Source organism: Thermobia domestica, chromosome 2, assembly GCF_964235325.1.
Source record: "Thermobia domestica chromosome 2, izTheDome1.hap1.1, whole genome shotgun sequence".
In the NCBI taxonomy this organism is placed as follows: domain Eukaryota; kingdom Metazoa; phylum Arthropoda; class Insecta; order Zygentoma; family Lepismatidae; genus Thermobia; species Thermobia domestica.
Genome location: NC_137455.1, coordinates 288,472,485 through 288,723,941, shown reverse-complemented (window position 1 = coordinate 288,723,941; position 251,457 = coordinate 288,472,485). Strand labels below are relative to the sequence as shown.

Genomic DNA, 251,457 nt, shown 5'->3' with positions numbered 1-251,457 from the left:
AGTAATACCTCGTTCGAAAGGTCTTGGAAAACTAAGTAACGCTGTACCAAAAGATGTTTCATATTGTGCACCAGTTTCAAAATGGCCGCCATGATATGGTTCGGAAACTCCAGTACCCGTAGTATGAAAACCATGGAAGGTAAATGAATGGAACAAAATTGAAATACGTAAATATCATAGGGCATATCGAATGATGTAATCCCTGTGATCCCAGTGGCCTCCCTGAAGGGGTCTTGTGGGCTAACTTCAAAATTTCAATGTCCGACCGGACAACGGTTCGGGCGTACGCTTGAGCTACCCAATGCTGTTTGGAAGGCAGACTTCATGCATAGAGAATTGGTGCACTAAGTTAACGCGGATGGCCACAGTTACATTTTGATTAACTATTAGCATTCATGTCATATTGTGAGCTTGAGGGACGAAACGGTGTGTACGTATATCCCCGAAATGCTTTCTGAATAACCAGCACGCATTGCATAAAAGTTTCTATTTTTTTAGTCAACACAGCGTCATCCTTACAAGCAAATGTTTCAACCACGCCATACCTATTTGTAAGGCTAGCCTTAATTTACGAATTAAAGTAGAGTTATCGTTTGAACTTTCACTTTACTTTCCACCCCACTCACATACAGAGCGCAGGGAGAAATTATTTTGCAGGACTTGGATTTCTCTATATACATTATGGCAATTTTACTCTAATATTTTTATCTCTGTTGTATTATTCTCGAGCCTTGGAACGCCTCCGTGGTTTTCCTATTTAATTTTCGTTATTTTCATTTATGTCTAACCGTATTCATACATAAACTTATGTATGAACACTAGACGTTTTCTTAGACACAGTCACCATGTCTTTGCGATCATTTTGAAAACGGTGTCTCATGTCGAAAATTTTCTTACAGAAGCTGTTTGAAATTAATTTGTCTATGTAACGTGATGTTACTCGCTTCAAGCTGCTATTTGAAATTTTCAAGTTGGCCCCGGATACCTTTCAGTTGGCCCTTGGAGTCACCCCGACAACACCTCTCGATGTGCCTTACGTCAGTTAGCTACTCCAGTTTTTCTTTTGTTGATTTATCTCCAATCGTTTTCATACTACGGGTACTAAACCTTTTCTCTGACACGGATACTATGTTTCGGTGGCCTTTTGAGAACACTGCCATTTCACATCAATCGTTTTCTCCTGCAATATGTTAGATTTTGCAAGATTTATCGAACGAGGTACCACTCGACTCATGTTACTATTTGAAATTTTGAAGTTAGCCCCCAAGACCCCTTCAGGGAGGCCACTGGGATCACAGGGATTACATCATTCGATATGCCCTATGATATTTACGTATTTCAATTTTGTTCCATTCATTTACCTTCCATGGTTTTCATACTACGGGTACTGGAGTTTCCGAACCATATCATGGCGGCCATTTTGAAACTGGTGCACAATATGAAACATCTTTTGGTACAGCGTTACTTAGTTTTCCAAGACCTTTCGAACGAGGTATTACTCGACCCATGTTCCGATTTGACATTTCAAAGTTACCCCCCGTTACCCCCATTTAGGGGGGGCGGGGAGGGGTACTTTTGGCGGAATTGGTTTTCCCCCTTAGCAATATATAACGTGTACTTGAAACATTTCTTCTATGTTTTATCATTTTTCAGATATTTCCGTGGATTAATTAAAATGGCCCACCCTGTATATATATATATATATATATATATATATATATATATATATATATATATATATATATATATATATATATATATATATTAAGTTTTTACTGATGTGATTTTCTCCTCGGCTGCAGCAACACTCGGTTACTTTGGTCAACAAGAATGAGATATTAAGGGGGCAGACTACTAAATATTTTTGAAAAACTAATAATTTTTCTTTTGTCCGTTTTCCGTAAGTGGAAAGAGGTAATAAAATGTAACTTACCACAATAATAAATACTGTTATTCTACACCCGAAAATACGAATCGGAAGAAGTTTCAGTGTTGCCATCCATAGAAATTACGGTGTGACCAGAATTTGAATTACTCAAAAATCTAGGTAAAGGCAACGACTAGAAAAATGAACTCAATGGTAATTGATGACTTATCATGCTGTCTGTTTCTTGTTTACTAGTTTTTAAATAATGCTTCTATTTATTTTGTAATATTTATGTAATGTTTATAAAATAAATAGAAAGATTATTTAAAAAGTAGTAAACAAGGAACGTAGAGAGCATGATAAGTCACCAATTACCGTTGAGTTCATTTTTTTAGTCGCTGCATTTACCTAGATTTTTGAGTAATTCAAATTCTGGTCACACTGTAATTTCTATGGTGGCAACACTGAAAATTCTTCCGATTCGTATTTTCGGGTGTAGAATAACAGTATTTATTATTGTGGTAAGTTACATTTCATTACCTCTTTCCACTTACGAAAACCGGGCAAAAGAAAAAATATTAGTTTTTCAAAAATATTTAGTAGTCTGCAGCCTTAAGCCGATTTTGTTTTAATTCTGGGTTACAAGGTATTTTGTATTCACTCGGTTAAACTAGCAAAGTAAATTCTGTCAAGTAATACTATGATAAAATGCTCTGCATATGTCGTGTTATATTGAATGACTATAACTATTACTATATTGGGAAGGTATTTGTAGTCATACATTATCTATACAGGGGCGTCGTTAGCGGGGCACACTTCTATTCATAAATACCTAGAAGCCTTTTCGGAGACCAAGTCCAAAAACGTGACTCTTGTGTTCATCACTATTCCCACAGCTCTGTGAAGAGGGAATTACTATTTGGTCTAGGAATTAATTCGTGCGGGTGGACAAGAGATGGCGCAACGAACGGAGCGTCCCACAGTTCCGTGTATCCACACATGTGTTGCAAACCCCTGTCATCGCGTATCGTTCGTAGTATAGGGCAGTGGATTAAAGCGTCAACAACACCAGTTTGTAGTTAAGTGAACATGGCGCAATTTGTGCCTGATAAAGTGTTTTTGCGGGGTGTCCTGCTGCATTACTTTAACATGCAGAAAAGTGTGACTGAAAGTCATCGTATTTTGGTGGAAGTGTATGGTGACCATGCTCTAGCTGAGCAAACGTGTCAGAAGTGGTTTGCACGGTTTAGAAGTGGTGATTTCGGCTTGGCAGACCAAGAGCGAGCTGGACAGCCAAAAAAATTTCAAGACGAAGAATTGACAGCATTGCTCGAGCAGGATTCGTGTCAAACGCAGGAACAACTTGCAGCAGCATTAGGCGTTGATCAAACAACAGTCTCCAAACGCTTGAAAGCCATGGGAATGATTCAAAAGATGTCACATTGGGTTCCACATGAATTGAAAGACAGAGACGTTGAAAGACGAAAAACCATTTGCGAATTGCTGCTTCAACGACAGAGCAGAAAGGGGTTTCTGCATCGAATTATTACGGGTGATGAGAAGTGGATCCATTACGAGAACCCTAAACAAAAAAAGGCCTGGGTGAAACCAGGTGAACCAGGTCCATCACAACCAAAACGAGATATTCACTGTGCAAAGGTTATGCTGTGCATATGGTGGGATATGAAAGGTGTGGTGTGCTATGAGCTGCTGCAACCGGGTGAAACTATGAATGGAGAACGTTATCGACGACAATTAATGCGTTTGAAGCAAGCTCTGGCCAGAACACGACCAGAATGGGAGAACAGACATGATAAACTTATTGTTCAACATGATAACGCTCGCCCACATGTCGCAAAACCGGTCAAAACCTATTTAGAAAATGTCGGATGGGAAGTTTTACCCCACCCGCCGTATTCACCAGACGTTGCTCCTTCGGACTACTACTTGTTCGATTGCATGAACAACGATTTGATTGGACAGCGGTTTACTTCTTCAGAAGATATCGAAACATGGGTCTCTGACTGGATCGCTTCCAAGGATGAGGACTTCTTTCGCCACGGAATCCGTACATTGCCTGACAGATGGGCGAAAGTGGTGGCTAGCGATGGACAATATTTTTCTTAAGGTATTTATGTATTTTGTGTTTGTACTACAGCTTCAATGTGTGCGTACCAACCGCACGAATTAATTCCTAGACCAAACATATTTACCCTTCTTTCTTGATTTAGACACTAGTTGTAGGAAGGACTTGAGCCGACGGTAGCCGAGCGTGATGAGGTACTCGATCTTCGTACAGAACTTCTAAAACTTGAAGATTGAGGTGTCGCAACTCGGTGTGAAACATTTCTAATTTATTTTTAAAACATGAAGATGTGATGAAATACGTAAAAGTGTAATTTTGTTACACACGTAAATTTCCAAATTTAATATTTTGGTGTTAAAATTGGTGTTTATTGCCTATACTGAACTATTTTGATTTTGTACTTTTAGTTCCGAAACAAAGATTTATAAGACTTCTCTGTTCTCTAAAACCTCTAATCTCTAGAATTATCAGTGACACTTGGATGGTGTGAAGTGAGACTGAAACAAATGCAAATAAGCATGTAATTAGAAAGTTATACGCCAAACGAATTTTATACATAATAACAAGATTTGACAACCAATTTCACTAGTCAAGAAGATTTTGGCACAGAAATGAAAATACCTGATTCTAATAGAACTTTTCACGTAGAATTCGAATCTGCAATCCCCATCACCCTCAGTTTCCCCGTGACAGAGGGACTTTCGGGAAATCCCCCCCTTCTTTTTTAACAATTTTTGTACCTGTAGCTCGGGTACCCTTAGGTATATAAACATACAAATTGTATTGTATGTTAGCTTGATTTATACTTAGTAAGCCCTCTAAGTTTCATAAGAATCGCATTATTCTTTCTAGAGAAATAAACATATTTATATAAAAATATGCTATGCGCACTGTTCATTTTACCATATTCATTAGTGCAGATAAAATCACATATAACTTCCACGAAAATTACAATATAAGCACGGTTTATACTAGGGATGGCCAATTCCGGAATTTTTACTTTCCGAAATCCGGAAAGTAAAATCGGAAAATTCCGGAATTCGGAAAAATTCCGGAATTCAGAAAAAATCCGGATTTCGGAAAAAATCCGGAATCTGAAAAAATCCGGATTTCGGGAAAATTCCGGAATTCAGAAAAAATCCGGAATTCGTAAAAAATATTTTTTCATTTTGTAATCCTAAGAATGTATGATGCAAGTTAAGCTGAAACTTACATCCTAAAGTATACACTACTCAATCTTCCCATGGTTAATGAGATGTAGTCCAAAAGTACGATGAACTCCTAATATTTAATTTTTGTTTTACTGTGATATTGTCCAGAGGTAAGACATATAATACACTGAGATAAACAACTTGACATATTAAAGATGTTATCATACGTAGTTTTCCAGAAAATCGTGAGAAACGAATTTTTATGAAGTTAAAATATGCGTCGCTTGTTGCCAGTGTGATGCAATTGATAACTTTTATGCTGGAATAGTATTATTATTATTATTAATCGTTTATGTACTGTAAAAGAAAAATATGAACCGTTAAGTAGTAGATTTTATCTGTTGTTTTTTGATATCTTCTAACAGTAATAACAAATTGCTTGTAAATACGCAATGATTATCAAGGACAATGGCATATTAAGGTAAGGACTACTCTGCAGACTAGCAATAAACAATAACAGATAAACAATAGTTGCAAAAAAAACTAACTAACTTGGGCACGTCAGGGGACAACCACATTGCGCATTATGTTCGCGAGAATATAGCGACGCATTGAGACTCTAGCAAAGAGCGTGGTGTTATTATTACTCAAAGGGCCGTACGATGGAGGCATTAACGTTAATGTTAATGGCACTAATGAGCACTTACTTGCTCTAACGGTTAACCTCATTTTTGAGATGATTCTTAGAAGTGGGCGTGTTGGCATGCAGTTAGAAGACTTATATCTATTATTTAAAAAACACACGTTATCTGTGGTGTACTAACAATTTGCGTCACTATCGAACACTAACGTAGCACTAGCGACGTTTAAAGTCGAAATTGGGGTCTGACATAAGTGGCTTGTCAACTTCACGGACATTATATTTTCCTTGAATGAGAGAATTTTGCGCCCGGGAAATTTGTGCCCTACCACGAAAATGGGGAAAAATGCGCTCGCAATATATTTGCACTGGGATGTTTGCGCCCTACCCCAAAAAGAGGGGAAAATGCGCCGGCTATATATTTGCACTGGGATGTTAGCGCCCTACAATTCAACTTATTTTTGTATTGTGTAAAGTAACTTCCACTCACACTTGAACTAAGCTTGCCTCTCATCGTCTCAGTGAGTTACTCCATCCGTTATAATATTCCGAACAAATGAAAAAAATACAATTTTAGTTCACTAAAGTGCAATCCATACAAATACAATTTTTCATTATACTACAAAATTTACAATAAAAGTATAAATGACTGATATATAATTATTTATTAATATAATCAAAGAGTATAATTTAATTTACAAAAGGCTGTTTGGCTCTACCCAGATATATCTGTTCACAATCCTTGAGAGTTTTTTTTGGCTTTTCAGGACACAAAATATAGAAAAGAAAATGTAAAGTGAATGTAAAATCAGGTCAGTAACATTATCAAGAAAACTATGTACAGTGTGTTTACTTGCTGGAATTACACTTCAAACACACAATTGCGTTCAGTCGTTCTTTCAGAAATGTTCCGGGCGGCACACTTAGTATTCCGGAGGGGGTAACTGCTGGTACTATTCTATTTATTGTTATATTATAGACGTATTATTTTGATCTCCTCCGAAGGGACACTCTGAGAGCTCTGGGGAGGCCAGTGTTCCCCCAAAATCATCTCTGGAAGAAGCAGTGATTGCGTTGATCCGTTGTGTTCTTTTGGCTTATATTGAAGATTATTCTCCCCTTATATAGTCACAATGAAAATAAATCACAAATGACATGGCTGTGGGGGGAAGATTGTTTATGCTGTAATGTCAGCCCCTCCAAGCAAATGCGTAAGCTCGAATAGGTTCTTTTATTTCGCAGGGCTTAAACTTCCCGGTGGAGGTACACTGCAGGCGCAATTTTCCCTGTTCTTGAGGTAGGGCGCAAATTTCCCAGGCGCAAAATTCTCGACACCGTTCGAATGACCTCGGAAGACTATATCTTTTTCAATACTTTTTTTATATTCTTTTACTCGAGATTTTTTCATAGCTTCTTATTAAAATACTTACTAACATATCCTCATTTTATTGTCCTAACCAATCAATATGGGTATGTTGTCAGTAAAATATTTAGATTGATCAAGCCCCTGGTGTGTAACCACAGTATTTCATATCATCCCCCCATTAGAAATCTTGGCTAAACGAACCAATATATGTTGCCAATAAAATAGTTTAGAATGATTGAGCTCCTGGTAAATAACCACAGTATTTCGTGTCAGACCCCTCCCCCTTCCTATTACCATATTCTAGCTACGTGCCTGACTCAGCTAATTCTCTACATTCTTTACCAAGCACACATTTTCTAAAGCGGAGAATGCTCTCTAAATACCTAAGCTCATTATTTTCAGCAGATGCACAAATTGGGTAACATTCTATCTACATGAATGTTATATATGTCGATTACTGGAAACCGCTTCTCGCTATCTATTACCATATTTACTATATAATGGTTAACGTTAAAACCAGAAATGGTTGATTTATACCGCTTCCGGTTTGAATATTACATTCATCAAGAGTACCACCGGGAAAATTTTCGAACACAAAATTAGCCATCAAAAACCCACATGTCCTGGGTTAGAATACCATAGATGAAAACTCTACCACTGAGTCATCAATCACCCGCTTATTAGTTGTATTAATTATTATATTAATATAAATTAATGAATGCCTGCTTATGTTAATTATTGAACAATTACATTGTATACTTCGTAAAGTCAAAAATTATAAATTTCTATTTACTGTACATAGGTATGTTGACAATAAGCGAATGTTATTAGAATATTTGTTGAGATTTCTTTTCCTTCACTGCCTTTCGTCTGGTTAAAAAGTAGTTTGCAGTGCTTTGGAGCAGCTGCAGGTGGGAACGCGATAATGTTTGAGACATACCGGCGACTTTTTTGTGTGAAAATAAGACCTTCCTCATAAAGCAGTAAATAACTGCAGTAGCAATTGTCTACGTAAGTGATAAAGACATATCCAACTACAAGAAACTAATACAGTATATATATTCATTATTGTGTTTTTCTTTTAACAGCTACTAGCTAGGGATGGCCAATTCCAGAATTTTTACTTTCCGGAATCCGGAAAGTAAAATCGGAAAAATTCAGATTTTTTCTAAATTTCGGATTTTTTCCGAATGTCGGAATTTTTCTGAAATCCAGAATTTTTCCGAATTCCGGATTTTTTCTGAATTCCGGAATTTTTCCGAATTCCGGAAAGTAAATTTTCCGATTCCCGAAAACAAAATTTCCGGAATCCGGAAAGTTTTGGCCACCCCTAGTTTATACCTCATTGGACTTCCAATAAAACATATTTTCAATGATGTTTACACTATGTCGCCATTTTTGTATAAGGGAATTTCTAGAGGGATTTTGTGGGAAATTCCCTCCAAAAAGTAGTTTATAAGATTTTTTGTGTCAACTTGCTATTTGTATATAGTGATACAGAAACAAGAGCTGCACTAAAACAGTTTTATGTCTACTTAATAAATAATGTTAATTTCATGTGAATCGCATTATTCTGTCTAGAGATATGAACTATTGTGTCTATTTATACGACCCGCTCGGGAGAGTAATACTCCCGGAAGTACGTTTTTCCGCGCGCTACTCTAGACAGCTGTTTTACGCGCTATCCTAGCCAGTTGTTTTAGGTTGGTCACAAAATTTATATCATGAAGTACAAGGGGAACAAAATGACCCTATATCATGGAGTACAAGGGCATAAGTACTACAACTACTTATCTGCATAAAAATAAATAAATCACTTTTTAAAGTATTATTTTCATATTATTTTAATTTAATAAGTGTTATGAAAATGTTAAAAATATTTTCCTCGGGCGGGGTTTGAACTCGCGCCAAAAGAGTACTTTATTACTAGCACATAGCGCTAGCCCACTCGGCCACTGAGGCCGACAACAGCAAGTGTTTGTTGTCTGCTATTTGAATGCAACGTAGCAAGAAGTGGATAACGCCAACCAATCAGAAATGTGTTTCTCGTTTCTACTTCCGGGAGCATTACTCTCCCGAGCTAGTCCTCCATTTATAGGTAACAAAGAATATACTATGCAAGACTTTTACCAAACACAAAAACCTAACGTTGACGTATTATTGTCTTCACATAGATGGATACTCAAATACAAGCACAAATACACGCATGCTTTCTGTGGAAAATAAGTCACTTTTTAATATTTTGATTTGGCAACAATGCATAAAAAAATGATGACTCGTAGCCTGACGACTGTTAGTAGCGTTGAGTGACGGTCCAAGCTGGACGTGTTTTAGATGTGGCCGCGTGTAAGTTGAAGTGTTTGTGTATTGTGGAGTTCGAATAAATTGTGTTGTGTGGTGATGCACTGAGTTAGATTACGTTTGTGCTGCTTCATGATTGATGGAGTGTAGATTCGTGTGTATGATACCTTACAGGATACAAGATGCCGAGGAAGTGTGTAAATCACCCGGACAATTTCTGTTATGTATGTGGGGAGCTGACATTTAAATCGCAACGTCGATGTTTTACTCCACTTGTGAGGAAGTGTTATCAGTTATATTTTGGTTGCTGTGTAGGAGACCAAGATAAGAATTGGGCTCCTTACTACATTTGTTGTACTTGCGTGAAACGTCTGACTGGGTGGGCAAATGGTGAACGAAACATGAACTTCGCAGTACCGATGATCTGGAGGGAACCAAAAGATCATTCTTCAGACTGCTACTTCTGAATGACACAGATAAAAGTAATAACCAGTGAATCTAACCACACAGTACAGTACCCTAATTTGCCATCAGCAATTAGGCCAGTTCTACACAGTGTAGAATTACCTGTACCAGTACCTCCTCCTCATCTTACAGTAAATGAGGATTACGTACTTGAGGCAACTGAAGTTCCAAATGATGATGATCCTACTTATGTAGGAAGCACATCTACATTGGATCCCCATCTGATAACTCAGGGTAAACTAAATGACCTCGTACGGGATTTAAAACTCTCCAAGATACAGGCAGAACTTCTTGCTTCTAGACTTAAAGGCTGGAATCTGCTCCATCGTGACACTAAAGTGTGTATTTTTCGAAACCGTCATACAGTTTCAAAACTACTTTTCTCAAGAAAATGATTTAGTGTATTGTAATAATGTCTGTGCTGTTATGGATATACTCGGACATGCACATATAAGTACAGAGTGGAGATTGTTTATTGACTCTTCCAAAACTAGTTTGAAGGCTGTCCTTTTGCATAATGGCGACAAATTTCCTTCAGTGCCTTTGGCTTATGCAACTAATATGAAGGAAACCTATGAAAACATCAAAATAGTGTTAGAAAGAATTCAATATGAGAAATACAAGTGACCCGTTTGCTGTGATTTAAAAGTTATTTCTTTGTTAATGGGTTTGCAGCTTGGTTATACGAAATATTGTTGTTTCCTCTACAAATGGGACAGCAGGAACAAAGCGGAACATTATATCAAGAAGGAATGGCCAAAGCGTGTATTAACTCCTGGACAGAAGAATGTTGTTTATTCCTCACTGGTGAGCCCTGGTAAGATAATTCTACCTCCTCTTCACATAAAGTTGGGGCTCTTCCAAAACTTTGTTAAGGCAATGGACAAAAGTAATACAGGATTTTGTTACCTCAAGGAAAAATTTTCTCGGGTTAGTGACGCTAAAATCAAGGAAGGGATTTTTGTAGGCCCCCAAATAAGATGTTTGATTCGTGACCAAAAATTTGAGGATATCAACTCCGGTTGAGAAAGCAGCTTGGTGTTCATTTAAATGTTTAACAGAGAATCTTTTAGGAAACTAGAAATCCCCAAATTACCGTGAAACTGTGAAGTGCTCCTGAGGTATGTTTTTATGAGTTTTAGTCTTGAAAAGCTCCTCTCTGCGGATGCAATGGCAACCGATATTGTGCATAGTATTCGTAAAACAATGTGTACATTAGGGTAGATTTCCACCAATTTCTTTTCACATATATTTAAGTACTGATAATAGGTTATTTTTGCCATCAAAGTCTCGTGAGAACATTTTCAGTTCTTCATACAGTTCCAGTCCATCTGCCACTGTCTTCGGAATTTGATGTTTAAGTTCTTGCAGCACTTGATTAGGACTTCGTCGCTCATGTCAATCAAATTTTTAACCTGCTATAGAAAACCAAATGTGTGTTCATGTTTCTTCAGAGATTCGAATCATAGTTCACAGCTTCGTCGGATCATATCAACAATTACATAGAAGTATTCTATTTTGAAGCAGTCTTCTGCAGAAAGCTCTCGGTCCTTGCCCTCAGCTTTGTAAGAGAATTCTGTCTTTTTCTGACAATCTTGAAAATGGTTTCAATTCCCATCTCTTCTGCGAATTCTCTCGCTGTTAGTAGAGTTATCTGAAAGCCACTTTCCCGGTAATCTTCAAGCCATTTCAGAAACACTTCCAAGTGTTTCCTTGTCACATCGAAGTTCATTTTCTTATCTTGCCACACTTTACTGATGACATTATTCATTGTAAGGAGCTCGTACTACATTAGGAATGAGATAACAAATTCGTAAGTTATTTCTGCTTTCTAGTGACTGGCACTCACTAACCAATACCGTACTTCTTTCAGACAAACTTTGCAGTGTATTGCACCCACTGGAAGCTGGTATCTGACTGCTTTGACGGATTCTACTTTGCATTTCCACCTTATTTCCGAGAGAGGTTTCAAAGAAATTTGGACTTGTTCTTTAAGAATAGACCATCCTTCACTTGAGCCAGAAAAATTGTATAGTCTCTGTAGAGTTCGAAAGAAGGGCTTAGTTCGTGTACAAGAACTTTCTACGTCTCCCAACACCAAGTTCCAATAGTGACTTCCATAGGGTTAAAAAAAAAAAAAGCGAGAGGATTTAAATTGAGAATTCTTCTTTGCATGCCGCTTTTTTCTCCACGTATGTTTGCGCCTTTGCAATAATAGTCTCAGTTGTTCAATTTCGGTGGAAACTATAAAGCCCACAAAGTGCTCCTGTGGCTTTGTTAATAAAACGCAGTATCAGTGAAAGTTGTTAAACACGAGCGACATCTCGAGTGCAGTCAGCAATTATGAAAAGTACTTACTCTTCATCACTTTCTTCACAAATTCAGCTTTGACGTTGGTTGCAAGCAGTTGTACGAGGGGGAGTCAAATGAAAACCATAATTATTTTTTTTTTTTAATATTATTTATTGGTCACACAGGGTACAGAAGTAAATCACTTTTCAACATAGTCCCCTCCTCTTTCAATGCAAGTCCGCCAGCGCTTCGGAAGAGCCTGAATACCTGCAGAAAAAAAGTCTTTTGGGCGACGGCGCAACCACTCGTGCACCGCGTTGCGTACCTCTTCATCGGAGTGGAACTTCCTGCCGCCACTCCTTGCTCGCTTGCTTTGTTTCAGGCTGATGGTAATGCACCCATGTTTCGTCACCAGTGACGATTCGTGACAGGAAGGCATTACCGTCACGTTCAGCACGCCATAAAAGGTCTTCGCACGCATCAACACGTCGCTGTTTCAGTTCAGGCGTCAGTTGTCGGGGCACCCATCTTGCAGACACCTTATGAAACTGCATCTCCATACTGAACCTTCATTCGCCTAAAAATGTCAATCGGTTTCACACCTTCACTTCGCAAAAACCGAATCACAGAACGCTGCTCCTCGCTGGTGCATGTGGCTAGTGGGGCTGCCATTTTGGAACTGTTGTTGCGCCGATGTTTGTGCATCTGCCGGCTGCTGCCACCTAGGATACATCCGGCATACTATCGTAAACAGGCATGCCAACTTACAGCTCACTGGCGCCATATGCGGATTTTTATTTCTACTTTTATGGTTTTCAGTTTACTTACCCTCGTATAAGTTCATCTGCTATTATTTCCAAGCTAATTGTCCTTAAATTTCTTGTTTATCACTTATTGCAAATGATCTCGCAGGATCAAATGAAGCTATCAACTTGTCCAAAAAATTACCACTGGAATCTGAACCCAGTTTCTCTTTGCATGCTAAATAATGCAGGATTGTGAGCAACCTTGCCAAACTTTCTTTCCAGCGCTGCTTTTCAGCTTCGAGTCTGAAGCATGGTGTCGATAGTTGTTGCAATGCAAAAGTCCTTTTCTAAATCTAAACATTTCAATACACTTCTTTGAGAGTCTTGCTAGTTTCGTGAGATTTCACATAATCACCAAGATACTTCCAATAATTAATTCCCCTATAAGAACCGAAACTTGTACTTACATAAGAAAACAAATGACATGCAAAATAGTAAACTATATCTTCTGCTTTGGAATAAATCATCCAACGCCTGTCCTGCTCCTCACCACTTCTTAAAATTCTAATATGGTGAAATTCGCTAAAACGCCGTCCATTTTCATTCACGGGAAACACATCTACTTTCGCTTGAATAGGGCCCTTACATACTCCTTATCACTCAATTGCTGTGGCCATAATCCTGAATCATTCTCCACATTTTCATTAGACACTTTCATTTGTTGGTGACTGCGCTGATGGGTGCGAAATTGCGGATGAGGACGAACGCGATGATTCCACAAACTGTAGTACCTGAACTCTGCTGCTGGGTCCCGCTTCTAGTTCAACTGCCATTGTATATTCACACTCAGTTTTACCAACGGATTCACACACTAATACTCTTTTCTTTAACTTGATTTTCAGTTTTTAAATATTTGGATAATGATAAAAAATTCTTGTTGTTCTAGCTCCTTTCTTTCATTTTTTTTTCTTTTGGTACTTCCTGATTCAAATTTTCTACCGACATTCCGATCATGAGAAGTCATGTTTCTAAACTAGTCACACACAATAAACCAAAATATCTACGAACTTTCAGGCTTCACATGTCATTCCAATTAAAATTTCCAAACCGAAACACTTCGGAGTTTTTTTAACCAATCATTAAACCAAAAATTCTCTTTGTTGTAATCCGACTTCACATCACTATTGCCTACCTTTAGATCGAAGAAAAGATAATTATACACCACAAAAGAACATAGTATTTGTTAATTTTCTCCTCGCACGTACGTTTCGCATGGTAAACATTTACTAAAGTACTAAAGCTATACAAGTTGACCCGCCTGTTGTTATAAATCTCAATAAAGCATTCTACAAATGCATACTATCTAATACACAAAAACAAACTGTTCGCTTAGAATATTGATCTATACACTCTTTGTAAGCTTATTAGATAATTTATGTACAGTTTTAGTTTTAGCTGTGCAAAATAGCAACTTAAATTTTAATACTATCTAGAATTATTAGTACATATTATTTATTAAGTTTGTGTTATATTTTATATATTTTCTCTCATATATATATATATATTTTTAAATTAAACTATGTGATGTTGCAAATACTTTAAATAATGTGCGGGGCCCTGGGCAACAACCCGGTTCGCCCGCCCCAAAAGCTGCCTGATATTGGATCCGCCATCTTGAGATTTGTAATTTTGATGTCAGATTCTGAACCAGCTGTCCTAAAACCCCCCTGGCAGTATGTTTTCTGGGACATTAAATGATTGTTTTTCTGTCTATGCTCGGAGACCACCCCTAACGTTCAAAGGGTGGTTTCTACCCTTAAACCCGCACCATTGCCGAAAAGAAATACTTGTATTATTTTTCGATGTTTTACAAGTATACAAAGTTTCATTCAAATCGGCGAGTTACACTTCCGTAAGCCTCCTTGTTAGTTCCATCTATTGGAATAATTAATATCTTTTATCTTTTATAAGGCTTATAACTAAATAAGACATGCAAAATTGCGCTTTTGGTTAATAGTCAAAACCTTTTCTGGCGAAATACAAGGTGTGATAAAAAAAAAAAAAAAATACGATGAATAATTTTATTAGAAACAAAGTAATAAACTTACATAGAATTCGATTTAATCTCCTTCAAAGTACTGTCCTTGGCTAGCAATGCATTTATCCCAACGTTTAATCCATGACTGGAAGCATTCTGGAAGGCTTCTTTTGAAGGGCCAGTCAACTGCTCTGTCATGGACCCCTAAATGTCAAGAATGGTGTCAAAACGTTTTCCTTTAAGCACGGTTTTAATTTTTGGAAATAGCCAGAACTCACCCCGGAGAGCACAGCGAATGTGGACAGACAGGAATAGTTCTTCGGCCAAGAACTCGCGGATCAAAAGCAAGGTGTGGCACGGCGCGTTTTCGTGGTAAAGAAAGAAGTCATCTGCCCATTTAACCAGCGGTTAAAATGCTTTTCAAGATCTCACGCGAGATATTCAGCTCTTCGGAAAGCTCTCGAATAGCTATACTCGCCTGTTTAAATAAATCATTTGGCCCTTTTTTTTTTTTTTTTTTTTTTTTTTTTTTTTTTTTTGCTATTTTTGACATTGAAGAACGTCTCGATCGTTGCTCGTTTTCAACCGATTCCTTACGGCTTTTGAATCTATCATACCACTTGTAAAGAGTCTTCAATGCCACTGCTTCATCGGTACACACAGATTTTAACATTTCGAGATCTTCTTTGGCTTTTTTTTTTTTTTTTCAGCTTAGAACAAAACTTAAGTTTGCGCGGGACAGACACTCTTAACACGTCCTCACCCTTCGGCCTGTGGAAGCCAACTAACCTGCCACAACTCGTTCAAACTCGTCATTGATTGTACCAAAGGTTTAGGCTACCGGGATTACTAGTTGAAATGGATTCAACATCGATAGATCGCACTGTGCAACTATATTCAACGTACTTTTTGTTCACACCTTGTATACCTTAACAGTGACAACCCGTTTTGTCTCAAGAACATCTTGCACAGACATGCGATTCGGTAACATTTGATCCAACAACATTTAGTATTAGTATTTGAAAAGAAAAACTGATGTGTTTGTGAACCGATGAGTTACTTAAGAATACTAAATATCTAGTAACAAAACAAATAAGAAACACACTTGTGAAGTGTCTTCTCAGCGACATATTGAATATTGAAATGCTTTTCTATATTTAAACAGTAACCCTCAATACTATGTAATGTGTTAATGAATTAAACTAGGGTTTAACGTACGTTTATAATTGGGAGGGTGAATCATTTGAAGGTGCCAGCGTTAAGAATTATTTGCAAACTGTGTTTTTGCTGATCCGGGTATCGATTCTTGTAATAGTTCGTTAGTCTCAAACTATTATGGAACATAAACAAAGTAATGGAGGGTGGTTCTTTTATATGAAATGTTTATGATGTGAAGGTAACCAGTATGGTATAATTCTATCCTGCAATTTGCACAATGAATGAAACAACCAGCTAAAGTTCTTACATGCAGCGGCAAGTGCAAATAACAGAACTTGTTGCTTTCATCAGCAGTTGTAAATCGGAAATAGTGATCCAACAAAGTTAATTCTTATCTTGTCAGGTGGAAGTAACTTATTTTCTTGTGTTCACATAATGTTTATTCTCACCAAAACGTGAAGTGGTTCTTTCACCTGTAGGTGAAAATAACGATCTGTTGCTTCTTCCTTTCCTTCAGTAGAAGAGAAAAGCAACAAACTGTCAGTTTCACCTCCTAGTGAAAGAAACAAGTTATGTTATTTGCACCTAAAGGCGAAAACAAGTAAATAAGTTGGACCACTATTCTCGATTTACAATTCCACTATAAATTCCAAGAAAATAATTAGAATATACAAATACTAGAAATATCTTTGGATCAAATGTTTTTGGCCGAAATGTTCGCCAAGCGTATTAACTATACTTATGTATTTTTATAACACTTATCATGCCCGAGCCAATAACCATTTTGTATCTTTCTCCTCTCCTTCTTTAATACCAATGCAGACTGTGGTTTCTTTTCGGTATTATTGAATTTACCTTGTATTCTACTTCACATTTGAAGCATTTTATTCAAGAACACAAAATCACCCATGACTATATTTTTCAGAGACTTTTATCTTTCAGACACACAAATGTGAATTATATAAAATTTACAAATTGTATTTGCCCATAACAAACATCTGGTCGAAGGTTAGAAATAAAGGAAATACCTAAAAAAATTCTATTATTTCTTTATTTAGTGAACACAACATTAGCATAAAAAAATAAAACAAACACAACACCACTTCTTTCGTACAAATTATTTTGATAAGCACATAACAGTGAAAATATACTACTATGAATATAAACACTCTTAGGTAATGAATTATGAAGCTCTAAAAATATTGAGCCAGATCGACTCTGTGGGTGTATATTAATCCTGAAGGTACATGATAAACAAGTAGAATACATTTATTTCATCAATCAGTATATTTAAATTACATAATCATAATTATATAATAATTCTAGACATAAAATTATAGATAATAATAAGTAGGGAACTTTTCCAGTAATCAAAATTCTCTCACATTGTACATTCATGCTGGAATGTGGATTCCTATGATTCATCTTACACTATCTTCTACAAAATTTTTCAACTAGTCTAGACACTTTCAACCTAAATACGAAAATGCCGTTTATAATTTTAGATAAATACCATTGGACTCCGATATTCATTTCTTTTTATTCACAAAATATTTTATTAATAAGATCCAATTCTGAACTACAGTAATTCCCCAGTATAGTTTTTCTAACACCTATTTCAGAATATCCCAATAGCAGTAAGGAAAGAAAAAAAAAATTTTAGGAAAACTAAAAATGGATCAAAAGATTGCGATTTTGGCCAATAATTAATTTTTGTTTCAGGGGCCACAAAAATTTTGAACGGCCCCAAAATCGATTTTTCTACGGAATTAGCAATACTGAATTTGAGTAAGACCTACAACAAAATTTTTGATTGAAGTATATTGGATCTTTTGATCCGAAAATGTGAATTTACTAATAGACATGCCACAAGCTAACTTTGCACTTTGAAACCGTTACTTTCCGAGCGAGTGAGACGAAAACGAGAGGAAATGGTTGATTACGTATGCGCAAGATGTGTTGCCAACCGCATTATTCAAACTTGTCAGTAGTAGACCCTAAGTCCTTTATTAAATAAATAAATAAAATAATTAGGAAAAATGAGTCAAAAATTAATTTTAAATTTCAAATACGATAAGTTTAATTTCAAATTGCGAAAAATTCCTGCCCCTAACGATAAGACATTTATGTACTTATTACATGTGATTGTTGATACACATATATTTTGCCTTAGTCTTTTCGTTTAATACGAAAGACACGATAAGTTGAATATTAAGCTTGGAAGCAAAGTTTCCCCCCTAAGTTTTGAGTTCAATCATATTATGTAAAGCGTTTGCAACGCAATTTTCTTATTAGTCTCCTCTATATTATTTTTAACGATTAACCTTCTTTTCTGTCCCTTCCACTTTGCTTCGGGGATGGTAAATGTTGATAGATTGTTTGGAGTAGGGTCTTCCATATTTCACGCAGGCGGCATATGCTTTGAGTGTGACAAACTCACGTAAGCCTAGTCATATTTCATTTTAGATAAACGAAATATTATTTCTTATAATGATATGTTTGAATATATATCGTAATTTGTAATTTTCATGAATGTTAGAATTAAGTGTGTTCATATTATCTGTAATGTTTTAGCCCTATTGAATTGCATTGAACATATAAAATTTAAATGTTATTTTAAAATATACCATTTAAAATGTAAAGGAATACTTTGAACTTTTGTGAATGTGGATATTTTGAATACTTTGCTTGTAGTAAGTATAAGCTTTTCTTTGTATGTTGAATAAAAAGAAATATACTTACATTTACGAAGTGTAAAATGATAATAAGTAATTGTGAAATATCCATTAATAAATTTTATAGTGTTTGTGGAATAGTTGAACAATAACTTTACTAAAAAACTAGTACAGTCATATTTTACTCAAAAAGGGTAAATATTATCCTATAATAAGATGTGTTAATTATCGTTACACTTAGAACTATGATGACATATTTGGTTCATATCACATTTTATTGTGTATTGTTAGTTATAAAATAGCATTCATTCATTCATTGTTTATTCATCCATATCGAACATTATTGGTCAGAGACGAGTACATAGGACTTGTCAAATAATAAGAAAACATTTCAATATAATTGATTTACATTATTTTACAAACTATCACCCAAGTATTCATTAATATGATAATGCATTTTGTTACACAAAAAATTAAATAGTTCATTTTTGAAATTTCGTATGTTTTTGATATCCTTCAAATAACTTGGAAGCTTATTAAACAACTTAGCGGACATAGGAAGAACACTTCTTTGGTGCACGCATAGTTTTGGTATGCTGTGAATATGTTATTCTTTTGTCGTGTGTTGTATGAATGTACATCGTCAACATGAAGAAAACTACTTTCATTTCTCTTTATATATATGATACTTTTGTATATGTACAGACAAGGCACAGTTAAAATTTTATTTGACTGAAAGACCCTTTTGCATGAGGACCTTGGTGATAGATTAAAAATATATCTTATTGCCTTTTCCTGTAGACGAAAAGTAGTAACACTGGAATAGGAGGCTCCCCAGAAAATTATTCCGTAATTTAACAATGATTGAAACTTACCATAGTACAATAACAGCAAAGTTTCTTTTGACACTGAACCACGTAGTCTATAAATGACAAAACATATACGGCTTAATTTGCTGTTTAGCTCAGTAATATGTGCATCCCATGTAAGCCTATTGCTTATTGTTACACCTAAAAATTTAGTGGATTTTGAATAGTCTACATCAATTGAATTTATCACAATCGGTGGTACTGTTCGAGGTGTACATGAGTAATGAAAATTTAGTGCTTTTATTTTCTTTGCATTTATCAGCAGTTGATTCTGAGATGTCCATTTCATTAAACGATTTACAGTTTGTTTTAATTTACTTTCTAGTTCAACTGTATTGTCCACTGTTACAAGGACATTTACATCGTCAGCATATAGTACAATATGTTGGGGATACATATATTAAACAAAATCATTTATGTAAAATAAAAAAAGAATTGGCCCAAGAATTGAGCCTTGAGGAACACCAGCAGAGATAGTAGCAGTTTTGGATGAAAATGTGACTTGCTTATTGTTAATTATTTTTTGTATTTTTACTACTTGTTTTCTGTTTGTCAGGTACGAGCGAAACCATTCACGTACTACACCCCTAATACCATATTTCTGGAGTTTTGCCAGTAGAAGAGAATGTTGAACACTGTCGAATGCCTTGGAGAAATCAACAAATAAACCTACTGCATATTTTCCGTTATCAAGTACTGTAGAAAATATATACATACCAGTATACATTGAACAGTATATACATTGTATATACTGTAGAAAATATACATTGAATATACATACCAGTATATATTTTTATTGTATATGTAATGTTTAATTTAGATTGTTTTTGAGCCATAATATTGGCATTAAATTTCTTACCTGTGTTGAATAATATGTTGTGTCAAATACCATAAAGCCATTTTACATTTTGTAACAGTGATGTTCAAAAAAAGATAAAGAAAAAAGTTTTCATCTCGATATAGAGACTAACATTGTCTTCGAAGTTCATAGACTCACGATAGATGTCAGGTTTACTGGTGGTTATGAGTAATGCTCTATCTTGTGCTGCCATCTATGGACAGTAACGTAAAATATTGCAGCATAGAACTCGTTACAGTGTGAAAGGTAATTTCTTAGTGTAAAGAAGTCAAATTTTTGCTGGAACAGAGTTGCGGTGATTTATGTATAATGGAGGAAACTATATAATCAGTTGGTTTGTAAATGATCGATAGAGAATCAGCAGTTTACCGTATGTAGAAATTTATTTTTATAGTAGTATTTATTTTACCCTATTTTATTGTAGTAATTTGGTTACTTTTTATTTCTTTATTATTTCAACATAAGGTTGATTACTGATTGCCTATCAATCATAGTAGAGAAATAATTTGGTAATGTTAAATTGTTTTTTTTTTTTTTTTTTTGGAATAACCTCCTTAAAATTTAGGATTAGAACTTGTATCGTAATAAATTCACCATTTGCAACGTATACACGGTAAAATTGATCCAGCAAAGATTTCACCAATCCCTTTCGATATCTTTGTATATAATGTTAGTTGTTTCATATTTATCTTTGTAGAATTTAGTTTTGTTTGTTACAATAAATTGTTAATTATCGAAAGGAGAATTTATCTTTATAAGCCGGTTCCTGCAACTATAGTATAGCATAGCACATTAAACCTAACCACTGATCTGTTGGTACCTCACAGTACCATTTTACAGCCACATATTTAAGTTACCTTTCACACTGTCGTGCATTGACTGTTATGCACAGTGTGCTTTGCTATTATTTAAAGGCTGGTTATAATATGGTTGCAAATAAGGTTAAAAGGAACCGTAAAAATAATGAACGTCCTTATTAAAAGGGAAATAAAGCAAAATGAAAGTTAAGTATTACGTAGAATCTAATGGGAAGTCTGTAGTAAAGAATAAGTTGTATGGTTCAACTGCCTAGTTAGACGTAGATGCCAAGGCGTGAACGTGACCTATATATATATATTTGGCTATTTAATTAGAAATTATCTACTTCAACAAAAATGGAAAATAGTGATTTGGTTGATTTTTTAGAGGCAGACGAGTTTTGGTCACGCTTATGTAACGGACCACCGGGGTCCACCGGTTCGGGCTCCCGGGAGGTTCGTCATGATGACCTGTCAAGTAGGTTGGATGGTGGTGTCATTCGAGAATAGGAAAATTCACGCTCGATTGACTCCACTACCCAGCGCCTGGAGCAAGATCATCCGTCAGCTGGTGTGTTAAGACCACCGATAAAATGCAATTTCACTCGGCTCTTTTCAGAAAATATATTTAACTCCTTGAGATTACAAGTTAAAGAATTGCCTATTGTAAATGGAAATAATGGTTTTCTTTTATGTGAATTTCTTCTTCGTTTAGATATAATGATAAGTAGAAAGATAGCGCCCGTTGACGTAATTTTGGTAGCTTCATTAGAAAGGTGTAATGGTAGAGTATATGAAGAAATGCAACGGCTACTTTCAACCACTACAGATTGGGATTATATCGTAGAAAGAATTTTTGAGAAATTTGTAACACCTCTTGTTAGTTTGGAATTTTATAAAAGCAAATTCTTTCGTTTAATGACAGAAAATGAATTATTAGTCAGATTTATTATTGAAAAGAATGCTGTATTGCGTATCTTAGGTAAAGGGATGGAAGATCTTGAGTTTTGTCGATTGGTAATGAATTTGGTTAGACCTGATATTAGAAATACCATGTTGTTATCTAGGTTACCGTTGACATGGGCGGAGCTCATGGAATTTGCAGAATGCTACGAGCTTAATTATCAATATGATAGCGAATATGACCAAATCCTAGGTAAACAAAACTTGTGTAATAAGATATTAATGGGGAGAAATAAGTATCAGAATATGAAGCGCGCTTGTACATCTTGTGGATTGTCTTCCCATATCTGGCGTTTGTGTCTTCACAAAAATAAAAATAAGAAGGACTCTGAAACTACGTATTGTGGACCATGTGATGATGAGAGTACGTCTTTGCTCCAGATGCCGATTTCTATTTGTCACGATATATTTCTCGCTATCATTGATACTGGGTCGAGTTTGAATCTCGCTGAGAGGAACGTTTTAGAGAAAATACGTACTGTGTAAGCCATCGTCTAAAACTGAGTCATAGAGTAGTGGTCATGAACAATGAATCGGTTCATATTTGTGAAATGGTGCAGTTGATGTTTTTCGTTCATGGAACAAGGTTCATGGTTTGGTTTGGTGTTATTGAACATCCCGTGCTTAAAGTATTATTAGGCTTAAACTTCCTGCGTGAAAATCATGCGCATTTGGACATTCCCAATAAATCTTTGTTTTTCCAAAAACTAAAACAACTGGTTAACTTAAGTGATTGGAACAGTAGCTCACCTGTTCCCAGTGATCTGTCGCCTTTGCAATCTCGTTGCAGGTCTCCTTGTGTGGACTCCGCACCGTTAGGCGCCAGTGGTGTGGGGGAAGTGCAGGGGTCAAGGCCTGTATATGGATCGAAATTTGGTGATGGGGGACAGCATAATCATTTCGAGGTTTATCAACCTGCCTACGGCGAAGACACTGCGAGGAGGAGTAATGGAGCGAGAGAACCACATCGAGGGCGATCTCGTCAGTGGCGGTTCCAGAGGGAAGTCGTCCAGTCTACTTTAAAACAACCTAATGAAGCTAGGGGTGTCCAAAACAGGATTCGTAATGTACCACGAACTACGATCAGTACTACATCTCAGCAGAAGAACCGATCCAGAGGAAAATCCTTAGGGACCGACAACATGAGGCGGGCTTCGCAGACCAGGCTAGTACCACGATCAACGTCAGTGGATCGATATGAGGTTTTGGCAGCTGATCCTGACCATTCCTTAGGGGCGAGTTACACCAACCTACCAATGGATAGTCGTCCGGAGGTCCAAAGAGAGGAAGATGTGATGCTTCATCCTTCTGCATCCCGATCATCTGCTTTCCATGCTGAATGTGATTGTGGAGGCACTTCACGGTCCAGACCAGCCAATCCAATGGTATCACAAGAAGTTGGCCAACAGTCTGCTGCGTGTTCCGGTGCATCCTTAGGGGCGTGTCATAGCAGCCGTCATACCACAGCTCAATGTCCAGCAGAGGTCTATGAAACGAGTCCAGCTGGTGTTCCTGTCGAAAATCCTGTTCGGCATGAGTTTGACCGGAGAAATCAGGATGGACCAAATATGGATCAAGGTACGGTGCATAATACTAATGATATTTTTTCTCCTTCCTTAATATCTTATGTAAATAATCTCTTACAGGAATATAATGATGTAATCAATGAAGAACTTGGAGAGATACGTGGCTATCAACATAAAATACAGCTTATTGATAATAGCCCTTGTATTACACAACCGTATCAAATACCAAAGCATAAGCTTCGAGAATTAGACTCGTTTATCGATTCTTTGATCGAAAGAGATATTGTAACTGAAGTTGAGAGTTCTCCCTTTATATCTCCGTGCTTTTTGGTTACGAATAATGACAGTTCTAGGAGATTAGTCATAAATTACGGTCAAATCAACAAACGTGTGATTGTAACAGGGTTTCCAGCTCCACATATAGATTCGACTATTGCGAATATTGGGAAACATCGTATCTTTAGTTGTTTAGATGCAAAAAATGCCTTCTATCAAATAGCCCTTCATCCAGACTCGAGAATTTATACTACCTTTGCTACTCCTACTCGTCTATTAATGTTCAAAAGAATCCCGATGGGTTTTGTAAATTCCGGGTTTGTGTTAGCAAGTCTGATGCATAAAATGTTAAGAGATTTAGTGGGAGAATATCTAGACATTTTTGCAGACGATATTATTATTCATGCTGACACTATAGAAAAACATAATGAGATTTTAGAAAAGGTAGTACAACGTTTACGAGAATATGGAGTTACTGTCTCGAAACATAAGATTAAATTATGTAGAAAGAAAATAAAAATCTTGGGGTACGAATTTTCAGATGGGAATATGTGTATAGACGAGGATAGAGTAAAGGTAATTCGAAATTTACCACGCCCAAAGAATAGAAGAGCGTTGAATAAATTATTGGGATTTCTAGGATATTATCTTAGATTTGTGAAGGATTATGCAGAATTACTTGGGCCATTGTAGCTGGGCGATATGTAACAGTGATGTTCAAAAAAAGATAAGAAAAAAGTTTTCATCTCGATATGGAGACTAACATTGTCTTCGAAGTTCATAGACTCACGATAGATGTCAGGTTTACTGGTGGTTATGAGTAATGCTCTATCTTGTGCTGCCATCTATGGACGAAGTTTTAATTAATGTTTCGGCATAGAACTGTTTGAATTTGTTGGCACGTAACCGTAAATAATTGAAACAGAAGTTTATATTGTAGTAGAGGAAATTTTCTTCCATTGAACCAAAATTTTTAGAATATTATTACGCAAAATAGTAAATGTGTGCTGTAAAACTTTTCTAAAGAATTTTGCTAACTGGTGATACTCATGGCGCCTAGTTTTAAAGAATGTTTTGGCACATAACTAAAACTCTCAGAATATGATTTCGCAAAATAGTGTATGTGTGGTGTAAAATGTGTCTGTAAAGAAACTTGCTAACAGTGATATGGCGCCCAGTTAGAGCAGAAGTTTAACTAATCCAAGACAGTCGCCCAATGATAAGAAGAAATACAAGGGCAATCCAGCTGTCTAACGGTCTGACTGCTCTTCTAATTAGCACAGTTTGTCATTCAGAGGATGATAAAAGCGAGGAAGACGTTGAAGAAAGCAGTAGTAGAGATGAAAGCGACTCCAGATCAAGTGGGGATAGCGGTGTCAGTAGTTCAGAATCGAAGGCTGCAGTTGCCTTATGCGTGAAAGTTGGAAGTTGCAGCGACCCTAGTGAAATCCCCGGCTTGGCGAATATGCTGGAGCATATGGTATATATGGCAGTGAAAAATACCCAGAAGAAAATGAGTTTGACATACTAATTAAGTCAAACGACGGTTCGACTAATGCAGCCACAGGATATGAACGAACGAAGTTTGTTTTCGATATTGAAGAAGAAAATCTGTGGACAGCTCTCGAGATATTTAGTAACTTCTTTGTTTCTCCATTGTTAAAAGAAGATGCGATTGAAAGAGAAATGCAGTCAGTAGACAATGAGTTTACAAGCGTGCGCCAGTTTGATTCTGTAAGAATAGAGCAACTGATGTGTAGCTTAGCTAACGAAGGTCATCCGCTAAATAGATTTACATAGGGAAACTTGAAAACGTTGGGTCATAACATCTCGAGGAATGAATTATTTCAAAAACTTCATCAGTTTAGAAGGCGGTACTATTCATCTGAATATATGACTTTAGTAGTGCAAGCTTCACTAGAATTGGACCTACTGCAAACTTGGGTGGAAGAATTATTTGTGTCAGTACCTAGCAGTGGACTTCCACCTGATTCTTTTGAAAAGTTCGGACGTCCTTATGAAAACGACCGCTTCAGACAGATCTTCCGTGTAATTCCTGTTAATGCCGTTAAGGAGCTCCGATTGAATTGGGCTTTACCACCTACAGAAAAGCAGTACAAAAGCAAACCCGTGGATTACATTACATTCCTGCTTGGACACAAGAGCAAAGGCAGTATATATTCATTTTTGCAAAAGAAAGGGTGGGCAGTAGACCTGAAAGCTGGCTATGAAGATGAGGAATATTCTTCTAACTCCATGGTAACAATGATCGTTGTAACTATCTTTTTGACTGAAGATGGACTATCTCATGTGCAAGAAGTAGTGGGAGCAGTCTTCGGCTACATTAAGTTGCTGCAGTCATTAGGACCTCAAAAAAGAATATTTGAGGAATTGCAACACACTGAGGATATTGCATTTAGATACATAGAACAGACTACGCCATATGACTATGTAGAAACAGTGAGAAAGGTAACTTAAATATGTGGCTGTAAAATGGTACTGTGAGGTACCAACAGCTCAGTGGTTAGGTTTAATGTGCCATGCTATACTATAGTTGCAGGAACCGGCTTATAAAGATAAATTCTCCTTTCGATAATTAACAATTTATTGTAACAAACAAAACTAAATTCTACAAAGATAAATATGAAACAACTAACATTATATACAAAGATATCGAAAGGGATTGGTGAAATCTTTGCTGGATCAATTTTACCGTGTATACGTTGCAAATGGTGAATTTATTACGATACAAGTTCTAATCCTAAATTTTAAGGAGGTTATTCCAAAAAAACAATTTAACATTACCAAATTATTTCTCTACTATGATTGATAGGCAATCAGTAATCAACCTTATGTTGAAATAATAAAGAAATAAAAAGTAACCAAATTACTACAAAAAATAGGGTAAAATAAATACTACTATAAAAATAAATTTCTACATACGGTAAACTGCTGATTCTCTATCGATCATTTACAAACCAACTGATTATATAGTTTCCTCCATTATACATATTTATAGCATAGCATCGCACATTAAACCTAACCACTGAGCTGTTGGTACCTCACAGTACCATTTTACAGCCACAATTTGAATATTAAGAATTATGTTTGTATCTACACATTGTGAAACAAAAAAGGGTTATTTACAATGGACTTAAAGACTAACGAAATGACCCTCGTGTTTATTATCGTACGAAATTTCGTGATTTTGCGTTCGTGAGTGAACTTACGGACTGCAATACGTTAATGCACAAGGACTTTAACCCTTTGTGGACCACTGGGATATGCTACCCAACGGGTATGTGATTGTGTTATTACGGCAAAGTGTGAATCTTAAAGAACAGAGTTCAGGGTTCTTGTCCGCCTTCTGGATCCCGTAGGTGGACATTCCCACCCAGCGCCATGTATAACGTAATCGTTATACTCCTTTTAAACAACCCTCATATATGGAAGAGTATTTCGTAGAATCAGTGCACACCGAGACAAAATTCTTGGAATTACAATGCTGCGAAGTTTCTCGCTCACAAGTTTTTCTGTGTGTGTGTGGTTGCTCGCCCACTTTTCTCTTCGTATGACGTAATATGGAAAAAGAATTCGGCTCAGCTTAGTTCTCTTCTTCTTCCTACACAAGCTGAATCGCGAGGCTAAAAGACAGCACCGGACTATATGCTATAATTTGCATATTTCGTGACAAATCCTGATTCTTCATAGTGCCATGTATTTAAATGTGGTTAATATGTTTTCAATAATGTGATAATTAACCAATCATTTACCAGTGAAGTAATTCTTTAAAAACTTAATTTTTTTGTGAGAACTATCTTTCGTTCTAATAGTGTATTCATCCGCCTTCATTGTGAAAGAGAATTGTGATGCTTTAAGAAAAGCGCGAACAGTGGGAAAATGGAGCTGATGAAAGAACGACGACTGTACTAAGTGTCTTCGACAAATTCCACTGTAACTTTCTTTGCACAATGAAAATACTACATAATTAGTGTTTTTAATATTATTGGATGCTGTATACTGTTTAACAACGCACTTTCACTTCAAATTCTTATGAAAGAAATGAAATAAAACGAACCGGAAGGATGAGTAAATAATCGTAAAACCTGTCTGAAGCTACATGGTCTTCTACGGGGATATGGTACTTAAAAGAATCTCAATTTCTCATCATGAAGAATAAGTGAAGTGTGCTTGCGTTTCCAATCTTCTCAATACCGCAATTGTGTGCGCAACGCGGACAGTGCGACCGGTTATAATAATCGCGCGCGGATCTCGATCGTAATCGTGGGGCCAATAAGTAAATAATACCCACATAGTGCAAATTCGTAGTGTAAAATTACATTTGTGCTTACAAGTTAAAAGTGTTATAATAAATCAATAGTTCTTACATCAGTTAATTTTCCTTTGGTACCTTTATAGTTAAGATTTACGATAAAAATCAATTGAGTTATATCTATCAAATTGTGTAAACAGTGTTGTTAATGTGTTTGGTATGAGATTTATCGTGTGGTTATTCTTAAAATAAGTTTTTGGTTTTATTAATCAGAAATATCCCAGGTAAGGTTTGAATACAATTATGTAAATTTTACATTGATTTGTGTGTCGAGCAGTTGATGTAACATAGTACAATATTGCGCTTGCTTCCTAGACAATCATTGAGCGATCAAGTAAATATGTTTTAACTCTGTGGATTTCTCCCGAGGTTATGAGAGACATGATCATTACCCGGGCAAGGCTATTTGAGAAGATTGAACAAGGAAATTTAATGTTCATCAATGGAATGTTATGAAGTGAAAAGTTATTCTTGGAGAGTTCCATCCACTCATACGGTAGGAGAGAAAATGAGATGAGTTTTGTGTATTTTAAAAAAATATGGTGAGAGGTATGTGAATGGGATTCCGTGGCACTGACCTGGTGTTGAATTAACTGGTTGTATACAAAGAGAAACGTGTTTAATACGCATTTTAAAAACCTAGGATTGGGAGACATGCGGCGGTAGGAAAAAGCAAAAACAAAATAGTAATGTTTTCCTTACGAAAACCCTTGTCATGTCTTTTAATGCAATATGCATTATATGTGAAAATGACATATAGAAGAAACTAAATTGTGTAGGAAATATACGCGTCTTCTGCGAGAACGAAATCAGTATTTCAGAGAGAATGGGAAGCCTCGTAACAATCACAATAACGGGTAGATTCATGTTTCAGGAAAAGTTACTTTATATGTATCGTAAAAGGGTAAAGATTTTTTTTTTTTTTAATTAGAAGGAAATCTAACATGGGATTTTAGAGAAAAAAAATAATAATGGAAAGAAAATATCGTAACTTTGATTTAGTACGGGGTAGAAATTTAAAAAATTATCGTGAGCAAAGTAGGGAGAACGGTGGATTCATGATTAGCAATTATGTGAACAGGATAGGAAATAGTTTTCCATTTAGAAAATCTTCCTGCTAATGAGATCTAAAACATATATAGAAGTCAGGAGATAGAAGATTATCAATTCTCAAGTAAAAGTTATAAGTCGGGTCTTGAACAAAGAAACAGAAGAGAAGAAGGTTGAAGATAGATTTCAAAGCTAAGTAAAAAATACGTAATAGAAAGAGTTTCATATGAGGCAATATATTACGAAAATTTGAAAAGAAAAATGTTTGATTTCAGTACTATAATAATAATAAAAATGTAATTCTTTTCATGACTTCTGATTTTATTGTTAAAACATATAGAATTTGAACTTAATGAAAGGAAAATCGGTCTTAATAATAATAGTGTATTGTCACATTTTAAACAAGATTCGTGTTGAAGTATTTCATATGTTTGCAGTTGTAGATTTTTATGCAACGTAAATGTAGAGAATTTTTATTTTATATAGCTAACATGCATTTCTTCGTAGATTTTTTCTTTAATATTTTGTAAATTTATTTTCTGATTTGAAGAACGTTGTTTTTAAATAATCAGTTTTGGTAAAATATAGTAATGTGTTAAATGTTTTGTACATGTAAGCGATCAGAGGATTGCGAATAGTAAGAGCGATCCTACTAAAGAATACTGAGGAACTAATTGTTAGTCTGCCACATTTATAGGCGGAATTTGGAAATCAACAAGAGCAGGAAGGAATGCAGGATCGTAAAGGTGAGAAAAATGAGGATACCGAAGATGGAATTTTTGGTTTATAGTCATTATTCCTGTAAATATATTAATCTTTTTATTTTTCATTTGTCAATATGTAATTTTCAATTGATATTTCAAATAAATATTTGTATATATTCTAGGTTTTTTTGCGTTTTTATTAATTGTTCATGGTAACTGTATTATCATTCTTAACAGTGTTAAATTTTTCAACTAATTATTATAAGAACGCTTTTTCGCTGAAAGAATGATATACAACTTTGAACAGATGTCTTAAAGGATCACTGGAAGAAAGCATCGAAGAGAACTATTTTTGCCAGTAAAATCACGCAAAATGCCCTCATTGAGTGTTGTGGACGAGAAATCATATCTAATTGTATATCGAGTGTGAGAGAGTCGTTTTATTCTATTATGTTTGATGAGACTACGGACGTTTCGCACGCATCTCAGCCGTCTTTGATTCTAAGGTATGAACACATGGGTAAAATAAGAGAAGACTTTGTCGGTTTCATTGATTCTCGATCAGCAGAGCTGAAACGTGAAGACATTGGTTCGAGCTTGGAATTCGAAAAATGACACAGAACAGCTTGAATTCTGATTGATTGGAGGAAAAATTGGGGAAATTGTTCTACCTTTGCTACGAGACCCAAAAAACTGCGTTGGTATCGGTACAGATGGTTGTGCCGTCATGGCCTCTCAAAGCCGCGGGGCAGTGCAGGAGATCCAGAAAGCGACTCAAACGCGTTGCTCTGTCAATGTTTTAGTCATGGCCTCAACTTGTCGATCTTCAAGTCGCCGCCAGTACAGTGCGAGGAACTGTCTGGGAACAATGAAATAAATTGTGTTTTTCCCCGCATTGTCAAAATGTAATGTTGTCTTGAAGCTTAAGGTTGGTAGTCATTTGACGACATTGTGCGAAACGAAATGGGTTGAACGGTACGACGAGGTGTTACAATTTCAAGTGAAATTTCAAGAAATTAGTGAAGCTGTACAGCGTGTTTCCAAGTGGCCCGAATTAGGTCAGCAGCAAAAGCACGGGCATATATTTCTGCCATGCACGACAGTGAGTTTACCGTAACGATCTTCTCACGATAACTCTCCCCTTCTGTCGACTTTTGCAGAAGACAGACATGAATGCAGCGTTAGATGTTATTCAAGACACTGTCGGAGCATTAAGCAAGAAGTGTTCAAACAGCAAAGAAGAATTCAAGATAATTTTCGAAGCAATATCCAGAATGGCTGCCAGTGTCGACGTGCAGATTCGAACTCCTCGTCTCACCAAAAGACAAGGACATCGTACGAACTTCCCCGCAGATGACACGACATCTTACTACCAAATAACTGTTTACATTCCGTTGATACGAGTCGGTTGCAGAAGACCTCGAAACGAGTCTTGCGCCGGAAATTTTCAATATATATGAAGGGCAGGGCGCAAAATTTCAAAGTCAGACGCACTCGTCATTCCAAAAATGATAGTCGCTAGTATCTCTCACGTACAAATTATGAGAGGGCCCCTCCCCCCCCCCCCCGGTCTTTGGTCTGACAAAGTAAGAGATTACAACAGGACATAGAATTTCAAAACATAATCCTGAATCTAATTGTCTATTAGATTCAGGATAGTAAATTTTGAATTGGACAATTCATATCAGTGACAATTATTTTCGTGCGAAACAAACTGCGCAGCCCTGTGAGTTTATGCAGAAACCATTCCTACTAAATACTAGTCGCTAGCTCTAAATTTCTAGTCGCCAATGGTGACCTGGCGACCGGAAATTTTGCGCCCTGTGAAGGGTAAGGGTAAAAAATAAGAAATGTTCATATGTGTGCTTTGGCCTATCTCTTGGTACTATTTCACTGCGTACAGTAACGAATGGACAATAACCTTTAACTTCATTAATTGATCGTTCATTCAACCCTATTCATTTTGTACTCGGTTTTCAATGTTAAAAAGCCATTTTCTCGAAAATGTAGTTTTATGACATACATTCTTTTTTCCTCTTACCCTTCATATAGACTCAACATTCTATTGCCAACGCGCGTAAATGACAAAACGCGTTCTAGCAGAAAGATTTATCAAAACTACCAAAACTGAACAAAAATGCTGTTTTCCCTCCTTAATCTGAATTTGCAATCTGGACTTCCAAACGGAAAAGAATTAAAAAAGATGGAACTCTACCAAGGATTGCATTGGAGGCCTTGGACGACAGCGATGAAGATTATGTGACTATTCGGAAACTACTGGACATACTTCTAATCCTGCCTACCAGCGTGGCCAGTGCAGAACGATTTTCTTGCACTTTGCGCCGACTGAAAACGTGGTTGCAATCTCGTTGTGGTGAAAAGCGGCTGAATGAACAGGCACTTTTGAATATTCATTGAGACGTTGTCGTAGATCACGACAATGTTATCGACAGATACACCTTGGGTGGTATTCGTGTTTTGCGTTGTAACTTGTCGGAAGTTCTCTTGTCTTTTTGTTTAATTCATTTTACTAAAATACACAGACAGTATGAGAGTTCTGAGAAATTTTTGACCTGATACTTTTTCTAGCAGAATATTTAGCAAAGCATAGCTACAACCAGGCCCGTAGACAGAATATCTTTCAGGTTGAGGGGACATTGTGCTGAAAATTCCGTGGCAATTATATCTTCTGTCCTCTTTCCCTGAATCAGTTTTAGCTTTTGTTTTGGGGGGAAATTTCGGGGGAACACATCCCACCGCTCGCTACGTCTGGCCACAACAGACAAAAAGCCCCCCCAAGAAATTTGGTTTAATCCACCAATGATTTCCACCCTTCTTATTTTTGACCTTTGGGTAAAAAAAAAATCTTCCTACACACCTGTTGATCAATAGAATACATGGTACATTTTGGTAATAGTAACATTCCGTTCTCTTAAAACAAGAGACATGTCTCACTCATCCCTTGAAATAAGACATTTCCGATGATTACCGAGGTTTGTGCATTGGCTGGCTTTCGTGTAGTGTGCTTATAGATTGGAAATTAGTTTTTTTTAAATTTTTTTTTATGAGGGTACTATTATCACACTCTGGTCCAGTGTAATGTGGATAGACTGGTATAAATTCAGTTTGTAAGTGTTCAGATGTGTGTGTGGTAGTGAATTACGTGACTATGAATGTTATGAATTCCAAAGTGAAGCACAAAAAGAGCCGGGGATATTTTGTGGACTGATATATTTCAGCGCTGATTTATATCAAACATTAAGGGAACTTCTACAGAGCTTTAGTAATTTTTAAGGAACCTCAAAAACAATTCAAAACAAGTTGCTAGATAGCATGCTATTAGTATTTAGAAAAGAGATTAGTTAAGTTGGTTTTGAGTTTAACGTCCCTTTCAGCAGCGAGGCTATATGAGCTATCGCTGGGAATCGAACCTGGGTCTCCCACGCGAAAGGCACATACGCTAACCGCTTAGCCACGAATGAACTCTTTAGAGAAGAAATAACACATAAAATAGAACAAGCACGTTTTGCAGCACTTATTTCTGACGAAACTTCAGATTGTTCATCACAATTTCAACTGGTAGTGATATTAAGGTACGTGAGAGAAGGAACTCCAACTGCACGTTTTTGGGGATTTTTATTGTCTTCAAGGCCTGACAGTGAAAGCCTTACTCAAATTATTGTGAGTGAAATCCAACCTATTATACCTAATTAATTGCTCAGTGCTACAACAGGCTACACTTATGAGTAGACAACATGGCGGGATCCAAGCAAAGATTAAGGCTGAGTATCAATCAGCACACTTTGTGCACTGCTAAGCTCACCAGTTAAATTTAATACTGCAACAAGCGTGTTCGCAAAATACAAAGTTTAGGACATTTTTGCTAACTTACAAGACATTTAAGCTTTTTTCTCTCATTCACCACAACGAGTTGCTGTGCTAGATCGAATAGTTAAGAGTACCGCATTTCGCTGAAGTCGTTGGAATTTCTATATTAGACAGTAAATATTTTTGAATACAGAAATAAATTTATTGAATGCATGGAATAAATTCGGAAAGAACTTAGTCAACATACAGCGATAAATCAAGCCTCAACTATTGAAAGAATGTTGCAGTGTGAAATATTTGTATTCTGGTTGACCTTTTCCCATCATATTTTATCACATGTGGACATATATAATCAGCTGCAAAAGAGGAAAGCTGATCCGAGTTATCTAGAGAGAATGCCCTTAAAACGTCTTGTGAGTAACGTACAAAGATTGAGAGAAATATTTCCGAAATTCTAGAAGAACAGAATTTGTCAACAACATCTACACGTTAAGAAATAAAAAGACGACGAAAAGAAGATACAAAAAATTTTCGTCAAATGCAGCGACTGAAGTGTATGACGTGTTCACAAATACAGAGAAATCTAGGTTCGAATATACAGGTCACCTTATCGCATCATCACTTTTGTGGGCAGAAAATTTTCTTCAATATGTTCAACACTTTTCCAATGATAAATTAAGTGCAACTGTAACACAATACCTATACTTAGAGAAAGAGTGTCTTCGAACTGAGTTGGGCGTCATTTATGACCGATTTAGTTTAGAAATATGCAAGATGCCTTACTGTTTCTAAATTTTCTGAACAAACACAATTTGTGTGACAATTTTAAGGAAACAAAATTTCTGGAAATTCTTCTAACTACTTCAATGACACAACTGAAGCAGAACGTTGTTTCTCTAGTTTAAAAAGAGTTAAAACAGTTTTGAGATGAACAATGTGCCAGGAAGACTCAATGCTTTGACTGCCTCATCAATCGAGTGTGATTTTATATCCACCATAACGAACTTAAATGATAGAATAATAGAATAGAACATCTTGCACAGCAGAAGACATGTCGGATGGATTTCATTTACAAACGATAAAGTAAGATATCTATAATTCAGTAGTATTAACACGTTGGCTGCCATGAGACCCGAAAACGGGTCTCAGTGAATGTCATGCGTGGATCCGTGATACCCATTTTTGGGTATCCCCTCAGCTACTGCTTCAGGCCGCGACGCACGGAGGTTTCACTTACTATTTGTTTCTCGGATCAAAAATAATCTTTGGCCTCAGAATTGTGGTCCGGGGCCAGAGAGCACCATGTGCTGATAACAATGGCGTGAAATTGTCCCTAGCATTGTTATAATTAAAGAATTGCTTTCTTATTGTTTATAGTGAGTTCATTTTGTTTATTTTCAAAACAACTATTTATGCATTTGTATGGTAAGTTAGTTAGTTGATGTTTGTTGAATTTTAAGAAAGTAAAAAAGAAGAAGAAGAAAGTAAGGCATTATATTTTGTGTCCGACGCACCTTTTATGTACAGTAATGTACTGATAGGCGTATTTTTGTAGTGTAAATTTTAAGTTTTCAGTATCTAGCCATGGATGAACGAGAAGTCCAGAATGTTCGTGCAGTGCTGGACGAATTAGATACTAGTTCAAGTGATTTAAGTTCGTTGTTCGAAGAAACAGAAATAATCGTTTCTGATAATGGTCCTGATTTTGATGTAAGTGCAAGTGAGCCTGACAGTGCTTCTTCGTGTGCCAGTGAGCAGAATATCAATTCCTGTGCAACTATACAGAACATCGCACCTCATGGATGTGTATGGAGTTCCATAGGAACCAAATCTGATTTGAATGATATTCCTTACAATCCGTAAAATGAACCAGTTGGAATAAATGAAGATATTACAGAAACAATGTATGATTGTTCACCTATAGACTTTTTTGAACTATTTGTAACTGAAGAGGTGGTAAATCGTCCGTGAAACAAATCGTTATGCCTTCCAAAGAAAGCAACTAGATAATTTGAAACGTGGTACACGGATTCGTAACTGGATAGATACCAATCCGATGGAAATGAAGCATTTCTTGGGACTGCTACTTTGGATGGGCCTTGTGCAAATGCGTAAAATATCAAATTATTGGAGTAAGGATGTACTATATGAAACGAAGCTGACAAACAGCATGCCAAGAAACAGGTTCGAGCTTCTGTTGAGTATGTTCCATTGTGCAGATAACAGTAAACAAAAGCAGAGACAGACTGCACAAGATCGTTGGCTTGATTGATATAGTGGTGTGTAATTTTCAGTCTGTACTGATTCCTGAAGAAAGAATGTGCATTGACGAGAGCATGGTGCCATTCAAGGGACGACTTTCGTTAAAACAGCACCTAAAACAAAAGAAGCATCCATACGGTATCCAAATTTTCAAACTGTGTGTGGGTGATTATTGTACTTTGCAATATAAAGTGTAAGTGGAAAACAAGAGTAAATCTGTTGCATCGACCGTAGTGTTTGAACTTTGCGAACCTTACTTGGATTTTGGTCGTACATTGTACGTTAATAATTGGTACACCAGTGTAGAACTAGCTCATGAGTTAAATTCAAGAGGGACCCATATTGTTGGTATTGAGAGCAAACAAAAAGTTAAGCCCGAAAGACGTCACGAAGAAAAAGCTGAAGAAAGGTGAAATTTGTGCGCAACGAAATGAGAAGACTGTTGTTGTGCTGAAATGGAAGGACAGAAAAGATATTTTGATGATCTCCACAAAACATACTGATGCCATGAAATCAGAGAACGTCAAAGGGAAGGAGGCTACTAAACTTGAAGCTGTGATCGATTACAACAAAGGGAAAATGTTCATAGATTTATGTGAACAAATGAATTCATATGCATGCCCTCTTCGACGTTCCATCAAATGGTATCGAAAGATAGCATCTGATCTTTTGGGATCGTGCATTATTAACGCACACTCTATCTACAAATCTGTGACTGGTAACACAATCGCGATAACCAAGTTCAAAGAAATTATTATCAAGCAGCTTGTCCAAATGCCTGCATCGCCATCAAGACATACTTCAAACCACGAACTTCTTTTAATCCAATGTTCTCGGGATTGCTGCCAGAGTGAGTGTTGCTGTGCTGAGCTTTCGTTACTATACAGCGGCAACATCTTCAGAGCTATGTGTTGAAGTATGCTGGTCGTACAATTTATATTGTGGTCTTTAGGAATCGCTGTGTTTCTATTGGTTGTTTTTGTTGGCCAATGGCGTGCTCTGATTTTGCTGGTGGAAACTGCTCTCTGATTGGCTGATGGTTGTTTTCGTATTGAGAAGCTGGATCCAGGATGTCAGGTAGATGATAACCTTCGTATCTGTTGATGGATGGCTTGTATGTACGAAGGTTATCATCTACAGAGAAGGTTATCATCTACCTGACATCTGGACCCAGCTTCTGTGGAACAAATAATGGCTCATAAAAAAATAAACAAATAAAAAAAAATAAAAAAATTAAAAAGTTTACTTATTGAATCCTTCCATTTTTAGTATCCCTTAGAGTTATTCAAATATTTTAATAATCCTGAAACTGTACAATCATTTTTACGACCCTTAAATGTTCATTCAACTTGATCGTTTCTTTCAGTCATATACGAATTATAACATATAGAATTAACATCAGACATTACGCTACTTCGGGTCGGTGAAATACTTTTGTTTTTTTCTTACTTGTCTTTGAAAACAAGATACAACTACCTATATGTAATGAAAGGCCCTCCAACCACGGCAGGATCCAGGATTTTTCTAACGGGGGTGTACCAGTAATTACCACTACATCTGAATTAACTTTGATTTTTTAAAATGTCTTTAGGGATCGGTGGTGTGAATGAGGAATATTGTTTTGTTTGGTGACTTCTTTTCCTTCAACCTTCAGAAAATCGACTTAAACTATTGTCTTTGCAAAACTCTGCTTTCTTTTAAGTTCCAAACGGAAACGAAATCATAAAGTTTTGGAAAGTGTTGCTATTTTCACTGTTAGGTTTTCATTTTAGATAGTGTATATTTACAACGAAAGGGGTACACGTGCATTTCCCTAAATCCAGCCCTGCCTCCAACTATCCGAAGTATCTATATAATGAATTTAATATATTAAATAGAAATGTAGTAGTACAAGTGCTCAGTTTTTCTTTTGGGTCATATAATGAACATTGCAACCTAGCTCTCTGAAACTGATTAAACAGTTTGGCTACTATTCTTTAAAATAATAATAATAATAATAATAATAATAATAATAATAACCAGAAGTTGCCAATACTCAGAATGAATCGAATAATAATTATTCTTCCATAAGAAAATAGTCCACAACAGATTCCATTTGTTCCAGTAATTAGTGTATTTTTAAAACATACTAAGAACATTTTAGATCCAATTAAAATCACACCTCTATATGTAGATTGACATCGTGAACAAAAATATTAAATTTAACAGAAAACAGTTACCACCACTAACAAATATGCAGAGCAGACGGTAGTATTTGAAGATGGCCATGCAGACTGGCAGGTTATCAGTGTCTCCAAGTTATTATAAAAAGACATAAGAATGTTGAAACCCAAAAGATCGTGCGGATCGGATGGTATACCACCGTACATTCTTAAGGGTTGTGTAGACATTCTTAAGCATCCTCTACATACAATTATAAATAAGTCATTAAAAACAAGCGTGTTTCCGGACAAGTGGAAAGAAGCCATAGTTTGTCCCATCCCTAAATCCTGTGATGCGAAGAATATACAGAATTTTAGGCCTATTTCTATTTTATCAGCATTTGCCAAGGTCTTTGAGCAAGTAATATTTAAGAGGATAATGTGTCATGTAAAACCCGTCATGTCAGTATATCAGCATGGCTTCTTAAAGAATAGATCAACATCTACTAATTTAGCCATTATTACAGATTTTATTGCAAATGAATTGGATAGAGGGGGTCAAGTGGATGTGATCTATACTGACTTTTCAAAAGCCTTTGATTTGGTAGACCATGATGTACTGTTGCAAAAACTAACGACTTATAATTTCTCTATGCAAGCAAAAAGTTTTTTCGCATCCTATCTGCAAAATCGTCAACAGGCCGTCATGTACAAAGGATACGTATCTAAAAAATTCACAGCCTTATCAGGAGTTCCTCAAGGTTCAAATCTTGGTCCACTCTTATTTCTATTAGTGATAAATGACCTACCGTCTTATATTCATTATTCTAACACTCTTCTATTCGCTGACGACCTTAAGATATTCTCTAAAATTAATTCGCTTGAAGACTGTGCAAAACTACAAATAGACTTATGTAATATTAGGAACTGGTGTGACAATAACAAGTTTAAGTTGAACATAAATAAATGCAAAATTCTTTCCTTTACCCGCAAAGAAAACACCATTAAATATGACTATTCTATTGAAGGAACTATTTTAGAGAAACCTACTTTAATTAAAGATCTAGGAGTGCTATTTGATTCTAAATTAAGTTTTACTCATCATATTGAAACAATTGTTAATAATTCATACAGAAATCTTGGCTTTGTTATGAGAATAGGTAAGGAGTTTCAAAACGATGCTACGTTAATGAAACTCTACTTTTGTTTTGTGAGATCGCAATTAGAATATGCGACTCTGTCTTGGTCACCAAAAGCACAAAAACACATAGATATGATTAAAAGAATACAATCAAAATTCTTGAGATTACTTGCTTATAAAAAAACTGGTATGTATCCAAAATATGAGTCATATTCAGAAATAGTACAAAACTTCAATATGAACACGTTGAAACAACGGAGAGAACATACGGATCTTTTATTTTTACACAAATTACTACATGGTAAAATTGACTGTCCCAGTCTTACTTCGAAGGTTCAATTGCATGTCCCATCAGGTAAAACCCGCGTAGGAAATAGCAGTACATTTTACTGCAGAAAGGCAAGAACAAATATCCTCGCTAAGTCTCCTATATGGAGAATGAGTGCTTCCTACAATGCAATTGAAAGGATAACTTCTATAGATGTTTTTGAAATGTCGGAGACAGTATACAAGAATAGCCTTAAAAATATGTAATAATGAAAATATATAAATGTATAACCTTGTTTAAATATATATATAACTAAGGGTAAATGTATTTGTAAGGAACAACACTGTAACTGGGCCTAGAGCCTGTTGTGTTGAATAAAATAAAATAAAAAAAACATAAACAAGGTAAACCCTCAATTGCAGGAGAAAAACAAATAGTAATAAATGTTTAGTAGTTTTTTGTGAGTGGTATCTAAACAAACCTGTGAAAGAAATAGTAAATTTGATTTCGAATGTTAATGACGTATCTAAAGACGTGTCTTCAATATTATGAAAAAAAAAGGAAAAAGAGCATGTCAGTGGTAATGTCGATCACCTGTTAAAACTCAATGTTGTTGCTCGAGTGGACAAATATGATTCTTTTGACTTAGATGCTATTAGGAAAAAAAGCGCTTTTTTTTCTTTCTTTTCTTTTCAAAAATGAGTTTTGAACTTTGAAGAAAGTTCTTCAGAATATTAACAGTGACGTGGAGCTATCAAATTTTAGTGCTGCTGCATTTTACCGGCTTATGAAGAACATTGGTTTTGTCTTTGCTAAACGAAATCGTGAGACGGCTTTGCTGGGCAGAGACGATATTGTAGAATGGCGAAGAAAATTCGACAGGAAAGTAGAAAAATATATTAATTAGACGAGACGTGTGTAAACGCAGCACATATGGTATCAGAGGCTTGGCAAGACAAAACTATCCAGGAAGCAGGCTTTCTTGGAAGGACTGTCAATTGGATTAAAACAGCCTTCCGGGAAGGGAAAGAGGTTGATTGTTGCGCATGCTGGTAGTGACACTGGATTTGTCGATGAGGTAGAGCTTGTGTTTGTCAAGATCAATATCTAATTATCATGAAGAAATGAATGGTGACACTTTTCATGAATTGTTTGAATCTGTCCTGCCAAAATTAGAACAGCACAGTATAATCTGTCTTGATAATGCACCGTACCATTGTGTTCGAAGTGAAAAACTTCCTGCCACCACGTGGAAAAAGCCTGGAATATTCTGTGGAAGTTACGTCTGGGCAGCCGCAGTCCATCAGGTAACTGAGAAGGGAGAGAGACTGCGGGAAGTCCATTTTTTGACAGACGAAATGAGTGAAATATTACTTATATCGTTAAATGACGATTCAGCAAGTGACAGTGATGCTTCAGACATTATAGAACGAGATCTGCCACGGTGAGAGTGGGAAAAATTTTATCAGAGCTACTCTTGTGATTTGTAATTCTCAAGAGGTCAGAATTAACATGTGATACGACTTAGTTTATTCGGGTGGAATCATAGATGGCGGTCTGAAATTCAAGATGGCCGCCATTCGGACTAGCAGAATGTACATTTTGGGCTGTAGACTAGAAAAGACTGAGGATAATGGGATCACTCTTGGCAAAACTAGTCAGAAGAACCTAAGCTATAATTTATGAAGATGACGCCTAATTTATGTGTTTATGATGGTTGGTTAACTGTTTGTTTAAACTTTAAAATTTTTGTCAGAAACATCCTAACAAATATTTAACCTGGGCTACTATGATGTGATTGCTGTAACAAATTTGCTATATATTTTCTTGAAAGATATCGATGATGTGAGTTATGCATCACCGAAACCTACCCGAGTTGGACACCATTTAATCAAGTCATGCTGACAAGGAATTAAGCTGATTTCAAACATTAGATTTTGTCCAGTGTTGCCAGAACCACCTACAACAGAAGATGTAGTGTCAACTGCGCCAACAGCAATTTGGTGTCCTTTCAATGATACATGCATCATTTGCTCCAAACCTGGTGTATTAAAAATTGAGCCAAGGATAACAGACCTGATAGCTCTGTCTGTATCAAGGAAGTTGGGCGACAAAGCTGCAAAACATAAGAAGAGTCGTTCATATCTTCTTCCCACAGGAGCAACTTCATCTCAGGGAAAGTATGCAATCTCAAGTAACATGATACGTCAATGAACAACTTGAAAAAGAAATGTTGTCAAGAATTTGTCACGTTTGCATATTATTTATTTAAGTCAAAAATACCACATAACACTTCTAACTGGCTGGATCTGGTATCAACAGCAGCTCTTGTTGACGAAAAGTGGAGTGCTTATTAGGAAAATTAAATCTGGCTTACATAATGTTCACCGTCTGTCAACAAGCCCAAAGTACAGATATTAACGGACTACAAAGACTTAGCTTGTGTGTGCGTCATATTAGTTCTCATAGTGGTTTTTATCAAATCGAAGAAACATTTTTATCTGCAGTGCCATTGGAAACAACTAGTGATGTGAGTGCGGGAAAAAACCGGGAAAATTGGGATGTGATTATTGTCCAGTGTACCTCCAATGAAAACGTGAAATTTGGCAAACTCAATTTAAGAGCCCCCCCTAAACCATACGTGGGAAAGTCCAAATTCCACGTAAAATGTCACTGGCCATCTGCGCTGTACCTGCTGGAGCCTGTAATATTGTGTTTTCAAGTACAGATAGTACAGATAAAGTGTTACCCGTTTCCACGTCAAGTTTGTTTCTTCCTTCGTTGGTGAGTAGTCTAGTAACATTTTATAAGTAGATATTAAATGTGCATCTAGGTACAAGAGTGTTTTAATGGCAAATGGAAAGACACAAAAGAAACCAAAAGCTCACACCCACTGAAGCTACGACGATGATTTTTATGTTGCAATCAAAGTTTGAGTACCTACATCTTGCTTAAGAATGTTATAATCTTCAAAACTTTGGTGCATTAATTAAAACAAGTCTGTGATATTTCTGCACCTCAATACTGAAAAAATCCATTGCTTAAACTATTGTGCCCAGGTACAGAATTTCTGATCGGAATCAGTTGAGCGTTCCCTTTTAGTGATTATATTAAGTTCTCACGCTCAAACTACAGTTAATATAATCCGATGTGAAAAAAATTTAAACAGCATTGTAATCAGCACGTCAAAACGAGTTAAAACAATATGGAACACAAGAAGTGGTAGAAGAAATTGGAAGTGACAAAGTCATGGAAGTTGTCACAGACAATGCTGCCAACATGAAGCCAGCATGGAATACAATCATATCAACACGATAGGATGTGCAGCACACGGTCTAAATTTATTGTGTAGTGATATTGTGAAATTGAAATTAGTTAGTGATTTGTGCAAAGTGAAACAAAATAGTGAAATGTTAAAGATTCACACATTGCTCACGCCGTATTTAGTAAGAAACAAAAGTCGAAAAAAGGATCAATGTGCGTCTGCTCTTAAACTTCATCCCCGACACAAGGAACAGTACAATTATCATGCTGGAAAGTCTTGTAAATGGAAAGGAATCCCTCCAAAAAACTGAAATATCTCTGATGTCATATGGAAAAAGATGTTAGTCAAGTTGTGTTGGATAACGAGGGCTTTCGGAAACCATTAGAAAGCACTTTTGCATTACTAAAACCAATAGCGATAGGTACTACATGAATAGAGTCCGATGAAGCTTTATTATCCAAAGTACCTGAAACTTTCTGCAAAATAACGACAGAAGCAGCATCAACTGCGCCGTCATTTTCTTTCTTGGAAGAAGATAGTAAGTTTTCATCCTGTGTGCAGAGTGGAAAGGAACTTTACTGTCAGCCCATTCATTTTTCTGCCTATCTCCTGGGCCCACGCTATTTTGGGAAAAATCTTATAGATGTGGAGTGTACTATTGGAATGGAGTTTATTTCTGAATTGGGAAATAAGGATAGTGATTGTGAAAAAAATGTTGCGAATTTTGCAGAGTTGAAAGCTCGCAGTTGCATCTGGTCTAAACAGGCTGTTTGGAAAGTTGTAACCATATTTCGCCCCTTCTTTGGTAGAAAGGTTTGTTAAGCAATCAGCCACTTTCTGAAATTGAAATACTTCTCTTTAGCATTCCACTGTCCTCAGCAGCATCACGAAGAATATGGTCTGTTTTTGGGAATACTCAAACATCTCTGCGTAACAGAAAAGTATCGAAACTTATGACAATAAGATCTAATTTTACGAAGCAAAGAAAGTATGGAAATGGAAGATTTAGTCAGTGCAGCCAGTGAAGAAGCGACTAGCAAGTAGGAATTGAGCACAACAATAGAGAAGGTCTATTCACCTAAGGTGGCCAATTTTACAGACAGATAAATCCTTTAGGCGGAAAGCGTGCCAAGATAAAACATACGTACTCTAGAAACAACTAAAGCCGAAGACATCATTCAAGTTATAGTGGCGGAACTTCGTAAGGTTGGGTTGTCCCCTGATAATATTTTGATAGAGATGCAAACTTTTCAAGCAATATTAACGGAGTTCAATCGTGACTAAAAGAGTATTCTCCAAGTTTATTCTTTGTACACTGCCGCAGTCATTTGCTACAATTACTTCTTACTCATAGTTGTCGGCAAATAGCAGAGATAAAACGAATGCTAAGTGCTATTAACAAGTTATATAGCATGTTCAAAAACAGTGACTAAAATTGTCAGTGCTACAAGAAGTAGAGAAGAATATTGACGGGAAGCCACAAAACTTATTCAAGCTGGGAGAACATGGTGGCCATGAAAGTTGACTCTGTGGAAGAACAGTGAAGAAAGCTTGCTTTCAAATACAAAAACTCCATCACTGAAAATATGAAAACGAGATTTTCAGATGACTTCCAGGAACTAATCAATTGTCACACAATATGCCTGGAAAACGTAGAAAATCCTGATTTTACGCGAATTGCAAAACTGTATAGGACAAGCGACAAGGACATGAAACAAGAATTTAAAATATACAGGAGATATTCAGGAAATTTGGCGGAACAAAAAAAGGTCTTTCTCTTGCGTGTGAAGAGGAGAGATGTACGTTTCCGACTTTATCTGCAGTAGCTCAAACGAATTTCGCTACTAAAAGTGGGAACTGCTGGAGTTGAAAGAACGTTTTCAACGCTGAATATAATTATTTGTTGTGAACGTTAACGGCTCTTTTCGCATCACGTAAATCCATTAATGAAGATCTCAGTTGAAGGACCAAGTATACCAGACATTAGGAATTCTACAGAAGGTACTCTAGAGTATACACAATAAAATACGTACTTAGCTACCGTGTGGCAGTAGAACCCTACAAAGGCCAGACGGTACTACAGTGCTACAGATGTCAAGAGAGTGGAGCACATCACGCAAACCTGCCGAGCCACGGCCAGATGCATCAAGTGCCAGGAATCACACTTCTAAGGAATGATCCCCAAAACGTGGGACACTCCAGGCAAGTGCTGCAACTGTGGGGGAGACCACCCTGTCAACCACACGGGTTGCCCCACCCTCAAAGCCGCCAAAACCAAGAGACTGCAGAACATCCAACCGAAAACAACAAACTCCGCACCAAGAGCCACCATAGGACGTCAACGTATATAGTAATAAGACTTTTATATATTTTTACATACGTCATAAGCTCGTCTCCTACTTATCAAGGGATCCCTGATTCAATTGCGGGAGCGGACACACGTGGTTCACGTTTACTTCTTGTAAACATTTCCATTGACACAACGGAAAATCTCCGACCTATGACAATGACCAAACTATATAGGGTGTTACAAAAATTTGTCAATATTTTGGAAATAATTACTTACATCAAAATAAGAAAATGTTCATATGGACCTGTGGTCGGAAGTGCATAGTTTCGTAGTTATAGGGTGCCGAAAACTTGAAAAAAATATATTTTAAAGGTCCATAGTTCCACTACTATAAAATCGATTGTAGTCGGGTCAACACATCACTGAGGAACTAGTATGCAAATTATCCAAATATCTATCTTTCAGAAAGTCCGGTACTTTCACAATCATTTTCAAAGAGGCTGTCAACGTTCATCTAACGTTTTTGAGGCACTCATTGTAACAGGAATTCCTCAGCATATAGAAGAGCAGTCCAATAGGAAGAATAAATCACTATCTGAACAGACCTACGCAAACTGCAAGTCGAACAAACAAAAAGTCGCGTAATAGACAGCGTGTTTGGTCAGGAGCAGCGATAGCAGTGATGATAAGTTACAAATATTCAACAGATAAGGAGATTGCCAGTGACAACAACACGGAGTCCCGTTTAAGAACTCTATTTCCAGGACAAAAAGGTGAAAATGGGTTGCTTGCACAAAATGTCAAACTTGGTTCCATGAAAGATGCGCTGGCGATGGAGTTACAGATCCCTTTTTACAGGTATACTTGTGATACTTGCCTTGGTAACTAGGGATTAGTTTTCCAACAAATTGTGCCGTGAACGAAATAAATCTGCGTTCTCCGGAGTTGGTCTTTCTCTTGAAAAGAAAAGTAGATAGTTATGTACGTGGTTCATTAATATTTTATTTTTGTGTAGAATGATATGTGTTGTGAAAATTTGTGAAATTTTTGCTGTTTGTGGTCAAAATTCAAGCACATGGAAAGATAGGTACTGGGCGAAATTTGAAGCCCATTTTTAAAATGGCAATTATGCATTAATGGATACAATGAATATTTTCTTCATGTAGATAGTGTAGATTAATCTTAAGGTGCAAGGAGTATCGGTAATAGTGTGCAGAATACGTAGTAATATTTATTTGCTTTTTAACTTTAAGCATAAGTATCATAGAAAATAGAAAAATGGGCAAAATTTGGGTACTTTCCTCTATGGAATCTCAAAATATACGCAACCCAATAATACATTGTGGAAACATTTTATTATGTAAAGCGAAGAGGCCACTAGAAGCAATGCAGAAATGTACATGCATCTTATGACAAAAATAGTGGGAAATAAGCAAATAAATAGATCGTCTAGATTATCCTATAACAATAGGTGCACAGCAGCAGCATTGAATTATTCTTTAGGGTCAGGGTGGCAAGTTGCTGCAAAAAGAGCAATTACGAAAAGGAGTCCAGATGCAACATCTAAAAAATCTGTCGCAAGAAGATCTTTATAGATGGGAAAAGACGAAATCCAGACAGCCTCTGTAGAACGCAAATGATGCAAAGGAAGTTACATTTTGGGTTCCCAAATCTTATCAAAATCAAATTATCCTAACTATGTACCTGAAGTAGTGAAACATGGTATGTTAAGAAAGGAGATGAAGAATTACTGTCAACAATTCCTAGGACTGAAATTAAATAAAGACCATAGTAAAAATCTACATAATTCAACAATTGATCACGCACAAAATTTACTTCGGAAGAAAGGAAATGCATCACAGCTAGTAAGTTCGATGAAATAATCAAGAGGCGAGAAACCAGCAAAGGCCGCAATATTATTCATCGCATGCAACATAAAAAAACTGCAGAATGTTGACCTCATACGGAATAACGAATGAGAAGAATGCAGTTAATTCTCACAATAAACTATTTCCTTTGCGAAACTTGAGTAGAAGTAGCTTTTGGATACAAGAAATACATGGGCAGTTAGAAGCAAGTGCAGACGGCCTAATAGATGTTGGCTTCCTGAAATCAGGTGTCCCAGCAAGGCTAACCATTTGTATCCAAGAAAAGCAGCACGGAGTTTGATGAAGATGCACTCACAGGCGAACTTCGATTACACAAATATCACGATTACTTCTTCCAAGTACAAGTCCAACTTTAAGTAACTGGTAGACAACGGTGCGATTTTGAAGTCTGGACGCCCAAAGACAATGCTGTAATTCGAGTAGAGATGATAAGCTTTGAAAAATAAAATTCCTTCCAAACTTAAGAAATTTTATATGAACTTCATTCTTCATGAACTGTTAGACCCCAGAAATAACAGAAATCTTAATATTAAAGAACGAAAGTGGACAGAGATCTGAAGTATAATTAACATGTCTTACCTCTAGAGTTCTTTTCAACTTCTTAGAGAGGAACTATTGCATTTGCCCATACTGCTTATTGTTGAAAGTGTTCATTTTCCAACGAAGTATTTTTTGTATCTATATGTTTCCCTTGCCTGTAACTTCCTTCAAGATCCGTCTTTTACATAGTTCTCGAGTTATTTGCCTCATAGTTCTAGACTCCTGTGCCTCTCGTCGACTATGCTCTTCTATTGTTCTGCGAAAGTATCTTGATTCGTGGCAAAATGCGAACTAAAGCTCACAACCTCGACACCCTAACGCGCTGAGCCAATAAGTGTTCAGCTGTTGCTAAGCGAGAAAGCCTCAGCCGTCTACGCTATTGCTAGATTTAACAAGAATCACTTTTACTCATTTGCTATAAGGAAGAATGAGAAGAAAGCTGTTGTACACAGTGAGGGAAAAAATAAGTCAAGTGATCAAATATTGTGAAGACGAGAAACGATTATGTATGGGATATTTCCTATAGAAAAAGTAACGGAGAGCAGCTGCTGCTACTGGAAATCTCTGGCAACCATCAAGAAGATGAAGAGAGAATCTCGTGATGCAGAAATAAATAAAAGCGAATTGTTCACTTCTGGTAAAACAACCCGAGGAAGGCCACAAAAAATTACTCTCGACAATATGGACAAATGTAATTACAACTGATTCACAAGTTTTATACTAAAATAACTTTTTCCTACAGTAGCAAAATTACTTGCTACACTAAAACATGAAAATAAAGTTAACGGGGAGTGCGAAGTGCTAAGAAAAAATCTTCATAACAGGGTTTCGATTTGTGAAATACAAAAACCACACATTTTTTAATTCAAGAAATGACATTCGGGCAAAAAGGGCGCAGTGTCTCAGAAAAACCAGAGTACATAGGAAAGCGAACATACCAATGTTTTATTTACATGAATTTATCAACTGTGCAATAGCCAAATGTCTGCGAGAGGGGGTTGATGGAGTGTTCAATTGTGAGTGTTGCCCAAAGGTGGATAATTGTGCACGGAGGTGAAACAGATTTCGTTCAAGGCTCGTTTCTCATTTAAAGCTAAAACCAAAGCTGGCGATTATCACGAGATAAACGGAGAGAATTTTCTTAAGTGGTTAAGGGAACAACTCATACCAGGTTTGCTACCCAGTGTTGTATGCATGAACAACACCTTGTACCAGAGCATGATATTGAACAAACTACTTACAGGTTTCTCGAAAGCACAAAATTCAAGAATGGCTGCGTGCTAATGATGTGCCATTCGATAATGAATTAACGAAAAGTGAGTTGTTTGGTGAGAACAAACCATTCAAGGCCAGAATACGTTGTGGGCAATATTTTGGAAGAACATGGACAAGAGGTTCTGAGGCTTCCGCCATATCATTGTGATTTATCACCCACTGAACTCATTTAGGGGATAATAAAGAAAAGAATTCCCGAACGGAACTTGGACAAGTCAGCCGCGAAAATAAAGGGTACAACTCAGGATGTAGTTTGACCTGTTACAATGGAAGAGTGGGAAAATTATTGCGAACATGTACAAAAGCATGAACTGGAATATTGAGAAAGATGGTCTCATGGAGCAAGAAGCTAGTTATCGAAGTATTAAGCAGGGAAGCCCTAACAATACTGAGATTGCAAAAAAATTGAGATTGCAGTCGCAACTGTTCAAGGTCAGACATCAGCTGCAATCCGAAGAAGCTGAAAACCATCAGCAGTATGAAAACTGGCCAAGAAGTGGTCACCCACCCAATCCTTCACCCCGAAAAACAATATTTTGCCGATTGAGCCCCAGAAAGAGGACGCCACATCAGCAGAGCTCGTGGAAGCATGGAAAGTAGCGACTGGAGCTAAAGCGAATTCATCAATTGTTAGAAAGACTAATGGGTATGAAGTAAGGAGTTGCTAACAAGCCATTTTTGACAACTACCATGAAGATTGGCGTGGGCTAAACAGTACGAAAAGTGGACAGAACAATGGAGAACGGTTATATTCTCTTACGAAAGTCGATTTTCCTAATCAGTGACAGGCCGCAACTTATTAGATGCGAATCATATGAAAGGATAGAGCCTGAGTGCTTTCAATCTACAGTGAAACACACTCGTTCGGTTATGGCATGGGAAGCAATGACTTACCAAGGTGTTGGCCGGCTATAGTTTGTTACCGGAACAATGAATAGTAACCAATATGAAGTCCCAAGGAGCCTTCTGATGAACACTGCTCGAGCTGCTTTCCTGGATAGTCAGATTTTCCAGCAGGATTTTGCACTATGCCAGACAAAAAATATGTTCATATCTTCGAGAAACTTCATTGTTCATATTTTAGTGTTTTTAAGGTCAGTATTAAGCAATATTGTGAAATTTCTTTGTCTTGCAGATTCGATCTGTCATGTCTGAATCGGGTATAGATATAACAGTATTGTCATGGCTGGGTAATTCACCAGACCTTCATTCGTTTGAAAATTTGTGGCGCCTGATGGGGAAAAGGATTCAAAAGGACCTGGTACCAAACCCGAACTTATGGAAGTGATAGTGCACGTACGGAATTATGAAATCAACAATAATGTAAGAGATCTGATAGACTGACTGCCACAAAAACTGAAACCTGTTACTAAAACAAATGGTGGTACACGAAGTACTAAGCGTTTGTACTGAAACACATATTTATCAAAATTATCATTTATATACGAGAAATTGAGTAGCAAAAAATAACAGTTGTAACAATATTTGAACTATCTATCTGGGGAAACTAAGCTTGTTCACTATTTGAACAAGGGAATACTAAGTATCTGGGTACGAGATTACATTCTCAAAAAGTATAAAAACATGCGATGAGGCACGGCGCTACAGTATAAAAGAAGTCATATGGTGAAGACATTCCTCGTTGCGCTCACATAGAAGTTATTTGAATCTGCGAAATCATCGTCGCAGCGTGAAGATCAGATAAACGTTACGGGACATTGTCATTTTGGAATGTACAGAAGGAATTACCGATAAACTTTTATGCGTATCTTCGGAAAACAAGCTTCGAAACTTAATTCGTAAAGTACAAGAGGAATTGATAAACTTTTTGGGAAACCGTGCGTAATTCCTGAAATTGAATAAAATTCCTGAAATTCACGGTTTTCCACGCTTATATAAAAGGGAGAAAATTGCCCACAGCTCAGTATAGAAGTAGTGATAGAGTAAAGACGTTCCTTGTTGCTCTCGTATAGAACTTACCGTTACAGCGTGAAGATTGGATAAACGTTACTGTCATTTAAACTTATGAGAAATTACACGTGGATTTCCCGATAACCATTCAAGTGCATCTTCCGGAACTTTGTCATTTCGAGAAGTACGAAAGGATCTGCTGATTAATTTACAAGTGCATCGTTGGTAATCGAGTTACATGAATTTGGCGATAAATTTTGAAGTGTATCTGTTGTGTTGTGGATTTAATTGGAACACATAGTAACAATATTAATCAAATAGTGTAACAAATTAAGAGAATATGTTATGTATAAATCTAGAATATAATATTGTGATTATAGATGGCTTCTACAGGGGTTCATCGAATTATTAAACATGGCACATCGCTTTGGATACGACGCCGCAGAAGTCGTTTTATACATGGAAGATGGACAAATTCTACAGTAAAGGAGGTGCATGTACGTAATCATATCAGTGTCTCGTGCAGGCATTATGGGGTTGCGCAGAGATTATTTTAGAAAGTTGTGAAACCGCTGCCGATATTTGACATATCAGTGTGGTTTGTTTCGTGAGTGTGATAACAAATCAGGCTTGTGAAAAGTTCGAGCAGTTAGTTTAAACAGGTAAGACCGATGGATTATTTGCTGAGGACGCTGATAAATTATTAGATGATCTGCTAACTTGAATGAGTCCAGTCTAGGACTGTTTCAGGATCACCTCAGGATCAGTGACACCAAACGCAATGTTTGGCAGAGGTGTGCCCACAATTGGAACTAGTAAAGAGTACATCCCGAACATACGACTACTTCGCGTTATAGGGGATAGAAATAAGCATTAAGCGTGTTGGCAAGGAAATCGAAGACCCGGAAAAGTATATCCGTTCATTACTTGAATTTGTAATAGACAACACGTTTAAAGACGTTGATAAGATAGGATGTTGGAATAACTATCAAGAGCAATGTCTCGAAGTTAAACAAACCAAATTATTTGTCTAGGATACGGAAAACGGAACTGAACCCGGAGGTCCTCTTCGTAGTAGAAAATACCCTCAATAGCAATGAGTTTCCGATCGGAGGTGACATCACATTTAAGGTGGATACGGTGCATCTCCGCAAGGGTAGAGAAAAAAGGAATCATGCGAAAAAGATTCGAAAATATATGGATCTTCTTAGCTTCATCGAAGAAAGTAATTCCTATGGCGAAGGACGTGTACTGTCTCCCTAAGATAGTGATTCTGGGATGGCAAGGGTCGATAAAAGTATACAGATTGCAAAAACAACTCAAAACATTTGTTAAAACAAGCAAAAAATTGGAATACATGCGATAGACCAAAACGGGTGTACTGTAAATGTGAAAAAATACAGAACTAACTCGCACACAAGTACCAGGTAATTGTGTATGAAAGAAATCCATTAACTAGATTTTAATGTGATATACTTGTTGGGAACCAGCGTACGTAATCTATTAGGCATAGGATTTTACGATCATTGTTTGCAAGAGTACAATTGGTCTGGTATTTAACACAAATGTAAGTTTAAGTGTTCGTATTGTGTAAAGTAGCATGAATTATCTACCACTGATATCACAAAAATGCGATGATAGTAATAGATTGTTTCCATTGAATGAATGTTTTGTTAATCATACGATTAACACAAAATTACACACAATTACATAGTTGCGGGTCGGTAATTATTTGATCTTCCGCGATATGCTCCTTTACATGGGAAAATCAAATGAAATCTGAGCTTTACGTCCTACAATTATGCCGGTTAGGCTAAAGGAGACGGTGATGATGAGTGATGAATGAAATGATGGAATGAAGAAAGTGGGAGGAAACGGGAGTACTCCGAGGAAACCCATGCACGCGGTGTTTGTCCATCAAAGTTCACTTGGCGGGGGCTGGGATCGAACCCGGAACCCGAAGAACCAGAGGTGAACGCTCTAACAGAGCCACCGCGGCCCCTCCTTTACATGGGAGTTAACCTGTCAAAACTCCCTAAAACTTTAGATCTGTCTGAAAGTTTAAAGGGAGATTTTCCATAGTTCTTCAATACACGTGCTAATCAAAATTATGTAGGCTAAATCGCGGAAATAAAGTATTTTATCATGAAATTCGTGTTCCAGATTATCGATAGTAATCACTCGCCTGGCACCAGGAACGTGGTCAGAGTGGCGAGCAGTATGACCTGCAAAAGGAAATGCTAGAGTATTGCCGCAATGCTGTGAGAATTTAGCAGAAGCGGTCATCAAATTTTCCGATATAGTAGAAGAGAAAACTGGCTAAATCCAGTGTTTCATCTCGGCTGGAACCACAGCTAGTCTTGCTATGCTAGCATACAGCACGTTGTATGTACCCAGACACGATTGCGGTTATTTCGCCTCTTGGATTCGATTATCGTGACCAGTAAAGTGTACAAGCCTAGAAATGGATGTGGTATATGTGCGAAACAAGAGGAACTGAAATTTAGTATTCAGCAAATGAACCTGAAAAACGCTTTGGAAAATAGAAGGTTGATGGGTACGAGCCAAGTAGCAATATTGTATTTGAGTACCACGGTTGTTTCCAATGTTACCCTGATATGCGTCACGAACAACTTCACGTGACCTGATCCCATCGTGGAACGATGCAGCAACGGTATGAAGCGACCGTCATTAATTCAACTTATATAAAAGAACGTAAAGTCAACTTTGTTGAGATATGGTAAGAGTAGAATGACCAGGTGAAACACGACAAGTCTACAAGTTTATTAAGACTCGGTGTAATGATCTTCTTGATCACTTGGTCCCCAAGCACGGACTTATTGTCTGGCGAACTGAGTGCTTTAACACTGTATGAATGTACTGATGAAGAGTATATTCAATATCTAGATGCCACTAGTCTCTACCCTTGGATGATGTCTCGTAAACCTCTGCCGGTTGATATGCTGAAAATTTATAGGGGGCCGGTTTTCCCAGATTGAAAAAATTCACGGTCTAGTAAAATGTACCATTTTGTCTCCGAGTGAATAATATTTTTCGATGTTTCCATATGTTCCACAAGGCCAATATGTGTGGGGGCAAGAAACAAAGAAACGCAAGATCCTAACTTTTTCGGGTATGTGCTGTGGACAGACGAGACGACTTTCACAAATGAAGGACAAGTTAATCTGCACAATGCTCATTATTGGTCAGTAGAATATCCATATTGGTTAAGACAAAGTATGCATCAACATCGATAAAGCATTAATGTTTGGGGGAGGGGGCATAATAGGGCATTATGTTGTTGGTCCTTGGTTGTTTTAATGGAGCATTATCTGGTGAACGTTTCAGCGGTTTAATGCCAATGATCTCCAACCGCTGCTAGAAGATATACCATTCGGTCTTCGCTAAAACATGTGGTTTCAGTTGGATGGTAGCCCTGCTCATCATGGACGCATGTCCAGAGAACAGACTAAAAATATGTTTCCGCGGTGATGGATAGGAAGGGGCTCTCCTACACTCTTTCCTCCACGATCCCCAGATCTCACCTGTATGAACTTTTATTTCTGAGGACGGATCAAGGACATTGTGTACACGGATATGCCAACAAGTGTGGCAGATATGAAGTGCCGTATAATGAATGCTTTTCGCAATATTATTAGAGCGGAATTAGAAGCTGTTCACCAACATATTATACCAGAACTGCACGTTGCATTGCCGCTGATGGACATTTTGAAAATTTATGAGAGAATTGAGCGTATATCATATTAAATGTGACGAAAACTGCTAGTGGTGACATCTTGTTTCATGCACGCCAGTAAAATTATTTGTTTCTTTTCCATTAGTATTTTACTACACTATGCTCACTTATGACACTTCAGACACACGTATGTCGCACTCCTCGAATTTGCTTCCACTTTGCACAATACACGTTGCGACTGAATAACTGGGTTTGCTTGTCAGACTTTGCTTATAATATCTATTTCAGTTTTAGTTTTTTCGAATGTAGTAGCATATAATGTTCAAGCTCCCATATTTGAATGGTGGCGAATTCATTAATGTTCGCAGGATTGCACGTAGTAGACAATATGCCCCACAGTAAAACCAACCTACAAACCGTAAACGTATTTCATGTTTACAATGATGTATCATATCGCATACGTTCCCATTCAAAATAGTGTCCTTAGCGTCCCATGTTAAGGGCCCTGTGAAAACAAAAGGACACTGCATTAAATTTGCCCTATGACATTTTCTTAGCTATCTTTGTTTAATCATTCACCTTCAGTCATTTCTGTTTTATAAGCACTAGACGTTTTATTTGCCTACCTAAACAAAACCTGTATGTAACGGTGGCACACACGCATTTTTCCTATCAAATGTGTTTGTCATGATATTCCCAATGTTACATCAAACGACAAACGTTAAATGTCATGTTGTAAGTGCCCAAGTGTCCCATGATAGCTGGCCCTATACAGTCAAAACCATGCTATATCCACTGCACCTTTTAACATTTGCCTATCTCAGTTTTTGTTTCGTACTTTTATTCTTACCCGTTTCTGATTTATAAGCACTGAACGTTTTATCTGAAACACCCGATATATTTTATATATATATATATATATATATATATATATATATATATATATATATATATATATATATATATATATATACAGGGGTGGACAAAAATCTAAAAACACTTCATACAGGACCCGTAAGTTTGGCCCTCCACTGTACAACACGTCTTGTGGTTGCCGATCGTTTTTCCTTTCAGTGTGTCATGTGGACCTTCCTCTTCCATTAGCAGTACCCAGTTCACCTGTGACTGTCTTGCTGTGTAAGTAGTGCGGTAAAATGGGCGACCTGACAGACTTCCAAAGAGGCATGATCGTTGGTGCCCGCCTGGTTGGAGTTTTAGTGGTGAATATTGTGGGGTTATCGAAAGGCACTTTATCCAATGTCACGAGGGCATACACAATTCATGGACAAACGACGTCTGCAAAGCACAACAGTGGTCAAAGATAGGGACCGGAGGGCATTAAAACGGATTGTACCAGCTAAAAAGAAGACCACTGCAATGAAAATTACGTCTGAACTCAATTCCGGCCTACAGAATCTGATTTTAAAGAAAACAGTGCGACGGGAACTTCATAAAACGAAAATTCATGGCAGGGCCGCTATCGCCAAACCCCTGGTCACAGTAGTAAATGCGAAGAGGCGTATCCAGCGGTGCAAGGACCACAAGGCGGGGACTCAGGAGCAGTGGAAACACGTAATGTGGTCCGATGAATTGACCTTCACCTTGTTTTCAACAACCGGTCGTGTTTACGTATGGAAAACACCGTCGCAGGCCTATGATACAGTGTCTGCTCCCAACTGTTAAGCATGGGGATGGTTCTGTTTCAGTATGGGTAGTGATATCGTGGTTTTCTGCAGGTACCATCATAGCCCTGCATGGAACGATGAATGCTAAGGCGTATGAGGCCATTTTGGGGGACCAGGTTCTACCCATGGCCCAAATATTGTTCTCTGATGGTGATGGCACTACCAACATGATTTGGCACCCTGTCACGCTGTAAAATCTGTGAAATCATGATTTGAGGAGCATGACCAGGAGCTATCACACCTCCCTTGGGTCCCACAATCATCAGATATGAACATCATTGAGCCATTGTGGTCTGAGTTAGAAAGGCGTGTTCGATTTCATTACCCTCCACCAGCATCCCTTAAGGAACTGGAGCATGTTTTGAAGGAACAATGGTACAAAATTCACGATTCAGGAGCTGTATACGTCCATTCCACGTCGGATCCAAGCTGTTTTGGACGCAAAAGGAGGCCCCACACCATGCTAGGTATGATTTTCACACTTTTGCAAAAGTTTTAGATTTTTTGTCCAACCCCTGTATATATATATATATATATATATATATATATATATATATATATATATATATATATATATATATAAGATAAAACGTCCAGTGCTTATACAGGTTGTTAATGAACGAACTATACCGACAAACTGTAAGAGGTGATTTCTCACATCAAAATAATTTAAAAAGTTAATATGGACCTATGGCGAAAAGTGAATAGTTTCAGAGCTAGGGCTGTCCAAAATCGCGAAAAAGCTAAATTTCAATAGGCCCTATTTCGAATTCCAGAAACTGTAGATGGTGGTTCTTATCAGTATAAAGGAAGACACACATAGATAATTCAAAAGTGCATATTTCATCCATTGTCAATAGGTGTAGAGGGCTGTCACAGGCTGTAATTCTCAGATATCTTTTCAATAGATTTTCAGATATACCCTGATTTCAAGATGGGTCCAAAGTAGGCAGGAAGTGAACCTTGACAACAATGGACACCCAATGCTTTGGAGGGAAGGGCGGTAGTGTTAGGAACAGACAGCTCCATATTTCTTTGTGCTCGGAATAACGTGTGATATGTATTTCGTCACGGTATATTTCTCGTTTTCTTCACTTATACGCATGAAAGAAAATATCGCATGCGTTTTCCCGGGTACGAGAGACCGTGCTGCTGACGATCCTTAACACTTCCGACATCGCGCCAAAGTATTCCGTCTTCACTGCTATCCAGGCTTATCGTTTGCCTACTTTGGACCAAACAAAGTCACAGCATACCTCAAAATTCGGCTGATGGCATGTCTGAGAATTTCACCCTGCAATGAATAATCTGTAGACTCACTTAACATTAATGAAATATGCATTTTTGGATTGCGTATGCGCGACTTCCTTTACGCTAATAAGGACCATCATCCACAGTCTGTGGAATTCGAAATAGAGCCTCTTGAAATTTGGATTTTTCGCGATTTTGGACAGCCCTAGCTCTGTAACTATGCACTTTTCGCCATAGGCCCATATGAACTTTCTCTTATTTTGATGTGAGGAATCACCTCTTACAGTTTGTCGATATAGTCATTAGACATTAGCAAGAATGTGGTGGATCCAGATACTTTACCAGATGGAAGTCTTTTGAGATACCACACAATGCTACCAGCTCAACAGTGTTGCCAGCACAGTACAAAATTGTATTTTTTTTTTTTTAAAAATGGAACATATAGGAGTATATGCCATCAAAAGTATTAGTACAGAATGTGAATACCAACAAGCGAAACCGCATCTATCAGTGTTGCCAAATAAGTAAGTTATAAGGCTTCAAAGATCAAGAAATTAAAGTGTCCGTAGAGCAAAACTAGCAAAAAGACAAGAAAAATAATACTACGGAATGAAAACGAGTAACCGAAAGAGTAAACCAGAGAACGCATAGCATCCAGTGAGTAACAGGGTTGCCACAGCAAAGGGGGAAAAATTGAAAATGTTGCAGTTGCCATAGTAGGAAAAGTGGCCATATGACGTAATGCTGGAAACACCATAGAAAGTCTATGTAAGGTTCAAGAATCCTAATAGCGTTTGTTCGAAAGCGATATCTCTAACCGTTCCCTAGATACACCAAAGGTGTGCGGGCTTTGCAACACTGCATAATGATTCCCTCGCCCTCCAAACTACAGGAACGAGTAATGAAAATGACACGCCCAACAAAATGTAAGAACTACACGGGTCTAATCGTCAAATAGAAGGCAATGGTATCTTTATGTTTACAAGAACATATGATGTGTGGGATTTTCCCCGTAACTCGCATGGGACACGGAGACATCATTGTCACGCAACGTCCGTGACAATATACACATTATGGTACACAAACCAGATCAGCTGTTGTTGTGATGTAGTGGTTAACGATTCGGGCTACGACGTAGGTCGTTGGTTCGATCCCGTTCAGGGCTACTGTGTTTGTTATTTCAACAAGCACTATAATTACGTTAGATAGAGACGATTTACCATGAATCGTTTTAGTAACGTTCCTTGACTTCGCGTTAGGATGTAGCCGGTTGCACACATAAGAATTCCAAAGTCTACAAAGAATAATACTTACATAGTTATAGCAGTGAACCATGGTTTTGAATAATAATAATAATAATAATAATAATAATAATAATAAGAAGAAGAAGAAGAAGAAGAAGTTTTACTGAATGCTGGAATAGGCCAGTTATAACAATCATCAATGATGTTTCAACACGCTCGTAGCATGCTTGTTGATGGTTCTCACAACATGAAGTCTGACAATCTGAAAGCAAGTGACTGCCAACCTTGCCAAGCTGTCATACTGTCTGGATACAGTGTATTGACCATACTAACAATAAATTTGTGAATCAGTGTTAGATAAAGGCAAGAGAAATGACGTAAAACCTACCTTGTACAGTCGCCAGCAAAAGAATAGGGATCCCAAGTAATGGAATTATAGTACTACAGCCCCTCTTCTTTTGCTGGTGACTGTACATACCGGTACCAGTCGATGTTCAAAGTTACACCCGTTATCATTTAACAGTTTTAGTGAGAGATCGCATTAACAACATGAAGTATTCAGGGGAAACGTGATGCTGACATGTTTAACACGCTACTGAAGTTCAGGGGATGGTTTCATTTTCATACGAGATGTTACTCATATTCCCAAATGTAACATTCTTCTGTTTCCGATGTCCATCTGTAACCAAAGTCCTATTCTAGGGGACAGTCTTGTATGATTGTGATAACCATGGTATTATTATTATTATTATTTGTATTGTTCGTTTTCTTCTTCTTCATAGTAATAGTAGTAGTAATGATGATGGTGGTGGTTTTATTTATTAGAAATAAGAAACTAGCATATGAAGAGCAATATGTAGGCAGTAAACAAATGATACGCGAAATGATATTGTAACGGTTCAAGGCAGTTTCGTTATTCGCATGCTTTGTTGTAATGGCAAACACCCTATCTCCCTTGCAACCTTGTGGTAACCCAACTAGCTCAGAAAGTTCTTGTTAAAATCGTTCGATTTGAGTAAGATCTCATACACTCGGTACTGCAGTAACAATGACACAACACAGGAAGTGTGGAAGTACGCGTTAAGTGAGGTAGGCGTAAAATGGAGCAACGTTGGCATGGATATGTGGATATGTATGCTATTAGTGTATGGAGAGTGCAGGAAAAATGCATCAGAAGCAGCGAGAGAGTACGCAGAAAGATTTCCGCACAGACATCCCAATAGACGGGTTTTCTCTGCACTTTGCGACCGTTTGCGGCAAACAGGACGTGTTGATACTGGTCATACAAATCAACGTCTACGACCTGCAACTGGTAAGGATGTTGAAATTGCGGATTTTATCTCGTCGTCGTTACCACCCATACCATGTGTCGCTCCATCAGGAACTAGTGCCTACTTATTTTATAGCACGCGTAGAATTTTGTGAATGGGGACTTCAGCAGGTTGCTACAGATCCTGACTTCTTTTTACGTGTTTTGTGTTCAGATGAGGCTTCAGTGACAAATCACGATGTAATAAATAGACATAACATGCACTATTGGGCACCGCCTACCAATCCACATTGGTTGCGCCAGCGAATCCATCAACGACCATGGTCCGTAAATGCGTGGTGTGGAATATTCAATGGAAGGATAATTGGCACGTATTTCTTTGAGGGGCATCTCACCGGCGCCCGATATTATGATTTCCTCTCTAACACATTCCAGTGTTGTTGGAAGATGTTCCTCTTGCTCAACGCCGCCAGATGTGGTTTCAACACGATGGCTATCCTCCACATAATGCAAGAGTTAATCTGCGACACTTAGATGCCACGTTTCCTGGACGTTGGATAGGACGGATGGTCCTATCCGTTGGCCTGCACGCTCGCCGGATCTAAGCCCATGGACTTTTATCTGTGGATATCTCTCAAAAGTATTGTGTATAGGGAACCGCCAACCACATCTCAGGATATGAGACAGCGCATTGAACGTGCCTGCGACGCCATTTTCCGAGAACACTCCATTGCAGCAACCAAATCTCTCACTCGACGTCTCAGAATGTGTTTAGACGCAAATGGTCAATACTTTGATCATCTGCTAGAATGAGGTACGTTCTATTTAGTCGTTTACCGTCCTTTTCTCGTAATGTAGTTGCCTTAGTGATAGCGATGTTTGCAAGAAAAACAAAACAGTAGCCCTGAATGGGGTCCAACCAACGACCTACGTCGTAGCCCGAATCGTTAACCACTACATCACAACAACAGCTGATCTGGTTTGTGTACCATAATGTGTATATTGTTACGGACGTTGCGTGACAATGATGTCTCCGTGTCCCATGCGAGTTACGGGGAAAATCCCACATTTCATCATATGTTCTTGTAAACATAAAGGTATCATTGCCTTCTATTTGACTATTAGACCCGTGTAGTTCTTACATTTTGTTGGGCGTGTCATTTTCATTACTCGTTCCTGTAGTTTGGAGGGCGAGGGAATTATTATGCAGTGTTGCAAAGCCCGCACACCTTTGGTGTATCTCGGGAACGGTTAGAGATATCGCTTTCGAACAAACGCTATTAGGATTCTTGAACCTTACATAGACTTTCTATGGTGTTTCCAGCATTACGTCATATGGCCACTTTTCCTACTATGGCAACTGCAACATTTTCAATTTTTTCCCCCTTTTGCCGTGGTAACCCTGTTACTCACTGGATGCTATGCGTTCTCTGGTTTACTCTTTCGGTTACTCGTTTTCATTCCGTAGTATTATTTTTCTTGTCTTTTTGTTAGTTTTGCTCTACGGACACTTTAATTTCTTGATCTTTGAAGCTTTATAACTTACTTATTTGGCAGCACTGATAGGTGCGGTTTCGCTTGTTGGTATTCACATTCTGTACTAATACTTTTGATGGCATAAACTCCTATATGTTCCATTTTTTTTTAAAAAAAAAATACAATTTTGTACTGTGCTGGCAACACTGTTGAGCTGGTAACATTGTGTGGTACCTCAAAAGACGTCCCGCTGGTAAAGTATCTGGATCCATCACATTCTTGCTAATATCTTTTCTCGTTTCCGATTTATTCAAAGCTGTCCAACATTACTGAACCACCCTATATATATATATATATATATATATATATATATATATATATATATATATATATATATAAAGGTAAAATTAGTGACTGGTTAAGTTTTTGGAGTCAGGTTAAGAAACACGAATTTTTGACAAATATATTTTCATCATGCTGTATTTGTGCTCCTTTTGGAACTGCTATGCAGAGAGCCCAGTAATTATAAAAATACCACTACCACGTATTCTCGTAGGCCCCTCCATATTAAATTTATTTATATAAAATATATTGCAGCTGTTTAAATAAGTTTATGAATTTCAAAAATTGCGCAAATTCTAGAATGTCCGTAGAACCTTGAACGCCATTATTACTTGGAAAGTATGCATATACTTAGGTAAAATGAAACATTTCCTATTTCCAGGTATGCGAACAATATTTTAGAGAATGTGTTATCGACTGGGAAACAACAGAATTTAAGCTGAAAACAGGAGTGAAGGTTACTGTTCCACTTTCCCATCCAAGGCTAAAAAAAGATGCAGTACAATCACAAATTCCAAGCGCACCTTCTTACTTAAGCACACAGAATGTGCGTAGGAAGAGCAGAGAAAGTAAATGGACCCGAATAGTAAACCTATATGTGCAATAAGCTATTGCTCATAGTTTAAATTTGGAGGAAGAATGTCGCAAATCCTACATTTTTCATCTGTTCAAGAAATTAGAGAGAAACTGGAAGACAAATCATTGCCACGAGGTTGGGATTTTGTTTTTAAAGAACTGGCAATTTTTATAGTAATTGAAACTGCCAATGTTCTTGTAACTATCGACAAAAATCTGTATTGTTCTGGCTATCACAAGGGATCGGAATAGGAACGTATTGGTACTTTATCATTTCTTTTTTACATTGAAAATATTAATGATTTGTTTACGATATTGACTGAAATTAGAAAGTGTTGATTCCGGAAGTAATATGGATCAATCCATTTCAAATCACCCAAAAAAAAATAAAAATTGTTGCTTAACATTATTGATTTGCCCGATTTTTTTTATATGAGTTCTCTATGGGTAGACAATAAAAGAAAACCATTTGAAAAAATTTTACAAGTCATAGTTTTATTTCGGCAGCTATTTTCAAAATGGCGATTGGTTGAAATTTAGTAAAAAACAAGGTTTGCGGAAAGTTAAATTGCCAAGCTATTTTTCAAGATATCAGAATAATTAAAACACCAATGTGTTCAGCATGAAATGAACTTCAAGTTAAGATGAAATTAATGGTAATTTTGTGCAAGAAAGTCAGTCAAACTTGTTATGCAAAAACTGTGAAGACAATCATCAATCGGCACTCTTGAAGACCTTAAGGATTCATGAAGGAAAAGAGACTCACCACTAATACTTTATTTCTGTGTTGAATACTTATATAACTACCTCCCAAAGAGGATTGAGCTCTGAGAATGCTGTCCGTTTTTTTCTAGAGCTTTTCAAAAATGGCCGAAAGCCCTTAAATATCAATTTTCTAGGGCCTGTAACTAAAAAGGGACTGAATGAAAACAAGTGAAAATTTGACAGAATGTTCTTTGTACAAATAGTAATATCTCACAAAAAAAAGTATGACTGAGACTCAACTACATTTAGAGATATACAGCATTGAATTTCAGTTAAAAACGCCACCCTCTTTCTCGCTCGTGCAGCGCTAAGTTAGCAAACAAGGACTTTATTAAATCATTACATTAACAAATAGCTTATATTTGAAATTTAAAACACGATACTCATTCATAAGGCCTAATTTTAAGTTAAAATAATTTGTTAACCAGAAAAATAATGGTACATTTCCAAATAAAAATAGCAGTAAGTTAAAACGCTTATGTTAAAGAAAAAGTATTTTATTACATCTGTTGTATATATATGCATTGATATAAAATGTACGCGTACTGTAAAAATATATATGCATTTAGTTTTATATTTATAAAATATTTAATTAATGTTATTAAATACATTATAGATGAAATAGAAGAGGAGTAGACTGTAGTCACAACTCTGCAATTGTCTATACAGCCTGCATGTTCTTACATGTCTCTGCAAGTAGAGACATGAACTCCACCCCACCCCCGCCTCACATTCATTGCTTGGACACAGGTGAAGTTCAGTTGGTGATAGTTCTTTGACAAGTGATCATGTACTGTTAATGTGTTTTAAACTTGGATTGCTATTGCTATGAAGTGAAGTACCTTAATGAAAATTAAATATGAGTTGTTTTGTGGGTGAACTAATAAGTGAACAGTGCCATAAACAGCATTACAAGAAAGAAGTGCCTCAAGAATTAATTCGGGTGAGTGACTTGCCAGCTGAAGAACAATGTTTGCTAAAATTAAGACTTTCCAATGAAATTACTAATATTTGCCATTACCACAAAGATAAATATTTAGACAAATACAACCACATTTTTGGGAAAAAATGTTGTGATCCATTTGGTTGCCACAAAAAACCAGTTAAAAATGGTTTGCGTAAAATACGTATGGATCACCTTTCCAAGAGTAAAAATGTAGATATCAACTTAATTCCTGGACAAGCTCTATGTCCAACCTGTGCAACAAAAATATTTGTTGAGAAACCAATTGAAGAGGAGGGGGATAGTGTTGAAAATGACCATGATTTTCGTCCTAAGCCTTTTGAATTAGTTGATGGTAGCCCTTTGCATAAAGTAGAATCCATTTGTGAAAGTTTGGAATTGTCTCCTTTGTGCAAAATAAGTAAGCTTAACACAGAACAGCGACTATCAGCTTTACAAAGAAAAACTGACAAAATTACAAGTGCTGTTAAGCGAAAACTGGAAGATTCTTTCCATTGTGATTTAGGCGCCCCGAGTCAAAGTAGTACAGATAATGTAGAGAGTGAGTATGATATACTTATTACCAAACTAAAAGACAAATTTAAAGTTTCTAATAAAGATGATAAAATTAAGATAATTAGTCTCTTGCCACAATCATGGTCAAAGCTAAAAATAATTGAGGAATTTGGTACATCTGAATACATGGTGAAGTTAACTAGACAGCTAACAAAGGAACAAGGTATTTTACCACATCTTTCAAAAAGAAAAGGCAACGAAATTAGTGAAGATGTTAAAAATTGTGTTGCAGAATTTTACGAGGATGATGAAAATAGTCGCCTATGTCCTGGTAAAAAAGAGAGTGTGTCAACTGTAATCGACAATGTTAAGGTGCATAAGCAGAAAAGATTAATTCTTCTCTCACTCAATGAGCTCTATAGCCTCTACAAACAGAAATACCCTGATCACAAGATTGGTCGCTCTATGTTTTGTGCTCTGAGACCAAAGTGGTGCATACTTCCCAGTTCCTCAGGTACACATAGTGTGTGCGTTTGTAAGCACCATCAAAACACAAAGCTCATGATCAAAGGAGCAAAACTGAATGCAAATTATAAAGACCTTATCTCTTGCATGGTTTGTGACATTGAGAATGAACAATGCATGCTCGACTCCTGTGAAAAATGTCCTGGACCAGAAACCCTACTTTATACCTTACAAAGTGAACTTGACACAATGCCTGACGAGGTAGTTTTTAAACAGTGGGTACAAACCGATAGAGCTGAGCTCATAACACAAGTAATGCCCAGTGAGGAGTTTTTACATTCTCTTATTGATAAGCTTGTGCTTTTAAAATCCCATCACTATATCTCAAAATCCCAAGCTCGACACTTCAAGGAAACAAAAGAACGCCTGACAGAAACCCGTTGTTTAGTAATCGGTGACTTTGCCGAAAACTATACATTTACCGTACAGGATGAAATTCAAAGTTTTCATTGGACTAATACTCAAGCGACTCTCCATCCCTTTGTCGTCTACTTCAAAAAGGACGACAAAGTATGTTGCAAATCTATTTGTGTGATTAGTGACCATCTTGATCACAATACCACAACTGTGTACACTTTTCAACATCACCTAATCAGGAAAATAAAGAGAATAATACCTAATGTTGAAACAGTAATTTACTTTAGCGATGGGGCAAGCAGCCATTACAAAAATAAGAAAAACTTCATTAATGTCTGCCAACACGAAAATGATTTTGGTTTAAAAGCAGAGTGGAATTTCTTTGCCTCATCACACGGGAAGAATTCTTGCGATGGTATTGGGGGTACCACAAAACGAATAGTTACACGAGCTTCACTACAAAGACCTTACACTGAACACATTCTGACTCCACAAGATATGTTCAAATATTGTCGAGATAACATTACTGGAATTCAATACCTATTTGTATCTTCATCTGACATTGAGCAAATGGAAGCAAAACTTTCTGAGAGATTTGAATGTTGTCTACCAGTGAAAGGAACCAGGAGCTATCACAGATACGTCCCCATAAGTGATAATCAAATGAGATGTTATGTAACTTCTACATGCTCAAGTTTTGATGACCATCAAACTTCAATACTATTTACAACTGTAACGTCTTTTAAGAAGGATGACTATCTTGCATGTATATATGATGACAAGTGGTGGCTTGGCAAAATTAAAGACAAAAGCCAAGACAATAATGATGTATTGGTACATTTCTTTCACCCTTCTGGACCAAGAACTGCGTTTCAACTTTCCAAAAGTGATACTGCCTGGGTGCCTGCTAAGAAAATAGTGCGAAAGGTGACTCCATTGGAACTAACAACTGTGTCTGGTAGAACACATAACATAGATGAAAAACTATGTACTGAAATATCATCTTTATTTAATTCACTGATGAAAATTACAGCTAACAAGTAATTGCAACCAAACTTTTATATCTAACAAGTAAGTGCTCATACAACATTACTGTGTGTACTGTAAGCAAGTGTATTACAACATCTGTATCGGAAAGTTAAGTTTAAAAATTATTACATATTGTTCTCACTGCCTATTTTCATCCACAGTAAAAATCTTTGATTAATTATTGTATCTAATGATTACAATATATTTTGAACAATGTCAGTTGTATTTCAAGCCCTTAATTGCTACTTTCACACCGCTCGAGCGTGAAAGAGGGTGGCGTTTTTAACTGAAATTCAATGCTGTATATCTCTAAATGTAGTTGAGTCTCAGTCATACTTTTTTTGTGAGATATTACTATTTGTACAAAGAACATTCTGTCAAATTTTCACTTGTTTCCATTCAGTCCCTTTTTAGTTACAGGCCCTAGAAAATTGATATTTAAGGGCTTTCGGCCATTTTTGAAAAGCTCTAGAAAAAAACGGACAGCATTCTCAGAGCTCAATCCTCTTTGGGAGGTAGTTATATAAGTATTCAACACAGAAATAAAGTATTAGTGGTGAGTCTCTTTTCCTTCATGAATCCTTAAGGTCTTCAAGAGTGCCGATTGATGATTGTCTTCACAGTTTTTGCATAACAAGTTTGACTGACTTTCTTACACAAAATTACCATTAATTTCATCTTAACTTGAAGTTCATTTCATGCTGAACACATTGGTGTTTTAATTATTCTGATATCTTGAAAAATAGCTTGGCAATTTAACTTTCCGCAAACCTTGTTTTTTACTAAATTTCAACCAATCGCCATTTTGAAAATAGCTGCCAAAATAAAACTATGACTTGTAAAATTTTTTCAAATGTTTTTTTTTAAATTGTCTCCCCATAGAGAACTCATAATACAAATATCAGGCAAATAAAAAAAGTTGAGCAACATTGCCTGGGTGATTTGAAATGGAATGACCCTACAAAATTAAAGTTACATAGTTGCTTCTACAAAAAAGTTAAACATATTGCTTAAAAAAAAAAAAAAAAAAAAAAAAAAGTGAATTTCATTTCTGAACAACTTGAAAATTTGTTTGTTGCAAGATTTAGAGTGAAATATTGATCATTATTAATAATTTTGTGTAGCATCTTGTATTCGATTCTTCCCCTATGCCTAACGTTTCTCACGAAGCGCCAGAATTGCAAATATTCCGGATCATAAAAACAATTTAGAGTATTTGCTCAAATCTAAATTTTAACCACGCCCGGACTGGCCCAGATGGCTAGGCGACGATCACCGCCCATACAGGAACCAAATGAAAATTTTAATAAAGAGAGGTGGTTCGGAGGACAAGAAAAGATCAGATGTCAGATGTCATCATACTGAAACCGCACTACGGAAAAGCGTCAAATGGTACCGTATAGGAAGATTGCGTTTGAGCTTCTGCTGAGTATTGCTATGGTTAACGTATTCCTCATGTAAAAAGCAGTGAGGCATGAACGTATTGGTATCCTTTATTTCAGGAAAAGGATTGTTTATTCTTTGACCAACAAGGGAAAAGCCCCAGAAGAGAGAGATCTGGAAAGAGGTTCTAATCACGAAGTGAAAAAGATGGAAGGTCCAGCCCATGAAGTTCGCAAATATTGCAAGAACTGTTACAAGGAGGTTTCAAGCAAAGGAGGACGAAAAGCTGCCATCCGAAAAGTGAAGAAAGTTACAACACACTGCAAAATGTGTATTGCAGTGCAATATAAATATAAATAAAACGTAAAAATATTAAAAAAAAAAATATATATATAAACGAAATTTTTAAACAAAAAAAAAAAATGCAATATACTAAATGGACCATCAGCACAAAGCTCTTCCTCGAGTTCATGTCGGACAAATCTAACAGAAAATACTCGCCAAGGACCAACGGCTTCCTATGAAAATACGACAGACCGACCGACCGACAGGGCAGACATGTCGGTCCCACGGGACCGCCGCGGTCTGCTGAGAGAACCACCTATTGGTCCTATAGGACGTACACGGTGCTTAACGTGTTATTTACCTTTATTGTGTTACATGTTTCGTCTTTTTTAATACTATTATTTATATAGATGAAGCAGGGAAAAGGTAGAAGTAAAGTCCGTCCTTTCCCGTTTACATTTCAGCTGTCGTTTGTTCCTTTCATTTCAATGAAGAATCAAAGTACGAAAGTATACAGGAAAATATGCTTACTTATTCTCCTGTTAAAATTAGAAAATTGAAGAGAGATGCTGTTCCTACTTTACATCTTCCACATAATATTAGCAAAAATGGAGACCAGAGAAGTAATAGAAATATATAGATTAAAAGAAAGGAAGAATCGTAAAATGGTTCAAAATATGTTGAAGAAGAAAGGCATATTTCTTTGCACATCGGATGATGTACCTGAAAAAAACTGAGCATATGGATTGTAGAATGCCGACAAATATTGAAAAGTTGCAGAATAGAATCACAAATTTAGAAAGAGAAAGCATTTGCTCATAACAAACAGGCAAATTCATAAAGAAAAGTTATCAATGTAAGAAGAGCTATTCACTGAGGAATTCTATGAATAAGGAAATCGACTCCAAAGTAATGAATATATTGTCGAAGTATTTTACTCCAGGGCAAGTACAATGTATTCTAAAGAAAGATAAATGAATTCTTTGGAGCACAGAAGACATTGCTCGGACAATTTCCTTGAAATATGTTAGTCCTAAAGCATATCGATACTTACGCAATGTTCTTAAACACCCCCTACCATCGGTATCGACTTTAAGGAGGTGAGTAGCTAAACTAGATATTGATACGGGACTATTGCGTCATGTCCTTGCACTAATGAAGGCAAAGGGAGAAACAATGACAGAATTAAAAGTTGACTGTCATATCGTTTGATGAGATGAAATTAAATGGACTTATTTCTTTTGACAAGAACATGAAGAAATGAGTCCACATCAATTAGTGCACGTATTAATGGCTAAAGGATTGTGTGAGAAGTGGATGCAACCCATTTACTTTGATTTTGACAAGCCAATGACTAAATCAACCTTGCAGTCAGTGATAGAAGCACTTGAAAACAGTGGCTATCAAGTAGTTGCCCGAGTGAGTGACTTAAGATGCACAAACCGTTCTTTATGGAAAGAACTGGGGATAACTAACGAGAACATAACGTACAAACACCCGTATGATGAATCACGAGAAATATTTGTTTTCACAGATGCATATCACTCGTTAAAACTCGTAAGAAACCATTTTGTAGATAAGGAGTTTTCTCTTGCAGATAAGGAATTTAGTAAAAAGTTTGTGGAGAAATTAATTAGCTTATTACGAGAACTAAAGATCGCATACAATATTAGCGATGAACACCTACAAGTTACACATTTTAAAAGGCAAAATGTGAAGCTTCCTCCACAGTTGTTATCAAATACTGTAGCTAAAGCACTCATGTTTTACACAGATAACAAAATATCACCGTATGATGTCACTCCGACTGTCAACTGTATACAGTTTTATGAATGACTGGCTCGACATTTTTAATTCATCTCCGCTGTACGGAAAAAAGTGTACGAAATGCATTTACTATAAACGAAGTGCAAATATCAAACTTAAACGGTGTAAGTAGCTGTACGAAATATCTTAGAGTAAACAGAAATAAACAAAAACTGCCTTTTCAGATTGGATTCCAAGTAAATTGTAAATCTTCAATTTCTTTGTTTAAATTTGTGAATGAAAACTTTGGAGTAAAGTTTCTCTTGACAAGGAAATTAAATCAGGACTGTTTAATTTTATATATATATATACATGGATTCAAGTAATGAGAATTCGGATTCTCTAGGATTTAAGTACAGACTAAGAGGGTATATTAATGGGAAAGCATTCTTCTGCTTTATTTACCCATGGTAAAAATGTCGAAGGCAATGAAGAATCTTTTATTCAGCAGGAAACAATAACATTTGCATTAATTGATGATTATATATATATATATACACTTGAAACACTCCGCAGTCCATGATGAATTATGTACAGCAGTAGAATTGCTGATGCATATTTTACCAGAAGATGAAAATGAAATGTGTTCACGTAATACGCATGGCCTTGAAGAACAAAGTCTTGAATTTATAGCTGGGCGAGTAGCTTTTAAATTTAAAATCCAATATCCAGAGCTATTTGTCCAAGAACCTCTTCAGGGACTGCAGTGTAACTGGACAAAATTCATTTCTAGAGGAGGACTGTCATTTCCATCAAAGAAACTTCTAGACACAATCAAAGTAGCCAATAAATATTTTCTTGATTATCATGGAGAATTTATCCGCCAAGGAAAGGGCATTATTAAAAAATTAATAAGTATCATTAAAAAATGAGTGCACCGCATGTTTTAACATACCGTATTTTATCCGACTTAGCTAATAAATGAACTAAACAAGCAACTGAGAAGCTCCAAAAGAACATTTTACAAGAAAACGAAGAAAGTGATAAAGTAAGAGAATTAAAAGTTCAGTACAGAAATTTGGATTGGCAAATGCAAGTGCGTTAGGCCTACAGGAGATACCACTTAAGGAAAAAAATTACGGAAATACCTCTAGGGTGGTGAGGAAACTTGTCTAAATAAACTTTTCTTCTACTTCCATTTTTTTTAAAAAATAAATTATATTCCCATGCCGAAATAAAATTCTAGTAATATAACAGACATTTAAAAGTGAGGAGAAAACTGTAATGTCACATCAGATTCCAAAGAAAATATACGACAGCGTGACTTGTCACGAGTGTGTGTCGAAGGTAACATCAATGCGCGAGTAGGACGAAAACGCGTCCGCTGATAGACTTACCTTGTCTTATTTCTACCATGGGTTTGATAAACTTGACAGTTTTGCTCACGATTACATAACAGAATATAAATTCATATATTACTTTAGCCGATTAGATATTTCTATTATATATATATATATATATATATATATATATATATATATATATATATATATATATAATGTTGTTTTCCATTTTTCATGACTGAATGAAGTTAGCAGCCAATTGACAACATATGAAGAAACTGGCATAAAAATCTGGTACTCAAAAACGGAAGAACAATGGAAGAGGGAATTATAGAGAGAGGGCGAAAATCTGAAGCAGAGGAAGTTATTTGAATCTGACCTCCTCTGACCAACAACATCTAACTAACTAACTAACTCACTCACTCTATGGCCTATGGAACCCGGAGGTTCAATGCCGCGTTCACAAAAGCTCTCCACTGACTTTTATCCTTAGCCAACTCGATCCGCTTTCTACTTTGTATTCCTATCTCTGCGAGATCCATTTTAATATTGTCCTCCCATCTGAGCCTAAGTCTTCCTAATGGTCGTTTTCTGATGGGTCTTCCAGTCAAGACTTTGAAAGCGTTTCTATTTTCTTCCATTCTAGCTACATGACCTGCCCATCTAAGTCTCCTAGACTTGATGACCCTAACAATGTTGGGTAAACCGTATAAATTATGTAGTTCCTCGTTATGAAGTTTCCGCCATTCCCCATTCCCGTTCCTCTTGGGTCCGAATATTCGTCTCAGGATCTTGTTCTCAAATACTTTCAGTTTATGTTCTTCCCTTAGAGTAAGCGACCATGTTTCGCAACCATACAAAACAACAGGCATGATTATCGTTTTATATATTTTAAGCTTCAAATTCCTCGACAGAACTCACGACGACAAGAGATTTTAACCGAATAATAACACGAATTCCCTGCTTTTAGTCGACATTTAATTTCTTCATGAATATGATTTTCGTCTGTTAATATTGATTCTAGACATTTGAAACTATCCACTTAATCAAAAGTATAATTTAATATTTTAACGCATCCATAATTTACCATATTATGGTCCCGACGCACTTCCATGTATTTAGTTTTCTCTGCATTTACTTCTAAACCTATGTCCCTGCAAGCGTTTAATAAGATTTCTGCATTTCTTTCTATTGTTTTTCTATCATCCCCTATTAAATTTGCATCATCAGCATATGCCATAACGTGGTGAATAGCGTTCAACTCTAGGCCCTGGTTGCTTTCTTTGATTTTCCTTATAGCGTATTCCAGAACAAAGTTGAATAATAATAGCGACAACGCATCTCCTTGTTTCAGGCCATTTTCGACGTGAAAGCTCTTGGACAGAAATTTTAATACCCGAACTTTATTTGGGATTCATTTAAACATATCTTAATTAATCTAATTAGCTTTTTTCTGTATTCCAAATTCTGTAAGAATGTTGTACAATGTTTCTCTCCTAACCGAGTCGTTGGCCTTTCTAAAATCAATAAATAGTTGATGTACCAGGGTATTGTATTCCCACTTATTTTCGAGTATTTGTCGAATGGTACATATTTGGTCGATAATTGATCGATATCGCCTAAATCCGCACTGATAATCTCCTATAATTTCATTTGCGTATGGGGTTAATCTTGCTAATAGAATATTTGAAAGGAGCACCATCAGGTAATACATTTGTTTCATCTTCAGGCGAAGGTGAACTAATGACGTTACTTGTATCCTTTTGTTGTTGATGATGATGTTTAATTACTTTCTCGTATAAAGTTAAGTAATCGTTGGAAAAAAAAAAAAAAAAAACCGTCGAGGTTTTGGGGACATCCCCGAGTCTGAAAAAAGCATTCTTGCAATTATGCCTGTGTGTTTGCCTGTTTGTCTGTATGTGTATATATAAGTCGAGAACGGAACAAACTATTTGGCTGAAATTTGGTACGTAATCCTTATAGCATCATCCTGAATGTCCATCAACTTTCAATCAACGGGAAGTGGTACTTCACCTAAACATATTCTCGATTTTCTTCATGTGAACTATGAGTTTATGTCAACATAAATATATGAAATCTAGTAGTGTATGCCTTTATAATGATGGAAAACAACATAATGCCAAATTTCTATCTAATGTCATTAGCAGAAGTTGTTTAAATGCTGCACACATACAACCGGAAGTGACCCTTTACCTTAAAAAAAAAAAAAAAAAATCAATATACGTATTTTATTTTCAACTGTGCTGTTGTATTACATAAGTAGAGATTTTTATTGTTAAGCCGCTAGAGTGCTCTGATTGAGAAAAACGGAAATTATTTCACAGCGCTACAAGAAAATAAATGACATCCTTATTTGTACGTAAACGAGGAAGTCCAGGGGAGTACATTCACAATTAGTTAATTTATTTATTTCTGGTTACAGAAACAAGTTATTTTGCAATTTGATACCCGAATTTCAATATCCTATCTGTAAGTAAAGCTGAAATATTCCTTAACTACATTTACAACGGTAAAGGTGTGGAAACATCTTCAGAATCACCGACAAGTTCACAACTGATACATTTTGACATTCCTGACACTGGCATTATTGGTATCCTTTTAATACGTGCTTCACCAAACATAGGCCATCATAAATATTACAAAGGAATCTTGAATACCTTGTTGTAGTTTTTTGGTAAAAGTGGTCTGATGACAATTTTTACATACTTTAAACATGATGAGATAAGGAATTTAGAGTTGGTTAGTGAGGTTAGGTAAAGTTGAATTGAGTTAGATTAGGATAGGTTATAATAATCACGGATAACATAGAAAATATATGAAAACTGAATTTTAACTCGTAGGTTACTCTCTGTCCAACTCTTGAATTAGTGTTAAAATAAACCCTAAATTTAGTATCTTGTAATATATTTCCCCCTCGATTTCATCAAAGCTTTTGTGCTAAAGTTCACAAGGTCACGGCGCGCGAGCAGAAGACAGCAGGTCAACCAACCCTAGGCTCAGAATCTGTCCGCGTCTCCATGGTAACCATCGCACATTGCCAAACTTTCACTCACCCCTCCCTCCCTTTTGTCGTCCGTTCAGTCAAGTCCCTTTGGTTGTCTTTTGTTTAGAACCTCGCTTTTGCGTGTTGTGTGAATATTGTGTGGATGAGTTAATTTTTGTTTTTGATTCGTATAAACGTGGACCTTGAGAGAAAATGGCATCTGCAAGCAGAAAGGAGAAACGTGTTGTTTTAAATAGTCAATCTCGGGGACTTGTGTATAATTTGCGGGAATATTTTGAGGCAGAAAGGGAAAATGGAGGACCATTACTTCCAGTTTCTAAGGTTGTGCAGAGAGTGTCTGCAGCTTAGCACATCGGAACAGACACAGTGACAAGGATCACTAAAGAAAAGTGCCCAGAAAATTTTAATGAGCCTTCAGGAAAAAATAAAAAAAGACCTTCAAGAGTGACAAATCTGGATGCATTTCAAAAAGATGCGATTCGGCGGCATCTTTATGGCTACTATCAGCGAAAAGAATTTCCAACCCGGAGAAAACTACTTATTTCAGTTAAGAATAGTGGTTTGTTCGATGGGTGTAAAACTATTTATCGTTGGTATTGAAAGATCTTCAAGTGGAAGAAGTATTTAGGGCGAAAAGTTTTGTTGGAAAGAACAGAAGTTGTTGCCAAAAGATGCCAGTTTTTGCGGGACATTTTACAAGAGCATCGAGAAAACATCGTGTGAATAGATTAAACATGGGTTAATGCAAATCATAATAGGTTGCAGTGGTGGACGGATGATACCATTGCAGGCACAACAAAAAAACCTCTTGGAAAAGGCAGTCGTCTCATTCTGTTACATGCAGGTTCATATGAGGGTTTCATACCGAATGCCTTACTGCTGTTTCAATAAATAAATAAATAAATAAATAATAATAATAATAATAAACATAAAGAGATGATAGGGGAAATTTTTTATGATTAGTTTGTCAATTCACTATTTCCAAACATAAAACCCAACTCCGTCATTTTGATGGACAATGCGTCCTATCATTCAGTACAACTATGCAAAGCCCCTACACTCAGCAACAAAAAAGCAGAAATTTTAGATTGGTTGCAAAAGAATAATATTCCAGATTTCAACACGTCAATGACAAAAATCAAACTTATTCAAATAGTAAAGCTTTATAAACACAGATATGTACAATAGACAAAATAGCTGCTAAGGATAATGGGCACAAAGTAATTAGGATTCCTCCGTATCATTGTCATTTTAATGCTATTGAAATGATTTGGAGCCAAGTGAAGGATTTTGTAGCAGAAAACAAGAAGTTGTTCACGTTAACATCTGGGCGAAACCTCGTAGAAGCTATAGAAAAAAGTTTCACCCGAACAGTGGCGAAAAGTAATTGATCATACATGGGGTGATATAAAAAGAGCGTGGGAATCGGAAGGTATTTTGCAAGAAAGAGTAGGCAGAATCGTGATAAATGTTGGAGATAGTGAGAGCGATAGTGATTCTGAGGCTGAAACATCTGAAGAGAAAAGTGTTCCCTCGGGCGAGAATACATTATTCGAAGATTGTAGTGTTTTTCCTCTAGAGGAGCAGTAACAGTAAAAGGTATGTAGGATCATTTTTTCATTATGTATAAAAGAAAAGTGCTACATTGGTGTATATTATATTCAATGTTCGCTGTAGGGTTTTTCACACTAAAATTTGTTTTCTTTCTTACATACACCGTAGATTTAAACTCTATCGTATTGCTGTTATCGTATATGAGCGACTAATACATAATTAATATTATACAATATATTGTGTTTTTCATTAATTAGTATGGAATGTTAAAAATCCCGCCGCCCTCAACGAGGAAGCAGACGATTCTTCCCTTGCGCATGGCAGTACCGCACTCCTCAGTTGTCCTCGCGAGCTGAGCTGTCAGAAATCATCGTTCGCCGGCCAGGATATAGCTACTACCTATTTATTTAAAAACAACTTATTGCGGTGGAGCGTGTTCGCAAAAAGCAAACTTAAAATCGGCTCCCTATGTCACCATTGTGCTGTAATGGAACATAGACTATCGAATTGACAAACGTTATTTTTTTAACGGTACCTTACAGACAAGTAATTTGTGGCAGATAAGCGTTCACTCTCATATATTATAGGATGGTTCAAAAGTCGTGCACCATACAATAAACGGGTGAAATATACGTCTGAGGTAAAATTTGATGAGAATGAAATTTTAATATTTTCAAACAATGCCGTAAAACGCAAGTTACCAGACATCCAAGAAATCCTGGGGGTCAAAAGTCCAGGACCATATAGGGAAAGGGGGTAAAATATGCATCTGAGGAAGAACGGATCAGAGAATGAAAGTTTATCTTCATACGTAATTTTCAATTGTGTAGAAAAGTGGCCCCAAGGGTCTTGGAGCGAAGCCATGAGAAGGGGCAGAAGCTCCTAGAATCAGCTGCGATGTCATCTTTGTCAACGTGTGTACGTGTATCACACGTCGAATAAGTTAACACTTGCTCTTGCATTCGCTCCAGCTCAATTCAAATTCAGTACTGCAAGCACAATGATTTACATTTCATAGTTGTCGCGTAAGAACCTTATTTATGGAATAAATATTTGTTACCCCTAAATTATGACTCAAGAAGCCCAGTGTTCGAATAGCATGAATAACCGTCTCAGCTAATTATTTGCTGTGGAATCATGGGTTTCAAGTAGTTATTTAATAAACACTAGATAAAGCTCAGAGGCCATTTTATGCTGGGTACATAACAAAGGAAAGGATTTGGGAAGGTGTGCGCCATGGTCTATTTGCTAGGTATCATTCCAGCACTTGCCTGGTGGAACAGTGAAATCACAAGGTTCTGAAAATTTCATTTTGTATGAAAGCTTCCTATAAAAAGGTTGAATTGTAAAAAATGAGAACCGATGGTTCTTTATATTATTTTAAAATAACGTGAGACTTCAGAATAATAGGTAAAAATATTTAGATATTGTGAACATAAATGCAGCAAATCCCTCTCCCATAACTTTTGATTCCTCCTCCATTCTCAATAGTGTATTAAGTGCCATGCATTTCTCAGTGGCCAGCCTTGTTTTATTGTAGAAAGAAGTATCAAATCACGGACTACATAGGCTTCATGGCACCTTTGTGCTTTCGAAGTTAGAATTTCCAGACGTCCATTGGTCAACGTCTCCGTACGTTAGTTATGCGTCAGCCCAAATCACCCGTGACATCATCATCTGCTTTAGCCTCCAGTCACCCTCGCTTGTTCTTTTCAAGCTTCAACGTGCAAAATTTTAGTATTGCAGCACTCTCCACATTTTTCCGCAAATTCCTTCCTCAGACAGTGCTCGAGCAGTACTGCAACATTTGGAATAGGTTCATACGTTAGCGGTAGTGTTGCTCTGTTAAATTCTGCGAATTCTCTTTCGTATAACTGACGTATCACTACCCATAAGCGATGTAGGTGTGTGTACCATGTAACTGAGGTTTCAGTTATTTTACATTTTGTTTGCTTATGATATCTGCAACGACATCAAAGGAAAACGTGCCCAGATTGTATGTATTATCAAAAATTCTAAGATTATCACTGCAGGTAGAGAGCCGTAAGGCCTACTGTTGAAATATTTGTAGTCCCCAAAATAAGCATCATACCGAAGTGTTAATATAAGGGTGCGAAATCGTCCCAACCTAGGTGGGGAAACTGGGGAGAAGTTGCTGCTTAAATGGGAAGTCTATCATCAGCGTGATTGAAGAACGTATATTTCGGTTGCTAGGCTTTGCAATCAGCCCACGTCATGTGACAATATATGAAAGCTATTTTATTCTACTTTGTTCAGCTTAAAATACAGATTACTTTCATGTAAATTATGTCGGGAAGCATGTAAATATTATCGAATAGAGCAAAACTTCTCTACTCCCGATCCAAGCCTTTGCATTATGTTTCCTCCACAAGTGACGTAATGGCAATGCTCTAAATAGAAGCGTGGGAGTATGCATGATATACTTCTTCAGATCTTCCACTTCGAGCACTGCGTAAAGGAACAGCAACACAGTTTAAAAGCCGAGATCTTCCTATCTCGAATATTTTCAGTGCGTAGCTGATGGCTGTATTGTGTAATTGGTTAGGCACAATCCGTCATGGACCGTAGCTCTAGGGAATCAGTTTAGCAGTTCCTTATATTTCCTTGCAAATTTCCTCACTATTTCAATATGCATTTATTATTTTATTACCAACGCCCTAGCTACACTGGAATATCACTCCCCGTGAGATCAGCGAAGTCAAACAGTGCCGCTTTGGTCAGAGGAAAGGCCATTCGTAGTCACCAGGAGGTGTTGGCGTTGCACCGTTCACCCAGCGTCGTGAGGACAATTCAGGGGAATAGAAGCACTCCCTGCTAAATCTATTTTATCAATTTTGTCAGGGAACGAAGACAAAGTGACACCCTTATGTTTCAGAATTATTTTTTTTATTTTATTTTATTTTTTTTTTTTTTTAAGTGGTAGATTTGACTCATCTGCATTAAGTAGTGAGCGTTAAACAAAACAAAACAAAACACCAATTCTGAAACATAAGAGCGTCACATTTTCTTCGTTTCCTGACAAAACTGAAAAATGGATTTAGCAGATTTTGCTTCTATACCCCTGAATTGGGATGCCACTTGAAAGAAGAAAAAAAAAAAAGTAGCGAACTACAGTCTATGAAGCCAGCATTAACGGCGAGGATAGCCGATCTGCTGACAATACAGTATCCCATAGGAATCAGTGCTATAAGTCCAGGCCTCCTAAGGGCTGTTGCGCCAGGAATTTAGTTATTATTATTATTATTATTATTATTATTATTATTATTATTATTATTATTATTATTATTATTATTATTGCTAATAATAATATTAGCAGTAGCTTAATAAAGATTCTGGGTGTTTGTTTACTCTGCTCGTAAGTACATTATTTCTCACTCTATGATATAATTAGGCAGGTCAACAATTGATCAGTTTCATTCTAATGTGATGCATCATGTGTATAAAAACTGGACAAACTGCGAAGTAGAATAGTATACACAGGAAATTAGTAATGATAGCTTTATTACTCGGATGTTAATCCGCATACATTAATAATTATGAGGATCTAAGTGCTTAATAGAAAGCTTTTTAACCATTTCTTTTTTTAAGGAAAAAAATGTTTTAAATTCTCATTATAGAGAGATGGCCTGTCGAATAATAACACTAATAATTTGACCCAGAATACGTCACTGGTATAGTTATTAGTTAAACTAATTAAACTAATATCAACGTAATTGTGAAAGTTCTGTTTTCATGGATATATATAATGATTAGAAGTATTCCAGTAAGAAACTAAACATACTTTTAACATGACGTTTTAAAGAGTGGAGTTGGGAATATGCACGCAGTAATATAATTTTCCTGCTTCTTCAAAAACTGCACAGATGTCAATTTAGGTATGTCGTCTCGTAGGAGTATCCCTGAGGCGTCTCCCTATTTTGGCTCTTTTTAGGTGGCGATGTTTGTTTGTCTCGGATTAGCTAGTTTTAGATGCACAAAGTGAGTGTAGTGTGATCTGTCAACATGTCTGAATTTTTCCGTCCGTGGTTGCAGGAGAATTCCTTGCCAGAAAAAGAAAATAATCTTCCACGTCCCAGCCATCAGAATGAACAAACACTGATCAAGAACAAAGAATATTCGACCGGGAGCGATTCGAAAATGAGAAAACAGTGTGTGTATTGTGAGAAATGTATGGGAGTATGTGCGTGATATGGTAAAAAGTGGGGGTATTTTGCCAAGTAAAAACATAAATAAAATTATAGCAGACGCAACTGGTGTTAATGTAACTACAGTGAGGAAAATTTCCGCTATTCAGGATGTTTCATCATATAAGACACCAACTAAACAAAAAATCAATAAAATTAAGTCTCCTTCGATAAGACAGAGGATTTTACGAGAGACTTAGTCCGACGAACGGTGTACGAATTCTATATGAAAGGGGAATCACCAATAATACGCCGTTTAGGGAAAGCGATGAAAGAAAAGACTGCCACGACAGACTATGAATTCCCATATTCTGACGGGATTTTGCGAAGACTACTGCGAAGTATGGGTTTCTCACATAAAAGAGTTCTCCGTAAAACGGCTAGACCTGAGTATGTGGAAATAGTTGCGTGGAGATATAGTTACTTAGAATAAATAAATAAGACTGCGTGGTGAAGGATATAGTGATGTATATTTGAACGAGTCGTGGTTCGATACGAACACGTGCAAAATGAAAAACTGGAGTGACGACACAGACAATTGCACAGTTGCAACTCCTGCGAAAACAAGGAGAAAGAATTGTAATTGTGCACTGTGGTGGGCGAAACGGGTTTGTTTAAGACGCTCTTCTAGTAACACATCGAAACATGTTAAATGTCCCAGCCGACTACCATGGCACGATGACCTCACAGGTTTTCGAGGAATGGTTTGTTAATTCTGTGTTACAGCGATTGGAAGAGCCATCAGTTATAGTGATGGACAATGCCTAATACCACTCGCGAATTCTCAACCCAATTCCTAATATGTCGTGGCCAAAAGAAATAATAATTCAGTACATGATAAATCATGGAATTAATGTGCTTCAGCCATTTCCAATAAAACCTCCTTTAATGAAACTTATTCGGGAGACACCACCTAGAGAACAGAAAAAAAAAAAAAATCGTAATTGATGAACTTGCTCGTTCGCACGGGCACATTGTTTTAAGATTACCTCCATAGCATTGTGTGCTCAACCCTATAGAGCAAGTTTGGTCAGAAATAAAAAGGCGTGTTGCATCTTGCAATTTAAAAGGTCGTCCAGCATCAGAACTTATCTCAGTTTTGAAAAATGCAGCGGACTCCTGAAAAATGTTTTTGATACAGACAAGGATCGTGTTGTCATCGAGATAGATCAATCGTCCTCAGAAAGTAAGGATAACGAATATGGGGACATGTTTTAAACTCTTGAAGTGGTCAGTTCCAATTGTTTATTTTTTATTTTTATGTGAGAATTTTAAAAATAATATTCAATCAGGTCTGATACAGTGCTTTATGTGAGATTGATTGTAAGTTGCAAGAAGGGCATAAACAAGAAATAATAATAATGGCATTTACAAAAGACTAACATATTAGTGCATCACATTAACTCCTAATAGTATATCACGTTCATGGTAATTGCAATAATTTATATTTGAGTACTTATAACCGCAAGTTCGTTGGTCGCCTAACTAAAGAAAAGCACACAATTAGAGCTCTTAATTATGATTTTAAAATACTGCTATAATTACTGCCTGCCCGATACCCGTTGCATTTGGTTTACTCGACCGTTAGACCTAATAATCCCGTTTGCCCTGTTCGGATCGTTTAACCCGATAGACTCGTAACCAGTTCGTACATGATCAACAGAACAATTTGTGTTACGATAATAAAGTGAAACAACACACCATTTACAATAGTGACAGATTAAGCTTGTTTTCGTAAAAACGGGGTTATCAGACCAACCCTAGGGTCAAAGGGGTCAATCCGATTCATACGGGTCGATCAGGCGGGTAAAATACAATATCGGTCCAACGGGAGGTCCAGGATCGATTCTATTTTCCGAGCATTACCGATAACGCACAGTAGCCCGAAACGGCTCGGGCGTAAAAGCTTTCTTCTTCTTCTTCTTCTTATTATTATTATTATATTAATAGGAATACAGTGTTGTTGAATGACCTGTACGTATTTTATTCCTATTTTGAATGGTTATTCTTGTTGTTTTTATCTGCTTATTGGTTTGCAACACTCAGTACGGAGAAGTCCCAGCCTTTATTGTTTACCCTGGCGACAGGGAGAGCGGCTAAGCTTTTGTAATACCGACAACATCCAACTGGTTGACAAACCGCACGTGGCTGGTAATAACAATTTGACAGTTTTACTGTTGATAAGAAAACTTGTTTTAGCTTTGGAAACAACTATAGCTTCAATTTATAAAGAAGACATTTTGTGAAAATATAAGGTAAATGTTGAAAAGTATTCGAAAATACGTAAGCTTAAATTTATTTTATTCTGTGAGTTATCATTGAACATTCATGGAGTAAATTACGTCTTAAGTAGTTCAATAATACTATTCTTGACGAACTTACGGCATATAGGTAACTAACTATCTAGAATAGTTTAAGTTAGCATTGTTACAGAAGCCTTTTCTAGATCAATAAATACAACATATATCTCTTTCCCTTTTTCTATAAACATTTTACTGATCACTCTTAATAATCTAATTGCATCTCTTGTGCCCTTACCTCTCCTGAACCCAAACTGTTCCTCCTCAACTTATTCATTTGTTCTTCCACATAACCTTCTGTTCAGAATTGAAAGCAAAATTTTTGCTGCATGAGATGAGACTAATAGTTCTATGTACAATCTTCACATCTCTTTGGATTTGATTTCTTAGCCATCGGTATCATGATCGCCTTCAGGAAGTTTTTTGGCCACTTTCTTGTTTCATATTTTTCATTGCAGAGTTGGAACAATTCTTTCTTGCCCTTGTCTCCCATATTCTTAATGAATTCGATTTGTATATTATCTATCCCGGTTGCTTTTCCATTTCTAATCTCGGATATAGCTTTTTCAAACTCACCCCGCAGAATACTAAACCCTTTATCATCTTCGCCTACTTCATTTTCTACTTCAACATCTAGGCCACACGGTCTATCCTTACTCTCATATAAGTCCTCAACATATTCTTTCCATCTTCCTAACTTCCCTCGTTGACTACCTTCTAATTCTTATTTTCTACTGGCATTGTAATACACCTTGTTTCCTCTGCAGTTCCATAGATTTCACTTCCTTGTACATTTCCTCATATTTCATAATTCTTTCCAGTTCTTCTATGTCTTTTTTTCCCCCATAAACCTCTTTTCTTGCTCTGTCTGCCCAACTCGTTTAACATCCTGTACATCTTTTTGGCCTCTTCCATATCAACCCGTTTCCACCTCCTTGCCTTTACTTTTTGCAATATTTGTTCCGGTTAATCCATGGTTTCTTAACCGTTTCGTGTTCGCGGTAACCTACTTCTTCTGCAGTCTGCTGTATGCAAACTTTAATATGCTCCCACCGTCTATTACTACCTATCCTTTCCTCGTTTGAGTATTTTTCTTCGAATTTCTCAACAAAAAGATTTCTTTCTTTCTCGTTTTTCAACTTTGTCTACTTTTCTTCTGCCTACATTTTTAAGCTGAATATCTACTTCTGCCAGCACAAGGTTATGATCAGAGAAAATGTCAAGCCCAGGAAGAGTATTCGCGTTCTTCAAGCTATTCCGATATCTCTCCTGAATCATAACATAGTCCATCTGATATCTTCCGCCATCTATTGGGGATTTCCATGGGGGTAATATTATTAGAAATGACTAGCAGCGTTCACCCCGCTTCGCTGCGGTCACCCCGGAACGCAATAAACTTTGTTACTTAGATAATTTTTACTTTTTCGCTTTCAAGTGATATGATAAAAACCATAGAAGATTGCAGTAAATCTTAACATTATATCGCCTGTCATTTATGTTAACCCGCCCCGCTTCGCTGCGGTCATCCCGGTGCTGGCATATTGTAAAAGTGTCTGTAAAAATAAGCAAATCAATTAAAAAATTTTAAACAGAAGATTCAAGCTATTTTCCGCTCTATATCGCCTGTCATTTATGTTAACCCGCCGAGTGACACGGTCATGCGGGTTGCATATAAATACGTTTATTTTTACCTATGATGAATAACTAACAAAGGATTTGTACGTTATGGACACTTGAATGGTCAATTATCTCAAGACACTGGTAATTAAAAATTAAAGTGATATGATAAAAACCATCTAGGGTCCAAATCCTAATAACCCCCCAAAAATGAAAGAAATTGGTTCAGCCGTATTAGCGTGATGAGCGGACAAAGAATTGTACGTTCTCTTTTATATATATAGATATGAAATGTGACCGTGAAATAAAAGCAAGGATAGAAATGGCGAAAGAAGCTTTTAGGAGGAAGAAAATTTTATTTTGTGGGACCTTGAATAGAGTTGATAAAAAAGTCATAAAATGCTTCGTGTGGAGTATTGTACTGTATGGATCAGAAACATGGACATTACGCAAAAATGATGAAAAGCAACTGGAAGCTTCGAAATGTGAGTGTGGAGAATAGATCAAATCAGCTGGGTCGAGCGGAAAACGAATGAGAGGGTGTTAGAAACGGTAGGAGAGAAAAGAACAATTTTAGATATTATTAAGAAGAGGAAGAAAAACTGGTTGGGACATTGGATAAGAAGGAACTGTATCACGATGGACGTGCTAGAGGGTATGGTGGCAGGAAAGAGGGAGGAGGCGAAGGAGACTACAATTAATGGATATAAAAAAATTGTATGCGAAGACAAAGAGATTAGCGGAAGACCATGAAGTATGGAAGCTTCTCAGTTGCAACAAGTGACCTACCAATAATGGCATAACACCTATGATGATACTCAAAAGTTGGATACATTAACACGTGCTAGGGATTATGGATTAGCTGTTGGAGATAAGTCATTCACATCAGTGATTTTCAAACTAAGAAAAGAAACAGACAAACTAAAAGGAACTCTACATCAAAAACAACTTGCAGCTGACAGAAAAAAAATCGAGAAATGAAACAACGCACCCTCCAAGAACACCCTGATTTGGCCAAGAAACTAAAGATTCGTGAAAACGTCGGAAAGCTTCCTCTTGAAACAGATCAACCTCAATAATCGATCCGACTGTATTTGAAAGTGCAGCTGATGACCGGCATAGAGATGAAAAAGTTCGTTCGTTAAAAACACTGACACAACTCCACGATGAACTCAAGAAGGAAGGTTCATTTTTGCAGGACTGCCGTTTACCTCCGGTTTCTAAAAAATTATAGTACTAACGAAGGAAAATGACGTGCATCAACTGTACCAGTAAAATTAGTGCGGGCTTAGAATGATGCAACAGTTGAACAAGTAGACGCACACTTTGCTCAAGCACGTTATGTAGAAGCAGTAGCGTCCTTCCTGGGGCCAGAAGCAGTTTTCTTCATATCCAGGAGAACAAAGGAACACATCCTTAGGTTCCTCTTGGATTGACGGCTACAACGAAACAAGCATCTATTCTGATGGACGTGGAGTACAAAATTAGTTAACCAGACCATGACTATGTAGTTGTGCCGTCACACACAAGTTATGCCCATCAGTGTATACAGTATTCGGGATTCGGAGTGACGGCTATGGATCCCCTCAAGACGTGACTTGTACTCTGGGCCAACCTACGTCGCAGTACGCAGTGCTAAGCACAACTCTGCAACGGCGGGCATTCACGCTGTTGATTTTGACGATATTCTCAAGAACAAGGAGTTAATGAAGTTTACTAAGACTCCGGCGGGTTTGATGAAACTCGTTGTAATAACTTCAGATGAAAGTCCGGACAAAAGTCCCTGATTCAAGAAAGTAATCACTTATGCTATTCAGCACTTTTTGAAGCACGATTTTCATTGCATTTTTATTGTAACAAATGCTCCCAGGTGCAGTGCATATAACAGTTGAAAGACGAATGGCTTCTCTTAGTCATGTACTTCCAGGCGTGATTTTACCTCGTGACTTATTTGGTTAACATTTAGACAGTCGTGCTGATTTTTCACGGAAAAAAGGATAAAAGAAATACAGATTATTACGGTGAAATGGATAGTAGAGTTTACGAAAAATATTTCACTGAGACACTGCTTCCCAACATCCCGCTGAGCATCAATAATCCGAGCTACCACAGTGGAAGAAGAAAAAAAGCCCACAAAGAGCAGCAAGCAAGAAAAAAATTCATTGCTGGTTGACATCGAAAGGAATTCAGTAGGTAAGGACATGTTAAGTTCGAATTTATCACATTGTGCAACATCATCGAACAAACTATGAAAATATTTATAAATTAGATGAACGTGCTAACTCTGTAGGTCATAAAGTGTTGCGATTGCCTCTATATCATTGTGAATCAAACCCAATCGAACTGATTTGGAGTAAAGTAAAAATCACATTATAAGTGAAAACACTTTTAATCTGAAAGATGTGCGTGTGCTAATGAAGGAAGGTATTGCGTTAGTGACTCAGGAAGATTGGAAGAATTATATGAGTCATGTGCAGAAAATAGAGAGCAATATGTGAGAAGCTGATGGCCTAATGGAAGAAATGCATGGCTCGTTAATTATTAATCTTAATAGTGATTCTGACAGTGAGGAAAATGAAGAATATGATGATTTAGAAGTGGAACCATTGGATTTATTTTAAGGTAAGTGCAGATTTAGAATATATGATTAAGTCGTCTTTTCACGTGTTATATAATCAGCATTTTTCTAATGTAGATTTTAATATTCTTAAGTTCAAATAATTAAACCAGTGATGATGAAGGAAATGGTGGAGGGAAGGAAGTGGATGGAAACGAGAGAATCCTAGAAAAGCCTCGATTACTATCAGTAGCAGTTTTTTTTAAGTGTAATTTCAGGGAGCCTTTGCCCCCTCACTTCTACCCCACGAGCTGACAAACTGCCCAAACAGAGCTAAGAAAAACTAAATTGCAGTTGTCAATATATCAAAGTATTCAAGTACAGCCAGGCCTACATTTTGATTTTGCCTGATCAGTAGCTTAGTAATAATCATGTTTAAGGAGGGAGCCTGAAAAGAAAACCACTCTTATATCTACTAAAATTTAGTTCAATAAGCACAAAATCGTTCCTTTTCTTACTTTCCTTTTTTCTTTTTTTTTTTTCCTGTGCGTAAAATTAAAGAAGAATCATTTATTTCAAACATAAAAAGAAAATTCGGAACTAATGTAGCTGGTTCTTCCTTAATACGTAATTGTATGAATTAAATTCTGTTCTATAGTGATAAAAATCATATAAACTGAACGCAAACCGGAGGAATGTACGGAGGGAAAGTGCTGCCTGCAATGCAATAAATGTAGCTATAATCAAAATACAACAAAATTTATTTTGTGTAGTATTTTCTTCTCTAATATATAATACAAATGCCTTAAGTCGCATAGCGATTAACATGATACTGACATTTTAACATGGGTTAACATTAAGCCAAGCACGTGACAGTGAGATCCGACAACGCCGCCGGAAGAGTAAAGTTCCTTGTAGGAAGGGAAACAATGACGAATCTTGTCGATTACCTGATTTCATACGTTGTAACTTACTATAATTTAGTGCTTGGATTTGAACCAAAAAGTGATTTTAAAGAGGTGAGAAAGGAATAATATATACTTCATGTACGATTTCTATTAAAAATGTACACCTATTGCGAAATCATTGAATCTGTTATTGTTGGAGATACAATGGTACCACCTTGCTGAGGATTGTAAACATAGATCCTGTGAATCATACAATTAGAAGACATGCAATACAAAGATTTCATCCTGTGCAAATATGTTCCAGTGAGAAAGAAAATCGAGGAAATACAAACCGATTTAAGGAATAGCACAGATCATCGTATGCCATTCATCTTTGGAACTGTCCATACAAAACTACATTTGCATCGTCATCATGATTGATATTCATTTCCAATACTACGAAGGAAATGAAGTAACTTTCGTCATTTTCTGTCACACGAAAACTATTGCCAAACACAAATACTCAATGCGAACTATACACCTTGCACTATTTATCGAATAGTCGCCACCGACAACATTTGTTGTAGCGTCCGATCAATTTGAAGAAACCACTGTGGCAAAATTCGGTAACCTACAATGCAAGGAAATGTTGCACAGACTGCTCCACCTCAGCACTATTTTGGAAGTGATGTCTCGAGAGTGCGGCTTTCAGTGCACGGAACAGGTGAAAATCGGATGGCGCAAGATCGATACTGTAGGTAGGGTGATCCAATCTCTCCCATAAGAAGCGACGATCTGATGTTATGTGAGGCTTGCTGTGTGTGGTTTTGCGTTGTCGTCCAAGAGCCCTGGTCTGTTTCGTCAAATGGCGGACCTGAATTTGGTGAGGGTGTCGCAATAGTGTGCCGCATTGATGGTCCCTTTAATGGAGGAAATCATGGATAATCACAACAATATCATCCCAGAACACTGTGGCAATAACCTTTCTTGCAGAGGGTGACACTGAATTTTTTCCTCACTGGTCAATTGGGATGCTTCCACGTCATTGAGGCGGCCTTGGTTTCTGGGGTAAAGTGATGCACGTATGTCTCATTGCCTGTGATGATTCTGAACAGAACCTCATTTCCCTCTCGCGCGTACTACATCAAGTGATCCAGACTGATTCCCATTCTTGCACTCTTTTGATCCGGGATCAGGTTTCCTGCACCCATCTTGCAGACACTTTTCGGTAACACAACAGATCATGGAACATGCGATGGGCCTGAGTACGACCAATACGCAGTGTGAACGCCACGCCTGACATAGTTATGCACATGTCCGCTAACACCATGTCCTGTACTCTAGCAATGTTGTTTTCATTCGTGGATGTGGAGGGACACCCACTTCGACCTTCATCCTCCACACTCTGCCTTCCTTCAATGAGCATGCATCATCAGCGACCAATCATTTGAGAAGACATGACCTCTTCACCATACACAGTCTGTAGGCCTTCAAGGATGACGAACACACTAATCCCACGTGCCCATTCATACCGAATAACAGCACGTACTTCCATTGGCGACCACGCTGTCAGCACAAGTCTCTCTGCCATCGTGATTTGTACTCGAATGACATCGGGCACGCCGGTCTGTTGCTATTCTTTTTTCTTCAGCGCTTTGCGCATGCGTCATTCCACTTTCACTGACGCTCCTTCCGTCGATGAAACAGCAACGGGTGTGATTTCTTATGGCGATTGTTTGTTTCATTTGGTGTACCTACTTTTCGTTCAAAACAAATGACAAAACTCACTTTCGGAACGTCCCTCATATCAAAAACGAGCATTATCTTGCATGCGAAATGTCTACGTGGGAAGTCCCTATCAAACAGAACATGGAACTGATAGCTTCCATGGTGGCTTATTTCGTTCAGGGTTGACACTGTTGAAGCAATGAGGAGCTAAAACTACACTTTGTTTACAAGAATAAAGTTTGTTAGTTTCTGAAAACACTTTGCGATGTCGTTCCATCCCTACCCTTCAACCATTTAGAAAGACAATGGAGATTAAGAAACTCCTCTAGATGAGATTTTCATTCACAACCAAGATGTTAAAAGGCTTGAATGTTCAAACAACTTGAGATGCATGAGTTTGGGCCATTCGAGCCTCTGCTGCTTAATTAATAATAATTTTAAAGACAGCTTTATATTCAATTTTTGGACCTACTGACAGTGAAATTCTCTAACAGAGATATGTTAGTGCCAAAGTTTGTGAATAGATGGCTCTTGGGGCTAATTTTGCTCTACTCCGGAGTTCCACATTCTGGTTTATCCCCCCCCCCCCCTTATTGTTAAAAAAAATTACAGTTGGGCCGCTCTCAAGCATTTTGTTACTGTGTGTGTGTGTATGTGAAAGCTTTCTTGTGTATAACGCGCAACCACGAACGTGCTTAAAGGACAAATAGAAGTAAATTTTTATCAACTGAGTGAACTATCGACCTTCTATGTACTACAGTCCATTATTGCTTGTAAGGCTCGTGTGTTTATTATTAAATAATTAGCAACACACGTTTTAAGCAACAAACTGTTGTTTCTGAAATCACATAAAAACAACATGGAAACAAATTACGTAAAGTTGTTTTCCTTTTTGCACAATATGATTAATCTAGTTTTACAATACAGCCATAAGATGCTTAACACGAATGAAACAATGTATTAGGTGTATTGATAACATTTCCTCCATTTATTGTGATAAATATACGTTTCTATTTATTTATTTATTTATTTAATTTCTATGTAGTTCTGTTAATTATGATCTTTAAAATGTCTACTGCTCAGGTTGGTAGATAGTGAAGACGAAATACGCAACACTGGATGTGGAAACAAGACTTCACATTCTTGTTCGGTTACTCAACAGACAAATGCCGTCCGACCAAAGACAGTCGTTACTGAAGAAGCTAAAGCTACCACTGCCGTGTCATTGGTCGAAGCCTCAAAAAGTCCCTTAGGTAATGCAATTGTGAATCTAGTGCGTCGTATATGGTTCTGTCCAACTAATTACGAAGGAGTTAAAACTGACATTAGGACTGGTTTTACATTTTAATGAGGAAAAAAAAAAATGGTCCACTGCAATTGCAAAATTATTGGTAATTTATAGAAAAAATTATATTTCCCACAAAACAGATAATGCTTGCCCATGTGTAGCTGAACATGACTTAGGTATTAAACATTTCTCTATTGTACAGTCAGAAACAATATTAAATATAGGTTGGATCTATCATTTCTTATCCCTCAAACCTATACTTAATATTGTTTCTGACTGTACATATGTCAACAATATCAGTAAAAATAAATAAATTGACTGAAGTTAAAATACAGTGAAATCTTGATCATTAGATCCAGGAATTAATATATATGAGGGAAATATTTGTATGCAATATCAAAAGATCCACGGTTTCGGCAGGTAAGGTTGAGTTAGGTATCAAGACATATGGCGAAGGCTATAAAATAGATTTCATTAAAGTAAAGGGCACATGCTCTAGAAGGGCCACTACTGATGTCAATCACTTCATTGTTTAGGTCGCGTTGTCTTCTCTGATATTAGTTGGTTTTCAATTGTGTAATGGTATTATTCAATATTGGGAATATTTTCGTTACATAAAGTGGATTAGTGAATTTAAAACTTACTTATCATTTTAACATATTAAACATGGCCTACAGAATAATTTCGCCATAGCAGTCTTAAATGGCGCATATATCTGAGCAGAACTATATACATAATTTCAGCTATCACTTAACATTGTTTTGGGTAAAAAAAAATTCAGACACACACGTTAAAAAAATGCCCGGTAGAAATAACAGCATTCGGAATCCAAAAATCTATAGCAGTTCTATGAGTAATGTTTCAAAGGCACCTCATTTCAGTATATGGTTACACTGCATGGACAGCTCTTTACGTCACCATTTATTTTTATTTTAACCTTGTAAAGGAAGCTTGTGTCACACAACATTCAAAATTAAAGTCAAGTGAAGTATTTGGATGGCGAGAGAACATTGAATTTAAACGTATTACAGTATTGGATTCGGAACTATAGGTCTTCGTCTCAGATAGCCTTGGTGCTGAAAATAGACGATAAGCTTCAACAAAAATATTCACTATACAGTACATATACGATAGCAGTTAATTCGGAATTTTCTGCAGTTTCCCGCCACTGTATGCTAAGTCAAAATTAATTTGATTATAGATAATTAACGTTTAGTCTCTACAAGGAATTATTTCACAGTTATAAAAACATAACTGAATTTTAAAAATTTAATCACAAGTTTTATTGGGCAGATTTATACGGATTGGATTCATGTTATTTTTCAAAGTGCAAGTAATATGGATCAAACTTACAATCGAGAAAATAACGTGTAGGCTTGTGGACAATCTTACTGAAGTGAGATCTTGACTAAAGATACTGACACTTTAGTGTCAACCTAACACTAAAATTTATCTTAATACATAAACCTGAGTTTCACACAAAAAAATTACTCAACGAACTTCCACAATAATCGAATGAGTGAGTTGAAAAAGAAACACAATCCATAAACCTCAACTTTTCGACAATGGACGGGAAAATGAACACGTTCCATTTTCCACTCATGCGTTTCCGCGAGACCTCAGTATAGATGAACTAAAGTTAAGGAATATGGTCCTTACTTCTCAAGAGGCGGGCTACCCTACCTATTTTGTAGAATGTGTACCTTCTTTAACTTACTCTTTCATTTGTAATTATGTGGCTATATCTACATGGTTCTATATTGGTAACCAAACTAAACTGACATACTGGTTAAAAATGGATAACTACTGAAACATTAGTCTTCATTTTACATGCCATAATCTATGAATAAGTAAATAAATTGATTTACTGATTCTGCGGTTGTATGAGCAAGAAAATTGGTTATTTTTGCATGTCATTAAGTGCATTTTATTTTGAGAATTTTAAAACTATGCAAAGTATTTCAGATGTGTTGTTATCATGTCCAAAGGTGATAAGCATTAAGTGATGTCATCTATTCGATTTAGACGCTCACGGACAACATTCCCATGAATAAGATGCCAGGTAATATACGGCCATCGAAATGATTGGACATGAATTAAATTATAAGCAGATTGTGTAAATCAATGTACTTGCTTATAAATTGATTTTGCTGTACTTAAGACTTTAGATATTTACTTATAGAACTTAAAGCCTTAACGACTAACTAAATTCACATTCAGTATCACAAGGGTACATTTTCTTTAGTTGGTTATTTTCTATCAGTACAGCCCCTGATCCTCACAAAGAGCTCAACCCTTCAATCAATGTAAAGCTACAAATTCCGCAGTTCAAATATTCACTCTATTCCGATTGATTAGAGTAAGTTTTCATGAAAACGAAATTTTGCCATGATGATAATTATAGTGCATGAACAAATGCGAAAATGAACTAATGGTTATTTACTCATAACCCTAGAAGTCTCTGCCGTATTTTTGTTCCAACGGTAAATGTCTCTGCTAGCTATGTCTGCCGTCAAATCTGTTTCCACTAGAGACGAAGGCGATATTGTTGCTGATTTGCCATTAGAATATACATTTCTGAACAGTAATAGTTAGTAACAGCCTCCATAAAAATATGTTCGATCACAGATCTGAGATCTACTGTAATACGCACATAAACACCAACAAACTTCTTTACTACTAACCAAACTGCTATGAATTTTCTTCACATTGGTTCAGGAACTCTTGCAACGTAGAATCATTCACAGGAATTAACAGATACTCTCCGCCATCAAAGCCTCGCCTAGACTTCACAAGTTTATGGTCCACAAATTCAGTCAACTGTGCACGAAGAGCCTGATCAGAGCTAACCAGAAAAGCCTCCCTCGTTTTACGATACAAATCATTGAAAGGTAATCCTGCAAAAGCAAAATCAGATATATATATAATAAACGAGATTAAGTACGAGAGCTCGTAATTAGCGCTAATAACAGAAAAATAAGCAGCTTTATATACTCTCTAAATGCTCATAAATACAGGGTGAGTCAAAAAGGACTTTATAACTTTGAAAGCATATAAAAATGTATTGAAATAACTTACAGAACAGACTGTCAATTCGTAAGAAAACACTTCAAGTTGGACTCGCGTACTGCCGTAGTACCATATTCCGTCATTATAAGCGCCAACGTAATACATTCTTAAAATGACGACATTCACTGGTGTGGAACGTGCGTGGCGTGTTTTCTTATTTCACACAACGAAATCTGCAACAGCTGTTCAGCGTGGAACAAGGTAAGGAACCTCCAAGCAGGTCTACAATTTACAGTCGGCACAAGAACCTTGTTGAAACTGTTGTTCTATTCGTTATGTGTAATTACCAGGTAGCCCGCTCGTTGCTGCTGCTGTTGTCGAACAGGTTAGGGAAAGCTTTGTCCGTAGTTCCAAAAAATCAACACGGCGTGTGTGTCGCGAGACAGGCATTCCACAAAAGACAGTTTGGCGAGTGCTACGTAAACGTTTACACTTAAAACCATATAGATAATGTTACTCCTGGAGAATTCTGTGTGGAAATGTTGGATCGGATAGAGGAAGACGAGATATTTCTTAACACAATTATCTTCAGCGATGAGAGTATATTTCATATCAGTGGCATGGTGAACACCCACAATTGCAGAATCTAGCCACAATTGCAGAATCTAGGGCAGCGAAAACCCACGTCAAACCATTGAACATGTCTGTGACAGTCCAAAAGTAAATGTGTTTGTGCCCTTAGCACATTTACAGTGTGCGGTCCTATTTTCCTCATGGAGAACAGTTACTGGTATCGTGTACCTTGATATGTTGGATTTTTTTTTAGTTCCTCAGATAGATGAGGAACACAGTGTGACATTTTGGCAATCTAGGACAAAATTATGATATCAAGAATCTATCATATTAAAGTGACGTAAGATATGTTTCTGGGATATAATAGCAGAAATGACTGAACCCATGCTATTAAAACCTATATTAGAGAAAAAAAAAAAAAAAAAGTAGTAGTATCAAATCAACGCCAACAATAACTTTCATAGACGCATATTAAATAAAACAGGAAGAAAGGGTTGTTCACATAAAGAAAATGGACGAGAGGAAAGTTGATTATAAAAAGATAAAAATTAGTAATGACCAATAGTTATTGAAGCAGAGCATGGATACATGAATTTGGATTTTATTTTTTGACCTCCACTTCCCTTGTCTTGGCCAAATTCTTTTGATCTTATTCATGACAGACGCAACTGCCCCTTTCCAATTTGTTCTCTCTCTGCTACTTTTTCTTTTATTTCGTTTCTTTCTCCTCTTTTCTTGTTTGAAACCTCAAGAGGATGAGGCGAGACTGCTACTTTGGCATCATAGCTTATTACTTTAAGCCACCATTTATTTATTTTATTAATTTATAATTTATTACTTTTTACAAAACAAAAAAAGAAAAGGCACAGTTCGTCAAGCAGTGGACTCGCATAATTAAGAGTAAAAAAATAAACAGACTGAAAAGAGAACAAAGAAACAAATACACAAACAATAAACAATTATATAGTCAGCTATTTTTTGTTTTCCTGCTTCTCACATTTTTGTTGAGTATTTATTTCTTAATTGTTCCTCTGCTGTGTTTTCATTTATTATATATTCCACTTTATATAAGACAACACAAAACACAAAATATAACAATTTGGACTATAAAACTATACAGGACACACAAACATTATGTTGATTTATAAATTATTCACACATCACTCTCTGAACCGCTACTGTTGAGTTCGTTGGACGATGATCTAATGAAGATCTATGTTTGTTGGAAGTGTGCAAAAAAGGCTCATCCAATAAATCGAGTACCTCTCCTTCGATAAGACTGTGTTTTGGTTTTGAAGGAAATCGGAAACTTTCCATGATTGGATCAAAGATGATGAGAACTCTGTGGAGTAGATCGCTATCTGTATTAGTTCTTGTTTTCCTCGTAAAGAATTCCTTGTATTTCCTGTGGTGCTTATTTTTGGTCTCTTGTGCTTCCTCCGAGAGCTGGCCAATAGGAAGAATACAAGAAGGGAGGGTATATTTTCCGAGGAAGAGCATTTTATGTACACTTGGGTACCAAGAGTATTTTTTCACATACAGTTCACTCACAATTGAAGCAGAATTCCTCTTTCTTTCTTGTCGAAGTTTTAGTTCAATGGCCAACAACAGTTTCTCATGGCTTGTTTCTTCAATCAGACTCTTCACTTAACATTTCTTTGACTTTCGGCCGCAGTCACTGAATGACGTGTGGACTTCCAGCATGACCTGGAGATATACTAGGCTGCGATATGAGGTCAGGAAATTGAAGACTTCCTTCAAGCCAGGTGAATTATTTTGCAGAAAACGTTTGCGATGTCTTGATGCTGTCTTCAAATTCACTTCAAGTTTGTGACTAGAAGTCCTAAATGTTGCTTCAATAGATTATGAATCATCATCAGATAATGGGGAACAGCCAACTGATTGCTCCGCGTAAGTAAGGCATCAAATCTTGTCGAACTTGAATTATGTACACTCATGTCCAAAATTATTGTCGCATGTCTATAAATACGTTGTTGTAGGAATATAATTTGATACCGAATTCGCCCGGTATTTCTTATAATGTTAGTACGTGTATACTCGGTAAAGACTTGTGGTGGGCACAAAAGCCGGTTTTATCCAAAAACCGGTTCGGTTCTTCACCGGGTCCGGTTTTGGTTTTCTTCAAAACCGGTTCCGGTATTCTCCAAAATTTGTTCTATTTCTGACCAGAATAGTGCTTCGTTGTTCTCCGGAAACCGAATCTGTTTCCACAGAAATAGTTTTATGTGTTTTCCAAGTTTTTACCGAAATCAGTTTCGGTGAAAAACCGAACTGGTTTTGAAGAAAATCGAAATGTCGGTTTTTCGGGTTTTAGTTTTTCTAGAAACCGGTTTTGCCCATCCCTAGCAAAGACATGTATGTGGCAAATTTCATGTCAAAAGAGCAGTAAATAAGAACAATAAAACGAAAATAAAACTTTCTTGTCTATTTAGCAATATTTTGCTTTACTCATTCTAATTTTCGTATTTATAATTCTTTTCCTATGAAATTTACCACAAATATACATTTTCCGATTATACACATAGTACCGGCATTAAAAGTATCCTGCAAAATCATTATCAAATTGTATTCTTACAAGAAGACAGTTATAGATATGCGACAATCATTTTGGACATGAGTGTACCTATAAGTCAAATAAAGTGTGATAAGGATTTGTAGCGCCATTGTATTAAAAACCAATATCCTTTAAGTGCGCAAAATTGCGCAATAACACTTTTCACTTTTTAAAAGTCTGAATTCCCGGCAGTAACTTATATACAGTTTAACACTGGGATAATGTGGAACAATGTACTAAAACTCAAAGCTCTTTTTTACATTTCAATATAATTGTGTGTTTAATACTTACAGTTTTCCGAACCTTCTTTCAGAACGAACATAATATTTTGAAACGAAACACTACAGTTCAGAACAGACGTAATGCAGCTACCACTACATGCCCACGTTTATTTGCTGTTACACAACTTGTGTGATCCACACTGAGCAAGCGAAGTTGCATTACACATTTTCGAACGCGCACTGCGAAATCACTCAGCAGGTGTTCTGACAAGTTCGGGCTTATCTATGAGCTAGATTCTATAACAGAATTGGAAACAAATGTTGTTTTGATAAACTATGTTTATTCTATTTTTGGAATAGCTAGCAGTCGTATGTATATTAGTCACTGGAAAGACTGATTTTGTCGTCCTGGATCATCAGTGTCACACTGTGCGGAAGTTCGAGATTTCCTTGATATTCGCTACCCATGTCTGTGATTGGCCGTGCAGGTTCAATTGTTAAAGATTGAGTGTATGTTCCGCCCCTACCAGACAATCTTGCAGACCTGAGAAATCGTATCTACGCTAACATTGCAGAAGTTACGTCCGATCAGTTGGAACGAGTGTGGGAAGAAATTGAGTTCCGGTGGGATGTTTGGAACCAAAATGAGACTTCGATGTTAAGAGCTTGCCTTACTAAAAATAACACAAAATTTACCATTTTTCTTTTGCTTGTTTATTCATAAGTGAAAGGAGATAATGACATGCAACTTACCACAATCATAGATAATATTGTTCTACAACAGAAAATATGAAGCTAAAGAATTTTCAGTGTTACCAGCCATAGAAATTACAGTGTTGCCAGAATAACAATTTCCCTAAAATCTAAGTTAAGGCACCGACTAGGGGAACGATCTCAACTGCATTTGGTTACGTATTGTGTTATTTTGGTTTGCTGTGAACTACTTTTTAAATAGCATTATTATTTAGTTTTAATAACTGTATGTTAAAACTATTTTGTTTATTACAAACTAAATACAACTATTATTTAAAAAGTAGTTCACAGGAAACCAAAACATGATACGTAATCAAATGCAGTTGAGTTCGTTCCTCTAGTCGCTGCCTTAACTTAGATTTTAGGGAAATTGTTACTCTGGCAACACTGTAATTTCTATGGATGGCAACACTGAAAATTCTTCAGGTTCATATTTTCTGTTGTAGAACAACATTATCTATGATTGTGGTAAGTTGCATTTCATTATGTCCTTTCACTTATGAAAAACAAGCAAAAGAAAAATTGTAAATTTTGTGTTATTTTTAGTAAGGCAGGCTCTTAAAGCTGAAGTGTTTTGCTACAAATTGACACCTGTCTCGTTCCTGTAAGCAAGCTCAGTAAATTTCTATATGCTTTCCAAGTTGTAAAGTCCTTTTTGACTCACTCTGTAGTATTACGAAGCACGTATAGTGCATTCTAAATATTTAATTTCCTCTTATAAATAGCTTACATAAATAATGAAGGTCCGAAGTAAAACCCTCGTCATATGTCACTACATGACTTAATGGTTCAGGTTTAAGTTATTTATACAATACTAATAAATACTATTTAAATATATTTAAATACTATACAATTATTTAAATACAATACAATACAATAATATTAAAAAAAAAGAGTTCTAAATGAAATGTACGAGGTCTTAGCAACAAATTTAATACGAAGATCAACAGGAGGGGAAACAAAAATTCAGATGTGCTAGAAAATCTCTTATGTTTTAAGATTTACGTACCGCAGTAATATCGGCTAGGCTAAAGAAGACAGTGATGATGATAAATGAATGAGATGGTGGAATGAAGAAAGTGGGAGGAAATGTGAGAACCCCGAGAAAACCCACGCACACAGTGTTTGTCCACCACAAAGCTCACTTGACGCGAGCTAGGATCGAACCAAGAACCCCATGGATCAGAGGTGAACGCTCTACCACTGAGCCACTGCGGTCCCAGATGCGCTAGAAAAGAAACAAGAAAAACGAAGATCAATGTGAGATTATTTGCAAAAGGAACATGAAGTCGGTTACTTAGGGGTAAAATAACAGGCGATAATAGGTGGAAACATGATAAGTGATCCAAGATAGTTCAGGAGAGGCAAGTATTTGAAGAAAAATAAGAACTTCTGACCGGAAATATTGACAAGGAGCTGAAGAAAAGGCTGATGAAAGCAAGCGTATAGAGTGTAGCGTTGTATGGGCATGAGGGATGGATTATAGGTGAAGAATTAAAAGCTTCGAAATGTGGTGCTATATGAGCGTGTAGAAAATTAGATTATTAGATAAGGTGTTACATAAAATGCTATAGACATAGCAGGAGAAAAAGGAATATGCTTAAGACAGTTTTGGAAAGAAGATATATGATGACTGGACACAATACGAGACAGAGGAATCGCTATTAGCTAGGGAGGGAATCAGAAGGCGAAACACCTAAAGGCGAACAACAAAGGATATTGAAAAAAAATACAAGGAAATGAAAACTGACTCAGGAGAGAAGAATGAAAACCGCGTCACACTAATCATGAGATTGCTGATCCAAGAAGAAAAGATTAAGCTATAGAACTGCTTATTATGTAGTATTCAGATTTATTTATTTCGAAAATTGTTTCTATATTGGGAAGTAAAGCAGCCTACTTTCAACATGAATTTAATTTTTAATGAAATGTTTTGTCTTATATTAGATTAACTGTATACTATTATTTCTGTCTTGTTACTTATACCTGAAAGAGGTCAATATCGTTGCATTTCGTCCATACCTTGAAAATCTGTCTTGTTAAAATGAGTTACTAGTATTTCTGTGCTGTAAACAATTTCGATGTTTGTTTGGAAAAGACGATTGATTAAGGAACCTGGGTGATATATATATATATTTTTCAACTAATGCTAATTATTCAACAATATCCCTTTTTTTAGCAATTGAATTTCCCACTACTGGGTGCAAATTTCAACCAAAATTATCTCCAAAAGTTAAATATACAAATTCACAAAAAAGAATTGAGGCAAGATGAAAAAAACTCTTCGAAAACCGACACAAGGCAGGACTTCTATAAAGTTTACGAGACAAGAAAACTATTTCTCATCTTGTCCTATCTTGTGTGCAACATTACTCCTAGCTTAACCTTTTAGTTTAGTTGTAGCAAGCGTTGAGGTATCTGACAACCTATTGGGTAATTCCTAGTGAAATGGAATGAATTTTATATTTAACGGGTTATGTCTTTTAGGGAAGAGAGATGAATGATTAATTAAGGTGAATGTTTGTGAAATTAAGTTTTCATACTCTCCCACCGGGAATCGAATCCAAGACTACGTGCACCAAAGGCACATGTACTAGGTACTAAACCAGCGGGGAGGGCTGATAAAGCCTAGTGTAGTCTGCCATTTAACTAAGGTTATTGAAGGGAATGCCATTACAATATTGGGTACTCTCGCCAACTTTTGTTTCTGCATTGAGCTCTCTCGGGTTACATGATTATCGTATGCACTTTTGGTGTGAGAGATTTAGGTTCGATTCTCAGTGGGAACTCATGTGGTTTGGAGCCCACGTTAAGCTGTAGGTCCGTGTCTCATATAGCTTTAGTATTGAAAGGGACGCTAAACTCTAAAACAACCAGAGGGCACGGTGACTGAGTGGTAGATTGATCACCTATGATAGAGGGATCCCTCATTCGATTTCAGGGAATATGAATTCGTGGTGGACAACAACATATCTGTGTTTTCTCAAGGTTGTTTCTTCCCACACACTCATTTCACCCATTTTCTCATGAGCACTCACTTTCGTTATCATATGTCTCCTTTAGGTTACAGGCACAATCGTGAGACTTGTTTCTGTAGTAATAAACATTTATGCGGAAATATTGTTAGATGTGCAGAAGTTAATTAGTGTAGTAAAATAATAATTTACGTGAACACTTTTTAGAAGCAAAATAGTTTTATTTAAAATGCATAAATATTATAAACGCAATAATTGAAGACTGGTAAGGAGAGAAGAGTGCAAACATATTGTTGTGTTTTACACAACTCCCTTTCCAAATACTCAGGTAAGGGCCCAAACGTGACCACATTCCATGCCAAATGAAACAAAAATACTTTCCAACTGTTTTTTTTTTTTTTTTTTTTCCGTTTCCAGACTAATTACGAAAACTAAATAATATAAATTTTCCATTATTCCCTTTCTCACTATAAATTTTCCATTAGAATAGCTAGTTCATCATGAAACAGATACAGCGCAAGGATTTTATCCATATCTCATGAACTAATTGCTCAATTCTGATGATTTGTGAAAATATTGTGCTTTCTAGATATATCAAAGTAAAATCTAAATAAGACTGACAAAAGTGTAGAAAATCATTTTTGTAATCACCAAAATTCATTTTGTAAATATATCAATTAATAACAAATCAACTTCCTTCTGTGTACTTTGGTGTTCATCCAGATGAAAATCCATGAATATTTGTTAAAGTTATGAGAACAAAAGTGCGTGCGTATGCAAAATTCACGAGCACCGTATTGGGACGCCAGTTTGAAGCTGAAGCCGGGGTGGATCAATAGGGACTTTTAATATATTATAAAGATTGGTCTCAAATACCGGTTCTGAAAAACTGTTTTTATCTACTTGGTTGGATACCAAAGCTTATCTCTGTTGAAGTATAATATAAAACCTTGAATCAGGAACCATGTCAATAGCTCTCTGAGCGACATCAATGTTTTTCAATCAACGAATAGCACATAATTTGAAAAGAAACACTTCCGAATGATACAAGAAATAAAACATCACCAAATATTATACGAATAAATTCGAGGGGTCGTACAAGGAAATTTTACGAAACTTTATACACGTGAATCATATCCACCCACGTCTTCCGTGTTTGCGCTTATTATATCATTTGGGTTTGGCAACGTTTCCAGGAAACTGGTGTCTTTTCAACCAACATACACACCTACAACACTTCATAGTTTATGTTATTATAGATGTGAAATCTTGACCTAGTTCGGTATCTCAGTGGTTAAGTGACTACTTTGGTATGAGTTCCTGGTGCGATCCTAGACAATGTTAAGTTTGTACGACAATATCGTGTCCGTCGGTTTTCTCGTTTCCTGCAATTATCTTCTACAATTCTTCATGATCATATTCATTAATCACCCATCCCTTTTGGCCTAAAGGACATAATACTACTTATTTCATTATACAGAGGTTGTATAGTCTGTATTTGGCCAATTTCGACTTACCTAAAAATTTAGAAGATTCCATGGCGCCAGGTCCGTAAGTGCTCGATGTGTTTCCCTTGGTTCCTAACAATAGCCCGACAGCGTAATTTCCACTGTAATAGGCTTCTCTGAAGAATGGGAGGGGAATCTTGTCCCATTCCCTTTGCACAGCTTTCCAAAGTCCTTCCACAGTTGTCACACGCCGTTTTCCCAAAGCCCGCTTCAGCAATCCAAATCCACAATAGTCCATAGGACTTGCATCTGGAGATTTAACAGGTACCTCATTGAAAGGTATCACCTGTATACCACTTGCCTCCTCCATCTCCCTGTAGAATGCGAGGGACGATCGTGAGGTATGTGATGAGGCCTTGTCCATGTGAATGCGCACCAGATTGGCGTCATTTCCGTACATTGTTGGAATCTCATGCTCGTAGATCGGCCGCATGATCTGCTCCTGAAAATACTGCGAATTTATTTTGCATTCTTCGCCACCCTACGAATCTTCAGTTTACCTCGGTAACAGTAGCCAGTAACGACCATGAACCCTTTTGGGAAGGATTCTTTACAGACACGGACCCACCTTCTGAAGTTCTTGGCGCCTTTCTCTCGGTACACGATGGCTCTCGGTTTGCCGCAGTCGGAAAGGTAAATCCATACTTCATCGAGCGTTACGACGTACATCCACCTTTGTTTTGCCAGATGCCGTTCGTACAGCTTCCGGGCGTTACACTTTCGTTCCTTTTGATGGGCATCCGTAAGAAGATGGCCGCAAGCTTTCATGACTTTTTCCAGCTTGAGTTGATGGTATAACGTCCGGCTCACAGTCCCCAAAGACACGATAAGACGATTAGCCATACACCTTTGTGTTGGCGGATTTTCTTGCATTGCCATTTTGCGAAGTTTTCTCTCCATGGTGGAGGTGGCCTTGGTGCATTCCCGCTTCCTAGGCAACTTCGTTGGTGATCCAAATGGTGGAGCTTCGTTGCCCTTGTACTTTTTAATAACATTTTTTATTCTATTTAAACTGATGTTGCAACCATTCTTCTTGCACTGTTTTCTAATGACAGAAACACTAAAGTGGGCGTCATAAAGAGCCGCAACATAGCCTTCCCAAAACCGGCTTAGTTTGGGCAGTATTTTTGTTAGAGCAGAAACCGACACATTGGAAACAAATTTAACACAACACTCACAACAACGGTCCTGTTTTGTGCGTTATTATCGTCCGCGCGGAAAAACTCCGTTCCCAGGAAGCCACTGCACAACACTGCAGGACGCCACGAGTCAGGTCGGATGAGTTCATTCTGCCCAGGAAGAAGGAACGAAATCGGCCAAACGTAGACTCAACTTCTGTATTATTTTTCACTTGGTTCGCCAGGATAAGTCTCTTTCACTTAGGATTCCTAATCTATTCCCATCGGTCCACGTTTTTCTGTGGATATCATTTTCGTAAGGATTCTTGAAAAATGGCCAGTACACATCGCAGGTGCAAAGAAGTAAAGTTGGAAAACTTTGAGGGGTAGAGATTTCTGTGCAGAAGATAAATGGATAATATACAGTAAAATCTTACGGAGGTGGATTGTTACAATTCGTACTGATTACTTCAGTACAGATAAGACTGAATGGAAATGTTTATTTCTCTGATGATGAACCTTCAGTCAAGGTTAGTAGAAGGAAAGGTTGAGCTATTCGCGCTGACGGTTCGCTCCTCGTTTTGCGTGACGTCACCAGCGAGGAGAAGCAAGTAGGTAGAGAAATGTACGAAGCAGGCAAAATATGTCTTTTTTTCTTTCTTTATGCATAACATTTTCGCTGTCCCAACATTCTCCTATACACAAACTACGAATAAATAAATAAATAAGCCAAAAATAAATAGAACATCTTCTTAATGCAATTTATATTACGGAAAATTAACAATCGTTGCATTCAGTTGAATGATAAAACGAAACCCATCCGTGTTAAACGTCACGTCGATTATTATCCACCACAGGTTATGTTTAATGTATCCATTGTTGACACTATGATTGCACTTCGTAACATTAATAGTATACAGTCCGGAAATTGGTTTATATCTAAATACTTTGTATGTTAGCTAGTGTTACTCACGAATCGAGACTAGACGACAAATAAGGTTTTCTCGTCTTGTAGCGACTCGATTTTCGGAAAGTTTTTTTCGTCTCGCCTCTAAGTTTTTCTATCCTCTTGTATAAATTTAATTCCTAGAATTTTACTCTGATTTCCAACTCAAATACATATCTACAGAGAACTAATAAGCAGAAAAAATACCGAAAAATAACATTTTAAATCATGAACTTCATGCATACATAGAAATTTATGAAAATGAATAAGAGAAATAAACTTACTTTATTTTACTTTGAAATGGACGACGCTACCCACATCCGCGCCTTCTTCTGGTGATACTTCATTGTTCTGTTGGCTTTGGCTTGTACATTTAAATGTCTTATACGAATAAATGTTCTTGTGCGAACATATGTTTTTATTATAGTCGGATGCAAATGGGAGCACTTTTCACATAAAACCTTACACAAAGTCTTAATCACTCCTTTTTTCTGATCAATTTTATCCCCATGAAAACCGGCGAAAAGTTCTTCAAACTCCCGAACAGTAAATAACCAATTTTCTGAAGGAACAAATAATCCACCTCTTGATAATTTTTCAATTCAACCTTCAGTATTTGGTGGTTCAACTAAGGTCTCTCTTGTGGGTTGTCCAAGTGAGGAGTCCAGTGAGTAACAACGATGAGCAATGTATCCTGCTAAGTAACGGAGACCTTCTCCAGAGCACTCTGATTCCGATGAGGCAGAATTATTCTCTCTGGACATATCCTGAAGAATTATTTCATGTCCTACAGCATCACTTTCAATTGCAGATACAGCTTGCTGTATATCTGGAGTGAGCCCCGTAAAAAGATGGGAAGTGAAGTAATCTTCCTCTTTGTTCTCCATTGCAACAGGTGTCACAGAGCTTAAAGGAAGGTCGCATATATTCCTGCTCATAATTAAAAGTCTCAGGCGGCTTATGAACTCCACGGGCAACGGATTATCATATGTTCGTCCGAGTGCTCTTATCTGAGAAAAAAGATTTTCGAGACAATCCTGGTTGAACTTTGCAGTTAATAAATATTTTATGTCGTATTTCATTTTTATGTCAGAGAAACATCCCAGAATAGATTGAATACTCATCAAAAACCCACGTTGGAAGGGAAGAAGATGTTTTGCATTGCCTACTCTCATTTTTTCGCAGATAGAACGAAACTTCAGTAACACACTTTCTTGTGCTGTGACATGCAATCCAAATGCACTTGCTATAGGTTGCATTTCATTATGTGGTACCCTTGAATTTAATATGTCAAATGTGTCATTGACCAATTGAAAAAAATCAGATGTTTCCTTTTCTTCGGGCAGTAGGTATGCGATGGCCTGTGCAACGTGATTCGAAAAGAGCTCACATGCAAGGCGAACACGTTGTCGTTCTCTTCCTGATACGGTCAAAAGATGAGAATTCAATTTAGGGCATATTTTTATTTCTCCATCATCTAACGCCAGCAGACGCTCTACAACATTCCTATCTATTTTTTTCCCGCTTGGTAATGTAAAGCCATTGTCCAAAAAGTGATTGCGTAGTAGCTTGAGCAAATGAGGAATATCAGCGAAAACCCAAACTCTACTATCGGACTCACAGGGATTAGGAAAACACGGATTGTTGTGATCTACTTTGAGATCTCTCCAGACTCTCGCGTTTTTTCCCCCCATGTCCGAAACAACGGCAACTACTTTAAAACCAGCCTCATGAATCGCTGAAATGATTTTCAATAATAATGTCCCTGTCATTTTAACATCAAAATCATAGTATATAGGCTGTTTAAAGTTTTTACATAATCCACGTAACATAGAAACTAATACTTGGCTATAAGGACCCAACACTCTATCATTTTTTTGATAGTAGCAAATGCGTGAATCTATGTTCATTTCATCAAAACTTAACACACACAGTAAATCTTTATCATTGAATTGTTGCACTTGATGGCGCATTAACTCTAATACATCATTCAAAATTCCAGGGCTACAATCAAATGAATGGGAGACCCACTTTCTCAAAGTGGATAGGCCCGGAAGTGGAAAATTCATTGTGTTTCGGATGTATAAATAGCATTTTTTTGATAAAGCGCGTATCGTCAGAGCTTTACTTACGTCATCTTTATTCCAACGTGCTCTTTTCTTTTTACTTACAAGATAGTCTATTTGCGTAGGAGTGAAAATACTTCCTGTAATTTGGTTAACACCATGTTTCACTTTATCATTAAGAGTTTTTCTCAGAGATTTGATTTCTTTACTCTTCTTATTTATGGAACAACGCAACACAGCATTTTTTGCTTTGAGATTAATAATTTGTATTTTAAGATTTTTGTTCGACTGTTCCATAGTTATTAATTTTGTTTTAAGTTGTTCCATTTCAATACTATCTCTAAATTCTGTTTCTGTTTCCTTATCTAATTTTCTTTTTTTCGGAGAAAGTGTAGACAAGTTTTTCAGAGCCCGTTTTCTGACTTCTCGCGATTCATATCTTATTGTTCTATCATGTGGAATACTTGGAGATGAAAGACAACCTTCAACACAATTTGTTTCATTTTGTGCAGGAACTGGACTTTGAATGCCTAGTTGGACTGAGGGAACTGCATTTGGTTTCAGAATTTTCTTTTGTGGTAAGCCTAGAAGTTCAGATTTCAAATCTCGCAAATAATGTTCTTCTGAGAAATGCACACTACAAACAGTCGCGTTTTTAAAGTTTATTTTATCTTTTCTTTTACATGCGTGGACCCACTGTTTAACAAGTACAGAGTCCTTAGGGAAATTGTGATACACAATACTTGTACCTTTTGTTTTTTTATTATGATTCCTGCACGTTGCTACAGCACAAGAAGGCATTTTTATTAACACCCACAAACAAACAAAAAAATCACTATATCACACGAAAAGAAAGGCACAAATACACGTAAAAATAAATATGTACACACGCACTGAAGTTCACCACCACTCCATGTCTGTACAGCCAAGCCCACGTAAAGAAATCTTCCGAGATATTGTCTTTTCCTCTATTAAACAATATTCGTGCACGTACTCAAAAACGTATAATAGAAAGATGTGTCCACAAACATTTGCCACTAGATAAGAAAGCAACACAATTCAACATAGCAAAAACCCAAACTAAATATAGAATTCTTTGTGGTCTTACAAGCAAATCTTCGCGCGCCAAGCAGACGACAAGCTCAAGCGCCTCGCTGGTGACGTCACTGCGAAGAGAGCGTAAAAGTAGAGGTTCTGGACATAGGTTAAGAGCACTCCCTGCCTTCAGTCACAATAGTTAGTTGTCAATATTTTTTCTCCCTTATTCATTCGGCTACTTGTAAGAATTCCTTTTTTATTCTTTAGATCAGTTAAACTACTTTAATGATTATACATAGACTGCTTTAAATATCTGCTCTTCATTAGTAATTTTTAATTTTCTTCTCTGAATGAATTTTATGGAAAAACCTTTTTCGTTTCCTATTTCTCAAATCCAGCATATCAGCTGAATACAACGTACGTTCATACACACAATAACTGCAGGTTGACAAAGCGTCGTCGTAAAAACAACGGAAAGAGTATCAAAATTGAAGTTTAGTCGTGTTTGAAGATCTGCCATAATGTCATCTTCCAAAAAAAGGGAAGTAAGTTACAACGAAGACAAGCTAGTACATGTAAATTCCACTATGTCGCGTAATTCTCGCACAATTTATATTTTCCTTCTCTGGTGACTAAATTCTCACACAGTTTTCGGTTTTCGAAAAACCGGTCATCCTGATAAAGTAAATTTTAATCTTTGTAAGCTAGATAAAAAAAAAAACAGAATGAGTTTCTTAGCATGGTCTGATGAAAGACCATGACTATTTCACTTACCGATGTAGTTACTGTTGTCCTTATTTTCCAGCTGGTGCCTTACCATGATAAGGAAAATGCCTTTGGCATTGGCTGTCAGAGACTGGAAGACATGATTTAGCGAAGAGAAGACTAGGGATCCTGACTGATGAACAAGCAATGAATTCTCGTATGACGTTTCCTCGGTGTACGGAAGCAATGTTGTTACGTCGAACCAACAGAAGTTGAATTTACTTAAAGTAAATTGATTCCATACTACGGAAGAGAGAGAAGTGTTATTTCAAACCTTCCTTAAGAAAGTACATACAAATGATTCAATTTGTAAGTAAAATATACATATGAAATCTGGCTTACATCTCTAAATTTTTCTTCCTATTCAGTTTTATATAAAAATACAACCTATATATATATATATATATATATATATATATACAACCTATATATATGGACTTAAAAACTGGGGGGAGGAGAAGGGGAGAGTGAAAGACAGCTGTTATTGTACAAAAATAAATTACAAATTCGGAAAGAGATTAGTAACAACAATTAACAATTCAACACACCACATTAGAAATTAGATTCATGAAGGTCTAGAATACAGTTCTTTCCTTCATAGATCACATTGAACATTACCTTAACTCAGTATATGGTATGCTTTATAACAATATCCATCCATTACTACTATTAATTTCATAACGGGTATATGTAGAGATTTTGCTCAAGACACGTTCTAACCTAGTTTTACCAAAGTAAGGGAGCAGGCTGGCTACTTCTTCCTTTTGCATTTAAAATTATACGAAAAATTGGAGATGGTGATATTTAGAATGAGGAGATGGACTGTGAATCAACATAAGGGACACCACATATACAAAAATTGTGTAATAATAGCTACAATATTCAGATATTCACTTGAACACATCAGTTATCTTTTCTTCGATACTGCTAGCAACGTAGCGTGAAATTTCAAAATGAGTAGACTGAAATACTCTGAAAGTGATTATTCATACAATATATTCTTTTTAGCTGACTATACAATGCAAGGAAACACATAGCAATGCTTCTGTATCACATGGAGTATTATTGCTTCAAATAAACCAGTAGAAACTCTTTTGTATTAACTGTTCATTATCCAAACACAAACTTAATCTACTCACTTCACTCACAACAACAAACATCAACGTACTAATACAACATATTAGTATTGTAGAATAGCGCACAATAAATTATACTATCACGAACAGAAGTGCCCCTTCTTCGCACAGAAAAAATCAAATATAATAAATACAAAACCGGAATTCTGAATATTGAATAAAATCTCCCTTTAGAAGTGGAATTGTCGAAAATTATGAAACAGTTGTATACTCACATTGGGAATTTTCTGAATATAGTCGGAAATTTGTATGTCACAGAAATTGTACGAGATTTTCGAAAACGCTGAAATATTTATTAAGCTGCTTCTATTGAGGAGTTTATGTACAAAGATTAATCTCTCTAACTTCAGAGATTCGTGAGATAATCTTGTCTTGCCAAATATAAGAAGTCAGGCCATTAAAATCCTTAACATGAGAGTTAGAAAGAGAAATACAGAATGGATCTGATAGGAGTTCAGGAAGTTAGATGCGAAGGAGAGAGCAATGCAGACCAAAAATTTAATTTTTTTATAGAAAAAAAAAATGCCAATAAGAACAGGGCTTTTCGTTTACAAATAATAGTATCAGCAATTAGACGTGCTGACAGTGTTGAGATTTTCTTTCATTACTCTTCAAAGTCGGTAGTGCGGTGATATTGTTCTAGATGCACATGCAATAATAATAATAATAATAATAATAATAATAATAATAATAATAATAATAATAATAATAATAATAATAATAATAATAATATACAGAAAAAGAAGAAGAATTGAAACGAGCTTCTTCTACTTTACTCAAACGGCATTTGTAGTCTTTCTATCTATGTATTTCACAGTGTTCCGAAAAATTTGTGCGATTTTCACAAAGCTTGGTGTCTGCTTTCTTTGAGGCTTAAGAAAAACCTATCGTTTAGAATTGAAATCCGCAAGAATAGGAGGATAGAATGAGGATAAAATTAGTCTTATGTTTCATGTTTGCACATAAACAATGTGATAGTAAAAAGCAAAATGATTTTTCAGTATAACTTTGAATATAGGCTATACGTATTCGATTTTAATGCAATATAAGGTGTATTTTTTCTTAACAGATTTTGGTTCATCCACATTGCTTCGGCTTTACATCAATCCAGGATAAATAGTAAAACCAGATAAAGTCACCCGAACTTGGAAGTTTCTTAACATATATAATACGGTATAAGAAAATTTTCCACAATAATTTTCATAAAAACATGCCCAATTTTGATTCAATAGAGTGTATATTTTCTTTTAAGTTTCTCACTCAGCCTCACTGCTTTGAACTGATTGACTGAGTTGGCGTTCTGATCAGCGAGAATACATGAGATGTGGACTTACAGCTTAACGTGGAATATTAACCACACGAACTACCAGGGGAATCCGAACCTGAATCTCCCGTGCCGAAGGTGTGTACGTTAACAATATACCCAAGGGTGAGCTATGTTAATATAATTCGAATGTATATTACTATGTAAATTGTGTAGAGTATAACAAAACAAAATGTAAATAATTGCGTTACTCTTATTTGGTGTTTAGAAAATTTTGTAGAATAATTTACTAGTAATTAATTGAGTGTAACGATCCGTTATATATTATTACCTTCTTGTATACCAACTTTGGGCCAGATCCGTTAAGTTCCTTCTTAAATGCATTTCCACCAGTGTGCGTAACTGTAACAACTAGCTACAGTAATATCAGCTGAGCGAAAGAAATAGCAATGACTAAACAGCACATAAGTCAAATAACAAGTTTAAGCAATAATAAATGTTAACCACGTTTCAAACAACTTTACACAGCATTCCGTAGGTACAAAAAAGATCGACAGAAATGGATGGAAACTTGGAAACAAAATTTGATCCAGTGACTGAGTTTGCTATCGACAGCGGGACGCTTGTCAACGCAAAAAAATTAAAACGTTCACTTTATTAGTTTTTCTCATCCAATTTTGGTGAAAAGGACATAAGTTAGCAACATTGAAACGGTCTTATCGTTATTTTCGACTCAGAGGCACCAAAGTTAGTTTTGCCTTCGTATGTGTGTGTGTGCCTAAAACAATGACTCTTTGTTCGAAAAGTTGCTGAGGGACTTTTACTGCGTCGTTTCCCACGAGGGTAAAAAGTCACGGGTTACCCCCAGTTGCCCAAAAGACATCTAAGCCAGTCCCTGATTGGACAATTTTTGGTAATCAACCAATAGTGGATATTCTTACATTAAGCATGTAGTTGCTGGTCAGGTGACGCATGGTGACTAGAAGAAGCGCAAATCGGTCGGGAAGCAGCGAACCTACCCTTCACCATGGGGAAGTATGGATTAGCCCGACGAGCATTCATTATAAAATTTGCACAAGTTACCAGATTTAGGGTGAAGTTGACAATAAAGACCACTTCGTTTTTTTCCCCCATAAAGTATATATGCATAATTGTGCCGAGTGAGGAACACTGTTTTTAGCTATTAAGTAACTGTCAAAGGAGAACACCTACCAGTTACCATTGTGTGTAAGGAATTTATTGGAAGTTCGTAAAATTATCGGAAGATCTTTTGACTGCGCAGCCCAAAAGGACATGCTCGCCAAGGACCGCTATCTGGAAGATGTCGTAAGTAGTGTTAATTTGTTCTGTCAGCGGCACAGAAATTCAGTGATTTAACTACTCATGAATTACATTCCTTCAAAATCGTGTTAACAGAAAGCTTGTACATTTAGCCAACACACCGACTACGGGTTTGTTAACTTAGAAAAAAAAAAAAAAAAGAAGAAGAAGAAGAAAGACGTACAATTCATCATACACATCATGTAAATTGTCTACATATCAGCCACTTTCATTATAGGTCAATTTATATATTTTATTTTTATTAGTTTTAAAGAAAAGAAAGAAAAAGACATAGCTAGCTAAAATAGTAAAGTTTACTTAATATTTTATTTACACGGCCGTATAATAATTACATATTATAAAATATTGTCAATACTTTTCTTGTGTTTTCATGTGCATTTAGTATCATCAAACTACAATAATTATAGTAAGATGTAAACAATCATATAGTTGAAATATGATAGTTTAAACGTAGTTGTTGTTTGCGTAGTTATTTAATGTTGAACTTAAAGATCCCTCATTCTGCGAGGACGTAGGTTGCGGTACGTGCTTCTAGTAATTAATGGAAGCAGTGAGCTATCCCTCGCATCGAGCGTAAAAAGGAAAGAGAATAGTGAATAAAATTAAATTCTCACATACAGATAGCTTAGACACAGCCGAATACGTTGCGTATTCAACTCTACACCAACTCTCATTTAAATACTCCTAAGTTTAAATGACAGTTGGCAAAGCATGGTATTTAACCTGGAGGGGAAGATGATTGGGAGGTTCATATTTTTTATTACGTCTTGGCTTCGAGTGCAAGGGTAAATAGATGTAGCCTCTCACGCCAGCGATAACAAGTTGAATAAATTCGAGTGAAAACAAAAATAAATTTCTATTTTCTGTACGTCTTTACTACGATATACTATGTTAAGCAAAACATTCCGTATTCATTCAAATACAATTATTGATGCATTGATTTCTAAGGTGATAATTAAAAAAGTTACTTCGTTGGTTGTGTCTGTAGGAGTCTGTAGGAAATTTCAACCAAGGATGTTATAAAATAAAGGATTTGCCTATACAACAAAATCGTAAAGCCAAACGTCGCAGTTTCGCCATCCCCACTCTGCCCGTTCCGTCCACTAAGATCGAAGTGTTTTGAGCCAACATTTATGGCGGAAACGAGAGTAGCCAATCAAACGTACCGATTTTATTATTATTATTATTATTATTATTATTATTATTATTTCAGAGTTAATAGGATGAAGATACATATGGGCAGTTCCTTTATTTTATAACATTCTTGGCTTCAACCATTTATTCACCAGTTTAAGTCACTCACATGAAAATAGAATCACTTTATATTTAACACGAACAATATTAAAGTCCTGTATACATTTCACAATGTGACTCTCTTCTAGGCACTGCTCTTCAGTTCTTTCATCAAGAAATCGCCGTAAACTTTTTTCTACCTAAACAACCAGTTTATCAAGGGATCTTATTTCAATTTTAGAGTTCTTGCGCTAGAAGTGTAACATGTGTTATAAAGTGATTCGATTTTCATGTGAGTGGCAACTTGGTGATCAAGACCACAAAATGTGGTTGAAACCGTACACAAAAAATCTGAACAACGTATTTAATGAAATAACTTTACCCTCTATCTTTATACAAATTATACATACCATAATTTATATCAGCTTCGTATTTACATAAATTTGTTTCTTAATAACTAGTGTATTTCATTTCGAGATTATTTTGTCCCATTTTAGTTTTTCTCAGCCTACTATAATATACCCGTAATTTATATCTCGTTGGTATACTACAACTCAAAAAATTTTTAATACTTACTCAAAGGGGAGTTTATGTGATCCACAGTCGCTACAAGGTGTACATTATCTATGGCTGCCAATTGGGCTAAACAATTCTGAGCTTTATCATTTCTCAACATTGGCCCGTCTATGTTATGCACTATTAAAAATATTTCGTTGTCCGGATAGGTTTCGAATTCAGACTGTATGGCATCTACACATTCTGGTAAACCTACAGGAACGTTTTCCATTCGCAAAATTTCTTCTGCGATTACGCGAAGGACCTGTAAATACAAATTTACATACAAGGATTACTCCACATAGCATGTAACTACAAATTTTATATACTTTGTAAATTTATATACAAATTTAGATATACTTTGTAAATGTTAGTGGATACTTTTACATTTATCTCAAATGCAAGCGAATTTAAAACATATTAACTGCATTCAGCTTAGGATTTGATTGACAATGTAAATATAAAAAGAGATGCACTCTCCACTTTTAGACACTTCAAGAGAACAACGGAATTCTAGGTCATAATGTGTACAGAAAACCTACATATATATAGACTTACAACTTAATACTGCTTTGCATCACCATCGTGCACTAAACAGTGGTATCAATGTAAGAAATAATTTAAATTATCCAATTAAAATTCCACTTAATTAAAAAAAAAAAAGACCAGAATAATTTCCCATATAAATCAATGGACTAAAAACGAAAGACTTTCTATTCGTGTCAGGGGTGTTGTACAGAAATCGAAACATAATGATAGTGTGATTTTATTTTTGAATAAATTGTACAAACTCATAGTACGCAAAAAATGTAACCTTGTGACTTAGTAACCTCCATCATTGAACAAATAAACAAACAAAATAAAAAAAATAAAAAAAACTGTATATGTGTCTATTGCTACATCTCCTATACAAGCTCTCAGTACATATAATAAGACAATTTCACATTCATGGACAACTGGTTCTGCAATTAAGAGGCAGGGGGACTTCCATGCAGCTAGAAGGAAAATATCTATTCCGTGATGTGTGCTATGCTTTTCAACGTTCGAAGTTGTACACGTCCATAAAAATAAATATGTTAATATTTCATACAAACTGGCCACAAACAAAAGCGACAAAGAGAAAAATTCGAACAAAAGCTGGGATGCTAACATTGGATATACATGTTCTAAAAATATGCAAAACGCGATATATCTAGAGACACAAGCATCGAACAAAAAAGTTAGAAATAAACAGTCAATAGTTTGGACGGGAAAATTGATGTGATGAAATTAACTCTCCCTGGAGGCAGGATGGGGGGCAAGTTTGAAAATTTAAATGGAGACCCTCATTTTTTAATGCAAACTCTAATTGTAAGGGGGCAAAAAGCTAACTTTATTCAAAACTTTTTTTTTCGATTCGTGAGAGATGACACTAATCAATGAAAATCAGTTTCACTAAGGTTTCTTCAATTGGAGCCGCAGCGCTTCATTTTAGGATAAATCTGCGATAAACAAGACCAACTTTTTGTCTTAAAACGTTTTCTCGACTCGTGGGGTGGCATGAAAGATAGATTTAAATAATTCAAACGTGGTAATGGAAATAGATTCGATGGGCAGCAGTAATCGTAGTTAGCTACCAAGCATTCTTATCGGCTACATCTCTCTTTAGTTGTGAAACTAGGTAAACTAATTCAAAAACAACAAATGAGCGCCGTCCAAAAAAAAAGAATGAAGGAATTCAATCAATGTAGCAAAAAAATATCCAATTGGATGTGGTGTCAGTGGTACTCAAAATGTGAAATAAAATAAACGAATGAAGCGACTCAATTTTCTTGAACAATTGGATTAACGTCTTTCTTAATAAAAGAAAAGTGTATCAATATATATATATATATATATATATATATATATATATATATATACATCAGACAGCCTCCTCGATATCGTATGCGTAGACCACGGAGAGATACAGCTAGTAAAATGTTTGGTAGCCAACTACGATTAACACCGCACGCTGCATTTAATTGTACGGGTTGCATCCACATCTGAATTATCTGAGTTCATGCCAAATGCAAAGCAATATTTCACGCCACTTTCCACGAGTCATTTAGAGATTGGCACTTTATCGAAAATTTATTATGGAATGAAATGTAGGAGCTTCCAACTGAAGAAACCTTAATGAAAGTATTTTTCACTGATTACAGTGTCATCTATTACGAATCGAAAATATGTTTCAAATAAAATTTACTTATTTGTTATCGTAGAATTTAAATCTACAATAAAAAAAAAGGGTGTTCTCATTTAAGTTTTTAACACTTATGGCACTATGCCCGTACGCCATACGTTGTTCGTATTTTGTCCCGCAGGACGGACCTTTAATGTTATGTTATGTCTGTGGGGACGAGGGTTTTTAGGTGTTTTTCGCTCCATATATTATCTTAGTTCTTTCAACCCATGAAAGTGTAGTAGTCCTTGAAAGTGTGTACAGTCACGAACATTAATAAATGGAGGTTGGAGCCATAAGAAATAATGGCTTCAGCCTCCATTTATTAATATTCGTGACTGTACCTTTGCCTTCTCGAAACTATAAATAGTTTAAACAAAAATGTTTATTTATGGTATTTTATTAGCTAAAACATACAAGCATGATCTTAATAATAATAATAAAAACTGATGTGTTGAAAATATTGTTAGCAATTCTATACAATTATTTCCTGTTTTCTACATTGCCTGCGGATCCAGCGTAAACCTCACAGTTGAAAACATATCCGGTACCAGCATCACATACAATCTACAATTTTATACCATATTTATTTAGTTTGTTTTTCATGTACAGTCGAAACTGAATACGTCCGCAAAAAGGGAAAACACTCTCATCAATATTATATTTTGCCCTGGGTTGAAACTGCACCTACTTTTATATATATATATATATATATATATATATATATAACAAAATAATCTAGGTATGGCCTTACTTTGAATAGGGGGTCATGGGTAGGTTTATCTGCACTTACAAACTTTGAACTGAAATTCAAATGAAGCATGAAGAATACTGACATAAACCTGTCGCATGTCAGTCATCAAGCTTCTTGCAAAACTCGTCAGAAAAAATGGCTTTGTCAAACAATAATCCTCTAATTTCGGTAGCTGAACAACACACATATGAAGAATAATTGCAAGGAAGTAATACAGTTCATAAAGTTTCACTGTAACCCACTTGTGCCACATAGAACGTGGTTTCAACTTTCCTTGACAACGCAGCAACTCAATTTTATCAGCAGCATAACGATTCGTTTCCGATTTCATGTGTTTGAACATATCTGCTCCAAACAAAATAGAAAAACGTAACCCACTTGTGCCACATAGAACGTGGTTTCAACTTTCCTTGACAACGCAGCAACTCAATTTTATCAGCAGCATAACGATTCGTTTCCGATTTCATGTGTTTGAACATATCTGCTCCAAACAAAATAGAAAAACAATCTAATGGAGTACATGAAGGACCAAGAGCTACGTCAAACCCTAAAGTTTCTTCGAAAAAAGGCAAATACAGTTGGTCATCACGAGAAGACCATCTTCTGTCACCCCCTTGTACATTACTAAGTGATGAACTTGCATATGGATCATTCTGCACGAAATTATTATCATTCGACACAGAACTACTGTCGCTTTCTCCGTCACTCAATTTTAAGTGAAAGTCTGGATCTTCATCTCCTTCTACATCAGTGTCATTTATATCAGAACCTGACAATTCACCAAGCATATCTACAATATCATCAGCATTCACATGCTCACGGCTGTGTGTGTGGAAGCCATTTTATCAAAGTACAGATGTCGAGCTCAACTAAGAAGAGGGAACACTGAACAGTACTAGTATTGACATATATTGGCTGTATGGCCAATGATGCACTTCTCTTCAATGCAATAGGGACAAATGCCGTGTCTGATACGTGTACGACCGTTATATTGCATTTAAAATGCAAAACGTACGTTGTACGGGCAACGTGCAGGGACAAAAAAAAATATTATCAACATACGGCCTACGGGCAACGTGTAATAAGCCACAAATATGATTTCACGCTCCGTGCCATTAAGTTCCCCGAGGGGATGAGAGGGGCTAATTTTATTACAGGTAAATTTCCCCTTTCAAAATATTAACTTTTTATTTCGAACATTCTTTTCGTTCAATACTTATATCTCCAGATATTTTGGAGTCTCAAGTTTGAAAAACTTAGCCGGCATATGTTAATGCTCACTCAACGAAAGCTAGTGACTCTCTCAATGACATAAATGTAGAGAGTTCACTTTGGTATCTAAGTTTGGTAGTTTGATCTCAGTTTAGTGGTAGGTAAATATTACATAAATGAGCTTTCTCACATTTTCTTTTAGTTAGATTTTGCTACTCAATTAAATATTTCATATTCATTTACATGTACTAATCACTGTCTACTTTAACTTGTGGAACACATTGAGACTTTACTCTTACCCAACAAGCTATCACCATCCACATTTCAAAAAAGGTAAATTAGCAGATAAACAAGAAACTAGGTGCTAGAGCCAGTCTAGTTCTGGTGTGCCCTCGGAAAATATACAAATTATACTTCAGCCCTAACACCGCCACCCTCTGACGGAGGAAACCCTCCCTTTACTTAGGGAAAAGAAGTGAATGACCTCAGTTGTCTTGCCAATTTGTCATTTAGTTGTTTAGTCTTGACGAGTGAAGATCGTAGGCTACTTAGCATGGCTAGAAAGACAGAGTACAGCAAAGTCCGTGAAATAATTCATTGTGGTAATTGAAAGATCTCGGCCACAGCAATTTGTCCCTCCTCTTTCGAGGGAGGTACTATCGGAAAACACACATCGACAGCAGCACCAGAAGTGGCACAGTTGAAATAGAAAGACTCTAGGTAGTTCCATATTGTTAGGTCAGCTGGTCGTTCAGGGGCAGAAATGACCAAGCTGCGCCTACCAAGGTGGTTAAATTTGCATAGCAATTTTTATAAATGAACTGAGTCCTCCAACCAGACAAAAGCTTCCAACATTTCACTCTTATCCTCTAACCACAAGAAGAGACCTACGTCTTAGTCGGACGGATGAGAGATTATCTCTATAACACAACTCCACTAGTCTCCCAGTGAAGAATGGAAGAGAGGATGAAAAAGGGTCATCCAGAACCCATGACTGCTCTGACAGGTCCTAAGGTACAAGCCGTTAAACGTACGTGTGGGAAACCCCATATCAGAAAATAGAACTCAAGATATCTACAAACTGTGTGCCGTCCTGTATAGAGTGGAGCAAAAAATAGATAAATGTAACACGTAAGAGCTTTAGGATCGTATTCACGGTGCTTCAACCCTATCTCATGCATCGTTTCGGAATTCAGAACTCAAATTGCTAATATTATTATTTGGGGATATCGCAACTTCAATTATACATGGCAACTCGAACTTCAATAACAAGTTATATAATAAAAGTAAAGGAAAAGTACATTTAGTAGTACAGGTCTAGTTATATAACGTGAACTACATGTTCGCAATTTATACTACTATTACACAATGCATGGATCTCATGTTATCAACTGATACTCATTGGAGTTGCTTAATAGTCATTAAAACTCATTATTTAACATGCAATATCCCGAAGTGTTCCAATCTATATATATAAAAAAAGCATGTATTACTTTGGGCCCAGGCTGGGCTCGGGCCGTGAATTTTTAAATATACAACCATATTTCTCGGGCCTAATTTTGTAAATACTGTACAACGATATATATTGCACCGTTCTTTCTGGAGAACTTTTAAAGTACTACTGCAAAATTAAACCTCTAATTGCTGTAAATAAAAATACAATTTTGCGTTAATTATTAAGTTTCTGTAATTCGGGCTTATTTCGGGCTCATTTGATTATCACACGAGCTCGGGCCTAAATGCTAAAACATATTTCGGACTCGGGTCGGGCCTCACATTGTAAATTCACGGGCCGGGCCTGGCCCGGGCTAAAAATTCCAGCCCGTGCAGACCTCTAGTTTATGACTTCATACCTCTTGAACTACCCGACCGATCTCGATTAAATTTTCAACATAGATGAGGTTTGGGATGTTTTTTATTTCACTTTGAAGGTGCAACTTAGGTGAGGGGGAGATACAAAAATGATCGAAAATGACCCATATAAGTGCTGAATCCACATTTTTGGGGTCGCTGAGATGACACTTCCGAAATCCAAATTCAGCCCCGCAAATTGGGAGGGGGAGGGGGAGATATATAAAAATCATCGAAAATGATCGATATTAGTGTCGAATCCATAGTTTTCGAGGTCGCTGAGACGAACAGTGACACTTCTGATGCTGTTTAAATCCAATTCATCCTTTTATGTCCAAAATAAAATGTATTTTCCCAGCGCGAAAAACGTGTATTCTGCTAGTGTGGAATAGAATTACTATAATAGACTCAAAGTAGTGCAAGAGACGTCCACCTAAAATGCTTATTGAAGTGTCAGGATTTGTGAGAATGAATATTAAAATATTTATTTCTACTATCTACCGATAATAATCTCTCTCTCTCTCTCTGCTTTTTCAAACTTCAACCACTAGTGTTCGTCAGAACTAGCGAAAATTCATTCAGAGAAAGGTCGTTATGTTCCTGCTGGATAAGGCAAGGCGACGAGAAAATTTCTTTCATGTGTTAAATTGAAATAATTCCTCACGAAAGACATAGGAATTTCCTAAGTGTCATTCTGTGTAAAAATCTAAGGAAGCCGGATTATTTCATAAAAATCATAAATGGTATGCGAAATCAACTAAATGTGGGAAAACGGTTCAATTCTAATAAATTTGAAGTTCAGCGAAATTTTTAGTAGAATGAAGAAAAATGTTTAGCGGAAAGAATATACTGTCCTAAACCGAGAATAGATGCGGGTCTGGCCAAGAAAGCAACTCAAGGAAACTCGGTAAAATTATATGTTGGTCGACAGCGATTCGCGAAAAAGGAGAAAATGGATTAATTTTATAGCAAAAAATTTGTACGTTAGAAAGTTATTACCCGTGCCAGAAGCTAGGTTTAGCTTTCCGATCCGATGACATGAAAATAATTCTATTTTTAAATTCCGAAGATGCACATAACCGCGAAGCCCGACGTTAACTAAGATTTATATGGTTCTTTCGTACCTGTCGCGAGGAGGAAGAAGTCGATAGCGTGCTATTTCTTAAGACAACTACCTGCGGGCCAACAAGATGCATCTTTTATACTATCGCATTTTCGGTGCTCTTCCAGGTTCAGACCACAAAGGGGGAGGGGGATTCCCTAGAGGAATATTTGCGCATCTGGTGGAGATGCTTACGTCTCTTCAAGAACCAATGGTTGAAGATAGGTGGAGTTTCCGATCTATCCTGACAGATTTTATCGTGTAACGACCTTGATGCAACATTATGCAACCAGACAGAAGCATCAAAATATTAAAAAAAGAGGAATACTTATCACTCTGTCCTGGCAAAACCATTAATCTGAGATGCCTAAGAAGACAAAATGTAGTAAAGATATCACAGATTCAAATGAACTGGTCCAGAGTTCGTATCACCAATCATGTTCCTCATAATTAATTAATTAGATACGGGAGTCTTTCCTAATTCTATCATAAGGTTCCTATTGATATCAGTACTGTAACTGTCTTATTTACTCTTATTTTCTCCAATCGAAAAACGTCCATTGGGAATACCTAGATGCAAATGGGAGGACAGAACTTTTGTGAACGCGGCATTGAATCTCTAGGTTCTATAAGATATAGAGGTAGTTAGTTAATTGTCTCAATTATGAACTCAGAACCTGTTATTTTATTAAGGTGTTCCTTTTTGACCAAAGAAATTGAAAAGTAGCTTGCCAGATTTTACATTCATACATGCTCGTCCAGAACTTGAGGCAAACTTAATTACACACCGGTTCGAGGCGAGCGGTAATCACACAGTTTGCGAGAATTTAATCTACACCAGAGTGTCGAACTCAGACACTCAGCCCTGGTCAATTGTTCAAGAGACTAATTTGTTTTGAGTAATATTTCTTTTACTGTGCTATTTTTCTTTCAAAAAACAATAATTCAAAAAAGCGGAACTATATGTGGCCGTGAATAGAGTTTAGACTTTCTGACAAGTTATTAAAGAGGTTAAATACCTATTTTTTTATACTAGGGGTACTGGGTTTGATATATAACTTCAAGCAAATTTGTCACGTAACAAGATGAAATCTCGTGTGGTCTGTTTTCTTGACAATCAAAATTTTAGAATTAAGGTTTTTATTAATATTATTTTTCCTAAAAGTAGTTAATCCTTTTTGCTCTTAGTCCCCAGAAAATATGTCGAACAACGTCCGTTACTCTTAGTTTTACGAATTATCCCTCAAAAACTCAACTCAGCATATTAGTATTTGGTATTGGTATTACAGAAAAGTATTCAGACTGTTTCAAACCTTCTTTCAGAAAATCAGTCCCTGAAAATTACCCACGATTTAAGTCCGGAATTTGTAACAAAAAGTAATCATCTAAATTTGGGTAAGACAAAGTGCTATAACATTCTTCAGAAAACTTACAAGTTTTCCATAAAACCTAATGTGTTTGTCATTTTAAGAAGTAAAACGTTTCAAGGGTGTTAAGCACATTGTTCTACAGTATATTTCTTGTCCCTTTTAATTGTTTCACATACACAATAGTACAGTACAGTGTACAAACATAGAAGTTCGAAAAACTTACAGGTAAAATTCGTCAACAAGTCATATAATAGTATGCAGCTCGAAACTAGTTCTTAATGTAAAAAAAAAGTATTTTTTTATAATAGAAAAAAGCAATTTATCAATAAATACCTCTTTTAAATTTAAACTTGGGAAAAAGCCATTGATAATAAGGACATTTTCTTGTGCAAGTTCTTGCCTGTGAAACGTGTTTAACAACCTTCTTTTTGATCCTAAACCATGTAACAGAAGATTAAAACTGCTCCTACAAAAGACAAGACAAAAAGGTAAATATTCTTAGACGCCCTCATTATAATATAATTAGAATAATATTTATGTGACTGATTTCTTTCTTCCTAGTAATGAATTTATAACACAACTGTCACCTAAGGAGGGTAAGATCCTTGTCATAATATTAAAACAGGGTTGGCAAAACAATGTTCTTTTTTTTAATTTTATTTTATTTATTTATTTATTTTTTTGGAAAAACCAAAACCCGTTTTTTTAAAAAATTTAAATAATTAGCTCTATGTTTTTATATTACATATGGGCAGAAATAAGTTTGTTTCGCCTCGTTATTATGCAATAACGGGGTTATGCTGGAAGGGGCTCATAAACTTGAGGCGTAATCCAAACCGCTTCTCGGCTTACATTCGAGAGAAATTGTCTTACATTTGGACTCAAAACCGGGACTAATTGGCCACAAATGCAATGAGTCTGTCGACTCACTCAAGAAAGACTCCTGATAAAATACGTTGTATGATCTTTACATGTTTTTAATATAATTGTCAAGAGTCATTTCAGAAGGACAAAAACACAAACAGTTGCAAAATTGAAACCATTATACAGAATTATATATAAATCGGGAAATTCTCGCCTTAGCCATAGGGAAAATCCCGTTATTACTTTGCATATAAAATTTTAAGATCAACGATCAGTACGCTAAAACAAGTATTAAATTACAAATTTATTATGTACATATCATTCAATATAATTAAAACTGAAAGTCCAACCTAAGCTAATGTTCGAAGCTACGGAGGCAGTCCATAAATTACATATCTATCATCAACCATTTCTATCAATATATTTAAGGAACATTGGCTTCTTTATAAAACAACAGCCATTCAGGCAAGCAGAAATAACAAGATGGTTTTGTTTCGTATGTTTAGGCTTAACATCTTTATCTAATACCCAGGTTATCAAAAAGACTTTTGCTTAAAGTGACTTCCGAACCGCTACGCAGATGGTTTAATATGGGGTTCACCATGAAGTTCACCACCACACGATTTAGAGCATTTTTCGTTCTTTTATCTTTCTTTTTTTTTGGGGGGGGGGTTAAAGCATTTATTTACCAGCTGGTTTAAACCAGCCAACCCTGTATTAAAATATATGCATTTATTAAAGGAGCAGTTCGACTTAGAAATGCATTTTTACAATTTATTTCCATTTGTAGAGTTGAAAATTCTAAAAGGAATGGTGTTTGATCGCGATACGTTCAGTCGTTAGCGAGTAACAGAGGAAGAAATATTTTGTGATGACGTCATAGGTGGGCAAATAGCGAGAGCAGGCCTACACACTACACAGTGCCAAGCATTTCGTTTGTAAGAGGTGCGGTGGTACGTTCTAAGTGCGGTTTCCTTTTCCAGAACTGACTGCAAAGACTTACAAATATCATCTGCATGTAGAAAATGATATCTGATGGTGGGCTGTACAAACGTTTTTATAATATTATAAAACGTATCCTATAAAGCACAAGTTCAGCGTTTCAAAAAAAAAAAAAAAAATGTAAATAGATGGCGGACGAGATTGCTGCAACACCTAAGTACCTTTTCTTTAAGCATTCTTCCGATTCCCGAACATAAGAATGTTTGTTTTCACGTTTTGTTGCAATTTTTAACGCTGCCCCTATAATTTTGTGCTTCAAGGTATGTACAGGAGCGCAACATATGAGGCAAAAATGAAATAAAATGAAATAATAAAGTTTGCCAGAATACGAAAAACACTTCACCGGTTAAATTTCTTTTATTCTCATAGCTGTCCGCGGAACAACTCTCATCACCCGTTTCATCATTGTCACATGATACAGAGAAATTAAACGATGAATCAATGTCTTGAGGAACAGTCATCGTCACTGATTCCTTCTACAAACCGGTATATTTCACACCCTAATTTACATTGTATATATAGCTTATTTCTAAAGCAGTATCTTCAGAATCATGAACATCGTCTCTATTATCCTCTAATGCCTCGTCTTGACTACAACCGTCAATTGCGTCTTGTACGATATTTGTACGTTGGTAACTGGACATAGATCGGTACTTGTTCAATGGCTCGAATGTTAAACCTTTCAATAATATACTTGGAACAGCATTCTTTCTCAGTTTGCGTGTAAATAATTCTCCTGGCATTAGCCAGAAGTGGATCTAGACGGTAAAAACTCAGGTGGGGGGGAGTCAGAACCCAGACTATGATAGGTATATCATGTTTACTAAAAACTTTCAGAAATATCTAAATAATAGCTTAAATCAATTCTGTCACTCAAAAACTAAGGGGGGGGGGGCTAGGCCCCCGGCCCCAGCCTAGATCCGCCACTGCATTAACTTTTCTTTCAGTAGACTTGACTTCTCGAAGGCAGGCTCTTCAAGATGTTTGGAACACGAGTGATTTTATTTGGTACATTTTTTTCCCCATTGATTTTCTTGAGCCATAATTTATATCGATCTGGTGATTTCTCACGACTTAGAAACGTAAGAAAAGATACTTTACGTCCTCAGCTTCAATTGAACAAGAATTACAACCGAAAACACAGCAGGTGTTAGGCTTTTCTACTTCACTTCACAGACACAGCACGCGCTGTACTAACACGTGTTTTCTACTTCACACTACTGTTTCTTTCAGAAAAAAAATTCGGAAGGGAGGGGGGAGCAAAGGGACACTTAGTATTCGGCGAGGCACATTATTTTTACACAGTACTATTATATTTATTACATTATAGACGTAATATTTTGCTCTCCTCCGTGGGAATCTCTGAGCTCCTGGAGACAGTGCCACTCTAAAAACATGTCTGGAAGAAACACTTGTTTCGCATAACAAACGTAATTACTGCTCTCTCTACTCTTTTTTATACTAATGCTGTAGGAAAAACAACTAACAAAAACGTCTTTCAAGAATTCAACACAGAGCAAGACTGCTAACAAATCCAAAACACAATCTATTAAATCCAATGCACTATTAAAGGTTTATTAGCTGCGTACAAGGGAGTGGTTGCTGACTCACATTGAGTTTCCCGCGTATCCCACTAGTGACGTCACTATTTACGATTCATCAAAAACAAATGTCTGTAGAAGCTGAACGAGACGGTCTATCAAGATATTAAAAATACGGGTCTCTTATTTTTTGTTACTCTTTCTATTGCACCAAACTTGTTTTAAACTCGAACTGCTCCTTTAAATTCAAAATTATCTTAAAATCAAGATTAAAATGAAAATTATCCTAAAATCAAGATTGAAATGAAAATGATCATTTTCCTAAAATACAATTTTAAAAACAACATAATTAAAGTTTCATTTAAAAAACATTAGTCAAACTTCTGCAAGTTCTACACTCACCAAGATGAAGTATATTACTTTGTTATCATATTAATTAACTATACCAGACAAATAAATACCAAGAATTTGCAAATATCAACAGTTTCTTATAAAGTTAACACATTTACTCTATTATTATTATTATTATTATTATTATTATTATTATTATTATTATTATTAGCTCAGTTTAAATTACAAGATTTTGTAACTGTTTAGTATTTCACATTTCGGATTAAAAATGTTACCAATGTCGATTGATTCCTTATTCTTTAATTTAATATTCTTATATTATATTTTCTATAAAGTATTTAAACAGTATTTATTGTCTAAAACCACTTAAATAAACGACTTATCAGTGAAATTCCTCCTTTCAAATAAAGTTTGGAGTCCTCAATAGCTTAGAAAAATACTCATAATTATGAAAATAATGCTTTTTCATTTTATAGCATAGTAGTCTAATCAACATTTCTGTACCGCTTCTACTTTGTCTATCAATGAATTAGGGGCACTGTTCCGTATAACTGAACCAAATTTTAATTTAGATCTAACAAGTGTCTCATATAAGTATACATATAAACTACCACTTTTAAAATCAGGCCATTGACTGAATATAAAACCTAGAACTTTTCTCGTCTCTTTTGCTGTATCATGTAGGACTGTGCGAATCCGGATTTGGATATCAAAAATCGATATCGACAAAATATTGAAACTTGATCGATATATTGAAACATCGAAAATACTGAAAGATATCGGTATTATCAAAATATTGTGGTACTGAAAATATCGATAAAAAACCAAGTTTATTTTCTGAGAAGTCTAAATACGAAATAATAATGGAAAAAGAAAAAAAAAGAGCTTTCTTTCTTTTGTGTGTGTAGAGAAAGAAAAGTACACTAAGTAAGGTCTCCAAGGTGCATCTTGAATTTAGCACCTGCGACCAAGCAAAGAACACATCTTGACCTCACGTGTATTTTTCTTGAAAATGTGCAGTGAAACATTACTAGAGTAATAAGAAAAACACTTGTTCATTGTAAATCATCAAAATAAAACAGCACAAGTATATGAAATATGCTATTAGCTTTTGTCGACGATAGCACATGTCACATGATACAAGTAAAAGAGTATAATGCCCATACATGTCCAAGCTACTAACGCTCTTTTTCTATGTGTGTTTCCGGGTTCGATACTTGTTTCGGATAAAATGAACAGAGTGTGATTCGGATCCCTCTTTAACTAGATAAGTCTCATCTTTTTAGCCTTCGTGTTGAAAAGGACCTTCATCTCCAATCGATAAATCAATAAAACCGAAACTAACCCAGTAGTGAAAGGAACTTAAAATTATATTTTCTTTAGGCTACATTTCAAAGGGCAAAGTTATATGAACATTTTGCAGTGGCTTAACCAGAAACATATCAAGGGGATGTTTTATACGCACAATGGCGCGAAATTTTCGGACGGCAGGTCTCCATTGGTGATCAAATATTTTTATTTGGCGATATGCAATTTGCACAAATTAAATCTGTGCGAGAAATACCGGGAACCAGATCTGAAATTATGTGCCCTGTATATACTGTATATAACCTAAACAAGAACTCAGTGATATTTTTTTTTTTTAAAAAATCTACTTTCTTTCTTCACGTACCTGCAGATAGATTTTGATTAGTATTCGAGTTTTTACCAATGTAACTTCCCTCACTATCGCCTCTGTTTCAATCTCAAAACAATAAAGCGTATAAAACAATGAGTCTTTTGCTCTTGTTACTTACTGTTGGTACACTAAAATGAATTTTACCTTAACAAAAAGAGCCACTTAGAGAAAAGCCTTTGATATTGTGAACACAGTCTTTTGATTGCCTCTTCATGCGAAGGTTTTACTTTGAGAAGAATTTCTTTTATTAAATCCTGAGGTAGTCGCGGCGTTTGAAGACGGCTCAGCGTATGATCCGAAGTCAGAATCTTAGAATCAGAATGGGACATAAAATAATCCTCTGCAGAAAAACCCTACGGGAGAAACAAAATTTATATATATACATTAATACGAAAATACATTAATATGAACATCTACGAACTACATTGAACTAAGTGAAAAAATGGGACAATAAGTCACACCTTAACTCAATTGTCAAGAGTGGTTCTGTAAGGTAACTTATAAAGTAGGGTTCCACAAAATATACAATTCTAATTAAAGTGAAAATTTTAACTGAAATGTTCTCAATATAGTAATCTTACCCATGACAATAAAATCCTGATATTTTATTTGATAACGCCAGTCATAGTAGTCACAATTACGAACGTAAGAAGATACACAACTCAATCAATACAGTAGCGTTTATGTTGTGTACTTATCTGTTATCTTACTTATGACTTTGCTGGAGTTATGAGAAAATATACCACGTTTCCATTAGTCATTTTGACATGGGCAAATATACTCTTACTTTTGTGAGATTTACAAATGGCTTCCTTGAGCAGTTCTTTCTATATCGTGCAATATCTTATTGCTGTTATTGAAATTTGTATTTGGAAACTACAAGCATTAGTGAACACATCACAACAATACTCTATCTTTTTCGAAAAATATATTAGAATATTTAATGAATATCGAGATCTACTGAAATCAATATATACTAATGGTTTGTTTCTTAACAGGATTTTTTTTTTTTTTTTTTTTTGTCAAAGTATATAATGTTTCTTTCGCATTTGTTATTAAGTAAGAAATTATCAGGTCTTACACTTATTTCCCTTTAACAAAATAGTAATTTAATACTAACGCATTGATACTAATGGTCTCGATGTTACTAATCCAATATGACTGAATAAACTGACAAACTGATTGGAGTTCTTCATTTATTTTTCTACTCTTTGTTGTTTCTCTTTCTTTCTTTTCCAGCGTTGTCTAGTTTACGAACGAGGAGACTTGTCTGCTAAACTAGTTCGAATAGATCGAATTACCGAGAGTTTTAGCTCTCTCTAAGCGAAATATGCGCACACCTCAAATATTAGTCAGTAGAAAGGATTGGAGCAACATCCATTCGAAACGAATTAAAAACCTAGTTCGAAACTAGATGCATATTGCAAAATTTGTATATGTTAATTGGACGTTTAATACAGAGCCGCCGTTTTAGCAGCTGTTATAGGAAATATGTCCCTACAAATGCTAAAAGCAAAATCTTGCTTAAAATAAAAATTAATATTTACTATTCTTCGCAATTACAAATTTGACTTATTGTAAGATTGTCAACCTATAATTCGCAAGATATGTTTTTATGTTCGTCTTCCTACACACGAGAACCTATTGATACTACCAGGTTATATATATTGTTCATAATCGAAAATACACTGAATTCTTATGGAATAACTTCCAAAATACAAAAATGCAAGGAAATTATTCAACTATATACTAAAATAAAATTGTGTAGTATTTAAGTTAATCTTTATTCACAGCAAATTACACATGTACATTTCAAAAAAAAAAAAAAGTTTGCAATGATTTTCTGCTAACAATTAGTCTACATTAATTTACAGTTTTGTTAATAGTTGTCGCTGTAATCAATTTTCAATACTTATAGAATTGTCAATCTTTAAATAAAGTAAGTTTCACATTTTCACACAAGATTGTGCCTAGGTGTTTACACGAATAGTTTTTGAAATATTAAATTATTTTCTGCACATCCAACGTTAATATCAGAGTTGGCAAAAAAAAAAAAAAAAAAAAAAAAGTTTTTATTTTCTAAAAAATGGTTTAAACCTTTTTTGTTGCAATTATCTTTTTTTAATAATTTGCTCTATGTATTTATATCACATATGAACAGAAATAAGTCTGTTTCGCCTTGGTGCTATTATGCAACAACCCGGTTATGCTGGAAGGGGTCATATAAGCTTAAAGCGGAATCTAAACCGCTTCTCGGCTTACATTCAAGAGAAATTGTCCTCCATTTAAACTCGAAACCGGGACTAATTGGCTACAAATGTGGTACGTCTGCCTACTCACTCACAAGGACTCCTGATAAAAATACGTTGTACTGATCTTTACATATTTGTTAATATAATTGTCAAGAGTAATTTCAGAAGGACAAAAAGATAAACAGTTGCACAAGTGAAACCATTATACAGAATTACATATGGACAATTTCAAAATACTGCAGGGTACAGAAGAACTAATTTAGTCCAAGTTAGTTCACTACGACTTTTATTAGTCCAAGTTAAAGAAATAAAACGACTTAATTTGCATATCAGTAAGAAAAGTGAACAAAGAAACGAATTTTTTGTCCCCCCCTTGGCTCTGATCCATTTATACATAAATAGATACCAAAGATACTTCTGATTTCAATAAATGCCTTTCGTGGGGTTTGTACTACCCACTCCCCCCCCCCCCCAAAAAAAAAAGAAGTATGTCATTTCGATGTATTTTATCAATAGTAAACATTATTAAAACGAAGCAATATTTAGATTTTTCTTTGATTGCAATTGCATAACAATAATAAACTATAGAAAAATCACAGAAAAAACATTGATAAACTTTTTTTTTTTTTTTTTTAAAAAAAAAAAAGCTCTTTTTGTAGTATAATAGGTCTGAATATAATACGAATATACGGGAGTGAAACGTGATAACCCACAAACGTGTGTTCAAGATTTTACGAACACTTACACTTTTACGAACATTTTTCGTTTTTTGGTTTAAATCAGCCAACCCTGGTTAGTATATTAATAATTGTCATAATATTTATATCAATTATTCTTTATTATGTATTTCCGAAAATCTAAATTATTTATTAAACACAGATATTACTAAACATCTTTTCTGGGTCATCTAAGTATGCATCAGTATCAGAATCAAAAAATGAGGTTTCACTGCACCAGCAAAGAACGAATCTAAATAAAATAAAAGTATCCATTAAACTGTACTTGTTCCATTGATATTTATCTGCTGTGATTATATGTGCAATGGTAAGTATTATTCTACAGAACAAAACTGGTTTGAAGAATTTTGTCAATACTATAAATCTGAGATTATTGAATTGGAAGAAAACAAAATTACATTTTTATTCGCCCAGACTCTTTCATTTCACCCAAACTATGAGTAATTGAGATATGTAGTAAAATATTGTGCAATGTTCGGAAATATAGCCATTTCACTTTGTGGAAGGAGGGACTAAAATAAAAATAGCTACCAATCATGTTCATTAACTTTTCCATGCACTTAAAATTCAACTTGTCTGGTAAACGTAATTAAACGTAATTTGAACCTCCACAACGTTATATCTTGTTTTAACTTAATTTTGAAGAATCTTACGAAAGAAATTCCGTATGACTGACTCCATTTAAAATTACCATCATCTGGTAATTCATATACCATCAATACCTAGTCTCAACACCAGAGATTCATCAAATCAGGGATTCATACTTCTGTTTCCATGGCAACGTTACATTAAAACATACGGGTAAGTAAACATATCCTATAATCCACCTATTTTTAAGAATCATCGAAGTTACTGAGTGAATAATTTTGAAAGTATTTATCATAATTAATAAAATCGAGTATTTAGCATAAGTTAATACTAAAATAATATAAATCCACAAACTTTCGTAATAATATGTATTTCGATGGGTAACAAGTTTGACCATTAGTATCACTACGCTCACATGTAAGCTAGTTACGTAACAACATGACTAACTGAAGTAAACGAAAATTAAGAAAAGTTTAAAATATAATTAATATACGAAATGGGCAACAAATTATGATAATATTATTTTAAAAAATAACACTATAGGAAAAATTAAAATACGACATTCCTACAATGTTTGAGTATGAAAGAAAAATATTATGTAGTCTAAGAAGTATTGAGTCTTTTCTACACAACATGGCGTTAGTGTTCCAAATATCAGGGTATATAAATCACAGCGGGGCCGGCATAACTTCATTTGACAGCTGAAGCTAGTAAAAGATGTGCAAAAAGTATTGAGTTCTTATAAACAAACGTTAGGTATGCTAATCTTCAGTTTGTACCCAATCGTTTATTTCAGAAATAGTACGAAATCCAGGAATCGAACCTGAGTCCACAGAATAATTATGCTCGTTAGAAATCTGGGGAACTCTCCGAAGGAGTTTGCATTTTATAAATATAAATATATACATATTATATATATATATATGGTAAAAGCACAAGCCTCCAAAGTATCTTTGTCTATATATATATCACAATTCTTAAATTATGTCAAATTCAGACGAAATTAACACATTTCAGAATCCAGATTGAGAGGTAAATGAGAATATACACAATCAATGTTGCTATAAGTCTTTATTCATTCTTAAAAAATCTTGAGGTAGAGAGAAAAAGTAAGACCCACATTAATGTATTAATATAAGGGAATATCGAACGATCAGACTATCACTCATCTACAGTTCTATCTGCCTTCCTCTATAATGCGTCAACGGGGTTTCAACCAATTATTATATCATCAAGCATATTGGGCATATGTGGTTTCATAATGTTATTTTCAATTTAGACATTCAAAGTCTACTTTTCAGACAAGCTGATATACTCAGCAAAAACGGAACATGTTCTAATTTATATGAGTTTAAGTAGCTGAAAAGATAATTAATATAGTACTCACTGCAGTCGGTTTCTTCCTACAGCGATCTGCTGGTTTTTCTTGAGGTTCATCTTCGACCAACGTGGAATCGAAATCAGACTCATGTCTGGACTTGTTTCTTTTCTTACTAAACTCTGATTCTGATTCTGAATTGCTATCTGAAGACGTTTCACTCTCTTCTGATTCAGATTCACTTTCCTTGTCATTTGGTACATAATCGCTATCTTCATCACTGGGATCTAAATCATCATCATCATCTGCCATACGATTGATTCCTATAATAATAATAATAATAATAATAATAATAATAATAATAATAATAATAATAATAATAATAATAATAATAATAATAATAATAATAATAATAATAATAATAATGTGTGTGGGAAGCTATTGCTATGGTTCCGAAATTTAGTGTTCCGTGAAAACACTAAGAACACACACACACATGTACTTAAACTGTAACCTATTCGGAGATCATAGGTTTAGATATGCAGGTTAGTTATGCATTAATTGCGAATGAAACAATGACTTCACGTATAATATAACAAAACGCATATTAGTTACATAGTGTATCATGCTATGTATATGTGTGTCTGATGTATACAAAGTTTAATGTAGCATATTATACCCCCTGGTATGCTGTACAATGTGCCGTACTCTGGACTAGAGTATTCAGCTATTCTATGCAATACATTTCCACTCTTGCATCGAGGCTACCCGCAGCTGAGAAGAGTTCAGAGATTATGATAACGTTCCAAGACATATCCCTCTAAGAATTACTAAATGAGATAAGTCCTATAACGAAACCTCCTACCCAAATGACGAACATCCTTTTGGTTGCAAGGCATCATTCACAAGGCCAGGCACGGTTGTTGCTCATAACGAATAATTCCAGTTCCATTGCATCGCTGAAGGATCAAACACAATGAAAACGGAATCCTTAGTTTTAAGTCCCCAGTTAGGTAGGTAGACTACAGGAGACGGATGATTAATGGAAGTAAATGACTATGAAAGAACTGATAGAGTGAAAATGAGAGAACAAGCGGGAAAAGCTTTAGAAAACCCATGGGCATGATGTGTACAACAAGCTCACATACCTGAGATCAATCAAGTACCCATACACAGAAGGGAGCGCTCTACCACTGAGCAACGATGACCTCAACCGATCATGTCGTTGTAGCATCACTTCTTGGTAGACCTATTTAGTTAAAAATACAGCTGCAAACACATTGTATTTTTTAAAGCATGAACAGTCGTAGTCATTTACATAATATTCAGAATTGTTAATCAGAATATAATTCGTGTGTTGACTCCGTATTATGTACTTAAAAAAGTTTGTTCGAATTAAACCGTTTAGCTAGCAATAAAAGATAAGAGGCAAGTTTTATTACATGGCAGTCTTTCGAGTCAGAACCGAGGTCACTTGTGGTCAGTTTGCTACCACAGAATAATAATAGCTTCAAATGGCACACCCAAAACATTGTGGATTGGCAATACTTACATTCAATTCTTTTCACATTGACTACTATTTTATAATAGTTTATTAATATTAGATATTAATGAACTATCATTAATATTAGATTCTTACTTATTATTACTAAAGACGATATTTCAAATTAATTGAAATTTTATACTTATCTATCCAAATTCATTACAAACATTTTCCACAATTAATACCCCAATCGTTCCTTTAGAGGCAGACGATAAAAATTAAAATCAATCAAAAAATATTTCTCTCATCAATTTTCGTTCTTTCAAAGATACTGGAAGAAATTATCTTACAAAATATACTTTTCAAAGTAGCTGTTTCTATATACATATATTTTCAGAGATTCATACCGTGTCCTGGAAAGTGTTTCGCGACTCGGGAACTGCTCACCTCTTGTATTACGTAGAAACTAATTAATACCTAGCCATAAATATAAAAGTTGTTCCGAATATATGTTAATACGTGCGATACGATACAGTAATCTAAAAGCATGACGTGTAGGATGGCTCACACGTTGATTTGTCCATTATTCTTCTATAGGATTCGTGAAGTACATGCAGCAGTGTAATGTCGCTGAAACTGAACTGCTAATCAAAAGGTATATCAAGGACTTATTCGAAACGAGGTTAATGTATTTACCTGTGATAGATCGTAACTATTGAGACAATAGACTGACCATCGGAAAAACAAGTATTCATATAATAGTGACCCGTTTACACCTAACAAGGACTCGTGGAAAAAGATTTACCCACAAGAGGACACTGGTGAAAATAGCAAATTAAGTGCTGTTTGAAATGCGCCTACTCCTAGAAAGAAAGATGGCCCACAGACTGCAGTGTTATCGTTAAGGTCTAGATTGTTCGATATAGGAATTAAGAATAAAGAAAAACAGATTGACTAAAAACGTTTCACGTTTCTGTATCATACAAACAAGATTATGTTTTGATGAATTCTAATTGTCCAATATGATTACAATAATACATAGATCATCCACTGAGAGTCATGAGAGAAGCACTAAAAATAATTACTAGATCATACACATTCGAAACCTGGCAAAATTCTTTCTAAGTTTCAATTCTGTTCATTGTGTTCTTTTTAGAATCCTGTTACATCAAAAGTTAATTCCAGGGTTTCTACAGGAGTTCACTTGGACATTTCCAGTGTTCTGCTAGCAAAAATTGAAATAAAAATAAATAAAATAAATGATTACTACATGCGACTATATGCTGTGATATTTAACACCCTATAAAATATGTTGAAAAAGCAAAATATTTTTCAATATTCTAATAGAAAGAAATAGCAATTAGTAGGTTAAAATAAAAAGAATAATAATAAAACAAGCAAGTGTTTTCTGGGCGTTATTTCTCCCAGAATGTCAGTTGTAATGCAAACTCATCTTTTTCTTGTGTTGGCTTCCACTCATCCATCACAGGCAACCCTTTTCTCTCCTGGTTCACTGTATTGCATGAACCAACTTTTTTTTTTTTTTTTTTTTTTCTTTCGTATTGCATTTGGCACAGAAAACATGTTAAGCAGAAAGTTAGTTACAAATATAAAGAATAAAATGCTTAATGTTTATGTTTACACATTTAGATGTGCTACTGTCTTGACACTTCCAAATATTAAATACAAACTGCATATAAAATAAGTTAAAAGATAACATTTCCTGGCTACGATTTACCTATTTTTTCTGAAGCTGTTCATTTCTGCTTCCAAAGCTTCTGCTTCCTATTTGCACACTGGAATACAGCTTTGCGTTTCCGTTTGGCCAGTTAGCCCTATCACTACTTGGAGTCGTTATCTTGAAGGGTCTGGAAGGGAATTCTTACATTTCCCCAGTATTGCACAATGATTTCCAATATTTCAAGTACCTCCAGTATCAATAGACACTTTGTAACTCCTACTAATCGTATGGTGTGCTTGTACGTTAATGATTTACAGTTTCCACTAGAACTTCGCTTAGACACAAATCTGGCGGAGTCCTTCTAAAGTTTTATTTAGTCCCACTATTAGGTATGCTGTGATGCCAATTGAATTGAATAAAAGAACACAAATTCAAACAGTAAAAAACACGGAACTGAGTCAAGAATAGAACTCAGGTTCCAAGCTTACCATGATATTGCGCTAAATACTACGTCTACTCAACCCTGAACTGCCACACATCTCTTAACATTGAATTGGTGTGTGGTAATTCAGGGTCGAGTAGACGTAGTATATATACATTCCGACAACATGGACTGCACAACTCCTGTCATGACTGAACAACCGGTGTCTATATTAATGAATACTCATAACGAACTCGATGTTATACGAGAAAAATCCAATGTACATAGTTGATTCCTCCTCATTTTCTCATATAACAGAAATTAGTCTCTCAGTGAGAAAATAACAAGAAAGTTCGATATAAGACAAGAATGCATACATGGAAAAAGGAGAGAGAGAGAGAGAGAGAGAGAGAATAAAAACCCTCTCATCCCGCATCCAAGAAATAAATATAAAAATAGTTTCAAGGCTTCTCTTGCCCGTTTAACAACAGGTCATCACGTTTCAGCTCGTAGCACAGCAGAAAAAGATACATTAGTAAGGGACCCAGAGAAGCCCCGTAACTACCCGCTCTGATCTTCATTTCCCGGATACAAGGTAAGGAAAAATATTTTCTCCTCTAAATATCTCTTCTTTTCCTTATTTTCTTCGCTTAACCACGTTCTACAAGATGGACTTTTTTTTATTCGAAACGTTTAGGTTAAATAAAAACATGTAACAGAACACTTAATGATAAAAGGCTTTATATACTATATAAATACCAATACTTACTCTTCTTTATCCTCCTCCTGAGACTGTAAGGTGTCTTAGGATCAACTTCCACCTTCTTACTATTTTTCGGTGTTTTAGGATCAACTTCTACCTTCTTATTACTTCTAGGTGTTCTAGAATCAAGTTCCATCTTGTTACTACTTTTGGGTGTTCTGGATTTCGGGGTCCTTTGACCACCTCTTGAGGTTTTTGAAACAGGACTCTCAACACTTTCTTCAGGCTCTGCTTTCCGAGCTGATTCAGCAGCTTTCTTTGCCATTTGCCCTTTGCGCTTTGGAGTGGAAAAACAGTAAATCTGATTACCAGCGATAACGCCATCTTCTGCAAGGGCTGAAAAGAAAACAAACTAAAATAATCGGGTGAATTTAATTTTACACAACACATTTTCTATTATAATTTCATTGTTTTCCGCTGCAAACACAGACTCTCAGAAAAGCTATGACCCACTGTAAACTTACCAATTGAATGAAATTATTATACTCTTAATCCTTATGTAATAATAATAATGGTTTAATTTCTTTTAGTGCCACTTATTTGAAAAAGAAATATTCTTTAGGAACACAATATATATATATACATATTGTAATGTCCCATGTGGTGTTATAACAAACAATTTCACGCTTGTTTACGAACACCACCGCATGGTTTTGCAAGAGGGTTCTACACACCAGATGGATCCACTATCACCTGCAGATGACGGACTTCTGGCTCCTCCCACCTGCAGACGACAACGGAGCAGCAGCGCCACCGCCAGCCGAGAACCCCTATAAATTTGATTGCCGACAGCAGACCTGTACCAGTTTTTTGGTGTCTCTCCTACTGTTTGCAACGGAACATTAGGAGTAACCTAACCCCAGGCCTCTAGTCTGCTACGGGTCTCTTGGTCTATCCTTTCTCCCAGCTTAGCCTGCTACGGGGCTCTGTGGTTATCTAACCAACCCTCTACTTGCTACAGAGCATTGGGATCCCTAACACCACTCTGCTTAGTCTACTACGGGGCTCTGTGGAAATCCTGTCTGCGACCTTACGGTCAAAGACTGCCTGTATCTCACCTTGTAAACTTAGAGAAATTATCTGCATAGTATTTTGTAAAATTCTGTTTATAGTAGAACTTTTTATAATAAAAGTCAGTAGTGCTAGTCGATTCCGGACGCTCTTTTTATTAACGCTCTACCTACAACCCATATGGGACAGTTTTACAATATATATCAGGGTTGGCTGGTTCAAAACAGCTGGCTTTGTCAAAAAAAAAAAAAAAAAAAAAAAAAAAAAAAAAAAAAAAAAATGGTTTAAACCAAAAACCGAAAGATGTTCGTAGAAGTGTAAGTGTTTATAAAATCTTGATGAACACACATTTATGGGTTATCACGTTTCATTCCCGTATATTATTCGTATTATATTCAGACCTAAATTCCCCATTCATTACTCAAAAATATTATACTACAAAAGCAACTTTATATATATATATATATATATAAAAGTTTACAAATGATTGTTTTGTGATATTTTTGTAGTTATTATTATTGTTATGTAATTGCAATCAAAGAAAAATTCTAAATATTGTTTCGTTTCAAGGTTTACTATTGATAAAATACATTGAAATGCCGTACTTTTTGTATGTGTGTGGGGAGGGGTCATACAGACCCCACGAGAGGCATTTAGTGAAATGAGAAGTATCTTTGGTATCTATTTATGTATAAATGAGTCTGAGTCAAAGTGGACTCAAATAATTCGTATCTTTATTCACTTTTCTTACTGATATGCAAATTAAGTCGTTGTATTTCTTTAATTGGATCAATTAAAGTCGTTGTTAACTAACTTGAACTAAATTAGTTCTGTACTTCGTAGTACTTTGAAATTGTCCATATGTAATGCTGTATAATGGTTTCACTTATGCAACTGTTTATCTTTTTGTCCTTCTGAAATGACTCTTGATAGTTATATTAAGATGCATGTAAAGATAAGTACAACGTACTTTTATCAGGATTCCTTCGTGAGTGAGTGGGCAGACGTATCGCATTTGTAGCCAATTAGTCCTGGTTCCGAGTTCAAATGGAGGACAATTTCTCTCGGATGTAACTCGAGAAGCGATTTTTATTCCGCTTTAAGTTTATGTGACCCCTTCCAGCATAACACAGTTGTTGCATAATAACATCACGGCGAAACAAACTTATTTCTGTCCACATATGATATGAATACATAGAGCAAATTATTTAAACCAAAAAAAGTTTTTTTTTTTTTTTCAATAAAAACCATGGTTTTTGCCAACCCTGAAATATATACAATGATACTGGATATATTTCAAGATAATTTAAAGAAACGGATAATTTGCAGAACACGGATTAAACTATAGATCTATTCGGCACATATACCTCAGGAAAAATAGACGTAGTAAACCAAAGCGACAGTAAAAAAGACACAGAGTGACAAAAATTGCAGGAAAAAATTCCTTGACTTTTCCCAGTTTTCCAGAACATTTGAAAATTTCCACCATACAGACTTTCCCATGTTAATGCAAAAACAAAGCTACGGAAACATGAGAAGGAAGCACTTAAGTAATATAGTTTTCCCTACCAACTAGAAAACTGAATAATATAAAAACAAATACAATGTATTTTATTACGAAAGTACAAAACTTACCTAATAAAAATTCTTGCATACAGCAAGAAATTAAACATATTCCCCGAAACCTGAATCTGTAACTTTAGTAACATAATGAAAGTTTCATCACACATGAAAAGTGAGACACCCACCGAAAAGTGTGTGGATGCATGCACATAAAATTGACTGCTACATATTAACAACGTATCTTTAGAAAAAAAATATATAGTATTATGTAATTAATTTCACTTCTTCAAACGTTTTCCTTCCTCATCAATATTGCGCATATCTTCCATTATCTAAATTATCTTAGCTTCAAGCTCGTACAGAATGATCTATATTTTCATCTTCAGCTTCTTTTTGTTTCTTTTACTCTTCCTCTTGTCACTGCTTTATTGCTTCTGCAAAACGAGTTCGAGCTTATCCTGCATAATAAGTACTGGATTTCTTTATCACTAGTTCCTCCACGCCACTCGAAGAAGCTACTGAATCGTACCCAAGTTTGAGTGCTACTAGAGTTCGTTCTTTTAAATTGTCTGCTAAACCATGTACATTGATTTAAAATGTTCTTTCTAGATTTAGATTTACATGAGAGAAATTCAAGACCATTTTAACATCTTCAAATCAGCTTACTTAGAAGTATCCAAATTCTTCAGTCAAAAGTCATCCAAACACTGACCAGTTCTCTATATTTCTGTAGACACTTTTCTGCAATTCAAAATGCCCAAATCTGTTATTAGTTGACATTTCTTTAAAAGAGTATGTATAGCATAATCAATGCCAACGTCTTTCACTGGAAGATTTTCTTCATTATCCACATCAATTCGTATACATGAACTTGAAGAACTAAAAATTTCTGGTTTTATAAACTTACCTTGCATCACTTTTTTTTTTTTTTTTAATCACATTCGATAAAGTGTTGTAAAGAAATGGATTGAAAAGGCAGTCAATTTGAAATTCAGTACGGAAAGGTTCTACTGTTGAAGCAAGTGTTTTAAAAACTTTAAGTTTAGGAATAAGCATTTTATCTTCTTCCAATATGCCTGGCACGATCTGATAGCTTGAAGAACTCGGAACTTTTTTATCCTTCCTTTGATATACAACCGAACATACGAATAAATGTTAATGGCTCACTGGGCAACACAAATAACACAGAACACATCTTCACTGAAAAATTTTCTGAGCCTCTATAGGAGTGTACTCGGCACGGCGCGCTGGAACATTCTTAAATAAGTTATGCAGAAAGAGTTCCTACAGGTTTTTGTGAACTGTTTACCCTGACTATCTGTGACAAAAATTTATTTTTTCGTAACCTCTCTAATTTAGGTTACGAAAGATGCTAAACTAAACTAAATAAAAGGAAGGCACTAACTTTCTATGAAATACGTCGGCCTACAAAACATGAGGACCACATATATAATAACGTTTATATGGAATCTGCGAGGAAATATACTCTTTCAAACTTAAAAAATCAGAACATCTGTATTGAAGTTATGCGCGAGCATGCACACAAAGACTGGTTAATTACGATATTAACACTACCAACCATTGAAGACTTTCATGGTCTAGCTCCGATGACTATCACCTGATTCTAATGAAACATATATGAAACCCCTGCGATTTTTTTTTTAAACAAAAACTAAATGAACAAAACTGGTGCACCTATGTTGAAACTATGAGTGATCATACACATAATTAGAGTATGAACACTGTCAGCCATTGAGAAGTTTCATACTCTAGCTCCGAAGACTGTACTTAGATCCTAATGAACTTTATGCAGAACAACCGGAAAATACTTTCAAACAAACAAAACGGTGCAGCTGCGTCTGCGTCGAAGAGTTATGCTTCGACATACGCACGACACATATATAAATGGATCAAATTGAGAACGTTTACAGACTGAGAATTTATATCTGGCATTAAAAGTTATACCAGAGTTATCACTGGTATTTTCATCTGAAGACAATGATTTAGATGAGTAATTATAATTCAGTTCATTGCAGGGAATTTAACACTGTGAAATAATTATGTGAGAAGAGTTTAATAATAAAGCTGAGAAAGATGATGTTGATATTCTAGTGTTTCTCAGAGATCAACTCTTAACACTAGAAGGACCGCACTTTCTACCTACCTATAATGCCCGCAATGGGTCATTTTGACCCATATTAATTTTTATACTGATATTATGGATTTTTCTGTTGGGTTCTTGTCTTTATGCACTAGAGAGCGCGAATTATAGTAAATGTTAGTTCAGAAGTACTTTTTACGTACATTAAAGGGTAAACAGAAATACTTATATACTTATATATACAGATATACTTATATATATATATATATATATATATATATATATATATATATATATATATATATATATATATATATATAGATAGATAGATAGATAGATAGTTACAGGATATATGGAAATGATATATGCTTAAACAATACACAATTTATTTTCCTAATTTGTATGAGAATTAAAATGTAGAAAAAAATAAATGATTTATTACAGAATGATGTTTCTAATAATTTTCCTTTTATTATTCTTTTTTGAACACAAAATTGTTTCTAGGCAGTCTGTTATTTTACAGATGAACACTTTAGTTAACATTTTTCCTTTCTTATTGAAATAATTTGAGAATACAATGAGCTATAGAGCTTCACCTACTCATGAAAATGGTGCAAGGAGAAAACTGTCTTACACGTCTTTCTTGCACTCATTACACACCAACACTTTCGATGAGCACTTTCCGCAGGCAAATCTTTTGCATGATGGGCAGCATGCAGATGACTTGTTGGCACTTTTTGGTGCGACCTGGCAGTGCTTTCGTTTTGTAGAACCCTTAGTTTGCTGTGGAAGATATTGTTTGGGTTGTAGATTCCCTTTCCTTTCTTTTATGATTTCGTCAGCTAGATCCAAGAGGAACTTCCTTCTGCTTATCCGTCTTCCAGTGACTGCTTTGTAAACTATCCAAGAATTTATTCTTGTCAAGTCCAATATGTTATAAAGAATATGAACTGGTCATCGTCTACTACCAGCTCGAACAGAGTACTTACGCGCCATTTGGTCCAGAACATCTACACCCACTTTCGTGTGATTGGGTGTAGACTGTTTCAGGCTTCTTTTTCCTTGTTGTTGGTACTTCTACATCAGGATGCAGAGTGCTCAAAATTAGCACGTTCTTATTCTTTCTACAGAGGTAGTCTGTCATCGGGTGGCCATATTGGTTTTTATATATTTTTGTATCATATAGCTCTCGATTTGGTTCCACTTTCTTGACACAGACTGGTAATTCTCTACGCTGTTTCCGTACTGTGCCAACAATGCTGATATCATCTTTCTTCAACTTCTCAGCTAGCGAAACAGAAGTAAAAAAGTTGTCGCATGTAAGGTTCAAGCCGGTTTTCTTATATGATTCCATTAGATGTAAAACTACATATTCGGGAAGAGGCTGATCTGCAGGCTTATTTTCGTCTTTTCCTAGGTAAGGAAACCCGTGAAGACAGTATTTGGTATTGACGTCAGCTAACAGCCAGTACTTTATTCCAAATTTATCCGGTTTCGTTGCAACGTACTGCAAAAATCTGCATCTCTACTTTCTGGGATATAGTTGTTCGTCACACGTAACATTTTCCCCAGGATTGAAACAATTCAACGAATTTTTCACAAATGTCTCATATTGAAGATGCAAGGGCAAATTTGTCAGTTTGTAGCTTGATTCTTCTCTCTGCACGTATATCGAATCGAATGTACTTCATGATTTCAATAAATCTGTTCCTAGGCATTGCATCTCTAAAAAGAGCTACTCCCCATTTGCTGGACCAACACTTTTCAGTGGCATATTCCGCAGACGTAACGCACCTCTAACATAGAGCAATGCTATGAAAATTAGAAGTTCATCTTTATCTACTGTCTAATTAGGTTTTTATTTCTCCGCCTCTTTATCGGTACATCTTTTGATAATTGATAAGAATTCACCATTGATAATCAGTCGAAATGCACTAAACAACGAATCCTCGGTTATATTTTGCTTTGCATAACGTGTTGGCCCTGGAGTAATACGTACGATGTTATGCGTCTGTCTTCTACCCTGAGATGGAGCTGATGAATCTATAACCTCCCATTTTGTTCCATGAGCTGCAGTTACAGATCTTGGTAGATTATGTGTTTGTGGTACGGAATACTTTGCAATTATGCTAGTATTTCTTCGTTGTTACGTACAATTTTCGATCTTTCCTATGACATGCTTCCAGAATGATCACATAAAAATTGTATCTTGGTCTACAAAGCAGTCTGTTTCATCACATCACCCGTCACCAATAACACAAGTAACTTGTAAATATTGAGTAAGTTTTGAGAAGATCAAGATGCTTTTCTAGAAAGCAAGCGACCATTTCTCCATTGGAGCTTATTTAGTTATTACTGACAAGGATTGGAAATGAATAAATATGGAATAAAAAAATAACAGACGTAGTGAAAGAAGATTTTTTATATGCATGATTACAGCATTAACGAATAATATCTAGAGGTAGCATTATGTATTCCACTTGGTAGTTACATGTATTTTATCCTTGCGCGCCATCTGTCAGACACATCAATAACTTCAGTAAAAATGAGGTACGTCTAGTTATGTGTAGCACAGTTGTAAAACACAATAGCACAAACTATGTTGCTATGTGTTTAGTTCGTACCAAATATTTAAATAGAAATATACCGTAAAAATGTATGGAATTTAACATGGGTCAAAATGACCCATTGCGGGCATTTTAGGTATAACTATAAAATTTGCCTTAGTTTGTGAACCCACAATGCTCTGAATTTTAGTATTGCTGCAGGCTAATAGCATTAACAAATTCATAAAATATTATTCACTTAGTATTTCAAATACGTTTACAGAAGAATATTAAAATATGGTGATGGGTCATTTTGACCCATCCGGTCCTTCTAGTGTTAACAAATCATGGTGGATCTTGTGAATTGTATCCGGAGGGTTAGGAAGCATTTTTCAGCAAAAAAGATCTAGAAAGTAGATTTCCAATTGCTAGAGCATACATTCAATACTACATACCAGTACAAACCTCCCTATTATGATTTCGCACTCTGGCAAAACAAAAGCGACATATATCTTAGTCCAAACGAACTGTGTTATTATATATACGAAAAGAAATATCTGTTAGAAAAGAGCATGAGTACAACAAAACAACCAATGGTTAGCCAATTTAACTTGAGCTACTTCTGAAAGGAAACTAATAACGAACGATAAACTGCATAATTTGCGTATTTACCGATGTCATATTTTCTTATGTACACTTACTCTCAGGCGCCAAAGTAGAGCGTGATTTCAAATCTTCTGCAGAACTAAGTTCCAGTCCTCCGATGTCAAGCTTTTCAACCTCTTCAATTTGCTTTTTCTTACCTCTGCCTTTCTTTTTCTTATCTGCAAAAAATTACGAAAACAAGAAAGTAAGTTTGCTGTTTATAAAAAGACACTATTCTAAATCTAAAATTATATAAATGTTACTGTTACATCGCTAAACAATGTCTACCCTATATATATATACAAAGAAATAAAAAGCTTTGGAACGTAGTCTGATACGCCAAATAGAACAACAAAACTTACAATAAACGTTATGTCCAAAAATGCCTTGCCTAATATATATACTATAAGGAACTGCTAATCAGGAAATCGCGTCCAATACTGTCAATGCACATGAAGTTTAAAAACATTCTTCATCCAGCACATAAACAAACCTAGTAATAACAAAGTAAAAATGTTCAAAATCTTACTCTGTTCGTGTTCAGGATATCGTTCTCCACAATACTTCAATTTTTTGGGGAATCATCCCCAACTGTAAGCGGCAGCTGAGGGTACAAGCTAAGATCTTAAATTTTGAAATATGTACCCAAGAGCACAATTCTTAACTAAAGTTAAAAAAAAAAAAAAAAAAAAAAATCTTTCGCAGAAATAACGCGGTGAGATACAAGGTTTAGAATCGCAAATGTGCTATCATCTGTTAGTTTTAAAATTACAGTTTATTTATTTTAAATCTCACCGACAAACTTGCCACGCGTTTAACTCTTAAAACGAGTTCCTCAACTTACTATCTTCACGACAAATTTTCAGAAGAAAATCAATTAACCATTCTTATGAAACCAATATACGTAGATGCTAGAATCATACCAGAAAGTGAATTAATGATTACAATTTAACTCAGTTACTTTGCTTGTTTGCTTAGAATTTTCCACAAATAATATTAAGTGCAGTTGGTAATTACTAACACTGGCAACAATTTAGAATGTATAATCAGAATAATGCAAGACTGAATAGTTGACAAAAGTAAGGACATCCTTGAGATTTTACAAGTCTAATACAGGTATTTATAAATTTTAAAGCTAGTCTTCCATATGTTTAACCCAAACACATGTATATGCGTTTCTCCACTCCTAATTAGTTTGCTCCGAAGAAGGTGGTGATTGTGACAACCGAAAATTAACCAGTGAAATCAAATGACAACCTAGAACTATCAGGCAACCAAGAAAGTTCGTGCAGTTTTTACACCTGCCGCTTTTTTCGTGGGGTAGTAATCATTTCTGCCAGGGATACCTGTATGTGAGTTTCTGAAAGCTGAGTCATTGGCGCGTCAGCTAACGTAAATAACAGGTCGCATTCGACAGTTCGAGATCAAGTATTCGCACTGAACCATGTCTGTATCGAACGCAGTAATCAGAGCTTGTTTACTGTATGAGTCCAAATTGGGCACAAAAGATGCGGAAGCAGCAAGAAAAATATGTGCAGCGTTCGAGAAGGTACAATTAGTAAACGGACAGCTCAAAAATGGTTTCAGACCTTTTCGATCGGCAATAAGACATTTGAAAACAAACCTCGATCGGGCAGACCAAAATCTCTCGATTTGGACCAACTCAAGGCATCAATTGAAGAGGATTAAGTCAAACGTGTCAAGAACTCGCTAAACGATTTGGGGTAAGCGATGAAATCATTCGTGTGCACTTGCATGAGCTTGGAAAATCGTGGAAACTAAGTAAGTGGGTCCCTCACCTGCTGACTGCTGTGAACCGTCTCCAATGACAACATTTGCTCTTCCTTGCTGACTAGGAACAACAACTGTCCAATTTTGGACTGCATTTTGACGTGTGATGAAAAGTGGGTAATGTACGATATCAAAAAGCGCTCGTACTATTGGCTATCCTCAAATGACTCCATGCCTTTTAAGTGCAAAACCTGCTTTTCATTAGCGGAAGATGACGCTGTGTGTATGGTGGACTACTGCTGGGATTGTGCATTATGAGTTCTTGGAAAGTGGTAAAACCATAACCAAAGAGGTGTACTCAGCACAATTGCAAAGAGTAGCCGAACAGCTTGCAAAAAACAACCTGCACTAGTGAGTAGGAAGGGTGTTCTTGTCCAAGACAACGCTAGACCTCATAAAGCAAAGATGACCCTGGACGTGATTTCTTCTCTCGGCTGGGAACTTCTGCCACATCCAGCGTATTCACCAGACATTACTCCATCAGACTACCATATTTTTCCCTCTCTCTATGGACAACCATATGCGCAGAGCTCCTTCGTGGCTAAGCGGTTAGCGTACGCGCCTTTGGCGTGGGAGACCTGGGTTCGATTCCCGGCAGAAGCTCATGTGGTTCGGATTCCGCGCTAATCAGTAGGTCCACGTCTCATATAGCCTCGCTGGTGAACGGGACGTTAAAATCAACTCAACTCAACCAATGCACAATCGACAATCCAAAACTAGAGAAGAGGTTGAAAACGCGATGGCGCAGTTTTTTGAGTCTCAACACAAAGATTTCTTCAAAAATAGCATCTACAGACTTGTAAAACGATGGGAGAAGGTTGTAAAAGCGGATGGTGGATATTTTGCGGAATAAATATAAGGTAAACTCATTTTTTGGAGCTTTTCTTTTTTGTACTGAAACCGCACGAACTTTCTTGGTGAATTGATAGAACGGTTGAAGTACGAAAATGTCTGAAATACCGAAAAAGACTACGAGTTCTCGGAAATTTGTATGTTAAAAAGAATGGAAAAACTTTGTGCAATTAAGGACTAAGTAGGTGCATTACGAATAATATAGCGGAAGAGTTTAATTGGAGAAAATTCAGAAAGAGGATCTATTAAGAAATTTGTCTATGGAGGCCACCATCAGTCTAATGAAAAGTGACCAACGTAAGAATATTTTGAAGCATATAAATCGCAACATAACATTTCTAACACAATACCTACTTATTATCTCCGTATCAGTCTATATCTTACAAAATGAAATGAAACTTATTTAGTTTAATTCCCACTTATAACTTTCAAGCTAAAGAAAACGAATGATTAATGGAAGAGAATCACTATGAAATTAAATTTTTGTGTTCTCTCACTGGGATTGGACCTGTAGCACATGCGCTAGCCACTAGACTAGCGAAGTTGATTTTTATTTTACAAATACTATATATATAATCGCAAGATTGTATTCATTACCAGAAATCTCGTGTGGATCTGATCCCACGTTTTTATATAACCTCGATGCTAAAAAGAATATTAAGCTCCGAAGCAACTGATCAGACAATACTCAGTGAAGAACATATCTGCCATATAAAATCATTACAAGTAATATACAAAACGCTACAGCACATACTTTATCTTTTCTCCCTTCCTCTCACAAGATCAAATTCCTATGCACTACTCATAAGTGGGTGGTTCCACGCCGAACTAGAGATGTATGCATAAGGCCTATGTGAGTAATGTGCCAATTTTGAACTTTGCGTGATAACTGAAGAATTTACTTGAAAGCGTGACATATGACATACTGGTAGGAAGAGTAAAGTCGTTAGTAGCCTGTGATGTACAACGAGAGACTTGTTTGTTTCAGGAATGTGGTGACTACCGTGGAAAGTGAGGCCTCGCCGAGGTCTGGAAAACAGATGATTATTCTTCTGAGGTTATATGAGAGGAAAATAAACTCATTAAAAAAAAATGTTGCCATTGATACCTTCATTGATGAACTTGAGACATGTACAGTGAAAACAGTAATATCTGAAGAAATTGCAACAATAACACATGGCATAAATGAAGGGATGTATAGAGGCGAGGTTCTAGAATGCTGGCCCGAACACATAGGTGAAAGTGGGTTAGAAGTCAGGCTGGTTCTTATCTTTATCAAAGCTCAATACGCAATTCACGTAGTAATGCCGAGCCAGCGATAGCAACTGAAGGCGTATTAATGCCAGGTTAATTAGTTTCTCTATTACAAATCAAAAGTTATGACAGAGGGCATGATTCAGCACATGCATTGTTGGCAATATACATCATTCTCCAGCAATCATAGACAGAAGAGATCATCACTATTTCTGATGATGCTCCTAATCATTTAAAAAGTCGTTACCAACTGTTGGAATCGCCAAAGTCGCTTGTGCCAGCAGCAAGTATACAGTGATGCTGACCATAAAAAGGTATTTTGCGATAGTATAGGAGGCCTGTTGAATCATCATGCTATAAAATATCTTCTTTCCAGTCCAAGTACAGCTGCAATTCAGAAAGCGAGGATTTTACATGAATGGTGAAGTCATACACGGCGACAGCCCTCACCCTGTTGTCCAAAGAGGAAGTTGAAAGAATTCTGCAAGCAGAAACCAAACAACTCATGTGGAAGAAATTCAGAAGTCAGATGTTTCGACTCACAGTGGCGGGAGAATATGTTGCACGAACTTTGTGTATGAGTGTGACTGGTGGCTTGCAGAGGTTATAAATATCAATTCTGAGTTAAAGGACATCGTCGTGAACTTTATGCTACCACATGGATCGACTGCTGGATGTACATTTTCATCTCCAAGACAGCAATATCCCTATCAGCGCTTACTTCCAGTTCACGATGTTTTAAAGTGGGTCTATTGTTTCAACAGGAAGGCATCATTCAATATCAAAGGAAAATAGTGATGTAATTGAACACATTTCTAATCCATTGAACTGTTAATTTCAATTGTAAGTAAAGCACACAGAAGTGGTATACTTTGGAATCTATATTATATTCCAGAAGCTTCAATACGTTTGAAAACTGTTGTCTGTTACTTATTCGCACGTTCGTGGTCTGTATCTCCAGCCAGCAATTTTCTTTCGTACAAAACAGAAATATATGTTTCTTTGTTTTTTTCTGAATGTTAACATCTTTTAAATTCAATAGCATCTAAGTCTATTAAGCTATTATTCTTTGCCTGCCTAAATCTTTTTAAAGTCACAACTTTCTTAATTTTGTACTCCATTTACCTTGAAATTGACTCCAATTGTTTTACAAGTTGGAATACATCGTGTGGATATATACCACTTAAAATATCAACCAATCTGTGCTACGTGCGCAATAAAACAAAAAATTGTATCTAACCGAGTCAGGGCAGAGCTGTTGGCTCGTGGGAGCAGGTGGGTTAGCAAAGGTAGTATGCACGTAAACGAATAGTGTAAAAAGCATGAACCTAGGCCTACATCAGACGGCAACCACGGTTAGCATTTTTTTTTTAATAATTTACTTTGTGTATGATATTTATATTAAATATGGACAGAAATAAGTTTGTTTCACATTGGTATTATGCTGGAAGGGGTCACAAGCTAAAAGCGAAATCCAAACTGCTTCTCGCCTTACATCCGAGAGAAAATTGTCCTCCATTTCTATTTGGAACTCGGCAGAATGAAAATTCCTCCCACTTTACTCCAACACCAATAGTATATTCGCTTATTCGGGAAAAAGAACTGTCTCGTTTCATTATAAAATTGGGTGGTATGGTCAGTAAGTCTCTTAATTCGAAAAACTCCCGCCTTAGCCACCGACAAAATCCTGTTAATACTTTCAATGCACATCAGTAACGGGAAATTTCAGTTATTGCTTTGATTGTAAAATTTTACATTCAACGTATCATAATCAGTATGCTAAAAGTGAGGTATTAATTTACAAATTTAATATTCAGATATCATTCAATAAAATTATAACAAAGACCAATCCAACGTAATGTTGGAAGCTACGTAGGCAGTCGATAAATTCTACCAATCTCTATTAATAAGCAGAAACCTTGAATTCTTTATAAAACATCAGGCATTTCAGGCAAGCAGAAATATACAATTTGGTTTCGTTTCGTATGTTTAAGCATAACATCCTTATGTAATACCGAGGTTATCAAGAATTTCGCTTAAAGTGACATCCGAACCGCTACTTGATTTACACTTGCGGTTCAATCGAAAATTGAACATGGGACACTTTGACTAAAGGTGAAAAGGAGATAAAACTAATGAAGACGGTTTGATATGTGGAAACGTCAACATGCAGTTCAAGGATTTAAAGCCTTTTCCCTTTTTTTTCTTTGGTTTAAAACAGTTAATATATATATATATATATATATATATATATATATATATATATATATATATATATATATATATATATATATATATATATATATATATATATATATATATATATATATATATGAGTTCACTCGAGAAAACGGCTCTACCAAAAAAAAAGTTTATAGGTAAACTACGATGCCAAACAATTTTCGTTAAAGAAGTAGTGTGTGAATATAAGCAATTTCTGTCATTATATATCATATTGAAATACATTTTGAATGGGAGTGAACGTATTCTAAGTGAAACTATTTACTGAAGCGGAAGAATACAAGAATGCGAAAAAGGTGGAAATAAACGGCAGGAATGTTCTGTTCGTGTTAGCAATGGACATTTGTGATGGATATAATGCAAACATACGATTTTATTAGAAAGAACTGTGTAATAAAGAGCCACATATTATCAAGTTTTTGCACCGTCATGGTATGTTGAAACGTAAAATCAACTACGCGAACTTGATTTCCCACTATCTTTGTTTATGCGTATGCCCGCTTCTGCGCTCCTGCCCTGGCTCGGTTAGATAGAATTCGTGGTTTTAGTGGCCACCTAGCACAAGTTGGTTCGCGGTTTATGCATTAGCTCCTCATTTAGTGCATGTTCTCCAAGAAGAAATCGGAAAATGCAATAAATGTGTTAAAATTTGGTAGAGCCGTCTGTCCGAGTAATGGCCACTTGTCAACTTGGTCACCTGCTTATCTTGGCTTAGTTCGTCTTGAACCTGCATTTCGCCATAAGACATACGTTACTTACTACTCTATAAGTTGGCCACCTGTCTATCTTGGAAGTTCGCCACACTGAAGCAATGTTTACCCTATGATGATAATGATAAATTTACCTGTGTATCTTGGCCACGAAAAATACAGGTTTGTTATTTTTCTTAACTCTTTCGAATTCCCATATGAGAGGCAGATGTTCTATATTTGTGACCGGACACAAAGAAGCATAGATTCGCACGATTTGTTCTTGGAGGTCAATGGCCAGAAGTATACCCTGATAAATGGGAGGTGAAGGAAGATGTGAATAAGAAAAAGCATGTACAGGAATTCAGGAAATGGTTGTACGTATTTGTTTACCCTGTCTATTTTGGTAAAACCATTACCTATATCGGCTATATCATCAGTGGGGAGCTTTAGTAATTCCGGAAAATTTCTCAAGGTTAAAACTAACCATTTCAATTAACTATTGACACCTGTCGGCTTGTCAAAAGATAGCGGAGTTTTTGAGGTATGAATTCCCTGAAGTTTTCTCAAAACATCTTTTGCTCCGAGGGAAACACTTCTCGCTCATTAACAAGAGGTAGTTAACGGGAAGGTTCTAGATTACTGGTTCCCCATGTAGATTAGTAGCTGGGTAGGTTTCTTTTGTACTAAAGTTTATAAATTTTACTTATAGAGTATTGCCGAGCGAGCGTTAGCGAGTGAAGGTGGGTTAGAGCCCCGCAGGGCACGTTGTCTTCTGTCTTTATTATTGCTCAATGGGAAGGGGGACCAGTAATCTAGAACCTTGCCGTAGTTAACTACAATATTAGAATGTGCATATCTGCCAAAAAGAATATAACAAATACGTCTAGAATGAACCACCATTCAATAACAACTAAAAGAAGTCATATATATTGCATATGAATTTCTCAATTTATAACTTAGCTTTTCTTGTTTTCAATCTGAATAACTCAGTGTGTTATAATATCAATTTCAATAAACTGCGTACATACGCTTCTATTTCATGGTTGTTTGTGTTATTGTTTTCAATCCGAAAAATCCAATGTACCAGACTAGTTTTCAGGAAGAGAAAGGTATGCACATATATTAAACATACTATTGTAATATTTCCTAGTACTGTATATTTTTATGATTACTCTATATACATTATTTATAAGAGCTGTCGTGCCATTATTAAAATTTTACAATCAAGTAATACTAGAAATCCTATTGTAAAAATACACAAATCACACTTATTTTCTGTAAGTTGGCCACTTTTTGATGGAACCGATGGTGGGCAACACAGACAGGTTCCACTGGTTTAAACCAGCCGAACTGGTGGCAACTAAAAACATGTGTACCGAATCAGGCATGCCGTTTCTTAAGTTACTAAGAATGTTACATTCTTACATGCATCTATTGTTGCACCTTACTCTTGCAAATAAAATTCCAAATTTCTTTCGTCACGTTTGCGAATCTACGCACTCCTAAAATGGGTCTATTTCATTACGAAAAAGGAACGAAAATGAAATGAAATGAAATCTTTGAGTTTTACGTCCCACAGTTATGCCGGTTAGTCTAAAGGAGACGGTGATTATGAGTAATGAATGAAATGGTGGAATGAAGAAAGTGTGAGGAAACGGGAGAACCCTCAGAAAACCTACACACACGGTGTTTGTCCACCACAAAGTTCACTTGGCGGGGCCTGGGATCGAACTCGGGACCCCTAGCACCAGAGGTGAACGCTCTACCACTGAGCTACCGCGTCCCCGAAAACGGGACGATGCGAGAGTAAAATATATATTTATTTTCCTTCTCCTTTCTGTTAGTACATTTTACTCTAAATTTTCCAATACTTGCATCCTAGACCTTAATCTACACAACCGTACTTTAATATAATTTGTAAGAAAACCATCTTAACACCCATCACCTATCTAACCACACATGAACAAAATGTGTTGACAATATGACATACTCTTTTCTTAGCAGAAATACTATGTACCATTAGCAGTAACGTCCTGTTCGGAAGATATGAAGGCACCAACATCTTCATCACTTACAAATCGTACTTCGATACAAGTTTTCCCCCGCACAGCCATTAAAAATATAAAAAATTCCAAAACAAATTCTCTTTGTTGAAATCTCAGCGGCTTTGCTTCCCGCCCTTTCTTCTTCTTCACAGCGTTGCCAGACTAACAGCTCGGGATTATTCCAAAACCTGATCGAAATTATGCTAGATTTTGTCAAATTATGCTAGATTTTCATAATTACTAATTCAGGAATTTAAACGAAAAAAAAAAAAAACGAAGTTGAGATACGATAACGTAACTTAAAATACACAGAGCGCAATAATGCGTGGATAGAACTCAATACTTCACACACCAAAGCTTTAACTCAACTAAACTAGTGCAGTCGTTGCCAGGCTCAATGGCGTATACATGGGCGGCGATTAGGGGGGGGCAAAGGGGGCAGTTGCTCCCACTTTCTTGAAGTAACCCATTAATGTATATAGCTTCATTTGAAAATATTCATAACTATATTACCGGTTCATAAAAAATGGTGCCATATATTTTCCGTTGCGTGAGTACATATTGGTTGTCTTCTCGTGGAGTTAAGCAAGCTACAGGAATTGCGTTTTAATTGCAATTCAAACCAATTAATATTGCAATTGCGTATTTCTTTAAATTTCGTAGCATATGCTTGTAGTATTTACTGTCTTTCATTTTCTAACAAGGTACATTCGTGAAGTGTAACCTCGGGTTTCGTGTAAAATTGATTCAAATATAATTGAATTAATTACTATGAATACATTGACTATATCAAGGGGAAAACTAATTAAATATTTAGAGTAGCTTCGCCTTTGTCTATGATTCTAATATAATTAAAATGTTCATGTTAAAATGATACGGAGCATAAGTTTAGATTGAATATGTTTATGGCATAAGGAAGAAATCAGAAAGAGGTAGGGGCGCCCGAAGAAAATTTTCTAGAGAGGGGCACCTCCATGGTTGCTGTATCACGTCTGGTATATCTGGTATTTAATATACGTGGCTTGCTATATTACTATACATTTTTGTGAGCCAGGGGGCGACCCCTGCCTTCCCATCGGGCACCCACGGAAAAAAGGTGTTCACCATTTGAAAATATCAAAGAAATCTAAAAACACGGTGTATTCGAAGAAATTATTACACAAGTTGCAAATCTCTCGCAGGACTTAACAGTGCATCTAATTATAAGGGATCATTTCAGATTGCTACACGACAAGCTTTAATGTATGTCGAAACAAAGGAGAAAGGCAAATTAAGCAATTAGTTTACGTTTTAGTAGCTTACAATAGGGGGGAAGGTAGTTTAAAGAGTTTGTTTGCCTTTTGGATTGTTTAGAGTAAACTGCATTGTAATTGGTGGGATGGGTTGCGAATAGCCAATCAGATGTAAGGGATCTCAAAAGCTGTCTTTTATCATTTACTTTTTTTTATTTTATTCATAGAGTCTTTGGAAGTCTAAAAAGTAGATATTTGACGAAACTGTTACACGTTTAAGTTTTTCAAAATAAAATATATTACTGTGCTTAGTAAGTAATTAGATTTGAATCAAATTAAGTACAAAAAACAGAGCTTTTCAAGAAAGGGGATATTACAACTGGATTTTCAATAATTATATAGGAATACACTTTTCATGGAAATATCCCTGTTGTCTCGTTAAGTCATTTGATGTTTTATGTCAAATCTAACTCAAAATAAAAAAAGTTTTATTTGCACTCACAGTAGAGGAAAAATATATTTGACGAACAGTATCACTGGCACGTACATATTTCATACCAAGGTTGTTCGGGCGATAATAACGCCAGAGGCAAACATATTTTACGAGATGGAATCATATCATCTTCCATCATCTCAATGTAAATGAATCGGTCGCGCATAGGATAGATAACAGTTCCTGTCGCTAATAGGACTGTCGCTTCTGGGACTAATTCATCAAATTTGTTTTACACATGCCCACATTCATGTCCCGTTACATCTAAAGAAACTAAAAGCAATCTCATGTCTGAAAACAAGCCTCATTATTCATTACTATAATTAATATTATCCTTTCTATTTACTTGTTTTGTATTTTTTTTTATTATTAAATAATCTGATCACACTATTTTCCAGACAGAATTTTAAGATGTTCATGAGCAAGGAATCAAATCTCTTCTTACGCCTTCGTTGTTTAAGAGTACAAAGGGCTAGTATCTACTTCCGTTGCTCTTGTCACTTTATTTAATAAAATATGAAATATGATATATGGTATTTTAACCGAAGAAGATAGTATCGTATTAGTTATACAACCTTTCGTCAAACAAAGTGTTAGAAACAACCAGATAAACTAAGATTTATATACAAATATTCAGATCATGCCTTGCCCCCCACTTTTAACGTCCAATCGCCGCCACTGGGCGTATATATCGTATAAATGAATGCAAAGTGTTTGTTTACATAGTTTGAAAGAAAATTACCTCGCAGCATAAACGGAGTTGGGAATTGTCTGCTGGGGGGACAGATTTTCGGACGTCTCGGATCTTTCACTTCAGGAATAAAGATGGTCATGAAGTCAGAAATAAAAATGTTGAAGTTGTCAAAAATTTGGGGGAGAATGGCCCCATAGCTCCGCCCATGCCTGGAAGTTAAGGGATTAGAAAACTAGATGGAGCCACAAAAAAAAAAAAAAAAAAAGTTTCTAACTTACTTCGGAAAATGAGACCGCCTATATGGTTTACCGACTATATGAATCAATGGCAGAGGATACATTTTTGGCGTTCTTTTTCTTCCCACGACTAACTTCTTTCTCATCTCCATGTTTTGTGGCTTTTTGATAAACTTGCTGATATTATGCTAGATTTGGGCAGGATGCTAAAAGCAAGATACTAGATGCTAAAGACATGCAAATTATGCTAGATCTAGCATCATTATGCTAGATCTGGCAACGCTGCTTTTTCATCACCGATACCCTTTTATTGTTTTGGTTGCAGTCATCTAGACATGTCGATGAATTTATAAAGATCGTTTCAGAACTGGAATTGATATAGAAGATACACTATGAACTGCAATCAAAATGGTGGTCAGCTACGGCGAATAGCATGTTCGAAATAAAATTGCTACAGCCTGTCTATTCTATCTGTGCCCTATGAAACTATGCGAACTATGCTTCGACCGTCCCCCACCAATCCTCTGACGGATGAAACTAGGGCTGTGCGATATGTCGAAATATCGATATCGTCGATATTCAATATCGACATCCGATATCGTCGATATTTGATATCCGATATTGTCGATATTCGATATACGATATTGTCGATATTCGATATCGATATCTGATATCATCAATATCGATATTCGATATTGGTGTTTCACACTTTCTCGAAAAAATTGCGGCGGGTTTTGCTTTATATATATATATATATATATATATATATATATATATATATATATATATATATATATATATATATATAACGCTTTTTGGCTTGCGATAGCAGCTGCATTTGCATTTCTTAACCGAATGAAACCAAACTGAACGATACTCCTATGAGGCAGAAAAACGCCCCGTTTCACGAGTCAAATTAATGTAGGGCTTGGGGACTATGCTTCTCAAAATTCCATGTTAATATTTAATTTTCTCTTTTGACTTCATTTCTTAACAGAATGAAGCCAAGTTTACAGAGGATTAGTATGGCTTAAAAATTTGGTTGCTTTTGAAGATAGTTCAAATCAGCGGCGGTGGGGTAGAAATTAGGGATGGGCACGAGTCGAGTCGAAGGTAATTTTCTCGAGTCGAGTTCCGAGTCGCGTCAAGTTTGATAAATGGTTCGCTCGTTTAGCTCGTTTTAACTCGTTTTGAAATCATGGCCTGGTTAGACTGGAAAGCGAAAGCCATGAGAAATATAAGCAGTAATGTGGAACATTTTTAGTGTTGCTCATGAGAGGGGACACTGCTCGCATCTCGTCTCGTCCCGATAACGAGACAAAAACAGATTTTTATAATGAAACAGCCTTAAATGTCGTGAGCACAATGACAATACAGGGTGACCAAAAGTATGTATACAGTCCAGTACTGACCGGCTCATGGCATTTTATATCATTTTCTTATTTTCCACACATGTTTTAACTTAGTTTCTGCATTGTTTGTTCTTAATGTCTTTTCACTTATACCTAAAGCTTTGAACAGATCGAACTAGATAAATGTAGGCCTATTATCTTAATAAATTAAATTACTTGATCGATGCTGGTCTGTATACCTACTTTTGGGCTACTCTGACTGTAAATCTTACCATCAAGGCTGAGACTTGCACGGTCGAATTTTTCAGCCCAAACAGAAGCCCAACCCGAGTAGTGATATCAACTGGCTCGATCCAGTTCAACTTAGTGAACAGCTCGAGCCGGCTCGATTGAATGAGCCATCGACTCGAGCCGGCCTGGTTTGGGTGAGCAACCAGCTTGGTTCGGTTCGGCTCAGGTGAGCCATCGGCTCGAGCTGGCTCGATTGAGGTGAAGCATCGGCTCGGTAGGCGTGACATGTGAGCGGTCATTCTGATCTCAGCTCTGTGGTGAACAAGCCGTGAGCCGATCCATTTAAACCAATTGCGCCATTTGAGTCGGCACAGATCATAAAACACGATCAAATGGATCGAATTTTGTTCGCTAGAGATCAGATATCAGTTTGAGGAAGTTACTGTATATCCGGCTCAGTGGGTTTCTTGTATCTGAATTCTCGTTTAAAGAAATTCTTGGTTTGATTGTAAAGAAGACTATTACGAACTAAGTTCTTGTACAGTCAGGTGTAAATTTCCAGCTCGATAAATTTCTTGTATAACTATCTTGAGAAATAAACGGATTGAACCAGTGTTTAGTAATTTTCATTGGTTCTGGTGGGTGGGGCGATGAATGGATCCCTTGCTACTCCTTTGGATATACTATAAATCGTCTCCTTAACTTTAAAAGCTTTCTATACATTCAGAAAATCAACTAAAATAATAATAAATTTGGCCTACTGCTTGTTTAAAACTGAAGGAAGCAAACTCACCGAGAGTAGACCCGGGACCGCACATATAGAAGGCAAGTATATTCGCCATTTGACAGCGAAGAGGCAGCATTACTTGACTGTGAATTATATTAGCAACAACTATCAACTTGATGTTGAAGTTGATGACAAAGAAACGCGTTATATTTTAAAAGTAACTTAACCAACTGATTGAACTCTACAAGATATCTGGGGGCCGCGGTGGCTCAGTGGTAGAGCGTTCACCTCTGGTGCTTGGGGTCACGTGTTCGTTCCCAGTCCCCGCCAAGTGAACTTTGTGGTGAGCAAACACCGTGAGCGTGGGTTTTCTCGGAGTTCTCCCGTTTTCTCAAACTTTCTTCATTCCACCATTTCATTTATTACTCATTATCACCGTCTTCTTTAGCCTAACCAGCATATCCGTGGGACGTAAAACTCAAAGATTTCATTTCATTTTCTACAAGATATTTCATATTTCTGTCAAATTATGTTTTGATATCAATGATATATTTTATCATTTTGTTTTTAATGTGCCCATATTATTCAAAATTACCCAATTTCTAGTCAGTTACATTTATGATCATTTATGAATGTTCACGCTTACGCTGTGAAGCCTAGAAAACCTCAGTGTGTCGTTGTTTCCCAAATTGATACTGATTAGACGCTTTTACTGATAAATCCAACAGACCAGCAGAATTCAATAAGAGTAAAGAAAATGTGAGTTAATTGTCATTGGTATATATTTTCTCCAATGAAAATGTTAACAAATCAAGGCACTATCTAAGAATTTAAAGACTAAAATCATAAAACAATTAGTTTGCCTGTAGTGCTGTGTGTGTTAATACAAGAAAGGACATTAAAAGCTTTTGAGAGCGAACTTTTGAGATCAGCTTCTGAGGGCTCGAGCCGACTCGGTTGGGTGAGCTGTTGGTTCGGCTCACTTCTCGGACCGGCTAGATTGTGAGCCGAGCCGCTCGATTCATTGACAAGCCTAAACCCGGAACGATCAGTTTTGAACATGATTAGCTGGCACCTTATAACAATTTTTGGCTCGAGCCCGAATAGTTCCTCTTCCGGAACTCAAAACCAGAACTCCATGAACGATGTTCTTCCTTGCCTCCTAGACTTCTCGATGACCGAAATTGGCAGTTGACTTGAAGGACACTTGAAGAGAATATTTGAAACTCCACACAGGGTATGGCTCGATTTGGCTCGTTTCGGCTCGACTCGACTCGAAACTCGACCCAAATTCGAGTCGAGTTTCGAGTCGAGTTAGAGGAAATTTTTCGAGCCGAGTTCTCGAGTCGAGCTCAAAGATGTCTGTTTCGAGCCGAGTCGAGTTTCAAAGAAAACTCGCTCGAATTCGCTCGTGCCCATCCCTAGTAGGGATGTTTCTAGGTCTATTTAATCCAACTAAATATTGTATATTTAACTTATATTACCGGCTCCACTTCTTCACCGAATTAAACCAAACTTTGTGCAAAAATTGTATTGGGCAGAAATGATGTTCCTTTTAAAGATAAGGCCAAAACCAGTGCAGAGCCGGGGAGCTATGCCCTCCAAAATATTCTTCATCATTAACATGGCTGCATTCTTTAACCGAGTCAACTTGATATCCTCACTACAATTAATGTTTGTGCTGTATTGCCATTGCGAGTGAAAAATCAAATGCATGTGCTAAAATTTGCTTAAATCTAAACAGACAGGGAAACAAGAATTTACTAGTTTTTTTTTGTGCAAAGTAGTAATTTTCCGTTTATTTGTATGTGGTACTAGATGTAAGTTTAGCCACGTAACTCAATCCACTAAAACAAACAAAAGCCTCCATTCTCTCATTTCACTACACAGACCTACATATTCTGTTTAGGTAGTATCAACACTTCCCTATTTCTTTGGATTTGTTTAAGTATTAGAATATGCATTATTAGGTGCACTGTTATTAGGAATGACTTAGAACCTTTCTAAATTGATTTCATAAGCAAAACTGAATAATGGTATAAGACGCAAGCTTTAGCCTAAATTAAATGAAAACATCAACACTTTTAGATATGAGTTTGCACAAAACAATAAGAAGAAACCTCTTAAGCTCATGTGGGAGATGTCACGTCTTTTTTAAAATTGTATATTAAAATAGAATACTACAAAAGAATAAGTCCAAGTGTTAAATTTATAAAGCCAACGGATTAACTTAGAAGAACACAAACACACACCTCACACATACAGAGAAAAATAAACAATAACTGTCTTGTTTAGAAATATGCCTATTAGCATTGAGTTTTCAACTAGAAATGTATGATGCAGTGAAGTTCATGACACTGCTATTTAAGAACGAGCTCTTTTATTCATGGAAAGAAAATCAGTTGTTTCGCATGTTGTGCACTAACTGTAAGTGAAGTATGAGCATCAGTTACGATATTGCATCCACAACTAAATACTCTTTCCGATAGAACGCCGGTACCTACACAAATACTTACGAGCCAGAAGAGCTAATTTTGGAAAGTCACTGTCATGAGATTTCCTCCAGTGAAGGAGGGTTTCTTCCATATCTGTAGGCAGTGGTGCTATTCTAATTTTTGGTGACAGGTTATATATATGAGAGAGAGATAGTAGATAGATACATAGAAAGATATCTCTCTCCAGTGGCGTAACTAAGGGCTTGGGGTCCACCCCGCAGACAACGTGGAATGGGGCCCCTTTTCTACATCCTACATCACGATTTGGGGGCCCCGTGATGACTTGGGCTCCCCTGCAATGCGGGGTCTGCAGGGTCCTGTCTCTCGCCCTCTCTCTTAGGAAGCAAAGATCAAACAAGATAGACAAAGGCAAATTTTTCCCTGGATATCACAAGTGACAAGTAGAGACCTACATAGCAACCAATATAAGGTGTTGTGACGAAATTAGGTAGCACTGCGAATATCTTGGAAACGAATTATCCAAAATAGATGTTTGTCAAGAAGTATTGGAAACACCTTAACCCAGCAATGGATCAACAATTATTGACAATGGTATGTATGCGTTTCAAATGTAAATAACCCTCAGCACTGCACTCATGTGATCCCAGTTTTCATTCTTGATATCTAACCAGTCCATTTGAAATTAAGAAATAATCGCTTATACCTTATTCCGAGAGATCATATATCTAACCCTGTAGCTGTAAGAATTTCTAAGAACAAAGCTAAACAAACTGAAACTTGCTCGTTCTTGGGTATAACTGGATAAAATTTACTGTTATATCTGGGTATAACAAACGGTTTAGCAAACTCGAAATATATTAACAACCGGTTTTAGCGAACCGGTGCGAACCGGCTGAATAGCACCACTGTCTGTAGCACTGAAAGATATGCATCGATTTCCTGTTGCAGTGAGGCATCAAATAATTAGCACAAACGAGAAACGGTGATTCCCCGATTTTGCTTTTGTTGATTGGGTACGTCATTCGTCCATCTGAAATGAAATTAAACTTTTGAGTTTTACTTCCAACGATTTTGTCGGTTAGGCTAAAGGAAACGGTGATAATGAGAAATGAATGAAAATGGTGAAATGTAGAAAGTGGGAGGAAACGGGAGAACCCCGAGGACACCCACGCAACGGTGTTTGTCCACCACAGGATTTGAACCCGGGATCTCATGCACCAGAGGTGAACGCTCTACAAGTGAGCCACCGCGGCTCCTATCATCCATATCTGGATCCAGTATTGTTTGTGCGTGAGCTTAAAATACAACGCACGCACGTGTTATGTTATAGAAAGACCTCTCTCTCTCTCTCTCTCTCTCAAACGCATACCGCCACACGTGCACATTCACAAATGCACATACATGAATTAAACACCTACACACACACACACACACACACACACACACACAAACACATATTCTATGTCACCCTGTTTCACTCTCATTATTTCCGCAATGATGGCCAATATGATAGCTGGGAAAGAAATTAAATGACTATTTTTATTAACTTTTTCTGAGGAAAGAGTGGTCGATTAGTAGGAACACAAGTCTGTTTTCTGTGAATAACAAGTATTCTGAGATATCCCCCATTGAAACGTTTTGAGACCAGATTGTCTATATCAACATGAATATTCAAGACCAATCAATATATTGAATATCCATATTTGATGTTGTCGATATAAATATTGGATGTTGTCGATATCGATATTTGATGTCGATATCGATATTCAATATTATCAATATCCGATATTGTCGATATAGAGATTCGATATTGTCGATATCGATATATCTATTCGATATCAATATCAGAAAAATATCGAATGTCGATATCGAAATTTCGATATCGCACAGCCCTAGATGAAACCCTCCTTTTGCGTAACCTCAGCTGTGTTGCCAATTTGTCATTCAGTCGTTTGGTCTTGTCGAGTGAAGATCGTAGGCTACTTACAATGGCTAACAAGACAGAGCAAGCGAAGTCCTTGAAATAATTCATTGTGGCAACGCTTCCGCATCCAATAATTGAAAGAACTCGGCCGCAGGAACTTCTTTCTCCTCTTTCGACAGGGTACGGGAAATCACATATCGACAGCAGCGTTACCAAGGGCACAGTTGAAACAGAAAGGCTCTAGTGCTATTAATTATAACGCTGATACTAAATCCTCTTTGAATTGTAAGAAGTAACGGCAGTGGCGCCAATAGATTGTCAAACTAAGAGCAAAATTGTTTAAAAAATGAAAAAAATCGAGAGCTAAATTTCACGTACTTGTTTGTTCGGCAGTCATCTTGGTTACCTCACAGAAATACCCTTAAAAATTTTGAGCTGCAAGTTTACAGAGCCTATTAGACTAGTGAACAAGGGCAAGAATAGTGTTAATTAAACAAAACTGATCATAGAACCAAGCATATATTAAACCTCTACAATAGTGGAAATGGCAACATGCTAGTACATTCCGTAAAAGTTACACTTACGCATTGTAAAATTTGCGATACTTGTCATACAATTGAATCGTTGAGTTCGAAAACCGGTCATTTCAATCGAAGCTAATTTGAGAGGAGAGACAAACTAAATTATTCGATATGCAGAGCTGTTTTGATTTTCGAACCGTTGAACTGACATTTTTTTTACGGTCCGTAAATGAAAATAGTCCTATAAATCAGATGCATATTGACTAATTTAGTTTTGTTTTTCTGTTCTCTCAAATTAAGTTCGATGGAGATGACCGGTTTTCGAACTCAATGATACAATTATAATGTAAATTTGCTTTCTTACGATATGTTAATAGATAATTGTGTATATATAGTATTACGGAATTTGTAAAATGTATTTATAATCTATAGAACATAGGTGTACACTGATAACAATTTTAGGGTAAATTTCTATAGACATCATACTCCCTTAAAAGAATCAACACGCGGTAGTTGGGGACACGGTGGCACATTGGTACAGCGCTTACCTCTTGGATTCCTGGTTCGATCCCCGACAAGTAACTTTGTATTGGATAACATCGTGTTTGTGGGTTTTCTTAGATGTTCTCGTTTCTCCCACTTCCTCACTCCACCAATTCTTCTATCATTATTCACTTGCTTTAGCAATCGTTTCCCTTAGCCTAATGGGCATAATCACGGGACTTTAAACTGAAAAGATGGGGTGCTTTATGCAGAGTCGTTCTGAAGCGTGATTAGTGCCATAGTAAAGAGTTTGACTAACATATTTTTCCTGCGTAGTCAGGTGTTTAGTATGACGCTAATCTTACGTCAAAACGACTCTGCATAAGGTCTAGAATTATTATCCAACTGACAATATTCTTACCTAACCTACTACTATTATTGCTACTTCTACTACGGAACGCCACCTTAAGTTGAGCGATGTAATAATCGGTTTAACTCTATAATAATTGTAGTAATTAGCCTTTGCTTATTGCAATCTGTTAGTACATATGTGAGATATAAATTGCAAATTGTATTGCATAAGCGTACTAGTTTAATTGTTTGTTGGTAATTGTTTCAAGTAGTTCATAACTGCCAGTTAGTAATTTTACTATTCTTGACGAAGTCTATTGCAACTATGTTGTCTAATGATTAATAAAGCGTTCTATTCTAGTCTATGAGTTTCTGCATGCAGAACTTTTCTTAGTATTGTACATTGTACGATATATCTTTTCGAATCAGAAAATAGTATATTTATTTTCAATGAGATGTTAAAATAAGAGGAGTTCGGTTGGACCTGACGTAAGGCTTCTTAGCGTGTCACAAGCTCGTGTTTTTTGCTATGTGTTTGTCTAATACAAATCCTGTTTTTGTGCTTTTTCTTTTTAATTCGATTTTTTAGCGCTTGGAAATATTCGGCATCACTATTTTTCTACAATTTTTATTTTCTGTTTTGACTAACACTTGCGATTTCGGCTTTTCGACCCCGCGCATTTTGTTCATGCTGTTGCATGGCCACGTTTGTACTTCAGTGTAAACTATATCTTGTTTAATACTTTTAAAACCTAACAACTATTCATTGTAACGGAGAACATGGCTAATAATGCAACCTCGAACTCAATGTACTGTAGGGGCCGCGGTGGCTCAGTGGTAGAGCGTTCACCTCTGGTGCTAGGGGTCTCGGGTTCAAACCCTGCTCCCGCCAAGTGAACTTTGTGGTGGATAAACACCGTGTGCGTGGGCTTTCTCGGGGTTCTCCCGTTTCATCCCACTTTCTTCATTCCACCATTTCATTCATTACTCATCATCACCGTCTCCTTTAGCCTAACCGGCATAACCGTGGGACGTAAAACTCAAAGGTTTCATTTCATTTTTAGATATGATGGTTTTATAATGTACTGTACATTCTTAGGTCGCGCCTTCATTGCATCCGAATGCGACTGCGAACGCGAATGCGAATGCGAACTGCGAATTCATGTGCCTCTACTACATCCGAAGTTTTGTGAATGCGAATCAAGTTGCAATGTTTCTTTCAAACCTTCAATGTGATAAATTTTTCCTTTAAAATTCATATCTTAAAGTTTTCAGAGCAATAATAATAATAATAATAATAATAATAATAATAATAATAATAATAATAATAATAATAATAATAATAATAATAATAATAATAATAATAATAATAATAATAATATTTCCTTTGTGTGCAAAATAGAGTAAATGTCGCTCCTGTTATTTTTATGCTTCTGTGGTAACCGCTATTTTCACTTTAAAATAAATTAATTAAATAAGATTAGAGATTGCAAAATCAACCAGCTTTCTAAGAAAATTTTCTCCAGAAGTAAAAAACCCATTTTTGCTGTTTCACACATATTAGTGAATAATTACATGTATTCGTGAATAATTACATGTAAAATCATTATTTGAGGAACGAAGAGGAAATATAAGTTGAATAAAAAGTTGCTGTTCGTGTATTAATTAAATCTTCATATTTTAAAGAGAAAACAAAGAAATTTCTTTACTTACATCTGCCCATAATTTGTTCACGATTTGTCGTTTGTGGTAATCTGGATGAGCTTGGTTCACAATGGAACTTTATCAAATACAAAATTTATTAAAGCATCAATATATATTTCCATTTTTATTTTTATTTTTATCTCCGCACCTCGCCTGCTTTCACGCAAAACAAACTTTCTTCTCTCATGTAGCGCTCAATTTAGGACTAGCTCAGGAGAGTAATGCTCCCGGAAGTAGGAACGAAAAAAACAGTTCTGATTGGTTGACGTTATCTATGTCTTGCCACATTACATTCAAATAGCAGAATTCAGACGATTGTTGTTGTCGGTCCTCGTGGCCGAGTGGACAGTTCGTTGTGAGACGCGGTGTAGTGCACCTCGTGTGTGAGCTCCGCTGTAACTAGGTTATACGTTCGCCTTGACGGCCTTTGTGTTTGATACAATTTCAGTAGTGTGTCTGTCAGTGTACCTAAGCCGGATTTCTGCATAGTTTTGTTTAGTGAATCTTAGTTGTTGTGTCACTCTACGATAGTTTTGTACCACTTACAATGAATGCTTTACGTAAAAATACAGTTCGAATTGCATTTGACAAGATGACGCGTACTATCAGACCCAGTGTAGCCAGGATACAAGCTTGGTTAACTAACGAATTGCAATTACATATTCAGGATATTGCAGCGATTCAACTTCATAATGAGGATTATAGTTTGTACATCAAGTTTAAATGTGAAAATCACGTGGACACCTTTCTTCGTCAGCACCCGGAAACCATGAATTTTGAGCATGAAAATGGCACAATAAGTCAAGTAGGGTTGTCCAGTGCAAGTATACAATATACCCGTGTACGCATATTGGATCTCCCCATGGAAATCACTAATGATGAACTTAGTGCAGTGCTTCACCCCTATGAACAAGTGATACATGTCACGGAGGAAATGTGGTCCAGTACGTTACCATTTCCAGTTTATAATGGCAATAGATTCGTTCAAATGATTTTAGGGAAACATATTCCCTCTAAAATTGTGGTTTGTGGGTGTCGTGCTAGTGTCATGTATCAATTTCAACCACCTACCTGCTTTATTTGTCTGGCCCCGAACCACGTCGCAAGTGCGTGTCCACGGAAAGTTAAACCCCAGGTGATATCTACTTCAGCTCCCACTGCATTTAAGATGACTGAACTTTTCAGTGGTAAGATGACGACAACTCCTAGTTATTGCCCTTCTTCACCCGATTTACAGTTGCCAACGGTTTCTACTGCCCAACCAATGGTCCTAGAGAGCACCCCCTCCCCTTCGGCTCCTAATTTACAGGATGAGAGGAATTTTCCCCAGTTGCCCCTCAAAAGTGAATCTCTTCAGTCAGCTGTATCCGAGAAGCAGAGTAAAGAGGGCAGTGCCCCTCATGCTACCTCCAAGATGATTCCTACTACTGCAACGACCCTGTCATCTGACCCCTCGCCCGACTGTAAACAGCCTGAAGTGTCTATTAACCAAGAAGCACATGTGACTACCCCTGTTGTAGTAGAGCCTCCGTTACAGCCAGTGCAAAGTGAAAACGTGTGAAAGAAAAGGAAAACAAAAGTATCTACTGAACGGAATGACGTAACAAGTGCTTTATCCGTGTGGCCTTCGAGTGCAGTGTCTTCCCTCACTCCAGCAAATGGTGAAAACAATGTTAGCCAGTGAATTCGTAAACAAACCATGTTCCAAGTGTTTATATCGTTCTGCGATCTTACACGTTTCAGACACGAGACCAACAACACACCGCACAGCTCTTCTCTCTCTCTTTTTTTTTTCAAGGTTGATAGTTTCACGGTCTGGTAGTAATTTTGACTCTAAAGTAAGATTTACGTAATAGTGCCTGCGATACGAAAGCTTTATTTACATTGTCTTCTATTATATGCTGTTATATAGGTTGTTTACAAATGTACCGTCTGTTAAGAAACGTACCAGGGAGGTCATTTCCTTTCTTTTTGTTTTTGCTGTTTCTGTGCGCTATATCCGGGTCAATGCAAGAAGTTCGTAAGCCAAATGTTCGATCATATATTACCTTAAATTTGAATGGAATTCAAAGTGATGCTAATCGCAATCTTTTACGAAGCTTTATCAACCAAACATCGACTGACTTTATTTTATTACAAGAAGTGGCATTTGTAGAATTTGACTTTTTACCCCAATATATTGCATATGTGAATATAGGACCAGCGCACCGGGGTACATCTATATTATGTAAACGAGGTATAGAGGTATCAAATGTTATTCATTTGCCGTCTGGCAGGGGTATTAGCATTACTTGTGACAATATTACAATCATTAATATTTATTCGTATTCTGGCACTAATAATCGAATAGCACGGGAACAGTTTTACTCTACTGACATCTTACCATTATTTCCGAATGTTCCGAATAACATAATACTTGCAGGCGATTTTAATGCTGTCTCTAGAGCAATTGATACCACGGGAAAGTTTATTCCATCACCTGCCCTACAGCAGCTAGTTTCATCAATACCTTTCAAGGACGTCTGGGTCCACCACCGGCGAGATCTCCAATTCACTTTTAAAAATTCTACTATGAGCAGTCGGTTGGACCGAGTTTTGGCAACCACTAATCTAGTATCCTCCATCACTGATATTCATTTGAAATTAGTTCCGTTCAGTGATCATGCCGCAGTAATCTGGACATGTAAATTTGCGCTAGGTGTTTCTACAACCTATGGAAAAACAGCTTGGAAATTGAATACTCAATTACTTACTGACGCCGACACGAAATGTTTGTTTAGAACTAAATGGACGTACTGGCTCCGCCAACGTCACTACTACCCGACACTAAATGACTGGTGGGTCAAATATGTGAAGCCTAAAATAAGAAGTTTTTTCAAATGGCAAGGAGCTGAAAAGAAACGAGACCAGCGTGACACCCTAGCGTATCTTTACAGAGCGCTGCATGAACTTTGGATCCTGCCCAGCTCTCCGCAAAATATGATTGCAATTCACAAAACGAAGGCATGGATAAAACAACTTCATGCTAATGATGTACGCAAATATGTTCATACCCTGCCAGACGGAGACTGTCTGTCCGATGAACACATTACATTTTATCACTATATAGCGAAACATAAACGTCGTGTTGGGAAGGTGATTGACACCCTGAATCATAATAATACCAAACTTACGGCCCTCCCTGACATTCAAAAAGTTTTCTTTGACCATTATACAACGTTATATGCTGCCACTACGGACCCTCCCCAAGGGTATCACGATTATTTAAATTTGTTGCTCCCACAATTATCAGCGGCTGATAATCAGACATTAACTGCACCACTAACAGAAGCGGAAATACTTCACACACTTAAGCAATGTAATCCTACCTCTTGTCCAGGGAGTGACGGTTTGCCGTATGCACTCTATCAACAGTATTGGGATATCATAGGCGTGGATATGGTAACATTATATAATGAACTCTATGCTACTACGCACTTCCTTCAAAATGATGGTCATGTGATCTTTATTCCTAAGTCTTCTGATGCCAACACTGTCACACAATATAGGCCAATCACCTTGCTCAACACCGATCTCAAATTGTTTAGTAAAGTTCTAGTGCGACGCCTCAAATCAATATTTCAAGACAAAATTAGTCCATTTCAGGCTGCTCTCAACCCACATAAGAATGTTTATTATGCGCTGACCAAGATTCGGGATGTTGTAGGTTATTTTACGTTTAATAGAAACTGGCTTGCCTGATATCCTTTGATTTTCAAAATAAATTTGATCGATTATCTCATGCCTTTCTGTTTGCTGTGCTACGAGCGTATAATTTTCCGGAAGTTTTCCTTAACTTTCTCACTCACATTTATAGCACAGCCACGGCTAAGCTTCAAATAAATGGTTCTTCTACTGCTCCCATTCCATTACAGAAAGGAGTTCGTCAGGATTGCCCGATTTCCATGTTTTTGTTTGGCCTCGCACTAGAACCTCTATTATATAAGTGAGCTGCATATATACAACCTGATCTGAATGACCTGCAAAATATATCGGTCACTGCCTTCGCAGACGATGTTAGCTATAGCTGTACCACTCTACAACAATTTCATTATATTATTGACCAATTACAACAATTTAGTGCTCTTAGTGGCGAACTGCTTAATTTACAAAAAACGAAAGTGTTGCCCTTTCATTCTTGGACTATGGACGGCATACCCCTACCATTTGCCAACATGGAACTGGTTACGAAAGTGAAAATCCTGGGCATAACGTTTTCTAATTCAGACAGTTTACAGTATGAACATATTTGGGATCCTCTCATTCAAAAATTACGAATGCTCAGTCTAAATCACAAATTGCGCAACTTAAACCTAATCCAACGTATTTGGTACATCAATAGTTATTTATGTGCTAAATTGTGGTACTCCGCTCATATATATCCCATTAGTGATTTGTATGTTCGTAAAATAAATTCCCTGATTGGTTGGTTTCTGTGGGCAGGACATTATTTTCGTGTCAAGAGTGACACTGTTACCCTACCCCTTGACCGTGGGGGCTTGAACCTAATATCAGTCAGAGCTAAATGTACTGCATTCTTTCTAGCTAATAATTATAAACAATTTCAAGTTACTGACCAAATCACCCACCAATGGATTTCTTGTTGGATCTGTTCACTCCTTGCACCTAATCCTCCTAATATGATGTCACTCAAACAGGCCCCGGTGTATATTCAGCACTGCGTGCAAGGTTGGTCCTATGTTCCTATCTCTGATCCTACCAACTACTCCCGTATCCGCTTTCTATCCACACACTTCCACGCACCTCTTTGAATAATATCGTTCCGCGTATCCAAATGAAATTTCCAACAAAAATTGGTCCAGAATTTGGTTCAATATTCATAACACCACGTTGACATCAGCGGTCGTGAGTGTCTGGTATACGATAGTAAATGAGCTCGTACCTACTCATGTTAAGTTAAAACGTATTAGTGTACTCCCTACGGATATGTGTCAACACTGTAATCAGGAAGACACGCTAGAACACAGATTGACGTTGTGTCTTCACTCTTCTTCTATCTGGGCTAAATTACAACGCCTGTTAAGTGTGATTTGCCGAGAACCTGCACATAAGTTTGATCATAATTATGCTTTGTTCCCAGACTATAAGTTTTTTCCAATCACGAAAAACAATAGCGTCACATGGTTAATTGGTCAAATGATTTTTTATCTTATGGACACATATCCGTATGGAAATGAATATGCATATGTGATGTTTATTAAAACTGCTTGTAAACAATTTTCCTTGAATGTAGCTCACAAATATTTTTCAAATTATTTACGTATACTATGTACTGAATATCTGTCCTAAGCTGTTTTAGCTTCACGTAACTCTTCTGCAAATGGCAAAAAAAAAAAAAAAAAAAAAAAAAAAAGTGGGCTAGCGCTATATGCTAGTAACGAAAATCTCTTTTGGCGTGAGTTCAAACCCGGCCCGAGAAAAGTTTTTTTACATTTTTTAACATTTTTATAACACTTTTTAAATTAAAATAATACGAAAATAATACTCAAAAATGTTATTTACTTACTTTTGTGCAAATAAGTAGTAGTAGTAGTAGTAGTAGTAGGAACGGGTTAGAAGCCCCGCAGGGCTCGTTTTGTTGCCCTTGTACTCCATGATATAAGGCTCGTTCTGTTTCCCTTGTACTAAATGATATAGATTTTGTGACCAACTTAAAACAACTGTCTAGGATAGCGCGTAAAACAGCTGGCTAGAATAGCGCGCGAAAAAACGTACTTCCGGGAGTATTACTCTCCCGAGCGAGTCGTCTCAATTTCCCTCCAGATGACTCTCCGTTCGCACGAGTTCGGACGAACAATCCCAGCATGTTGGGATCGTTCGCACTCGCATCTTTTTGTCGGTTTTCGCAATTCGCAGGTCGGAACTAAAGTCTTTCTAGCCTTAGAACAAAGTAGACGTAAACAAAGCGAAATGTATTACTCCGCGGCTCGAACGTGCTTCGGTAGCGTGAGACGTGATCAGCAAGATATTATGCTAGCTTATTGTCGTAGCACAATTTCCAAAGTGTAAGGCTCTGATGGTTGCTATATAATTAACGCACTGACACTGACTACTGTTATGTTGGAAATACATATTTTCTTAAATCGTTATATAAACGAGATTGCCTCTGTTCCTGATGTTCTCCTTTGTGTTTTATAACACGAGAGGAAGGTGGATTATTGTAACACTTTTTCGCCATGGAACTTTCAAATGAATGGTATCGGCGCTCGAACGCATAGGCATGCGCAGTAAATACTATGGGCCTTATGCAGAGTCGTTCTGAAGCGTGATTAGTGCAATACTAAAGCGTTCAACTAACATGTTTCCTGCAGTAGTCAGAAATTTAGTATGACGCTAATCATATGTCAAAACGACTCTGCATATGGCGGTATATGTTTAATGACAGGGTGAGGTTGAAATAAAGCTACAGCTATTGTTAAATATTATATATATTGCGTTTATTATCACAAAGTACAGGATAAATTCGGATATTTTCATTTGAAATTATCGTTTTAGTAGGGATTATATTGCGGTAGGATATTAGTGCAGTGAGACCAAGAACCAATCACTGGTCATCGATCCACTGGTAGTCAGGTGGATTTGTTAACATCCACTTTTTTCTAAGGCTGGAAAGAGATCGAGGGAGTTCGTCAGTGGCCGTTACGGCGAGTGCATAGTGTTTTGTGTGCTCTGTGAGGACGAGAGTTGAGTGGGCCTTTCTATACATATACACTACACTTACATTCTTTTATCCATTTACACGTTCATACATTCCCTTCTTTCTTCAACACTTTTTCCCCTTCATTTCACACTCCCACTTTTCTCTACCTTTTGCCCTGTTCATCTTGGCCTTCAGCCCTCTTTAACTGTTCGAACTTCTCTCCTATTACCCTATTGTGTCGTACTTCTCTACCGATTTGACTTTTTCCCGATTGTGACTTTACTTTTTTCACGTCTTTTTTACTTTATCATACTTATTACTTTGTGTATGTCCAATACCTTTGTACTCATCTTATTACTTTTTCTCATTTTTCTACTAATCAAATCATTACTTTCACGTGCTGGGAAATTCGCATTCACACTCGCAATCGCATCCGGAAGCAATGAAGGCGCGACCTTAAGATTTACTATTTCTGAAAGGAAGAAGAAGAAGAAGATTAGTGTGCAAACAAGTGTTCGTTTTCTTTCAATTCTGTCTCCTTATCAGTTCAGTTGTAAATAAAATAAGAGAAATATTTTTACACAATAATTGTGGTAAGTATTGCAGAAGTGTATCTATTTAATTAGAAAGAGCCGTCTAACGCATTAGAATGATTATCACAATGTTTGCCGTCGGTTCAAATCGCGCTTGTGGCATTCGCGTAATGTTATTGCACATTTAATTTCCATGCAGATTAAAAATATGAGAGCCACTAAAAAATACGGTTCCCTTTTAGGATTGAGTATAGCCCGCTCCCCCCAGTGATTTTTAACGAATCATAGTGATTCTAACGATTTATACTAGTTCATAATGAATCGGAATCACATGTTATAAAGATTTAAGATGTAAATCCTGCGGTAAGGAAGCTCTTTTAGTATAAGTAGTAGTAGTAGTAGTAGTAGTAGTACTAGCAGCAGCAGCAGCAGCAGCAGTAGTAGTAGTAGTAGTAGCGGTAGTAGTAGTACCAGCAGCAGTAGTAGTAGTAAGTAGCAATAGTACTAGTGGTAGTGGTAGTTAGTAGCAATAGTAGTAGTAGTAGTAAGAACGGGTTAGAAGCCGTGCAGGGGTTGGTTGGGTTCTGTTCTCGATATTATAATTATAATAATAATAATAATAATATAATAATAATTATTAGAAGAAGAAGAAGAAGAAGTAGTAGTAGTAGTAGTAGTAGTAGTAGTAGTAGTAGTAGTAGTAGTAGTAGTAGTAGTAGTAGTAGTAGTAGTAGTAGTAGTAGTAGTAGTAACAACAACAACTCTTCCAGTTCCGGTGACAGAACTGGGGGGAGCGGGCTATACACAAGCCCAGCTTTACTATACGGACCCATAGATTGTAAAATGTACAGAAAAATTTGGGCTCGTCTTTATTTTGCCCATTTCATGTTGAGAACAGAACCCAACGACCCCTGCGGGAATTCTAACGCATTCCTCCTCCTCCAACTACTACTACTACTACTTGTACTATGGATCCTTATAGTAAAACTACACAAACAATACTTGAATATTATATTTCTTGATCTGGCATCTAAACTCCTTTTTTATTACGTAACCACAAACTGCGTACAATATAGGTTGAAATTGATAAGCTTTAAAATCGAGTATTCAGTTTAGTGGTCGAACAAGTAGTGTGGGGTTTGAAGCGAGGAGAGGCAGGGGAGTAACACCTAGAACTTCGAAGAAGCAAAGCAGGTCGTTATTGGCAATCATTATATATATAAACTTTTTTCTAATCTTCCGCAAATGACATCACGGACTCCCATGAACGTGTTTTTAGCGTTGTATTATTATTTCTTTGTTATTTTAACATACTTTGCTTAGAATTGCATCTATTTCATTTCTATCGGTTATTCTTAACCAAGTAACAAATATTTTTTACTTTTATGCGTTCCTTGGTCTTCACTAGATACGTACTCATCTGTTGTTTTACTCTTCAAAGTTCGTACCAACTGTTAAGTGTTGCGAACTGCGTCTATTCAGAAAATACCGGAAACAATGATTCCTTATTTTATGAGTCCAAGCAGCACTATAAACAACACCCTACTACAGTATAATGTAAAGGAAGTTTTAGAAGGGAATCGGAAGAGGAGCTCCCTGTCACTTTTTTCCGGAGACATCAAAAGTTACAAAGCGCACCTGAAACTGCACGAATGTGGTGCAGTTTTACTATACGGATCCGTAGATTGTAAAATATACAGAAAAATTGGGCAAGTCTTTAATTTGACCATTTCATGTCGAGAACAGTACCCAACCAACCTCTGCGGGGCTTCTGACCCATTCCTACTACTATTTCTACTCCTTCTCCTCCATCTACTTCTGCTCTTACTGCTACTACTACTACTTATACTATGGATCCGTATAGTAAAACTGCATGAATGCTTCTTTCTTGTACTAGGTTGCAACACAAGTGTGTACTTATATTCGTGATATATATACTTCTTTTATAGTAGGAAATGAATTCTCACTGGCTTAGAAAGTGTTAAGAGCAGAGTTGCATTAATTGATCCGGATTGACTGCAGGAGGGCTGAGTACAGCTTCAGCGTGTGTACATATAGCATAAAACACGGATTAACTTAAAAACATGAGTCAACTCGTGCTAGGTGACCAACAAAAGGCATGAATGCTATCTAACTCAGTCAGAGCAGGAGCGCAGTTAACAGCACACATAGAAATATATATATATAAACAGCAATTTAACTGCAGTAACTGCTAGTTAACAGCCACACATATATACAGGGTGTTCATTTATTATGTAGCCAAAGTTCACTGGTGACATCCTCACACCTAAACAATAAAAAATAGTCCATATGAACATAGGGCGAAAAACGCGTTGTTTCAAAGTTACGGGATGCCGAAATCGAGAAAATTGTAACTTTGAGGCTGCCTAGCTCGAAAACTATGAGAGATATCAAAGGCGGTTAAAGAAATATTAGAGGAATTAGTAGACTGTCTATCTAAATAACCATGTTTCAGAATTAGGTTTACCGGCGCGTATGATTTTACAGAGAGGGGAGGAAGAGCGGAATCTATACTGCAGCTCCCTCTGTAAAATCCGGTGCGCCGATACGTTTCAACTCTGAAACATGATTATTTAGACAGAAAGCGTACTAGTTCCTCTAATGTCTTTAACCGCCGTTGATATCTTTCATAGCGAGCTAGGTAGACTCAAAATTTTCTCGATTAACTTCGAGACAACGCGTGTTTTGCCCTATGTTCATATGGACTTTTTTTTTATTGTTTAGGTGTAAGGATTTCACCAATGAATTTTGGCTACATAATAAATTAACACCCTGTGTATATATATAACGGGGTGAACTATGTGAGATGAATTTTAAAGATAATGTCTACCTTAAACTGGGTTTTTATCATCTCACATTGGTTAAAATACGTATCCTAAGGCGGAAAGGAGATCAACACTAATATCAAAAATAGGATGTCTCAGGAGCCTCTCAACGTAGAAAAATACTTGGCATATAAACTTTTCATTAAAAATAATTGTACACGTGTAAGTACTTTCAATAATTCTGCTTCTAAAGGGAAATGGAGCAATTTCTATATTTTTTTCCTTCGTATTCAAATTGACATTATCTGTCTCTTCATCACTGGAAAACAGATGAACCATTTGGTATTAATTTTAGAACATAACACTTGGATCAAGCCAATGCCCCTTTCACTCACATGCGTATCCTAAAAGGAGTGGAAGAGGGGGTTAAGAATGTATTCTTAAACTAGAGTATTTCACGAGCCCCTTATGTTTGGATGATGAAACTTCGTATCTAGTCTTCTTATTATAAATAAGTGGCCACGTGGTCCACCGGTCCACCGTTTTAGAAAATTCCGCTTCTAAGGCTAGGAGGGAAAGGAAAATTCTATTTTATTCTGAATATATTAAAAAACATCAACGTTGTCTGTTTCATAATCACGGAAAAACAGCTGAACAGTTTGGAATGAATTTTTGAGCATTGTTAGTACTTGACTCGAGCCAGATGTTCTTGTCATTTTCATTAAAATACATATCCTAAGGGAGAATGGGTTCAAATTTTATGACAAAAACATGTACTTCACCAGCACTTCAGATTAGGCAGATGGAACTCAGTATATAAAATTCTTATTGAAAGCAAATTGAGACGTGATTCAGGGTTTCCGAAAATTCTTTCCTAAAGAAGGAACATTTTGTCGTAGTTTAATTTCCTATTTTGTATTCATAAAATGGCGAAACTGAGGACACGGTTGAGTCATTTAAAATTATCTTTTAAGCATAATTTAGATTTACCGGGCTATTTATTATTAGTTCTACACTTGGATTGAAATGTGTAGTCTGAGAGGTGGTGGTAGATTTTTTGCGATTATTATTATTATTATTATTATTATTATTAACATAGTTAGCACTTGGGTTGGGTTTGGTTGGGTTTATTTATCTTCATTTCCATTCAAATACACTTCCTAAGGAGACAGGGAAGAGGGTTGCAATATGCCTTTCATGTATTTGCCACAAACCCATTCTTTCTTCATCCAGCTATTATGAAGTGAATTTTGAGGATCACTGTGACCACTCATACTCGTATGTGAGGGGGGACAGGGTGGCTCAGTGGTAGAGCGCTTACCTCATGGTCCGTAGGGTCCCTGGTTCGATCCCCGGCCAGATAACTTCTGTGGACAACATTGTGTTCGTGAGTTTTCTCGAGATACTCCCATATTCGTATTCCACCAATTCTTCCATTATCATTCACTTGCCTTAATGATCTATCTCCCTTAGTTTAATGAGCATAATCATCAGGGTGGATTGATTTAAATCAAGATTTAAATCACTTGATTTTTTAAATAAAAATCGTTGATTTAAATCGAATTCCGAAATAAATTAATTTAAAGTGAAAATAAGTAAAATCTCGTTTCTGTTTTGTTATTTCGATTATGGAAATTAATAATCATAATACAATGAGACTCAAATGTACAGTGTAGTGTGAAAACAAATGTCTTGCAGAGGATGATTAGGGAAAATCTCGTTTTGAACAGGTAACGGAGCAATCCTGCTTTCTTCTTTTCGTAACATTGGATTTGGGTTTTAAGTACGTTAACTATTCCAACGGGGAAATCACTATCGACATTTAAGACGAAAATTCTTTAGAAAGGTCCTATCCCCTCTCCATTTTTGTTTTTTGTTTTATAACTTTAGGCGAAATTTCATACGCAAGCTAGTTCTGAGTTTTTAAAAATAGGCCCCTGCCAAATATAAGTAACTTTTGTGAAAAAAAAAGTGTCATTTTGATAAACGTTCCTGTACTTTTTCCTTAATGCTTAACCTTTTAAATTATATAATTAAATTATTATATTTAAATTATATTATATTTTTAAGTGATAGGGTAGAATCTTCATTATTCGATTAAAAAAGTATCAATAAGGCTTTTTACGTCGTTTTCTTCAAGACTAGAGGCATTCTAGAACACGCTACATATGCTTTCACGCCTTTCTGCGTTGAGGCATAGTGTGTGATGACGTCATAAATTTAAAAAGCTGATATTTTTGTTATGCGTATTATTATCTTTATTTGGCGGGTTATATTTTGCATTCAGAAGACTGAAATTTTGCACACTCGTTCAGTGCACCCCTTAATAATTTTCAGATGTTTTCAGATCTCTGTGTGGAAACAGGAGGGTCCAGAGGGGCAAAAATGTTTTTTTGAAAAAAGAATATTTTTAACAAAAGCATAGCTTTTTTCGTGATTTTCCCGCCTCAGCTGGAGACATATGAATGGTACCGTTTGAAAGGCTGTTCTATTCTAAAGAAAATGATGTACGTGCTATGCTCCTAGGATAAATAGGGATGTCTCAGGAAACTGTTATCTGAGATCCTGTTTTATACGGGAATCTGGGGTATTTGGGGAATATTACGAGGGCTATCCAGAAAGTAGATTACGTTTTCGTCTGTGTCCGCTAGGGGCGGGGCTAGCACGGCCATCTTGGGGTCAGAGCGTTGCGCAGCTCAGTCGGCATCTAGCCGTGCTAGTGAGAGGTTCGTGCTGTGCTCCGTTAAGATACTGTGACGGTTTGAAATGTCTGCGTTAATTGAAAATCCCGCGAGCTGCGAGGTGCGTGCAGTAATAAGGTTTCTGACAGCAAAAAACTGTAAACCGATAGAAATCTATCGGCAGCTGTGTGAAGTGTATGGGGACAACATTATCACTGAAGGTGGAGTGCGACAGTGGGTCATAAGATTTAAAAATGGCCGAACCAATGTTCACGACGAAGATCGAAGTGGGAGACCCAGCAAAGTGACTGCCGAACTTGTCGAAAAAGTCGATGTTAAAGTCCGTGAAAATCGAAAGTTCACAATAACGGAACTTTCTTTGAGTTTTCCACAAATTTCGCGAAGTTTGTTGCACGAAATCATCAGCGAAAAGCTTGGTTACCACAAGTTTTGTGCAAGATGGATTCCAAAAATCTTGACAGAGGACCACAAAAATCAGCGAATGGCTGCAGCGTTGCACTTTTTGGACGCCTACAATAAGGATGGTGACTCTTTACTCGATCGCATCGTTACTGGTGACGAAACATGGGTGAAACACGTGAACTGTGAAACGAAATTGCAATCAATGCAGTGGGGGCACACAGGTTCTCCCCAAAAACCCAAGAAATGCATGCAAACAATGTCGGCAAGGAAGATGATGGCGACTGTTTTTTGGGACAGAAAAGGTGTGATTTTGGTGGACTTCCTGGAAAGAGGCACTACAATAAACGCTCAAAGGTATTGCCAAACTCTGCAAAACCTCAGAAGAGCAATTCAAAACAAGCGCAGAGGAATGTTGAGCTCTAAGATCTTGTTGATTCACGACAACGCCCGGCCCCATACGGCAAATGTCACGCGTGAAGTTCTTGAATCTTTTCAGTGGGAGTTGTTTCCTCATCCGCCGTACAGTCCCGACCTGGCACCGAGCGACTTCCACCTATTCCCAGCAATGAAGAAGTGGCTGGCTATGCAGCGTTTTGATGACGACGAACAGCTGCAAGAAGAGGTAACGAAGTGGTTGAAGTCGCAGGCGGCCGAATTTTTCGACGAAGGAATTTCCAAGCTCGTACATCGCTACGATAAATGCCTTAATTTGAATGGTGACTATGTCGAAAAGTAGTATTTGTGTGTGGCTTTCATCTGTATATAATAAAATTTGTTTCCTATACTTTGTTGATTTTTTATTCCAAAACGTAATCTACTTTCTGGATAGCCCTCGTATTTTTCGCGGGCTTACTTTTGCACCTACAAGATTGAAATTTTGCACATTTACTCAGTGCACCCTCAGTATTTTTCAGATTTGTTTCAGATCTCTGCCTTAAAACAGAGGGGAGGGGTCCACAGAGGTAATTAAAAAAAATATATTTTTAACAGAAAATTCCGTTTTTCGTGATTTACCCGCCCCAGATACATGATGGAGACATTTGAAGGGACCCGTTTGAAAATTTGTTTTATTCTGAAGAGAGTAATGTACAAATCATGATCCTAGGATAAATAAGGATGTCTGAGGAAATTTTTGTATTACATCCGGGTCATCGTGGGAATGTTCTTAACTCATTGTTAAATCATTTCCTCACCCTTACTACTCAAGATAGAAGGTTGAAATTTTGTACACACATTTAGTACACCCGTTAGTATTTCCCAGTTGATTTTGAGATCTGTGCGTTAACACAGGGGAATCCAGAGGGGATATTTTTTTAAAAAAAAAAGTAAAGAAAAAAAAAACGATTACTCTCAAAATTTCCCGCTTCAGGGACATGATAGGGAAATGTGAATGTAACCGTTTCAAAAGCTGTTCTATTTTAAAGAGAGTGATGTATGTACCATGATCCTAGGATAAATAGGGATGATGCTGTAGCTGCTTGAGTGAAAGTCTATAATGTACCTTTAAAAAGAGCCATAATTTAACAGGGTTAAGAAACATTGTTTGGGTTTGATATAGGTTAACGATTGGGGTTATTTGTTTTCTTTCATAGGTTAATAGTTATAGGTTAATAGTCATATAGGTTAATAGTTATTTGTTTTCTTTCATACCCTTTGCAAAATGAACCCGATCGTCATTTGTTATAAATTTCTCTCAAGTTTCTCAGAACGCAAAGGCTACAAACACGTGATGAAGGCGAATCATGTTAGTCAATTTTACGTGATGATGCCTGACTTTGAATTTTGGGTTCTCTTTTTTGGCGGTAATCCGTTTGACTCCAGCGCTAACTTGAATATATACATACATACGAACTTTTCCAGGCTAAAGTCTACTCTTGTACCAAGAATATTCAAAATCGCGTTAAGTTTTTGCGTGATATTATTGAATTTGAATTTTAAGGTGCGTCATGCCTTTGTCGCGTGTCTCTTCTTGCGCCGAAATGAATACTTATATATACACAAATATATCAGTATCAATATCTATCTATGTATCTGTCTACCTAGGTATATGAAATTTGCCACTCACACATCCCCTTTTTGGTCATGAAATTAAAATGTCTAATTCCCCGATAAACGTTCAAAATCTCATAAAAATAGATTAATATGATACAGCAATTGTATACTAATAAATAAAAAGCTCAGAAACCCAGATGAGTTGTAAAGTATTTTTTCTGAGTGGGTCCAACTAGTTTCTTATTTTTCGGGCTGGACCCACTTGGGCAAACTGCTCTTTTGGCTGTTGTTTTTGATATTGTATTTTGCCCATAAACACCACAAGTTCTTTCACGACCCTGCGCAGCATTTGCACCTTATCGAAATAAAATTGTAACATGTAACACAGGTTTGTGGGAAGTTTACTCATCTTTACGGCGCAATGCCTTCCGTCTGATCATAAGAATTCCAATACTTTTTTTTTTTTTTTTTTTTTTTTTTTTTTTTTTTTTTAACTTTTATGAGCTTCTACTGTCAGCTGTCAAATAACGTTATGCCTGTCCACCTGTGGCTCATACCGTGAAAATGGGGACACTAACTCCATCTCGTCACAAAAGACAAATGGCTCAATACTTTTTAGACAACCTGATATTAAATTTACGCTTGGATAAAAAAAATGGTTAATGTGCTATATATTTAATTATGTTTACGTAAACCTAACGTCTATTCGAACTTAAATTAACCCTGATTACCCATACTTAACCAGCTTTTAATTACCCCTGAATATTGTCTCTATATTAAGCCGAAATTAAATATACAGAATAGCTCTTTATAAGGAAATTAAAAGTACAATAGGAGATATAAAGTTAAGAATCCGGTGACGTAATAATGAAAATAGTGCTGACGATGTCCCCAGCGAGGAAAGAAATATACAATTAAAGGAACAGACACGGAGGCATAAGTTACTTTCCTTACGAATATGTGCCCCTATAGTGATTCTACAATAGTCTGTTAGTTTAAAGTAAGTACTTTTTAAGATGAGGTTATTCGATAACAGTGCTTGTATTGACAGTTTTAATATACCTGAAAGAGATGAGTAAATTGAGTAAATCATGAATGTAATTATCAATAATTCGTGATACCATTCAATGAACATATCGTTAGACTATGAAACCAGTTTATCAAGTACCAATATTTGCTGCTGATAAGCAGCGGGACGTATTGAAATGTGGACAGTATGCTGAAGTCTATGTTCTGAGGGATATTTTGTATAATTTATGTATATGGTAGTACACATTTGTATAATATAATATGTGTCTGCGATTGGGAACTATAGCTTTTATAAAATACAGGAGACAGCTATTCGTTGATTCGAATGTTACTGTATTAACTAATGGAAGTATGTAACTCAACAAGAAGAAAAAGGTTATCTTTTTTTTTTATATAATGCGATTATATGAAGCAATTACAGAGTAAACAAAATAATGGAAACATTTTGAAAATCGGAACATCTTGTATTAATACGATGTTAGTCCATATTTAACATGCAATACAACTTTAATTCTAGATGGAATCGACCGATATGAGTCCTAAATGATGGTGAGTAGAATTTGAAGCCATTCTTGCAGCACAGCTTCCAGCTCAGGAGAGACAGAGGTGGAAATCGACGCCGAACCCTGTTTTCCAAAATAGTTACAGAATCTTGATAATATTCAGATCTAGGGACTGGCGGGACGAGGGAAGATGTTGAACCTTACTCTTAAAACCACTTTTGAACAGAACCAGCGGTGTGAATGGGAATATCATCATCCTGGAATGTGGTATTTCCGTCTACGTCATTGGGAGGACATGGTTACCCAGTACTACTGCTCCTGTAACCCAACTGTGCAATGTGACAAGGGGACTGCAGAATACCATGATAAAATGTCTCAGATCATAATAGGGTCGCCAGACAAAAACGCATCTACTACTGGGGAAGAGGATACGGGGTGACTTATCCGAAAGAAAAAAAAAAAGGACATGGTACAGTCTTAGAGTGTCCAGTTTCTGTAAGCATTAAACCGTGCACGTTACCTTGCGTATTCATGTTGGTTGAGAAACTTGGCAGTAGCAACATCACATCCTCATTGATACTCATTTCATGCAGTTCCTGCCTCACTCTTTTGGATGGCATTGGAGTGTTTAGGTGTTGATTAAGTTTATGGTTAGTTTTACGGCCGTTGTTTTCTTCTACCTCGTCACAATATGCTTCAAGGCCCAGTAGTCCCCATCCTGCAGCTTCGTCTTTCGACTACTATTGTGCTACGCCGACCCTGTGTATGCGATCATGACTTTTGAGACCTTATACTGCAAAACATCGCTGTTTTGGTCACCAATATTCCGACTAGACGACCAACAATTAGACCTCTTTGAAACTCCATCTTGTCGGAGATACTAATCACTTACCACACCTGCACAACGTTCACAATCACACTATCTCATTCAACAAGTAGTGCGCAGTGCATACTACTTGCAGCAAACAAGAGCTAATTGATTTACGCAGTGCTTAATGTCAATTTCAGATGAAATGAAAATGAGCCCAACTTTTGACCATTCCATTATTTACTCCAGTATATATTCATTATTTCTGTATTTAGTTATCTATTTTATATATATATAATTTTTTATTTATTTTTTTACAGTGATTGTAACGTGACTCTGGGATCAGAAGTGAATAAGTGATAAATTGAAGTAAAGATGGCGCTAGCGAAGACAAGAGAAAGGAGATCGAATGCTGGGGCTCGGATGGCCCGCCTTCTGGAAGAAGAGGATGAAGATGAGTTTTACAAGACAACCTACGGAGGCTTCACAGAGATTGAAAATGACGACGACTATCAGTAAGCGTTATAATATTGTTTTCTTTCTCTAAATTCAACGAATATTTCGTTATTTTGTACCTGTTAAAACTATATTAATAATTAGAATAATCTTCATATTTAAAAACATTATATCCTGTTGAGACCGCATGTTTGAACACATTTCAAACTGTGGTGGAAGATAAAGCAACGCGAAAACTCATAACATGATTTGAATTCAGACGTTCCTCTGCTTAAATAAATATAAATTTGTATTTAACACTGTGGTGAAATTATTTATACCGGAAGAAGTTTCGTCATTTCCATCGTATCTTCATCAAAGCAAATTAGGTGTAAAGTATATTTTCTTATGTTACTCTTACCACTTTTTCAATAACGTGTTCTCCTTCAAGAAAGTCTTTGTTCCAGTGTCTAATAACTGCATATTAACTTTTCAAATAATTCTAATGTATACAAATCTTTCATTAATGTTAATATAACCGAGAGATTCGATGAGGAACTATATATATATAACTTTTGAATTATTTGCATAAAACTTCAATATTAGCACTATATCTATCAAAGTTTCAATGGTGGTATCTCGACTTGTAATCTTGTAGTGATCATGAAGGGCGTGATCACCTTCATTATAACAGAACATGTAATATATTAATAGGATGTCAGTGTTACAGCTGAAATTAATCGACCATTCTGCGTACACTGTTCTTCATACATTGATCTTGCTGTTGCTGACTGTTGCACTTAAAGTGCTTTGAACATGCCGAGTTCATTTGACTGAAATTGAACACAACGCTTCGTTCAATGCCACCATTTCTAGACATCAGTGGAAAGCTAATGTATTTCTGAACATTAGTATGTGATTAAATGTTGAAATGCACTTCCTGTACATAACTCAAAGATGTGTTGTAAGAATTACTTCCTGACCTGAGTTTTGCATACTACAGATTCTGTTTAGTCCAGGGTTGGCAAAAAGCGTTTTTTTTTTTTTTTTCGAAAAACCAAAAAACTTTTTTTTTTTTTTGCTTTTTGTTTAAACCCTTTTTTTTTTTTTTTTTTGTTTTGTTTGTTTAGATAATTAGCTCTATGTATTTATATTACATATGAACAGAAATAAGTTTCTTTCGCCTTAGTGTTATTATACAGCAACAGGGTTATGCTGCAAGGAGTCACACATAATCTTATAAAGCGGAATACAAACGGCTTCTCGGCTTACATCCGAGAGAAATAGTCCTCCATTTGGACTCGAAACTGGGACTAATTGGCCATAGATACGATGAGTCTGCCGACTCACTCACGAAGTACTCTGATAAAAATACGTTGTACTGATCTTGACATACTTGTAATATAATCGTCAAGAGTCATTTCAGAAGGACAAAAAGATAAACAATTGCACAAGTGAAACCATTATATATAAATCAGGAAATTCCCTCCTTAACCATTGGGAAAATCCCGTTATTGCTTGGTATGTAAAGTTTTAAGGTCAACGTATCATAATCCGTACGTTAAAACTGAGGGATTAAATTACAAATTTAGTATGTACCTAGGTAGATATCATTCAATGAAATTAAAACAAATCCAATCCAAACTGATGGCAGGCAGGCAAGCAGGCGATAAATATTGCCAATTTCTATCAATATATTAATCAACCTTAGCTTCTTTATAAAACAATAGGCATTCAAGCAAGCAGAAATATACAATTTGGTATCGTTTTGTATGTTTAGGCTTAACATCCTTTTGTAATACCGAGGTTATCAAGAAGTCTTTCGCTTAAAGTGACACTCGAACTGCTACTTGGTTTATCTTGAAAGAAAGGTTGTGGTTCAACCGAAAATTGAACATGGGACGCCTTGATTAAAAATTGAAGGGAGATAAAACTAATGCATATGGTTTGATATGTGGAAACGTCACCATGGAGTTCACACGATTTAAATCATTTTTTCTTTCTTTTTTTTTTGTTTAAACTTTTTTTTTTTTTTTTTTTTAAACAGCTGGTTTAAACTAGTTAACCCTGGTTTAGACCATTTGTAGTTACTGTTTTTATATGACTGGTTTCTGTGGGTACACAGATACCCTGTCATTGTATAATTTACACAAATACTCTGTGACTTTAATCATTTTAACACTATCCTTTAGTTTTACATTTAATCTGTTATGTAATCTTGGCCTAAAGGGAATAATTGCTAGAGCTTGAACTAAATTTCCAAATCACTTTAACGCATAACGAGACAATAGACCTTTATTTATTTATGTATATTGTATATATTTATATAATTATTTAATTATTTATATGTTAATTATTTCTTAGTTTAGATTAGTTGTGCTAAGATTGTCCTTTTTATGTGTGTGTGTAATTACAACAGATAGAAAGCCTCGGTATAGGAAAATACAAATCAGAATACTTGAAGGGGATTGGCTGATGCCAGGAGCCAATCAGAAGCAAGATGTCTCAGCTCTTGTTTGTATATAAGACTGCACATTTCTCGTGTATCTCATAGTGTCTGATGAAGCCAAAGTGTTAGTTGGCGAAACTGTAACACGTATGTAGTTTTTTATGTGAATATATTGTTTTGCTCAGCAAATAGTTTTGTTTGTGTTTAAGTATATACAAAGCAAAGCTTCTACTTATGGAAAACAATTCAATAATCGTTACAGATCACGATAGTCCAGCGAAATGGATTTTGTTCCTTTTGTGACATAAACTTTGGTACAGACTGCTGGAAAATTGCTATCATATAGTTTCATTGTAGCTCTAAAATCCCGATGAAGTTAGAAAGTAACTTTACGGAATACGACAGTCACTATGTGGATAATCTCAGTTTTTGAGGCACGTATTTAGTAAAGTAACTTTACGGAATACGACAGTCACTATGTGGATAATCTCAGTTTTTGAGGCACGTATTTAGTAACTTGTCAATGTAAACGAACTTCTATCGGAATGATAAAAAGAAATATATCAAAAAGAATTAATCCATTGGCACGTACATTTTCTAGAAATTAAAATGTGTTTAGGTAGTGCTTTTAGTGAATTTACAGGAAAAAAATGACACATTGTACATTATACTTTATAATCACTTAAGACTAATAGGAAAGTTCTGCATAGTCATCCATTCCGCTAATGAACAATCAAGGTAAAGTGATGAAGCTTGCAACGCATGTACTAACATTCGAGTTAGTAAGGGGATGCAGACGAAATGGAAAAGTTCCGTAAGTCTGTGCCAATGGGTTAAAGAACATTCGAGAGACTTTAAGGACCTAGACCGTGTAGTACCAGGATTATCTAAACATTTGTCTACATCTAAACGCATTATTAACAAGGTACAATTGCTCCACAAGACTTGCTCTTAAATAGAAAACTCCATTATGAATTCTACTACATTACGACTAAGGAGTTGAAGCTAAATCTTGATCAAGGATCTCTGGTTAATAGTTGGAATTATATCATTAAACTAGTAATACCATAAAAAAAATTAGTAAGTAGTTTCGAGTATAGCTTAAATTTTTCGTACGGTACCAGAAGGCTTTTCTTAGCAAGTTTTAATAAGTGAAAGTAATACAGTGACTGGGAACTTTGAATTACAATGGCAAGTTCATTCTGTATATACGTGTGCAGGAAAGTACTCTTATTATTTCTCAATAGTTTTCTGGTGTATTTTGTATATGAGTGTTAGTTATTTTCTTGCAGTGACTTGTAAAAGTTGTGTTTATCAAACAATAATGAAAAAGCAACACGTTAATATCTACTTGATTTAACACCCCGTAGAAGATAACATATACACACAAAATATCGAAATGATGTACGTGGAATCTAATTATTTATTTATTTATGCATCCAAGCGCATCATTAACAGGGTACAGCTGCTGCATAATACTTGCCCACAAATAGAAAACTTCATTATGAATCTTACTACGGTAAGACTAGGGAGTCGGAACTAAATCTTTGTCAAGGATCTTTGGATGATAGGTTGAATTATATCATTAAGCTACGTGTAACTACTGTGGTTTCAAGTATACGCTTAAGTGTTTCGTACCATACCGGAAAACATGCATATTTTATAATTGCGTATCAAATATGCATAGTTTAACAAATTCAGTTAAGTACTATTGGAAGTACACTATGTGGGATTTAAATATTAATTTTGCAAAAGGTGCATTTTATGAAACATTATATATGAACATATACTGAACAGTTGTACCCAAAAACACATAAATAACTTGAATTGGTATACTCTCAAGGTCAGAGGAGGAAGTGGAGGATGAAGTCGATTCAGATTTCAGCATAGAAGAAAATGATGAGCCTGTGTCAGATCAAGAAGAAGAAGGACCTAAACGAAAAAGGCGTCTTGTCACTAAGGCATATAAGGTAAGTAGAAGTGATCTGTATCATTTTTATGAAGAGGGATTATCTTAATAAAGTAGCGATATAATAATTTGCTTTACTTTCTTTTTGGAAATCATTGCTACTTAAGTCTAATATGAACAGTTTTACTTCGTATCACGAAGTTGTACTATTAATCAGTATGTATGTATCCTATAACATGTATTAGCAACCTTTGGTACTTATTTTGTGATAATCTGTCATAGTTTGTGGGAAGGCAGTGATAACATATTGATGTAGCAATGTCATCTGACAGCCTTTACCACTATAACTAATTGGTCAGACTCGTAATGTGTAAACAAATATTTCAAGGTATAATGGAGATATAGCTCAGAATCTGTTTTCAAGTACTTAAAGAAAGTGAAATGCTGAGATAGTGCACTTTCTTTCCTATTCTTAAATTTAAATTTATTAAATTTTAAATTCAAAACGAGTATACAGGATGCATCCGGAAGTAACTTTTTCGGGGGCACGGTGGCTCAGTAGTAGAGCGCTTACCTCTGGTGTGTGGTATCCGTGGATTTTTTCGGGAACTGCCGTTTCCTCTCACTTTCTCATTCCACTTATTCTTCAATTATCATTTACTTGCTTTAATCATCGTCTCCGTTCGACTAAAGGGCATAATCGTGGGACATTAAATTTAGTTTTAAGTCAAGGTTGATGCATAATAATTTGTACACGTAGTCTTTTACTTACTGCATCTAATATTAACTATATTGCTTCGGTGTTTCGTGACACTTTTCTCATCAGAGATGGATTGCTAGTGAGTTTTCGGTGTTCTCGGAAAGCTCACTAACAATCCATATCACTTCTCAGAATTTTCTCTTGCACTGTTTTGTTAATATGAAAATGTATATAGCCTTGCACTAGAATCCCTTTCTTTTCAAAATTGTTTACTGCCGTGAAAAACTTCCGCAGAAGACTTTCATGGACTCTTCCGCAATTTTGTGCTACTCTGTAGAAACTTTGCTCACTTCTAACAGTCACTTTCTGCAGATCTTGTTATAATTTTAAATCTATGTTAAAAGTTAACTATACATTACATTTCAATGAGTACCCAATTATTTAACTTGCTGTAGTATGTGCATACGTGCAAAACATAAATGTTTACATAATAAATATGTAAACAAATAACTTATAATAAAACATTATAATTGTTTTTCTTCTGTTTGATAAATTGATGGAAATCTTTTTTCAGTTGTTTGTTGTGAGGTGTCCTTGTTGTTTAATGGATTTCTAGGTCGTAACGAAGTCTTGACAGTTTTCATCTTTGTTCCTAAACCTCATTCTAGAAAGTAAGGGGGTGTGTTCGGTTTACAATATGACTAACTTAGATAATTTTGTCTTCGGTTTTGACCGTGTTTTTGTGACATTGAGTTAATAAAGATTCTTGTTTAAATATGGGAAATTATTATCATCATCATCCAAGCTTCCCTTCACAAGATTTAAACTTAGGAAACTTGTTCTGATGAACAGGAATCTGAAAAAAGGGAGCTTAGATAGAAAATGGGATTTCATTATCAATAATAAATAATTCGATATTAACATTTGTATAACTTAAGATGAACAACGTGTAATTCATATACTGATTTTAATACTGATATTCAAGTATTTGGCAAAATTGTCGTTCAGATGGTGCGAGTGGAACAGTAACTACAGAGTGGTCTATAAGTGTTAGTACAGTGGATTATTTTGGAAACAAACATGATTAAAGCAAATCTGACTAGCGGAGGGCGGACTTGGCTAAAGGAGCTACCGATTGATACATGCGTGGTGAATGGCGGCCATCTTGGATCCAGTTTTTTTTTTTTTTTTTTTTTTTTTTTTTTTTCAAGGGGAATGCAATCTCTCTAGCAGAAATGCGTTATCATGCCCCGTTCCAAAGTTATGACGCCCCAAAGTCCCACCTACAGGATGTGCTCCACATGTTGCCCGTCCGTTGCAACACACAACCGGAGTCTCTTAATCTAGTCCTCCTGAACCCGTAACAACACAGCTGCGGTGATGCTATCACAGGCGTCCTGAATACGTCCCTGTAGGTGTGCAACATCCCGAATCTTCTTCTGATACACCAGGTGTTTTAAGTGTCCCCATAAAAAGATCCAAGGAAGTGAGGTCCAGCGACCAGGCTGGCCACTTCACAGTGCCTCGGCGACCGATCCGAGGTCCAGGAAAATGCAAATCCAAGCATTTCCGCACCGCAACGCATAGTGCGGTGGGGCACCATCGTGCTGAAAATATCGCGGCAAGGTGGCATCAGGACGGAAAAGCAACGGAAACGCCAACTCCTGCAACATGTCCAGATATCGGACACCATTTAGGGTATGGGGGCCGCGGTGGCTCAGTGGTAGAGCGTTCATCTCTGGTGCTTGAGGTCCCAGGTTCGATCCTAGCCCCCCGCCAAATGAACCTTGTGATGGACAAACCCCGTGTGTGTGGATTTCCTCGGGGTTCTCTCGTTGCCTCCCACTTTCTTCATTCCACCATTTCATTCATTACTCATCATCACCGTCTCCTTTAGCCTAACCGGCATAACCGTGGGACGTAAAACTCATAGATTTCATTTTTACCAGTTAGGGTACCAGGAATGAATAAGGGTCCTATGATCGACGTGTTCTATATGCCACACCACACCATGATATAAGCAGGGGTAACCCTCTTGCAAGGATTGATCGCATGTGGGTTTGCATCAGACCAATATAGCATGTTCTGGCGATTCACTTCCCCATCCAAATAAAAGTTTGTCTCGTCTGTGAAGAGAACGCTGGCTAAGAAATGCGGATCTTGGTCATATTGTGACAAAGCCCAATTGCCGAATTCCATTCGCCGATCTGGATCATCCTCTGAAAGGTTGTGGACAAGCTGCAGCTTAAAGGGATGCCACTTGTTTGTATGGAGAATCCTCATCACGGAAACACGTGGTACACCTTTTATCGCTGATTGTTGTCTTGTGCTTCGCTTCGGACTTTTCACACTTGTAGCAAGCACCATTGTGGATATCTCCTCATCTGTCGCGGTTCGTGGGTGAACTGACCCTGGTCTGTCGGCAACATTACCAGTTACACTGAATTTCCTAATGAGGTAGCTAATGGTGTTATGGCTTATTGCAGGTCTTTCGGGGTGGCGCGCGTTGAAGTTTTGGGCAATCACACGACTGCTTTCCCCAGACATTAGGATGATCTCAGTTCTTTCCTGCTTCGTTAGTGCCATTTTGCTCTACCTGCAGCGGAAAGAAAACCTGTCAAATTTGGGGCGTCATAACTTTGGAACGGGACATGATAACGCATTTCTGCTTGCGGAACTTCATTCCCCTTTAAAAGAAAAAAAAATGTAGTGTTAATTGATGTGTCATATGCCTACCTTCCTATTTGAAAAAAAAATTAACCTGGATCCAAGATGGCCGCCATTCACCATGCATGCATCAATCGGTAGCTTCTTTACCCAAGTCCGTCCTCCGCTAGTCAGATTTGCTTTATTCATGTTTGTTTCCAAAATAATCCACTGTACTAAGGCTTATGGACCACTTTGTATAGTGTAATAAATCATGTTTCGTCAGCCATTTCGGAAGAAAGTTTGCAAGATGTTGTGTTTTCTTTTCCTGAAATTTCATTAATTTAGCCTGCCTTCTTTTCTAATCCAATAAATCCCCCCCCCCTGCTTTTTTTTTTTTTTAACTGCGGGGTAACAAATTGCGATGAAAAGGAAATACATATTTTGTACTTCTTTCGTAAATTTCCTGCTTTTAGTTCATCATTTATTTCTAAATTTGCTTGACTAAATTATTTTACACCGAAATTTCGTAGATACCAGATTCATCATATTGTTATTATTCGCTTTTGTCACTAAGTAAGCTAAGTGCTTTGTCTAAAGTGTAAGTAAATTCAGGTAAATGGAGCGTATGTAGGGGTAAATCAACTTATTTTTGAAACCGAATTTCTAAAATGTGATAATTTTTTTTAATATCAAAATAGCTGATACTTTCATTTCTGGTTTTCATGGGCCACTGATCACATAATTTCTCTATAATTTTTCTAACCCTAGATGTTTTGGAATGAATGAAAAACCAGAATGTTAGACTTTTTCGCGATCTATATGAATTAACCCAGCTGCTCGTCTTATCCTTCACATCTGTCCCCTTTTTCCTGTGTTTTATTTATGTCTATTGTCTTCAGACGAAATATAAGGTTCTTACCAGTGATCTTCGAAACATTCGTATAAGATTAAAGTTTTCACTAACATTTTCTTAACAGAAGAGACAAGCATTCTGTTTCGTGTAAGGAAACTTGTGAAGCAGGTTGCTTTATTTTTGATCATATTGATTTCCAGAGTAGTAAGTACTTTTATAATTTAAAATCAGAGCGATGTTGACATATACACGGACATTGCCGTAGTTTTATTTATTTATCTCTACTTTAAGTAATACTTAAGCATTTGGAGATGAACATGTATATTTATGCCTTTCCAGCGTAATATTTGGAACATAGTTTACATTTACAAAATGATTTGAAAAAGAATGATTAGTTTAACACTTTGTAACACTGTTTTAAAGAAAAGACATTATCTTCAAGTATTTGTGTTGTCTCTTAAAGTATATTTCTTTCTTGCTGATTTGTAGTCTTCTGCAGTTCATTTTTTTAGAGCCTTTCGTTGTCATCGTATTTCCATGGAGTCTCCTCTCCAAAACAGTACCTAAAAAGAGTCATAGGAATATATAAATGAATTTTGTATTTTTTTTAAAAAAAAAACTATCCTAACAATTGTCCTTCATTTGTTTATTGATATGTTTCACTTATTTTACCACAGGAACCAAAGATTGTTTTGAATAAAGTGGAAGACATAGGAGCACCAAAACCTAAGAAGCCACGGGAACCGAAGAAACTCCGAATTCCTTTCGATCAGACAGGTAAGAAAGTTTTCTTAACAACTCAAAATGTTTATGTGATATTTAGTATCAACGACAATGAGGAAAGAAACAGTCTTGTCAAGAGAATGGAATTAGGACAGACTATTCCGTAAGATTTAGAACAAATTTATAAATTATTTAAGTTTCTAAGTATCTTGTCTGCCAACAAACGAATGTGCAATTACACAGACATGTCAGTAATTCTTTTGGTAACTTACTATGGGTCATTCCATATGAATTCACCAGATTGAAGGAACATTTGTTGCTTCATAGTCACAGATTTGGCTGATTTTTTTTTTTGTACTGAAAGGTAGTGTGGTCTAGGTAATAGAAATGCAATATGAGAGTTTTTTAATAGATACTGCGGAAAATACAGGGTGTTCAAAAAGTGACGAATTTCTCCAAATTGGCCGTTTCTGAAAAACACCCTACGACAGAAAAAGAGCCATATCTCAACAACTATTTGACCAACTGTAATGATTTTGGTCTTGTTTGAAAGTGGAAAGTCTGTACAAACCGAAAATGTCATTTTTACATGCGTAACTCCAAAAATCTCAGAAAAATCTTGCGAAATATACAAAAAACACTATCCAAAATAACACCCGAAATGACAATTTTTTAAACGGTGAATCCCAGGAGATAAAACAAAATAATTTGGTACATCACCTTATCAACACATACACAATAACATAAATAAAAATTAAAAAGGTATTATTTCTGACAATGAAATTATCACAATTTTATTGTACCCTTACCTGGTTGCTGTCTGACGCTTTAGAAGAGTCTGTATTTTCGCAAAGACATGTACTCTTTCGTTTCCCTTTAATTAATTTTTGGAGCATATCCTTATAATCTTTATGTGAATTGTTTGCAGCATCAACGTGACATTGTGATTATATGTAGGGCCACACAATCTTTGAAACGTAACTGGCAAAAGTTAGAAAATCCAATAATGTTCTAGTGAATGTTTCTCCTTAAAATATATAAAGGATATATAAAATATGTAAAGGATATATAAAATATATAAAGGATATATAAAATATATAAAATATATACATCTTATAGTATCTTGGCGTACACTTGCTTCTTTTCTTTTCCCAGGTTTGGATGAATCAGAGCCATCTATTGAATATGTGAAGAATGTACATTGTTCAGTTCTGCCATCTGTGGGTAATTAACAAAACTACTTAGCTACATGAGAAACAACTCCAAACTTGTACAGTATAGTGAGTGTTGACATTGTCTGAGTGGGTAAAAATGGAGACTTGTTTCCTTTGTAGTGGTGAGCATGTGGAGATACAGCCATTGTACTCTGTGTCTAGTTTAAGTGCAGAAAACCAAGAACTTCTTAAATTAAGAGCAAGACTTGTCCAGAATGAAATAGGTGACTTTGCTTCACTACATATTTGTGAGTGTCACAAGATAGAATATCTCACAAGATATGAACATAACCAAAGAAGATGCTGTGACCCTCTGAATTTGCATTCTCATAAACCACGAAAGAAATCTCTTAAAACTATAACACTGAAAATGTTGTGTGAAGTCAATCTTACAAATCTGAACATTGCACCAGGACAGAAAGTGTGCATTACATGCTACCAAAATATTTTTACTGCAGGTAAAACGGAGCAACAAGATACATGTGCTTCACAGTCTGAAGATATAGAGTTTTCTGAACCAAGTACGTCTTTGGAGGGACTGAACACCTCCCTCACTGCTGTTGGGTGTTCACCTCTCAAAGTTAAGAAACTATCCAGAAAAAGGCGTACACCATACATGAAAAAGAAACTGTTAGATTTAAGTACAAAATGTGTTCAAACAGCAGCAGATCTATTACATGTTTCTCCTCATGAGTTACACAGTGTTCCAATGCCGTGCACTACCACATGTTCAGACTGTGACACATTGATGGAGAGGCTCAGGAGAAAATTTGCTGTATCTACCATCCCGGATAAGGTGCAAATACTGACTCTAGTTCCTAACTCATGGACTATACCACAGACTATGGAATATTTTGAAACAACTGAATACATGGTTAGACAAGTACGTACGATCAGAAACACAGAAGGTATTCTATCCAAACCTGGCAAAAGAAAAGGTGCAAGTGTAAGCAATGATACTATAAAATGTGTTCAAGAATTTTATCTACATGATGATATAAGTCGAGTTTGTGCTGATAAAAAGGATTGTGTGTCTGTGCCGACTGAGAATGGGAGGGAATTGAAATAGAAAAGGCTGTTATTGTTCAACTTGAAGGAAATCTTTACATATTTTAAGGAAAAGCATCCAACAGAAAAAATTGGATTTTCTAAATTTTGCCAGTTACGTCCCAAGTAGTGTGTGACCACTGTAAGCCGTGGAATACATTCTGTTTGTGTATGTAAATATCATCAAAATGTCAAGCTGATGCTACAAGCCATACACATACAAGATTATAAGGGTATGCTCCAAAAATTGGTTTGTACATTAGAGAATGAAGAATGCATGATTCATCGCTGCAAAAACTGTCCATCAGAAGAGTTTGTCAAGTCGGAACTGCTGCAATCCGAAATGTTTAACCTTGTAGATACTATAAAGTACTACCAGTGGGAAGAAACGGACAGATCAACTATTGCATGCATAGAACAACCATGGGATGACTTTATTGACAAACTGGTTACCAATCTTTCAAAACTTACAGCTCATCACTTCATTTCTAAATGTCAGAGCACTTTTTTTGCAAATATCAAGGGAAAACATAACACAAGAAACAGTTATCATTATTGCTGATTTCTCTGAAAATTATTCCGTTGTAATTCAGGATTCCATTCAGAGTTTTCATTGGAGTACTTGTCAAGCTACGGTTCATCCGTTTCTGGTCTATTACAGAGATACTTCTGGGTCTGTCTGTCACCTCTGTATGTGCGTAATAAGTGACTGCTTGCAGCATGATACAAATACATTTTGGTCATTTCAGAAACACATTGTTGCTCATATTAGAAAAGTTGTTCCGGAAGTGGCCCTATTTTGTATTTCAGTGACGGCTCAGCAGCACAGTATAAACATTACAAAAACCCTCACAAATTTGTGCTACCATCTGGAAGATCATGGCACAATGGCGGAGTGGCATTTCTTTGGCACAAGCCATGGAAAAACGGCATGTGATGGTATCGGTGCCACTGTGAAACGAATGGCTACTCACAACAGTCTTAAACACCCAAGAGATAATATAATATTAACTCCTGAAGATCTCTTCAATTATGCAGACAAGAATATCACTGGCATCAAAATATTGTATGTTTCATCATCAGAAATATCTGCTTCTTCCATTGCTCTGGAGAAAAGGTACACTAATACACAGCCAATTCGTGGTATCAGGCACTATCATAGTTTCATCCCCATACCGAATTCACTAACAATTCAAGTGCACAGAGTTTCTGGTTCTCTTCATTCACACAATGTACACTTGGGTAAAAGGGAGCATGTACAGTCACAAGTTACTGAGTTACAAGTAGAGCAGTACGTAGCTTGTGTTTATTGTGAAAAATGGTGGTTGGGAAAGATCATTGATGTTTCACAAGAAAATGGTGATGTAAAAGTACAGTTCATGCATCCTAATGGTCCATCTATGTCTTACACCTGGCCCTCAACTCCTGACACATGCTGGATCCTCACAGGCCATGTCTTGAAGATCATCAATGTTCCCATCACATCAGCAGGACGAACATATTACATCAGTGCAGAAGATACTGCCAATATCGTTTCCCTTTTCCAGAAGCAGTATTTGTAAGTATTTCTCGGTGGGAGCTTCTACATGCTGTACCTTCATACCATTGTCTTTTTTGGACATACTGTGATTATTATGTTATATCCTTGTTCATAACGATGTATAATTGGAGCATTTTTCCTTCTATTATGTGAGTGTTAATTCTTACACAGTAGTGACGTACTTCCACATATCTTCTGGTGTGCTAGAACTGTTCAATTTGTGACATATGTGTTGTGTTTGCAGAAATATGGACTCTTCTAAAGCGTCAGACAGCAACCAGGTAAGGGTACAATAAAATTGTGATAATTTCATTGTCAGAAATAATACCTTTTTAATTTTTATTTATGTTATTGTATATGTATTGGTAAGGTGATGTACCAAATTATTTTGTTTTATCACCTGGGATTCACCATTTAAAAAATTGTCATTTCGGGTGTTATTTTGGTTAGTATTTTTTGTCTAGTTCACAAGATTTTTTGAGATTTTTGGAGTTACGCATGCAAAAATGACATCTTCGGTTTGTACAGACCTTCCATTTTCAAGCAAGACCAAAATCAATACAATTGGTCAAATAGTTGTTGAGATATGGCTCTTTTTCTGTCGTAGGGTGTTTTTCAGAAACGGCCAATTTGGAGAAATTCGTCACTTTTTGAACACCCTGTATTTTCCGCAGTATCTATTAAAAAGTTCTCATATTGCATTTCTGTTACTTAGACCACACTACCTTTCAGTACAAAAAAAATCAGCCAAATCTGTGACTATGAAGCAACATGCATCTGGTGAATTCGTATGGAATGATGTAATTTTGCAATGTAAATTAATTGTATATTTCGGAAGAAGAAGGTGAAGTGCATGCAAGCCCATCGCAACTAAAATTATCGAAATATTTTCATTAATGTCTTCAGGCATAATTCAGAGTAATATTTATTTAAACAAAGTAATTAACACATTTTTAGTACTATTTAAAAGCGTTATCGTAGATGTACCTTGTTTATTGCGTCTATAAGAATTTTCCTGTGTAATGCTTCACAACGCCATGCTTGCATTAATCTGTATTTATTGGTTTTGTATATTTGTTGAATTTTGTGTTAAAAATAGTTAATTGTTCTGTTATATGCTATGTTGCTATTTTATATAGGTGGCATATTTATTCGTTAATTAAAAATAAAATTCCATGTTAATACCTTGGGGTTTAAAATTGCAGCCTGCAAATAAAGAAGAAACCAACTGTTTTAAAAATATACATATAACATTTTTATAAAAGTGAAGCATTCCATACAATATTATTGTTCAAAATTTAATAATGTTACAAGCATCTTGTCGTGAGGGGCGAAGATAACCGTAACAAAATGTGACTCTGATTCTCCAATAAGATAAATCTAGCTAAATAAGATATAGTTAAGCACATTCGGAATTCAGTGACATAATAATTTGGGGAGTAAGGTGGGTGGTGGACCAATTGGAATCCCAGATTGGCCAAGTTAGCAGCAACATTGTTGGGCTTGTGTACGAGAGCATTATCATGTAACATCATGATGCCTTTGTGAGCTTTCCACAGCGTGTCCTCTTAATTGCCTCTTTCAGCTGGTCTAGAAGATTAGCATAATATTCTTCGGTGATAGAGGCGCCATTCGGTAAGTAGTCCACCATTATAATGCCATCTTTGTCCCAGAAAGGGACGTCAGAACTTTTGTGTCTGATTTCTGGATACTAAACGTTTTGGGGAGGGGGGAACCACTATGGCACCTATGAAACTGTTCCTTGGTTTCGAGATCATAAATATAGAGTCAGGTTTCATCTTCTATCAGTAGTCTTGCCAGAAGTCTTTTCAAAATGGGCCAAGGTGGCTTTGGATGCTTCGACATGTTTCTTCTTTTGATCCGTACTCGAAAGTTAGGGCACCCACTCGCTGAAAGCTTGGGCGTGTTTAGTACTGTGGTAATAATATAACCAACTCGCTCCCTGGAAATGTCCAGTATCTGGGTAGTCTTTTTGGCGGATATTCGACGATCATCAAGAATCAGCGCAAGGACAGCATCTCATGTTTGCTGGTCTGTTGAGATTGACGGCCGTCCGCTACGGGGCTCATCTCCACCATGAAACGTCCAGTCTTGAAACGTGATATCCAGGTTTTTACACAGCTGTATAAAGGACATTTCTCACTTTACTCCCCCAGTGTTTGGCACAGTTATATATGAATTTCCTTTGCAGACTTTTCTTAGAGTCATAAGAACTTCCGACGGACCTCAGTTCCTCGTATCACTTTCATCTCACCTTCTACCTGCAATTACAGACGTTGTACAATTGGGATTCAATTGATTTTAACACATGTATTAAGGTATTGGGCTTTCATATGCTAACAATTTTATTTGCATACTTGAATTTAAAGGAAATAAACCCAGGAACTTTTCATCCCCCCCCCCCTCGTATTTTAAAGGTTAGTTTTACTATTATCTTCTCTTTAGCAGTAAACAGTTATGAAGATGTCGGAATATCTGTAACTGTTGATGTAGTATATATCAGATAGTCGCGTGGTTAAATTATTATATTTGTATGTACATTTTTCAGAACGAAAATCAATTCGTAAATCAACAGCTGCCAAATCAGCGGAGACGCTTCAGCGAATCCGGGAAAGGACGGAACTTGGACAAAAGAAGCAAGTTAGAAAGAATCGATCACAAGAAGTGAAGAAGTATACGCAGGAAGAGTTGTTGGAGGAAGCAAAGATCACAGAACAAGAGAATTTAAAGTCTCTCGGTAAGTTTTGGATCTGTACTTTTTTTGTTTCTTTCCTTCGTAGTAAGTTACATTTACAAGGAATATGCCATCAATCAAGAGAATTTCAAAAGCAGCCAAAGTGTGTATTGCAGGAAAGTTTTGCTGAATTCGAATACATACTGTAACGTGTGCACCCCCAGGTATAATAACAATTAATATTTGTTACGAAGAAAAATTAAAAAAGACAAAAAAATATAAATGTACTCCATAATTTTTCTTTCTTTGTAAAAAAAAATCAAGGAGGAAAAATGAATGACTTGTATTGCGTAACATTGTAGTTTTATCAAGGTCGTTTGTTGTGAGGTGGTTAATAAAAGCTGGTAACAGGACACAACATGTGACGGAAACTCGGTGGTAGCACTGTACCACAGTTTACGTCTGGGTGCTGTAACCTGTGCCATGAACTTAATCGTGCGGTGTGGCCCCGCATAGTGTAGTCGCTAACGCTCTCGCTTTCGGTGAGAGCAGTCCCGGGTGGGGTACTCGGTCGAAAATGTATAAAAAACGCTTTTTCAGGTCAGCCACCCTGAATGAGGTTTTCCTGAGTTTTCCTAATTCACACCAGGCAAATGCCGGGATGGTACCTAACTTATAGGTCCCAGGCCGCTTCCTTCCTTTCCCAATCCTTTCTTCCTTCCCTTTCCCCGGATTGGGGGCGCGGTGGCTCAGTGGTAGAGCGTTCACCTCCAGTGCTTGGGGTCCCTGGTTCGATCCCAGCTCGCGTCGTGTGGACTTTGTGGTGGACAAACACCGTGCTCGTGGGTTTTCTCGGGGTCCTCTCGTTTCCTCCCACTTTTTTCATTCCACCATTTTCACTCCTCTTTCATCATCACCGTCTCCTTTAGCCTAACCGGCATAATTGTGGGACGTAAAACTTAACGATTTCATTTTTTTTTTCCTTTCCCCGGATTGTGTGCTCGCCGAGGGACGTCATCCCTCAAAACGTGAAGGGCTAAATGGCCTTAGATGCCGGAAGCTCAGAAATCTAAATCCTAAATCGTGCGGTACCTTAACCTCGATCGTGAAATGTACTAGCCGTAACATCGTATACTGTTTTGGCCGTAGAATCGTTTTGCCATGGTTATAAAATGGGCTTATCTTATAATAGCATAGTCAGGTTGTGACTTTTTTCTTTCTTTCGTTGATATTTAATTTGTGCTTCAATTTATTATCGCGTAAAATTATTTCACAGCATATCGAAGTGAATAAGCAATAAGTATTTTGTGTTAAAAATGCAAAACAAGTACAATTTGACAATTACAATTGCTTCATAAAAGTGAGTGCTAAAATTATAGTGAAAAAGTGCAAATGTAAAATTGTGAGTTAAATCACGTACAATGAATAGTGGTACAGTGAGTAATGATTGAAATATCCCTTTAAACTTGTCTTAAATCAGGAAAACATTTGAAATGTTCTTAGCCGCGGTTGTTATAAAATTTGTATTTTAAAGAAAGTTTTAAATCTTGAAATTCTACTTTTTCGCACATTTAATTGATATTTATATCCTTGTTTAAAGTACTGGATTTAAAACATTATCTAACTGAAGAGTAGGTTGTGTGGCTTAAGGTAGAGTAATCAATAGCTGTAATTAAATTGACGTTTTACCGAAAATAATTAAATATTGATAAATTATTTTTTTGATAATTAATTGGATGTTTGAAAACCAGAATTTAAAATGCAGCTACCTGTTAGTGTAAGGTGGACAGATCAACTGAAGTTCTGAAGACGAGGAGCAGAATTGGGTAAATTACGTACTATAGCTTTGTGATAAGGGGAGTATTAATTTCTATTAGACTAGCAGAAGTACCACTTGTAATGTTTCTTTGTAGAATGAGGTAGCTCGGTTACACACAAATCTTAAATAAAATCATTGAATAAGAGAAATTAAATAGAGAATTACGTAGTAAATTATTAGTGAGGTCATTAATCGTAATTGTGCTGATTGACGCTTTATTTGTATTTGGATGTAGCCCATTCCCTGAAAAATAACTGCATTTGAGAAACTCTATGTTGAGTCAATTTTGAATTAATATTTTGCAATTTAATCAAGAAATCGAAATTTATATTGAATTAACCTCCTCACCTGACTATTTTTGACGTTTTATTATTGAAAGTTAATATTTTTGGCATAAATTGAATCCTTCTCAACTTATTGTATTTTTCAAAGTTTAAAATCAAGGAAAAGTCAATGGAAATTTATTCTTGAACCGCCTGGCACTCACCAAAGTATGAATGTTAGAACGAGTGTATTTTTATTGTATTTTGTATGTAATTTTTCTTCTTTTCTTTTTCCTGTTCTTTTTCAGCTGCACGTTATTATACGGTTACTAGTCGTACCCCACAATCTAAAATACGTATCGACATATCTTTTGACAAAATCTATATACTTCATGGTCGGGCTTAGTGCATGGGCAGAGTGTTGGCGTCGTCAGTATTTAAATTGTTTGTTATTTGTTTATTGAAATTTATCGTATCTCTTTAGCATTGAGGCTATATGAGACATGAAGGTACAGTTTAAGGTGGAATTCGAACCACCGTAATACGTTCAATGCTTTTCCACCGGGAATCTAACCCAGGACCTGTGCACCAAAGATGCGCGCTCTGGCCATTAGACCACAGGTGGGGGCCTAGTTAAATTGTTCAAAACACTAAATCTATTTGAGATTCAGTCATCTCTGTATTAGTCAGTGGTAGGCTTCTGATTTTGTCACACAATTTTTATTGAATCTAACCTTACGAACACCAAGCTTATTCATGATCATACCTTATATTAAAAAACACGAACAGTAACGGATCCAACTGCAAAAGTGGTGTGAGCGGTCCCGGGTTCGATTCCCGGTGGGGGCACTCGGTTGAAAAATGTGAAAAGCTAGCCATCCTAAATGAGATTTTCCTAGGTTTTCCTCACTCATACCAAACAAATGCCGGGGTGATACCTAACTTAAGGACCCAGGCCGCTTCCTTCCTTCCCCAATCCTTTCTACCTTCCTTTCCCCGGATAATGTGCTCGCCAAGGACGTCATCCCTCATACATGACGGGCTAAATGACCATAGATGCTGAAAGCCCAGAAATCTAAATCCGAAGTCCTGACACGGTACAAATCTGGAAAACAAGGAAAACAGGTTGGGGCCGCAGTGATTCAGTGGTAGAGCGTTCACCTCTGGTGCTTGGGGTCTCGGGATTGATCCCAACCCCCCAAGTGAACTTTGTGGTGGACAAACACCGTGTGCTTGGGTTTTCTCGGGGTTCTCCCGTTTCCTCCCACTTTCTTCATTCCACCATTTCATTCATTTCTCATAATCACCGTCTCCTTTAGCCTAACCGACATAACCGTGGGACGTAAAACTCAAAGATTTCATTTTTTTATAAGGAAAACAGGGAAAATGGTGCTTAACCTGGAAAACCTGGAAATCAAAGGAAAATTGGTGATTTTTCTCAGGAAATGAAACTATTGTCCGTCTTACCTATTTGTTAAAATAAGCCAATACGAGGGTAGGCTGATAAGTTCTCAGGTTCAAGGCAGATATAAAAGTTATATATGTTTATGAGGCTTATCATTTGTGAAGCTACTGTGCAAAATTTGGTTTGACTAAACCAATTTTAAATTTGTTTTTTCCAGGTCCAAATTGAGGATAGCCTACGTCCCAGAAATTAGTAAATTTGAACACCGTGCATTCATCAAGTACCTCTCCTAAAGAGACTTTCGCTGAAGGAGATCCACAACGACCTTGTAACGACATTGGAGGACAAGGCACAATCGTATGCCACTGTGAAGAAATGGGCAGCGAACTTCAAACGTGGGCAGTTTGGTCTGAACGATGATCTAAGGTGTGGCAGACCAATTTTAGGGACTTCTCCTGAGATGATTGACACCATTCACCGGATGATTCTCGAGAATCGCCGAATCCCGCTCAGACAGACAGAGGACACATTGGGCATTTAGTCATGAACGGGTGTGGAAAGTTATCCATGAAGACATGGGTATGAGGAAGGTATGAGGCATGGGTATGAGGCAAAATGAATTCCGAAACTTTTGAACGCAGATTAGAAGCGTGAACGGCTGGAGGCAAGTAAGGGAGTTCTATCCCAATTTCAAGCGGATAAGGCCAATTTTTTGCAATGGCTCGTAACAGTGGGCAAAACCTGGTTATATTTCTACGATCCCACAATGAAACAGCAGTCGGCGGAATGGCGCCACAGCGGTTCTTCACGTCCGAAGAAGGCTAGGACACAGCGACCCTCTGCTAAGGTCCTTGCTACGGTCTTCAGGGATTGTGAAGGAATTCTTTTGCTGGATTATCTGAAATCGGGTGAAACCAGCAATGCAACTTGTTATACATCTCTTCTGGACAAACTGAAAGCAGCATTAAAAGAAAAGAGACGTAGAAAGCTGTCAAAAGGGGTAATCTTCCTCCAGGACAATGCGCTCACACACAAGGCACGTCTGACATTGCAAAAATAGGCGGATCTACGGTTTCAAATACAGGAACATCCACCTTATTCGCCTGATTTGGCTCCATCAGACTTTTATCTCTTTCCTAAATTGAAAATGTTTTTAAAGGGAACGCATTTCAATGGCGCCGATGAGGTCATTTCTCAAACAGAGGCCTGCTTTGCAGAGCATTCATCCGACTTCTATTTGCCTGGCCTGCAAGCACTGCAGCAGCGGTGTGAAAAGTGCATTGCACTACAAGAGGAATATGTTGAATAAATACACCAAGCTTCGCTTCCTATCTACTTGTTTTCTTCGTGAGGCTGAAAACTTATAAACCAACCGTCGTAATTAAGTCATTATTTGTTGAAAGAGACACTACGAATAAATGATTTTCATTGAGTTGTACAAAAACCCATTTCGTACAGTCTTCTGAAGAACTTCATGTTGTACATGGTGTTATTCCAAGTGGTAATAAAATCACTGCAGACCCTTCAAACTATATAATATCGAAGAAAGCTACAGCTGGTGAAATTGTGGGGTGTTTTAGATTCATCAACTGCAAAGATAGTTACAATTTGTGTGAAAACGAGGCTTTCTTTTTCAGACTGTTTTCAGACAATAACATAGCAAAAAATTTTCGCATGGGGCCTGCTAAATATAGCTACACTATATGTTATGATATTGCCCCATTTATCCAGAAAAAAATACTTACAAACAGCTTGGAAAAATGTTGTTGAGTTTGGCAAGTCGTTTTAACAAAATTGGTGGGAAGGGTCAAATGGATCTGCATGTGCGATATTGGGATCAAATTAAAGATAGTGTTACAACAAGGTGCTTGACCTCTGTTTTTTTATATAGGGCAACTGCAAATGATTTGTTGTTGAAATTTAAAGAAGCTTTCCCAGAGGGTTTTGATTTGACCAAGGCACTCCAAATAAGCATGAATGGAACCAATGCCAATTGGAAGTTTCTAACTTTTCTACAAACTGAAATAGAGGTACAGGGAAGTGAAACCAAACCTCCACAGATTGGATCTTGTGCTTTGCATGTGCTACACGGTGCTCTTTTAATGGTTGAATGGAACCTCAACAAGTTTTTACGGTCTTTATTCAGTAAGTCACCAGCCCGAAGAGGAATGTTTGTCTCATTTTGTAGAAACAGTAAAAATTCAGAGGAAATTTTGTTTCCTAAAAAAAATTGTAAAGTTCGATGAGTGGAAAATGCTGATTGTGTAAACAGAGCTTTAAAAATATTTGAAAATGTGAAAGGTTTCACTGAAAGTCCTGATACTAAACTTTCCCAAAATTCCACCTTGAATAGAGTGAAATCAGGTATTCAAGATCCCCTCATGCCTGCTAAACTTAAATTTCTCAAATCTCTGGAGCTAGAACCATTTTTAACTAAGCTTCAGACCGAAAAACCTATGGCACCTCTCGTATATGAAGAATTGTTTACTATTATTGTAGATTTATTGAAGCGTTTTATAAAAGAAGAAATGCTTCATTTATCATAACGGCAAATGAGGTAATGTTTATAGATCTAAAAGTTAAAAGTAATCTGAAAGCCCCAGAGAATATAGATACAGGATTCGAAGAAAAAAAAAAAAAAAAAAAAAAAAAAAAACTGAAAAGCTTAAAGATGTCAAAGAAGTAGACTAGTGCAGTTTCTCCAGTAATTGTCAAAACTTTTTGATTGGCACTACTGAAAAAAATACTCGAAAAATGTTCTCTTAGGCATCCTCTTACTCGTGCCATATCATGCCTTGATCCTGAAGTTATCTTGCATAAACCTAAAATTGCCCGGATAAGGATGACGAAGTGCTTGCAAATACTCCATCAGTCGTCTCATCTCGATGATGTTAAAGCAGAGCTAGTTCAGAAAAAGTTCTAATCTTTTCTTCAGCAGTCTAAAAGTGTGTTGGCGTCTTATTATAATTCAGATGGGAGCAAAACAAATCTTGATGAGTTTTATAAATCAGTTCTAAGTGGCAAAAGTGAATTCAAACATTTCTTGAGTCTTGTGAAAATGATATTAATTATTTCACGTGGAAATTTAAGTGTACAGTCTGGTTTTTCTATTAACAAAAGTTTATTGGTAGAAAATTTGCAAGAGGCTTCTTTAGTAGTCCAACGACAACTGGTAGATTATTTAGCCTACATAGGTGGAATTAGATGTCTCAGTGTTTCAGATCCAGAACTCTTAACTTCTGTAAAAGGTGCGAGAACAAGATATAATTCCGTTTTGGAAGAAAAGAGAAAAGAAAGAGAAAATGAGAGGTCTCAGGCAGAACTTAAACGGAGGAAAATGGCTGAGTTAAAAGAACTAGAAAAAAAAGAGAGATGAACTTTAAAAAAAAAACAACGATTGGAACCACAAGAAATTGAAAGTGAGGTCAAAATTTTAAAGCAGTCAATCTAAGTAACTGAAACAAGTAATCTTAGTTATTATTGTTAAAACTTTTAAGTAGTGTTCCTACTTACTTAATATCATTGAAGTTCTTTTTACCTTTTAGTATGTTGTACAATATATATAACATATTTAATTTATGTTCTATTGTAATAACAATTAGGATCTATTGCAATGACTGAAAAAAAAAAAAAAAAAAAAAATCGGTATAAGAAATGGAAGTTGGGGAATTGGCATGGACAGCTGTAATGTCCGCCCCCATAACTTTCATTATGTTAAACTTTTCAAAGATTTTTTGCGTTTGAGAGAAAAAATTCACAATTTGTATTCTCACAATTGCATATACTGTACATTTACACATTATTTTGAAAAGCTTAACTCGTTTCATTTTCTCATTTTGAATTCTAAGAAACAATGAGAAGTTCCATTAAAGTATTGTTTTTTCGTTTGTTTACTAAATGTTTAGGATTGCGTCTTATTTTCTTCGAAATTAACAAAAGCAGTTTATTGACATTTTTTAAAGAATTCTTAAGTTACAGCTGCTCATTGGGGAGAGAGGTGGCCAATTTCTTCTTCACATTTTTTGAAGCAGTTTAACGTTAATGTGTAATTTGTAATTTGAAGATGTCTTATAGAGTTTCTTCACTAGCTCAAATAGCAGTTCTTTGGTTAGCTCACGTTGGTTTGCTTGTCTACTATTATTAGTCATTTGTATGGCTCTGTGTCGACTATATAATGATGCAAACGGAAAGTAGCACACAGGTTGAGAATCACTGGCCCAAGCCTTTATTTAGCTTTTACAGGTATTCATCGTCAGTACACCATTATCTTATTAAATGTCACGGGTCAGGAAAAATGATTGGTCTTACATCTGGAAATCAGGGAAAAGTCAGGGAAAATGATAAAAATATATCGTCATAGGCTTAGATGACGAACTGACGTAGAACAAAGACAATCTCAAAAACATTGACAGTTTTACTGAGTAATATTTCGCACTTACTAGAAAATTACACAGAGTGACTACTATATTATCTTTTGACTTGTGTCATATCTTGTGAAAAGTGAGGATTGTACTGTACATACTATTAAGGACATATTGTAGCGTAATACAAAGTATATTAAATGTTGAACAATATAGTATGACTAAGTAGAAAAATACTCGCCGTTTTGCTAAAAGGAAAATACATTTTTTTCCCGCAGTATTTTTACTTTGTCTGAAGTCTTCCTCCGTCTATGCATTTTATGAGTGGTCTCCTAATCTTGATATTCCCCTTTAAATTCTAGAAAAATTGTAGTCCTAAGATCAACACGTCACTGCTTAAAATGCAGTGCCGTTTCTCCTAATGAACGATTTCCTGCCACTCAAATGCAGTGCAGCTAGTATCTATAGTTCGTTCAGGAAACTGTGGATGTTAAAGAAGTTAGTGCAGGTGTGGGTCTCAATGTCTTGAAGTGAAGAAGTATATGGCATCTGTAAATTGCTGTGTCGTCAGAATTAATTTCTTTATTTAAGTGTAGAACTTCTATAAATTTTATTTCCCCTATAATTAATATCCTATCTCTTCTTCCTAATTCTGACCAAGTAATGGCTCTTATGACGAAATTTTTTCAATATTTATTTTCAACGTTGGTGGGTGAATTGAGCTTTTATGATTATACCGAGTCACTGTTGTAACGAACATAGCATTATATCTGTAAATAGTAAGGTTCAAAAATCTCTTCTACTAAAGATTTCTTTTCTGACATATAAATAGTTATTAGTGTATTTAAAATGTTGAGTATATTGACGCTGTGGCAATAGAAGTTTCGAAATGTTCCATTACTATGCCGACTAATAAGAACGATAAGACCTACCCACAACGAGACTGACGATTTGTTGTCAATACTTCCTTCAGGGAAATAATTTATTTGCAGGCAAACTTTGAGTATCTTCTTGATCTCGTAAATTTCCAACTTATTAAACGTATTCTTCAGTAGTCAAGCTTTGTATACTTAATTATAGCGAGGTCTACGAAAACATGAAGAGCATATTAACAATATGTGTTGAGGCCATCTTTCTGTTGTCTGTTGTTGTTAATAAATATTTAGGCACATGCTAAAAGATAACGTTTTACGTTGAAACAGGTGAGATTGTGCTACTTGCTTTTTGTTGTTGAGTGGAGTTGATTTTGAATTTAACGTTCCTTTCAGCAGCGAGGCTATATGGGGCGGGACATGGAATCCGAACCACATGAGCTCCCGCCGGGAATCGAACCCGGGTCTCTCACGCCAGAAGCGCGTACGCTAACCGCCTAGCCACGAAGGAGCTCTTTTTTTTATGTATAGATCTAAGAAAGCACTGTTGGTATTTTCCAGTCGAATTAATGGACGATGATCTAAGATCATAACATTTGTTTTGAAGGAATATGTAGTCAGCCTAGAGAACTGCAAATATAAAATTGTATCAAAATAAAACACTTACACTTGTTTGAAGAAGATCCTGTTACTCATAAAATTCTTTATCGCAACCGTATATGATGTGTTCTTTTGACAGTGAGGCTGATCCTGTTGTCTTTCTTGCTCTTACTTTTTGGCACATTTCATCATTGAACCTCCGTTACATGCAACAATTTCTCTCTATTCTTCGTCATAGTCAGATCTTGAGCGCTTCTACTTATTTTGGTAATCCACCGATTATCTTAAATGCAATCTGATATTTCAGAGGTAGTTACTGTTCTTTTCTTTCAGTAGTGTTTGCTAAAACTTACCATCTGAATGTGCTTTGTATTTCAGAGAAGTATCAGAAGCTGGAGTTGGAAAAAAAGAAAGCTCGGCTTGTGAAGAAGGTGTACACAGGTCCCCGAATCCAGTTTTACTCTTTGTCAATGCCTCTGGTAGAAGAGCTGCCCGAGAAGATCTCGGTAGATGAGGAGGAGAAGCAAGAGACAGAAGAGGCTGAGGTAAAGGAAGAAAAAAGCGTCGGTCGGGTAGAGAGATCCTTCATCACTTTCACAGAGGATAGAGTTTTCAAAGAAATCTTTAAACAGACTAAACCAAAGCCTGCACAGAGAAGCATGTGCCCGATCACCAGGTGAGTTAGATAAGATTTAATTAATAACAATAGTGTTACTCCCTAAAAAAAAAAAAAAAAAAAAAAAAAAAAAAAAAAAAAAAAAAGTGAGGTTCGTTTCACATTTTGAAATGACGGTAGACTTGCTATGATTTTTTTTCTCTGCATTTTATCTTTCACCCGATATCGAAATTTCCATTGGCACTGACCGTATTTCCACCGTCGCTGTCTACATGATGCTTGAAGTACCATCGCCATTTGAAGCGATTTTCTTCAATGTGTTTTAGCAAGAATTTTTGAATGCACCTCTTTCGGCGCTTTTCCAACCCGATTACGATAAACTATCATGTGAATTGCTAACACGGTTTGCAAAACCTCACTATGCACCTAGGTACTTCCCTGTGATGGCAGCATACACTTTTCTCATAGCAGTTGGTATATGGTTTTGTAGACGGACGGATGTTGATTTGGTTCTGTAAGAATCACCCCTCTCTCCTCGCTGTGCTTTTTTAAACACGTGTACTATGCCATGTTTCAACACGGTGAATTCTTGTTCTTACATATCTTGGTTATTGCACAATAACTATTTGGTATCATGAAGTCCCGTTAAGTAGCCTTCCCAGTAGGGGTCTGATCTTGGGTAGCATTCTTCAACACAAAAGGTCACCACACTTGTTACGAATAAACTAAAGTCCAATATATGTATACGACTGGTGACGTTATGCAGTGCACGCTAGGTGGCACTACTATCGCTTTGATATCTTAACGTATCAAAAAAAAAAAAAAAAAAAAAAAGCCAAACACAAATGAAACATAGTTCCATCAATTACTGCATCATTTATTCACATTGTTTGTCATTGTCATTACTATCTTAGAAGACAGGCAATCCTATAACCGTCTGGTTTAACAATCTATTTTCTCGTAATCTTGCAGAAAAAAATTACAAACGATCTTGAAATGTTAATTAAGCTCGGGTAATTGTGAATATATAATTCTGGTATGTGTCGAATAGTGCCTAAAATTTGCATTTCAAAGTATGTATTTACATACAGTACATTTTTACACACACATTCACACACACACACACACACACACACACACACACACATATATATATATATATATATATATATATATATATATATATATATATATATATATATATATCTTTGACTTATAATTGTGATTTCTGAAAATACTTTGTACTTCCTTCATTTCAGCTCTACCTTAGCCTTGTTCACGGAGAATAATAAAAAATAAAATAAAATAAATAAATAAATTAAAACGGGAAAAATGAAATAAACGGATTCACTTGGCTAAAACAGTGCGTAGATCACCTTATCTTAGCTGCTAGTCACACGTCGAATGGTAGTGCAGCATACTGTGGAATGATAGGTCAGTTTGTGCATTCGTTTGTTCACGTAGGAAAGGTTACCAGCTCAAGTTGATTCTTTTCTTTTTGTGCCAATGTTGTATGAACTTAATAATTATTCTCTCTCATTTCTTGCTTAATCAACCCTATGTTAAGCTTTGGACTTTTTAAGAAAGAAAAATAAATAAAGGAAGAACTTTTCAAAAACAAGTCTTTTTATTTCATTCTTAGCTCCAAATAAAGTATTTCAATCAACAGCATGGTGTTGTCTTTTAAATGTCTCGATTGGCCAGAAACCGAGTATTCAGCTTTAGCATATCTGAAATGTCCCTTGACCCTACTTTTAATTTTCTTTTTGTCATGCCTATATAACCCTCCAGAAAACTGCGTTGGGGTCAGGTAATAGCTCTTGAATTGAATGATATTCTTTTCCAAAGTTTACAAGGGTTTCAATACTGTGCGAAAATTACACTGCATCGAAATCTTATTTAGTGCAGCTCTCAACCTGGGGAATACAGGTAGTCCAAACCACTTTTTATCCGTTGGTACGGGTGAAGGAACGTCGTAAGAGATGCTAAAGCAAAATACTTGGTTTCTGGCCTGTCGAGACATTTAAAAGAAACAAACACGATATTGTGATTCAAGAAATCTATTTGGAGCTAAGAATGAAATAGAAAGACTTGTTTTTGAAATTTCTTTATTTTCTTAAAAGCTCCAAAGTCTAACATTGGCACTAAAATAAAAATATCAACATAAGCCGGCAACCTTCCGTACGTGAATAAAACAATGCACAAATTAAATCTGCCATTCCACAGTGTGCTGCACTATCATTCGACGAGTGAGAAGCAGTTAAGTCAGGGTGTTCTTTACCTGCTGTATTCCGTTGAGTCCATTTATTTTTACTTTTCCGATGATTTATTGTTTTTTCTCCTGCTTTTATTCTGCAGTAAATTGACCAGACGGTGATAGTGTAAAATGGGCAACATCTCTTATTTCCAAAGACGACACATTTATGGCGCGAGGAGTGTGAGGAAAGTGGCAAGTGTGTTGGATGTAAAAATGAAATGAAAAAGAAACCTTCGAGTTGTACATCCCACGATTATGCCGTGTGGGCTAAAGGAGATAGTAATGATGAGAAATGAATGAAATAATGGAAGAAACGAGAGAATCGACGCATATGGTGTTACTCCACCACAAAACCCACTTAGCGCCGCAAGCTGGGATCGAACCATGGTCCCCACTCACCAGAGGTGAACACTACACTGAGGCACCGCGGATGTGTTGGGTGTGTCGCGAGGCAGTGTTCAGGGTGACGACGCCCTACAAAACTCACAGCTAAACCACGTCGGCGAAGAGGAACAGCAGTCCGAATAAAACCAGTGAGAGATCGCACCGAACGTTAAAGCGGATTGTAACTCAAAGCCGTCCTGCGACTGTGGTGCAAGTGACAGAGGAACTCAAGAAGCAGCTCCTAAAGCCTGTATCGACAATCATAATACGCCGCGAGTTACATCAAATAGAAGACGGGGTTTGGGTTGCATGGGTTAAACTGCTAATAACTGACGGTGACGCTTTAGCACGACGTTAGTGGTGCCGCAAACGTGTAACATGGACTGCTGACGATTGGAAACGTATGAGATAGTCGATTGAATCACTGTTCTCCTTATTTCAAAGAACAGGCTGTGTTGTATGTGACAGATGCTCATATGATCCACAGTGTTTCCACCCAGCCATGAAACATGGGAGCAGCTCTGTGATGCTGTAGGCCTCAATATCCTGATTTTCATTAAGTTCTGTGCTGATGCTTAATAGTCGAGTCATTGCATGTGATTATGTCGCCATTTGTGTGCATGCTGCGGCCGAGATATTTCCGGGCAATGATCGTCCAATTTTAGGATAATAATGAGCCTATTCACACAGCTGGAAGTGTTTCGTTGTGGTTTAAGGAAAATCGGAATGAAGTTGAATACCATTCTTGGCCAGGCCAATCTCCGGACCTGAACATAATTGAACATCTGTAGTTCGTTTTTGGGAACAGAATCCTGCGCAGATTACCGCCTCTAACCTCTCTCGCGGAACTGAGTGACGCATCCCACGCAGAATGGTGTAATATTCCACTGGCTACCATCCACGTCACGATGTCTATAACTCCATTTCACGTCGCATCAGAGCTGTTTTGAGGGCAAAAGGAGGCAATTACCTAGAAAATGACGTGCAAACCCCCTCGGACATTCATTTCATAGTTAGGTTCTTGTATGTTAACCATGTACATTCTAGACTCGTTAGAACAACTGTGCAATGATTGACAAGCTTGAGATACGGAGCATCATTAAGTTTCTCCATCTTCAGGGGAAATCAGCAAAGCAGATCCACGGAGAGATGAAAAAAGTCTATGGGGATGGAAGTCCATCCTATGAGATGATATTCAAGTTGAAATGGCAATTGCAAACTCGACACATAACCACTGAGGACGCCTCTAGGTATATGGAAGACCATCTTTCATTGATACCGCCTTGACGGAGAAAGTTGAGAAGATAATGGAAGACAGGAGGATAATCATTGAAAATGTTGTGTGTGCAATAGGTATGAGTTGTGGGTCTGCCTGAAATATCATTCACAACCAGCTGCATCTTCAGAAAGTGTCAGCAATAGAGAATATAAAGAATAAGAGGAACCATTTTAGTGGGGATATTTAAGGAATAGAAAAATACTAGGGTGCCACGACTACTCTCACGCCTTTTCAGAAGAGAAACCGCGAGGACCCTGCAAGAGAGATGTATCATCGCTATGAGGTGGATGAAGAGGATTTTTTCGGCAAACTAGTGACAATCTAAAAAGGCACGAGTGCAGAAGTCTGCCGCCAACGTGATGCTTTCCGTTTTCTGGGATTGTGAAAAGGTCATAATGACAGATTACCTATCACAGTAGTAAACTATTACTAGTACCTGTTATTTCCATCTCCTGACTAAGTTCAGAGAGGAACTGAAGAAACGTCGTGGATTGGTCACAAAAGGGGTGTTGCTGTTGGCAGACAATATACTAGCTCATTCCACCCATGCATCTATGAAGAAAGTGGAATTAGGATACAAAATATTGTCCACCCCTTATTCACCAGACCTAGCACCAAGTGACTTTCTTCTCTTCCCAGAAGTGAAGCGTCCACTCAGAGGACGCCATTTTGACAGTAGGGATGACGTCATTTCTGAGGTTGAACTGTGATTTCAAAGCCAAACTGCAGAGTTTACAAAACGGTTTTAAGGAGAAGAAGAACTGCTGGCAAAAATGTGTTGCTTAGTACAGTGACTATGTAGAGAAGGACTAATATGGTGTCAGAGTTCTTCAGAGTATATTTCTTCTAGATGATTGCACCCTCGCATGTATCAGGACGCATTCCTTAGAGAATGCTTTGAGTAACGCGAGCGGTATATGGAAAGAAGTGTAACTTCCAATGATTATGACCTTTAGTATAGAGGAGAGGAATGGTGAATGATTGTGAAATTAAATTTTTGTGCTCTCCCAGAAATCGAACACTGGACCAGCGACCATTAGACCAGCAGGAAGGACTGTGGTTGAAACAATTAACATTATCTTGTTGAAAGAGTACATTTGCATGATGATACAGGAATAACAACGTGACTGTTTGTATCATGTTCTGCATATCATAGGTGTCCAAACTCGCGAGCCCGGCGCTCGTGAGCTCGGCACTCGCACTCAACCGGGCTCGCGCTCAATAATTGAGCGCGAGCCCAAGCGAGCGCGAGTCCAGTTGAAAAAAGTGAGTGCGAGCCCGAGTGAGCGCGAGCCCACTTGAGATTAGTGAGCGTGAGCCCGAGTGAGCGCGAGCCCAGTTGAAAGAAGTGAGCGCGAGCCCACTTGAGATTAGTGAGCGCGAGCCCGAGTGAGCGCGAGCCCAGTTGAAAAAAGTGAGCGCGAGCCCGAGTGAGCGCGAGCCCGCTTGAGATTAGTGAGCGTGAGCCCGAGTGAGCGCGAGCCCAGTTGAAAAAAGTGAGCGCGAGCCCAGTTGAAAAAAGTGAGCGCGAGCTCTGTTGGGAAAACTGAGCGCGAGCGCGAGTGAGCGCGAGTCCAGTAGAGAGAAGTGAGCGCGAGCCCATTTGCGATTAGTGAGCGCGAGTGCAGTTAAGATTACTGAGCGCGAGCCCAAGTGAGCGCGATCACAGTTGAGAGAAGTGAGTGTGATCGCGAGCCCAAGTGAGCGCGATCACAGTTGAGAGAAGTGAGTGTGATCGCGAGCCCGCACTCACTTCGCGCTTACGTGGACTCATTTGCTTCAGAGACAAGAACATAAGAAACGCATTCCATGTGCAGCATTGAAAAGGAAGATTTTGGTAGGTGAGTGTGAGTGAGAGTTAGCAAAAATACCCATCTCTGCTTCGTAAGCTCTGAATGAGACGTAGCGTTTTCAAAATTCTCCCATAGAGGGAAGTGAGACAATTCTTGGAAATTGCTATCTATTGTTACAGAGCAGCAGGATTTTTGCACATGGGTTTGTTGTCCATATCGAAGGATAGTATGAAACTAGATTTATGTAACTAGATTTCAGTGGAAGTTTTTTATTTTTATTATTATTTATTTATTTCTAAAGAATTTGAAACAATGCTATAAGCAATGAATAAAACTACAACAGCTTACAACTTTTCTTTTCTTCTTCTTGGCCAAAAACTATATGAATACTCCGTATAACACATTTAAATTACGGCAAAATATTTACAATCATGCACTTGCGCCTTCCTTACACCGTGTCCTGGGTTGGAGTCCTGATGAGGAGAGCCTTGAAATTTGATCGTATTGCGGTGCTTATGGTTCTACCTTAAATTGAAGGTCACCGTGTCATATAGCCTTTGTACTCGAAAGAGTGCAATAAGCAATTTTCTCTGCTAGTGTAGTGACTAGCGCGTATTTCCTTTGTTGTACGTGGTTCCAGGTTTGATTCAGAGTAGGAGAGCACAATGTTTAATTTTTCATCATCATTCACTTTCATTAATCATTCACCTCCTTCAGCCGAAAGACCTTAATGGTTTGACGTTAAATTATGATTTTTTTTTTCGTTTTTTTTTTTTTTCTTTCTTTAATCGGTAATCGAATATGGTTTAGTCTTTGAACTGTATACACGGAAGAATAAAAGTTTATTCAAAATATTTGAAATGTATATTTGACGTGCAATTTATTTGTTTTCAAAATTTCTGGTAGGTTCAATAGTTCTATTCATTTCTAACAGTTAGCATAAGGTTCTACGGAGATCTATTGTTCTATTAGACTAAACTTGAGCTTAAATGTCATCTGGACTCTCAACAATCAGTATAGCGACTCTTTAAAAATGTGTATTCGACATGAATGTAGGTCGTTCTCGATTATTTATACGTCACCCTTCTATCCACCGCTAGAGAGACCGGAGATATCTTGCCCTAAAATATTATTGTGATTGTATGTCATATGTGTATCAAACTTCGTTGAAATTGCTCCAAGCGTTCTAGAATTAAACTTGAACATACGTAACATATTCTAATGGTGATGCCGAGACCGAGATTACTCTAAGTATCATGTTTCTCCTCTTCAAATTTCGAGACGAGACAGACTTTAATAAATCGAAACTAGACCGAGATACAACATATCGATCGAGCCTTACTTGAGAGTCCTAAACAAAACCGTGAACGAGAGACAGTTAAGAATGGGCACGAGCGAGTTCGAGCGAGTTTTCATTGAAACTCAACTCGGCTCGAAACAGACATATTTGAGCTCGACTCGAAAACTCGGATCGAAAAATTTCCTCCAACTCGGCTCTAAACTCGACTCGAATTTGAGTCGAGTCGAGCCAAATCGAGCCCAATGTTGTGTGTAGTTTCAAATACTTTCTTCAGATATCCTACATTGACAATATAATTATTATCAATGATACTGCTACTACAAATTATTATTATTATTATTATTATTATTATTATTATTATTATTATTATTATTATTACAACACCGTGTATATACATGAAAGATAGGCGATTTGTATCTAAATACTAAAAGCGAGTTGACTGTTGACTTCGGTAGTCGTGAAGTCTAGGAGGGAAGGCATTATTCACGTGGTTCTGGGTCTGATTTCTGGAGGAGCAAGTATTTGGGCTCGAACCAAAAATCGTTACAAGTTAGAGAGCGCCGGCCAAACAAGTTCAAAACTGCTCGGCTCGGGTTTAGGGTTCTGACCGGCTCGAGCGGGTCGGCTTACAGCTCATTCACTATCGAGTCGAGCCGACAGCTCACTCAACAGAGCAGCGATTGGTAGAGATTAGAATTTCAGTATAAGGCAAGATCATGGGAAAAGGAAAACTATCAGATTAAACCAGAGTATTTGTTAAAATATCAAAATATAAATTGCGTAGTTGGTTGGCTTGGAATCTAGTGTCCCTTTTCAACATCAAAGCTGTACGAGATGTCGCCGTACGGTTTAAGATGGAATGTAAGCTACAGTTATGAGTTGAAACTTTTTAATGATCTCCCACCAAGATTCAAACCTGGAACCCCATGCTTCAAAGACATGTGCTCTGGCTATTCAAGTATAATGTAATGCAAAGTGTTGGAATTTATTTATTGGGGTTTAATGTTGGTTTTTGGTACCGAGGATATCTCAAACAAATTTCCTGTTGATCAGGCTCTTGCGACTATATCAGCGGGGCCACATCAGATGCGAACTATAGCTTAAAGTGGGATCCGAAGCACATAACCTGCAAGGAAACGAACCCGGGTCTACCACGCCAAAGGTACGTACGCTAACCGCTTTGTCAGGGAGGAGCTGCAAATATTGATCGAAACAAGACCGAGACTGATACGTTGTTTTTCGTATACAGATACATATATTGATATGGATGTAGGAATAAATTCAAAATGACAATATAACACCAACTAAATTATTTTCCAAGTTTGATTAAGATAAATAAGCTGTTTTGGTCGTTTACTTTGTTTATACCGAGTTCAACAAAGGGGAAAAATTTCGTGACAAAGTTTCCTATATGCTAATGCTGTGGTGATAAATTTACCGATGACAAAATTACTGTGTAAAATTTTCCGGTGACGAAATTACCTATATGCTAATATTTTGGTGAAAAAATTACCACTGACGAAATTCTGTGACAAAATTTTCGGTGACAAAATTACCTGTTCGGCAAATTGCCAAGAATGGAAGTGAAAAATGGCCAGCTTTAAGTAAATTTGGTGCAAGTTGTTCGATGTCAAGTTGACATACAGCCCTTAAATGGGCATTTTATCTAGTTAATTTTGAAACCAGATACACGATCATTGTGATAGCGCTAAATTTGGACAACATAATTCAAACCATCTTCGAGAGAAATATCTGTAAATAAACTTTTACATGTGGACGCATAAGTTACATTCGTTCAGCTTAATAAAGCTTAGTTGACTGATTAAGTTTAACGAGGTTTATGAAAGGGAAACCTCTATATTAATTTGGAATCTAAATTAGATGACTTGCCAGTTCCCACTGGTGATCACACCACTTATCCTGAACCCTAAGTCTTGTCTCGTCTTGTATAAATTCTCGAAAACTTCTTTCTTGTCTGGATTCTCGAGGATTCACTTCTCGTCTCGTTTTGTATATTTAAGTACAAAATATATTCCCTTATCTAATAGTTCTCAGAATCCTTCTGCTTCAGGAGAGAAGTCTAAGAAGGATGTAATTTAACAATATTTAAACCATATTTCTTATTGGAGTATATTGTGTAATGATTTGAATATCTTAGGCGTTCCTATATGCTCTTCATTGTGATCGTATAATTACTTTTATAATTTATAGGTTTTATATACGGATCATTTAGCACTGAAATGATGTTTGAAATCTAAGACTTGGATGAACTAGTGTTGCTCACGAGACTCGAAAAATTTCTCGTCTCGTAGAGAAAATTGTAAGAGTGATAACGGTGACGAGGTTCAAAAAGTGTTATTTTCAACAGTAACTTTCAACATATTGTTTCTTATAATTATTAACAGTAAAGAGAGAGATAAAATTTATATAAAGGATTGAGTTAGTAATTTGCACGAAATTAGTTTAGTAAATTTCGTTTAAAATTCCAGCAATAATACTCTTTGTAATAGGCCTATATGGTATATATTTCTTATGTGGAAAATTCTTTGATCCACTTTTTAAAATTTGAATACAATACGCACCACAGAAGACACCTGCATTAAATTCAAAGAAATCTCTGCAGCACGGGACGAAGGGTCATTCGCCGCTCCCCACTGGCAGACCATCGCAGAAATCTTTCACTGCCCCTCCCTCCCAGGAGCCCGTCCGAGATCAGGGCCTAGATTTCAATAATAGATTACCTGTAGGCGTTATAGCTGCAGAGAAAAAGTTTTCTTTGGGTACCGTAAAGTGAATGCACAGAAACATTATGTTCGTTCTGATTGCTTTTCCAAGAAATGTATACAGCTTCGTGAGTAGGTGATATTGTTTAAGACAAAGATCATCCAGTACCGTAAGACGGGGTTACTTTGCAGCAGATGTAATGAATTTTAAAGAAAATCGCATGTAACTTATAAACGTAATGATTTAGAACATTATATTTTAAACATATAATAGCTAGATATATAAGGAAAACATTCGTGCAAGTGCATTTGTAAACATTCACGATGACCGTGATTACTATAATATAAACTTTGGTGCAAAGTAACATCATAGGTCAGGATACTTTGCACCACATACAAAAAATATGTTGAACATAGGAACATAATGTTTCTGTGCAATGTTTTCCCTTCAGTATTTATACATTTCACTTCCTACACAAAACTGCATGAAATCTACAAATATTGATATTAGAATCATGGTACTGGTATCAGTACTTAGTATGATTTATCGATATTTGTAAAGAAAATTGTGTATTTTCTGGACCGGCACAGGAACCACATTCTGATTTTTTAGCATATATCCAACAAAAATGTCAACTCAGGAACGAAAAAAAAAAAAAAAAAAATCCCCGTGAACTGATTTCCCTTGGTAGCTCTTTGTGCCCAAGAATATCATCCAACCGTAATCATTGGAAGGTTTACGGGGTTTGGGGATTTCAGGCTGAAGCCTAGCCAAATTTCAGGATTTCTTTTTTTTAAAAAATAATGTTAGTAAGTCCAATGTGTGTAAGCTTCAAGCCCCCCAAAACGTCCAGCGATTAAAAACAAAAAACAAAGAAAGAAAGAAAGAAAGAAAAAGGTAAGCCTTACTGAGTGAAGCGAATGAAGCGGATCCGCCATTGTTCGCAATTTATTTTCCGACAAGAAATTAATTCCAGCATCTACCTTTATAGGATATTTACCTAAAATTAGAAAGTAGGAGGTGCCAGTAGTAATAATTTCCTCTCTAAGCTATATTTTGGACCGGTGGAAAGTAACCCCTGATTAAAGGCTGAAGCCGCCTACTCCCAGTTTTATTTTTTCTATGTAAACTTTGAGTATTTCTTGCGAAGATTATTCGCCAAAATACATCTCCAGGAGGAAAGTACAGAATAGAAGACTTTCGCAAGTATAAAAATTACATATGTTAATTAGTCTTGTTACATTGTATGTTCTAAATAAAAGAAAATTAAATCTTCGAATTTTACGTTCCACGCTTATAGGCTACTGAGTAGGGTACAGAAGAGGGCGACGATGACATGCACGAAGAGGAGTAGTGATGAGCAAATGCAAGACTAAGACCAAGACCCAGGTGGTCTTGGTCTTGCACACCGAGTCTTGGTCTTGGTCTTGGTCTTGCATCGGGATTCCTGGTTTTGGTCTTGGTGAAGACTCTTGTAAAAACTGCAAGACAAAGACTCTTGCGCTCATCACTAAAGAGGAGGAATGTAAAAATAATAGGAGGAAACGGGACAATCCGAGAAAACTCACGCACGCGGTGTTTGTCAACCACAAAACCCATTTTGCACAAGCTGGGATCGAACCAGAGACTCCACTCGCAAGAGATGATCCCTCTACTACTGACTCACCGCGATCTAAATAAAGTTTTGATATAATCAGTGAGAGATGGATTATTCTTTCTTGCCTTGTTAAATATTAGCCACTTCTTTGTCCAAATATGTCTATTTCTTTATTCTTTTTCTCAACAACACAACATTGATAGTACCTGCATTTAAAACCATTGCTTCAAAAGTAATGTTTGAAGGACACTTCATGTTGTGCTAACTTTAGAATATTTTCTGCAAGCCTATGTAATTGGTTGTTTTTTAAGTCAATAATTTATTGAAGTAAAGTAATATTTAGGACGTTCAGAGGACAATGAATCCAAGTTCATTTTCAATAAAGTTCAATTTTGCTCAGCAAATTAATTTTATTTAAAAACCTAATGTCTTCGCAGTCAAGAGTCCGAAGTAAATGTAACTAAAACCATATGAAAGGGCGTGGAATAGCTTCATATTGCAGCCGCTAGACAGAGGTGCCAGTGGGGCAGGAGGGCAGTCGCCCCACCCCCACTCTGAATTTTAGATTTTGGGACCAGTAAACCAGTTTTAGAAATATTTTGATAAGCGAAGTCCAACAGAAAACGGTTGGAGACAAATAAACATAATAAAAAGTGAAACAGGAAAATGACACGGGGCCACCCAAAACATCGCGTGGACAAAACCTCGCCGCCAAAACCTCGTGGGTCCTGAGATCAAGCCAACGTTCAAGAATTATCCAAACTTCAACACTCCCTTACGAGGAGTATTTTGCAACATACCTTCTTATGGTACAAGGAGAAGATTTGTACCAAAACGTAAAGGTTCTATGCTTAGTAGTTTTTTTTTAGATCTGGAGAACGGCAAAATTCATTCAAGGCATTCCATTCCATTCCTCCTTAGGGCATGCATTTCGCAAAATATTGTCTTATCTGGAGCTAGTGCCCTTGCGGAGCAAGAAGATTTATACAAAATGTCAAGTTTCAAAACCTAATAAGTTTTGTAAATCTGGCGATATAACATTCTACATTGAAGAAACCGTCGTGAAGAGGTTTTATCCTGACAACATTTCTTCCCAGGCGACACTACGTCTCGCTTAATTTAGACCAGGCGAGATTCTGTGTCGCGCGATCATTACAACTAGGTTTTGGTTAGGCGAGATTTTGGGTATGGCGATATTTTGGGACGCGAGGTTATGGCAAGGCGAGGTTTTGGCCCGCGAGGTTTTGGGTGGCGAGGTTTTGGCCCCGCGAGGTTTTGGGCGGCGAGGTTTTGGCCAGGCGAGGTTTCGGCCCGGCGAGATTTTGGGCCGCGAGGTTTTGGGAGGCGAGGTTTTGGCCAGGCGAGGTTTTGGCCAGGCGAGGTTTTGGCCCGGCGAGATTTTGTCCCGCGAGGTTTTGGGCGGCGAGGTTTCGGCCCGGCGAGATTTTGGGCCGCGAGGTTTTGGGAGGCGAGGTTTTGGCCAGGCGAGGTTTTGGTCCGCGAGGTTTTGGCCCGGCGAGATTTTGTCCCGCGAGGTTTTGGGCGGCGAGGTTTCGGCCCGGCGAGATTTTGGGAGGCGAGGTTTTGGTCCGCGAGGTTTTGTACCCAAGCCGTTCCCTCTGTCTTTACGGTGTATCTGAATTGCCACAACCAGGTAGTATGGTTGGATATACACACCAACAATTGACCTTCGCCTTATCTCCTCTCGCATTCAACTCACGGTGTGAGGTCCAATTGAACACAGACATCCACGAAAAGGGACAGAACTTTCTTGGTTACCTTTATAGTTATGCACAAAAGTATAGCGTTTGGTCCCGGACAGTAGTTCTTGATTTAGCATAATAAAAACTATCTTGAATATAATTTATGGATAATAATAATAATAATAATAATAATAATAATAATAATAATAATAATAAGCTAAAATAGTGTTTTTAGTTTTCCAGAAGGAAAACAAAATTTTTCTTTCTTTCAGGCCTCAAAAACACTAGCAGCAACACATTTTTTTGGCTTTGTACATTGTAGCTGCCCCCCCTCAAAAACGACGGACCCCCCTACACAAACGTGCTGGCTACACCCCTGCCTATTTGATACTAGCTGCGATCGAACCAGATACCTCACGCACCTGAGATGAACCTTCTACTACTGAGCCACCACAATCTAAATAAAAATTTGATATAATCAGTGAAAGTTGGATTATCCTTCCTTGTCTAATATTAAAATCCTATTCCTTGTCCAAACATACCTATTTCTTTAGCGTCTTTTCTTTATTCTTTTTCTCAACAATATAACATTGGTAGTACCCGCCCTTAAAACTTTGCTTTCGATCGATCCATTCTGCAACTGCTTTCCTCAGCTTATATGCGTAAATTCATGCACAATGCATGAACTGCATGACGCGCATAAACTCACATCGTTAGTTTACGCGCGTAAACATACGGTAGTGTATAGCTGAGCTTATGTTGCAGACCGACATTAAACAGGTGTTTGCTTCAGGAATAAAATATAAGAAATGTATTCCAAGTCCAGATTATAACGACCTGCAAGATTTTAACCGCTATGCAAACGAAAATGAAGGAAAAGTGCATTCTGTACTATCTGAAGTGTATTATATTTATCCACTCGACGAATGTTTGACATCTGACCTGTGATCTCATTGTCGAAACATCTTTGGGAATGGAAATCCCATTTTTTCATACTTATTATCAGTGGTGTTTGAGGCTGGCATTTGTTTTTGTTTTGCAAATTCCATGGCCGTTTTCTTTTTCTAATAGATCATAGAGTAAGGAAACTTCTTGACCCTACAAGGTAAGAAATTTATATATAGCAACTAATGTGAAGCTTACGTTCATAGAAAAGTCGAGCGAAATATGTATTATTTTAATTGTAGGTTCTTTAAATCTCAACAAACAAGAGTAGCTCTTAATAGTGTTACATACATGTAACATAATTTTTTCTTAGCTTATTAATTTATATTACGAAACATTTTATTTATTCTTAAAAAAAAAAAAAAAAAAAAAAACAGTTTTAGCAAGTTAATTTTACTGAATTCTTCTTGAGATCTTTAAATGTATTTTACGCGAAATTTAATTACTGCACTATGTAATTTTAATATTTATTTTTAAAAAACTGAAGCAATATTATATTTATATTTTAGAAAATTTGAAAGCAAGGGACACTTAAATAGACCAGAAGGAGAAATATACAGGGTGTCCAATATACAATTCAACCCGGAGTTTGGGATAGAACTTTTGAACCTGAAGTAATACACGAATAATGGTTATACCAAAGTGAAGCTTTGTTCATGCATATATTTTTAAACTAGGAAGCAACGATTGAAGTACACTAGAAACCACACAGTGTTGCCAGATGTAACCAAAGTTTTTTTTTTTTTTTTTTTGCAAAACATGTAAATTGACACATAACTCATATGTTTGGATGTTCTTCGTTAATTTTCAGTTTGTTTAGTTGGAGTAGCTTGGAAAGTATGGAGCAGAAAAAAGAATTTTTCATTTCCACCGATAACTAATCGGATGAGGCCTCTGTAAGGGGTAACTAGGGAAATCGTAGTTTTCATAAATTAACACTCTGAATTGGCAACTTTACTGATGTTTCAGTGCATCAAAAGGTGTGTTAAGGATCTAATTACATTATGCAATTCCTGAAAACAATGAAAAACATACTTTGAAATTATAATGAAATTTGTTTTTACTTATATGCATCCGGCAACACTGCTATTCATTTCTATGGGGCTATTTAAAGCAAGAGGCATACAAGAACAAATTTCGAACTATTCAAGACCTGGAAACGAACATTCGCGGTGCCATTGAGAACATTAACACTTCTAATCTTCGTAAAGTTGTTGCCAACCTGGTGAAACGTGTGAACCAGTGTTTGAATCAAAACAGAGGACACTCCCAGCATCCGCTGTAGAGCTGGTAACTCATTTCTGATAGTAGCAGTGTTACCGGGTGCATGTAAGTAAACGTTTTATCATGATAATTTCAAAGTTTGTTTTTCATTGTTTTCAGGAATTGAATAACGTAGACAGATCCTTAACACACCTTTTGATGCATTGAAACATCAGCAGTTGCCAATTCAGTGTGTTATTTTATGAAAAATACGATTTCCCTAGTAACCCCTTACAGGGGCCTCATCCGATTAGTTATCGGTGGAAATGAAAAAAATCTTTTTTCTGCTCCATACTTTCCAAGCTACTCCAACAAACTGAAAATTAACGACAGAACATCCATACGTATAAGTTATGATTCAATTAACATATTTTGCAAAAAAATTGATTTACACCTTCGGTTACATGTAGCAACACTGTGTGGTTCCTAGGGTACTTCAATCTATTTATCCATCCATCCATCCATCCATCCATCCATCCATCCATCCATCCATCCATCCATCCATCCATCCATCCATCCATCCATCCATCCATCCATCCATCCATCCATCCATCCATCCATCCATCCATCCATCCATCCATCCATCCATCCATCCATCCATCCATCCATCCATCCATCCATCCATCCATCCATCCATCCATCCATCCATCCATCCATCCATCCATCCATCCATCCATCCATCCATCCATCCATCCATCCATCCATCCATCCATCCATCCATCCATCCATCCATCCATCCATCCATCCATCCATCCATCCATCCATCCATCCATCCATCCATCCATCCATCCATCCATCCATCCATCCATCCATCCATCCATCCATCCATCCATCCATCCATCCATCCATCCATCCATCCATCCATCCATCCATCCATCCATCCATCCATCCATCCATCCATCCATCCATCCATCCATCCATCCATCCATCCATCCATCCATCCATCCATCCATCCATCCATCCATCCATCCATCCATCCATCCATCCATCCATCCATCCATCCATCCATCCATCCATCCATCCATCCATCCATCCATCCATCCATCCATCCATCCATCCATCCATCCATCCATCCATCCATCCATCCATCCATCCATCCATCCATCCATCCATCCATCCATCCATCCATCCATCCATCCATCCATCCATCCATCCATCCATCCATCCATCCATCCATCCATCCATCCATCCATCCATCCATCCATCCATCCATCCATCCATCCATCCATCCATCCATCCATCCATCCATCCATCCATCCATCCATCCATCCATCCATCCATCCATCCATCCATCCATCCATCCATCCATCCATCCATCCATCCATCCATCCATCCATCCATCCATCCATCCATCCATCCATCCATCCATCCATCCATCCATCCATCCATCCATCCATCCATCCATCCATCCATCCATCCATCCATCCATCCATCCATCCATCCATCCATCCATCCATCCATCCATCCATCCATCCATCCATCCATCCATCCATCCATCCATCCATCCATCCATCCATCCATCCATCCATCCATCCATCCATCCATCCATCCATCCATCCATCCATCCATCCATCCATCCATCCAACCAACAAGCTTGGAGCCTTATATAAATGACAGCGAGTTGGTACAAATGAAAAATACAACTTACGGTATAAATGTTAATTTTCGACCCATGTTGTGTAGATGCTGGTCGATTACTCGACGAGATGCTGGTTGGTTGCTCAGATGATCCTTGGTCCTCTCCCTTACCTTTTTATATTGTATAAATTTCCTCAGTCAGACCCTGAGGTTCTCCATAACAGCCTTGTTTGTTCACTTAATTACCTTTTACGCTGCGTGACTGCCGGAGAACCTCATTAGTCCACGGTAAGTGTGACTGTTTATCCAAAATTCCTTTGTAACCTAATTTAAGTACCATACACATTTTTTTTTTTTTTTTACATATAATTACTAGAAAACAATGCTAGTTATTTCACTAAACTTTTTTGATATATTCCTTTTTGCAATATGTTGAGCTAACTTTTTTTTTTTCAACTCATGTCATAGTTTCAATACAGTCCCCCACTGATGAGGAACTGTTCCTGAACATCACCGTAGTGTGTGTCATTTCTTTTTCTTTTTTTTTTTTCAACTACAGTTGTGTAATGAAACTATGACATGAGTTGAGGAAAAAAAAAAAAGGAGTGACACACACTACGGTGATGTTCAGGAACAGTTCCTCATCAGTGGGGGACTGTAATGGAACTATGACATGAGTTGAGAAAAAAAAAGCTCAACATATTGCAAAAAGGAATATATCAAAAAAGTTTAGTGAAATAACTAGCATTGTTTTCTAGTAATTATATGTAAAAAAAAAAAAAAAATGTGTATGGTACTTAAATTAGGTTACAAAGGAATTTTGGATAAACAGTCACACTTACCGTGGACTAATGAGGTTCTCCGGCAGTCACGCAGCGTAAAAGGTAATTAAGTGAACAAACAAGGCTGTTATGGAGAACCTCAGGGTCTGACTGAGGAAATTTATACAATATAAAAAGGTAAGGGAGAGGACCAAGGATCATCTGAGCAACCAACCAGCATCTCGTCGAGTAATCGACCAGCATCTACACAACATGGGTCGAAAATTAACATTTATACCGTAAATTGTATTTTTCATTTGTACCAACTCGCTGTCATTTATATAAGGCTCCAAGCTTGTCGGATTGGTCTCCTGCGATAGAGCATAATCTGAATTTATATTTTGGTCTTTAATTCATGTAAAATAAAGTCTTGCTTGTTATAGAAGGAAATTATTAATCTGTTAATTGACATCTGACAGGCAAGAGATTCCAAACTACCTCAATATTTTAACATAATTGTATTTCCTGTTTTAACGCAGTTCGTGAAATTACCTCATTTTATATAATGTAGCTACTATTTTTTCCGTTATGTTATGCGATTTAAAAACTGGCATTTATATACTTAAAGAAATGTAAAGATGAATCGAAAACTAGAACCACATTATGCTTATCATTATCATTATGCTTATCATATATAACTTCTTGACTCAAAGTGATATTATGATGTAAGTTTCATATTCACAAACATCTTGCTTGACCTTTCATTAACTTGTAATTTTCTTTGATAGGTGTTGTTTTAACAAATTACAGGCTATAATCAACGCACAATTTCAAAAATTCAGTTTTAATACTCTTAAATTTGACTTAAATTAAGAAATGTTCATATTTACTGTATTGTAACAGGACAATATGCCTTCAAACAGCAAACACATAATTAAAAGTAGAGGCTGCTCCGGAGGGAAGTCACCGTTAAAAAATTAGTTTTCTTTCTTCAAGTGAGAGAGAAAAGATAACCTAATGGACTTACAAGACGTGGGACTCGATTAGAAACACTATTTTACGGGCCCCAGGTTTCCAACTAACTTGCATATATATATATATATATATATATATATATATATATATATATATATATATATATGAAGGTCTTGGAGTAATATAACTTTAAGCCACATTTATACGTATTGTGCAACGAAATTTATCGCTGCACTACAATACAAATTAATGAAGGCAAGAACACCATTTACGATATTTACTGCCATCTAATCTCAATTTTTGCAAATTTGTCAACAGCAACGGGTAGATTTTGTTTTTACAAATGCGGCTTAGCACTATATTGCCCCAAGCCAATTATTTATCTATCTATCTATCTATCTATCTATCTATCTATATATATATATATATATATATATATATATATATATATATATATATATATATATATATATGTAGGGTGCAAATTACCGGGAGAGATGAGGGGGAATTTCCCCCTCAATCACATTTTCTTTCCCCCCAAAGAAGTCAGCTGAAGTATATCCACCGGGATGCTCGCTTCCCCCCCCCCCCCCAAACTATGCTCAGTATAACTCCAAATTTCTTCGGAATGATCGATGCAAACTATTCAGTTTTGGTCATTTCTACTTAAACCTGATTGTCCACTATTTTCAACGTTGTTTAGTTGAACTATATTATTATGACTACGGTTGTTACTTGCAACTGTACCTTCGTACCCTTCAGTTCGTCATCGTTCGTGAATTTGAATGTACTAATTGCGTATAACAAAGCCACATATGGATTTATAAATGTTCTTAGCGGTTGGTCAAGAAGAAATAAACAAATAGCTTCTTCCACGATACTTGGCGAAGTTAGGACATGCCATATTCATCCTCTACATTTGTATCGATTATCATCTTATTTTAATTTTTGTTATAACATGTTATTTCATTTTCCAGTGTAGGCCTACTCTTTGTTAGTACATGCTCTTCATTCCCTAGTAGTTTGTGTGTATGCAACTCAAAAGTTGCAATTAATTTGTGATAGCAATTTGTGATAGCATAGCAATTACTGCCTTTACAGCTTACGGAAATGAACTTTTGAAACTGTACTCAAAATCTGAGTACATCATTCATCGTTATAGGTATTCTCTCGTAAGTATATGTTAACGTACACGCTGGGGATTCGATCCTAGTGAGCAGACATGTTAGTGAAGGTGATTTTTAGGTGAATAAGCGCATAATTGAAGATTTGTTTCAGCATTTGTTAATACGACTGGTTCTCCGTGTCATTGTCCGTGTCTGTATCATAGGTGTCCAAACTCGCGAGCCCGACGCTCGTGAGCTCGGCACTCACGCTCAACCGGGCTCGGGCTCAATAATTGAGCGCGAGCCCACTTGAGATTAGTGAGCGCGAGCCCCAGTGAGCGCGAACCCAATCGAGAGAAGTAAGTGCGAGCCCGAGTGACCGCGAGCCCAGTTGAGGGAAGTGATCGCGAGCGCGAGTGAGCGCGAGCCCAATTAAGAGAAATGAGCGCGAGTGCGAATGAGCGCGAGCCCAGTTGGGAGAAGTGATCGCGAGCCCGAGTGAGCGCGAGCCCAGTTGGAAGAAGTGATCGCGAGCTCAAGTGAGCGCGAGCCCGAGTGAGTGCGAGCCCAGTCCAGAGAGATGAGCGCGAGCCCGAGTGAGTGCGAGCCCAGTTAGGAGAAGTGAGCGCGAGCGCGAGTGAGCGCGAGCCCAGTCCAGAGAGATGAGCGCGAGCCCGAGTGAGTGCGAGCCCAGTTAGGAGAAGTGAGCGCGAGCCCAGTCCAGAGAGATGAGCGCGAGCCCGAGTGAGTGCGAGCTCAGTTGAGAGAAGTGAGCGCGAGCGAGCCCAATGGAAAATGGCCATCTATGCTGCATATACGTTGCGTTTGTCCCCTATATGAATATTGTAGGCGGACGCCTATTCTAAGTTTTGGTTCCTTACGCTATGTGATACCTATCATTGATCCTGTGTATCGCTGTCTTCGTAAAGTGTAAAAGGTGTCGCGTGTCTGGTCATACAACTTCAGTAGCACCAAGGAAGAACTATCTATCTTCACTGAACACATGACGCAACACATCCTTCCAATTTCTTCTTTTCGAACACTTTCAGAGGGGGAGGTCACGATTGCAAAGTCGTGCAAACATCACTCATGGTCGTAGATCTTGCGTCCAGCTAGCAGTTTCTGATGGTTCTAATTGACACCCTACGTGCAATATTGGTAGTAATTTGTGATCCGCAATGACATTTCATCTGATGATACCCAGGCATGTATCCATAGGCCGCTGCCGTCCAGAATAGAACTGACGTGCATGTGCACTTTCCTTAGACGAATTATGCAAAACGGACTCTCCCCACGCAATTACTAGAATTATCGTTCTACGTTTACTCTGCGGCACAATATCTTGGCCTCGCATAGGCCCTCTATATACTCTTGAACTCTTGTTACTTGTACGAACTGATGTCACACCATCCTGGCATATCTCCAACGTTTCACACTTAATTTACTGAACAGTACAGTGAGGGAACACTTGACTGTCTTTGGCATTCACTAACTGCTGCTAATCATAGTTTTTACTGTCTGTACCCACTTCCTACTGTGTTAATAATAGACGCTGTTCATCATTGCATATATATCCTTCTATTAATTCGTAACTCATGCTATATCACTTTCTTATAGGTGTTTGCATTTTCTATCAGTGTAAATAAATTGCGATTTTACGAATACAGCATGTATTGTCAGCTAGAATGCACACTGGAAAATACACTATTCTGTATTCTTGGATAAACAAGTTAATTTCATGTGTGTCTCATTTTTCAGGCTTCCTGCTCGATACTACGACCCTGTTACTCTGCTGCCGTATACAAATCTTCAATCATTCCGCATTCTTCGAGAAGCGTATTACCAGCAGCTGGAAGGAAAAGGAGACAGAAACAACCCAGAAGTTGCCTGCTGGGTCGAATGGAGGAAGAAGCAAAGGGAGTTAAAGGCTGCAGCAGCCGCCGCAGCGCAGGCGAACCAAGTAGCACGAAATATACGACTGGATCCTAACAGCCAAATATCTTCGCAGCAGGTGCGGAGGCCAAGTGTTGGTAGTGGACAACTAATTACCACGACAAACATTCAGTCGGGGACTTGAATTTTAAGTGGAAGTAAATCTTAATTCATACTAAGGCCAGTGCGTTTTAGTACTGTGATATACTCTCAAAAACGTTAAAATCCCGAAGTGTATGTACAGTATATTCTGATTGTAACAGTATTTTGTATACATTTTGAACATTAAATGTGCAAAAGACAATTCCAGCAAATTTTCATAATAAACGACAGATGGATCACTTCTATGTATTAACACAAGGTTAGCTCTGTCGTGTTATGTAATTAGTGACATCTGGATATTGTAAAAGTTTATATGAGTGTATTATTAGACTAAGTTTGAGGAACACGTGACTAAGATGTGTTTCGTTGGCTGATGTTCGACTGCATTTTCTTGGTATAGGTCCATGCCAGTACGCTCATAATACGGTCATTTAATTACACAGTATGGGTGCACAATTACAAGAAAGTGGGAAACTGGAGAACAATTAGTCAACGAACGTTCTTCAGTGAGTCAATCCCTCAAGCTCAGATACTGGGAAATTATTTACAGATATTATTTCGTAAGCTAACAAAGCACGAGTTCTGGGATATCTTCAAGCATGACAGCATTTTCGTAGATAGGTAAATTTTGAGATATTATTTTACAGAAAACATAAAACCACCACAGTCAGAATTGTAACTTTGTGAAGGTTTGTTATGGTTATCGAAAAAGAGCTGAAACACAGATACACGCTGTTCCATTCTCTTTCCATAACAATTCCTCAGGAAATCACGGAAAGTATTCATAATTCTTTCTTCTTGTAAAATGATCTTGTCTTTCTCTTGAATGAATCCAGCTTATTGTATTCGTTCTTTTGTCGCAGGTAACTATAAGTAGCACTCACCTTTTGATTAAAGTCCAAATTATAAATACTCTCATCTTCGTCAGTTGACGTGGAACTGGCTTTATGTTTATTTTGCCATTATGCCCAGAATCAGAATATTCACTTTCTAATATCTCGAGCCTGAAGATAGAACCACTCAAGTCATTGACAGTATTTGTGAATGTGTCGTAAAGCCTTACGCGCGACGTCTGAACATTTTTGAATGGTTAAATAGATCCTTTCGTAAAGAGATATCGATTGGAATAAGATGTCTGCAAGCCTACGGACTCGAGACAAAGGCACATAAAATATTCTTGGCATTTCTTTGTCGCCACTGGCGGATTCAAGGGATTACGATGGTACGAGCGTTCTCACAGTTGTTTCGTGGACACCCGCGAGACATGAAAGCAGAACGTAGCCTGTTTGTATTATTTGTATTTTATTTATTGTTTTTATCATTTAATAAAATTATATTTTTATTATGATAATTAAAAAAAATAATTTAATACATGAATGGGCATGAAATGGGCAAATTAAAGACTTATCTAAGGTTCTCTACATTTTACAATCTATGGATCTGTATAGTAAAACAAGGTACCTCTGCGCAAAATAGTCCATCCGCCTCCGCGTACAAAAAGTAAGATGAAATTTTTGAGTTTTACGTCCCACGGTTATGCCGGCTAGACTAAAGGAGACGGTGATGAGAAATTAATGAAATGGTGGAATAAAGAAAGTAGGAGGAAACGGGAAAACCCCGAAGAAACCACGCATACGGTGTTAATCCACCACAAAGTTCACTTGGCGGGAACGGTTTGAACACAGGGCCCCATGCACCAGAGGTAAACACTCTACCACTGAGCCACCGCGGCCTCAGCCTCCACATACAGTGCCGATTACATCAAAAACAACCAACAAATACAACACCTTCTTAACTTTTACATTTCCCTTTACCTGACTTTCACTCATTCCTCCTCACAAACTTAAATAAATTCTCCAATTGACCCGGTAAATTTCCTAAAATTGGTCCGGCGATACAGCACTTAACCCTCCGAATGCGTTTGAATATAGGATTGAAAATATCTTACACTGTATATGTAAAATGTAAAACGTCTACAAATCCAAACTCGATTTCGCTATACATCCAAATTCACCTCCGACGAAGAACTAAAGGGATTGAGGATACGAATGCAAGTGACAACTATTAGATACAATAAAATATTGAAATTGGGCGACAATGAAAACATCATTTCGATATACAGGTAGCATTCCTAGCGGATTAAAATTACGTGAAAGGACAAAAAAACCATTGAATATGGTAATATACTCAAACTTCTCATCACCAAACATGGTTCGGGGGAGAGCCTGTCAATTTTAATGTCACTGAAAAATTCACGGGTATGAAAAGCCTAAACTGTTTACTAGTTACGCAGCACACATTATTTTAAAAAGTTTTTTTTTTCAAATTCTGCTTTCAAAAATATATAAATACATATTCGAAGCAACATACTGAAAATAATACATCGTACATAAATATGAAATTTCATTACAAATATATTCAAATAAAGGAAGAAACGTTTATCACAAGAGTACAAAATAAATTTGTATATAGCATCATTGCAAATGGGTCATCATCTCCGTGTTTAAACCCAGTCATCGTTCCGCCGATCTCCATCGTTAAAGTAGCGCGAGTTATCAATCAACACCTCTCCCATACCCCCATCCAATAACGTTTCATTCTTCACTGATATTAATGAATGAGCCTTAAGGTAAACAATGTACCAGACTGCGAGGACATTCCCACTTGTCAATCAACTATGACAACGGACGCATACGAAGTAAAAGTCGAATGAATGTTTAATTTGAATAAATGAAAGAATATATATACACTCAAGTTTCAGTTTTCTTTTTCCAATTAAAGACAGTCGGAAGCACCGAAAACAATCAAAAAACTTGTGTTGAAAGGTGCCCACGAGACGAGACGAGAAATTCCAAACCGAGAAGTTAACATCTTTAAATACAACAAATAAATGAACTTTTTATATATGTTTCTTTCTTCTAATCAGACATTTCAAATACTATTACACGCGGGGCTGGCGCTTCCTCCCCCACGAAGGGATCGCAATTCGAGAGAGAAAAACGCGTTTCGAAATCTGGAACTGTTGCAAACTGAATGTCGATTGTTCGTGGCAGGGGCACGCGAATCCCGCTAGCAATATCAGCCGGGTTATCTCCCTAAATCTGCCAATGAAAAATATATTTTATTTATAAGAATGGGCTAAAAACAAAACGACTCACGACTCCAATTAATTCTTCTAAAATATGTATACTATAAATACTAAAACTGTTTTTATGTACTAAACACACAAATCAAAACTATAACCCGTGGGCCTTCCGCTTCAAATATAAATAGCTTAGCTGTCATACAGATTAACACGGGACTAAGTTTTATTCTAAGATTACATACAGCCTATTTTCCACTGTTATATCTCTAGATTTTTGGAAAGCATTGGGGGGTGAGAGAGATGAAGACCTTTCATCTTTTATTACCTATTTGTCTCCGATAGGCTTATGATTGTGTAAAGATCGTGTCGCTCGGCTTCCAACTTTAAAAAAGTACGGTGTACGACGATGTGGTGGGAAGAGGGAGCTGAGGGTGAAGTGTGCCTTCAACACAAACGGTTTCATATACGTAAGGAGATTACTTTTCTCTTTTATTAGAGGTTCTCATGTAAACATACAAGGGTGTCTTCTTTCTAGGGTGACCATACGTCCTGTTTTGGGGGCGCGTCCCGTCAGTAGATGGAGAAAAGTAGTATATGTCCCGTTTTATGCAAGTGAAAGAAGTAAATAACAAACCCAGACCTCCCGGACATGCGGGAAATGCTGGTCGATTGGCACCTGGTGGGCGAGGGTATTGGTTGGCAACACTGGAAAATTCAGGAAAACGCAAGAAAGTGTTCATTGTCTACAGAACGATGTTTTCTTCTGAGGATCGTGTGCGGTCCAAGCAGTCTGTTGTGCAATTTAAGTGCGGAAATAAGAATCGTGTATTTGTTTCCAGACGTGTTTACGAAGGGCGACACACGGATATCTTAAAATTAGTGATCCTTACCCAGTGGCGTATTTACGATTTTGTTTCGGGAGGGGCTTTGCTACCTTTCTGGGAGGCTTTGCCTGAAAATGTGAAAATTCTGCAAGATTTTTCATATACTTTACTATAGTAAGAAAGATTTCGGGGGGGGGGCTTAAGCCCGGAAGCCACCCCCCTAAATACGCCACTGTCCTTACCTATGGCTATTTCTACATTCTGATAAATAATTTATGCTTAGTCTACTCGGATGGTTCATTCCCCTCCCCCCCGTCCATATTGAGCACCATTATGAGATGGCAACATTGGCCCTCCCAAGTTAGTAAACCTGACTTACTGAATGGAATAGGAACTTGAAGCAAGTACAATTGGAGTAATTTATGTTTTCAAATAATTATCCGTCTTAGGAACTCTTGAGTTTATATCTTCGTTAAGCGATACAAAAGGTTTCAATAACGGGTTACATGCACAGGACCGACACGGCGTAGGATCGACACGGCATAGGATCGACACGGCGTAGGATCGACACGGCATAGGATCGACACGGCGTAGGATCGACACGGCACAGAACCGAAACGGCACAGGATCGACACGGCATAGGATCGACAGCAGAACTTTCATACGATCGAAATAATAAAAAATACATTATTTTATAATTACGCAATATTAAGTAACAATTATTTTCTCAAGGATATATAGGAGAGAACCGTCATACGATCGAAACGGCATAGGAACGAAACGGCGTAGGATCGACACGGCATAGGACCGAAACGGCACAGGGCCGACACGGCACAGGATCGACACGGCACAGGACCGAAACGGCATAGGATCGACACGGCACAGGATCGACACGGCACAGGATCGACATTCTGTAGGGTGGTCAACACTTTCTGAAAATATCAATATCCCTCACCTTGAATTTGTGGATATAAAAAATTGTAAGAATAAATAATTCTAAATGGTCTATTTTTAAAAAAAATTATATATATATATATATATATATATATATATATATATATATATATATATATATATATATATATATATATATATATACAAATTGTATAAAAATATTGTGCGTAATATATCCATGCCGTAATAAATACACCTTTAATTTTGTGATATTAAAAAAAATACGCTAAATAACTCCAATAGTTGATTCGAGGTTTTCAATACCGAATAAATAATATTATTTGTCTGATATTTTTATAATGCTGTAATTTTTTATGTATACTAAGTTGAAGTATGTACATGTAACTGCAATTTTAAAACTGTAGGCTTAGAATTTGCGTTTGGATTTTTTTTTTTAAGCGAAGCAATGCACCTATGTTAAGTTGCCTCCTTTCAAATTTCGAATTGAAATCGGAAGCCAATCGTTTGTTTTTCGTTTGTTATTGACTTTTTTGAAGAAAAATAGTAAAAATCGTATCTTTCTTAAAACATAAAGAGATGTTTACAAAATAAAGTTGGTATATGGCCAAATTTACCCTTGTTCCTCCACTTAAAATTTTGATTGAAAATCAAAATCAATTGTTTGATATGCGTATGCTACTAATTATTTTGAAAAAGAATAGTCTGTTTCGAAAAACATAAAGAGTCTTTTCAAGAGAAATGGGTGATGGAATTTCATATTGGCTCCACTTTAAAGTCTCGAATCAAAACCGAAGCCAAGCGTTTCTTATTGGTTGTTTTTAAGAGCAAATCGCTTGTTTCGAAAAAATAGAGAAAGAGATTTACAAAATAAATTTAGAATGTGATCAAATTCAATCTGATTCCTTTACTTACAAATTTCGATTCAAGACCAAAATCAATCGTTTGATATGGATTTGTTGTTGCTTGTTTGGAAGAAAAGTAATTTGATTCGAAAAACATAAGAATATAATTAAGAAATAATGTTGATGAAGGTGATTTGTTTCGGGGCGGTTTGCTTATTTTGAAGAAAAAATCACTTGTTTCAAAACAACCAGTAAAATATATCTATTTCCAGGATACATTTGATGGTCAACTTCATACTGTTTTTTCTGCTTTTAAATATCGATTCAATACTCAAGCTAATAACATGTTTTCCTTTCTTATTGATTGGTTTGAAGAGGAAATAGTTTGTTTTGAAAATTATTAAGAGTCATTTACAAAATAAGGTTAGGTGGGCCAACTTTTTGGTGGTATTTCAAATTTCGATTTAAAATCAAACTCAATCATTTATTTTTCGTTCGTTATTGATTGTTTTGAAGAAAAACTAAGAACCATTAAAGAAATTTTTATAGTAAAGGTGGTCACCTTCACAGGGTTCCTGCACTTCAAATTTCGTTCAAAGCATAAAACGGTTCAAATAATAAGAGAAACACAATCAGTACTCTACGCAAATGTTTAGGGGGTTCAGGGGCTTTAGGAACACAAGTTTATATAATATCAAGTGTTTATATATATAAACGTGCTAATATGATAAACGTGCTTAATCTATATATATAAAAGAGAACGTACAATTCTTTGTCCGCTCATCACGCTAATACGGCTGAACCAATTTCTTTCATTTTTGGGGGGTTATTAGGATTTGGACCCTAGATGGTTTTTATCATATCACTTTAATTTTTAATTACCAGTGTCTTGAGATAATTGACCATTCAAGTGTCCATAACGTACAAATCCTTTGTTATTAGTTCATCATAGGTAAAAATAAACGTATTTATATGCAACCCGCATGACCGTGTCACTCGGCGGGTTAACATAAATGACAGGCGATATACAGCGGAAAATAGCTTGAATCTTCTGTTTAAAATTTTTTAATTGATTTGCTTATTTTTACAGACACTTTTACAATATGCCAGCACCGGGATGACCGCAGCGAAGCGGGGCGGGTTAACATAAATGACAGGCGATATAATGTTAAGATTTACTGCAATCTTCTATGGTTTTTATCATATCACTTGAAAGCGAAAAAGTAAAAATTATCTAAGTAACAAAGTTTATTGCGTTCCGGGGTGACCGCAGCGAAGCGGGGTGAACGCTGCTAGTTTTGCATAATACCTTGCTCAAGGGGGGTTTCAAAGTCCTTAATCCCTTTACTTCAGTACGCCACTAAACATCAATTATAAGTCATTCGTTATCCAAATTGTACTTCTTGTACTGATTCAATCCTTAATTTTAAAGTTCAAAATTATATGAGCACTTATTATGCTATTGGAAAAGAGCACATATTTTATGACAGTGCAAGGTAGTTTCTTGTTTTAACAATTGAAAGAAAGGAAAACACCAATAAAAGTAATAATAATACCTGACACGAATTCCGATAGTAAATCATATTTTATTATCTTATTTGAAACTTTGAGAAAATTGAAGCTCTACACCGAATACAAATTGGATAATAAGCAATGCTTTATAATTGCTTGATAAATTTCAAATTGAGAACAAAGAGAGTGATACTGTTTAAAAGAAAGATTTGATAAAAACAAGAAATTTAGGAATGATCTAAAAAATGGATCAAAGTATTATGATCTTGGCTAATATTAATTTTTGGATCAGTTACCATAAAATATTCGAACGGTCTCTAAATCGAGTTTTCTCCAGATATGTAGTTCTCCAGGTATAAGGAGTAAAAGAAAAATTTCGATTAATTAAATATTTTGGATTTTTTTTTATAACGGGCCACAAAATTTTTGGACGGTCCCTAAATCGACTTTTCATATTTTTTACGCAATAAGCATATCACACTGAGTTAAGTGATATCTTGGGTTGGGTTACACTATATGTAGTTCTCCATATATAAGACATACAATAAAATTATTGATTGAATGAAATATATTGGACTTTTTGGATCAGGGGCTACAAACGTTTGGACGGTCCCTAAATCAAGGTTTCGTATTACTTTCGGAATAAGCACATCATGCTGAGTTAAGTGATAGTTTTGGTTTGGCTGCACTATATGTAGTTCTTCAGATATAAGACGTACAAGATTTTTTTTTTATTGAATGAAATATATTAGATTTTTTGGATCAAGGGCAACAGAATTTTTGAATGGCCCCTAAATCGAGCTTTCGTTTTATTCAGGCACTAAGCACATCATACTGAGTTCAGTCATAGTTTAGGTTTGGGTACACTATATGTTGTTCTCCAGATATAAAGCCTACAAGAAATTTATTGTCTGAAATATATTGGATCTTTTGATCCAATAATAGTCCTTCATCCTCCATTTATACATTAAGCAAGTAACAGTATAACGTGTACATTACGTGATACACTTTGTATTTTATGGTGTGATGTTTAATAATAAATTATTAACAGAATACCCGTTCTTCGCACGGGGAGAATAGTTTCATTTTGAGCATAAAGGGCAATGGAATCTGAGTATGGATTTAAACTGCATCGGGAGTGTTACTGTTCGTCTGAGTGACTCCAAATACTATTTCATCGACACTAATATCGGTATTATTTTTTATCATTATATATATAGTGTGTAACTTCATTAATGTAATGAACGTCTGGAGGTGATTCCTGGACTCGGAAGAAGAATTTAAATGAAACGAAGTCTTTAGCTTATCATAATTAAACTTCTATGCCAATGGTAACGGATGATCAATCAACGGCTTCCTGTTCAACTTAAGAGAGTGTAAAAATGAGAAAAAAATAACTTTGATCCAGAGTAGGTTTATAACGACTGTGCATAAGACAGTCAGGGGCAAAAGATCATGTACGATGAACTAGAGTATAAGGGATTCTTCACATAACAACAGTGATTCCCACAAATTATGTGAATATAATTTGAGCCAAAGTAAGCTAGATTAAAAGATTTCCTCCCCGTAATGCGTAAATCCGTGGAAGATAATAACTACGAGTACAGAAGGAATGAAATTCGACGATACTCAAGGTGTTGCGCGTGTTGCACAAGGAAAGAAAGAAATACAATTTCAAATTATCGATTTATTCTGTTTCGTACAAGGTAGGATAACTGTGAAATACTCAGAGGTACCTTGTACAGTATTTGCGCAATGCAGTATGTGTACACGAGACAGCTATGAAGAATAACAGTTCACAGTCTGATATTGTCGACCGTTGACCGCATTGCAAAGATGACATCGGCGAAGCAAATTTTTCCGCCTGTGATCAAGCACATCTGAAATTTCGTAGATGATTGCCGCAGCTATATTACATCGAGCTACAAGTTCTTCGACTGTCGTGGCCGGAGTTTCATACGTATCCCCGAAATAAAAAATCAAGCAGCGTGAGGTAGAATGAACGAGGTTGTCATAACACAGGTTTTTCTCTCCCAATCTGGGAATGTTTCATTTAGGTAAGTCTGCATATTCCTGTCAAAATGTGCAGGTGTACTATCATACTGAAATCACATCTGCTGTCTTATGTTCAAGGGCACATGTTCTATCAATTTTGGGGGACAATTACGTAAAAATAAAAGATACGTACTCCCACACAGGCAGACCGATAATAAATAAGATCCTACCACAAAATTATCCACCACACCACACCAAATTTCTGCTGCTGATCGTTTACTAGAGTTGCATGTGGGTTTTTACGCCATACACATGATAGTTTCAAGACGGTTTTGATCATTCGACGTACGCTGTCTTCAAGTTCATCTGTCCATATGGGGCTATTTCCTCCGATTTCACGTACGAGAAACCGAAGGGACCCCTCTCTCGAAGTCGAATATGGAGGCGTGGAAAAATACAAGGAAAGTTACTCTCTTTTGAGGGCGACGGTCACGATGTAAACGCCTCACTTCTGGGCTATTGCCCTTTGCTACTCCATAAATGAGTTGCATATCTGCCAGCTCGTGGACAGGGTAATCTTCCATCGCGCAGGCGTGTACAGGTTAACACAATCAATTTTACTTAAACACCAACGTCTACACTTTTACACGACCTTAAATACCTGGACACAACCCTCTACCGTTGAACACAACATTTCCCATCCTGTTATACAGCAATTACACGTGTAACAGTAGAGCATCTGACTATGTATATCACTCACAAGTTGCGTAGATGCTTATTACAACTCAGCTATGCTAACTGAAGCCATTCCACAATAAAACTTCAAGACAGCCTTCTGTAAGCCACTCGCAATTGGCACACAAGGGACGATAGTTCCGTAGGTATTCCTCCGTGTAGGTATTCCATACAGCTCTAAGGTATGTACATTAGAATGTCGAAAAAAGACTATCCTTTTTTTAAAATGTACTTTCAACGAGCTTCCTTTGAGAAAATTTCTCCGGCAATGATAAAATCAAAATGTAAGTGGTCTACACTAGGATAGTATTTTGGTATATTCACAATAGCAATGAAGTTTTTCATAGCTCAGGGAAAAGTTGAGGTTTGCCAACTCGAAGGAAGGGGAAAACGCCATCAAAAGTATTCCTGGGAGAAGATTCATCTAACGGATAAATCAAGTATACTATTCCAGCGCACTTCTTGGTATCGTTATGCAACGTGTACAACATCCCTTGTTTCCCCACTTTTGTTGCTTCTGTGCACAGAAGTACCATATTCCACGGAATTACATATTACGAGGAAGAAACCGTTTAATGCAGCTTACTTTTGCCCCATATCTATTCACACAATATTTGGAATCCCTGGGTCATGTGGAGAATTCCTTGTACACTCGTTCATCACATATGATCTTTGCATTTTTCGATGTTATATTTATTTACATGCCGCCTGACTGTCCTATGCACAGTCGTTTTAAACCTAATCTGGATCAAAGTTATTTTTCCTTTTTCACACACTCTTGGACAGGAAGCCGTTCATTTATCATCCGTTACCATTAGCCTAGAAGATATAAGTGTGATACGTTAAAGACTTCGTTCCATTTAAAATCTTCTTCCGAGACGTCATTATGTACTGAGACAAAATAGATGAATCACACATGTGTATCTCTCTTTCTTTCGAATTCTGAGTGTTCTTCTAACTTGAACGATGCACTATTATTTTTTAATGTTAAATCTTGTAATTGATTGATCATTTCTTCATTCAACGTTTGATAAAATACTCAAAGGAATACTCCAGTTTCTTTGGAAGTCATCCTTGCATCGTCACTGTACACTAATCGAATCTACGACTAAAAACAATGGACATTCTTCTGCCCGACTTCAATCCGACGTTTTGTTCATGAGTTATGGCGGTTTATACATTTTTCCGACAAATTTTCGGGTGTTACACCCAGGTCGTTGTATAGTTTTTGTTTTATTTCGGTGTCAGGAATCACCTAACGACGTTTGTTATATTAATTAAGTTACACCCTATATATATACGGGCGCCATTTTATGTATTAAAAAAACCAAATTTGTTTAGTAACGTAAATAGCTAAACTATGAAAACGTATTTGCTAGAGAAACACTTTTTACTTCTTGTAATAATTTTCTCTCAAACAAACTGAAGGTAAATATATACCAATAAATCAATACAGCTATATTTTAGAAAATGAAATGAAATCTTTGAGTTTTACGTCCCACGCTTATGCCGGTTAGGCTGAAGGAGACGGTGATTATGAGAAATGAATGAAATGGTGGAATGAAGAAAGTGGGAGGAAACGGGAGAACCCCGAGAATATCCACGCACACGGCGTTTATCGACCACAAAGTTCACTTGGCGGGAGCAGGGTTTGAACCCGAGACCCCATGCACCAGGGGTGAACGCTCTACCACTGACCCACCGCGGCTCCAGCTATATTTTAGAAATACAATAGGCACTGATTTTTCGAAGACTGCTCTAATACATAGGAACAATCAAATTTGTAAATAGAGAGTTTTCTTTTTAAATAAAACAAACTGAATTGCTTAAACTGCGCTATATCGATTGGTTTCAGCATCTGATTTTTTAAAAATAAATAATTAGCAGCACGAAAAATTCCTATATTATCTTCGAAAATACACCTACATGTTAATTGCTTTACTGGCTTTATACTTTTTTTTTTTTTTTTTTGAAAAAGTGATTGTAGGGGAAGATGGGGCTAGTTGCAACAATTTTCAGGTCTGTTTTTTTACTCGAAAATTATTATAGATATAAAAACTATATTGAGTGTACTAAAAGGTACACCTTGTCTCAAAAAGGTTGAGCGCACTCTTTATTGGTGTTTTGAGGCAAAAATTTTCTAAGTCCAGCTTCGGGTATCTTCGGGAAAAAGTAAGCCAGGTTCGAACCTCCAAGCCAGCCTTTGCAATCGGGAAAAAGTTTGCAGATGTGTTTTTCTTCTTTTAAATATAATAAGACTTGTTACCAAGTGTTTAAAAAAAGCAACATTGATTGAAATACTTAATGATACAATATTTCGAAACCTTTTATTAATGTGAGCGCATGCTTGTTTGTCATTTAGCTCTCTATACGTAATGGAACATTTAAATACGTTAAAGAATCTTTCCATATGTAAAAGAATGCTCAAAGTTAAGAAATAGAACATAATTATCGCCTGAGTACTAAAATAAAAGTCAAAGTAGAACAGAAAGAGCGTTTGTAATGGATATGAATGTCATAATTATCTTGAGATCCGTTATACATCGCTAGAAGCTTAGTTCTAGAAGTCCTTGTGTTAGCTCATTGGTAAGCTGTTGGATTTCAAATCATAAGGTTGTGAGTTCGATTCCAGTCTGGGCCAATACTTTTTTTAAAATTATATTTTCCGCAATGCATGAAAAATTATATAAAATAATTACATTAAAATACATAAGTTGTTTATATATAACATAATAATTGCAGAACATAGTAATTATTATGTTTAAAATATAACATCTGAGATAATTTTCACAGTAGGTCGGTATTATATATGAGGATGTAAATACAAGTTAAGAAACTCGTTCAATAGCAATAAATAAATCATGTAGCGTATTTATTTGCAGCTATTTGTCATATAGAGAGTAATTCTCAACATTCATAATACAGAATGTCATTTATGTTCTTGAAAAGTTATTCGATGCATAAACAGAGAATCCAAAGTCGGAACGCTCGCAAAAAAATTCATGAACCCCAAAGGTCACGTGAGCAGACTGGAATTGTCCTTATGAAGCATGCCACAGCAGAAAGTCTTTACATAGATTTTCAATTCAATTCCTGATATATGCTTTTGCAATGTGGAAGTGGTGATGCCTTGAGTCGCCCTGTCTCGCTCGCTCGCTCGCTCACTCTCTATTTATACAGAATATAAAAGTGGATTTATGTGTGTGTTTCAACATAATTCTGATATATCTAGAGCAATTTTAACTATATTTCTTACAGTCTGGAAAAAGAGTACTGTCGGGATACATATTAAAATTGCTAGAAACGGGTCGATATTAGTATCGAATCCATAGTTTCGTGGTCGCTTAGGTGAATAGCTCTACTTTCAATTCAAGTCCAATTAAGCTCCCATTAGCACCCAGGGTGGTTACGTAGCGACATAAAGATATCGAAATCAACCGATATTAGAATCGAATCGTAAGTTTTCAGCGCCGCTAACAGTGCAGCATTTCCCATTAGTCCACATTAGTTCCATTGCCTGAGGGCAACATATTTGCAGAGTGCAAATTTTAAAACTTGAATAATATTTTAATTTTTTCCGTATGAAAAAGTTAAAAATCATGAGCAAATATACTATTTCACGAACAATCCTCTTTTACTATTCTAATATGTTTAATAATAGCGTAAAAATGTAATACTAATTCAGAACATGTTTCACAGTTGTTATTTTTTGTTACATAGTTGTAGCTGTAGCATGTATTGAGTGGAATTTAACTGTAATAAATTCACTAATTAACCATATTCGAATTAAGTTTTATTTTTAAGTTCGGAATGAAGGGGCGGAGAAATATGTACAGTAGTTATTGGGGGCACCGAGCTTTTCTACATTTTACTTTCAAGATCTCCATTTTTCTTTTGTCATTTGTTCCTAATAAAAAAAGTTCAGTTACTTTTGGATTGTCATAGGATAGTAGGAGTTGGATTTTGGGATGCAGCCTGTAAGATTCTAGAGGAGCTAACTGCTTGAAAAAATATTTTTGAATCACCTGTAACATATGAAATAAGGATATGTATCATAAAAAATTGAAAGTAACTATGTCTGCGTAATCATCACGGTCAAATTGCAAAGTCAAATGAATTGACGTTTGGTATATAATCAGGCTCCAATCCCAACTGGGAAGTTATCATACGCGTGTCACTTTCATTATAATACATATCCTTAGGGGGAGTAGAAGTCCGAATTTTTGCGAAAAATTTAGTATCTCACAAGCCGTTCAACTGAGAGCTGAAATTCTGCATATAACTCTTTATTAAAAATAAAGAGAATATGCCCTGGCATTTTTTAAAACTGTCTTTTATGAGCGGGGAGACGGGGGTGCATTTTCTATATATTGGAAATTGGTAGTGGGTTGATTTGTAAAAATAATCGAAAACGATTGATATTAGTTGAGAAAAAAATTGAGTAATGCAAACTAAAGTTCTTTTTGAATCTTATATACCCACTGCTTTTTATTTATAATTGCTGAAGCTGGTGTTTAATATATGGAGCGTTCCGAGCATAAGGCAATCAAGCCATAAAGTTAGAGAAAAATGGCCATAAAATTTGTATTCTAAACTTAATTACATGGGCATTTTCAATTAGTACGGCAGGCTTAATTATATAGAAAATTAGTTTCTCTCTCTCTTGGTTTTTTTTTTTTTTTTTTAACGTTGGTCTACTTTTCCTTGATTCGAAACTTTTAAATTTCACCCTATTTTCTACTGAAATGTGTCTGTAAGGCAACAAAGAAATAATTACATATGATAAATTTAAATTCATTTTAATTCGGAAGATGAGAAACACTTTGTCATTATATATCGTAAAGGTCAGACACACCAGTATTGTAACAAAGAGATGCTTGAGCCAATGACGGTAGAAATTCAAACTCCGATAAGTGATAATTTCACAGTCTTGCTTTATTACAAGTGTAATCTCTTTAGTCAATGGAGAGGAGGACGTGGGTCATCGGTCAGAGTTGATGTCGATGGGTTTTGGTGGGTCGGAGTTGGTCGCAATGGTTCAGAGTGGTTCATAGTTGGTGGTGGGTCAGAGTGGATCACGATGGTTGATGGTTCATTTGGGTGGTGGGTGATAGTGGGTCATGGTGGGTCGTGGATCAAATTTTCATTGACCCACACCATCTCTGATTAAAATTGTACTAAAGATAAGAGGCACCGAAGATGCATGTCGGCTATTATGCTCAAATTTTGCGCATGGATAGTACTCCACCAGAAAGCAATAAATCTGAAACGGTTCACGGTATCACCTCCTAGAACTCGAGATGTAGGGGTTTGTCTGATTGGCTAAATTAAGACGTCAATGATTTATCCTTCAACAACCAAGCTTTGTATGATCGTTTCCGTGGGGAAGTCAGAAGAACACGTGCCTAGTAATCGTAATATTGATAGTTCGCGTCCACCCCGGGTATTTGTTTTGTGTTTTTTTGATTCACCTAAATATAAACAAATCACACATATAGGCATTTTAACATATTTTGGGAGAGTAATTTTGTGGTTCGTTGGCGTTTCATAGCGTCTCTGCCGCTGGTAGTAAAGTTTTCAAAATGGAACTTGGGCCATCACGGATCGTCGCTGCGGGGCCACCAATTTCTGGCGAGAGGTTAATAGTTGACCATCTGTAGTCCACCGACGCTTACAGCTTAGGGTAATGAACGATGTCCTTGCCGTGTAGACTTCATGACTACCGACGTCGGCAGTCAACTAGCTTTTAGTATTCCTTTACTAACCATCTATCGTTCATGTTTGTACACGGTGTTGTAATAATAATAATAATAATAATAATAATAATAATAATAATTATTATTATTATTATTATTATTATTATTATTATTATTATTTGTAGTAACAGTAGTATAATTGATGATAGAATAATTATTGTCTAGGTAGGACTACACACAGGATTTGGCTCGTTTTGGTTCGACTTGACTCTAATCCGAGTCGAGTTGGAAGATATTTTTCGCGCCGAGTCCAAGAGTAGACCTCAAAGATGTCTGTTTCGAGTCGAGTCGAGTTTCAAAGAAAAGTCGTTCGTGCCCATCCCTACTAATGAGAGCTTAATCGGAGTTAAGCGAAATTGAAAGTCTCACTATTTATCTAAGCGACCACGAAAACTATGAATCTAATATCGATCATTTTCTAGCAATCTTTTATATGTATCCCCCTCCCATTCACCATAGGTAACCCGACAGCACTCTTTTTGAAACTATAAGAAATGTGCTTAAAATTACTCTAGGCCAGTGGTTCTCAATTTAATTCCTATCACGATCCCCTTTTATCACACGCTCTTGCCAGCGACCCTTTTATAATTTGTTTTATAATAAGCTTGTGTGGGATTTTTAACATACCTATTTCTATAATAGTAGAATCCATTTTTTTGTTTATAGTGAACAGTGTCATAGAAAATCATTGCCCGGGGCGAGAGTATAGTACGATGTCACCGTATATATGAGTGACGTCGACAGACTAGCTACGAAGTGCCACCATGGTTGGCACGAAGCTCAATAACATTTTCAAAATAAACCCTACCTTTCCTTAATTTTGAGCACATTTTATTATGTTTTTCCTTCTATTTTACACATGTGCACATGCACTTTCCTAACATGAGTAACACACTTCCTCCGAAATGTGTGGCCCCTTTTTTCGGCACTGACAGTGGATACAGTAACTGTAATATCTATATTCCCAACGACGAAGGTGCTGGTTCAAGATGGATGTTAAACTCCTTCATTGAAGAGGCCATTAACGTATCCGATCTAAGCCCACAACTTCTTGACCAAATAATAGAATGATCATGCGACAAGTCTTTGCAACTGGTTTTCTGTAACGAAGACTTGAACAAGTTCTGCCTGATGAGGAGAGAAGAATATCCTGGTCTGGTGATTGCTGCTTTAAAAGTAATAATTCCATTTGCTATATCGTACTTGTGCGAAAGTGTGTTTTTTTATGGTAAACATTAAAACAAAGATAAGAAATCGCTTATCAGTTGAAAATGGCTTGATAATGTTCGTCATGAAGATTGAACCGGGCATTGCTGCACTAGTGAAATTACACCATGCTTAGGTATCTCATTAGGTTTTAATTTTAATTGTATTTCAATGTGCAGGTTTTGTTTCATGTGTATTTTTCTAGTATTTCTATATACAGTTCTCATTAGTTTTGATTTAAATTCATTTTTAAACAACTCTACTAACTAACTAACTCTATGGCCTATGGAACCCGGAGGTTCAATGCCGCGTTCACAAAAGCTCTACACTGACTTCTATCCTTAGCCAATTGGATCCAGTTTCTACTTTGTATTCTTATCTCAGCGAGATCCATCTTAATATTGTCCTCCCATCTGCGCCTAGGTCTTCCTAATGGTCGTTTTCTGTTTGGTCTTCCAGTCAAGACTTTGAAAGCGTGTCTACTTTCTTCCATTCTAGCTACATGACCTGCTCACCAAGCCTCCTAGACTTGACGACCCTAACAATGTTGGGTAACCGTATAAATTATGTAGTTCCTCGTTATGAAGTTTCCGCCATTCCCCATTCCCGTTCCTCTTGGGTCCGAATATTCGTCTAAGGATCTTGTTCTCAAATACTTTCAGTCTATGTTCTTCCCTCAGAGTAAGCGACCATGTTTCGCAACCATACAGAACAACAGGCATGATTATCGTTTTGTATATTTTAAGCTTCAAATTTCTCGACAGAATTCGCGACGACAAGAGACTTTGAACCGAATAGTAACACGAATTCTACACCCTTTGAAAATGTTCAGTAGACTTATTTTTTATTGTTCTTTACAGTGTGTATAAAAAATAAAAGTATGCCTATCAGAACAAAATTAAAAATAATATTTAAAAATAATTTCTGGTATTAGATTCTAACTATATTTATCTCTTCCGCCTATCTTCGCGATCCCCTAGGGGCCGCGACTCCCAGGTTGAGAAACCCTGCTCTAGGCATACATGAGTTATGATGGAACATACATACATACACTTTTATATGTATAAATGCAGATAAGAGAGAGTTGAGAGAGAGCGATTAAGGAATTACCGCTCTCAATCTCTACACTTTACTTTTGCGATTCGTGAATTTCTTACGTGACAGTTTGGGGCTAGCTAGTTTTTTGTCTTGAACGACGATCCGATTTTCGACATGCTCTACCTAAATGCTGTAATGCGAATATTGAGAAGTTATCTGCGATGAAAGTAGCTGCAAATAAATACATTACATAACTTATTTATTGTTATTACACGATTTTTTAAATTTGTATTCAATATTCACACATAACACACCGACGTTCTGTGAATACCTCAGATGTTATATTTTAAAGATCAGAATTACTTATGTCGTGAAATGATATGAATATATATATTCAACTGATATATACAACTGATGATATGAAAATATATATACAACTGATGAATTGTAATGTAACTATTTTACATAATTTTCATGCATTGAGGAAAGTAGAATATCATAAAAGAATCTCACCTGAACGAGTATCGAACTCACGTGTACCACTGAACTAACATGACCGCTTTTCGGAAGCTGCTTCTGAAATATAACTGAGCTCATACGTAAATGCTCTTTTCCGTATGGAAATCACAATGACGAAACGAGAGTGTGAATACATAGTCTCGAAATATTGTATCATTAAGTATTTCAATCAATATTACTTTTTTCTACACTTAATACCATTTCAACATGCCTTATTATATTTAACAGAAGGAAAAACATATCTGTACATCTTTTCCCGATTACTAAGGTTGGCTTTGGAGGTTCGAACCAGCAGCTTTAGTTTACTGTTTTCCGAAGATACTCGAAGTTGGACTTCGAAAGTGTTCGTCTCAATACAGCTGTTATCATATCGTTCAATCTGTTTGGTATATGGTATATGTTTTTATACGTGTAAAGTCAGTATAACATTCATTCTTTAAACAGCTCTTCGTATGTATTAATATTCCTTTATAAAAACTGTTTTTAATATTATTATTACGGCGCACCATTTTCAGATTTCTTTCGCGAGTCGTTGACCAAGTCGTTCGCCACCAGCGTTGCCAGACTCACAGCTCGGAATTATTCCAAAACCTGATCGAACTTATGCTAGATTCGGTCAAATTATGCTAGATCCTCATAATTACTAATTCAGGAGTTAAAAAAAAAAAAAACGAAGTTGAGATACGATAACGTAACTTAAAATACACAGAGAGCAAGAATACATGGATAGAACTCAATACTTCACGCACCAAAATTTTAACTCAACTAAATTACTGCAGTCGTTGCCAGACTCAATGGCGTATATATCGTATAAATGAATGCAAAGTTTTTGTTTACATATTTTGAAAGAAAATTACTTCGCAGCATAAGCGGAGTTGGGAATCGTCTGCTGGGGGGGGGGGGGCAGATTTTTGGTCGGTCTCGGAGCTGTCATTTCAGGAATGAATATGATCATGAAGTCAGAAATAAAGATGGTGAAGTTGTCAAAAAGTTGGGGGGAGAATGGCCCCCATAGCTCCGCCCATGCCTCGGATATAAGGATTAGAAAACCCTGGGTGGAGCCACAAAAAAAAAAAAAAAAAAAACCAAAGCCGTTCCGAACTTACTTCGGAAAATAAGACTGCCTGTATGGTTTACCGAGTGTATGAATCAATGGAAGAGGATACATTTCTGCCGTTCTTTTTCTTCCCACGACCAACTTCTTTCTCATCTCCAGGTTTTACGGCTTTTTGATAACTTGCTGAAATTGTGCTAGATTTGGGCAGGATGCTAAAAGCAAGATGCTAGATGCTAGAGACATGCAAATTATGCTAGATCTAGCATCATTATGCTAGATCTAGCATCATTATGCTAGATCTGGCAACGCTGTTCCCCACAATAGGCGTGTCGTGCAAGTAACCAATCACACGTCAGGTACTAGCTTTTACCTATTGCTTCCTTCTCACAGCTCAGAACATTGGTAACTATGGACGTACAGCAGTAATTACTTTATGGGAGTTGGAAGGTTATTCTGCAACTGCAGCTAGCAGGCGAGTAGGTGTCCCGGCCTCTACAGGAAGGCGATGGATTCGGAAATATGGTGCTACAGGTCAGACTGGTAATTTACGATCTCCTGGTCGTCCGCATGTGTCAACCGAAGCCCAAGATGCGAGATTAGTAAACGAAGCCCGGTTAGACCCACTAAGGACGTCTAGACAGCTAAGGAAAGCTTCTCTCTTTCCTGGTAGTAAGCATACAGCTCTGCGAAGGCTTCGTCATGCTGGGTTAC

At 36.7% G+C, this 251,457-nt stretch overlaps 2 protein-coding genes and 1 pseudogene across 3 annotated transcripts; 2 read left to right on the top strand and 1 right to left on the bottom strand.

The window, feature by feature from the left end:
• Nucleotides 1-25,291: 25,291 nt before the first annotated feature.
• Nucleotides 25,292-26,975, top strand: LOC145679451 (nardilysin pseudogene; annotated as a pseudogene).
• Nucleotides 26,976-87,609: 60,634 nt separating this feature from the next.
• Orc2 (origin recognition complex subunit 2) lies at nt 87,610-153,718 on the bottom strand. Of its 2 annotated transcripts, none has more exons than XM_081748852.1 (9): nt 153,527-153,718; nt 144,736-144,858; nt 136,820-137,149; nt 132,535-132,788; nt 127,715-127,923; nt 122,468-122,600; nt 113,664-113,907; nt 108,123-108,356; nt 87,610-93,463 (listed from the first exon to the last, which is right to left on the bottom strand). In XM_081748852.1, the coding sequence occupies exons 1-9, from the start codon at nt 153,621-153,623 to the stop codon at nt 93,258-93,260; spliced, it is 1,830 nt and encodes a 609-aa protein (XP_081604978.1). In that variant the 5' UTR covers nt 153,624-153,718; the 3' UTR covers nt 87,610-93,257. The 2 variants fall into 2 exon arrangements, with proteins under 2 accessions (XP_081604978.1, XP_081604979.1); XM_081748853.1 differs by having other exon boundaries at nt 153,500-153,652.
• Nucleotides 153,719-172,622: 18,904 nt separating this feature from the next.
• Nucleotides 172,623-231,464, top strand: YL-1 (Vacuolar protein sorting-associated protein YL-1). Its single transcript, XM_081748851.1, has 7 exons — nt 172,623-173,251; nt 183,734-183,928; nt 188,141-188,267; nt 193,086-193,185; nt 199,502-199,690; nt 209,326-209,623; nt 230,987-231,464. Exons 2-7 carry the CDS (start codon nt 183,789-183,791, stop codon nt 231,303-231,305), a joined length of 1,173 nt encoding a protein of 390 aa, XP_081604977.1. The 5' UTR covers nt 172,623-173,251; nt 183,734-183,788; the 3' UTR covers nt 231,306-231,464.
• Nucleotides 231,465-251,457: the final 19,993 nt, after the last annotated feature.

What these genes read in the sequence shown, in the direction of transcription:
- YL-1 (XM_081748851.1), top strand. Translation starts at nt 183,789, where the DNA reads ATGGCGCTAGCGAAGACAAGAGAAAGGAGATCGAATGCTGGGGCTCGG. An exon ending in TTGTCACTAAGGCATATAAG is followed by an intron (nt 188,268 to 193,085) that starts GTAAGTAGAAGT and finishes ATTTTACCACAG; the next exon opens with GAACCAAAGATTGTTTTGAA. An exon ending in AGCATGTGCCCGATCACCAG is followed by an intron (nt 209,624 to 230,986) that starts GTGAGTTAGATA and finishes CTCATTTTTCAG; the next exon opens with GCTTCCTGCTCGATACTACG.
- Orc2 (XM_081748852.1), bottom strand. Translation starts at nt 153,623, where the DNA reads ATGGCTGTGCGGGGGAAAACTTGTATCGAAGTACGATTTGTAAGTGAT. An exon ending in GTAGGAAGAAACCGACTGCA is followed by an intron (nt 127,924 to 132,534) that starts GTGAGTACTATA and finishes TTTCTCCCGTAG; the next exon opens with GGTTTTTCTGCAGAGGATTA. An exon ending in CAAGTTTAAATTTAAAAGAG is followed by an intron (nt 113,908 to 122,467) that starts GTATTTATTGAT and finishes TTGTATTTACAG; the next exon opens with GTCCTTCGCGTAATCGCAGA.